Here is a 288358-nt window from a genome sequence, read left to right on the forward strand (position 1 = left end):
TTCACTTTTATTTGATTTTTTTTTATTTTTTATTTTTTATTTTTTATTTTTATTTTTAAGATTTGTTTTTTTTTTAAGATTACTTTTAGATTTTTTTTAGTTATATTTTAATTTTGTTATTTAGATTTAGTTAGATTTTTAATTTTTTATTAGATTATTTTAATTTAGATTAGATTTTTTCTTTTTAGATTAAAATTAGATTTTTTAGATTAGATTTTATATTTTGTTAAGTAGATTAAACATTATTTTTGTTAATTAGATTAATGTTTTGTTTTTTGTTAGTGTGTTTTGGATTTCTTTTTGGCAACTAATTTGGGGCTTTTGATGTGTGCAGGTTTGGAGGTTGGCATTTTCGTATATTGAAGACAAACATTGAAATTACTGACATATTTGTTGCAGGACGCAGTCAAAGATTCATATTCAAAAATATGTGTTTGTGATTTCTAAAGTAGTTGCACATTTCATTTCTTAAAGGTTAATGAACACCATGCATGCTTTGTCTGTTTTTAATTTGATTGCATGTTTTAACCCTTAGAACTGGGCCTGCCTCCCGATTTGCCTGGCACTTCGCACAGGCATTGGTGAGAGGGAATGACCCAAAGTGGTGACGGGATAAAGCCAAGCTCTTTTGAAGCACTCTAAATAACTATGGATGCAACAAAAGTTGTAGACAATGGGTGTTGGAATGGTATTGCGATGATTTATTCGTCGGATCAATACCCACCCGAACGGATGCCCTTACTAGAATCTCTTGTTTTTAGATGCCAAAATCCTTCTATTTGGTGGCTCAGGCATTGTCATACGCGCATGCCAAAGATACCTCTCATGTACTCCTCAGTTAGAGATAGAAAGTTCTTGGGAAGTGATGCCCCTTGAACTCGAAGCTTGGTATGCCCGAGAAGTGAGTGCACTGTAAGGGGGAGCCAGTGCTACCAAGCGTCTAGCTATTCGGCTGAGTGTTGTATTTTATGGTTAGAAGATTCAATAGATATTTCCCTTGCCAGCCATAGGATTTGTTGTGAATGTGCTTGATTGTCTTGAGTCAAAGTCAAACAAACATTTTGTCTTCCGTGATTGTCAAAGGTTAAATAAAAAACAAACTTTCAAAAGTGCTCATAATCAACTTGGATTTTCAAAATCAACAACCTTCAATTCAAAATCCAAACAAAAGTTCAAATTTGTCCAAGTATTCATCCAACATTTGAACATGGCTTGTCAAAACATTGAATGTCTTTGTTTCAAAATTCATGTCACTTTAGGCTAGGTTTTGCATAGTCCAGCTTAGGTCCTAGGGCATATTGTCATCTCCCTTCATTTTAGTCCTTTTCATTGCAAGCATCCTCATTTTGCACTTAGGTTCAAAATCATTTCCCTAAGTTTGCATTTCATTGTCATATCCAAGCTAGATTTCCATCTAGGTGACATTCGTGCATTATCCTTGTCATGCTAAAATTAGGTCTTGCCTAGGTTGCATTTTGCATATTCCAAGTCATTGGTCTTCGCATATCCTTATCATTGTATTGTCATCTTGTCTTGGCTTCATCTTGTCATATCATATCCTTAGATCATTTTCATGTCATATCCTAAGTCATTGTCATAATCATTGACTTCTTGCATTTAGTCTCAAAATTTGGTTTGTGAAACTTGAAAAATCAAAACTTTGGATGATACCCTAAGTTGTTGTTAGGGAGTCTTGACCTTGTCTAAAATTTGTCCTTTCATTAATATCATTTTTTATCAAACCTAGCTTAGTATCCAAGCATATAGGTGAGACATTGTCAATTTGTCCTATTGTCATTTGGTCCTTTGTCCTTTAAGGTCTTGGCTTCATTCCAACTTCCCAAGGTTGAGTCTTTAGGTTTGCATTCCAAAAAGTTTGTCCAAATCTTGAAAAACAACAAAAACATAGGTTGCATTCTTGCCATAGATTGCATTTTCATCTATTTAGGTTGCATATCATACATCATACTTTTAAAATCAAAGAAATCCCAAAAATATTGCATTTGCATAGTGACATGCCTGTTGAAACAAGGTCCAAATCTAAGAAGATGGGCGAACCAACATATCAACCCATTGACAATGTATCAAACTCACAGTTTCAACCTAGTCAAAAATTACAAATTGAAGGTTCGTCAAACACATCATTACCACCATATGGATTGGTTCAACTTGGACCACCTCCATTATATGAGCCAGTGTTTGTACCCATGAAACCAGGATATGGGAGTGTTCCACCAATGCCAAGGGAAAATGAACCTTTTGACTGGAATCAACTGAACCTACAACATTAAATTCAAACTCAAACATTACATGAGGAACAAACTCTTTCACAAGGATTTGGTTCAGATCAAGGCATTCAACAAGAAATAAATCCAAATGTTTTACTAGCTTCTTCATCAGATTCTGATGCTTCCGATGATGTTGATATGTTCCTTAAAGATCCAAAGTTGACAAAAAAGATGGATAAATTCTTGAACAAGGTCTTTAAGATGTTTCCACAAAAATATCTTGATATGATGAGTAATGTGACCTCCTCAAATGAGCAAATTAATGTGCAAAAACAACAAGGCGGTGAGCTGTTAAGTTTCTCTCCACATCCAAATGAAGAAAGTGTGCAACAAGAACCTCAACACACCTTGATGAGTAAGCGTGCTTCAAAAACTTTGACAGTAACTATTCCACAAAAGTCAACATTCGAAACAATAAACAATCCATTATTTAATACAACACCTTTAGCACAAGATCAAATGATGGCCACACAAATGTTGACAGCTGTCCCTCAACAAGAAATTATTCCTCGAATAATTACAAGTGGATCAAAATCTAAGATGCAAGAAAGCTTTACGACTGGAATGCCTGATCTTACGAATGTTCAAAACAATTCTACAATGCAACAAAGTTTTTATGTCCCATCAAGTTCAATATGTTTGGCAAATACTCAAGTACCTGTTATGCAAAATATTGTGATAGATCCTTTAATAGTGGCAACACAAAGAGCCACAAATAGTGGTGTGCACCAACAACAAGTGTTGCAACAATTGAGCAATGCACAAAAGGCACAATCAAATGCGCAAACAAGCAATGCACAACAACAACAATATCGCATTCAACAACACGTTGCAGTGTCTTCTGCACCATTACAAGTTAATTCAAACTTGCAACCACCACAATGGATTGGACAAACAACACAACAAGTCAATGCAAGTGCCATCCCCCATTTCAAGGAGAAACAACAGAAACCTCCTAAACAAAGTTTTTTGCAAATGATGGGATTTACATCAGGACAACAACAGTTGGCACAAAGTCATCGAATTCTGATTCGTCAGCATCAACAACAACATGTGCCTCAATATGGGCTAGGAAAAACAAGTTATCATACATCACAACCACAACTGATGTCCATGCAATATCAACAACACCCTCAACTGCAATATCAACCAAGGCTACAAATGATGATCCCACCACAAGAAGCACAACAAAAGGGTCAATGTCAAGACATGGCACAACCACAGCAACAAGTGCTGTATCAAGAACTTTATATGCCGGAGACACCAAAGACAACAATTTCAGAGCGTCAACAACCAATGGAGAGCAGGATGTATTGACAAAGAGTACACCCAAGAGTGAATGATGAACCTCCAAAATCTTTGCTACTTGACACATTTGCACAACAGCTTGAGAAGTTGCAACGACAAGTCGACACATTGGAAACCAAAGGGACAAAGAAATTATACACAGATCAAGATTTATGTCCTAATCCATTTGACAAGAGCTTGTACATGCCTCCCTTCCCTAAGAATTTTGAGGCACCTAATTTTGAGAAATATAAAGGGAACGACAATCCAAAAGACCATATTTGAGCATTTTTTGTAGCATGTACTGAAGTGAGTTATGAGGAAACATATTTGATGCGCTTATTTGCATGAAGTCTCACAGGACAAGCCATGGATTGGTATTCGCATTTGCCAGGGAACATAAAGACATGGTCCGAATTGGCTCAAAAGTTTATATCCCACTTCGCATTCAACATTGATAGTGAAGTGACCATGTCAGATTTATGAAACACCAAGCAAAAGCAAGGTGAACCATTAGTGACTTTCTTGCAAAGATGGTGAAGCTTGTACAGTCGTTCTTCCCTAGATATACTTGAAGAACAACAAGTGAACTTATTTATTCAAAATTTGGTCCCAGAAATGATGTATGAGCTCAAATTGAAAATTCCTAGTGCCATTGAGAAGCTCATTAAGAAAGGGATGAACATTGAAACTACTCTTGTAGCTAAGGGGCTCATTAAACTCAACAAAGATAGTGATAACACAAACAATTCAGGGGAGAAAAATAGATTTTGGTACAAAAACAAAAATGTCACTAATGATGGAGTTGTCGACACAAGAGCAGTGAATGCAAATCAACCCATGTTCACGATAAAGAAATTGAGTGCTCCTAATATGTCGGCTATGTAAAAAAATAAGACACAAGCAAGCAATGTTACTCAACAGCTGCAATACCAACAGTATAATCAACAACAAGGTTAGCAACAAAACCAACAACGAAAACCTTTTAGATCAAGGGATGGGCATCCTCGATAGTTTACGCCATTGGGAGAGATTATTGAGTCAGTAATGAAACAATTAATACAAGCAAATTTTATCAAGTTACCAGATGTCAAGGAAGAACCATTGGTAAAGCCGCATTGGTAGAATGATAATGCATATTGTGAATACCATCGGTCAAAAGGACATAAAACCGCACCATGTTTTCAATTGAAACATATGATTCAAGACTTGTTAGATCAAGGAGTAATTGAGGTAGACCCACTCAATGCGACCTCTAACACTAATCATACAATTTTCAAAACTCCTTTGCTTGATCATGACAAGGGTAAAGCATCTCCTTCAAACTCTACCCAAACAACGAATCTTAATTATGCAAATAATGGTTATAACAATGTCATCAATTGTTTTCAAGCATCAAATGAGTATGTTTCCACCATAAGAATAAAGGGACAAGATCCTTCTTGCACAGTCACCACTCGTCGATCCAAAATAGTTCTGAAAGGAGCTCCTGCAATTCCTCCCAAATCAACTCCTACGAGTCAGTATAATCTCCTAGATCATTTGGGAAAGACGCCTACACAAATATCAATTCTTGAGTTGTTGAAAATGTCCCCTATGCATCGTGCAGTCCTAGATAGAGGTTTAACTGAGTCCACTATCCCGACAGACATTGATGTTGACCAGTTTCAAGCCCGAATTGGACATCTAGCTGTTTCCCAACATGTTGCCTTTTCTGATAACGATATTTCTCCTGATAAGCTCCCTCATAATGATCCTTTACATCTTGAAGTCTTTGTCCATAATTGCAAGATCTGACGAGTCTTGATAGATGGCGGAGCAGGTCTTAACATCTGTACCTTGAGAGTGGTCATTGGTCTTGGTTATACAGAAAATGACATTGATTCTTCCAGAAGAATAACAATCAAAGCATATGATGATGCTGACCACCCATCTAAAGGGGTAATTTCATTGCCTATTAGAGTCGGTCCAGTGACAGAAAACACTTTCCTGTAGGTCCTAGACCTCGATCTCCCTTACAATATGATTCTTGGCCATCCGTGGATCCACACAATGAAAGCAGTTCCATCTACTTATCATCAGTGTTTAAAATATCCTTACAATGGGACTGAGATAACAATTCTAGGAGATTGTAATCCATTTCAATTTTGTGCTAATCTAAAGGATTCCCCACAGAAACAAGTCCCAGTCAATAGAGAGGCCCACTCACATAATTATGTGGATCCTAATGAGTTGTTAGATGCTGTCAAAGGAAAACTGAAGATACAGGACCAAGGATGCGGAGAGTATTCAATGGCTCAAACATTCCTTATTGGGAATTTACCAATATCTCCAAAATCACATGGTAAACCACATTTGTTGCAAAAGGAACCTAAGATAGTCATTCAATATCAGCCCCCCACTACATTTACAAAATGGGGTGAACTTAACAAGGAAACTTTGGATGATGATGTAATAGATTGGGTTTATAAGGATCAAACTGATACACCACCTGTCAAGTTGCCAGTGGAGCGGTATGGAAAAGGGTTTACTATATTGCAGAAAAAGGGATATGATGGTTGCAGTGGTTTGGGCCCTGACAAGAAAGGAAGACTAGAACCTAGTATACCTAAGATGCGACATCCAACTTTAGGGTTAGGTTTTGTACCATTGCGAATTGGAACCTAGTCTACCAAAGTGACCATGTGTGGAAAGGGGCGTGACTCTGATGATGAAACAACACCTGAGGATACCCAACCTAAAACTGATTCCAATGAATGGGAGTGGAGTTCTTTTTCTTCTAGCTCCTATGCCCTTGAAAATGTTTTCCTTGACCCTGATGATTTGTCCGTGGAAGACAAACATGAAATAACTTCCCCTCCCAAAATGTGTCCTAATGCTTGGATAGAGTCATTCTGGGACCCAAGCTTCGAATCAGATACGAGCAGTTCAGATAGTGATACCACGGACATTCTTATCCTTACCATCTCAACCCTAACTCTCCTTGAAACCAATGATGACATACCCCTTATCTATCCATAGCTTATCCAACATGACCAACAAGAACCACTCAAATTGGATTGTTTTCAAAATGATGAAGCAATTGCTGAATTCCTTGGACTACGGGAAGGCATACCACGAGGTGATCATAAGGCAGGGTTTGCTATTGATTTAGATTCCACAACATATTTTGGGGAGTCAAATCCATCTTCTAGTCATAAAAAAGAAAAAGCAAAACTAAAAAATCAAAAGAATGGGTCTTTGAGTGAAAACCGTAAGGCACTCTCTGACCATGAAAAAGTAAAAATACAAGACATACTTGTGGGTGAAAACCTCTCTGGGGCACCCAAAGGTGGAAGACTGGACATACCCTCATCAAGTCAGGATAAATCAACATTGCTTGTGGAAATGACCGAAGAGATAAATTTGGGTACACCTGACAACCCTAAGGTCATTCATTTCACTGCTTCTCTATCAAAACAAGAAAAGATAGATTTTGTCAATTTCTTTCTTGAAAACAAGATCAGTTTTGCATGGTCTTATGCAGATATGCCCGGCCTTGATCCAGAATTAGTCCTTCATCACTTGCCATTAAAATCAGATGCCAAGCCCATCAAACAAAAACTCAAAAAGATGCATCCCCAGATGGCTCTCTTAGTAAAAATAGAACTCAAAAAATTATTAGATGTGGGCTTTATTAGACCAATTGATTATGCAGATTGGATTTAAAATTTGGTACCAGTTAGCAAAGTAATTGGGGGCATAAGAATCTGTACAGATTTTAGGGATCTCAATAAAGCATTCCCTAAAGATGACTTTCCATTGCCGAATATAGACATCATAGTTGACATGACTGTCGGATATGAGATGCTATCATTGATGGATAGTTTTTCCGGATATAATCAAATTTGCATTGCTCCTGAAGATCAACATAAGACTGCATTCACATGTGCTTGGGATACCTACTGCTGGAATGTAATGCCTTTTGGTCTTAAAAATGCTGGCGCAACATATCAAAGAGCTATGACGACAATTTTCCATGATTTTATGCATACTTTGATGGAAGACTATGTTGATGACCTATTATGCAAATTTGTCACAAGAGATAGTCATCTAGCCATCCTTGGCCCAATCTTTGATCGAATGGAAACCTACAAGCTCAGACTCAACCCAAAGAAATGTGTCTTTGGTGTCACAGCCAACAAATTATTAGGGTACATTGTTTCTCACAGAGGCATCGAAGTAGACCCCCAAAAAGTTAAAGCAATAATGGATATGCCTCCTCCTTCCAATCTCCATCAACTAAGAAGTCTGCAAGGGAAGTTACAGTCAATCCGCTGGTTTATAGCTCAATTGGCAGACAAATGTCATCCCTTCCAACATTTATTGCATAAAGGTGTCACTTTTAAATGGACTGAGCAATGCCAATCAACATTTCAAACTCTCAAGGATTATCTACTGTCGCCACCTATTCTAATGCCTCCTATAGAAGGGAAGCCATTCATATTGTATATCTCTGCAGCTGAAACGACACTGGGAGTTCTCTTAGCCCAGCAGGATGAGAAAGGCAAAGAACGGGCTATTTATTATATCAGTCGGACACTAGTAGGCTATGAGCTGAATTATTCAACTATTGAACGGGCATGTTTAGCAGTGGTATTTGCAACATAGAAGCTTCGACACTATATGTTAAATCATCAGACATTGCTAGTTGCAAAAATTGATCCCTTGAAATACTTGCTTAGTAGGGCAGCTTTGACAGGTCGCCTAGCAAAGTGGGTTATGATCCTAAGTGAGTTTGATATTGAGTACATTGAGAGAAAGGCAATAAAAGGACAAATCATAGTGGATCAACTTGCAGAGGCACCTATTCATGATGATCATCCAATGTTGACGGATTTTCCAGATGAATCAGTCTTTGTTGTCACATCTTCTAATGAATGGAAATTATATTTTGATGGAACCCATACTAAATTCGAGTCTGGAGCAAGTATATTGTTTGTCACCCCTCAAGGTGATGCTACATATATATACCAATCCATATCTCAAGTCGGCCACACATGCCTTACAAAGAAAATACTTTACACGCTACCACAATATACTTCATATGTTTCACTCACATAGGTTGGAAAATATATGAAAAAGTTTAATGCCAGCTAGAATAAACACATTATCCACAATGCTTAATCATGTTCCAAAACCATAGGACTAGAAACAATCAACTGATGAAATGCAGATGTCCAGACAAACTGTTAGGTTTTAGAGGAACAAAGCAAATGACGGGCTCAACTACCAAACCATGTATCTCACCTTCCGAAGATCCATATCACCTATAATTGGAATATAGGTACATTTGATATTCATAAGTATACTACCCAAACCACAAGCCCATATCTACAACTATGAAGGAACGAAGAGAAAAACATGATGAATAGAGTCACATAATTACCAGAGCAACAACAATATAAGTGTAGATCAGGAATTCCATTAACATCAAAGAAAATAGATATTAGCTAACCACAAAGCCAAATTGCAATGAAATAAATCCTAATTACAATCAATAGAAGAATTGAAAACAAGACACTCAAAATAAATGAAAATCCATCACCAATGCCTCTTTCAATTGACCTCTAGTGTTTTCCTTTCTCCTCCAAATAGCAGATTTGTGTGGATCTCACCTACAAGTGCAAAAGCATGAAGCAAGATTGATTTTAATAGCGAGAGGATACTAGAAGTGTGGTTGATTGATTGAAGAAACTCATCCAATTTATAGACAAATTGGAGAGAGGACAAGATTAGCATGAAATTGATATTAGAGGCAATTGATTTCAAAAATGGCAAAATTGAGTTGAAGGAAGAAGGTTATGACACCTCATTAATTATGACATATTGCCAATGCAATGGTTAGAGGACTAAAAGTCTATGACATCTTGCTATGCCAATGGTATGACGCATGAGAAATTTATGCTTCCACTGAAGCACAAAAATAGGGAGAGATTAGAGAGAAATTGATTAGGTGGAAATTGAATTTAGCAAATTAGAAAATGAGGTGGAAATTAGGAATTAGGAAAATTAGAAATGAGGTGGAAATTAGGAATTAGGAAAATTAGAAATGATCAAATAGAAATTAGGTGAATTAATTAATAGGTTTTCATCCATTAATTAATTCATGAAAGAGACCTAGGACTAAATAAATAGATTTATTTAACCCACAAAGAATAAGAAAAAGGATTAAATGAACAAATCTTAAAACCCTAGAAATAAGAGGACAAGGAATTAGGTCAAGACAACAAGAAATTAACGTAGGTTCGATCATGATTCTGACTGACAAAGGACCAATGTTGATAAATGATTAAAATTGGTTGACAAAAATCAATGACAAATTGACCAAGATTGACAAGGAGATCAAATTGAAAAGCGCCAATTGACATGATTGAAGAGGACAAGGATCGATGATGAATCGATCGCAAAATGACAAAATTGGCAAGGACAAGGATGGATGATGAATTGATTGCAAAATGACGAGATTGACAAGGACAAGGATTGATGATGAATCGATCACAAAAATGATGATATTTGACAAGGACAAGGATCGATGACGAATCGATGACAAAATGATGAGATTGACAAGTTGGTAATCACAAATGATTACTAATAAGCCAAAAATGATTGAAAGATTGACAAGAGGACAAAACCCTAATTCTATCATCGATTAGGATTGACAATGTCCAAAATGATGATAGATGAGCATGCACCATGATGTGACAGGATAAGATCAACCAAAATCATGACTAAAGATTGTTATCGACAAGACCTAATTCAAAAGTGATAAAAATGAGGAATGTAGAAGAAGGACTAGATGCTCGCAAATGATAAAAAGACCAAGTGCACAACATACAAGAAATGTTAATGCGACGCAAGAACCCTAAAATAAGGCAATGCACAAATGTTAAAGTATGACTCCGCAAGCGTTGACCATTTTTAGATGTCTACAATAAGTCAACAAAAGTATGTTGACATCAATGACAATTGGTATATCCTATACAAAATTCTCCTTTACCAAAAGATATCAATGAAAAAACTCCAACAATATCCCCCTTTTTCATTGATGGCAACATGCAAAAAAGTTATTCGCTTCAAGGTACTTTTCAAAAAAATTGCTCTTCAAAAATATTTTTCAATAACATCATTTTTCTACTAATCTCCCCCTATGCCATACAATCCTTTGCCATCACTTACTCTCCCTTTCGTCACTATCTCTCCCCCTTTCTTCTTGCTCTCCAATATTCTCCTAACTTCTCATTCTCTTCCCACTTCTCATTTCTCTCCCTTTTCCATGAAGGACAAAGGGTATCAAAAAGATACCTTCACACATCTTCCCCTAAAACAATAGTAATACAATTTAGGAAAAAAAATTTCTTAATTACCATTTTATGGAAAAATCTCCTTATACTTTTTGTTGAGTTACGAGAGAAAAGAATTCAAGGAACTAATAGTAGATGTTAACACTATGCACTAGAATTGCACTGCACAAGCAGGTCAATAACACCAATCAAATCATCCAGCACAAGAAAATTCAACTCAGCTTTCTATGCATCTTCCAATAGACGAGTAAAGTGATCCATTTTAGATTCAATAATTTATTTCATAGTCCAAAACTTCCTGACAAAATCATCTCTGTCTCTGCACCAAGGATAGTTCCAACTACAATGAATTAATCTTTCTCCTTACTGTACCATCTTTATCCTTGAAAATATTGAAAAATTCTACAAATCTATTCAACTCAGACTCTAGGGAGTCAATCTTTTCTTTGTGGTTTGTTATGGAAACAAGCCATCTAACACAATATTTGTAGACACTAGCAACTGCACCCACACATTTCCTCACGTCCTTTATACATTTAGTCAATTTTTTTGTGCAGCAATACATTTTTTGCTCATGGCTCTCTACACATCATCTTCAAGATCTAGTTGTCCTTTTTTAGTAGCTCCAAGGACTAATTGTTCACTCAATTGTTCAAATAAAACATCCAAGAGCAAATTTTCAATAGAACTAAGAACAATATTATTTTGGATCAAGTAAATAGTCAAAGATTTCTTCAATCCTTTCTTTGTCATATGATGGTTGTGATAACCATGCATCTATTTGATTTATGTTATCAAGTTCCTCAAGCATTTTTCAGCACTTTAACAACTTCAAGGGGATCTTCATTAGAAGAACCAGAGAATTCCTTTTGCATTTCTTCTTCTGCAACAACTATCACCTTCTTCTTCACATCAACTTTAATAGACTCAACATCGTCAATGATTTTAGTGTTTTCTTTTCTATCTAACTTCTTCTTATTTGAAACTAGAGAGGGGATCTCAATAGATTTTCTACTTCTCTTCTTACTAGAGGAGGATGTTTCCAGATCCATTTATCCAGTAACACCTGATCCAATGAGTTCTTCATAAGTACCAAAATTATCTTTAGTGAGATCTACCTAAAGTTTCAAAAAAGTCATCTACATACATCACACACTCTTCAACACTAATTTCATATCCAAATTCTATTAACCAAAACTTTTGAGGCAACACAGCTTCCATGAAATAGTGATCTACATCAACCAATAAAGTAATGTTATCCTTTTACATCTCAACACATCTTTCAAGGATCCTAAATCTTGAAATCAAGTTCTTTTGGAGTTCACATAAATACTCTTTGCATACATTGTCTTTTGTAAGGAAGTTAAGTAGAGGAACAACTTCCTACACTAGCCTTGAGAGGAGGGTAATGCAAAAAAAATTACAGATCGTCAAAACAGTTACATAAAAAAAAAGAAGATATAATAACATTCAAACCATAACACACTGATTTACATGGGGAAAACCCTTTCAGGAGAAAAACCCCACACTCAAAAAGCTGCCCAATATATTATTCAACAATCAAAATATATTGCAATATACTTGCAGAGAAATATCTTCACAGGAGTACCACTAATCAGAGATTTAGAGGTAACTCAATAGCCATAAGACTCTTACACATAACCTCTATCTCAGACACCTCATATATAGGAGATACAATACAAGAAATCGTCAAATAGTATCACAAAACCATGGGCTAAAACCACCCAATAAGGTGTAGCTGACATTATCTCCCTTCTAGATTCCCTATGACGTATTACAAAACACATCAACACCTCCCTTTTATAGCTCATTTATGTATCTGATATAAATTATATTTCCTATTTTTGGAGTACAAACTTTCGGAGGCCATAACTTGAGAACCATGTGTCCAATTGACGAATTGTTTGAAGCACCAGAAAGATTGCGAAGTTCTCTATTGCCTCGTAAAAAACATGCCATTTACACCCACTTTTTAGGGTGTTTTAGGGCCTCTAAATTCCTCAAAATTAGATTAAGACTTTCATTAGACCCCTCCAAAATGAAAAATTTTAAATCTTCAAAAATAGCTGTGATCTTGTGACGTAACTTTACTAGAATGCTTATCTAGCCAACCAAAAGCTTCAAGGAGAATTTCGTACCATTTCATACTCAAATGAAAACTTACTATAAATAGTAACCTCATGTAATTGCAAGGTTGAGATTCCATTTTCCCAGCAAATCTCCCACTTGTCGAACACCTTGCAAGAGCTAAGGGAGTATCAACACAATGAATCAATTGCTAGGGGCCATAAGGCCCATAGACTCTGAGAACCATTTGAACTTCTCTGTGCTCACAACCTTAGTTAAAGAGTCTGCAACATTCATTAAAGTTTCTACCTTAACCAGCTTCACCCTGCCATCTTCAACCATATCTCTGACAAAATGATACTGAACATCAATGTGCTTGGTCTGGGCATAAAATGTTGGGTTCTTAGCTAGGAAGATCGCACTCTGACTGTCATAATAATGTCAAAACTCCTTGTTTTATTCCAATGTCTGAACACAGTCTCTTAAGACAAATGGCTTCTTTATAAGCATGAGTAGCTGCCATATACTCTGCTTCACTAGTGGACAAAGCAACCACAACCTACCACTTACTCATCCAGCTAATTGAACCACCAAATAAAGTAAACACATAAGCACTGGTGGATATTCTGCTATCACTATCACTTTCCCAGTCTAAATCCACATAACCATGAATATCAAGGGAAATCTCATCTCCAACCAAATTACCATGATAACAAAAAGAACACTCTAAGGTACCCTTCAAATATTTGAAGACTCTTTTGACTGCATCCCAATGAACTCCATTGTGATTAGACATATATTTGGACAAAACTCCCACTGCTTGGGAAATGTCTAGTCTAGTATAGACCATAACATACATCAAACTTCCAACTGCACTTTAGTAAGGCACTCTGCTCATGTCTTCCATCTCCAATGGGGATGTAGGACAATCTGCAACAGATAATTTTGTTCCAACTGTAAAAGAAACACACAATGGTCTACAATCTTGCATGTTGAGCCTCTGTAACACTGAATTCACATACTTACCTTGGCCTAGCCATAAATTTTTGTTTAGAACATCTCTTCTAATTTTCATCCCAAGAATGTGTTTTGCTACACCAAGATCTCTCATTTCAAATTTAGCAGCAAGATGAGACTTTAGTTCTGAAATCATACCTTTCCCTTTACCAATGAATAACATATCATCAACATACAATTCAATGTACAAGAAATGATCACCATCAATTTTATAATAAACACAATGATCTGATTTAGAATGCTCAAATATAAAACTCAACACATATGTATCAAATTTATGGTACCACATCCTAGGACTCTATTTGAGGCCATATACGGATTTCTTTAATTTACAGACCAAATTACTTTTACCTTTCACCACACAGTGCTTCGGCTATGCAATAGAAAGCAAAACTCTAATGGATGTCATTCTGGCAACAAGAGAAAATATCTCACCATAATGAACACCCTCAACCTGAGAGTAGCCTTTTGCAACCAACCTCGCTTTATACTTCGCAATGCTTCCATATAAACCCATCTTTTTATTGAACACCCATTTGCAACCAACATACTTTTGTCCTTCAAGAAATGGTACAAGATCCCATGTATCATTCTTTTTCAAACTGTCATTTCTTCTTCGATATCAATCTTCCAGGATTCTGCATCATTCATACCTAATGCCACTTCTACAGATTTCTGTTCATCCACATTAGTATTCAAAGCAAAAATACATCTCCAATCATTAGGTGAATACCTTTCAGATGGTTGTCTATGTCTTGTAGACCTTTGAAAAAGATGAGTTGCAGGTTCTTCCTCCTCTTCTGAAGATTCAGAGCTAGACAAGCTCTCCTCAACTTCTTGTCTATCTAGGGGTCTCAATTCAACTCTTTCAGGTGTAGAAGGAAATTGAATCACATCTTCCTTTTTAGTGTGTTCTAGTTGCAATGTAATAGAAGGAGACTTAATTTCTCTAAGAATAACACTTCTTCTATGAATTAACTTTTGTGCAATAGGGTCCCAAAGCTTGTATCCTTTCACACCATGACTATACCTGATGGAGATACATTTCACGACCTTGTTGTCCCAATTTGTCCACTTCTCCTTTGGCACATGTGCATATACCTCGCAACTAAAAACTCTCTATGATGTCTCAATGAAGGCTTGTGATCCGACCATGCTTCCATAGGAGTTCTATCAACAAGGGCTGATGTAGGAGACCTATTAATTAGGTAGCAAGTAGTGGCAATAGCTTCAGCCCAAAATTTTTATTCTATACCAACACCACTCAACATATTCCTAGCCTTCTCCATCAGTGTCATGTTCATTCTTTCTGTAACTCCATTTTGCTATGGAGAATACAGAGTTGTCTTTTGTCTATTAATGCCACATTCTTTGCAGAATCTATCAAAATCATTAGAGAAAAATTCACCACCATTATCAATACTCAAAATTTTAATTTTATTTCCAGTCAGCAACTCAACCAGTGCTTTTACTTCTTTAAATCGACTGAAAACTTCAGATTTACCCTATAGAAAATATACCCATGTCCTTCTACTAAAATCATCAATAAATGGAATATAATATGTGGATTTTCCAATCGAAGGAACATCTACAGGACCAAACACATCAGAATGAATAAGATCCAAAACACCAAAAGTTTTATGAGTACTTGAGTAAAACTGAATGCAGTTTTGTTTTCCATAAATGCAATGTTCACAGAAAGTCCTTAGACCCGTTTCTCCAATGTGGCCAAGCCTCTGGTGCCATAACATAGTCTTCTTTGCAAGTAACTTTGCTTCAGAAGAAAGAGAACCCTTAGGTACCGAAAAGCCATTTTCATCTACTGAAGGTGAAACCCTCAAATCTTCCATAGATTTACTTTTTACAAAAGTGCTATTACACTCAACAATGTATGCGTCTAGCTTATACAAAGTGTTGAACCTCACACCTCTAGCAATTACCATAGCACCCTTAATCATCTTACATCCTGCTTTATAAAAGACTACCTACACACCTGCATCTATTAGTTTTCTCACAGATAAAAGATTTCATTTTAAACCAGGGATATGCAAGACACCATTAATCCTTTTTATTCTACCATCAGAAAACCCGATTCTAACTTTATCTCAACCAACAATGTCTAAATGTGAATCATCACCCGAGTACACCTTACCTCCCTTAAATTCTTCATATTCAAAAAACCAATCTCTATTGGCAGTCATATGAAAAGATGCACTTGAGTCAATTAACCAGTCATCATTACCTGCATGAGTTGCCAAAGCCACAATGAATGAATCACCATCTTCCTTCTCGGACTCAGAATCAAAATCAATCTTCTTCTTTTTCTTCTTCTTTTCTTCTTTATATTCCTTACGGATATAACCTGGTTTACCACAATTCGAACAAATGACTTTGGACTTTCCACGAGATTTTGATCTCCCTTTCGATTTGGACTTATCATGCTTCTCATTCTTCTTGCCTTTCTCCTTAGGTCTTCCATGAACAATCAGGGATTCCTTCAAATTGTGGGATACCTTATTTCACATCTCTTCACCAAGTAGGACACCCACCACATCTTCAAACTTCAAAACAACAGAAGTACTACCAATAGCCATAACAAGAGAATCCCATGAATCAGACAAAGAACAAAGCAAGATCTGGTATTTCTCCTCTTCGTTCATCTTAACACCAATAGATACTAATTGAGCCACCAACATATTGAATTCTTCTAGGTGGTCTACAACTCATCCACCCTCTTCCATCTTAAAGGAATACAATTTCTTCCTCAAGAAAATCTGATTTAATAAAGATTTCGCTTGATACATTTCACCAAGCTTATCCCATAGCTTCTTTGTAGTGTTTTCTTTGTGGACATTGATCAGAACATAGTCTTCCAGGCACAATTTGATCAGACTCTTAGATTTTCGGTCCATAACATCATATTGAGCCGCTGCAGTAGGATCTGAGGGCCTTTAGACATTTGTATCAACAACATCCCATAGATCTTGATCTATTAGTAGATCTTCCATCTTTAGCTTCCACATCTCAAAATTCATTCCATTAAATTTCTCCACCTCTATTTTCCCTGACAAACTTGCCCTTTGAAAATTCCTGCAACAAGATCAAAAAGTGTCTTTTGCACAAGCTCCCACTCAAATCTAGATTAGGTAAAAAAAAACCCAACAACCCATAATTGAAACCAAAGGTGATCAAGCTTTGATACCACTTGTAAGGAAGTTAAGTAGCGGAACAACTTCCTACGCTAACCTTGAGAGGAGGGTAATGCAAAATTTTTTACAAATTGTCACAACATTTACAGAAAATAAAAATAGATATAATAACATTTAAACTATAACAAAATGATTTATGTGGGGAAAACCCTTTCAGGAGAAAAACCCCACACTCCAAAAACCACCCAATATATTATTTAGCAATCAAAATAAATTACAGTATACTTGCAGAGCAAGCTCTTCGTAGGAGTACCACTAATCAGAGATTCAGAGGTAACTCAATAGCCATAAGACTCTTACACACAACCTCTATCTCACGCACCTCATATATAGGAGATACAATATAAGAAACCATCAAACGGTATCACAGAACCATGGGCTAAAACCACCCAATATGTTGTCGCGAACCTTATCTCCCTTATAGATGCCCTATGACATGTTACAACACACATCAACACATGTCCCTCCCTTTTACAACTCATTTATGTGTCCGATACAAATTATATTTCCTATTTTCGGAGTACAAAGTTTTGAAGGCCATAACTCAAGAATTGTGTGTCCGATTGACGAACTATTTGAAGTGTCAGAAAGCTCGCGAAGTGCCCTATTACCTTATAAAATGCCACACCACATCCACCCATTTTTTAGAGCATTTTGGGGCCTCTTAAGTCCTCAAAATCAAATTTAAACCTTTCATTGGACCTCTCCAAAATGGAAAATTTAAAATCTTCAAAACTAGTTGTGATCTTGTGACATCACTTTATCGGAATGCTTATCTAGCCAACTAGAAACTTCAAGGAGAATTTTACACCATTGCATGCTCAAATGAAAACTTATTATAAATAGTAACCTCATGTAATTGCAAGGTTGAGACACTATTTTCCCAACATCTTTGTGATTTAGATTATCCAAATATATTTTGATTTTCTTTCCTACAGGTAAGTTCTTATCCCAAACACTATTCTCATTCATTGGTAATGAATTTAGAAAGTAAAATGCTAGACACGCAATCAATGAACCAAAATAAAAATTATAACCATCATCCTTTTGCCAACTCAATATTGTTCAATACTTACTTTCTCAATAGTTCACATAAATCATCATTCATTTTTTTCTTAGTCATATATGATAAGCAACATATCCTGCAATAGCAATGTAGAACCTTCTCTGTTTTGAAATTAAATCTTATAAGTAATACCCATCTCAACATATCTTACCGGAAGGTCTATAATTATGTCGATTCATAGAGATCTTTGATCTATAGTCACACTTGCCAATGCTTAAACTTTTGTGTTTCTTATTGTCTTCTTCATAAGTATGGTTCCATCTTAACAAAGACCAATAACAACCATTAGAGATTCCTTAATAATTTGATAAGCTTTTTATAGCTAGATACAATCATCATGAATTCTGGTCAACACAATCTTGACTAATTCTTCATTAACTATCATCGGAAATTCACTCCAAATATTCAAACCCTTGTGCCCTAAATCAACGATCCACTATAAATTTTCTCTGGAAAGATAATCTTCAAAATTCTTTATTTTTACATTGTCATACTCCTCAATCTATACATCAATAAATTTTGGATATCTTCAAGACATACCACCCTAGCAAATAGTGATGAAAATGCACCAACTGAAACATCTCTTTTTGGCTCTTTCATAAATTTCTTAAATTTAGGTTGGGATCCATCTTCACAACTAACAAACTTGCTGGAATCCATGAGAGAGAATTTGTAAATACCTTAGCTCTATTGATACAACTTTCACTCGAATACTTATTTTCACCCTTCAAATTTTCCAATTCACCAATAACAAAAATGAACATAAAAACTTTATGTACTCTATCGAATAACCTAGGGTTTTGCTGCAAAAATCGTCATATCACCAAAAGGTTGCTAAACATCTCTGCCTTTGTGAACTACCACATAGCAATGTTTTTTGCTACAGCCTTCACCAAGAGTTCAAGTTCATTAGTTTATCCAACATATGAAAATATTGTGACATCAACATTAACCTCTTAAGCACTTTCCATTAAGTCTACCTCCTTATTTCTCCAAATATTTTTCATCTCATTCTTCACCTCTTCTACATCAATCTTCTTTATAGGTTCATTCCTTTTTTATGAATTATCTTTCTTCATATTCCTTCTTTTGCATGCTTTAGCAATGTGCCTAACATTATTGCAACTAAATCACTTGATATTAGTTTGTTTTGAATTTCTTGTAGTCATTATACATCTACATTGATTAGCCTTGTACCCAAAACCATTGCATAAGTGACAATAACCATAGAAGAATCTATTTCTTCCATCCATAATTTCATTTTTGCAATCACTGGCCTTATGACCAAATCTCTCGCAAATAAAACACTAAACATTTTGATTCATTCTTTTTCTAAATTCTAGAACCTTTATGTCCAAATTTATTATAGGAGAAACAATAGCTATTAAATGAAGGGTACTATTGAGCATTATGTTATCTAGTCGGAGGTTTCCTTGAAGAAATTCTTTGATTCCGAGGTTGCCTTCCTTTGTTTGCTTCTTCAGTGCATTGTTTAGATTTAGTCTTCTTCATCTTGCCTTTATCTTTGGTATTTTGATTTGAACATTCACCAACCTCAAAACCTAATCCACTTTTATCTTCTGAAGATTTTTGCATAGCCATCATTTCATCAAGTTTATTAGTACTTTCCTTTGTTGGTTAATAGATTTGTCTTTCTAAAAGTAACAAAATAACTCAATGTGCCCAACATGAAAGATAGATAAGTAACTAACAGTTGGAGAGATCACCAATTACATTGGTAATCTTCTTTTGAATTTTAGAGGTACAACTCCCTCCTAAATCTACTCCTAGGTTTTGCAGTATGCTTTTTACCAAAAAGAAAGAAAGGAAAAGATACACACTTCCCATATGAAAAAAGATGAAATTTAGATTCAGATTATTGAACAAGAATGTGAAAAACACATAGTCTTCTCATAGGACAATTAATTGCAAGGAAAATATTGAAAGGTGATGTAAACAACTAAAAACAAAACATGCAAAATCCAAAGTTTCTACATCATTCGCATTTAACCATAGCAAGTAAATAAATATCAAGTGAAATAACAGTAATTCAAAGCTTACTTACAACATGAAAGAATATAGCAAACAAAAAGTTTTGATATATTAATTCATTCCAAAGGTGACCAAAAAATAAAATGCTTCAAAATATGGCTAACTGTTCAAAACGTAACAACACTTTTTTGGTATTTTCCTTTCCCCCTTTTTACCACATATCATCTATCTATTTATAGCTAAAGTTTGCTTTATTTTCAAGAAATGGTTCCTTTTAAAGTAATGATCTTGAAAATGACCACTTTAAACATGATTTTAAAGAAAACAAAAATTATCGGATAAACCCTATTTTTGAATCAGTAATCTCATGCTCCTTCTTCTTCATCAAGCACTAGATTATGTCTTGCAATCTGATGGTCAATCGTGTCCACTTTCCTTTCTTCTTCAATCAACACCCAAAGGACTTTAGTAAATTTGTCTTCATCAAGTATAGTTGCTCGGATGAAGTCACTCAAGTCAAGAAGAGTATCATCTTGCAAATATTCGACATCTGATTGGATCAAGGGACCTTTGCCTTTGAGCACCATTATTGACGTTGTTTGAAAAGAATAATTACCATGAATCCTCTGTATAGGAAATTCTTCCTGTAAATGTCATTCATGATTCTTAGCCCGCTCGCGATTTTCTCTAACAAGGTGATAGAATTTATATATTCATTGAAGTTGGTATGCCTTTTCCATGCAAAAGACCCTATTTATCAGATGATATCTACCTGTTCAATTTCTGGCCAATTCATGTCCAGGTTTTTAAATGGTAGTTCGTCGTCAAAAGGAAAAACCATTCTAACATGGACAACTCATGATAGCATATGCTTCTTTAGCCATTTTTCAAAAGGTGGTGTATTAAATTTTATCTACAAGGGTGATAATATCAAGTGCTACAACACTTGTTGCCACCTTTATGTGTCCTCAAGTGCTTAATCTTGTCATTAATGATAGTAGCAGCAAATCTTCTTGATTAGCTTCTTGGAGAAAGTGTGCCACATGTTGGCATGGCGGGTCTAAGTTGGCAATGACATAAGCAATTACCTTCACAGAGTAGGTAAACTCAAACAATTTATGTCGATGAATAGTTATAACCCTCTCCCTGTCAATACTTATGTCACCACGTCAGCAAGTCTGTTGTATCAATCTTGAGTTGTGTTCTTGAGAAACATGCCAACTTATAAGTCAGGTGGTTTTTCCCCCTTGAAGGCTTCATGAATTGACAACACAATCATGTCAAGAAATCGGTCCAAATCACAAATTTCGAACTACTACAGAAATTGATCAGAAACCCGACCTCCTTAGATCTTCATGAAGAGCGATCGACATTTTTTGATTTCCCTCAACCATGTCGGGCGATTGGGTATTTTCAAAACTTGAGAACCTTGTGACAAAGTTAATAAGGAAAGGGAATAGCAACTTAGTTTTGAAAATGCATAAAGCCACGACTCGAGATTCATATTATGGAAGAAGATGAAGGAAGACCCTAAAGAAAAACTTCTAGACATAGAAAAAATTTGTGACATGGTTGCAAAATTTAAAATTTGTGGGTAACATGGGCTCTGAATGGGGGCAACGACTAGTAGGACGTAGAGAACCCCAAAATCTCAAATAAGACTAGTGCCTTACCCATTGGGCTACAAAGTGAGAAAGAAAAGAAGAAAGAAAGGACAGTGCTATGTAGATGGGTGGAGGGGTGACTAGGCACAAACCCAAATGAACAGACCCAAAGGGACAAAACACATGAATTATAAACTATCTACAAACCAAAATCACCTAAATATGTACACGGCCATATGGCCCTATCCTAGAGATGTACAAAATGTTTTAAGAAAAACCATTAACGAGTTAAGAGAAATATATACCTGTGCAAAACAGGGGGTTGTGACCATATGATATGAGGAAAAGTGGCCAATACACGATGACAGCTCTAGTGTCAAACAAAATCCCCTGTATATGCATTCATTTCCGAACAACTATCCTTCCTGGCACCCTTCTTGATGATAGACAATGATACCTTCACAATTTACTCAAGGTAGCTGAAAGCTATCCTCATTATTACTTTATTCACCAAGAAATTCACCCAGCATTAATAGGATATTTGCATCTTCACTAGTTGAGAGATCATTAACCATTTCATTCATAGACAAGCCATCATTAGTATGAACCTTTGAATCAAGTTTTAGAGAGTCGACACAATGGACATCATCACCTTCCATTTGTGTATAGAGGCATGAAAAATCAAAATTTTCATCCATGATGTTAGAGCTAATCTTAAGAACATCTCTCTCCTTTTCAATTTTATCATGAGGATGCTAGGAATAAAATAATTCAAAAATGGGATTATCCCAAATTATTGAATTTTCACGAAACCCTGTTGGCACATATAATAAGTTGAAAGTGCTATGATCATATTTACTCTCGGGATCTTCTAGTTGTCTCTCTTCCGTCGATACCATTGTGATATCTTCTTTAGGAACGATACTACTTGTAACTTCAATTGAACATACTAAAGAAGTATTGGGAATAAAATGTTTTTCTTCCATGCCCAAAACTAAAATGGAATCTGTGCATGTTGCCCATTATGACCTTTAGGCATCACTTTCTAATAGCATAGGATCAAACCTAAAAAGAACTTCTTCTTCTTCTTTGGTATTTACATTAAAAGATTTAAACAAATGAAAATTCATACCTTTTTCGAAATCACAGGGGCGATTAATAAATGCCTCTATTTCAACTTCTATGACATGACCTTTCTCATCTACAATGCCACATCGAAAGTCATTGTCAGAGCCATTCAAGAACCAGTTTGGGATGAAAACTTTCCTACATACATTTGACGATGTTTCTTCTTCAAGGGAACCAAATAGTAACCCCTTTGGCTCGGTTGGTCAGCGCGTTGAGAGAAATTTAGGCTTTTCACTTCTGGTTGGATGTACATATTCTTCAACTTGCTGCTGATTGCCATCCCAAAATTCTGCTGATATTGTCTCAAAATCTCGTTCTCCACGGACTGAGCGATTGAATGGGGCTAGTATTTCTAATTTTTGAGTCATGGCCTGATAATTTTCTTCTTGATGATATTCCTTATACACATTCCTCAGTAGTAGTGAAAATTTGTAATCCTCATCTTCATTTATGTTTTTCTTTAAAGCATTCCAAGTGTATGCAGGGATTTGGTGAATCTTAGTATTCATTGCTTTAAACATAAATCAGTTGCAGGGTCAAACCTAATTTGGAGATATTCATCTAAGGTCTTAGACAAATAGAGTTGCCAACCTTCTTCCTCAAGGAGGCACCATACAACAAAAGCTTACAAGATAGTAGTTTCTCCATCAGAGTCACCAAAAACTGGTTGGCTAACAAATTTGTTTTTCTAAAGGTAACAAAATGACTCAATGTGCCCAGCTTGAAAGACAAATAAGTAACTAACAGTTGGAAAGATAGCCAATTACGTTGGAAATCTTCCTCTGAATTTTAGAGGTACAACTCCTTCCTAAATCTACTCCTAGGTTTTGAGGTATGCTTTTTACAAGAAAGCAAGAAAGGAAAATATACACACTTCCCATATGCAAAGAGATGAAATTTAGATTCATATTATTGAACAAGAATGTGAAAAACACATAGTCTACTCACAACATAATTAATTGCATGGAAAATATTGAAAAGTGATGTAAACAACTGAAAAGAGAACATCCAGAATCCAAAGTTTCTACATCATTTGCATTTAACCATAACAAGTAAATAAATATCAAGTGAAATAACAGTAATTCAAAGCTTACTTCCAACGTGAAACAATCTAGCAAAAACAAAGTTTTGATATATTTATTAATTCCAAAGGTGACCAGAAAGAAAAATTATTCAAAAGATGGCTAACTGTTCAAAATTTAACAACACTTTTTCAGTATTTTCCTTCCCTCCTTTTTACCATACATCATCTATCTATTTATAACTAATTTTTTTTCCATTTTCAAGAAACAGTTCCTTTTAAAGTAACACTCTTGAAAACAACCTTTTTAAAAATGATTTTAAAGGAAACAAAAATTATCAGATAAACCCTATTTATGAACCATTAATCTCATGCTCCTTCTTCATCAGGCACAAGATTCTGTCCTACAATCTAACGGTCAATCTTGTTCTCTTTCCTTTCTTCTTCAATCAACACCTAAAGGACTTCAGTAAGTTTATCTTCATCAAGTATAGTTTCCTAGATGAAGTCACTCATATCGAGAAGAATATCCTCCTACAAATATTCGACATCTGGTTGGATTAGGGGACCTTTTCCTTTGAGCACCATCCTTGATGTTGTTTGAAAGACTAATTACCAGGAATCCTTTGTATAGGAAATTATTCCTATAAATGACATGCATGATTCTCAGCCCACTTCGCAATTTTCTCTAATAGGGTGATAGCCTTTCTATATTCACTAAAGTCAGTATGTTTCCATTGCAAAAGATCATGAGGCAAAACCATTATGACAAGGACAAATCATGATAGTGTTGGCATTTTTTATGTTTATGTTGTGATTGTCATTGATGGACACACACTTGCTTTGAGATTACTTTAAGAATGTATGAATTATGCACAACCGGTATTTGTTCCAAACCGGTATTATGTTGTAGTCTTTAGACTATCGGTGTTTTGCAGAAAGTGTTTACCGATCTCAAGCGGCATGAAAACCTCAAGTGGTTCGAGGATCTCAAGCGAAACGGAGTAAAGGAACTAAAAACGACAGTTATCATTTTCCCAGTCTTCATTTTTGTCAATCAATAATCGGTTTAATAATTAAACCGGTATTACTCTGTTACCAACCGGTAATCAGTAAAGTTGTATAAACATGTAATACTCTGTGATGAGTTACCAATCGGTATATTTTTGTGATGAGTTACCATCCACCGACACTTTGACGATGATTTTGTGCCATGTTACTAAATGTGTCTAGATACAATGAACCTAGGAACTTGCAATGTAATCCTATTGGACCAACATGAAATCATATTCCTTTTTAAGGACATCATGTCTAGGATTTTAGGGTGTGTAGCTGTTAGGGTTTTTGGTGGTTGATGAGTTCTTGTATGTGCGATCTTAATAGAGAAGATCAAGTCTGTGTGCTGTAATAGACTGTGGATTTACTGAAGACTGAAGTAATGCTGAAATGCATTAGCAATGAGCTATCATGGATCTAACCAAGCAGACTGTGCTATTTGCTAGATCATTCACTTGTTGATTACTCACATCTTTGACAAGTTAGAAACCCTTAACTGGGTAGGCCCAGAAAAGCATTTGTAAATCCTCTAACAAGGTGATTCACATCTGTGGATCTGAAATCCTCTCACAGGTAGTCTTTAATTAGACTTATCTCCTAACAGAGATTGAGATTCCTAATAGGATCTATTCTGGTAAACAACATTGTATGACCTTAACTGGTCTGACCTTAACCGGTTTGGTTACTATTCTGTAGATAGTTACTTGTGAGTTTCATCTCACCATGGTTTTTCCCATTTGGGTCTCCACATCAAAATCTCTTGTGTTATGGTGATTGTGCTTCTGTGGGTGAATGCCTTACTTGCTATTCGGTTTGCATTTGTGTTAACTGGTTTGTTAGTTAAACTGTTATACCGGTTCACTGCTAGACTATTAAAGTGTTTGCGTTCAGTATTTATTGGTATACTAACTCCCCCCCCCCCTCTTAGTATTGATCAATTGGTATCAGAGACAACCTTTCTATAAGTCTAACCACTTGGAAAGAGATATGGGGAAATACACTATGAGGGAACTTACTCATCAGCTCACTCAGACTGAGAAAGCCTATGATGAACTTAAAGTCAAATATACGGCCTCTTAGGCAAAAAGAAGAGAGCATGCTGAATAACTGATGGAGCTAACTGAAAACAGTTCTTCTGATGAAGTGGACATGGAAGCCCTAGTTCAAGAAGTTGAAAAACTGAATGAGTCCAATGCCAACCTAAGAAGGGAAATTGAAGGACTGACTATTAGAATGTGTCAAGAGCTTGAGAACCAAAGGAAACCTGAAGATTTGGTAAAAGACAAAGATCATGAGATCTCCAAGCTAAAGAAAGAGATCAGTGCACTTACCGCTCATCTCCAAGAGAGCAAAGTAGAAAAAGAGGAAATGCAAGGTGAAATAAACATGGCTATTTTTGAGAATGCAACCTTGAAGGAATCTAATGTTGCAATTGCCAAAGAACTTACTGAGTCAAAGGAAATACTTGCCAAATTCAATAAGAGCTCTGTTAAGCTAGAGCAAAAGCTTGAACCACCTAAACCGGTAAAGAATACTAATGGACTTGGTTTCCCTGAGTATGAGGAAGGTGAGACCTCTGGAACAAAAAATAGAGCATCAAAGAAGCAACCAACACCAGAGGATAAAGGTAAGCAAAAGTTCAAACCTATTTTCTTTAATTGTCTCAAGGAAGGACACACTGCTAATGTATGTAGAAGTAAGGCTTACAATAATTTTCCTTATTTTCTAAATGATAAGCCTAGACCCAATAGATTCAATGGTAATTACTATGCATGCAACAAGTTTGGGCATAGAGAATTTGAATGTAGGTCTATCATGCACAACACTAGAAGATATCCTCAAAGGAGTAAAGGAGTTTTTTCTGAACCCTCTGGGAACCAGAACCCAAACTGGTTTAATACCTATAATCATTAGTTAGGAAGCAGTGGCTATCAAGTGGCAACCGGATGGAGAGCAACCTGTTTGATCTATCATGGTAGTGGTCACACTACTACAACATGTAGAAGGAAGAATGGAAACATGAACAATGGACCTTGGAGAACACCTGGAATGATTTTCTATCATTGCAACAAACCGGGTCATACAGCAAGATTCTGTAGAACGAGAAAGAACATATCAGATGATATATCGGTCACTCCGGAAGGAAAGATTGATGTTGAAACTGTTCAAGTGGATATGAAGAAAACCTGGAAGAAGAAGCCAGAAGAAGTGTCTCAAGAAGAACTAGTTTCTGTGGAAGTCACTGAACCGGAAAACTAAGCATCAGAAAAGCTTAGGGGGAGCAAACGGTGAAATGTTTTGGACCCCCGGTTTACACCGATAAAATACCTTAACCGATATGTGATACCTGTCAACTGGCAGAAGACCGGAAATGGTAAAAGGGAAAATTAGGGTTTACGCCCTAATAGTGGAGCATTTATTATGGTAGGTGAAGAACTTGTTTAAAAGGATTTTTCAAGTCATTTTTCACTTATCAGTTCTCAAGCGAAGAATTTTTTTAAGTGCTGAGCGATGAAAAGTGATTTGGATTGCGATTCAAAGAATTTTCAAAACCTTGAAGAAGAATCAGAAGCTAATATCTATTGGTCAAGTGTAGAACACAAAGCGGTATTTCAACAACCGAAGGAGTGTGTGGAGAAGTGTAATTTGCAAGCCCTAAATTTTGATTTATGAAGGCATTTTTCAAATTTCTCTGTTTATCATGGCTTCTGTATCACACTCTAGTTCCAGTGCACCCATTGATTCAGTAGACTTCATCCAACGGAAAGCAAAATATAATGCCCTATTTGAAATACTCATTGGTGTTATAGTGGAGGAAGGTATTTCAGACTATATTGATTGTAAAATTGAAGACCTAGGATCTTTGATGATCCATTCCCAGTTAAGCTTATTCTGTGAAAAGGACAAGAAGATCAAACTGGAATTCAATGTCTTGGAAAAGAAGAAGCTTCATAATGCGGTCTATTTCCTTGAAGAGTTTTCAGATGATCACATCCACATCATTCTGAGCAGAGTGCACGATGATAAAATGTACTTAGAGTGGACGCATGACATCACACCGGAAGCGATTCATGCCGTCACTGGTTTCTGTAACATCGATGAAGTGCCAGCCCTAAGGAAGATCAACAAGATGGAAATGACCAAGCTCACCGGTTCTATGAGCAACCAATAGGGAATGCCCATCAATCCCATCAAGGATGATTTGGTCAAATATGTCTGCATGGTAATAGGTTACTGAACATTTTATGCTAGCAGGATCAATTCTGTCTCTACTGTAGTAGTAAATGCTGCTTACAAGATGATGAAAGAAGATGCATCATTTGATTTATGCACCTGTATGCAAAGGCAACTTCTGGTAAACCTGAAGTCAATTAAACAGGACAATGCCTTGAGATTTAAGTTTGGACAACTATTGGTTGGGTTGTTCTTCTCTTTCCAAGGTTACTTCCCAGGAGTCAGAGATATTCAGTGGTGTGCCGACTAACCGGTTATAAAGCAAATCAAGGAAAGCCTTCAAGTGGTTAGAACCGGTTATCTGGAAGTTCTGAACAAATACTTTGATGAGTTTAGACACAAAATGAGCCAAAGAGGTGATATTGTCAAGAAATATGAAGATGACATCTGCTTCACCATCAAAGTTGATGAGTGCATAATGGAGGTGGTTGAGCCTAGACATGAAGAAGTGGAACCCATGGGGTATGAAGTAATGTATGACATGCTAGATGAATATGCCTCTACCCTACTCGCCTTACCCCTTGATCCAAAGGCAAAGAGAATCAACACCTATTTGGAAAGGGTTACACCGACTGAAGAACCTTCAACAAAGAAGGGAAAGGCAGTGCCTTCAGTGTCGGCACCGATTACTGCAACAAGTCCCAAAGTGACCAAGCAGTCACCAGCAAAGAAGAAACCAGAAGCTACACCTGCCAAAGTCTTTAAGAGAAAGAAGAAGACAAAAGACAACACACCAAACTCAGAGGACACTATGTCTGAAGAACAACCTAAGAAGACTAGGCAAATGAGGAAAAAGACAAAGAGTGAACCGGCAACATCTGCACCGGTAAATATTGATATTTCCTCCTACAAACCTTTGACACATTATCAAAGAACTATTAAGAATATTAGAAGAAAAGTGCTTGGTGATTTGAAAGAGTGCTTTGATGATTTTAATGATGATGAAAAGGAAGAATTTGAACAAGAAGTCATTAATTATTTATGTATTAATGACTGGTGGCCATCAGAAATTAAATCTGAGACACCTGATTCTTTATATAATTCTTTAGATAACAAGTGGAGCATTTCCATAGACAAGGAACATGAAATAAGAGGGGAAGTATTTGCACAATACTTTCCTGATGTACCTAAATTAGAACTTTATGAAGTGGTGGAAAGATATAAGGGCCTCTTCTTCATGAGAAGAAGGAGACTCCTGTTGCTAGAAGGAAAAGTCCCGGAAGTGGTAAAAGATACCCACTCCCTTGCTCAATCCGCTCTAAAGTTGCACCAAGTGGCAGAAGCCAACTGGAAAGCTGAGCAAGAATCGGAAATCAATCAATCAGATGAGGTGTATGACAGTGAAGGAGTATCGGTCATTGATCAAATGGAACCCATTGATGTTGATGCCTTGAACGATGAAGATGTTGCTCCAGGTACATCAACAAAAGTGGTAGGACAAGAAAAATAGGAAGAAGAAAAGAAGAAACCGGCACAAGAAGAGAAGAAGCAACAAGAAGAGGAAAAGAGAAAACAAGAAGAAAAGAAGAAACAGGAAGAGGACAAGAGAAAACAAGAGGAGAATAATAGACAAGAGGAAGAGAATAAAAAGAAGGATGAAGCTGAAGAGAAGCGGAAAGAAGAGGAGAGGAAGGAAGAAGAGAAAAGGAAGACAGAGGAAGCAAAGAAAAAGAAGGCAAAAGAGGACAAGCTAAGGGCTAAAGAGAAAGAGGGAGCGGCATAGGGCACTCAATTGGAGACCCCAAAGGCAATCGGTAGTCAAGCCAAACCGGCTGACATTACCAATCCCATTGACCTCCAATCTACAAATGAATCGGAGTTGCTGCAAAGCATTAAGCTTGCTCAAGATCACATGGAGGTGATAAGGAGGAAGAAGGAGCAAGATGTGATCAAAGCTGCAGTGGACACTCTTACCAATTTGATACTCAGTACCAACCTCCCTAGTACTGATTCCTCTCTGGCCCAACTAAAACTCTTATGCATAGTTGTGGAGGACCAGGTACAAAGCCTGGAAGAGGTTGTTGAAGCTAATGCCAAAAAGAAGCATCAAAAGGCTTTGGACATTGCCTTCGTGAAAAAGTTAAATGAGCTCCGGTCTGATCTGCAGAAGGCACAAAAGAACATTAAGGATTTTCTGGATGAGGGGAATCTACTACTTAGCAAGATATGTCAACCCCATCTATTTTGTGATGATGTGCATGCTCAGAAAGACAAACTGCAAATTGATTTGTAGACATTCATAAGCACCTTCAAAACGCCATATGATTCCTTTACCGCTTATGGGCAAACCATTCACCGGTTTCAACTTCAAGCTACAAGAATTGATTTGGAGATCAGCAACCAGACCAGGGATTTGCAGGAACTACATCTGGTTCTACTACCAAGACTGCAAATACTTCAGAAACGCTATCTCAATCTAGATGCCCTGATGGTCACTCAAGAGATGAGTACCTTGGATGTCATGGAAGAACAGGTCTATCAGATGCAAACAGAGAATGAGGTTGCTACCTCATTGATTAAGTCATGGTCCTTATCCATGAAGCAATTTATGCAGGACTTTAAATCTTTTTTTGACAAATTTCACTCTTTATTGTCATAAACATTTATTCAGCTAATAGAAACATTTATTGTCATAAACATTTATTCACCTGTATTTTGTCATTGTTGGCAAAGGGGGAGAAGTATTCTGGTATTTAAAATTTTTATGCATGATATGTATACTTTCATGTTTATATCTGTAAGGGAGTAGTATACATTGTATTTTTTGTAAAAGGGATAGTGTATATGCTTAGGGGGAGTAATTTTGATTATGGCATATTTTTGTTATAAAACACTTAGATGTCAAATTTTTTCTAAGTGTTGCCATCAATGCCAAAGGGGGAGATTGTTGGCATTTTTAATGTTTATGTTGTGATTGTCATTGATGAACACACACTTGCTTTGAGATCACTTTTTCAATGTATGAATTATGCACAACCAGTATTTGTTCCAAACCGGTATTATGTTGTAGTCTTTAGACTATTGGTGTTTTGCAGAAAGTGTTTACTGATCTCAAGCGGCATGAAAACCTCAAGCGGTTCGAGGATCTCAAGCAGAATGGAGTAAAGGAACTAAAAATGACAGTTATCATTTTCCCAGTCTTCATTTTTGTCAATCGGTAATCTGTTTAATAATTAAACCTGTATTACTCTGTTACCAACCGGTAATCGGTAAAGTTGTATAAACTGGTAATACTCTGTGATGAGTTACCAACCAATATATTTTTGTGATGAGTTACCATCCACTGAAATTTTGATGGTGATTTTGCACCGTGTTACCAAATGTGTCTAGATACACTGAACCTAGGAACTTGCAATGTAATCCTATTGGACCGATATGAAATCAGATTCCTTTTTAAGGACATCATGTCTAGGGTTTTAGGGTGTGTAGCTGTTAGGGTTTTTGGTGGTTGATGAGTTCTTGTATGTGCGATCTTAATAGAGAAGATCAAGTTTGTGTGCTATAACAGACTGTGGATTTATTGAAGACTGAAGTAATTCTAAAATGCATTAGCAATGAGCTATCATGGATCTAACCAAGTAGACTGTGCTATTTGCTAGATCATTCACTTGTTGCTCACATCTTTGACAAGTCAGAAACCCTTAATCGAGTAGGCCCAGAAAAGCCTTTGTAAATCCTCTAACAAGGTAATTCACATCTGTGGATTTAAAATCCTCTCACAAGGTAGTCTTTAATCGGACTTATCTCCTAACATTGTATGACCTTAACCGGCCTGGTTACTATTTTGCAGATAGTTACTTGTGAGTTTCATCTCCCTGTGGTTTTTCCCATTTGGGTTTCCACGTCAAAATCTCGTGTTATGGTGATTGTGCTTCTATGGGCGAATGCCTTACTTGTTGTTTGGTTTGCATTTGTGTTAATCGGTTTGTTAGTTAAACGATTATACCGGTTCACTGCTAGACTATTAAAGTGTTTGAGTTCAATATTTATTGGTATACTAATTCCCCCCCCCCCTCTTAGTATTCATCAGATAGCATATGCTCCTTTAGTTATTTTTCAAAAGGTGGTGTATTAAATTTTATCTGCAAGGGTGATAATATCAAGTGCTACAACATATGTTTCCACCTTTACATGTCCTCAACTACTTAATCTTGTCATTAATGATAGTAGCAAGCAAATATTCCTAAGTGACTTCTTGAAGAAAGTGTGCCACATGTTGGCACAACGGGTTGAAGTTGGTAATGGCAGAAGCAATTTCCTTCATAGAGTAGATAAACTCAAACAATTTCCACGGACAACTAATTATAACCCTCTCCTTATCAATACTTATGTCACCACCTTAGCAAGCCAATTGTATAAACTTGAGTCATATTCTTGAGAAATGCACCAACTTCTAATTCAAGTGGTGGTTCCCCCTTGAAGGCTTCATGAATCAACAACACAAGTGTGTCAGGAAATCGGTTCGAATCACAACTTCTGAACTACTTCAAAAATCAATCAGAAACTCGACCTCTTTGGATCTTCATGAAGAGCGATCGGCCTTTTGTGATTTCCCTCAACCATGTCGGGTGATCAGGTACTTTCAAAACTTGAGAACCCAACAACAAAGTTAATAAGGCAAGGGACTGGTGACTTAGTTTTGAAAATGCATAAAGTTACAACTTGGGATTTATATTATGAAAGTGAATGAAAGAAGACCCTAAAGAAAAACTTCAAGACATGGAAAAACTTTGTGACAGGGTAGCAAAATTAAAAATTCATGGGTAAAATCCTTCAATTTGTCTTCAGATCTTAGGGTTACAACTTTCTATTCTAGTCTTGCACATTCTTCAGTTTTATGTTTGATTAAGTTATTCAGACATTTCTCAAATTTCTTTCCTCAACTTGTAAGTTAAAATTGAGAATTGTTTCATTTTCTTATTTCATTTGCTTGTTTCAATTCCTTTTTGACCTCTTTATATCTTTCTCTTAACTTCTTGTTTAGTACCCTCTATTTTTTGATACATTCATTTGCTTCTTTGATATTTTCTTTCACATTTTTGTTTTTAATTTCCATATTCTCAAGATCTTCAAGAGAAGTCAGCTATTTTCCATCCATAATAATTTTTTCAGCACTTAACTTAGGTGACATCTATTCAACCAACAAGATCTCCCTTAAGCGATTAAGCTAAAACAAGGGACTAAGCATTGATACCAATTGTTGAACAATAAGGAGATTGAGAGGGGGGGGAATCAGTATTCCCTTTTAAACTCTGGAAACAAATTTGTTATCACTTTGAAGATTCAAATCAATTAGCTTGCAACATAAAGAAATGAGTGATCAAATAAACAACAAAATTAGAGTTACCATCCACAACAACATACACAAGAGAACACTAGATTTTTTTGCATGGAAATTTGTTAGGGAAAAACCATGGAGGGGGCTAACTCTCAATATAATATAACTAGCTATAAAATATGAAAAAATTCTCATTGCAAGGCTCATTGCTCGAGGGCTTACTACCCAAAAGATGAAGGTTCATTACCAAAGGGATTACTGCCCAAAAGAGAACAAGTATACCAATGAACTACTATAGTTGCATCTTACATAAACATGGAATACAATTCCAATTAGGCTTAGTAGAAAAACTTCAATAGCTCTTTACTCATTCGCATCTACTTCAATCACATATCATATCTGATCACTATGTTGCAGTTCTATATTTGTATCTCTCTATTTGTCTATGCATCTATATCATCATTAAAAGAGCATATCAGATATATACCGATCCATATATCAAGTCAACCACACATGACTTACTGTAGTGTCATAAAATTGTGACCCATGCAATTTTAACCACATTTGGGGTCCTCACCTTGGCGACAACATGTCCTTCCCTAACCAGGACCTACTTCTGCATTTCCACCCCTTCCCATTTCCTCCTTTATGTCTTGTGGCCGCTCCGTATCCTATTTGGTGCCCAAAACAAGGTAGGATAGGGGTGTGGTTCCCTTGTCCCCCTAGGAAAAGGGAATGGCACCCCTATCCCCCTAGGACAGTAGCCTAGCTCCCCTGTCCCCATCTCCTAGGGTGGTCCTATTTGTGGGTTTCCCGATCTCTTATGCACTTCTTGCCTTTGGGGTTTGTTATTTCACTTTGTCAACCTTTAGTGGTTGAAAGTTAAATCCTTGAGGCATGTATAAAAGGGAATTCAATACCCTCATTAAGGGACAATAGATGATAGATGGATAGAGAGCATAAGGGGAAGATACAAGATTTCAAGCTCATTATCAAGCATTCAAGCATTTGTAATTACTTTCTTTCTAGATTGATTGCTCAATTGGGGTTTGACTGAGGCAAACCCCTATCCACAACCCTCGTTTCTTCTCTTTTCTATGTGTAGGTTGCAGGTGCATAGCTATAATTGCAGGTTTGGGCTTCATTTGCAGAGACAAAAGAACCCTTTTCATTTCGTGGATTTTGTGGCAGACCATGTACATTCCCACCACGATCCCGACAACTTTTCTTTGAATTCGCAGGTTAGATCCGCGTCAATTTAATTAGCTCAGATCCAAAGTTACAACGCGATCCCAAACTGGTAGCACCTCATTTCACTCATTTCTTCTCTCTTTTCCACATAGTCAACAAGTCAACTTTCTCATTTACAAAAGAGGGTAAATCATTATTCAACCACTTGCAATCCACTTAGTATTCAGATCCTTGTCTCTCTTGTATTTGGATCTAGTGGATTCAACCCCTCTTTTGAATGTAAAGTTCCTCCCAAGTGAAAATCATCCTAGGTGGGGAGTCACTATGATCCAATTTTCCACTTTACATTTTGGTCAACCCGACGTCTTACACATTAATTCTGATTTCTCATTCTTAGATCTAATTAATTGCAATTTGAATTTCAAATGTTCATTTTCAAGTTTGATCTATTTGCAAATTTTATAGGTTAATTGCATAAAAACCCTAATTTTTCATTTTGAGAAGATTAAGCTTGTGAAGTGTAAAATTTTAATTGCTTGTTCCAGTTCTGATTTCTATTTCAAAATTGCAATTCAAATTTGTTTGTTTATTCTAAAAATTTAGTGGTTAAATCATAAAACCCTAATTTATAAGATCCTTTTATTTTTGACATTTGACTGTAGTTTTGACCGATCTAGACATCTCCAAATCAGCTGTTTTTCTGGATTCCATATTAAAATCATAATCTCTATCATCCCTGAAAATTTCAAAAAAAATTGATTAGACCGTGTGCATTCCTGCCACGATCCTCGACTTTTTTCACAAAATTTTGAGAGACAGAATTGACTGTATTTTTCTGCTCGGATCTAGAAAATCGGAGTACTTTATCAATTTTAACACTCTCTAAGGTCGAACGCAAATTCAAATTTCATAAAATTCACATCTTAAAATTAATTTTCATAAAAAGGTCCTAATTTTAGATATGCTTTTCTAGCAAATTCAGATTTCACTTAAGAGACTTTTAATGGCAATTAATAAATTGGATTTACTTGCTCTTTCGCATGTGATTACATTAATTTTTGCATATATTTATCATGTGTTGGATAAGAGTTTCTTCCATTTCTTCATAACACTTGCTCATATTCTATTGTTAGGATTTCCAAATTATTTTCTTTTCAATTAGATCTCAAAGCTTTCATGTATAATTTATGCTGCATTATGGTGATGTTGTTAACAAAATGCATTTCCTATGTTAACCACCTTAAAGATTTTGTAGATTCTAAATATAAAGATCCTAACCCTTATACCTTTCCTAAGGTATCTTGTGTGAAATAAATTAGATCTAATGCTTTACCCAATTATCTTTCTACAAGAGAGAAAGCATTGGAAAATAACATGGATCCATCTTGTTCTTCTATACATACGCTTGAGAAAAGGGGGCAATATGAAAACATCAACATTCTTACATCTTTAGATCCCCCTTATTCTCCTAAGACCTATCTTCAACATCAAAGTATATGTAGAGAGGATAATATCATGCATTTTATTCATGACCTTTCTCCTCGCATAGAAATCACTAAAAATGAGCTTTTAGATGAAGAAAATGTTCTTCCCCAATCTTCCAAAATGGATAAGCTTGATAAAGGCAAAGAGATTCTCATTCCACATGATGCTCCTCCTTCATCTACAAATACTTTTCTACCTCCTTACACATCAGATTTCAAAGAAATTCATGATCTTGTTCCTCCATCTAGTCAATTGCAAAATTCTTATAGTCGCGGCTTTCATATAATTACAAAACAAGGTTTTAAAGGACAGGGAATTGGGAAATTTGAGCATGGAATTTGTGTCCCTATATATCCTCCTACACAAACCACTACAGGAGTCCTAGGAATTGGTACCCCTCTTTCTATGGATGAATTCCTTAGACTTCAAAACTTTAAGGATTACCTTCAAAAACAACAAATCAAGAGAGCCTGCAAGAATGCTTCTTCTTCAAAGAATCCTTTTTGTTCATTTCCTCAAACCCATGACCATAATGTTGATGATTGCCCTGATTTTCAAAAAATTATTCAAGATGGCATAGAAAGTGACAAATTTAGAATTGTGGATAATGAAATTTCTTCTCCTAACAAATCCTCTTCTTCATGGGAAGATGATATTTACCATCCGGACAGATTAGCTCCAAGAATCTATTAGAGATTGAAATATGACAAGAATATTTCCTTTCCTCCTCAAAATAAAAACAAAAATCTTAACCAAGTGAAAGGTATTGAATATTGCATTTTTCATGATTTATATTCACATTCTATTGGAAAATGTTATGCATTTAAGAAATTTATTCAACTACAATATGATCTTGCACACATTTGTCTAACATAGGATCTAGTTGCATTCCTTGGTAAAAACATCGTGCCTTAGCACTTCTTTTCCCTTCATGTTCCTCTTCACCCTATGGAATAATTAGCCCATTTACTGGGGGCTCTTTTGTTGGAATACAAGGAAACCAAGAACACTGAGAGGGGGGGGGTGAATCAATTTTCTACTAGTATTATAAGATTTTACCTTATTACAACATACACATATAAACCGACAAATGAAGACACATATAACATGAAGTAAATAAATCAGCCACATGAATGAACACCATAACACACTAAATTTTATACGTGGAGAACCTCAAAGAGGAAAAACCACGGTGGGATTTGTGACCCACAATATCAATTCACTTGCCATATGAAAGATATTACATAGCATGGGGGACTGCACATGTAGGAAGGCACACTGCCTACAGCACACTACTCAACACAAAACAGTCTCACTGACTACAATCTTCTGCTAAGATAAAACAGTAATGGTGAACTCATAAAATGCATCTGCAATGCCAAAAATAGTTTTGATTATAGCTTTGTCTTGTACCGGTTCATAAACCCTAGACCCTTTTACCGATATCTCCTTTCTTCCAAGAATGCTTTACAAACTATCTAGTGATCATTGCATGATATTAATTTCACATACAAATTATCTACATACATATCCTTCACATCACACTATTCTACTTCCTTGTCATATATCAAAATGACCTAATAAACTGACTTATATATCCTTTACAAACAATATGCCTTATGTTGGCTTACAATACAAAATATATTCAATGTCGGCTCTCTACAATAATTACAAAATGATTTTACAAATAAAACCTTTCGGATCCCAAACTGATGCCAGCTCCATTGAAGTGTTGGATCTTGGTGTCGGTGTCGGTGATGACCCTGATTAGTCCAATGTCGGTATATGCCTCCAATGTCGGTATCTACCGGTATATGCCTTCTAGAGAATCTTATTTCCATCAATGACAACATATGAATCCAATGAGTGTCAATTGCCAACATCTTTATCATTAGTGGAGGTATTGTTTCACTTTAACATACTTTGGGGCAGGAACAGGAAGTCCTTTTTCTCTTCTTTCTATTCATTTATCTCTATCTTTATGCATCATTCATTATTAGATCTCTTTTCTTGCATAGTGCTATTCCTATGTGAGCATATAATTGTTCTTTAGTTTTCCTCTTTGCTTGAGAGGAGCATCTGCAATGAGTACTGCACATCTTCTCTTTCCTTCATTCTCTTGGAAATCTTACCTCTTCTATGGTTTCGATTATTCACAAGTATGATATACCCCTTAGCATGGAATGATCTCTTGGGAAGTATGTATCCTTTCCTTGAGAGGATTTTGTTCCACTAGGATGACATATCACTTGAAACTAATCACCATAAAAAAATGTGTAATATTTCTCTTTGTTCTCCTCACTTGGGGGCCAAGGATTTTCGCTCCTTTCCCTTGTATCATTATTTGTTTTAGGGGTTGCATTTTTCATATGTTATTATCATTTCTTACAATGGTATTCTTTTATGACTAATCCCCCTTGGGGAATATATGATGCTTATTCTCTCTTGTTTTCAAAGATTACCACTTCTTCAAACGTGTATTTTATATTTACTAATGTCTTTTCTTGCATGTGTTCATGTAAGTTCATTGCACATTTTCTTATGTTTAATCTCTCTCTAGTAGATTGTGTAAGCTCTTATCATTTTCCCTTAGCTTGGGGAGCAATGGTCCTTCTCTCTCTCTTTTTCTAGGGATCCACTTTGCCCTATTAAGTGGATGGTGTGTGTTCTATTATTTGATGTCATTCCTTGTGCAGAATTGTTGGTTGTTGGCTCAAGGATTCTCTCTTATACAAGAGGTGTTAATCCTTGATTAAAATCTCTCTCACGCTTGGTAATGTACATCTATGATAAATCCAACCATCCCCCTGGGGGATAAAAGTGACTCATCCCTCATCAAGAATCCCTTTCACCTAGAAATAGGAGGAAGGATTAAATTCTTGTTCTTTCCTTTTCTTGTTCTAGAAGATGTTAAATTTGTCTAAGACAACTCCTCTTGGGGGTAGATTTATTTTGAACAAAGATCTCTTCTCCTCCAAGGATCACCTTTAGACTTATAGCAATATATATCTTTTCAACCATCTTATCCTTTCTTGAAGAGTATTCCCTCTCTTGCTTGGATTTATGACATTGTTGCATGGTGGATATCTGCTTTGTGATGAAGGTAGGTATCCTTGTTCTTCTTTCCTTAAGATATCAACATCAACCTATGTTGTCATCTTAAGGGGGGGGCACCCACACTGCTCCTTCATACTATACTTCTCTCATGCATTGAACAGTGGGACATTCTTGGAACCAGAGGGAAACTTCTTAGAGCAAGATGTCGTCACTTTTTGTACAGTGGGTCATTCTCAAAACTAGAGCATGGTCTCTTAGAGTGAGATGTCTTCACTTTTTCTTGTCTTATACAGTGAGACATTCTTGGAACCAAGGGGAAACCTCTTAGAGAAAGATGCCATCACTTTTCTCTTGTACAGTGGGTCATTCTTGGAACTAGAGCATGGTCTCTTAGAGCGAGATGATGCCACTTTTCTCTTATGTGGGGTGATTATTCTCGGAACCAAAGCATGGTCTATTAGAACGAGATATCACACCTTTCTTGATATTTGTACTATAAATTCTAGACAAGTTGTAGTGTACTCAGGCATAGACACCTATGAGGCACTTCGAGATTCACTTGCACACACATGCATGAGGTTGAGTGGAACTAATAGAGTTCTCACTCTCTCTCTTTACATGGATCACATAGGAAAGCTCTAAGGGCGAGATTTTCCATGTTCTTCTCTCCATGGATCACCTATTTTTTGGGGTGATACATCCATGGTCTCTTTCTTCTTTGTTTTTCTTCTCATGGATCACCAAAGTGTGTATTCATGTTCTCTCTCTTCCTCTCATGAAATCATAGTTTTACTATTGATAGTTCATGGATGATGTCAGCTTTTCTTTTTTATGTGGTCACTCATGTTTATGTGATGGCATTGGTCTTTGTATCCTGATTAGTTGTTGAGACATCTGAGCTTGAGATCTCTTTGGCTAGTTAGTTTGTCATCTTGTGTCTTGTTCTTGTCATGTGTCTTTTTGCACTTTGTCTTTATTTTGTGTGTTTTGTGTGCTCTTGCATATGTTGGTATGAGTTGAGACCCTAAGATTGGGGCCTTTTTTCTCCTTAATATTAGTGATGTCTTATACTCCTTGTGGTTTTTCTCTGCATCTCTCATCTTCATCTCTCTCTTTTCTTCTACTATACTGATAGTAGTGGCATAAGCCATACTCCCATTAATGTGGGGACTAAATGTAGGAATCATAAAATTGTGACCCCTACAATTTTAACCACATTTGGGGTCCTCACCTTGGCAACATCATCTCCTTCCCTAACCGGGACCTACCTCTGCATTTCTTCCCCTTCCCCTTTCCTCCTTTATGTCTTGTAGCTATTATGTATCTTGTCTAGGGCCCAAAATAGGGCAGGATAGGGGCATGGCACCCTTGTCCCCATCTCCTAGGGTGGTCCTATTTGTGGGTTTCTTGGTGTCCTACACACTTCTTAGCTTCAGGTTTGTTATTCCACTTTGTCGGTCTTTGGTGGTTGAAAGTTAAATCCTTAACGCATGTATAAAAGGGAATTAAATGATAGATGGATAGAGAGCATAAGGAGAAGATACAATATTTCAATGTCATTATCAAGCATTTAAGCATTCAAGTCTTCTTCATTCATCCATTAGAGAAACATTACAACATTTATTTGCAAGCATGTGTGTGTTATAGGGGTTTGTCATATTACATGCCATTTAATACAACACTTGTGGTTACATTCAAGAAGCAAAGCAATCATCATCAACAAGTTGCAAATCTACAAGGTATACATCTCCATTGTTTACATTCAAGCATTTGCAATTACTTTCTTTCTAGGTTGATTCCTCAACTGGGGTTTGATTGAGGCAAACCCCTATCTACAACCCCCCTTTCTTCTCTTTTTTGCATGTAGGTTGCATGAGCACAATTGTAATTGCAGGTTTGGGCTTCATTTAAAGAGACAAAATAACTTTTTTTCGTTTTGTGGATTTTGTGGAAGACCATGTACATTCTTGCCACGGTCCCAACGACTTTTCTCTGAATTCATAGGGAAGATCTGTGTCAGTTTAATTAGCTCAGATCCGAAGTTACAATGCGATCCCGAACTGGTAGCACCTCATTTCACTCATTTCTTCTCTCTTTTCCATATAGTCAACAAGTCAACTTTCTCATTTATAAAAGAGGGTAAATCATACTTCAACCACTTACAATCCACTTAGTATTCAGATCCTTGTCTCTCTTGGATTTGGATCTAGTGGATTCAACCCCTCTATTGAATGTAAAGTTCCTCCCAAGTGAAAATCATCCTAGTGGCTTCCTTTCTCTCTCTTAGGTGGGGAGTCACTAGGATCCAATTTTCCACTTTACACTTACAAAGAAAATACTTTACATGCTACCACAATATACATCATGTAATGCCCACCAAGAGTACTCTAGAGAAACTAACCAACTATTTAGAAACTAGAGATCATTTTTAAAAAAAAGTTATAACAACACACACTTAAATGCACAAGTAGAATTATTTATAAAATTTTAATTTCATAATGTTAGTCATTGCTACTACTAGGATATGTTGTTGTAATTGATGTCAACATATTCCTATGTATTTCTCCAGTGATTGGAGATTGGGAGGATCTTATTATCTGGTTTGCAGTGTTGTTTTGTTGATCACTATTTTGTTGAGTTCAATATATCCTTCGGTATGATTAGATCTTCTACTGAGTTTTTGGTATATTTCTTGGGATGGTCTTGTGTATCTCCATTTCAGATGGACCATGATTTGGTGCTCTACAATTTTTCTTTCTCCGTGACAGTTGGTGATTGGTTGTGCTCTTGAGCTTTCAGACGTTGACAGATGAAGATTTGATAAGTGGTGTTGGCACAATTGTTTTTGATGATTCTAACATTCTTACTGATGTTTCCTAGTCACTTCCTATTTGTTTTGTTGACTTGCATTGATTGTTGTGCGATTTTTTGATGGTTTCTATGAACCGGTGATGATTTTGTGTTATGGTATTTTTTTGGTGGTGTATCGTGTTCTGGTTGATCTTGGTGTGATTTTTGGTGGATTTGTGTGTTTGGGAATTTTAATTAGGTCCATGCTATGCTATGTAAATAATTATATTGGTCTGGTGGTATATCTTTTTATCATGTGATGTAATTTTGTCATTAAGGGTTGAGGATTTAGTTGACATTGTTATCAAGGTTGATGAATTGTATATATAGGTGATATATTCATGTAATCTAGGTGTTGATGTTATGTCTACATTATTAGATAGTGGTGTATGTCCGAACAAGAGATTTATCCTTCAATGTTGATATTGAGGAGAGATTGGTGCTGCAGAGCAGAGAATTGTGCTCAACCGGAACTATGATCAGGCATTTGGAGATGCTATTCTTTCAATTCATTTCTTCCGAATTGTAGTCTGAATCTTATTGTAAGTTAGTAAGACTTTCCTAAGGGTTGTAGCCTTCGGGCCATAATATTTGAGCAGTGAGCTCTAGGCAATTTTCCTGAATGCATGCTCATTCCCCATTGTAATATTTTCACATACTACTACAGAGTATCATCTTACTATGGGTAGGTTCCCACCGTGGTTTTTCCCTTAACCGCGTTTTCCACGTCAAAATCCTAGTGTTGTGTGTTGTGCTATCAATTTGTTTATCTTTGTTGTTACTGCAGTTTATCAGATCTATGTTTTGTGATTAAGTTTGTTAATCCGGTGAAGACTGATTCACTCCCCCTCTCAGTCTTCCTTCTTGGCTACTGCTAATACATAAAACCCTTTAGATTAAAACCTGTTGTCCTCTTTGCAATATTTTGAATTTTGAATTTCATTCATGGTGGCTATTGAGGGTGGGGGCCTTGTACCCCCACAAGTTGATCCATCGCTAGACCCTGTTGTAGTGATAGTGTCTATCATAGATCCTTTTTATCCTATGGATAATAAGATTCCCATAGGGATTAAGATTAGTTCTCTTACCGTCGACAATCCACTAGTTACTCCTTGGGTGAAGGAGGTAACTACTAATGGTTTTGAAACCATGATTTTTTTGGACATGCCCGTGGAATCCCTTCCTAAATCCAAGGAGCTGAGGAAAAGGATAAAGGGACCCCTAACAATGGCACAATTCTCAAAGGTTGGAAGAATGTTCTTTTGGGAAATCATCAAGGTGGGGTGGACCACAACTATATGCTTGTTTGTGTACAAACTAGGGAAGTAACAACTATTGAGCTCCTTGATACAGTCATGGACCACATCATGCTCAATATGAGTAATATCTTGGTGGGAAAATTTATTTCTCTCTGATGCACTATTGAGATGGTCTAGAAATGGGCCTCAACCAAATGGAGGCTAAAGGGAAGTGTCTTTGTTAGTGCTATGCTCGATGCTCTTTTCCTCTTCAAGTTTACAACCAAGGAGGATGTCATGATGGTACTTTCTGGCTGTTGGATTTATGGCAAGATAAACCTTTCTCTATGCAGGTGGAAGGTTTGTTTTAACCCAGCTGCTGACCTTCATAAACTTTCTCCTATTTGGGTTTGTCTTCCAGGACTCCCTCTGGAATATTGGGATGAAATGGTCTTCAGATGGATTGGTAATACTTCTGGACACTTTGTGGCTATGGATGAGATTACCAAAACCAAATCTAGATTCGTGTATGCGTGCTTATGTGTTGAGGCTATGATTTGTAAGAATCTTCCTAATTTCACTACCCTCAAGTCTAAGTTGAGAAGCTAGACCCAAGCTTTGGTCTATGAAAATGCCACTCTCTTATGTCAAAAATTTCATAAGGAAGGCCACATTATATGAGATTGTAAAGCCCCGGGCCCCAAGCCCCTCCAGCTCAAAAAACTAGTGGTAGGGCAAATTACCTAAAATTGTAAATTCCCAAACCCTAAACCCCTCAAGATCAAAGAACTAGAGGTTAGAGTGGAACCTATTATCATGACGTATCCTAAGACTGATTGCAAGGATTATCCTTTTTGGGAGAGAATCAACAAATTCCTTTTCTCCCCTCCTAAGATGGCTGATGGGGCCCCCAACACCTTGCTGGACCTGAATGCTGGGTTTCCTTCTTAGGAGACTTCTTTAGTTTCCTTAGGGATCTGTTCTTCAGAGAGACTGACCTCCACTCCTTCAAAATGAATGACTCCTTTAGAGGATGGGGAGATTGCTGACATTTCCTCAAGCCTAAATTGTATCGGGGTTGTTGTGACCCCCCCTAAGGCATTGTACTTGAAGAGCCCTCCAAGTGCTGAGACAGGTGTTCTGGACCCTCCACTCCTTGTATGAGATTATATTCACCTGGTGCATCCTCTAGTGGTTGTCCCCTGCCTGGAGATGATGGTTGGATCACGCAAAGGTACAAGACAATAAATATGAAAACTAATGTTGGGACTAAGCCAAAGATGGGTCGCCCATCACAGAGACTCTCGGAAACATGAAGAAGAAAGCGAAGTGGCCATTGGAAGACAAAGGACCTTGGACACATCAATCGAAGGTAATAAATGAAGGTTCTTTCATGGAATTTGCGGGGCCTCAACAACCCCCAGAAGTAATACACCTTGAAGAATTGTGTTTTAGAAAATAAGATTGAAGTTTCTCTCCTCTAGGAGGTCAAAATGACTAACACCTCCTTTGCTAACATTGTCAGAAAAATATGGCTGGGTTCTCAGTTTTTCATTAGAAATGCCAATGGGGCTTCTGGTGGTTTGGTCACTATGTGAGACTCCTTGCAGTTTTATGGCAGCCTGATTTCATTTTCTACCAACTTCCTTGTTTATAAGCTTTCTTCCAGTAATGGTTCTTGGTTTCTCATTAATGGTTATGCCCCCAATATCAGAACGAGACCGATCTCTCTTTGGAAATACATTTCTTGTCTTATTCAAAATGACACCAATTCTCATTGGATGATTGCGGGGGATTTTAACTCCCCTCTTTGGCCTTCTAAAAAAATTGGGGGACTCCAAAAGTGCTCTAACAGTATGAATGATTTGGTGGATTTCATAAACAGAAATAGATTACTTGATGTGGACCTAATTGGTCAAAGATTCACATTGGTCTAATCTTAGGAAGGGGGAAGACCTTATACAGGCCAGATTGGATAGATTTTTAATCTTTGGTAAATGGGGTATTGGGTTTAATGTAAAGTTTTTTGCTCTTCCCAAAACTATTTCTAACCACAATCCCCTTCTTTTGGTGTGTCGTCTCCAACGTGTCAGGGGGCGTTACCCCTTCCATTATGAAATCATGTGGGCTACTCATCCTAAGTTCAAGGACTATATTAAAAATTGGTGGAACTCTCATGTCTTTGGAACACTCATGTTTTGGGTTTCTCAGAAACTGGACTTAATCAGAAGAAATGTGAGAGGATGGAACAAACATACCTTTGGGGATATTTTTGTTAAAAAAAAGGAGTTAAATTCTAAATTGACAAAGGGGACCTCCTTGAAACCACACATCAAGAAGAGGCTATTCTAAGGAGGAAATAGAAGAACTCTACCAGGGAGGAGTTATTCTAGAAACAAATATCCAGGGTTCAATGGCTCAAGGAAGGTGACAAAAAAATTTCTTTCTTCCATAGACTGGCTACTATTCATTGGAAAAGAAAACACATTTACCACCTAAGGAATGATTAGAATCAAGAAATAAAAGATGATGAGGGCCTAAGGAACCTACCTTGTAACTACTTCTCTAAATTATATATGGATAATAACAGGACTAGGGATCCAGTCTTGGATGAGACCCTCCTTCATTGTCTATCCTCACTCCTCACAAGAGAAGATAATGATCTCATAATGACCCCGATCACTGAAGATGAGGTGAGGACTTTTTTTTTTCTCCAGGGGGGATTTTAAAGTACCAAGCCTTGATGGTTTTTATCTGGCTCTTTCCAGGACTTCTAGGATGTGGTTCTTTCCACTAAGGATTTATTTAGATCTAGCAAACTGCTCAAGAAGTTAAACAACACCTTCATTGTTCTGATCCCAAAAACTCAAGAGCTGACCCTTCTCAAGGATTTCAGACCCATTAGCCCTTGCAACACTCTCTACAAGATCTCCAAAGTCTTGGTTAACAAGCTCAAGCCTTGTTTTGGATACTCTGATAAGCCCAAGTGAGAAGGGTTTTGTCTCAAGTAGAAAAATCATGGATGCGGCCATCTCCACTCATGATGTCATTCACTTAATGGATAGAAGTTGTAATCTTGGTATGGTTTTGAAACTTGAAATCTCCAAGGCTTATGATAGAGTGAATTAGAGATTTTTATTTAAAGTCCTCCAAAATTTTGGTATAGGGGTCAAGTTAAACCTTATCAGGGAATATATCACTATTGTCAATTACTCTATTTTGATTAATGATAACCCCTAGTATTCCTTCAAGGTGTCTCGAGGACTTTGTTAGCATGATGCTCTCTCCTCTTACCTATTTATCATTTTGGCAAAGGTCTTGGCCAAGAATTTCAGCTTGCTTATCAACAAGGGAACTCTTTTGGGTATCAAACCTACCTCTGCTGCCCTCCACTATCTTGCAACAATTTGTTAATGACACCATTCTTTTTGGGTCATCTTTGGTTATTGAGGCCAAGGGATGGAAATCCTTCCTCAACCTTATACAAAGGCCTCAGGAAAACATATTAATTATGATATAAGAAATATCTATTTCTTCCACACTACAGACAAACTTCAAGCTAAAATTAGGAGTATCTTGGGTTGTCAGGTTTCCTCCCTTCCTGGGGCCTACCTTGGGCTACCACTTACTATCAAGGAGGTCTCCAACTTCTTTTGGGTTTTCTTTCTTGAGAGAATGCAAAAGAATCTAGCAAGGTGGAAGGGAAGATTTCTTAGTAGTGCTGGGAAGCTCCAACTGGTGACCTCCTCCTTCTAGGGGATATCAGTGTACTTCCTTTCCCTTTTCAAAATCTTTGCCTCCATGGCTGACAAGCTTGAAAGAATTCAAATAAATTTTCTTTGAACAGGAATGGAAGAGAAAAGAAGGCTCACACTTGTCAGTTGGGATAAATTATGTTATCCTTAAATCAATGGTGTGCTGGCAATTTACAAAATCTCCCACTTTAACAAGGCCTTGAGGACTAAAATGGCTTGGAGGTTAATTTGCCAAGATTCTGACTGGGACTGGATTAAGAGGACCAAATACCTCATCCAAAGCAGTTTTCATTTGGTCTTGAATGAGGAGGGACTCCCTAGGGGATCCAAAATATGTAACAATATTCTCAAATGCAAAGATTCTATTTGTCATGGCATGAAGTGGCTCATTGGCAATGGTAGAAATTGTTGGAGTTTGTTCGACATAGATGCTAATAGGATATGTTGTTGTCATTTATGTCAACTTATTCCTATGATTTTCTCTAGTGTTTGCAAATTGAGAAGATCTTATGATCCGGTTTGTAGTTTTGTTTTGATGTATTGGTGCTTTGCAGATCTCGGTATTCCCTTCGGTATATTTCGGTGTGATCTAATATTGAGCTGAGATTTTGGGAGATTGTTTGGAATGGTCTTGTGTATCTTCATTTTAGATGAATTGTGATTTGGTGCTCTGCAAGTTATCTTTCTTTGTGACAGTTGTTGATTGGTCCTCTTCTTGAGCTTTCAGACATTGACAAATGAAGATTTGATAAGTGGTGTTGGTTCAACTGTTCCTGATGTTTCTAATGTCCTTGATGGTGTTTCCTAGTTGTGCCCTCTTTGTTCTAGTGATCTGCATTGATCATTGTGCAATTTTTTTATGGTTTTTATGAACTGGTGATGACTTTCATGTTATGAGATTTTTCTGGTGGTGTAGCATGTTGTGGTTGATCTTGGCGTTATTTTTGGTGGTGTTGAGCATTTGGGAATTTGAATTAGGTCTATGTTATGTCATTTAAATCATTATATTGATCCGATGTCAATCTTTGTATTGTGTGATATAATTTTGTATTTGTGAGTTGAGGGTTTAGCCAACCTTGTTGTCAAGGTTGATGATTTGTATATATAGGTGATATATTCATGTAATTTAGGTGTAGAGGTTGTGTCTGCATTATTAGAGAGAGGTGTATGTGAAAACAAGGATTCATCCTTCGACATTGTGATTGTGCAGAGATTGGTGTTGCTGAGCAGACAAGCATGGTTAACCATAAGTATGATTAGGCATTTGGAGATTCTATTCTTTTAATTCATTTCTTCTGGATTGTAGTTTGAATCTTATTGTAAGTCAGTGAGACTTCCCAAAGGGTTGTAGCCTTTTGTGTCATTATCTTTTGAGAAGTGAGCTTTAGGCAGTGTACCTAAATTCATGTGCATTCTCCATTGTAATATTTTCACATACTACTACAGAGTATCTTAATACTATGGGTAGGTTCCCATCATGGTTTTTCCCTTAACTGGGTTTTCCACATCAAAATATTGGTGTTGTGTGTTGTGCTTTCAATTTTCTTATCTTTATTATTACCGCAATTTATTAGATCTATTTTTGTGATTAAGTTTGTAGATCCAATGAAGACCGATTCACCTCCCCTCTCAGTCTTCCTTCATTGTTGTTGCCAATAATTAGTATCAGAGCTAGATCCTCTAGAAGAAGCTTAACTGCTTGAGGAGATCCAGGAAGGTACTTTCAAGTGTTATCTTTAAGAAGGAAACTCCAAGGTTTGATGAAAATAACTATGCTATATGGAATAACCAGATGGAAGTGCACTTGAAATATCTTGGAGAAGATTACTGGAAGATTACAAAGAATGCTTATTCTGCTCCTCTGAATGGACCGGTTATTGCTGATGAGATCAAGGAAGCTGAACATAATATTAGAGTGAAGGAAGCATTGCTAAGTGCCCTGACTGATTCTGAGATGACAAATATAATGAGACTTCAGACCGCACATGAGATATGGGAGAAGCTCTAAATATTGTATGAAGGTGATAAACAAGTGAAAGTTGCTAAGTTATAAAGTTTGAAATGAAAGTATGAGATGTTGAAGATAGGAGATGATGAGAACATACTCTCTTTTATGGCTAAGGTGAATGATCCGGTCCTAGGTATTAGATGTGCTAGTGGAACCCCTGAAGAAGATGAAATTGTTTCTAAGGTGCTGAGATATTTTCCTCATGCTTATAAGCATAAGGTTGTCGCTATTGATGAGATATAGAGTGTGACTACAATGACAAGAGATATGTTGGTTGGAAAGATTGGTACTTTTGATATTAGCGAGTTTGGAGAATCACATGGAAAGTCTGAGACTGCTTTTAGAGCATCAAAATATATATCTAAAAAGATTGTCCTTATGAGTGCAAAATATCTAGATATGAAAGAGAGAGAAGAGAGATGGAAGAGAGCAAGAAAAAGAGTTGGATGAACTTGAAGTATTGATTGCCCAGATATTTCCTAAAGGAGTTAGTAAGTATGATGGAAAATTGAGTTTGAAATGTTTCTCTTGTAATAAGATATGACATTTTTCTTCTAGATGCCCAGAGAGAATGGCTAAGTATGACCGGCATGATAAGTTTGATAAGCATGATATGAGTGATAGATATGAGAAGCACGACAAGTATGATAAGACTTACAAGCCTAACTGAAAGTATAGGAATCAAAAGAACTGCTATTATGCTACTGATGAAGGTGTTACAAATGATGAATCTTAAGGGGATGAAGTTGAATTTCTTTCCATTAATGAATATGGACCTATACCTATTGATTCCACTAGTTGTACTGCTGAGGAGAAATCTTTAGCTACTAAAGTTGAAGAGGAAGATGAATGGGTGATTGACAATGGTTGTTCGCATCATATGACTGATGATAAAAGCAAATTTGTGAGTACAGAAAGATATGATGGTGGAATAGTTAGATTTGGAGATGACAAAGCCTGTGTGATTTATGGGAGAGGTTCCATTTCTTTTGATGGTAAGCATAATACTGACAATGTATTGTATGTCGAAGGTTTGAAGCATAATATTTTGTGTTGGATAGATGTTTGATAAAGGTTATGATATACAATTCAAGAATGGAAAATGCAAGATCCTAAATGCCTTCGGTATAGAGATTGCATCTGGAATTAAGACTGAAGGTAACATTTTTCACTTGAATGTTAGTGAGAAAAGTTGTTTGATTTCCCATATAGATGAAATTTGGTTGTGGCATAGGAGAATATGTCATGTGAATTTTTCTTCAATGATTAAGATCAATTCTACACAAGTTGTTAGAGATCTACCTAAGATTGTTAATCCTACTAATCTGGTATGTAAGGAATGTCAGCTAGGTAAGAAAACAAGAATCTCTTTCAAGAGAAAAAAGTATACATCTGATGGATTGCTAGATCTTGTGCATACTGACCTATCTGGAACTACAAATGTTAGAAGTGTGTAGGGTGATAGATATTTTATGTTGCTAATTGATGATTATTCCAGGATGAAGTGGGTTGTCTTTTTGAATGAGAAATCATAAGCATTGGACAAGTTCAAGATATTCAAAGCAAAGGTGGAGACTGAGTTTGGACTGAAGCTAAAGTGTCTGAGATTTGATAGAGGTGGAGAATTCTATTCCGATGAGTTCAATTCATTCTATGAGAAATATGGAAATAGAAGACAATTATCTTCTCCTAGAACCCCTCAACAAAATGGAGTTGTTGAAAGAAAGAACATAATTATTTTGGATGTTGTAAGGACTATGCTGATTGAAGGACATGTTCTAAAGATCTACCGAAGAGAAGCTATTAGCACTGCTATTTACACATTCAATAGAGTTCATATTAAAGGTGATACCGGTAATACTCCTTATAAGTTATGGTTTGGTCATGTTCCTACTATGAGATATTTCAGAGTATTTGGTAGCAAATATTATATCAAGAGAGATGAGGATATAGGAAAGTTTGATGCTAGAAGTGATGAAGAAATTTTCTTGGGATATTATACAAACAGAAAATCCTATCGATGCTACAATAAGAGACTGCAAATGTGAAGGTGGATGAGAACCTTGGAAAACTGATTAGAGCTTGCCGATATAATGATGGTCAACATGTTGTTTTAGCCCCTACTCAGATTGAAGAACCTAAGAAGACTGATCCAATAGAGACAGTTAATCTAGATGTTGCTGCTACTGGTGAAGAGGAGAAGGAACTTGAAAATCAGAACAATCAGGGGACTTTGAGGTATGTAAGATCAAATCATTTAGAAAATCAGATTATTGGTGATAAGAATAAAGGTGGGATGACTAGAAGAAGGTTAGCCACTAAAGAAGTATGTTTGATTTCTAAATTTGAACCAAAAGATGTTGCTAAAGCTTGCAAAGATGAAAATTGGATGAGAGCTATGGAAGAAGAATTAGATTAGATTGAAAAGAATAATAATTGGGAGCTTGTGCCTAGACCTAAGGATAAGAATGTTATTGGTACTAAATGGGTATTCAGATACAAATTGAATGAAGCCGGTGAAGTTGTCAGAAATAAAGATAGACTAGTTTGCAAAGGATATTCACAGAAAGAAGGAATTTACTATGAGGAGAATTTTTCTCCGGTGGCCAGACTTGAAGCTGTTAGATTATTGCTTGCATATACAACCTATAACAATTTCAAGTTGTATCAGATGGATGCCAAATCTGCCTTTTTGAATGGTGATCTTGAGGAAGAATTCTACATTGAGCAACCTGATGGATTTTCATTTTCGGATGATGGAGACATGGTATGTAAGTTGAAGAAATCTCTTTATGGATTGAAACAAGCCCCTAGAGCTTGGTATGCTAGACTAGATAAATATTTGTTAAAATTTGGATTCAATAAAGGTGCTAATGATACAAATCTGTACTTTAAGATTGAGAATTATAAAATCTTGATTGTTGAAGTCTTTGTTGATGATATTATCTTTGGAGGAGATGATGACTTGAGTATGAAGTTTGTTGGTGATATGCATAAATAATTTGAGATGTCTATGATTGGTAAGATGATTTTTTTTTTAGGTTTGCAGATTTCACAGACTGGAAAAGGTATATTCATATCTCAAACTAAATATGTGAAGGAATTGTTGAAGAAGTTTGAGTTAAATGACTCCAAATTGGTTGTAAATTGTCTAAGAGTGATGAATCTCTAAAAGCTAATCAGTGCTTGCATAGATCTATGGCTGGTGGATTGATACATCTTACTTAGACTAGACCAGACATTATGCATGTTGTGTGCATGTATGCTAGATATCAAGCTGATCTAAAAGAGAGTCATGCCACTGTTGTTAAGAGGATATTAAGATATTTGAAGGGAACTATGGATTACGGTTTGTGGTATCTGAGGAATGATGATTTCATGCTATGTGCTTACAATGATACTGATTGGTCTGGTGATGTTGATGACCAAAAAAGAACTACCAGTATAGAATTCTTTTTGGGAAAGATGTTGGTTTCATGGGCTAGTAAGAAACAAGATTTAGCATCCTTATCTACTGTTGAAGTTGAGTACATTGTTGCTTCTAGTAATTGCACTCTGGTAGTTTGGATGAAGCAAATGCTGAAGGTTATTAGAGTTATCTATGATGAGCCTATTGTGATATACTGTGATAATTCCAGTGCTATTAACATGTCAAAGAATCTAGTGGAACATTCAAAGACTAAGAATGTGTCAATCAAATATCATTATTTGAGAGAGCAAGTCAGTGAAGAAAAAGTGAAGCTAGAGTATGTATCTATGAAGGAACAGATTGCTGATATTTTCACTAAGCCTTTTCCTATAGATACATTTGTCTATTTGAGAGACAAGTTAGGGGTATCCACCCCTCCCGGTGTCAACTAGATGCATTGAGTTGCATCAATTAGGTAGATTTTAGAGTCTTATCTTTTTATCTGGATTGGTGAGTTAGTGCTACTCATTTGGTGGAGTAGTATGTGTTTTAAGGGGAGAGAATCTTGAGATTCATATTCTCTGTTATGGGAGAGAGATTTTGGTTTTTTGTTTTGAGATCTTTGACATTTCTGTTAACAGGGGAGATAGATCATGTGAAAAAATTCCTTATCTGTCCTAATCTTAGGGGGAGTTTGTTGGAGATATCTTCTTTCTTTGCATTGACCTTTTTTAACATTCATATGTTGCCATCAATGCCAAATGGGGAGATTGTTGGAATTTTTTGGACATTGATATTGCTAGGATATGTTGTTGTCATTAATGTCAACATATTCTTGTGATTTGCTCTGGGGCTTGCAGATTGAGAAGACACTAACTCATTTGACGTCAAAATTTGATGAAATTTTCCAACGAAAGTGAATTAATTTATTGTTTTGTTGGGTACCTTTCAATTTAATGTGATATTTTTTTTTAAAAAAAAATTGGTCCCCGACACTCGTCAAAATTTTGATGAACAAGAATGTTCGTCGATAGTCCAACGATATTCGAACGAACACTTAAAGTCAACCTGAATTTGTGGTTGGCTGATGGGTATATAGTTTGATGCCCTAGCCGACTGTTCTAATATGTTTAATTACAAACCTATTTGATTATTCCAATTGGCACTCGAGGTTGACATAATATTGTGAATAATCCAAACAATTGTAATGAGCATACAAAAGTTTGTAAGTCTAATCCTTGACAGTAAGTTCACAAACTTGATGGGGTGTTGTTACAAAACAAAAGCATTATGGAAAATGTTGCATTACAAGGTTTAATATCTCTTTTTCTAGAGTCTGATCCATGTGATTAAAGTATAAATCCAAAGTTCATAGTCCTTGTCAACTAGGTGCATTGACATCATGAATGGATGTGTAAAGAAGCATGTTTGAAGCATGGTTTCATTGTTCCCTACTATCCTATTGATCAAGAGCATTGTTCCTTTGAAGAACATGTTGTTCCTTTGTTCAAGCCTTGTATCCATGAAGTTGGCCTTGTTATGTGTTAAATATTGATGAGACATTGTGCCAAGAAGGCCTTGTGGGTGGGTTTGCTGATTGGAGCCTTGTTTCAACAATTTATCTAAATATTCAAGCTTGGTAACAAAAAATCATGTCAAATAATATTAGTGCAGAACAAAATGAAGAAATACTTGCTAGATTGTGGGCTAGATTGAAAAGAAAGGGTGATGGGAAAGGCTATTGTCCTTGAAATAACTGCAAGAGCTTAAAGACGAGAAGACTTTTAATCACAACAACTCAGAAATATTGTAGGCAACATGGCCACGTTGAAGGGGGGCATGATAATTGTCCATTGGTAAGTAGTTCATTATATGTCTTTATATTGGTTGAATTTGTAAATTTTTATATCATTTTAACATTTTTTATATATAAAAAAATCACTTGATCTTGATCATGGTTTATTTGTGTTGATCATTATTATAAAGGTGGGGCGCCCCAGGGAACATGATATAGGTTAACATGGCCCAAAGAATATGGATTTGCAAGCGGAAGAACATGGAGCTGTGAATATCGAAGATGAAATTAATGATCCTATGGAAGAAGATGATAATGTGTCAGAAAACACAGTTCAGGATGATGGTACAAATACATTGATCCATCACACATTTAGTGGTACAGCTGATCATGATGATGTTCATGATTTACCTATACTTGAGAAGGCATATGAGCCCCTTTATGAAGGCTCCCAAACAACTCTTCTCTCTATTGTATTGTTGCTGGTGAACTTGAAGGTTATGAATGCTTTATCCAACATAGCAATCTCACAGATGTTAAGGTATGTCATATATGTCATCTTTTTTCATCTATTTTTGTTATTAGTTTATCACTACTAAATAAAGGATGAAATATGTATCATTAATGTTCATTATATTAATAAAAAAAAAATTGGTTGTAGATTGATAGGTGAATTTTTGTTACCACCATCAAATATTTTACCTCGCTCATACCGAGATTTATCTACCATTATGATAGGTGAACGTTTATGCACTTTTTGCATTTTGTTATTTGAAACTCCTCCAATGGCTCTAACCTCTTGGTTTTTAGTTGAGAGCAGTTGTGGAGTAGTATATACACCTTGTGGATCCAATTCCCAAGGAGTGATTGTATGAAGAAGAGTTTTGATGCCAACAAACTAATAGAATTCTAAGTTTTTCCTACAATTATGGAGTTTTGGTCAATGGTATGGTATTGTACAAATTGGGATCCATTACCAATGAAGTGAATTGGTTGGAGAGGAGAGTTAAATTTGTTTTGGATTTTATTTTAAGTCTTAGTTGTGTGTTTTTCTCCTGATATCCAAGTTTTACTGTAGTTGCCCGAAAAACCAGGGTTTACCCTGGGTTTTTCTTCCTCCATGGCCATATCTTGCCCTTTATCAATATGAGACCCATGGGATTTGGTGAAAGGAAAGTATGGTCATTTTATTCTAGGTTCCCAAGAGTATTTTTCAGGAGGAGCAAGGGACAGGTGTGTTTGGAGTGAACCTAGGTAGACATCTCTATGTGGCTACCTAGACCTTAAACAATAAAGTTACCCTTGTGTGCAAATGGCGATGATTCCAGGCATGTAACCTTCGAATCCATTATGGTTTCCTACATGCACATGGGATTATAATTGGTTGGTTCATTCATCTGAGTATAGTTGCTTCACAAAAGAGGCCTAATTAGCCCTTTAGGACAGTCAACATCCTGCCGACAAAGACCTTTATTTTTCAGACCCAGACCCTTCCCTTTGGGGATTTGTGTAACTTAGAAAAGGGTATTTGAATCCATAATTTTTTTTCCAAGATGTTTAGGAAAGTATGAACCTAAGGTCTCTTTACCCACTAAAAAGGGCTACAAGCAACTAGGCTTGATTGGATGAGTTTCTTAAGGAATGGGCAGGAATCCTTACAACCGGTGCTTTGTCTAAGCTTGGGAAGTCTTGTATGACCCAAAACCAGTATGAAAATTATTTTTAACCCTTGGAGGTATCATGGAATGTGTTGTAGCAAGATACCCCTGATTGAGTAGGCATGAGTCTTGAAAATGGTGAGAAGATTGAACTAATGTTGTAGAGTCTTTCCTTGATAGGATCCCATTCTTGTTTTGAGGGGTCAGTGTCCTACATTCTGAGGCATTTGGAATGTCACAAGGAGGGCTCTGCATCAAGTGGTATCAGCACTAGTAACAGCTTTGGTAAAGAGATAGAGAATTGAGAGATGTCAGAGGGACAAGAAGAAGAGGTCCCTAGAGGACCAATCACCAAAACGGAATTTGCAAAGATTATGAGAGAGAAGGCCACTAATTGCAAGGCAATGCAGAGGGATCTACAAAGGTTGAGAGGCAGAGTAGATGGGAAGGAAGATGGAGGCATTACTAGTGGTGAAGAAGGGGATGAGGATGAGATCCCTATGCCAGAGGAAGAGGTGATTCCTCCTGACCAGAGGCACTTCCTTAATGCTCTCAAATTGATGGAGAGAAGAACCATGGAGCAGAATATTTATTTGCCAACTTTCACTGGGAAGATGGAACCAGATGTTGTGATGAATTGGATAGACTCCTTGTCTAGTTTCTTTGAATGTGAAGACATTCCAAGACACCAGAAGGTGAAGATTTCTAATTCCAAGTTGAAGGGAGAAGCCCTAACTTGGTGGAACTTTGTCCAAGAGGAAAGAGAGAAGGACAACAAGCCCAAGATTGTTTCTTGGAAGAGGATGGTTGCCTTGATTAAAGAGTCCTATGTATCCAAAGACTATGAAATATAACTCCATAAGAGGAGATAAAATCTCAAGCAGAAGGAGATGGGTGTGAACTCATATACTGAGGAGTTCCAAAGGCTATGCATGAAGTCTAAAACAAAACAGAAAGAGAGAGAAATTTTCCCAATACCTGAATGGATTAAGGTACAACATTCAAGAAGAATTGAACCTTCTTAGCCCGGATACCATTGCTAGATGCCATCAACTTGCTATCAAGGTGGAAGAGAAGATCAAAAGGAGACAAGAGCAGGATAATAAAGGAAGAGGAAGACAATAGAGGGGTGGAAGAAATCTTTTCAGAAGTAAGGGAAATGGTTTTGGAAATCAAAGTGAAACCAATCAAGAAGACACTAAAGGAGAGAGTAGTTCCAATAACAATGGAGGATACAATCAGAGAGGTAACTTTAGAGGAAGAAGACCACCATTTAGAGGGAGATCTCAAGATAGATGTCCAATCAGATGTTATAACTACAATCAAGAAGGACAAATGGCCAATAGATGCCTGGACAAACCTACTAGTTCCACGTGAGAAAGGAGAAGTAACTTGATCTTAGAAGCTGACTGCCAAAGTGTGGCAAGTGCAAACACATACCAAAGTGTCAATACCCCTGATATTTATGGCTACCTGAAAGAGGTGAAGCTTTGATGATTAGAAGAGCAGTAACTACTTGTAGCATCGTAAATTGTACGCACTTGCTAGGGTGGTACAATTTCACACGTAGTTTAGCACCCGCCTTGGCGCATTTTGCATTTTGCATTCCATTTCCCCTTTAGCACTTAATTAATTAAATTAATTAGGTCTAAGGTCCTATTTCATCATAAAGTTGGGCCCTTTTCATTAAAGTGTGCCCCTTTCAATTTATTCCTCCAATACATCATTTAATCAAAAACCCTAATTAGGTCCTATTTTGAACTTGGGGGCTTGATTTCGGGGGTCAAAACATCTCGAAATCACCTGTAACTTCGGGATTCTCTCTAAAATCATCATATCTGACGGCCCTGAAAATTTGGTGAAAAGTTGCCAGGACCATGGCGCCCGAAGTGCACATGGTCCCAGACATTTTTCTCGAAATTTTAGGAGTGCGATCCAATCATAAAATAAAGCTTAACCCCAAGAAATTGGCGGGAGATTCAATCTCTAGGTCGGCCAAAAGTTGAAATTAAGACCTAGGGTTTCATATATAAGAGCTCTCTTTCTTCATTTGAAAGGATGGGAATTTTGGTTTCAAGGACCTTCTATGCAACGAAAGAGCAGATATTTGAAGACTTCAACAACATTCAGCATCCATCTATCAAGCATTCATCAGTTTCATTCATCCATTTAGGGCTTTGAAGGCATTGAAGAGCAATAAGGGATCACCGACTGAAGATTGGCTTGTACCCCTCCCTTGGGGTTGGGTATGATTTCATGTTGTTTTCATGTCTTTGCATAAGCTTCATTATATCATTTGTATTCATGCTTTAGATCACTTTTCATCTTGATTTAGAGCATTTACATTATCATTTACAAGCAATTAGGGTTTACTTTCTAGGTTTCTCTAGTTTGCTTATTTGCATTTTAGGATCTTGTACACACACAAGGTCTGCACACACATTACTTTTACAATACAACTTGGCTATTCGTGGAGGTGGAAATCACCAAAGCGGGGGTTTGACTAAGGCAAAACCATATATAGCCGCCCACCATACCTTTTCAGATATAAGTGCAGGTTTCGGGATTCGGACGATGCTGCAAGTTGCAGATCCGACAGAAGTAGACTGAGATAGAACTTCACACCAAATTCCAACCCAGAAGACCAGGACAAGGGCGCTGGGCGCCCTGGTCCCTGGGATAGGTGCGCTGGGCACCCTAGTCCTTCTGTTAGACAACAAGTTTTAGCATTTTTCCGACAGCTTTTCAGGTTGCAAAACAGCAGTTTCAGGAGCAAAATCAGGACAGTGGCGCCCGCGCCCTCATCCCGAACATTTTCACTCAGATTTTAACTCCGAGTACACATCTGCATTCTTGTCTTGTCCTTGTGTTTACAATTTTCCATTGTTTAATCTTAATTCTGCAATCTTGTTACTAGTTCATAATTGCACTTTGGGGTTAAGAATTGAACTTGCATCATTCTATCTATCATTTGCAACAAAGGAATAGAAATCCTAATAGGTAGCCCATGGCTCTCTCTTCCACAAAAAGAAGTAGCCAATTGTGTGATACCTCTAGGCTCTTTCGTATTCCACAAGTGTGTGATTGAAAGTGAGATTAGGGAACGTTTGCTTAGTGTCACTTTTTCCCCCACACATTTTGGTGAACCCGACGTGAATCTTATTATTGCTTTCTCTTGCATTACATTTGTTAGATCTAAATCTAGATTTAGCGTGTTTCATTTAAGTTTCATTTTCAAAAAAAAAAAAAAGAAAAAAAAAGAAGGAAAAGAAAGAGTGTGTTTTGTTTCTTTGCATTGTGTGCAATTTTTATTTACAAGATGTTCATATTTGTGATGATTATGAGCTAGATGAAGCTTGTTACTATGCCATTTCCTTGTGATGAGAAAGATAAGTCGAATGATTCCTCTCAAGGGTACATTCCTATCAACTCTTCCACTAAATCTAGTAACATGGTTGTTTTCAATGATCCCCTCTATGAAGAGATATCTCCTTTTGAATCAAAATATAAACCTTTTAATAGATATGATCATGCTTTGTTGGATGATGCCCTTGATGACTTTGTGGCTCCTAAAAAATGCTCCCTTCATAAGGATCCTTTTGTGCAAGAAGATGACATTATCCCTACATTTCCTAGTGATGGCATTTCCTTTTCCAACAAAATTCCCACTAGAGATGATGAATTAATGATAAATGCTTACCCTTCTCCTAAGGTTTGTCTTACCCATAAGCATCCCTTAGAGAAAGAAGATGAAATAATAAGCAATTTCCTTAATTCTCTCTCCCCTAAAGATCATATTGAACATATTTTGAGGAAAGAGGATGAGTTTAACACATCTATTGATGCTCTCCATCCTAAGGATGAGGAATTAATAAACAATGTTATCTCCTCTCCCGAAATTGACAATACTTCAAACACTCCTTTCAACAACCTCACTATTTGGGATGAACCATTAGAAGAAGGTGTAGATTATTCTCTTCCCCATGAGAGAACCCTAGCCAAAGGGGATGAAATGAAGATTGAAAACTCCCTTGATAGTTTCTCACCTTCCTTGAATCTCAATCATTCTTCCTCTAAAAATAAAGCATCTCCCTCTCCTCAACTTGGTTCTACTCATAAGGAAACCCTAGTTCAAAACAAGATGGTTAACATCTGTTTCAAAGATCTCCATCTCAAAAGTGAGACTTTAGAGAGTAATGTTGATCCTTCTCCTAGAGAGTTTATTCCCCATGTAGATCCTTTGATGATAGAGGATGATATGACCTTTCCTAGTATTACTCTTCCTACTGGAACATCAATGCCTACACCTTGTCTCTCTCCTAAAATTGATTTAATTCGTGATAAGATTTTTGTGCAAGAGAAGACTATCAACAATTCTTCCAACACTTTTGTTCATTCCTCTAAACCATCCTCAATTAATTTGATACGTGTGAATGAAACACCTAGCAAACCTCTCTTCACTGTCCAAGGTGCCTATCCTTCTCAAAATTCTCAACCTTTAAATAAGCCTATCTTAGTGGTCCAAGGTGGTTATGCTAATGATTCTTTTTGCACTCCTAAGAAACCTATTATTACTGTGCAAGGAGGTTATTCTACTAAGAGCCCTTATGAGTATGCTAAGCAACTAACTAGAGAGAGTTATAATGCGGTTGCTCATACCTATAACACAAGAAATAATAGGCAACCTAATCCTCCTCCAGTTATCCCAACTTCACTTCCTCCTTCCCAACCTATTCTTCCTCAAGCTCCTCGTATTTCACAAATGCTTAGTAAGGACTATGATCTCATAGAACAACTTAAAACTACTCTTGCTAAGATATCCCTTTGGGATTTGATCCAAACTTCTTCCGCTCATCATGGAATGTTACAAGATGCCTTGAAAGATTTGAATGTTCCTCCACCTAATACATCTAGTAATATAGTGTCTTTGGTTAACTCTGTGATGAATCCTAAAGCTCAAATTGTGTTTACTCAAGATGAGTTGCCTACTAGTGAAATTCAACATCAATATGATCCCTTGATGATTGTGGTTATCATAAATGACACTGCTATAAGATGAACACTGGTAGATAATGGTTCTGGCCTTAATGTGTGTAGCATTAATCTATTGCATAAGATGAATGTGGATACATCCCTTATTGAGCCTGACTCTCGTCCCATTCGAGGCTTTGATAATTTGGCTAAGTCTTCATTAGGTATTATCACCTTACCCATCACAGTGGGACCTGTTACTTTGCCTACTCCTATCCATGTTATGTCGGGAAATCTAACATACAACTTGTTATTAGGGAGACCTTGGATTCACAGTATGCAAGCTGTCCCCTCTACATTGCATAGACAAGTTAAATTTATTTATAATAATAAGACATATACCTTGATAGGTGATACTAATTTTCAAGCTTGTTTGCAAACATCTACTTCCAAAGGGAGTTCTTCTAAGCCTTCCTCTTCTAGTGATGACTCGTTAAACAAGATACCTATGGATGAATCATTACCCTCTGATAATCAAAATTCTTTGGATGAGTCTGAAGTTCCTGAAGAAGATTCTTCTCAACTTGAATCTACACATGAAGAGGCTTTTGATCCTGAGAAGGTTCTCGCAGAAGACGATTGGGGATCTCTTGATTTCAATCCCACCTTTGTAGGTGAGTATAGGGTTCCTACTAGAGAGCTTAAAGTTAAAAAGAAGGAAGAAACTAGAGATCAATCAGTCTTACCTGAACCTATGAGCAATAATTTTGTGGCTGCTTCTCAAACTTTTTCTCCTCACACCTCTACTTCTAAAGAATTTGATTCTTTGTCTTATGAAAAACCACCTTTTCTTTCTGAAATGGCTAATTGTTATGGTCGTGGTTTTCATATTTTGGCTAAGAGTGGTTATAGTGGAAATGGTTGTGGCGCAAATGAACAAGGAATTAAAGTTCCTTTAGAACATAACATGCATGAATATTCATTTGGACTTGGATATAATCTTTCTAAGCCCACCAAAGCATCTAAAAGACCATCTCTCAATGTGAATGCTATATTTAGTAGTGATGATGATCTCACTTCAACTAAATCATCTTCTACTTCTATCAACTCTCATTCCCCTCATAAGGAAATCTTGGCGATGAACAAATCTCTTTATGACTCCCCTCAAATTTCTAAATCCACTTATGAATCTTTATCTCCTATTCATCATAAAGTCCTTTCCTCTAGGGATAAGGCTCTAATAAATTACACTCATCCCTCTTCTAATATTTCTTGTGACTTTTCTTCTTCAATTTTTATCACTTTATACATGTTTTTGATCTCACTTATAGTTGAGCATTTAGCATGTCATATTCAAATACCTCATTCAATCTATCATGTCTTTAAATAACATTAATGGCTATTATGTTGCTCATCATTATGTGACATTGGTAGCTCATTTACTGGGGGCTCATTGTCATTCATGATGGTACAATTTCAAGTGCAATCATATTTTTGAAGCAACATAATAGCCTAATTTTTCTATGTTATCTCTTGTTCCTATGGGATAATAGTGTGGAAATATTGATCATCTTTGCTTTAGAATTCTCTTTTCCTAGATATGGGAGAAGATGTGTATTCTCTTTCTTATCCTACCCACTTCTTGTGAGGAGCATTTTACATACACTAATGTCTTGCTTGCATGAACTCATGTGAGTATGTAGTACATTTTTCTTATGTCTAAATCTCTCCCTAGAAGATCGTGTAAGTCCTTCTCATTGTCCTTATCCTTGGGAGGCAATGATCTTTCCTTATTTTTATCTAAGGATCCACTTTTTCCTATTTCGTGGATGGTGTGAACTTTATTACTTGATGTTATTCCTTGTAGGCATTTGTTGTTGTTTGTTCAAGGATTCTCTCTTACAAGAGGTGTAAGTCCTTGACTACAACCTCTTTTGCACTTGGTAAAATACATCCATAATGAATTCACTCTCCCAATTGGGTTAAAAAGAGCGTCATCCTTCATTAAGAATCACTTTCACCTCGCAAAAGAAGGAAGTATTGCATTCTTATTCTCTTCTTTGTCTTATTCTAGGTGTCTTTTGTACAGAGATCTCTTCTCCTCTAAGGATCTTCTTTACACATACTACAAGATATCCCTTTTCAACTATCTTATCCTTGCTTAAAGAGTGCAAAACTCTCTTGCTTGGATCTATGACATTGTTGCATTTTTGGGGTATCTTCTTTTGTGATGAAGGTAGGTATCCTTGTTCTACTTTGCTTATGACATAAACATTACACTTTTCGAGCAATGGGTCATTCTCGGAACTAGAGCACAGACTCTTAGAGCGAGATGTCACGCTTTTTTACTATACATATACAGGTTGTAGTATACTCGGGCATAGAATCCTATGAGGTGCTTCTAACCTCACTTACACACACATGCACGAGGTTGAGTGGAACTAGCAGCATAAGGCTAGACTTTCTCACTCTCCTCCCTTACATGGATCACCTAGATAGACTCTAGGGGCTAGTTTTCCATGTCCTTTTTCCCATGGATCACCTAGACAAGATCTAGGGGTGAGAAGTCCATGTTTTCTCTCTCACTATTCTTCTCATGGATCACCAATGTCTGGATTCATGCTTTTTTCCTTTCTTTTCTTCTCTTTGCATTTTGTTTCCATTTACATCCTTCATCTTGTGTTAGAGAACTCTCAAATCCTCACACTCTTTGTTGTGTTGGAATTGAGATTTAGTCCTCTTTCTTACCAAATGATTCTCCATTAGTTTTTGATCTCATATCAAATCTTCTTGTGAGCATTTGTCATCAATATTCTTTAACAATTCGAAGTGGTAAACATGATACCCTGTTTCAACTCACTAAAATTAGCAAGCCGAAACAGGGGGGGCATATAGCTACCCTCAAATTTTCATCACCTTCCTTAGTAAGCATTAGGTGATTTTGTGATCTAACGTGTGTTTTTTAGGGTACGGTTCCTAACTGTGTACTGCAAATACCGCTGGGGGCTTCGTTCAACAGACTTATGGATATATCCTTTTTCAAATAATGTTTACTTTTTTGTACTTTAGCTTGCATATGCACGTAGTGTTCATATGACCGCTAAAGTGGGGGCTAAATGTAGCGTCGTAAATTGTACGCACTTGCTAGGGTGGTACAATTTCACACGTAGTTTAGCACCCGCCTTGGCGCATTTTGCATTTTGCATTGCATTTCCCCTTTAGCACTTAATTAATTAAATTAATTAGGTCTAAGGTCCTACTTCATCATAAGTTGGGCCCTTTTCATTAAAGTGTGCCCCTTTCAATTTATTCCTCCAATACATCATTTACTCAAAAACCCTAATTAGGTCCTATTTTGAACTTGGGGGCTTAATTTCGGGGGTCAAAACATCTCGAAATCACCTGTAACTTCTGGATTCTCTCTAAAATCATCATATCCGACGGCCCTGAAAATTTGGTGAAAAGTTGCCGGGACCATGGCGCTCGGAGTGCACACGGTCCCGGACATTTTTTCCAAAATTTTAGGAGTGCGATCCAGTCATAAAATAAAGCTTAACCCCAAGAAATTGGTGGGAGATTCAATCTCTAGGTCGGCCAAAAGTTGAAATTAAGACCTAGGGTTTCATATATAAGAGCTCTCTTTCTTCATTTGAAAGGATGGGAATTTTGGTTTCAAGGACCTTCTATGCAATGAAAGAGCAGATCTTTGAAGACTTTAACAACATTCATCATCCATCTATCAAGCATTCATCAATTTCATTCATCCATTTAGGGCTTTGAAGGCATTGAAGAGCAATAAGGGATCACTGACTGAAGATTGGCTTGTACCCCTCCCTTGGGGTTGGGTATGATTTCATGTTGTTTTCATGTCTTTGCATAAGCTTCATTATATCATTTGTATTCATGCTTTAGATCACTTTTCATCTTGATTTAGAGCATTTACATTATCATTTACAAGCAATTAGGGTTTACTTTCTAGGTTTCTCTAGTTTGCTTATTTGCATTTTAGGATCTTACACACACACAAGGTCTGCACACACATTACTTTTACAATACAAATTGGCTATTCGTGGAGGTGGAAATCACCAAAGCAGGGGTTTGACTAAGGCAAAACACTATATAGCCACCCACCATACCTTTTCAGATATAAGTGTAGGTTTCGGGATTCGGACGACGCCGCAAGTTGCAGATCCGACGGAAGCAGACTGAGACAGAACTTCACACCAAATTCCAACCCAGAAGACCAGGACAGGGGCGTGGGGCACCCTGGTCCTGCCAGGACAGGGGTGCTGGGCGCCCTAGTCCCTGGGACAAGGGCGCTGGGTGCCCTGGTCCTTCTGTCAGATAGCAAGTTTTAGCATTTTTCCGACAGCTTTTCAGGTTGCAAAATAGCAGTTTCAGGAGCAGAATCAGGACAGTGGCGCACGCGCCCTCGTCCCGAACATTTTCACTCAGATTTTAACTCCGGGTACACATCTGCATTCTTGTCTTGTCCTTGTGTTTACAATTTTCCATTGTTTAATCTTAATTCTGCAATCTTGTTACTAGTTCATACTTGCACTTTGGGGTTAAGAATTGAACTTGCATCATTCTATCTATCATTTGCAACAAAGGAATAGAAATCCTAATAGGTAGCCCGTGGCGCTCTCTTCCACAAAAAGAAGTAGCCAATTGTGTGATACCTCTAGGCTCTTTTGTATTCCACAAGTGTGTGATTAAAAGTGAGATTAGGGCACGTTTGCTTAGTGTCACTTTTTCCCCCACACACTACTATGAATATGTTTGATAGAGAACCCCCACAAAGGAAGTCTCTATTCAAGACCACTTGCAAAGCGGGTGGAAAAGTATGCAAAGTCCTAATAGATTCTGGTTCAACTGAGAACTTTGTGTCTCTAGAGATGGTGGAGAAACTAAAGTTGAGGAGACTACCTCACCCTTGCCCCTACAAGGTATCATGGCTCACACAAGGACAACAAGTTGTTTTGGAAGAGCAGGCTTGGGTAGAATTTCAAATTGGAACCTATAGAGATAGGTTGATGTTTGACATTGCAAAGATGGATGCTTGCCATCTCCTATTTGGGAGACCATGGTAGTTTGATTTGGAGGTACAACATGATGGTGCTAGGAATACATATTCCATCACCAAAGATGGTAAGGTGATTGAGTTACTACCTTTAATGGAGGATGAAGAGGAGACCAAACAAAAGGAGGCCAAGGTTTTGGTATTAGGAGGGAATCAGTTCATGAAGAACATGGAAAATGAAGGAATAGTCTATTATGCCCTTATCTCTATTCCAACAATAACAAAGGTGGAGAGGTCTAAAGACAAGAAAGAGGACAGATTGAGGTTGATTGATCCTGTAGTGCAACAACTACTAGACAAATATATGGGTGTCATCTCTGATGGCATGCCAAGGTCACTACGTCCCATGAGGGACATAAACCATTGTATAGACCTTATACCTAGATCCACCTTGCTTAATAAAGAGGCATACAAGCTCACACTGGATCACAATGTTGAGATGGCAAAATAGGTTGGAGAATTGTTGGAATCTAGATTGATTGGCAAAAGTTTGAGCCCATGTGTAGTCCCTGAAGTCTTGGCACCCAAAAAGGAAGGCACTTGGAGGCTTTGCACTGACTCAAGAGCTATCAACAAGATTACTATCAGGTATAGGTTTCCAATGCATAGCATTGAAGATCTATTAGATTTTTGGGGGGGTGCTAGATATTTTACAAAGGTTGACTTAAAGAGTGGCTATCATCATATTAGGATTAGGCCAGGAGATGAGTGGAAGATTGCCTTTAAAACAAATGAGGGGTTGTATGAGTGGAAATTCATGTCGTTTGGCTTATCCAATGCACCTAGTACCTTCATGAGGTTAATGAATTAAGTCTTGAGGAATTTCATAGGTAAATTTGTTATAGTCTACCTAGATGACATTCTAGTTTTCAGTCAAACCATAGGAGAGCACCTAAAACATGTAGACCTGGTCCTAAGAATATTGTATGAATAACAATTAATGATCAAATTGGAAAAGTGTTTCTTTATACAAGAAGAGATCATTTACTTAGGGTTTGTAATCTCATATGGTGAATTGAAGATGGATCAAGAAAATGTGAGTGCCATATTATCTTGGCCTACACCGAGGACAATGAATGATGTTAGAAGTTTCCATGGCTTAGCTACCTTATATAGGAAGTTTATAAGAGGCTTTAGCCATATTTGTGCCCCTATGCTTAATACCATCAAGGGAGGACAAAAGTGCAAGTTTAGTTGGACAAAAGAAGCATATAATTCTTTTGAAACATTGAAGAGAAAAGTTGCAGAGCAACCGGTCCTTGCCCTACCTGATTTCAACAAGATCTTCCAAGTGGAGTGTGATGCTAGTCACATGGCTATTGGAGCAGTACTCAATCAAGAGGGAAGACCTATTACTTTCTTCAGTGAGAAGTTGAATGAGGCGAAGATAATATATTCATCCTATGACCTAGAGATGTATGCTCTAGTCCAATCCTTGAAAAAGTGGAGACACTACGTGCTACCAAAAGAATTCATAGTTTTCACAGATAATCAAGCCCTTAGTTTTATAAATAGCCAAGAAAAGCTGAATCACTGGCACATGAAGTGGGTAGAGACCCTACAAGCTTTCACTTTCATCCTTAAGCATAAGAAAGGAGTCAAGAATAAGGTGGCAGATGCTTTGAGCAGAAGAGTCCTAACTACAAATCAGATTCAGTTGGAGAGTGTTGGAATATAATCCTTGAAAACCATGTATGAGGGTGATGAAGATTTTGGAGAGGCCTATAAGGTATGTGCTTCATTTGATGAACGGTTTCATGTTGAGTATTCTGAATTTTGATTCAAAATGGATTGTTGTTTAAGGGCGCACAACTATGCATACCCAAATGCTCTATGAGATTGAATATAATTAAGGAGAAACATTGTGGAGCAATGGCAGACCATTTTGGTCTTGACAAGACACTAGATTTGGTGAAGAGACACTATTTTTGGCCCAAACTACAGGCAGATGTCAGGAGATGTGTGGAGACATGTCTGAACTACCAAAAGGCAAAGGGAAAGTCCACCAATACAAGCCTAAACCAACCTTTACCCATACCTTCAAGACCATGGGAAAACATAAGTATGGATTTTGTTTTAGGATTGTCTAGGACAAGGAAAGGATATGATAGTGTTTTTGTATTGGTGGATTGGTTTAGTAAGATGGCATATTTCTTGCCATGAAAGACCACTTGTGATGCTTCTTACGTAGCATACTTGTTCTTTAAGGAGATTGTTTAGATACATGGTTTGCCTTTGACTATAGTCTCTGATAGGGATGTGAAATTTATTGCTCACTTCTGGAGGACCCTTTGGAAGAATCTTGGTACAAATCTATCCTTCTCCTCAGCCTATCATCCCCAAAAGGATGGCCAAACTGAAGTTGTAAACAGGTCATTAGGAAATCTACTCAAGTGTTTGACTAGACAACATGGAGAAAGGTGGGATAGTATATTGTCTCAGGAAGAATCCTCCTATAATGATATAGTGATAGAAGTACCGGTAAGTCACCTTTCCAGATTGTATATGGCATCCACCCAAGAGGTGTGATGGAGTTAAGAGAGCTATCTCAAGGAGAAGCCATTAGTGCAGATGTAGAAACCTTTGCTACTGCCATAAAGGAAATCCATGACCAAGTTAAGACTCATCTTCAACAATCTACAGATAAATATAAAGCTCGTGCTAACATAAAGAAGACAGATGTTCAGTTTGATGTGGGAGACTTGGTGTGGGTTCATTTGAAGAAGGAAAGACTTCCAAAAGGCAGATATACAGAGCTGATGCAAAGAAAGATTGGACCTTGCCAAATCTTGAAGAAATGTGGTCCAAATGCCTATGAACTTCAACTACCATCTGATCTTGGTTTGTCACCTATTTTTTATGTTTGTGACTTAACTCTTTATAAATGTTGTGTTGGTGTAGGAGAAGACACAATTCAGGTTTTTGTCGATGATGACATTCCCAAACATGAACCACCAAAGTTGCATAAGGTTCTAGACACTAAGGTTGCAAAGAAAACTAGGAGAAAAGTTTACATGGAGTATTTGGTGGCTTGGAAAGGACAACCTGATTTTGAAGCAGTCTGGATGACAGAGTAGCGAATCAAGGATCATGGTGCAGACCTGTAGACTCTCATCTCAAGTGGACTTGAGATTTCTTCTTTCGGGGAGTATGGTGTAGGAGCACCCCATCAAACCCTTCAAGATGATAAGTCAGACGATGAGAAGGGAGGATAAGGCATTAAATATATCTTTAGAATGTTTTGTATAGGTTTTCAATCATGTATTGTGTGTTTGTAATAATGAACCCCATCTTGTGAGACAAACTCCTATTTTGGCATTTCTATGAGCCAATTAGGAATTTTGGACAATAGGGGATCAAATGTGTTGGTTTTACTGTTTTAATATGTTTTAGGAGGGGTTAAACTTGACCCAAGGCATTAGGAGGCAAAAGATGACATTTTGACAACTTTTATCCACTTTTTGCATTTTGTTATTTGAAACTCCTCCAATGGCTCTAACCTCTTGGTTTTTAGTTGAGAGAAGTTGTGGAGTAGTATATACACCTTGTGGATCCAATTACCAAGGAGTGATTGTACAGAGAAGAGTTTTGATGCCAACAAACTAATATAATTCTGAGTTTTTCCTGCAATTCTGGAGTTTTGGTCCATGGTATGATACTGTACGGATTGGGAACCATTCCCAATGAAGTGAATTGGTTGGAGAGGAGAGTTAACTTTGTTTTGGCTTTGATTTTAAGTCTTAGTTGTGTTTTTTTCTCCTGATATCCAAGTTTTACTGTAGTTGCCCAAAAAACCAGGGTTTACCTTGGGTTTTTCCTCCTCCATGGCCATATCTTGCACTTTATCAATCTGAGACCCATGGGATTTGGTGAAAGGAAAGTATGGTTAGTTTATTCTAGGTTTCAAAGATTATTTTTCAAGAGGACCAAGGGAAAGGTGTGTTTGGAGTGAACCTAGGTAGACATTTGTATGTGGCTACCTAGACCTTAAACAATAAAGTTACCCTTGTGTGCAAATGGCGATGATTCCAGGTGTGTAACCTTGGAATACCTTATGGTTTATGGTTCCATATATTCCCATGGAATTATAATTGGCCGGTTAATTCATTTGAGTATAGTTGCTTCACAAAAGAGGCTTAATTAGCCCTTTAGGACAGTCAACATCCTGCCAGAAAAGACCTTTGTTTTCCAGACCCTGACCCTTCCTTTTGGGGATTTGTGTAACTTAAACAAGGGTATTTGAATCCATAATTTTTTTTCCAAGGTGTTTGGGAAATTTTGAACCTAAGGTCTCTTTACCCGCTAAATAGGGCTACAAGCAACTAGGCCTAATTGGGTGAGTTTCTTAAGGAATGGGCAGGAATCCTTACAACCGGTGCTTTGTCTGACCTTGGGAAGTCTTGTATAACCCAAAACCAGTATGAAAATGATTTGTAGCAAGATACCCCTGATTGAGTAGGCATGAGTCTTGAAGATAGTGAGAAGATTGAACTAATGTTGTAGAGCCTTGCCTTGATAGGACCCAATTCTTGTTTTGAGGGGTCAGTGTCATACATTTTGAGGTGTTTGGCAGGTCACAAGGAGGGCTCTGCATCACATAATGTTGACAATGATTGTTCCAAGTATTTTTTTACATCTATTTTCTTTAACATAGTAGCATCTCATTTATCTTATTTGTTGCATAATGACTTATATCTTTTTCATTTAATAGTCATGTACATTAATTTATATATATTGCAGTAAAATGGTTATAATAATTATGTATATGTAATGTGTATGTTCATTCAACTAGGTAAGTAACAAGTTAAAGATATGAATGTATATATCAAGCCTCTTATTGACAGGTTACTAAAATTATGGAATAGCGTCACGATGTATGGCCTCTCTAGACCAATACGACAAAGACAATTTCAATTCCATGCAATGCTAGTATGGATAATTCATGATGCCCCAGGGCTACCACATTTTGTTGTATTTTATAATGTTCGACTTCACTTAAATGATATTTAATTTTATGAGGTAGATATCATGCATCTTTTTTAAATAATCTATTCATTATATATAATTATAAAAATTGACATATTTAATCCAATTATATATGATCTTGCAAGTCTTCAAACAAAGGGAAAATTTGCATGTCCGGTTTGTGGTCCAAAGATGAAATCTCATCATTCAACAAGTTTATCAAAGCAGGTGTTTGATTAGTATATGAACTTCCTCCACAAAAATCATAAGTATCAAAGTACTGAAAAACATCTTTCCAATGGGAAAGAAGAGACTACATCAAAACCACGAAGAATGACACCTCGCCTATGGAAGTTGGAACATAATATAATTAATCATCAAGGCTATACATTGGATCAAATTGTTTATCTATCATATATGATATGTTTGGAATTTATATTTTTATATTGTGTTTCGCTAACTCATGTTGTAATTGACAATGATTATCGCTGTTAATTTGTTTAACTTTATTGTTTCATGAAGGTCGTCAAGGCATTAATGGCCAATTTCCACAGGGACTAAAAATTTATCCTAGATAATTTAGTAGGTTTCCCTACTATGAGCAGCTATAAATTGACCATTTATTTGATACAATGCATATCGGAAAGAATTTAACAGAATTGTTATGGAATGTTGGATGGAAGGCATGAAAAAGAAAAAAATTGTCAAAATTTGTAGTGACATTCAAGAAGCCAATCATGCAATGAAAAATGTCATTCAATTAAATAGCGATGGAGACCAAATTAATATAAGTGCCCTTCCTTGGTTATTAACGGTGCAACAAAGAAATGCTATAAAAGAAGTCATATGAAAAATTCGACTTCCCATAGGATTTTCTATGAACATAAACAATATCATAACAAAGGAAGGTGAATTTAGGTTAGGGATGAAAACACGTGATTGCCTTATCTTAATTAAGGTAATTATTCTGGTATATTATATATATGTTTGTATATTTCATGTACTTTTCTGTGTATTATATTTACTACTTTTGGAAAAATAATGAAAAGATCATTTTATAATTGTTGCAGTACGTTCTACCTCTATCTCTCCCAGACAACTGTGACAACAATGTCAAGCAGGTTATATATGATCTTGGAAAATACATGAGGTAAGTAGCGATATTTGTTCAATTCATTGTATATGTTGGTTCCCAAATCTACAAATCCTAGATCCTAGAGAAATAGCTACTAACTCGTAAAAAGACCTAGGATTGGACTTGGCCAATGAACAAGATTCAACATAAAAGATGCAATCTTCTACTCCTCAGGCTCTGCAGGACCTAGGTGGGTATCCCTATTGCAATGCTATACAAAATTTTAGCTTTATATGAGAAAACATTGCAATGTACAACATATGCTTTCAATAAAAATATACCAAGGAAAGTATGATAAACTACAAATTCTGACTTGAACTTTAGCTTGTGTCACTTTGCTTGCATTGAAAGTGGCTCTAATCTATTTTACTCCTAATGTAGAAGAACTAGAAACTTATAAAAGGTGAAATAAGAATGTGAAAATGATCCTTAAAACTAGAAAAGTGCAACAAGTGCCTGATCAAGGGAAAACAAAGTCAAATAACAAGCCTAATGACAAAAAGTATCATATGATCACCATTAGAATTCAATACTAAACATCTAAGACTTGCTTAACATGTTCAAAATGAGAACGCATCCACTCCTTCCTCACAATTTCTCATATACATATTGCAGTGTTTAGGATAGAATTTAATTCATTTACTGGAAATGAAACCTACCAAATAACACACATTCTCCATTAGAGGAGACAAGCTAAAATATCATTAACACTTCAGCTTATAAAATAAAACACCAGAGATTGGAGCAAGAAAATGAATGTATTCTATATTGATTTTTAAAATCTGAATGATACAATCATGATAAACTATTTTTCTCATCAAGCTTGCAAAAGACTAACTGTCACTATATTTCTCTACAGTTTTCCTAGTACATACTAATCAAAATTTCTGAATCCTTCTTCTTGGCCTTGAATTCCCTTTTATAACACAAGGGGACAAACAAGCCTCAGGTCAAAGAAGACACATTTGAAAATCTAACTGCATTTCAAATTTGACCTAAAGCCTATGTCCTCGGTTCTCTGTGTGCAATCTTCATTGATGCATTTAATGAAAGTGGTTGTGAAGGCATCATCCTGGGAGTTTGTGCTGCAGACCTGCAAAAGGTGTCCTCACATTTGTACTTCATATCAGCTCCTGACAGGGTCAAAAGTGCAATCTGGCATTCAGTGGTAGGCTTCTTGGCGACTGGTCCTTGCTAGTTGGGAATTCTAATCATTCTCCCAAAATAGACAACCTGCACAAAACTTTTTGGAGTGGAAAAAATGGAATGACTAAGAGTAGTCTTCCTCTTCAAGCTGCTCTTCTTCCAAAGAATTGTACTTTCTGTGCAATGCTTCTATTTCATCAACTGGCCAAGAAAAATCCCTTAAGCCTTTCATCTTAGTCATTGCTTCTTTTGTCTTGTGGGCTGGCACAATTGCGGCTCCCAAAGTAAACCTGTGATACATCAAATCCACCTCCACAATTTTATCAATAATATCATAATATGTATCACCTTGGGTTGGATCAATATCAGAGAAGTCAAAACTGCATTTATGGCATCTTGGAAGCCTTGCTTCCACTCTTCTAGTCTTTTGATTTGTCCTTCACCTATCAAAATTGTGGGGATATCCCACTTTTTCAGCCCTTGGAAAGAATTAGTCATCCCCATCAATGTTTTCTTCTCATTCTCTATGTTGGGCAATTCCTTAATCAACAAATTACAATTATTCCATGTTATCCCAACACTTTGGGGTGGAGAGTCTGCATTCTTGACCACCAACATGACTTCCTTTAAAATTTGACTCTTTGGCAGCCAAGTAATCCTAATGGGTTGAAAGAATGAAATAATTTCATCTATCTAACTAAGAAGCTGAGATGTCAAAGAATATGAAATATGTACCTCACTCAACTTATTAATAATCTTATTTGAAATCTGCCAAATTGAAGTTTTCTTGATTTCAAAATAATTATTTTCAGCCTCATTTCTGACCCTTTGCAATTCTTTGTTCATCCTTTCCAATTCTTCAGGTCTAATTCCTCCTGAAGAGTCTTCAATCATCTTCTTTATTTGCCTTTAATGCAGCATTTTCAATGAATAAATTATTGTGGCTTGCATTTTAAGGCCACACATATGTCCTTTAGTCTTACTTGCTTTTGTGCAAGATCTTCAACTACTAGCTGATCAAATTAGACTTCATGTGATGTGATTGCCACAGTCTTAGATGCAGTGGTATCTTCTAGTGTCCTAACTACTACATCACTAGTTTTTTGTTGTCCACCATGCAAAACTATAGGTTTCTGAAAAATTTGGGGCTTTAGACCATAGAGAAAAATCCTTTAGGATTATGCTTACCCTTGACCCATGCTCTCCAAAATCTTTGGCAAAATTGGGGTCCTTCTGCCACATGATTTTATCTAACAAGAAAAGTTTCTCAAAATCCCAGCCGGGAACAAGAAGCATGTCGCTATTTTGAATCATCTCCATGTCTTCTTCAAGGGTTCATCTGAAGCTATTCCTACAAAAATTCCTAATCTCCTCATCAGATAAGTTCTTTAATTTTTCCCTAAGCCAAAAATATTTGAACTCAGGAGAGTTCATAAATTGTCATCTGCCATAAAGTTCTTTAAAGCGATAATTTCTTTCATCATTTGTTTCTTCTATAGGGATTGTGCTTGGGATGATGACGCTATCTGAATCATTGAGGACTTTAGCAACTTCATCTTCATGAAATGATTCCTGAGGGGGTGAAGGTGGTGGCACATTTGTATCAAAATCTTCTTGAATGTCTACAAAATTGGACACTTATGCTTTCCCCTTCTCAATCTTTCTTCCTTGCTCAACAACAACTTTCTTTTCTCTTTGTGCATCATGTCGAGAGGTTCCAGGAGGTAGTTCTTAATTGTTACTATATTTCCCTTCACCTTGTATACTGTAGGGGATGGGTCAATTGGCCTTTCTTCAAATTCAACCCCTTAATCTGTGGCATCCCTTCTCTCCATTTCGATTTTTATTATGTCATCTGCCTTTCTAATCATGAAGGACATCCTACCAAAATCATTCTGAAAATCTTTGCAAAATCCCTCAAAATTAGGATCGTCCCACTTCCTTTCCCTCTCAAGCTTCTTCATAAGCTCCCATTTTTTCCTTCTTTGATCCAACTCAATAGGGAAGGAATTTATGATTGGGTCTTCTCTTTCATCAAAAGAATGAAAAAAACCTTTCTCCTTTAGCTTGTATATTCTAAGATCATTTATATATCCTTCGGGGTCAACGTGCTTGGGTTGGGAAACCTTTGATCTATAGTTTTTTACCAGGAAACCCTGTACCTTCTCTAAAGTATCACACCCTACCACGAATTCATCAAAAATAGTCACCCTAGGGAGGAAGTTCCCTTTCTTATCAGTTTTAATCTGATCTTTCTCCATCCGCATCATCTTCTAGATGAATTCAAGATATGCTAGCCTTGGAGAAACAAAAAGCGGCAACACATGGGGTGCTTGCTCACACCCATAGACCCTAATGATAGTGCAATTTCCATAGAAAAAGAAGTCCCCAAAATTATGGGTGAATGCACCTTCTCGATATACCAATCCATTAGCCCTACAATGTTTTACTCTCAATTTTGATGATGTCCTTGGGCAGTTGTGGCAAGCCAGTTCCAAGCCTTGACAAAATATTTACGACAAAATGGCCAAAGAAAACACAGTAATCATCATACTTAGACCCCATATCCCATACTTGAGTCCACCTGTGTATGGGTCAATTGTCCTTATATTCAATTGTGGACCCCAGTAAGCTTTGTTCTGATAAAGAATCAAATGACACAATAAAGAGTAATGTCTAAACTCTAGATTCTCATCTTTATTTTTTGCTCCTATTAATCCCTTATGAAGCTTGTCATGAATGATAGTTGCAAAATCATACAACTCATCTATTTAAGGGTGTTGGATGTTGATAGAAATCATCATGAAATCAATGGGCACTTGAGTAATCCCACAATCTACTCCAAGAATCTGCCCCAATGCATAGTAGGTTTTGACAAAGTAGGGTTCAAAGCATTCCAATTTGAAAGGCTACCTTTCAAATGGTAGGAAATAATTCTATAAATTCTTGAAAAGTTTCCTCATGAATGGAGGAACAAGGTGCTTTCTATACCTCTCTTTTTTATATTGATAGTCCCTTTTCAGACTGTCCCTATTGATGCCCTTGAGGGAAGACCCATCCAAACCAAAACACTCAACAATGGCCCTGTGTGAGATTTCCAATAGGACATAGCCTTATACAGTCCTTACAGTTAGGCTTAGGGCATCATAAGCTTCAGCCAAATTCCTTATCAACATAAACTCAACAAAAATATTTGGTACCACCAACTTCCCCATATTCAATGTCCAAGGGTTGGATATTGGGACAGGTTTGTCTCTGTTGCCATAAAAATAATAAAAAATGTCCCGGTCTCTTTCCTTTGTGAAAGCATCTCTGTACCCTGTCTCCTTATCATTGAAGGAAATTATGAGATTATCATGCATAGTAGAGCCTTCAAATAATTCCAAGAGGTCCTAGTGCAGACTCCTTGTTTGTCTGGTTGGCTTCTATGTAGCCTCCTCTCATTTTTGTTCAGCTTCATGTTGTAATTCCTCTAAAGTCATTGCAGGAGCAAGAGGGGTAGTAGGCATTGTTGTTTTCTTTGTCTGGGAAGATGATTCTCCCTTTGATGGTTGCTTAGGTTTCCTTGCAATTTTAGGGGTTGGCTTCCTTGCAGAAGCAGTTTCCTTAACTTGCTCCTGAGGGTTTTTTTTTAATGAGGATTTTGCCTTTAAGGAATTGGGGTTTCCTTAGCAGGATGGTTGGCTACAACAGGGGCACTTTTTGTAGGCGGAGGAGTTTCAGTGGTAGGTTCTATAACTAGGCATTTCTTCTCCTCTTTTGGGTTGGTTTTCTATCTCTAGGAGTGGGAGTGGGCTCATCTAAAGACTGACTATCTAAGACAACATTGATAGTCTTTCGAATTGCTCTTCTTTTCCTTTTTGTGGCCTTTTCCTTTAGAGGGGAGCTAGCTTCAGCCTCCTCAGATGCTTGTGGGGAAGCTCTAGGGTTTAGCTCTACAACGTGAGTACTTTCTATCTTTTGCAGAGGAGGAATCATATCATTTGGTGTAGCTTCAGTGATAGGAATTGATGAGTTGGATTCAGCAACACGGGTTTCCTTTGCAGTAGGACTAGCAAATTTCTCAATGGGAGAAGTCATTTTGTTGCTTAAAGTAAAGAAGACCTAGAAAATTTAAAAGAAGATACAAACTTACAAGCTCTAGGGCACACACAATAGCCTAACAATGCACAAGGATGGTTAGATAATCAACTTACTGGATTTTGCTTAGCTGAATTGCTGGAGGGCGCACTGGTTCATTGAAACTCGCTCTTCTTCTCGCTCGAGAAATGCTCTAAATTTTCTTTTGATTATAAGGTAAGGAAGAATACCAATGAATTCCTCTTTTATGGTGTTTCATTAATTCATCTGTGCTGGATAGAGTTAGTCATTGGCACTAAATTTGAATTTCATCCGTTGATTAAGAAATGAATGACCAAGATTGTCATTTGACGTCCTCTGAATGGTGACTTGGCATTTTATGAAGCTCTTTTGACCACCCTTGACTTTTCAAAATCTTTATCATTTGGTGGTATTCATGCCATCCCATGGCCTTTACTATCTCTATGGGATAAGCCCTCCTTTGTATTTACCTTGCTCTCTTATCCCGCATTGTCTTTCACAACTTTAATTATCCCCATGGGATAAAGTTTCTTTGTGTTTGCTTTTCTTTCTTATCTCGTGGCACCTAGGAGCATCTTTTTCATCATCGTGGGACAAGCTTCCGCTATTTTTACCTCATTGGCTTCTATCACTTCTTATCCCATAGCGCAATAGTCCTCCTTGTTTTCCTTTGCGGATAAAGCTCTAAATATATATTTTTAGGAATCCTCTTATCCCGCATTGCTCATAGCCCTCTATTTGTCTGCTTCCTGAGAATGCTTTTCTTCATGTATATACCCCTCATAGGATAAGCCTACAGACTAATAGTTTCTTAGCCCACAACCTATCTCTCATCCCCGCAGGAATGTGTGGGATAAGAAATCCTCGTCTTTGGTTTGCAATTCTTATCCCGCGACCCCTTTTGAATGGGTGAAACTCCTTGCGGGATAAGGCCTCTTGAATCTTTACAAATGAAGAACACACTGGGTCAAACCCTTATACTGGTTACCTTTTCCACTATCTCTTATCTTGCATTACCACTTTGACAGCTTGGAAACCTTACGGGATAACATTTCCATTGTAATTTTGAGTTATTTATTATCCCACAACCCCATCTTGATATTCCTAAGACACCGAAAGATAAGCCTATCTCTAGCTCTCCTCCTCGTCTTTGGCTTGAAATTCTTATGCCATGACCCCTTTTGAATGGGTGAAACTCCTTGTAGGATAAGGCCTCTTCAGAATCCTTTGTTACTCCTTATCCCGTGGGACCAATCTTTGTAAATGAAGAAAACAATGGGTCAAGCCCTTATACTTGTTACCTTTTCCACTCTCTTATCCCGCATTACCACTTTCACAGCTTGGAAACCTTGCAGGATAACATTTCCATTGTAGCTTTGAGTTATTTTTTATCTCGCAACCTCATCTTGGTATTCCTAAGACACTGCTGGATAAGCCTTTCTCAGTACTCCTCATCTTCCCTTATCCCGCATGGTGATAGTGCATACTAAAAACTACTGCGGGAAAAGCTTTTCTTCCTGTCGCTCCTGTGAATGCTCCTTGTCCCGCATGATCCTTTTGTTGTTATGAAGCATTTGCGGGATAAGCTTTTCTTTATATTTGCTTTAGACTTCTTATCCTATGGTGCTCTACCATTACCTCTGATGTATCGTAGGATAACACTTCCTCTTTGAGTTGTGTTATTCCCTTATCCCACGGGGCTAAGACTTTTTGCTAAAATGCTCGCGGGATAAACTTTCTTCATATTTCCCTTTGACATGCTTATCCTGCACAACAGTGACACTAAGGTAGACACTTAAGTGAATATTTTGAGCACATGGAGCCCTTTTATGGGTGAAGTGATTGTGCACAGGGACCTTCCTAGGGGATTTTAGAATTTTATATCATGGGGATTTTTGAAGCACTTAGGGATATAATTAAAAATTAAGAGCAATGACTTCAAGCGGCGATTCCTAACGTGCGGGGTCGGTAATCCAACAATAAAAAGGCCTCCCGATCATGACTTAAAACAAGGTCATTGGCAAATGCAAGTCAACTGGAAAATATAACATAGCCCAGGAGGAACAAAGGGAAAATACAACAAGACAAAAACCCTTTTAAAACCTAAAACCTAGGGATTGAGAATAATAGGCAAGGCACAATAAAAAACCATTTTTTATCACTTCTAACAATATAGATCTTATATTTGCCATTTGTTTTACTTGTTATGTAATATATTGTATGTTTTTGTTAAATCTCATTAATATTTTATCGCCTTGAATGACTTGTAGATGGTTGCCATCTAAAGAAATCCATAAAGAAGATATAAATTATTGGAAGAGAAAAATTCCTCATCTAATGTGTGAAATGCAAAAGTGTCTACCTTCAACATTTTTCAATGCACAAGAACACTACCTCATACACCAAGTTGAGGAGATTGAATTGTTGGCAGTGGGCTAGCGGCCCTCGCGGCGATTCACAACATAGTTTAATAGCCTCCTGTGGATTCTATAAGTCTGGTGGTTATATTGGGCATTGACAGGTCAATATTTTGGTGCAATGACAACCCTAGCTTGTAACAAGTGGTATCCGAGCTTGGTCACAGATTAGAATCACGCAAGGCGTGGTGAGTGATGCTGGGAGGGGGATTGTTGGCAATGGATCAGCATCCCTCGTGGGGATTCACAACATGGTTTAACAACTTCCTATGGATTCTATAAGTCTAGTGGTTGTATCGGGCATTGACAGGTCAATCTTTGGGTGCAACGACAACCCTAGCTTGTAACAATTTCTAGTTCTATATCCATTTTTTTCATGTTGAATCTTATTAATTTTGCATCATTTCACCTAGTCATTCCACAATCACATCAAATCAAATAAAAAAGAGGATATAATCATACACAACATCTTGCTCTCCTTTGGAACCGAAGCTGGATATTTTTGGTGTTTTCCTCTAATGAATGATAGTGATTTGGGAATTAAGATATTAGTTTATGTCTCTAGGCTATGACCGCATTCAACACATTTCATGATGCTCTTCTCTTCCTTTTTTCTCAAAATATATTATTTAAACAATTTTTAAAATATCTTCTTTAGATTAAAAATTTGTGTATTGCATGTCTTAATACAACCCCTTTATACTCTATTTGACACCTTCAATTGTTGTGGTATACACATAAAACCAAATAGAATCACAACACCTAATGAGATTCGTTCTAATCCTTATTATTAATTAGCAATTCGAGGTGGTACCTATGACTATAATCAAGATGGAGAGATAATTTACATGACACTCTTCTCTTCTATATTGACACCAAATTCACCAAACAAATTAATGTTTAACTCCGCTAGAATCAAATCTAAAAATAACTTGAGAATGGCAATTCTATAAATATAAATAAACTGCTAGAAAATAAAATAAGAATAGCTTGTAATAGAAATTCTATAAATATAAATAAACTGCTAGAAAATAAAATAAGAATAGCTTGTAATAGAAATTCGTAGATATAGTGCTGATAAATAAACGAAGAACACCGTGTGGTTGATTTTAATTTGATTCTAGTAATATACATTTATCATTTTCTTTCCTTTTCAATCATTGATCTCTAAATAAAAAGCTTTGATATGACCGACAGTCAAGAAAAAGGTATGATGGGTAAAAACGTCATGTGTTGGAAACTCTTTTGTGTATAAATGAAGTGATTTTGTAGTATAACTATATGAATTGATATTGCTTACACTTTTTAGGATCTCCTAACTTTGCCGACAAATTTCTTATTTAAGATTTATTTAAGATTTACAAGAGTTATGTTTCATCATAATGTACAAGAATCAAATTTTTTACCTAATTAATGATTATATGGTTTGGTGAGAAGTCCTTTCATGTTATAAGACTAAGGTTCCTATAGAGGACATACACCATCACATTTCTAACAACTTAATTTGTTATCTAATCTTTAGAGAAAAAAAAGGATATTTAAGTATTTTATATGAGTTGTAAAAAAGAATTTATAATTTTAAGGTATTATTTGTGAGGTAAGGTATGAAGAGGATAGGATAAGATGGAACATTAATTTAGTGTGATGAGTTGATTGATGTGTTGACGGATATTGATTATGATACAAAATTATAGGTTAGAAATGAATGTAGATGATTATGATGAATTGATCTAGCTATTTTGAGCTTTTGAATATGATTGATGCAATTGTGGTAGTTTTCTATGATGATATCTTTTAATGTGATATGTTTTGTGTACCTAAGAGAGTTCACATTTGCCTATTAGTCGATTTGGAATATTGTGGTGTTGAGGAACACCTTCAACGACTTGTTATGCTAGGGTTGAAGTGTTATACTTCCTTGTACCTTAGTCAAGATCTATGGTTTTACTTTTCATAATTATAAAAAGATGGATATTAAAAGAGTTATCCTTTTGAATGTTGATGCAAGCTATGATTTCTCATGTCCATTTCTATGATAATGTGTTTTATATAATGACCTAGGTCATGTGTTAAAGTATGACAATTTGGAGCCCCTTTTGACTAATTGAGTATAAAATCCAACAAACACCAGTCTTATTTTTTAATTAGTCTAGCTCAAAGTTAGAGGGAAATAAATTTGAATTTAGAGAATGAGACTGCACTATTGATCTTGACCAAAATAGATCTCACATTTGGAAAGTAAAGGTGGATGGTGGGTATGAAGTACAAATGAATGGGAGTCAAAATAGGTAAATGGATTGGTGATTACAAATTCTATCAACTTTTTTGCATAAATAATCCAAATCAAATTATGCTAAATTGCAATGGCTAAAGCGAGTATAAAATTAGAGGGGAAAAGTATGATGCATGTCATTTTATACTCTACATTATCCCCCACCTTAGTTTGAATTACACATGCTAAAGTAAGATAAACTGGAATATTTCAAAAGGGTTTAATTTCTTAAAATAATAGGCTATGGAATGTAACTGTGTTGTTCTTTGTCAAGATAAATCTCAAAACTTACACACGCGCACACAAGTAATTTTTAGTTGCAAATATTTTTCCCACATGAACATAAATCGAAAAATAATTACTATCACTTACTATTGTGTGCATTTCTATAGAAATCTTTCAAAGAGAAAAATATCCACATGATTTATCATAGAATTGGCCCTCATGAACCATACAAAATGTAGAAATAAAAGGTGTCATTTTGTTAGGGTTATCAAGATATAGTAACTAAGTTGAGTCACTTCCATCTATACATATTGTTAGGGTGTTCACATACAAAATAACATCAAATAAAATAATAACATGCAAAAAAAACACAATGCTAAAAAAAAGACAAATATTATTATTTTGATATAAAAAATTGTAACTACTTTGAGAGGGCAACCACCTTAATAGAATAGATGTATTACAAAATATATTATGATATTATTTTTTCTTTACTATATCAATAGATGCTCCTCACAAAGAGTGATTTACAATATACAAATAATTTAGGATAAAGCCAAATAATAAAATATTAACTAAATAACTAAACTATGACTATTATAATGCTTAAACTAGTTAAGATGTGGGGTCGTAACATATGGCTAATGACCCTCTTCAGATATGAGACATGGAAAACAAGATGCAACTTTGGTACAGTCTTGAATGGAGGGTCCGAAATAGGACTGTCCAACGGTGCAACATAGAGTCAACGCAACAGAAACCACACAATGAGATTGTTCTTCAACAAGGAAATTATCATATTCATCATCAGCAACATCAATTACATAATATGTATTAGTATCTAGAATAACAATGGGTTCACAAGCTTGCCACAAGGTATTACAAGTTTACACATGGTGCATTGGCTTGATCGTTGTTCCATGAACTAGTAGAAGGGACCTATCTAAATACTTTAATTCTAATAATGTTCTATATATCTCTATATCCCTAAGAGTGATAAAAAATGATATTATATAAGCTCCTTCAATTTTGGAAAAGATTCACGTCGGCCACAAGGTCTCAAAACTCGAAGAATGATGAAACATGTGAGTCGACCTCAAGACAAGAGACAATATGATGCAAAGGATGAAAACATTTTGTGAATAACAATGAAGAAAAACTGAGAGGGGGAGGGGGTGAATCAGATTGTTAGAATCAAATATCACTGAGGGGGAGGGTGGGGGGGGGGGGGGGTGAATCAGTGATCTAACAGAAGTTAAAACCACAAACTTATTCTTTATCCATCGATTAGCAATGTATAGCAGAAAAGAACATAAACATGCAACTAAGAATACACAAATCCACAACACCGGAATTTTTACGTGGAAACTTGGAAAGTGAAAACCCACAGTGGGGCTGAAACCCACAATATTCATATACTATGGCTAGGAGTACATAAATATTACATAGATGGGGAATGCACTTGCATTCAAGCTCACTACCTAGAGTTCACTGCTCAAATAAAATTTCCCGGAGGGCTATAACCCTCAGGGAAGTCTCGCTGACTTACAATATGATTACAATGAGTAAATACAATGAAATTAACTCTTAATCAACATATGACTATGCAAAAATGAGTTCCAACTAAGCTCTAAATCTTTGACTGTCTCTGCTCGGCCGAACATTCTATTTCTATCTTAGTTAGCTACTAGTTGGTCTGAAGGCAAAATGTGCATGTGAAATTGCGCTCAATCCCACAAAAAAAGGATCACCACATCTCTAACACACCGAAAATAAATCACCAAATTGATCTTATATATCCGAGCATAACACAAAAACAATCTCCTTCAAGTCGGCTTCAAGAGATGTAACATGTAGCACAAAGTCGACTTCAATCATGAACAAAACATAGTACCATACCAAAATATTATAACCACATGCTTCCTAAAGGTCTTCCCTATCACCAAAATCACAAAAGTAATCACAAAAACACCGTAATCACTGCAAATCATTCCAGACCAACACGTTACCAAGATACCCTATTTTACCGGTTAACTGGCTACCGATTAACACCAACTTCCGGATACAACTGTCGGATCGATCCACCACAAAGAGTTGCCATAAATGACAGACCTAAACAAATAATCAACCACTGGAAGTCACCTAAATTCACTAGATGGGTTTCAATTGACAACAATCTCCCCCTTTGGCATTGATGGCAACACTTATGAAAAATGGCTAAGTGTTGAAACCTGTGAAAGAAACCTGTTCACTAAAGGAAAGAATAAAAGAATTCTAAGGCTCTCCCTTAGATCAACAATCCAAGAGTCTTCACCACTGTACTGTACACTCTCTATATATTTTTCACCTAATCTTTCCCCCTTTGACAACAATGCCAAAGATGGGATGCTGCGCAAAACTTATATACAAATGAATATTTTACAAATATATGAATAGGTCAGCATAAACGGTCTTCAAAAATCCCAGATGGGTATCCCACCCATTCTTCAGGTTATCCAAAATTGTGATAAATGCATTGAATAGAGTGACATACATTTCTAGCTCTCTTAAGTCTGATGGGACAGGCTGTGCCATTTCCTTTATAGAATCTGCTTTATTTCTCAACATAATATCTATCCGGACAACAATCAGATTTCGGAGTTCACCTACTCTCCTCAAAATTTTCTCCTTATCAACTTGAAAAGTGGAGATGTGATCATCCAAATCTATGATCTGTCCTTCAATGCTCTTGGTTAGAGTTACGTTAGGATCAAATGATTGTGAGATACTTGTGAGCTTGTCCTAGTAGTCATTAATTTTCTTATCAATATCAATAATGAATTTGGGCAAAATGTGACAAGACTTGTACAGTTTACCGGCTTCTGACAATGTGTCAGAAATGGTCTGCAGTCTTTCATTCAATGTCACCCTATCATCCTCAATCATCTTCAAGAATGTTTGCTTTCTAACTTCCTTAAATCTATCTAAACCTTTTGAGTAGCTAATTTCTCTAACAAATCAAAATTGCTATTTACATTGTTAATCAATTGAATTAATTTACCGGAGGGGCTATTATTTGAATCTAGTTGTACATTTGTAGCCACCTTCTGGAAGACATCAATGGACATCAAAATTAACTTTTTGTCTTCAATTTCAGATTTCACCAGGTCTTGGTTGGCTTGAGCTTGGACCATGGCAGAAAGCATAAGATTTGTATAGGAGATAACTTTCCAAGATCGACTGACCCATCAAGATTGATCTAGGGTGAAATCCCTGTCACTAAAGGAGTGGCAATTGCCGGATCGGCTCTGCCTTTTTCCTTTGTCCATCTTAGCTGACTCTACATCCTTTTGTTGAATCTTAGGGGCTGTAGTGTTGTCAGTCACCAGAGGATTGCCACCGGTCTTAGCATTAATTGTGGTGCTACCTTGTTCTTCTGGTTGATCCTCAGACTGAGTTTCAACCTTCTGACTTCTAGAACCACCTTGCTTGTCTTCCGATAGAGATGATTTAAAGGCATCTATATACAGAGGGTCATTCTGAATGATCTTCTTCCAAATTTCCTTTGTTTCTTTTCTGACCTCCTCAACATTACCAATCATCAACTTGTTTATTCAGTTTTTGCTTTTGAATTCCTTTTTATTAGCTTCTTCAATTAATCTGTTAACTTCATCATGTGTTATACATGTACATCTATTTACAGGTTCTCTTTCCTTCATCTCTCTATTCATTTTATTGGCATTCATCCTTCTAGAATCTATAATACTATATAGGTCCTTTGGAATGGACTTCTCTAACTCAATCAATGTCTTACTAAAATTATGTAAATACAATACTACCGCTTCCTCTACTTTTCTTTGATCACTATCATCAAAATTGTCAAAATTTGGTTGAAGATTCTTCAAATTTCCATCCACTAATATCTCATCAATCAACTGGTTTGCTAACAGTGGAGGAATTATTGTATACTTACCTTCTATATTACCATATTCTAGATCCTTGTCCAAGTGACTTTTGACCTATCTTCTTCTTTGAGGTCTTCTAGAGGGAGCAGGATTTGACTTGGCCTTTTTGGTGGGTTGAGCTCCACTGGATTGAGGCTTTCTCACCATCCTACCAAATTCACCCTTTTTATTTTCTCTTCCTACCTCTTCCTCAGATTCCATTTCTGAGGCCACTGAAGATACAACAACATAAGTTCTTTTAGGTTTTTCTTTTTATTTCAGTACACTTTTTCCAGATGGGGTGGTCTTAGCAGGTTGTGCCACCTGAGCGGGAGTAGACTTAGTTGCCTCCTTTTGAGCATGTTTCTCTCTAGCATTCTTCACCTCCTCCTTGGTGAAGCCCATCTGAGCAGCTACTTCTTCTCCCATCTTTGTTACCTTTATCTTTGCGGTAGTGGTAGTAAACTGTTGGTGCAAACTAAGATCTCTCACCTTAAATGTCCCAAATCTCCCCTCCTTGGGATCCACCAGTTGACTCAGGAGATGTTGTACATAAGCTTAAAGTGTAACAGAGTCAACTTCATACCCCATAGGCATGATCCAAACAATTCAGGGCTCCACTTCTTCCATCAGGCATTGATCCTTTTCCACCGTGAAGCAGATGGTTTGCTCATACTTCTCTACCACCTCCTTAGGAATCCTTTCCCTATTCTTCATTGAGGTTTGGAAGGTTTTGAAGTATCCCCAAAGGGCACATATCCTCATAGTAGCATCACCAATCCCCATAGACCTTCCTTGATCTACATGGCCACCGATCTGTCATAGGCCCATTCGACCTTGCCATTGATACTGGGTATCTCTTGAAAGAATTAGAGTGCCAAGCAAATAAGGAGTGTTCCATATTTAAAAGTATTCTTTTTGTCCTAGTTTATCTTCTTAAGATTGCTCAATAATTCATTCAAAAGTGATGTGCTCAAATCATACCTCTTGTCCTCTTTAAGCATCTGATATGCAGAGCATATGGCAGTACCGGAGATAGAGTTGTATCGGCTGGACTGCTAGACCTTATATCCGACCACCATAGAAGCAAAGTTTACATCATTCTCCAGAATATCATTTATGGTCATGGCTCTGCTATAAAAATTTGATCTAGTGGTAGCAATGATGGTGTGATTTGATACCTTCCTTAGGCTAGGCACCTCACTGGTTTGAGCCAAAGCTGTTACAGCATGGATTGCCTACTTGGTAGTCTTGTGGGGTCTATCTAACCATATGATTTTGTCATGCACGCAGCTCGGGATGTAGCGGATCCATTTAGCCTCGTCAAACAATTGGAAATGAACGAATTGCGAGAAACCCTTATCATGTGACACCTTATATTGGGGTTTGAGATTCCCTAAACCATTGGCCAAATGCTTGTTGTAGAGGTCCAACATGTCAGCATTTCCAGGCTCCTCAAGGTCATAGTGAATGTAAGCCCTGATGTCCTCATTGTGCAGTACGTCGTAGGGCACGAATGAGAACGCACCTGTCGGATCGTCCTCGACCTATTTGAATGGGTATTTCTTGAAGATTGGACGAGCCCTATCCTTGATCTCAACCACCAAAGGAGTAACAATGCTAGAAACTGAAGCCATTTTGAATTCTAGGGTTTGCAAAAAAACTAGAAATCTGAACTGATAAGTACATCGCTTCACAATCGGGTACTAGAATTCTCTTAGAAGTCATTGAAATTGATGTGAAGTACGCCAAGTTGCTTTCTGGCACTCTTCTCTTACTCTCTTGATCTCATTGTGCTGAATGAAGACTTCAAATGCACTTGTATCCTTCAAAAAATTAATTTTTCACTGTAATAAATGTAGCAACCGGTTATCATAATCTTCATGAAATTCCATACCGAAGCACAAGATCCTTCAGAAATTTCCAGATATCATCTACACATATGATTCACTCCTTTTGCAACCTTTCAGAATCAATTGCAGTTCATCGAAGAGGGGGTTCTTAGAATCTGCAAGAAAAGCTCCTGCTAAGACATAAAGCCCTAGTTACCGATTGAAGATCCTGCACCTGATTCAGGTGCAGACCCATTGTCAGCTTTGGATGCATCCTTTCTCACTCGCATCTTCTCACTCTTCTCCTTGATCTCTTCTACCTTTGTTTTTCCCTTCTCATCTGATTTTTTCTTGTCTACCAGAGAATTGTTCTTGCTTCTGTAGTACTTTGCAATATGACCGATTTTGTTGTATGCTTGGAAAACAACATTATTCTTCATAGGTATGAAGTTCATTTGATTCTATCTTAATCCACACTATTTAGAAATATGTCAAACATTCTAGAAGCATAACATATTTTGTTCTGAAAGTTATTCATTACTACTCTAAACACATTTGACTTGTGTCCAAAATTATTGCATATGAAACATTGACTGGTAAAGGTAGAAACATTATTCATGTTGTTCATCATATTGTTATTGTTCATTATTCCATTATTCATGCTACTTCTGCACTGACTTTCCCTATGACCAAATTTATTGCAAGTAAAACATCTACCATTGAATTTATGAGCATTAGGCAGTCTTATCGGAGGATTCTTTAGATCCAAAGGATTGTCCTTTCTCAAATCCTAGGCCTCACATATCCTTTCCATGTCTCTGACTTTCCAGCATCTCATCAAGCTTTGTTGAACTAGCTTTGAATTTGTCTTTGTATTAATTGGGAGTAGCAAGTTCATCCCTCAAGGTAACAACCTATCTTTCAAGTTCTTGACCATTATTCCTTGATATTTTCTCTGCAGATACTTGCTTGATCCTTCAACTCACTAATGAATTCATCAACAACATTCAGATTCTTCTTCAAGGTATAGACCTCACTTCTGGCAACATCAAGATCCTCAAGTGCCCCATTGAGTTGTCTCTAAAAATCAAAATCCATTGAATCAATCTCCCAGATCTTCCTCAAGCAGTTAAGCTTCCTTGGAGGCACTAAGCTCTGATATCAATTTTTAGAATCAAAGATCACTGAGAGTGGGGGTGAATAATTGATTACCTGGAAGTTAAAATCACAAACTTATTCTTTATCTACTGGTTAGCAATGTATAGTAGAAAAGAACATAAACATGCAACTAAGAATACAAAAATCCACAATATCGATTTTTTTACGTGGAAACCCACAAAGGGAAAATCCACTATGGTGTTGGAACCCACAATATTCATAAACTATGGCTAGGAGTACATAAATATTACATAGATGGGGAATGCACTTGCATTCAGGCTCACTGCTTAGAGCTCACTACTCAAATAAAGTTTCCCAAAGGGATACAAACCTCAGGGAAGTCTCACTAACTTACAATATGATTACAATGAGTAAATACAGTGAAATTAACTCTTAATCAACATCTAACTATGCAAAAATGAGTTCCGGTTAAGCTCTGAATATTTGACTATCTCTGCTTGGCTGAATACTCTATTTCTGTCTCAGACAGCTGTTGGTAGGTCTAAAGGAAAAATGTGCATGTGAAATTGCACTCAGTCCCACCAAAATGGATCACCACATCTCTGACACACCGAAAATCAATCGCCAAATCGATCTTATATATCCGGTCATAACACAAAAGCAATCTCCTTCAAGTCATCTTCAAGAGATGTAATGTGTAGCTCAAAGATGGCTTGAATCATGAATAAAACATAGTACCAGACCAGAAGATTATAACCACATGCTTCCTAAAGGTCTTCCATATCATTGAGATCACAAAAGTAAATCACCAAAAATACCGCAATCATCATAAATCATTCTGGACCAACACGTTACCAAAGAGACTGCAGAAATATGGAAAATGTTCTTAAAGAACAATCAATTTCCAATCAACCCCAAGTATGATGATGTCTCTCACAAGGAAGATACTTCCCCTCAGGTGGGTGCTCCAAGTAATCAAAAGGATGAAACTCAGATAGAGGTAAATCCGGAAGATCATTCCAATATAACCCTTGATGCAGAAGACATTCAAAATCCTTATGTTGACAAGGATAACCCGGAGATGGTGGAAAGGGAAGTTGAAGAGACCAAAGAGACACCGAAAGATGATACTACACCAAGTGGTGACACTGGTGCAAAGGTTGAAGAAAAGGATGAAGCAGAAGCACACACTGAGAAATAATTAGACCAAGGAAAGATACAGAAAAAGAGGAATCTGAGAAGGACAAGGTATAGGATAAGGGCAAAGAGGTGAATAAGGAAAAGCAAAAAATTGATGATGTCCCGGTAATCATGGAAATTGACATGCCAAAGGATGAAGGAAAAAGGACTTTTCCACAAATCTCCATCAATTTTGATGGACCTCTTGATATTAGATAGATGTCTCCGGCTAATAGGCTAATGGTTGCTTTAGTTGTTCAGGCTCAAGCTAGTCAAGACTTGGTTAAGTAAGAGAGTGAGGACAAAAATTTGATTGAGATGTCTGTAAGTGTTTTGCAAAAGATGGTACTAGAACTGCAATTGGATACAAACTCTAACCCCTCTACTAGGTTGTTACAATTGATCAATATCAGTACCAATTTTGAATCATTGGAAAAGGCAACCACCAAGTGAGTATTGGAAAGATTCAAGGAGGTGTGTATGCAGACTTTCCAAAAGATGGTTGAAGATGATAGGGTCAGATTAAATAAAGGACTACAAACAATCTATAAAGCATTGAGTTAAGGAGGGAAGATATATAAGTCATGCCTCATATTTCCCAAATTCACATCAGATATAGACAAGTAAATCAGTGTTTGTTAGGGCAAGCTTAATAGTATATGTTAGTTGTTTGACTCCAATGTAGCCCTTACTAGAAGTACAAAAGGACAAGTGATGGCTCTAATTGATCAAATCTCATCCTAAATACAGAAAAGAACAGAATACTAAGACGGGTTGGTGAACTCCAGAACCTTATTTCCCCTGGATGGACACCATGCTGAGCAAAAAAGTAGATTGCATGAAGTCAATGGAACAACCAATTCCGATAGAATTGAAAGATGTGGAGATATATGCTTACGTTTTTCGTTCTTTCATCACAGTTTTGAACAACTTGAAGAATGGGTAGGATACCCACTTAGGATTTTTGAAGACTCTTTATGAAGATATCTTCAAGTATGTATAGAATATCCGGTATATACCCTTGTATATAAGCTTTTGACCAACACCCCTACTTTGGCATTGTTGTCAAAGGGGGAGATTAGAGTGAAAAATGTATAGAGAATGATACAAATTTTTGAGTTTTTGGTCTAAGGGGGAGCCTTAGAAATTTTGATCAGGTATACAGGTTGACTCAACACTTAGTCATTTTTCATGAGTGTTTCCATCAATGCCAAAGGGGGAGATTGTTGGCAATTGACACTCATCCGGTGGATACCAATGCATGGGTAGTGGACTAGGGTTGTCATTGATGGCAACTCTTCATGGAAATCCTATCCAGTAGTTATGGATTTTGGTAACCGACAGAGGGAGTGGTCTAGTAATCTGTCACCGGTATCTCTGGATAACAGAGGACTTTTGGTCTAGAATCTTTGTGGTGATTGTTGTGGTTAGATTCTATTAGGATAACCGGTGAACAACTGACAGGGGGGATGAATCAGTTGTTAACAGATTATAACTTTTAATTCACAATACAACCTTAAACAAATCAAGTACCGATAAAGCACATACAAATGTCAGTAGGATTAGATACCGATAAACAATACAACTTAACAATTAACCAGATAATCAATGCAAAGAAACCATACCACATAACACCATGATTTGTACATGGAAAACCTGGAAATGGAAAAAACACAATGGGAAGCCTACCCATAGTCAAATGATACTTCTACAGAAAGTATGTGATACAATGAGGGGCCTGCACTTGCAGGAAGGCACACTGCCTAGAGTGTACTTCTCATTACAAAAGAGTCTCACTGACTACAAAGAGGCTACAACCATCTCAAGATAAATGGACAACAATCCAATAGAGTGAACTGCCAGAAATAACATCTGCCATGCATGATTACAGTCCCAGTTAAGCTCAATGCCGGAGGACTAAATCCTCTTCCGAATCTAATTCAATCACCATTGATCGACCAACTCCTATGCCTGAATGATATTAAAATATTCGCTCATTACATTCCTTGACCATGACCTTCTTCATAACCATGATACTCTACAAAGAGTTTCTAACTCTTATTTATACAAACCCTATGGCCTAAACTAATTAGGTCGGCCACCTAAAAGATATTACAATAAGATCATTACACAATTCCATATTACAATGATATGCCATGTCCACTTAAGACCAAAACAATAATAACAATTCCATGAATCCTCTCGAAGCATCCTGGTAACATGTAGAGTACACGTTAGCATGATACCGGTCTATAACCTAGATAGGTTTCGGACCTATTATGGGTCCACCACACCAAAGCAATGTCTTAAAGCAATTGAAGCATGATCAAAGAACATCTTCAGCACCCTAAAATCCATGAAGAAGTTGCACCAACACCAATTATGCATCCTGTCACGATTCCTCAATGAAAGCTCTACCGGTAAAGCCTTAAACCAATGTCGGTAAGGGTTTACCAGAGTGTATGATAGTATCCAATTACCAAACCAATACCAACTGACCAAAACATGCTCATGGAGAATATAGCACATGAGATCAAACATACTTCACTGATCCAGACCTGTCAGAATTGTCAAACAGATAGTCTCTTTTGTTGGTAACACTAGATCATCTACCGGTAACCAAAACCTGTCTGTCAGTAACCAATCATAACAGCTAGTGTTGACATCAATGAAAAAACATCAATGCAACACATAATCAATTCATCCATAATGACAACAGATTCGTGCATGGGATGATAGGCCTGACATGTAGAAATCATTTTAACATCATTTGGTTGATCCGCATATATTTTAGATATCTAGTCTAAGCCGACACTTGGTTACACATTACATTGCATAATATGGATGACCGACTTGATGAATGTTTCATTTTGTGATTGCAGATATATATGACCGATGTAGAAGATCCCTTTGAGGTGTGATATGAGAGAGTAGTGATCAAGAAACCTATTTGGTACAATTTCACGTGCGCACTCTTGATGTGGTAGCTGACTGAGAAGAAGAACAGGGAAAAGTTGTAGAGCGGTTATAGTCAAACTTTTTGCACTTAACCAGAACTCATCTAGGGATTGTTTGATGCTATTTTGGAATTCAATCATTGTAGTTATCATTGTAAATGATATGTAAGTCAGTGAGACTTCCATATTGTAATTGAACCTTTGGTTCTAGGAAGTGTGCTTGAATGCAAGTGCATTCCCCTTTTATAATATTTATGTACTCCTGATCATATTATATGAATATTGTGGGTTCCAATCCCACCGTGGTTTTTCCCTATCTAAGTTTCCACATAAAAATCCTGGTGTTATGATTTTGTGATTGATTATCTTGTGTTCCTGCATTTTAATTTCTTGCATTTGCTTCAAGTGGTCTGAGAATAAGTGAAACAATTTACTTACCGGTGATAAGTCGGTGTATTAACATGTTTTTATCAGGACTTTTAGGTTTTTTGGTATCTTTTGGGTTGCATTATGATAGTAAAATATTGTGCATTGACTATATGTAATCCATGTTTTAAAAATTGAACTTAAGAAATCATGTTTGAACCTTGCCAATTTCTTCCTGCAGCCATGCCAATTTATTCCTGCAACCAAATGGTTTGTCTTTGTGATATGCGGATTATTTAGGATCATTTCATATGTGAGTTAATGAATGTATTAGTTAAAGTAAAATACATATGCGTGTCCTTGTATATTGTTTCTATTTTAGTGTAGGTAAGAATTGATGCTGCAGTGAAGAATTCTCTTCTGCGCCTAAGGACTGGATAATCACACCAGAGAGCTGGACGTCAAATTGAAGGAGATTCAAGCGAGCGCGATCTCTGGCATAATCAGAGTAGTTGTACTTCACCATGGCAGTTTAACTCCAGTGCATGTTTAATCTGTAAAATATCTCTTTGGCGTGCAAGGACTGTGGTTCGGTTACAGATCCACAGTTCCTATAGCCAAGCTCTCTGTTATCCCCTTCATCTGGTAGTGATCCACCTTTTCTTCTAGGCGTAATTGTAGTTATCCATTGTAGTTTGTCTTATCTATTTAATAAGCTCTCCCTTCTTTTCTGAGTGTTAGACAGAATGGAAAAGGATTGAGCAGTTTTTGTCGCGTATTCTAGATTTTCATCTTTTGGATATGTAATTATCTTTCAGGAAGAAATGAATAAAAACATGTTATTCTGGTCTGTTAAGAGTTCTTTACTGAGAGTTTGATATCACTCATCCAAGGGGGCCCACTTCGTGAGTGATCATGTGTTTATGATTATTGAAGCTAGTTTTTGCTTAGTTACAGTAGAAGTTAATGACTGGGATGTTCCTGCAGCCACTGGAAACAGATCCTTTGACTGTTCCTGCAGCCAAGGCAAGACGGTGTTATTCCTGTTATTTCCATTAATTCATTTCAGCAGAATTTTGAAAAAGCTTTCATTTAGTCTTTATGATTTTTATTCCTACCTTTCTTCCAGTAATTGAGAATAATCATTCAAGGAGCTTAGTGCATATATCTTGCAGACCCATTTCAAGTTTTACGTTCCTGGATTGACAACTAAATGAACACCAACCATGAGAATAGTGAACTCTACCATATGAATATCCAAACTTCGGATTGAGATTTCAATTAGAAATATTATTGTTATTAATGTTGGGGTAGACATTTTTGGTGCCGCTGCCGGGGATGGTGTCAAGCTAAGAGCCTTTTATGATTGTTTTAGTTTTTAGTTAATGTTTGGATTTCATGAATTTGCATGTATACTCAAAGAAGAGATGTCAGAGGTATATTTTTACCCACTCATACTACCCAAGCAGAAGATCGTTCTTCAGATATAAACCCTTTTTCTGAGTTGTATCAAGTCCCACAAAATTTGAATCACCCTGAGTCTGAATTTACAGGAGATAGTCTTCAGCTCCTCTTTGGCCCGCAAGAAGAAGAGTTGCCTATTGTAATAACCCCCACATGTCCAATGCAAGGGAACCCATCCCCTGGTGGAAATAATCCACCACCACCACCCGGTCCAACATTTGAGTTTCCCATCTCCAACCAGCATGATAATGCTAACCTCAAGAACATTCCAGCATCTTCACTACCTAAGTTCTATGGGTTGGTCACAGAGGACCCTGATACATTTTTATTTGAGTTTGATGTTCTCTGTAGGAGTTTTGACTATACTACAGATGCCTATAGACTCAAATTTTTTTCAGCCACTTTGAAGGAGTCATCCTTGAGATGGTTTATGAGTTTGGGTAGTAGCACAATCAATACATGGGATAAGATGAAATGATTGTTTCTTGCAAAATATAAAGATTACTGTAGAGGCACTGATCGGCATGGGAATGACATCTTTAGGATGACACAAACTACAGATGAGAGCCTTAAGGATTATCTAGAAAGGTTTTTTTTTAGTGTCAAGAAGTCCAAGAATAGTACCTTGAACGAAGATTCCCTCAAATTGATATTCTTGAGGGGTATCAATGATGAATGCACTGATTCCTTAGATCTCATGTGGGGGGGTGACATTACACAATCTACTTGGGCTGAAATAGAACAAATTTGCAAGAAATATTCCAGATCCACTTCTAAGAAGAATAGGAGATTTAAGCCAGGAGCACCATCATCATCATCTGGAAATGGAGTTTCTAGGTTTGAACTTAGTCATTTGTTAAAAGATTTCAAAGAGGGCATTATAAATAATATGGCTACTCAGTTAGATACATTGGCAGCTGAGAAGAAGCATGAGGAAGCTGATGCATTCCTTGCAGAATTACGTCCTCATTGTAAGCAGCGGAAGAAAGATTGTAGATGTAAGATGGTTGCAAATGTTGAAGTACCTGATTTCAAACCAACTCAAGGGGACGATGAACAAGTCTTCTATGTTGCCCAGAGAAGATCAAATTTTCCGAGACAAGGTATGCCACCTGATCCACTTTCCTTTTCTGGTTATAGTGGTAGTTCTTATGCACCAAATAACCAATGGCAACCATAGTATTCTCAAAATTTTGGTAATTATCCACATTGGTATGGATCACAAGGCCAAGGACAACAATTTGCTAATCAAATGCCCCAGTGGCAGCAGCCACAAGGAAACTAGTATCCACCTCAGGGTGCAGGGAACCAGTTTCAAGGGAATTGGCAACCTAACTCTCAATGGAGGGGAAACCCATCATGGTCATCCCAATCTTCTGGATATCAGCCTCCTAATCAGCAGCCACAACCTCCTGCTTTAATGCCACCTCTTGTAGCTATAGCACCACCTCCAAAGCCAACATAGCTACCTACTCAATCGTTGCTGATGTCATGGAAATGGGGACAAGGCAACAACAAAGTTCAATGTTAATAAGTTAGTTTCAACCATAAAAATAAAACAAATAACTAAAAACCATTCCAAACATATCAAAAGAGATTTCAAAAAGCATGAAAGAAGTTTAACAAAATAAAAGAAAGGAGAAGAGCCTCCCTAAGATGCTTCCATGATGCCTTTTGATGCTTCTCCCTTGTTTCTCCCCTCTCCAAGTCCGAAATGAGTGTAGCTCTTAGCTTTTAGCACTATCCATGGATGCCATATGGAGATTCAAGATGGTTGAATATGATTAGCACTATTCACATCGGGTTCACCAAATGATGTCATGGAAATGGGGACAACAACAAAGTTCAATGTTAATAAGTTAGTTTCAACCATAAAAACAAAACAAAGAGCTAAAAACCATTCCAAACATATCAAAAGAGATTTCAAAAAGCATGAAAAAAGTTTAACAAAATAAAAGAAAGGAGAAGAGCCTCCCTAAGATGCTTCCATGATCCCTTTTGATGCTTCTCCCTTGTTTCTCCCCTCTCCAAGTCCCAAATGAAATGGAGGGATAAGATTGAGAGGTGTAAAAGGAGGTCGGCTATGATTAGAGGGTAGGTAAAGAAAATAATAAAATAATGAAAGGGGTAGGTAGTGTAGGAATTAAGAGATGAATGACATGTGTCATGGGTAGAAAAGGTTAATGAATTAATTAAATAAATAAATATTTATTTAATTAATAGAAGAAGTGAGATAATTAAATAAATAAAATATTTATTTAATTTAGGAAAAGGATAATTTAAATAAATAAATATATTTATTTAAATGAGAAATAAGGCTAGAAGAGGATAAATGAATTAATTAAATAAATAAAGATTTATTTAATTAATAGAAAAATTAAGCTTAAGATAATTAAATAAATAAAATATTTATTTAATTAGACATGACAATTTTGAGTGTCTACATTTTGCCCATCTTTGAGACAATGCGGCTTGTCGCGTTGTTTCAAAGAAGATAAGATGAACTGATACAGAGTTGCCCCAGGATGGGAATGATATGCCCCCTTGAGAGATTGGATGAAAATGTCTGAAAAGATTGCAGACAATCGCTTGATAAGAAAGAAAGGCTAGAATGGACTGACTAGATAAAGTGACAAAGTCACGGAACAAAGAAGACTGACTTGGGAAACGAAGGCGAGGGCTAGGGTAGGCTATAAGATAGACCACGGGGGAAAATAAATCCTCATTGTCATCTACACATCCATGAGACCATATTGCAGAGCGAAAATAGAGCAGGAGCAGTCAACAGCGATGGCTTTCACTCACAGATTCGACCGCGTTCGCCGATTTCAGAGGCCAGCAGAGGCAGGAGAGCCGATAAGTACCACCAAACCTCCTCGTACTTCGATGCATTTATTATTTTCATTAATACATGTCGAATAGGGTAATAAATGCGCTTAGACTAGGGTCCAAAAAGTGTCAAAAAACATTTAGGCGCGTCTGCGTTGGTGCCAGGCGCATCTGTGTTCACTAGGCGCGTCTGTGTTTGTGCCAGGTGCGTCTATGTCTGGACTCGTGTTTGTGTCAATTGCGGCCGCGTTTGTGATGTTCAGGCGCGTTTGTGCCAAGAAGGCACATCTGTGTCGCTCAGGCGCGTCTGTGCAAAGCATAGGCACGTCTGTGTCAATCAGGCGCATCTGTGTTTTTCAGGCGCGTCTGTGCAGTCTTGGAGCGCGTTTATGTCATGTAAGCGCGTTTGCATTTGAAAAGTATGAATTTGCATCTTCTAGGTCAAATCGACAGTTCTGTGATGAACATACGCTGTCGATTGGATAAGCTGCTGAGAGGATACACTCAAGCAGGTCCTCTAGGAAGACTAGGATAGATCAAGGCACTTTGTGATGAACAGTGAGTACCAAGATAGAGTACTTTGTGATGAACAGGGAGTACTAGAGTATGAGCAGCACTTTGTGATGAACAGTGAGTGCAAATGTGAGCAACACTTTGTGATGAACAGTGAGTGTCACACACATAGTACTTTGTGATGAACAGGGAGTACCACTAGGATAAATAGCAACACTTTGTGATGAACAGTGAGTGTCACTAGGGTAGAAGCAACACTTTGTGATGAACAGTGAGTGTCACTAGGGTAGATAGCCATATGCACTTAGATAAAAAGTAGCATTTTGTGATCAATAGTGAATGTCACGATGACTGACATGATTGATTTGCTTGACTACAGGAGTATTTGCCGATGCTGGAGTCACGGGAGAGATTCCCGTCGACGTAAAGGTTGCGACCTGAGTTGTCGTTTGAGGATAGAGCTGTCATCGAGGAGATGGGATTGAGACATGTGCTGTATGTGCTTGAGTTTCGGGCAAACATGGGTTTGCTGACTGCGCTGGAGAGATGGCACTCTAAGACGTGCACATTCCATTTGTCGATGGGTGAGATGATAGTAACCCTAGAGGGTGTATACAGGATATTGTGGGTACCGATTGATGGGGAGCTAATCCCATACGATCGTGATGGAGACAGAGAGGCCTTGAGACGGGTATTCCAGGACCCTGGACAGGAGATGAGGGCAGGACACGTGGCATGGGACACCATGACAGCCATCGGATTGGCATTGTCGGCAGTGATTGGAGGAGCTATCAGTGGGTTCCTGTGTCTAGATAGGGCGACACGGGGTTTGGCTGTGGGCTGGGGAGGAGCAGTGGAGACACTGGTGACGCAACACACCAGATATGCCTAGGGACCATGTGTGTTGGCCCATTTGTATTACGAGCTTCATCAGTTTGTTTATCATGGATCAATGGGATTAGGCTGTGGAGTGACACTGCTGCAGGTATGGGCCTACAAGCATCTACTGGTTACCCGACCGATACACTTCAGGGGCAGAGGTCATGGACGCAACTTTGTACATTTGTATGATATGATCACATCACAGCCACGGATTGGCAGGTTGGAGCACTGGCGGCGAATGATTGACGACATTGATGTGGTCATATGGAGACCATATCTGGGCTGTGAGGAGTGGGAGGATGACGCAGTTGAGCTGCCTTACATCTTCCGGAGTAGGTACCTGATTGGGCGGACGTCCTATGTATTAGAGAGATAGCTAGTGGACAGAGTTGGCCGATAGTTTGGCCGGATTCAGAGGATGCCTCGGGGCTCAAGCATGTATGCCCGCACAGTTAGAGATCAGGCGCAGTTTGGGTCATTGTTGTCGTATGATCACGTAGTGACTCAGCTTGTAGAGATGATGCCTCTACCTTGGGACATGTGGCCAGAGATCAAGGATGTCGGCATGGATGCCGAGTATACAGCTTATTGGGCAGAGCATCTGTTCCCACGGTTGACAGATCCAGGAGAGGCACTGGAGGGAGATGGTGGAGGTGATGGGGGCAGAGGCCGACGGAGGAGGAGGGGAGTAGTTGGAGAGAGGCAAGTTGCACCTCAGAGGGAGGGTGGAGAGGAGAGGCAGGCTCGAGTGGTGAGGGGTCACGGTGGATTGCCTTTATAGGTGCCAGCAACACAGGGTCCGAGGTAGGTACAGATGCAGGGACAAGGACAGAGATAGGTACCAGTACAAGCATAGGGGCAGGCACAGGGGCAAGCACCCGCAGAGGAGGAGCCACAGGAAGAGGTAGAGGGGGCTGACCCAGTGGAGGTTGAGCTGCTAGATTTGAGGGAGATCTGCCAGGGCTAGGCAGATGAGATCCAGGAGCTGGAGAGGGAGAGGGATCAGCTCAGGGATACTGAGCAAGAGCGGAATCAGGCTATCCAGCGCTACACAGAGGCTGAGACAACACTGAGGGCAGGGAGACAGGCCGCGGAGGATACAGGGGTAGGGTATGCTTATGTCCTGTGGGCAGGAGAGGAGATAGCCTACTGGAGGGACCTCTACTATGGTGCAGTGCCAGTAGATCAGCAAGCGAGGAGCTTCCATAGATCGTTGCGTACAACGACAGCTACAGGAGGGAGCCTGAGGAGATAGGCATTGAGTGGTGGGGTAATGGGCCCTCGGCCACCACCAGATAGAGGGGATAGGCAGGATGATCCTGGGGCGGGTCCTTCAGGGGCTCAGATTCCATCGAGGCCAGGCAGCTCCGAGGGAGGGAGTTCATCATAGCCGTAGAGGGCTCCCTTTGTATCAGTTTTGTACCATTTTTGTATTGTAGACACCTGCAGGTGGTTTTGTAGCCATATGATTTTTGACTTCATTATATCATGACACTTTTGATTATATATATGAGATGATTCATTTTTTGCGGCAGCTATATGCATGTGTACCTATGTGATGAGATGTTCTTATGTGATGTATGTTTTATGCTATGGATGCAAATGTGTATATGAGGAAATGCCATATTTTTGTTCTTTTATGTTTTACATATGTATGCATGATGCAAATGTGAATGTATGTAACTGAATATGATAATGCAAATGTAAATTGTGCTAACAGTTGTTGTGTGCAGGATGTGATGCATTTGTAATATCTATCTGTAAGTATGAAATGCTTATATGTGGTAATGCAGGTGTAACTATATGACATGCAAATATTTTTGGTGTGTCATTATACTCAGTCATGTGATAGCAGGCTACGCGGACTCGAGAAGGACGATGAAAGTCAATCAAGAAAGGGGGATGAAAGACAGAAGATATGAAAGTGAAAGAGCTTCTTGTACATTATCATCATTGAGCTTTATTATGGCAAGTAGGTTATGACAATCAAGGCATATGTTCAACCCAGAAAGTCATTGTACCTGTTTGCATGGAGATAAGACAGTCACAAACAAGGAATGCCCCAGTTCACACTAGACTCACAGTGTCCTCATATCCTTGGACAAGTCATAGCATTACTAAGAGACAATCCACAGACAGCAAATACAAATAGGTGACGATACCCCATCCTCACCTTTCTAGTCAAAGACATCTTGGAGATAAAATCTCTAGTCAGAGACATCCCAGAAAAGCTAAAAGACATGTCACCAAAAGATAAAATCAAAAGAAAACCAAGACTCGACACCAACATCCACTATAGTCCTCAAGTTTAGTGTCTCTTGTCACTTGTATAAGTCTTACTTGATTTTGGTCACAATGTTTACTTTCACAGAAAGGATAGATAGCACTGAACCATAATGTTGTCTGAGTCTATTGAAAGATTTGATTTGTTGAAGCCCATTGTTGCTACTGTGTTTCATCTAGAACTAACTGAATCCATGAAACTAATACCTTATTATGAAGAAGACAGAACTTTATTGCGGATCTTTGATGCAAATGTTGCTTTATTGCGGATTGTGCGCGAATAGACTGAAGGAAGTTGGAAGAAACTGTACTCCTCGAAACATGTGATTCTCTTAGTTCCACACCCATCACTAGACGTAGGATTTGCCTTAGCCATAGATAGGATCTGATTTATTATGGATGGAAAGGGGTGAAAAGGGATGGAAAGGGGTGAAAAGGGATGGTTTATTATGAATGGCTAACCAATCTTGGGTAGATCAATAACAAGTCATGATGGGAATGGGTAAGTTTATTATGAATGAATAGGTTGTGAGTGTGTGCAAAGTGAAAGGATGAAAGTGAATCCTGAAGGAGGGAGGAGCAATGTCTCTACGCATGGCGCTGGTGACCCAGTTTTCACCATGGTACTTGCCCAGGGTGCCACCGAAGTGGTTTTCACCATTGGACGAAATTATTTCTCTTTACTTTTTTCGATTTTTCGATGTTTTTTGTGTCACGAGGCACCTGTTTGCCAGGTTTTCACCAAGTAACAATTTTTTTTGTATTTTTTAATTTTTTTGATTTTTTTGTATTTTTTTGAATTAGGATACTCTGAAGAGCTATGTGTAGAACCTGCGAAGGTGCATGTTGTTGATAGGATCCTCCAAAGGTTCACCTTCTGTAGTGGAGAGCTGATATGCACCAGATCCATATGCTGCTGTAATAATGTAAGGACCAAGCCAGTTTGGTTCAAACTTGCCCTTCTTCTCTTTGTCTTGTTGATTTTTGGGATTTTCTCTGAGAACCAAGTCACCTACCTCAAATGTGCGAGGCTTGACCTTGTGATTGTAGTTGCGACTCATTCGTTGTTGATAAGCCTTGAGATGATTAAAAGCAGTTTGTCTTCGTTCATCCAGTAGTTCCAGTTCTTGTAAGCGAGAGACCCTATAGTCTTCATCACTGATGATGTTTTTTAAAGAAACCCGTAAAGAGGGTAGCTCGACCTCAATAGGCAAGATAGCTTCAGCACCATAGACAAGTGAATAGGGTGTAGATCCTGTAGGTGTGCGGACACTTGTGCGGTAGGCCCAAAGTGCAGGATTGAGTTGGATATGCCAATTACGACCAGCATCATTGACTGTCTTCTTTAGGATTTTAAGGATTGTTTTGTTAGACGCCTCAGCTTGGCCATTACCTTGGGGGTAATATGGTGTGGAGAAACGATGAGAGATATGGAAGCGGTCACAAAGTTCACGAACATCCTGATTTTTGAAGGGATGCCCGTTATCAGTGATAATGGAAATAGGAATACCATATCGGCAAATGATATAGTTAAGGATGAATGTAGCAATCTGTTTTCCAGTAACTTGTGTGAGAGGCATGGCTTCAATCCATTTTGTAAAATACTCTGTGGCAGTGATAATGAATTTATGACCATTGGAAGAAGGAGGGTGAATCTTGCCTATGAGATCGAGTCCCCACTCACAAAAGGGCCAAGGAGACGCAAGTGGTTGAAGTTCTTGTGCAGGCGCATGTATGAGGTCTCCATGAATTTGGCATTGCTTACATTTCTTGACAAACTGGTATGAGTCTTTTTCCATATTGGGCCAGTAATATCCTGTCCTGATGAGTTTCTTGGCCAAGGTAGGACCACTAGCATGCGGACCACATATCCCTTCATGCACTTCTCGTAACGCAATCTGAGCTTCGTCGCTTTCTAAACATCTAAGAAGAGTGCCATCTAGACTTTGCCGGTATAGGATATCAGCCAAAATGACATATCGAGAGGATTGGCGAATGAAAGTGCAACATTGGTTCTTTGATAGATCAGGAGGTAAAGTATTGTCATGAAGGTATGTGAAAATGGAACCATATAACTGGGATTCAGGACCGACAACACATATTGTCTCGGTAGGCATGATCTCATATGAAGGGACCAAAAGGTTATCCACCAAGAACTCATAGCGGGTCTCATTTGGAGGTAGATCAATCAGGGAAGCAATTGTAGCCATGGCATCTGTGGCGCGATTCCGCTCTCTTGGTATCTGCTCAAAGTCTATCTTTGTGAAGTGTTGCTTCATATCATCCACCATTTGTTTATAAGGCATTAATTTTTCATCTTTTGTTTGGTAATCATCAGTTGCTTGTCGGATGACAAGTTGAGAGTCCCCAAATATACGAAGCTCTTGGATTTTCCATTGAACTGCAATTCGTAATCCTATTGTTAATGCCTCATATTCCGCTATATTGTTAGTGCAAGGAAATGATAAGCGGTATGATTTTGGTATAAAATCTCCTTGAGGAGTTATGAAAAGGATGCCGGCTCCTGCCCCATGCTATGTGTATGAGCCATCAAAGTATAGTTGCCATGGTTTTGCATGTGACATTGTCAAAATGGATTCATCTGGAAATCCTGAACTTAGAGGAACATCATCTATCATGGGAGCATCTACTAATTGATCTGCGATGGCTTGTCCTTTTATTGTTTTTCTGTCCACATACTCGATGTCAAATTCACTTAGGATCATCACCCATTTGGCTAGTCACCTAGTAAGTGTTGCTTTATTGAGAAGGTATTTCAATGGGTCTATCCTTGCAACTAACTTAGTCTTATGAGTGAGTATGTAATGTTGTAATTTCTGTGAAGCAAAGACCATAGCGAGACATGCATGCTCAATTGGTGTGTAATTGAGCTCGTATCCCACCAATGTGCGACTGATATAGTATACTGCTTTTTCCTTGCCTTCAGTGCTTTGTTGTGCTAAGAGTGCCCCCAGTGTTGTTGGAGTAGCTGATATGTATAGTAACAAAGGTTGATCTGGAACTGGTGGCATTAGAACTGGCGAATTTAGAAGATAATCTTTGAGCATTTGGAAAGCTTGTTGACAGTTATCATCCCATTTGAATTTGATGTTTTTATGTAGCAGGTGCTGAAACGGATTACACTTATCTGCCAGTTGTGCTATAAATATTCGGATGGACTGGAGTCTGCCTTGTGAAAATCGAAGTTGACTAATATTTCTTGGTGGTTGCATTTCCAAGATGGCCTTGACTTTTGCTGGATTAGCTTCAATTCCCCTTTTGGATACAACGAATCCTAGGAGCTTCCCGGAGGTTACTCCAAAGACACATTTTTTGGGGTTTAATCTTACTTTGTATTTTTCCAATAGATCAAAGACGACTGAAAGTATGTCCAAATGTGTATTTTTGTCTATTGATTTGCCCAAGAGGTCATCAACATAATCTTCCACGGTTACGTGCATGAGATCATGAAAGATAGTAGTCATGGCTCTTTGATATGTAGCACCTGCATTCTTTAGCCCGAAGGGCATGACATTCCAGCAGAAAGTTCCCCACGGACAAGTAAATGATGTTTTGTGTTGATCTTCGGGTGCGATCCTTATTTGATAACATTTCATGACCTGCTGTGAGGTCAACGATCAAGTCAATATTTGGTAATGGGAAGTCATCCTTTGGACAAGCTTTGTTGATGTCTCTGAAATCTATACATATTCTGATGTTGCGATCTGGTTTGCTAACAGGTACCAAGTTGGAGATCTATTCAGGATAATTGATTGGGCGTATGAATCCGACATCCAATAACTTCTCAAGTTCTGCTTTGACTAGTAATGCCACTTGTGGATGCATTTTTCTTAATTTCTGTTTCACTGGTTTTGCCCCCGGTTTAACTGTCAGATGATGCATTACCAAATCCAGATCCAATCCAGGCATATCAGCATATGACCAAGCAAAGTTGATTTGTCATTCTTTGAAGAAACTTATGAATTTTGACCTTTCGGACTCTATCAATGATTGAGCTAAGAATATGTTGTGTGAAACCTCTTCTGTACCAATGTTTGTTTTGATAGTCTCCTCTACCAACATGGATGACATTTCCTCATATGATGCTAGGAGAATGTCGATCCTTCCATCTTCGGGTGCCTCAGAGAGGTTTTCGCCCTCATATACGTCCTTTCTTTTTACTTTTTTAGGGTCAGACAGCGCCATAGTGTGGCTTTCGCCATAAGACCCTTGATTTGTTCTTATTTTCACATTTTTGCGACTGGAGGGTCCGACACCCTCGCCAAAATATGCCACGCTATTGAGTTCTATAGTGTATCCCACTTTATGGTCTCCAGGGGGAAGATCATCTCGTATGCCCAGATAGTCTATAAAAGCTTCATCGTTTTCAAATGTATCAAACTGTGTAGGTCCTTCATAATCCCAGTCAATGAGTTGGTGGTGAACAAGGGGAAGGTTGTTAATGTCTTCGAAGTTAGGGGAGCTAAGAGTGAAGATGTGGTTATATTCGGGTATGTCAAGGTAATTATCAAGGTCATCGATGGCACTCTCCTCATCAGTCTCGATCATGAGCGAATCCAAATTATCATCACTAGTAGCGCATTCCGGGACAGGTGTTCTCATCCTATGTGATTTCAACCTAGAACCTTGAGACAAGGACTGTGTAGAATCATTAAGGGTTGTTTCTTGACCAACTCTGAACTTGTTATAAAATTTCTCTTCTTCTGTAGGTTCATCTGGTTCTCTGAATATCTCGTTGAGCTCGTAGTCACTGGAAGACTTGTCTGAACCCCATTCCCACTCGTTAGAATCTGTGGAATAGTGATCCTCTTGTTGAATTTTGGCAACTTTGATTCATAAAGCTTCTTCTGTCCTTTGGGTGTGGACCTTGGAAGTTGAGAAACCAAGTCCTTTCGAGCGTTCCTTTTTGAAGGTCAATTCAGGTTTTAAAGGTTCCATGATGCCTTCCTTTCGTAACCCCAGAGGGCTTTTTCCATCATACCCGAATTTTTGTAGAATTTTGAAGCCTTTGCCATATTTCTCACATGGTAGGTTGATGTGATCTTGTGTTTCCTCTTCATTGTCTCTGAAAAGCATTTTGTATAAATATTCTTCTTCTAGTTCACCCCATTGTTGAAAGGTAGTAGGGTCCCATTTGAGCATCATGATGGATACTTGCTTGTTAGGATGTGGTCTTCCATATTCTTTTGGGGAACTCATGACTTGTCGTAAGTACATGGTCTGATTGAAAGTATATTCAACCATGCCTTTGTCCTGAAACTTGCCTTTAAGCTCACCTTGTTTTGATGTCGAAGGTTTTAATGACTCGGGATCAATATATGCCAACGAAGGAACAGCCTCACGATTACTGGGAATGATGGTCTCAGTCTTTGATTTCAGGTTATTGCAGTATATGAATGGATTAGGATCACCATTAACTGTTACTTCGACTCCATTATGAGGAAACTTAATGCATTGGTGATATGTGGATGGGACTGCCCTCATTTCATGAATCCAAGGACGTCCTAGCAATATGTTATAAGTGAGATTTAAATCCAGGACTTGACAAACCACATCCTTTGTAACTGGCCCAACTCTGAGAGGTAAGGTGACTGTGCCCTTGGATGAACGCTCTTCATCATCATATGCCTTAATGGTGATTTGATTTGTGGAGTTCACAACTTTATCCGAATATCCCAATTGTGTAATAGTGCTTAATGTGCAAATGTTTAGACCTGCTCCTTCATCTATCAAGACTCTTTTTATGCGATGTTTGTGTATGAAGGTTTCAATGTGTAATGGTGCATTATGTGGCTGACTTACGGAGGCATCGTCGGCTTCTATGAATGTAAGGGAGTGTGGAATGGAAAGGTATCCCACCATGGTTTGAAATTGGTCCACATTCAGATCAGTAGGAACAGCAGTGTCTCTCAAGATTTTGTCAAGAATGGCTTTATGTGCGGGAGATATGCGTAATAGCTCAAGGATTGAAATGAATGTGGGTGTCTTCCCTAACTGTTCTACAAGGTCATACTCAGGTTTGGTTGATGAAGAAATGGTGTTTTAAGTTGGAGCACCTTGCAAAGTGAATTTACTTCGGCGGGTTGTAACATGACATTCAGAGGTAGGTTCAGAAGACGATCCAACACCTTTTAGGACAATCTTGGGTCTCTAGGTAGAATTCTCAGACGCTTTGTCCTTGATGATAATAGTAGAGACATAATTGTCCATCGAGATGTGATTGATGGTTAAATCATAGTTATAGGATGCTCTGGTATAGTTGGTTTGGTCATCTATGGCTTTAGCTTTTCCCTTGTCATGTTTTGGGAATGGTTCCTTAAACATCTCATGTTCTTGATTAGACGAATGTCCCTCAATCTCGATGTCACCTCTATCAATGAGATCTTGTATGATGTTCTTCAGTCGATAACAATTTCCTATCTTATGACCCTTGCTCTTATGAAATTCACAATACGCATCATCGTTCCACCAATTTGGTTTAACCTTTGGTTCATATGGAGGAAAATCTAGAACTATGATTACCTTGTTTGCCACTAGCTTCTTGAAGACTGACTCAAGTGGTTCTCCCAATGGAGTGTACTTCCTTCGTGATCTGGAAGTTGTTTGAGTATTCACTTGATTGTTTGTAGAACTTGATCCAGAAAAAATGAATTTGGCTCGCACTGTGTTGGCATCAACAACACCATCATTGACTGTGTTCTTGTTTTTATTCCAAAATCTTGGCTTGTCTTTTCCTTTAAAGTCATCTTTGTTTTCCTTGAATATCTTAATGACTCCTTGTTTAATTAGGACCTTTTTCATCGCTAAGCCTTTTTCAATAACGTCCTTGAAGGTGGACAAACAAGCTTTTCTTAGATCATAGCCAATGTCTTTGTTAACATTTTGTGTGAACATCTCTACCATTTGTTTTTGGGGAATTTCACAAGAGCATCTGCTGGCTAGATTTCTCCATCTTTGTAAAAATAATGCAAAAAACTCTCCCTCTTTTTGCTTGGTGTTGCATAAAGTAGTGACTGATATGTCTGTCTCTCTGTTGTAGGAGAAGTGTTGAATAAATGCCTCTACTAAGTCACCCCATGACTTAATACCAGGTGGAAGTTGGGAGAACCATTCCATAGCTTGATCACCTAAGCTTTGTGGGAATAATCTCATCAAATATGTCTCTTCTGCTGCTACCTCAATGCAAGCTGTGAAGAACTGTCTTATGTGTGCCTTAGGATCCCCTTTTCCTCTATACTTATCAAATTTAGGCGTCACAAAATGTGTAGGAAATGGAGGCATTGGAATGCTCTTGTCAAATGGATAAGGACATATGTCTCTCATTGTGTATGTTGGCTTCGGTGTATTTATGTCCTCCATTTTCTTTTGTAAGTCCTTGATTTGTTGTTCCAAACTGCTTTTAGGTGGAGATCGACTTCTTGGACCATATCCTATGTTTGAGGCACCAATTGGAGGAGGAGCATGTTGCATATATGGATGATATTGATCATACACATGTTCATATGGAGGAGGTCTATAGTGATGTTGTGCATATGAACCACTTGGTATAGATTCATGTTGAGGAACACCATATCTATTTTGTGCATGTATACCATATTCTATAGGCATGTCATGTTCTATTGTGTTGCCCCCAAATTTGACATGAGGTTTCCTTGTGTCAAAATTTTGAGCATGCCTTTGAATATCCAATTGCTTTGGTGGTTGTTCCTTAGCATTAGTATGTGATTGAGCATATCTGTCTGCATAAGAATTCCATAATGGTCTACGAAGGTGAGTATCATATGCTTGACCATGTGTATGTGGGAGCTCTGGTTTTTAAAGCAAAGCTGATGGTGATTTAGGTACCATGTGTGGTCCTCTATTTCCTCCACTATTAGGTCTCCTTTGATCCATATTGGAGTGAGGTTGTTATAAAGGTCTATGTTCCATTATTTGAGACATGTCAAAGTCATGAGGTATCTTGGCTCCACTTTGTGCCATCATTTGTAAGAAATATTGTCTATCCCTCCTCATTATTTCCTCAACCAATTGATTGAAATGGGGGTTCATAATGGATTCTTTCACATCTGCTGAATGTACTAAAAAGTTGTCCACATTGTCATTTTGTGTAGCATTGTTGTTTATGGTGTCTATGTTCTCAACATTTGGAATGTTTCTATAGGCATCTATGTCAGGTAATGTAGTATGATCAGAATTGAAAAAGATATCATTGTCATACTCATAAGAACTCATGTTTGCGGACTCTTGAGCCTCTTTAGTTTCTCTCCTAGATTTTTGAAGACGGGTTTCAACCATGAACTAGGTATTGACCAAGATGTGAGAGACTAGATGGAAAATGGAAAGAGTATGGAAGACCAAGAGTTGGATGGAATGTAAATGAATCTGAAGTGTACTTGCAGTGTCCAAAGTATAAGACCAAGTATGTATGTAGTAGAGTAGGTGTGGCTTCCAAAGAGAGGATAGTTTCTCTTGATGAGGTAAGTTGACCTTAACTCTAAGTAAGACCAAATGAGACCCAAAGGTAAGAAACCTTAATGAGGGACCACTTAGCAAAGTGTTGTTGTATGTAGTGTGTTGACAAAGTATGATGAAGACTAGCAAGTGACCTTTTGACTCAAGTTTAGGCAATTGTGAATGTAATGAGAGATGTAAAGCAATGATGGACTTTGTGAGACCCAAGGACAGGTTGACTGCTAAATGAAACCCTGGAGAAATGACCTAGGAAGCTCAAGAATTTCGAAACTGATTGTGTTTGTTTGCTGGACTGTAACAATTTTTCAATTCTGGACACAGACGCGCCTGTATACTTCACAGACGCGGTTTCCCGACACAGACGCTTCTCTGTTTAATACAGACGCATTCTTGATTTTTTTTACAAAGTGTAATGTTTTACTGTTGGAACACAGACGCGATTTTGCCCTTCACAGACGCGTCTAGACAACACAGACGCTATTATGCCCGACATAGATGCGTTTCTGCAAATTTTGTGCAATTTTTCCAATCTGTGAAGTTGTTTTATTGTGACCAAATCTGACTGCTTGACTGTTTGTGACAAGAGGACACAATGTTGATGAGGACTCAATTTTTGCAAGTGTCTAGACTCAAAATGACTCCAAGAAAAGTGTGTTATTTGATGTAAAAATTTTTCATACACTTGAAGACACAAAAGAGACAATGTTTTGTTGTTTGGTCTTGAATGTTTTGAATGTTTAACATAAGTCAAGGACAATTCTTATGGCTGGCCAAGACAATAGTTGTTGATCCCACATGGGGTTTTACCCCCGAGGCTACGCTATTCAGAGCAGATACTTAGATGCTTGACCTCACTGGCTCCACCCTCGGCACTCACTTCTCGGGTTAGCCAAGCATCAGTCCCCACGAAAACTCCCCGTGGTGAACTTTGTATCTCTACTAAGAACCGTATGTGTGTGGGCCGCTACAGAGGTCCGACCTCCTGCCCCAACAACTAGAAGGATTTGGGCTTCTAAAATAAAAAGGTGCTAGTAAGGGCATCCACTCGTGTGGCCATACATGCGGCACTTTCAGCTTTGTAAATACAGAAGGCTCCCAGTCGGTAGGGGTTACGCCCTACAACTGATCAAATAAATTTGATCAAACGGGTTTATGGGGAGACATAGTGTCGGTATGAACTAATCAGCACACGTTATTCATAGTTTTCACCATGAATACATTTATTTATAGTGGTTTGGAAGAAGATGGCTTTTCTTTTGCTACCACTTGGGTCATTCTCTTTTCACTAGTAGTCCTAATGACCACACGGGAAGACAGGCCCTCTAAAGATTAAACAAAAAGAGCCTATTGCTCAAGACACAAAAGACAATGATTCAATTTTAGTGCACCAATTGAAGTGTTTGCTAGTCTATGAAAACAAGGCACACAATAAAAATCCAAAAACCCTTGCCAAGGTCCTGCAACAAAGATTTGTTAGTAGTTTGGATTGTTTGAAATAATCAACCCTTCCTGCAAGCACACAAGTTAGGTAAATTTTAAACCCAAAAGACTTTGTGAAATAGGGGCCTTCAACCAAATGATTTAGCTTCCCAAGCAAGCTGCACCAATTTTGTTAGCTAGATTAGAACATGTTAGCTCAATATAAACCAGATCTGAAACCCTAAATGCAAAATCCAAAAAACTGAATCAATGAAAAATCCAAAATTCAAAACTGGTGAACACAGACGCGGTTACCCTCTACACAGATGCGCCTTTGTGACACAGACGCGGTTCTGTGATTCACAGATACGACTAAAGAACTCAGACGTGCTTCCTAGGCACAGACGTGGTTAAAAACATCACAGACGCGCCTTTAAAACACAGATGCACTTTCCTGGAACCTGCAAAATAAAATATTGCCAATAACACAGACGCTATTCTAGATGTCGCAGACGCGCCAGAAAATCAAAAACGCAATCCGAAAGTGCGCAGACGCAGAAATGTTGAGAATATTGTCAAAAACGTCAGATCTGCAACTTCAAAATACAAAATCTACAACAAGATGTTAAATGCAAAAGGGGACAAGAGTCCCACCGGGCATGCCAAAATGTATATGGTAAAAATGGACAACAATAACAACAATATTGAAAGGCTAAATGAATTCAACCACAAAACCCTAGCCTAACAACAACAAAGATCCACCATAACATATGAAGATTACCTAAGACAATGCAAATCAAATGAAATCACAAAGATTATACCATCACATGTCCAATAGGGTTTTGATCTCCATTCTTCCTATCTCCATTGATCTTGCTTGATATATATTTGCTCTCAGATTTTATGTGCACAAGAGCTCAATAAAGAACGAAATGTGGTTGCAAGTAGGATCGTAGTGTAGTCTAGTGAATGATTAGCCTGAATGATTAGGGTTTGATAATGAAGAAAGCATCTCCTTATATAGAAGACACAATATGAAATGGAGGGATAAGATTGAGAGGTGTAAAAGGAGGTCGGCTATGATTAGAGGGTAGGTAAAGAAAATAATAAAATAATGAAAGGGGTAGGTAGTGTAGGAATTAAGAGATGAATGACATGTGTCATGGGTAGAAAAGGTTAATGAATTAATTAAATAAATAAATATTTATTTCATTAATAGAAGAAGTGAGATAATTAAATAAATAAAATATTTATTTAATTTAGGAAAAGGATAATTTAAATAAATAAATGTATTTATTTAAATGAGAAATAAGGCTAGAAGAGAATAAATGAATTAATTAAATAAATAAAGATTTATTTAATTAATAGAAGAATTAAGCTTAAGATAATTAAATAAATAAAATATTTATTTAATTAGACATGACAATTTTGAGTGTCTACAGTCACCATGAGGAGGCTTGAGAGGAGAGATAAGGAGCATTAAATGCTTGAGGGGACATGATGGTTACCCTAGTCAAAGAAATAAATGCTTTGAAGAGGCACATGGGTTACATGAGGTTTAAGTTAGAGGTCAAAGTCCTTAACCATGGGTGCAAGTGGAATTAACCATTAATGGTCATGTAAGAGCCATAAGTGGTTTGGAAGACTTTAGAGGTTAATTTGTTGAACACACAAATCATTAATTGTTTTCAAAGACTTTGGAGTCTTTGAGAAGTGACTCCAATTTGGTTAGGAATGTGACAATATTTAGGGGATGGATTAGGTTAATTAGGAAAGGTTTAGAAGAATCTAAAAGGGGTTTAGGCATGCAAGTGGATTTTGTAGGAAAATACAAGTGGGAGGAATTTTGGTATTTTCAATTAAAACAAAATCATTTATTTCAATTAAATGGTGTAAGTTGCATTTGGATAAATATTTAAATAAATATTAATTTATTTAAATGAGAAAAAGGAAGATAAAGCATTAAATGCTTGAAGACTTTTAAGGGAAACCATTAAAGGCTTAAGAAGACTCTAGAAGGAAGCCATTAAGTTTGAAGGCTTTAAGGGAAACCATTAAAGGTTTCAAGTGGGTGAGGATAAATAGGGTTTTAAATAAATAATTTATTTAAAATAGTTGTGCAACTTGCATTTGTATGAAAATGTAAGTGGGTGGAGGATAAAGGTGATTTAAATAAATAATTTATTTAAAATAGTTGTGCAACTTGCATTTGTAGGAAAATACAAGTGGGTGGAGGATAAAGGTGATTTAAATAAGTGTTAACTTATTTAAATGAATTGTGCAACTTGCATTTGTAGGAAAATGCAAGTGGGTAGAGGATAAAGGTGATTTAAATAAATGTTAATTTATTTAAAATAATTGTGCAACTTGCATTTGTAGGAAAATGCAAGTGGGTAGAGGATAAAGGTGATTTAAATAAATGTTAATTTATTTAAATGTGAGAGGTGGGATTTTGGGGGATTTAAATAAATATTAATTTATTTAAATGTGAGAGAATATTTAATTAAATAAATATGATTTATTTATTTAATTAATGGTCTGAATTTGTTAAGTGAATTAAATCAAATAAATTGAATAACTTATTTAATTAATAGGAGAAGAGGGTTAAGATGAATTAATTAAATATATTAATTTAATTAATTATTAATTGATGGTTAAATAATCAAATAAATATTAAATATTCATTTAATTGAGTGGACAGATTTATATGACTACAGTTGCCTAATCCAAATATTAAATTTCAACAACAACAACAAGCTTATTCAGCTGATGCTAACCAATACCTAGCCTATTCTTTATCACTAGAAGATATTCACCTCTGATCTGGAACAACCCTGCCCAATCCCTCTCATCCAGTTATTACTGAAGTATCAGAAGAGCAGCCAACCTCTGATCCTAATGATGTAATACCTCAGAATCAAATATTACCACCATTTCCTCAAAGATTGTCCGACAAAGAAGTTTCAACTAAACAACAACAAAGCTTTGATATTCTTGACCAACTGAAGCACATTTATGTTAAAATTCCATTGCTGCAAGCAATAAAGGATGTTCCAATATATGGTAAGGCATTGAGAGAGGCATGCCTAAAGAAACCTGGCAGAAAGAAAAAGGATCCACAAACAGTTCATGTTATGGGTCAATTAGCTGATATTATGTTGGGAAAAGTTGTTATTCCAAAATATTCTGATCCAGGCAGTCCTGTTGTGACTATAGTCATTACTGGCAGTCAAATAAAGAATGTTTTAATTGATCTAGGAGCAACCATAAATGTAATGACAAGGGAAGTAATGAAACATCTTGAGATAGATAGTTTAAGGGCTACACCTACAGTTCTTCAACTTGTTGATTGCTCTGCAGTAAGACCTGATGGTATAATTGAAGATATAGTGGTCATACTAGATTCCTAGGAATACCCTGCAGACTTTATGATTTTATCCCCAAAAGCAACATTGGGGGGATATCCAGACATTTTGGGAAGACCATGGCTTGCCACAGTAGATGCATATATTGGGTGTAGATCAGGAGACATGACTATCTCAGATGGTAGTTCCACAAAAACATTGGCTTTATATTCCCCTGCACAACCTCAGCTTGAGCAGCAGCAGGCTGTTTGGCCTATTTTGGGAGAGGAATCTGAAGAGATAGACTCTATTAGTCATCTTATGATGATTAATCGAGTACCACTCATGCAGTTATATGATGAGGAATCAATCCTTTATAAGGTTCTAACAAATAAATTAATAGAAGACAGAGAATTGCAGGAACTAGTTCCGAATATTGCAGGATTGGACTTTCCTACAGCTACTGATATTTTGCACATTTTGTTGCCACAGGAGTTGTCATATTCTCATGTTTTTGATATAAATTAGATTGATCTTACTGTCAAGATAGAGGTTGCATTGAATAAATATTTGAACATCAACAACAATATAGCAGATATTCAGAAAGATAGCTTGGTAGACTTGCTAAAACTTCATAAAAATGCCTTTGCATGGGATTACAAGGATATGAATGGAATTGATCCAGTAGTTTGTACACATCACATTTATATAAAGGATGAGTGTTGTCCCCTTAGACAACCTCAAAAAAGAGTCAATCCTACCCTGAAAGAGATAGTTAAAGAAGAATTGCAGAAATTGTTGAAGGCTGGATTTATTTATCTCATTTCTGACAGTCAATGGGTATCACCTTTGGTGATAGTTCCTAAAAAAGGAGGCAAATGGAGAGTATGCATTGATTATAGAGCCTTGAACTTAGCCACAAGGAAGGATCATTTTCCACTTCCCTTTGTAGATCAAGTATTGGATTCTCTTGCTGGTAAGAAATATTTTTCATTTTTGGATGGATTCAGTGGCTATAGTCAAATACAAATAGCCCTTGAGGACAAGGAGAAAACAACATTTACTTGTCCATGGGGCACTTATGCATATTTTGTTCTTCCTTTTGGGTTGTGTAATGCTCCAGCCACTTTTCAAAGGGTAGTCATCAGTATTTTTTCTGGTATTTATCAAGACACAATAGAGATTTACATGGATGACTTTACAACCTATGGTTCTGAATTTGATCAGGCATTGAATAATTTGAAGAAAGTTTTGCAGCGATGTGAAGACTACAACTTGTCTCTAAACAATGAAAAGTGTTTTATAATGATGGAAGAAGGAATAGTCCTTGGTCATCATATATCTATACAAGGTATACAAGTGGATCAAGCAAAAATTGAGGTTATTCAACAAATTAATGACCATGTGAAATATAAAGATGTGAGAAGTTTTCTTGGCCATGCTGGATACTACAGAAGGTTCATTAAAGATTTCAGCAAAATTGCAAGTCCCATATATACACTATTTACTAAAGATGCATAATTTAAATGGACCTCAGCATGCAATGAAGCTTTTTTAAAGCTTAAGCATGCTTTGACTCAGGCACCAGTTCTCAAAGGACCTAATTGGTCTCTACCATTTCAAATCCATACTGATGCATCTGATTATGCTATAGGAGCAGTGTTAGGATAGAAAGTTGACAAGTTGGAAAATGTCATATATTATATCAGTAAGAATTTGCAAGGACCTGAATCGAATTATACAATTACTGAAAAAGAAATGCTAGCTGTTATATATGCCCTTAACAAGTTTAGACACTATATTATAGGGTATCCAATATTTGTGCATACAGATCATACTACAATTAGATATCTTATGAATAAGCCATCAATCACCGGTAGACTAGCTCACTGGTTATTGTTGATGCAGGAATTTGATATCACAATTGTTGATAAGCTAGGGAAGTCTAATGTTGTTACAGATTATCTTTCACGACTTCAATTGTAGGAAGACTCTACAATGATAGATGACACTTTTCCAGATGAGCATTTGTTTCTCATACAGGCTCATAGACCTTGGTATGCTGATATTGCCAACTATTTAGCTGCAGCTAAGATGCCAATTTCTTTTTCTCCTAAGGAAAGAAGGTTGTTAGTTGAAAAAAGTTTTAATTTTTCATGGATTGTTGATTGTCTATTCTATACTGGACCTGATCAAGTTATGCAAAGATGTGTCAGAGAAGATGAAACATATGACATCTTGCATGCATGTCATGATGAACCATGTGGAGGTCATTTTGCTACCAAAAGGATAGCATTGAAAATACTCAATACTAGTTATTATTGGCCTACACTATACAAGGATGTAGCTCAGTACACAAGGAAGTGTGATAGGTGTTAGCGAATGGGCAGACCTACAAAATCTGATGAAATGCTTCTATATCCTCAAATATCTGTAACACCATTTGATAAATGGGGATTAGATTTTGTTGGCCCCATTGATCCACCTTCTAATGGTAAATCTTATATCTTGGTATGTACAAACTATGTGACAAAATGGGTAGAAGCTAAAGCTATGCAACATGCAAGAGATAATAAGGTAGTTGAGTTTCTATATGAGGAAATCTTTACAAGGTATGGAGTACCCAAGGAAATTGTCTCAGATCAGGGACCTCAATTTACATCAACAATGATAAAAGCTTTGGTCAATGAATATAATATAAGACACCGGAAATCTACTCCATACCATCCACACTCTAATGGTCAAGTAGAGGTTACCAACAGAGAACTTGAGGGTATTCTTACAAAAATAGTGTCTATCCACAAGAAAGATTGGTCTAATCGGCTTTTAGAGGCAATTTGGGCATATAGAACAACCTGGAAAACACCAATTGGATTCACACCTTTTGAAATGGTCTATGGAAAAACAACAATGATGCCTATTGAATTTGAGCATAAAACCTTGAGAATAGCCCTACAACTGAATATGACATTATCTGAAGCACAAAAGGATCGCATTCAATAGTTAAATGCTTTAGATGAATGGAGAAAAATAGTTGTTCAATAGACAGAGTTGATTCAAAACCAAAGAGCCAGATGGCATGATAAGTATATCAGAGAAAAGAAATTCAAAGTTGGTGATTGGGCACTCTTGTATGATTCCAAATATAAGGATGCTCAAGGAAAACTCCAAACAAGGTGGTTGGGTCCTTATGAGATAGAAGAAGTTTTTCATAATGGAGCAGTTCGGTTGTCCACCATAGATGCTGTTAGATTCAAACTTTTAGTGAATGGACACTGACTACGCCTTTATCACAAGTTGACTACTAGAGAAGAGTTTCTACAGTAGTTTGATCCTCAAAAAGAAACACAAGTTCCTGCAGCAACTGGTGATATTCCTGCAGCAACTGGTGATATTCCTTCAGCAATTGGTGATATTCCTGTAGTAACTGATAATGATTCGGTAACAATTCATGAGCTTCCTGTTGCACTTGGGCATGTTAATAAAGGTGATGTTCTTGCAGCTTTTGCAGTGAACTTAATTACCATATCATAATCAGATATTTCCATGAGAAATATTGTTCTCTGTACATAAGTTCCATCCACTACATTCCATCCCACTTTCTTATCTATCACTTCATTTCATTTTGCCATCACTTTCGCCCAATTGCAGGTACATGTATATTGTACTTTATTTTAATTTTGCATTTATTAGTTCATTATGACTTTAATCCTATTTTAATCCACTTCGAACCCGACATCTTATCAGCCTGTGTGGACATGTGCTAGCTTAAGTTGGGGGGGGGGGGGTACTTTATGGTCCTTTTTCCTAGTAAGATCTATTATCCCGAACTGATTTCCTAACTGACATTACTTATGATGATTATTATTTCACGCGAGTGAATAATAAGTTCTGCCACCTAATTTTAGATATGTAGATTTTAGCTTTTGGGAATCTTTCAAACATTTTGGTGAAGCTGTGGAAGTATCAGAGTAAAAGATGGGAGGTGATCTGATTCGCCATGAACCGACTGTACATGAAGGGTTGCTGCAGGATGTTATCTATGTGCACTATTTCCAAAACCACGGTTGGCTAGAGTATTTCTTGAAGATTAGGGATTTCAATGACGAAATAGCTGCGAAATTTATGCATTCTTTTGACAAAGGAGAAGCTACAGTTAAGGGGTTGAGGGTAATTGCTACAGAGCAGAGAATTGCAAAGGTCACAGGGTTGCTGTAGGAAGGAGAACTCTTTCCAGAATCGAAGGATGCAAGGAGTGCCAGGGCAGAGTTCACAATTCCTACAGACACACCCTTAATGGTAGATAGGCAAGGAACTAGAAGGGTTTCTTTGCCAACACACTAGCCTCAGGTAGCTCTATATATCATGAAATATATCACCTATGAAGGATGGTATTCAAATCTCCACTCACCTCACTTCAAGCTACTTAGTCATCTGCATCATAACCGGCGAGTTAATGTCCCAAATTTCTTGTATCATCTCATTTCTATAAGTGCTAAGGAGACTAAAAAATATGGCAATCGCTCTGTTAGCCATCATGGACTGGTGAAGTTTATGGTACAATGGTCCCTGAGAGATGTTTCATAGATGGAATGGGGTGTGTTTGAAGATATTCTGCAATTTAGGGTAGATGAAGCCCCTGTTGAAGATAATCCTCTGGTTCAAGAAGGGATAGCTGCAGAAGATCTTTCCAGTGAAGATGAGGGTTTGTTAGTTGCTGAAGGAGCTGCAATAATTTTAGAAGAAAATATTGAAGCAGGGCTAACTGAAGGACAACCCTCTACCTCTCTTCAAGGAGGTTCACCTGTTTTGTAGAGGGAAGGAAAAGAATTAGAAAAGGAGGAGTCAGGTGAAGAATTTGTTGTTTGGCCGCAAGAAGTGCATATTCCTCCTGCAGCCAAGAGGCATTGGACAAAAACAAGAACTCCTACGTCTGTTTCAAAAGTGTATGTTAGGAGAACAAGAAGAAGGACACAAAAAACTCAACCAGTGAGTAAGCCAACAGAGGTCATTGCAGTAGACACTTCAGAAGAAGAAGATGCTACAGATAAGGAAATGCAAGAAAACCCTACAGAAGATGAAATTCAGGAAAATCCTGTAGGTGAAGAAATCCAAGAAGCAATTCAGGAAGAAATTGTAATTGATAAGCTTGCAAATCTGGCTTTAGTGGCATTGCAATCTGAGGAGATAATTGATAATGTTGCACAACAAACTAAAGAAAACATGGGAAATATGCCAATCTAGAATGAGGAAGTTATTGAAGAAATTCCACGGTCTAAGGTAGGACCCATAAAAACTCCTTCATCCCTAACTAGCTTGTCAATTGCTTTAACATTCTTTAGGCAATGGGAAATAGAGAAGGATAGGTTGCAAGGAATAATTAATAAGCAGCAAAAAGAGACTAAGAAGAAAGACAATAGAATTAAAGAATTGGAGACTAAGGTAGAAGAAATCTATAGTATGGTTCCTGAGATAATGCAGTGTAGAGATCCCCCAAGAATTTATGTAGTGCACTTGAAAAAACGGTATCTGAATTTCAGATTAAACCGCATAGTAAGGGACCTTAGCCCATCCTTGGAAACACCTGAGGAATTCTATCATGCTTTTCAAACCTCCCCACATTCTATAAAGAACCTGTTATGTGAATTATATTTACATAATTATGTTGTGCCCCAAGACAGAGAATGAAATCCCTTGTTATACATTGGGGATATTCATCTTAGAGCTCTAATATCATGGATACAAAATGAAATGATTATAGGACCACAAGCCAGGGAGTTTGAAAAACTGGAACTTGACTATCCATTGCCATTGAGGAGGGAAGCAGAAGAACCCAGAGTTCTGTATTATGACTGGCAAAAGTTGTTAATAAGAGATGATGTTAGAAAGATAGTACTTCCAATGAGAGAGGAAGTATATCAAGCGTTTGAGCAATTAGTCCAAACCCACAGGACAACAGCACTAGAGGGACTAACTCAACACTGGAATCATCTACCAGATCATCTAAAACTGGGAGAACCCTATTCATTACAGAATTTTCATGCAGCTATACAGAGAGCCTCCAAATATATACAGCTAGGAAGGGAGAAATCCAATAATTGGTTACCATTAATCTTTTAGCCTCCTATCCTAATGTGGCCACTTTTGGCATGCCAACCAACAGAACAGAATTATGATGTGAATGTTGAAGAAACAGTTAGATGGTCCAGGTTGGAGAAAATGAAGGGATTTTACTGGAGTTTTCCTTCCAAGGGAACCAGACAGAACACTGTGGGTGATTTCAGAGTCTCAACAAAAGTTAGAAATTTTCCTTTTTCTATAGGAGCAGCAAACCCTTAGAGTTCGGGGCATGATAAGTCGGTGTATTGACATGTTTTTATCAGGACTTTTAGGTTTTTTGGTATCTTTTGGGTTGCATTATGATAGTAAAATATTGTGCATTGACTATATGTAATCCATGTTTTAAAAACCGAACTTAAGAAATCATGTTTGAACCTTGCCAATTTTTTCCTCCAACCATGCCAATTTATTCCTCCAGCCAAATGGTTTGTCTCTGTGATATGCGGATTATTTAGGATGATTTCATATGTGAGTTAATGAGTGTATTAGTTAAAGTAAAATACATATGTGTGTCCTTGTATATTGTTTATGTTTTAGTGCAGGTAATAATTGATGCTACAACAAAGAATTCTCTTCTGTGCCTAAGGACTGGATAATCACGCCAGAGAGTTGGAGGTCAAATTGAAGGAGATTCAAGCAAGCAAGATCTATGGCATAATCGGAGTAGTTGTACTTCACCATGGGAGTTTAACTCTAGTGCATGTTTAATCTGTAAAATATCTCTTTGGCATGCAAGGACTGTGGTTCGGTTATAGATCCACAGTTCTTGCAGCCAAGCTCTCTGTTATCCCCTTCATCTGGTAGTGATCCGCCTTTTCTTCTGGGAACAATTGTAGTTATCCATTGTAGTTTGTCTTTTCTATTTAATAAGCTCTCCCTTCTTTTTTGAGTGTTAGACAGAATGGAAAAGGATTGAGCAGTTTTTGTCACGTATTCTAGATTTTCATCTTTTGGATATGTAATTATCTTTCAGGAAGAAATGAATAAAAACATGTTATTTTGATCTGTTAAGAGTTCTTTACTGAGAGTTTGATATTACTCATCCAAGGGGGCCCACTTGGTGAGTGATCCCGTGTTTATGATTATTGAAGTTAGTTTTTGCTTAGTTGCAGTAGAAGTTCATGATTGGGATGTTCCTACAGCCACTGGAAACAGATCCTTTGACTGTTCCTACAGCCAAGGCAAAATGATGTTATTCCTGTTATTTCCATTAATTCATTTCAGCAGAATTTTGAAAAATCTTTCATTTAGTCTTTATGATTTTTATTCCTACCTTTCTTCCAATAATTGAGAATAATCATTCAAGGAGCTTAGTGTATATATCTTGCAGACCCATTTCAAGTTTTAGGTTCCTGGATTGACAACTAAATGAACACCAACCATGAGAATAGTAAACTCTACCATATGAATATCCAAACTTCGGATTGAGATTTCAATTAGAGATATTATTGTTATTAATGTTGGGGTAGACAACTGGTAGAACACTAATTCACCCCCCCTCTCAGTGTTCCTTAATTCCAACAAATGAGAGATTCATATTCCACAATTTTGTTTGTGCATGAAAGGGATATTTTTTAGGACTTGGGTATGCAATATCCTTGAGAGGTGACCAACAAAATGCCTTCCCTCGATCCATGCTACGTGTAAAATCCATCAAAGTAGAGTTGCCACTTAGTAGGGTGTGTGATGTTCATGATGGAGTCATCTAGAAATTATGCTATTAAGAGATGTTCTCCTTGTAGAGGAGCATTAGCTAGTTGATCAGTGATGACCTATCCTTTGACTGCTTTATGATCTACACACTCAATGTCAAATTCACTTAGTAGCATAACCCACTTAGTAGTGCATCTAGTGAGAGAAGCCTTTGAGAGTAGGTATTTGAGAGGGTCAATCTTTACAATGAGAGAGAGCATCAAATTCCTAAATGAATCTAGAAGGAGCATCAAATTCTTGAATGAAACTAGAAGGATCAGCCTGCACAAAGAACTTGTACAAAGGGATGGCGTAAATCATAAACTTGAGGAGAGTAACACACCCAACAACAAAAATCCATCTACGATTCTAGTGAGAGACTCTCTTGTGAAACCTATCCAAGATATCTTGCTAAAAATGTTTTGAAAGTGATCCAACGACAATAGGAATACCAAGGTAAATAAAAGGAAGAGAGCCAATCTGAAATCTGAGTATCCTCGCAATCATGTCTTAGATAGGATTAGGAGTATTAAAGAAGAATATTAAGGAATTGTCCTTATTAATCTATTGCCTTGAAGCCACCATACAAGTGTCCAGAGCCTTTCTGAAATTAACAACTTCCTTAACTCTAGCAAGGCCCATAAAAGCAGTGTCATCCACAAATTGCAAGTATGAGTGAGGAGGGATTTGATTACCCCAATTCCATCCCTCAATTAAACCAGCGCTCACTTGAGATTTAATAAATATCCCCAAACCTTTAGCCATTAGAATACAGAGGTATGGGGGTAAAGGATCACCTTGTTAGAGGCCCCGAGTAGCACCAAACAGCTTTGATGGTTCTCCATTAACGAGCATTAAGAAAGAAGAATAAGTGACACAACTCATTACCCACTTAATCAATCTTGGCAAAATCCAAAAGATTCAATAATTATGGACAAAAAGGACTACTTGACCCGATCATATGCCTTGGCCATATCTAGCTTGATAAACATAACCTTCTCTTTTGATGTTTCCATGGAATGAATAGCCTCGATTTCCACGACCAACCCCGTCTAGAATCTGTATACCAGAAACAAAACCCCTTTTTTTCCAAAATGAGAAAACAAAGACAAGGTTTAAGTTTCTTAACAATCAACTTAGTAATGATTTTATAAACCACGTTGCACAAATCAATAGGCCTAAAAATATCCAAAGAATCATCACTACACTTTTGGGGGATAAGAGCAAGGAAAGTCACATTCATAGCCTTCAACATCCCTTTATTTCTTTGAGATCCCAAAACCACTTCCAAGAGATCCATCTTAACCGTGTCCCAAAATTCCTGGAAAAACTCTATAGGAAAGCCATCTGGACTAGAGGCTTTCCCCTACTTCATCTGGAACACAATCCTCTCTAATTCCTCCATAGTGGTTGGTTTAATTAGTAGTCCATTCATCTCATTTGAGACCAAAGAAGAAATGCAATCTAAAATAAGGTTTTCTTCCTCCTCAACTATAGGAGAGTCCTCTATGAAGAGAGTTGAATAGTGATACGTGGATTCATTTGAAATCAACCTAGAAGAAGATAATTGACTCTCGTTCAAAGCTTTGAGACAAGTTATAAGATTTCATTGCCTCCTATCCCGCATAGAGTTATGGAAGAAAGATGTGTTTCTATCTTCCTCCTAAAGCCAATCTACTTGAGACTTTTATTTCTAGAAAACTTCCTCTCTCGATTCCCACTACTCAAGATCCTTAATAGCTTTAGCTTCACGATTGAATAAATCCTCCGCGAGTCCCAGATCTTGAATTTGATAGGTGATCTCATTCAAATGAGACAGGGCAGCCACCTTGGCTGAAAAACATTACTAAATCATTACTTGTTCCAACACTTCAACATATACTTGATAAATTGAAGTTGATTAGTAAACGAGAACATAGCCATCCCAAAAGAAATTTTCCCCTTAGACCACCACTCAACAATCAAACCATGTAAGGAAGAATATCATAGCCACATTAATTAGAACTTAAACGGAGGGATTTTGGAAGTACTGAAAAACATAGCAGAGAGTTTGATTGGCCAATGGTTCAAGCCTCTCCAATATAGTTGCTTTGAGATAGTAGTCCAGCTATGAACCACCCAATAACTGGAGACAAGAAACTTGTCAAGCCTCTTAGAAATAGCTTCATTGCCCACTCTTCTATTATTCCAAGTATACAAACCATTAGATGGTTGTATATCCATCAAGTTCAAAGAATCAATGTTGTCTCTCAAGATCTTTGAGGACTGTTCAATCCTAATCATCCCACCCCTCTTTTCCTCCATACTTAGAACAACATTAAAGTATCCTTCCAAGACCCAAGGGAGAAAAGGAGCAAGAGATCTAACCAATCTAATATGCGACCAAAGAAATAGTTTTCTTGCTACGTCAAACACAACATACACATTAGTGATTAGATTTCTCTCACCAGTATCCAAACTAGTAGCAACCAAGGTCGGGGAAGTTCTACTTGACATCCACCACACTGGCACAATCTTATGTGGGTCCCAAAGGCACACCATTCCACCAGAGTTACTCGCTGCCCCAATACACTGACACTGTCCTCTAGCCCAAATCTTAGATCTAAGATGAACTTAGCATACATTCCACTAACATCTTAGTCTCCTAGATGAAAATTATATCAGGAGAATGAATTTGAATTAACTCTTGGATAGCTTTTTTGTCGAGGGATGCTATTCATACCCCTTACATTCCATGAGAGAATAATCATTTCTAAGATAGGTTAAAATGACAATCTATGATTTTCACCAAACCAAATTCAACCAAAGCCTCCCCAATTAACTTCACTTTTTCTTGGTTTTTCTTTCTACCCAACTATAGCATTGTAAATTGTACATCCTTAATTAGGGTTGTCCAATTTCATGCTTAGGTTAGTACCTGCCTTAAAGTGTTGCATTTTGCATTTTAAAATTCCTTTAAGAATTTAATTAAATCTAAAATCATCTCTGATCATTCCATACATTATAAAATTGGGCCCTTAACCCTAAGTGTGCCCCTTTTTATTTCATTATCTTTAATTAATTAATTAAATTAAATATTAATAAAGTCCTATTTTGACCTTCAAGGCTCATTTCCGCATATCTCAACACCTTGGATTGATGCAACGAGCTAGATTTGACTTTGTAAGCATGATACCTTGCATCCCGGTGTGAATCACTTTGGTCCCGACTTTTTCTTCCCGAATTTAGGGATCATGTTTTGGCAGTATTATAATGTTTAAATCTTGCTTTGTGCAAAAAAATTTTATTCTAGGTCGGCCTATGATCAAAATTAAAGTTAGGGTTTCATATATATAACATTTTGTTTCCTCATTTGAAGGATCCATTCACTAGAAATTGAAGGAACCTCTTATGAAGTGAAAGTGTAGGTTTTATGTGAAGTCTTCAATCAACAAATTCATCATTCATCAAGTCTCCATCAACCTTTTTTCAACATCCATGGAAGCTTTGGAAATATTGAAGAATAATAAAGAGATCACCGACTGTTGATTGGCTTGTATCTCTCCCTCAGGGTTTGGTATGGTTTCATGTTATTTTTATATCTCTATGTGAGTTTTTAGATCTACATATAATTCATTTTCAGATTTACATTATTTTTTTAGATCCATATTATGTATGTGATTTAAAGCATTTACATTATTTTCGCGTAGGGTTTTTACTTCAAACATAGGGTAGAATTCTAGATTGCATTTTAGCTCATAAAAATCTTACAAACACATGAGATTCTAGGGCACACACACTTTTCAATTCTCTATTAGCTATTTGTGGAGGTGGAAATCGCCAAAACAGGGGGTTTGACTTGGGCAAAACCCTATGTAGCCACCCATACACCATTTTCCAGCTTGTAGGTACATTGACAAGTTTTTCACGGAGCTGTGAACTTTTGAGAAGTTAGAATCAACAAGCACGTATCCAAATTCAGAAGTAGGACCCAAACCTCTAGAACTAGAGTGCCCAACGCTCTAGTCCTTTGCATTTGGTGACAAGTTTTGGCAGTTTAGGCTCTCAAGACTTTAATTTATAGATTTTTGATTCTCATCTCAATACAATGACAAGGACCAGAGCTCTTAGTGCCCTAGTCCTTCTCAATTAGGCTCAAATTTTAGTAGCAAGTTCACATCAGAATTCCTTTGTTAGATCTATAATTTGTATCTTTCGATTATTGTTGTTAACATAGTTGCTTTCATACATTTCATTATCTTATCTTGTCATTACTTTGCATTTGGCTCATTTCCTTTCATATTAGCAAAGGAATAGAAACCCTAAAAGTATTCCTTGACTCTCTTTCACAAGAGTTAGTCAAAGTAAATCACTTCCTTATGCTCTTTTGTATTCCAATGTATGAATGAGAGTGGTATTAGGTCCTAGTTTACTCGATCCCATTTTCATCCATCACACCAACTTAGGTGTCTTCTCTGGAATGCTCTTTTTAAGAACCTTTTGTTTAATCCCCAAAGTAGGAGCACTAACCATACCTTTTCCCTCAGTTGGTGGGTCATGAAAAGGCTTACCGTTTGCACTGGCTACCTTTGGAATGGATATTATCTCCATATCACCACTTTCTTCTACCTCAATAATTTATTTCTTTTATTAACTAGTTCTTTTAGATATTCATTTGGAATGGACATAATTTTCTTCGGAGTTTTGAATAATTCAATAAATATATCATCTAATTTAATTCCTATGTTTGATAGATCTAGCCTAATTAGTAGAATTTTGGAGAGTTGTGGTAGGAATGGAGCCTCCATGCTATGGTAGTCTCTTTCCAACAACCTTTTATATTTTCCTTAATCATCAATGCTTTTCTCCAAATTTGCTAAGAAAATTCCTTCTCTTTCCCAATGTGAATTTAAGTTTTTTAGAGTCTTCCACTCTTCTTTTCTAGTTTCTTTAACTTCTCTTTTTTGGAAACACCCACATTGGTGCACTCAATAGCACCCTTATTGATACACTCATTCTTCATCTTCTTTGTATTCCAAATATTTTGTGGTATCTCTATTCCCTCTCATTTACATGTTTATATATTCTCTCCTTATCATTTACAATTGTCATGTTAACTTTCATTATCAAGTCGGTTTGTTATCTAATCTCTATTAGTTGTTTCTTATCTCCTTTGGCCATGGGTGTGTTTGCTTTGGGATTGTCATGCTCTATGTAGTGTACCTATACCTGCAACCACAATGCACTCAATAAATCATTACAAGCATGGTTAGAAGATTTAAATCAAAGAAAGACAAAACCATAGCTAATCGACTTATTGCCTCCTAGTAAATGCTCTCAAATCTGATTATGCATACTCCAGTGACTTGACTACACTTAGATGAAGGATTTGAATGATGAAAATGCATGATCTAGCAAGAATAGCATGATTAAGCTATATGATTTCATGATTGATCTAGAAAATGAACTAAGATTAAGATGTAATTAAGCTAAAATTGAACATGATAACATTTCTAAGAATGATAAACTAGAAGCTAGATGCCTATAGTAATAATGCATAAGATGAGAATGAGATGGGATCCATATTGCTCAAAATGTGGTCTATTTATAAGATTTCCAAGGCTAGGGGTGAGGTGGCAAGAATCAACGGTCAAGATTGATCTGAAGATATCAATGGTTAAATTGGAGGAGGATGGCAAAGGGGTTGGATTAAAGGGAACATCTGTCATCTCTATGGTGACAAGTGTCAAGAGGCTTCTAGAAGAGGTTAGATGAAAGGGAACACTTAGTGACAAGTGTCACAAAGGTTCTAGAAGATGTTGGATGAAAGGGTACATGTGGGTAGGTAGAATGGGTTAGGTTTAGGAGTGGTAGAAGTTAGGAGAATTTGAATTTAAAAATTCAAATAATGGGAAAAGGCTAATTAATCTCAACAACTCATGAATTTGATTTGTTTTAATTAATTAGGGATTTAGAAGAAATGATTTTGATGGGGGGAATTAATTAATTAAAGGGGATTATGAACCTATTAAATAAATCCTTAGATTTATTAATAAGTAGATGAAAGGGGAAATTTAATCAAATTGCTTAGTAAATTTAATTAAATTGGGGAGGGAGATTAATTAAATAATTGCTTATTTAATTAATTATCTTCAGGCCATTTTAGGTGTATACATTTTGCTCCTCTTTCAAGTGAGGTGTGATGATGCGTTGATTCAAAGAATAATCTCATTTTGATGCTGATATTGATTTGATAGGATGCCCCAGCTCTTGATTGCTAAATTCTGATATGATGATGCCCCCTCGGGAGATCAATTGAGATAATTGATCTTTGGAGTTTTTGCGAGATTAATATCCTGATAGATTTGATTTGATTTCTACAATTGTGGTTGATGGAAATGCGAGTTCTTAGATTAGCTTGATTGCTTAGATTGATAAGATTGAAAAATATTGATTGATTAGATTGATAAGATCGAGATTCAGTCCAGTTTCAGGAAGGATTCATCCTATATAAGACAACGATGATCAAAGCGTCTGGTTTCAGGAAGGATTCATCCTATATAAGACATGCTCAGAATGTCTGGTTTCAGGAAGGATACATCCTGTATAAGACATGAATCAGAATTAGATCATCTGGTTTCAGGAAGGATTCATCCTGTATAAGACATGATCATAATCGATTAGGTTTGACTAATTGATTTGATTTGATAAGGTTGATAAGATAAATAACTGATAGTTTGTTGATATCAAGTTGTAGAAATATTTGGATATGCTGATTGTTGATTCTGTTGAGGGAGATAGCATAAGATTTTCATTGGGTCGACAATGTCTGAAGAGATATGAGTCATTATTCTGATTGCGTATACACTTGTGATGATGCTTTGATGATTCCTGCGATGGATTTAACCTTGGATAAAAGGAGCTTGTAGGGTCCCATACAAGAATGAAATGCAAGCTAAAATGCAAATGAAATGCAATGCTACGATCGGACCGATCACTGGATTCTTTTGTATTTTTTTCATCATTGAGATTTTTGAAATGTGGGAAGTGAGTGCAAACATTGATGGTATAATTAAACCATGATGACCTGACCAATATTTTCCTAGATTTTGATATAGAAAGTTAGCACAAGCATCGAGGTATAATTGATCCGAGATGACCTAAGTGTTGCTTGCGTAAAGCAGGCAGTATTAATCATTTCAATACGCAAATCTGAAATGTCTTCAATGATATTCTAATGATCATGTCCTGAGACAAATTTGCACATATTAATGATTAATTTTCAGACAGCAGACAAGAAAAATATCATGTTCCTTCCTTGTTCCTCTAGTCAAAGACATCCCAGAGTCGCTCAAAAATCATGATAGCGAAAAGCAATTTATAGAAAAGTTGAACAATCATGTTAAAATCATTATCCAAAAGATATTATCTACTGAAAAGTGTGTGATGTGCTTAGATTGACCTTGTGATAGCTTGATAGTTGATAGTTTGATCTCCTGTTCAATGTTGGATGTGTCTCAGTTTTCACTTGATAAGAGTTGTCTAACTGTTAGTTCTACCTATTTGATTAAGCTCAAAATGATCAAGAGTTTGCCCCCATCTATATGCAAGATTTTGCCCCAAGCCTAGAAACAAAGTTGTTATGATATATCCAATGATTCAAACCATGGTGAGAAAGCAGATGTGATGTCTGCGTATGTACAAAGGCTTATGATGCATATGAATAGCGCTGATGGAAGATGAATGCAAGCAAAAAGAATGCATGAACTAATAGGTAGAAGAGATAGCTGACAGATAGCACCTGATTGCCAGATTTTCACCATCTATTTTTATTGCACTTTTTCTGATATTTGATATTTATTTATTTATTATTTTTTTTCACTTTTTTTATTTTTTTTATTTTTCAGACATAGAATTTCTTTAGGTGCATGCTATTGATGGATTCTTCAAGTTGAGCTTCATCTTGTGTTGATAGCTGATATGCTCCTAACCCAAATATTATTATGACCACAAATGGACCTAACCAGTTTGGTTCAAATTTTCCTTTCTTCTCTCGATCTGCCTGGTTGTGTGGATTTTCCTTTAGCACTAGTTCTCCCACTTGAAAGATTTGTGGTTTGACCTTATGATTATAGCTCCTGCACATTCTTTGTTGATATACCTTTAGATGATCAAAGGCATTTTTTCTTCGTTCATGGATCAATTCTAACTCTTGCAATCTAGATACTTGTTTTTCTTCATCTAGGATGAGTCCTTTTAGTGATACATGTAGACAGGGTATCTCTACTTCAATTGGCAATATGGCTTTTGATCCATATACAAGAGAGAAAGGTGTGGCACCTGTTGGTGTGTGGATACTGGTGTGGTAGGCCCAAAGAGAAGGGTTTAGTTGAATATGCTAATCTTTCCTAGCATCGTTCACTATCTTTTTGAGGATTTTCATAATAGTTTTGTTAGATGCTTCTTCCTGTCCATTTCCTTGTGGATAATATGGTTTGGAGAATCTATGTTGGATTTTGAACTTCTCGCATAGCTCTTGTACATCTTGATTTTTGAATGGTCGCCCATTATCAGTGATAATGGTCATTGGTATTCCATAGCGACAGATGATATAATTCAAGATAAATGCAGCAATTTGTTTTGTTGTGATGTTGATGAGAGGTACCGCCTCAATCCATTTTGTAAAATATTTTGTAGCGACAAGGATGAATTTGTGACCATTAGATGAATAAGGATTTATCTTTCCTACTAGATCAAGACCCCATTGATAAAAAGGCCAAGATGTTGCTAAAGCATGAAGTTCTTGTGTTGGTGCATGAATCAAATTCCCATGGATTTGACATTGTTTGCATGTTCTTGCTATTTTAAAAGAATCTTGTTCCATAGTTGGCCAATAATAGCCCAAGCGTATGAGTTTTTTCGAAAGGGTAAGACCACATGAATGAGTGCCACAAATGTTGTTATGGACTTCATGTAAGGCCTTCTCAGATTCTTCTTGTTCGAGACATCTTAAGAGAGTGTCGTCTAGACCTCCTTTGAATGGGTATCTGCGACGAGAGTAAAATGGGAGGATTGGCGAATAAAGTTTCTCTTTTGATTATTTGATAAGTCGGGAGGTAAGATGTTATCTTTCAGGTATGTGTAAGTTTGGCCATAGTGGGATGAATCATGTCCAATAAGTTGACAGATGGTTTGGGTATCAGGACAATTAAAGGCGGGATGAAACAACTCTTCGACCAGGAATTCATAACGTTGTTGATTTTCCTGTGTCTGCAATAGAGAAGCAAGTGTAGCCATGGCGTCTGCTGCTTTGTTGTCATTTCTTGGAATCTGTTCAAATGTTATTTCTACAAAGTACTTCTTGAAATCATCCACTTTCTTTTTGGAAGGCATGAGCTTTTCATCCTTTGTTTGATAGTCATCATTGATTTGCCTAATGACGAGCTGAGAGTCTCCAAAGACCTGAAGTTGTTTAATATTTCATTCTACAGCCATTTTGATACCTGTTACTAATGCTTCATACTCTGCTATATTGTTTGTGCAGAGAAATCTTAATTTGTATGCTTTCGGGATTGTATGCCCTTGTGGTGTGATAAATAGAAATCCTGCTCCTGATCCATGTTGTGTTCCATTATTGATGATTGCTCCTGGACTGATATTCGGGTGATGTATTGTAAGATATGGATCAAACCCTGGAATGTCTGTATATGAATAGGTAAAATTGGCTTGCCATCTTTTGAATGGTTTCAAGTATTTTTGTCTTGCTAGTTCTGATAGAGAGATTGCTGGATGTAGATCAGTTGTGTCAATGACAACTGCCTCTGCTAGTTTGATCAAGATTGATGACTTTTCTTGATAATATTCAGGTAAAGTGTCAAATCTCCCCTCTTCTGGTGCCTCGAGGAGGTTTTCACCATTAGAAGCGTCTTTTATTTTTACTTTTTTTCGATCTAATGTTGCCAATGAATGGTTTTCAGCATTAGACTTGATATTGTTTTCTTTATTTTCACTTTTGCGACTAGGAGATTTGGCACCCACTTGACTCAAAGATACATTAGCGGAATCCCTGGTGAAAGTTGTTGTGGGTTTGATTTCATCAAGATATAAGGATATGGCATGGTCATTAGGTAAGGTATCAATGTCAGTATGTCCTTCATTTTCCCAGTCCATAGGTTCAAGATAGCTTAAGGATAAAGGATCTTCAAGTTGAATAGTTTCAAAGATATTAGGGGTCATGATAGAGATGTCAGATCTTTCATTATGTATTTCCATGTCTAGAATGGTACTCTCGTAAGAATGACCTCATATAAGAAAATCTTGATTGTCCTAGGTTAAGTCCATGTCAACTGAATGTGATTCTGATTCAAGTAGGCAAGTTCCTAACGTTTGTTCAGCATATGTGTGAACTACATCGACTACCATATCTGCTTCTTCATCCCTCTCAATTTGAAGTTGCTCTTCTTTGTTTTTCCTTGATAGAAAATATTCTTCATTCTCTTGATTTCTTAGTTGCATTTGTTTTTCCATGTTTGACATAATTGATTCAAATGATTATTCCTTGGATTGTGTGCTTGAAGGTGTTACCTCTTTGTTATGTGAAACAATGACCTCTTGAGCTGATTTCAGATTATTACAACACTGCAATGGATTTGGGTCTACTGATATTGTGATTTCCTTCCCATTGTAGGGAAACTTTAAGCACTGATGACATGTTGATGGAATAGCCTGTATGTCCTGAATCCATGATCTCCCCAAGAGTATATTGTATGGTAGGTCCATGTCTAGAACTTGGCATGTGATGTCCTTCTGCAAAGGTCCCACTGTGATGGGTAATATCACCTTCCTTTAGATGAATGCTCTTCTTCATTATGTGCTTTGATTTTTATCTTTTTCTGGAGATCAACTGCATCTTCTGAATATCCTAGATCATGGACAAGATTCATAGAGCAAATGTTCAAGCCAACTCCCCCATCTATTAGGACATGTTTAACACGTGTTCTATGAATTAGGACTTCAATTTGCAAGGAAGCGTTATGGGGATGCTATAATGAATTAATTCTTTGATATGAAGGAGATGAGATTTGAATAGGATCCTCTGAAATAGGTTTGATGGTAATCCTGGATATTGCTTGGGGAAATTTAGCTTTGGATGCATTATTTGGCAAGGATGCTATGAAAGGTTCTTTCAAGCTTTCAAGAGGTGTGGGAATAGATGCCTTTGGAGAGTCAATTTTCTTATGGGGGGATGAGCCATTGCTAGACATGGGTGCATGATTTTGATCTTCTTTAGCCAAATCCTTTAGGGATCTCTTTAAGAGGTGCATAAAAGAGCCACCTTTCTTTTGAGATGTATTTAAATCCTTGTGAGGTTTTAACATAGTTGGATTTTGATTTTGAACTTGTTTGATTTCTCTGATATGTTGGTTTTTCATGTGTATTTTGCTTTGGTATGTCATGTTGATATGATTTTCAGCTATTTTAAATGTTTCTGTTTCTGTTTCCGTTTCAGGGGTTTGATTGTCTAAAAGTTGTTTTGATAAGTGATCAACTATCAATGTAGATACGATAGAGTTGATATGACACTAAAAGATGGTTCAGGTGTTTAAAGGTTTGCAAGTTTTTTGATCTTCAGTTTAGGAGTGCAATGATGATGATTTGATAAGAACCAAGTCCAGTAGGAATGATATATCCTACGATGTGGGACAAGGTTATCCTGACCAAACGTTTCAGTTTCGTGATAAAGGATGATTGATCCTGATGAGAAACTATGTTTGAGTGATCAGTTTATCAAAGAGGGTGATAATGCACTTTGAGATGTTTAGATTTTGAACTTGTTGGGGTTGAGCACTTGAAAATCTTGAGGTGTATATTTTCTAAAGTCTGATTATGATAGGTGATAACTTGACCAAGAAAACCGAGCGAACAATCTAAGCACAAACTGGCAGATAACAGGTGTTTATGCTTACTGCAAATTGATCATGCCGAAATGACAAATCTCAGACAGGCATGCAGGACACAGCTCTGGATTGACAAATGCAGAGTTTCATACGACAGGATATGCAGCTTAGAACGACACAAGATATAAGTCTGTATGACAAAGCAAAAGTTTTCATGTAAAAAGAAGAGGCTCGTATGACACAACTTTAGACCTAGTATGAATAAAGAATTTGCAACATAGAAGCTTGTACGACACATAATTATACCTAGTACGAGTCAGGATTAGGTGTCGTCTTAGGCTGAAAGGAAGTTCGTACAATCTGAAAAGGCAACTCGTACGAATATCTGAACCAGAGTCGGACAAAGATGAAGTTTGCTGAAGATTAAGAGGCCAAAAGTGATGATTCCGGCCCCACGGTGGGTGCCAAAATGTTGTGCTCTATGAAGTGTACCTATACCTGCAACCACAATGCACTCAATAAATCATTACAAGCATGGTTAGAAGATTTAAATCAAAGAAAGACAAAACCATAGCTAATCGACTTATTGCCTCCTAGTAAATGTGAGTATGAAAAATGCTCTCAGATCTGATTATGCATACTCCAGTGACTTGACTACACTTAGATGGAGGATTTGAATGATGAAAATGCATGATCTAGCAAGAATAACATGATTAAGCTATATGATTTCATGATTGATCTAGAAAATGAACTAAGATTAAGATGCAATTAAGCTAAAATTGAACATGATAACATTGCTAAGAATGATAAACTAGAAGCTAGATGTCTATAGTAACAATGCATAAGATGAGAATGAGATGGGATCCATATTGCTCAAAATGAGGTCTATTTATAATATTTCCAAGGCTAGGGGTGAGGTGGCAAGAATCAAAGGTCAAGATTGATCTAAAGATATCAATGGTTAAATTGGAGGAGGATGGCAAAGGGGTTGGATTAAAGGGAACATCTATCATCTCTATGGTGACAAGTGTCAAGAGGCTTCTAGAAGAGGTTAGATGAAAGGGAACACTTAGTGATAAGTGTCACAAAGGTTCTAGAAGATGTTGGATGAAAGGGGACATGTGGGTAGGTAGAATGGGTTAGGTTTAGGAATGGTAGAAGTTAGGAGAATTTGAATTTAAAAATTCAAATAATGGGAAAAGGCTAATTAATCTCAACAACTCATGAATTTGATTTGTTTTAATTAATTAGGGATTTAGAAGAAATGATTTTGATGGGGGAATTAATTAATTAAAGGGGATTATGAACCTATTAAATAAATCCTTAGATTTATTAATAAGTAGATGAAAGGGGAAATTTAATCAAATTGCTTCGTGAATTTAATTAAATTGGGGAGGGAGATTAATTAAATAATTGCTTATTTAATTAATTATCTTCAAACCATTTTAGGTGTATACAGGGATTACATTAATCCTTTGAATTTTTCCATGGTAGTCTTAGTATGGCTCACACCCTTTCAATAATTCCTTTCAGAGATCCCCTCCTTTCAATTGTCTGTTGCCTTGGTGCCTAGCCCCCCCTCACAAGGCACACACCAAGGAGATAATGCTACAATTTATAATAAAAAATCATCCCTTCTTCTAATCCTTCTATCTATTTTAAAATTTAAATTTTGAATTTTCCCTTAGACTCCTTCATATAACATAACTAGGGTCTTGACAATGAAACTAAAGTTAGCAAGAAAATTGGGAACATAGAGTAGAGTTTTGAGGCCTAAGTAATTTATATATGGTGTATGTATACCCCTAGACTTAGTCATACAAAGGGTGTAAGGAGTTGATCCAGACTATACAAAACTAATTTAATAGAATATAAAAAATAGGTTATTCATAAACAAATCACATATTATATGTAGAACTCCTAATGTGTGTGTGTGTGTGATGATTTTCCATTCACGTATATATGTGTAAGGATTCAACCTTTTAATACATCCTCCATCTCCTTATACATACATTCTATATACGTATCATTGCACATATCATTCATCTTGTTCATCATATTCTTCCTTTTCCTCCTATGTCTACTATTACATTATACCTTATTCTTATACATATATTTATTGGGATGTGTCCCTTACACAATACTACTAGTGTAGATGATGCCTCTTCAATTAGGATCTCTGCAACCTTCTTATGGCAAATTGTGGAAGGATTTGCATTTTTGTCTTCGCTCTGTCATTACTCCACCAATGACACTTATTTTGCAACTTCTAGTATATGATATCTATCCCAAAAAATTTACTACAAAAATGAGGAAAAATTGATGCCATTACTGCTAGAACCACTATTTTAGCCACCAAGATCACCAAAAGGACAATATAAGAGAAAATAATAGATAATTATAGAAATATTGAAAAGACAAATAGTAATTTTTTATTGTATTTTTTGAAGCTACAATAGAAAAACCTAGAAAAATATCTAATACAAAAAGAGATAATCCTTCCCATAAAATACCATACCAATAATAAAATATTAAAATTATAAATTAGATATTAAAACATAAGAATTATATTACATTGAATCGATAGATTTATATCAATGAATTGTAAGTCTCTTCAAAAAGGAAATCTCCTTTAAGAAACAGCGAATACACACTTTTCTAAATATTTTGATATCATTAATCAAACAATCAACAAATTAATCAAGTTTTACAAATTAAACCAATATAATAATTCTCCTTTAAAAACTAATTTATTAATACTAAATAATTATTATTAATTTATTATTAGAATCCAGTTTTTTTTGTATATAACGAAAATAACATGGAATATCATACGGTTAAAGGAGGCATTGTCCATATATCCCGAGAAAAGCTTACGTAATAATATTATACCATTTACGTTGAACGGTTTTTTTTATATATATTTAAATCGTCGTAGGAGGAAAGTAATCTACTCCCATTAAAAATGGGGGCAAAATATTTGGCCTTGTCTATAATTATTAATGTCCCATCTTTTGTTGGACCAAATACTCTCATTCTTACACGTCTCCTAAAAGAAATTAGTGGTTTGTTATAGAGTGGTTATTATTGCCACTTTATAATATGTGGAAAGATTAAACTTAACTATCATCTGTTTGAAATATTGTCCCAATAATTATTGGGGTGTAGTTGGTTTTCTACATGTTAGATATTATATACATAATTGGTTCACATGAATTAATTATATAGTTAAAATGGATTAAATATCTCTTATAACTTTTGGATTGAAATTATCGTTTTTTAATCTTTCATTCTATTTTTCTTTCTTATTCTAATAATTTATCGTTTTAACTTTCTTGCAAATCTAATACATCACATTTAAAAATCTTGATTGTGTTATTATTCTAGCGAGAATTTGAAACTACATCCCCAAGCTTCATAGAATATGTGGTGTTGGGCTACCCTCTTTCAATGAATTGAATTCCTTTGCTTCTTTGGTAGAAGAACAACTCAACAACTTAAATATAGAAAAAAAACTCTTCAAAGAAAATTGGGCCATGGTAAGAAATAACTTGTTTTTATCTTAACAATGTTATGATGAAGCTTCTATTGCTTCTATTGAAATTCAATTGTGTATACTTTACATTTATAGAAGACAAGGTATTCTAATGAGAGATAGTCTCTATAGAGTTCATAACAAAAATAGAGGCTCAAAATTCTTTTTAAATTACTTAAACTACAATCATGAAAAGGAGAAATCATTGCCGATGGATCCCTTGAGATAGCTTTACTATTTTTAGATTTTTATGGGAAAATCTTCGAAAAGAAAAAATGGAGAGATAACAAGAAACCTTTGAAGATATAGTTTAAGATTGTATTGCTAAAAAAGATTAATCTTGGGTACAACCAATTTTGGGATTAACTTCTTTCTTTTAGATAGATAGAAGCCATGCATACAAAATTTCAAGCATTAATGAGATGTCTATGTAGTTTTACCAAACTCTATATGTTGATTTTTTTGAAAAAAAAGAAGAAGGATATTTAGGTCTATGCATCAATAAAGACTTAATTAAACTTCTTCTTAAGGAAAGAAATGAAGACATTCTTTCTATCAAAAACATTATGCTTTTGTGTTCTATTATAGATGTAAAATAATATTTTTCGTGAAAAACTATAATTAAGCTTTTGGATCACATTCAATGAATCTTATTTAAGATGAGGAAAAAGATAAGAGGTAGATTGTAGAACAAGATGCTCTAAAAAGATGAGGGGAAACATTGGCTTTTAAGACCATTTCTAGCCAATGGCCTATTATACTATTAAGCATTTTTGTGTAAGATTATTGCTAAGGAATTAGCTATTCGAATTAAATAAGTGATTTAAGGTATCATGTGTATTTTCTTGGTAGAATATATATTGTTGATAATCTAGTTCTAGCACTAGAAACTAGTGAATGGGGTCAACAATCAAGCCAAAATATATTTTTGGTCAAGCTAGGTTTTGACAAAGATTATGATAAAATACATTAGAATTTAATTCTCACAATGATGCAATGATTAGTGTTTGGACCTCAAATTAATGCTCATGTTCAAATTATCGCAAAGATGCCATTTCCTACTTACTAGTTACAACACAATATCTAAAAATTTCCAATTATAGTAATCTATTAGGTAAGGTTGTCCTCTTTCACTCTTTTTTATGCTTTCACTATTGATGTTTTGGGTCATTTATTACAAAGATATAATCAATTGTAACTAATATTTAGTTTATTTGTTCCACATAATATTATTGTAATTAATTCACAATTTGTTGATGATAACCTCGTATTTCACCCAATTGAGAAAAAGATTTGAATACCTTAAGGAAATTCGGATTTATAATTTCTTGTGTTACAACATTAATCAAGACATCTTAAAATTGAGTTCTTGGAAAGTCAAATTGGTTCCATCCATAAGTTGTTGCAAAAGACTCATAATAGATCAAACACAATGAAATAACTTAGTATCTTAGCATTCTTTTTGGTTTTGGGTCATCTCTTACTAAGATATGGAAGCAGTAACTTAATATGCTTAAGAAAATAATATTTGGTTGGGTAGCAATTTTTTATTGGCTAGAATATTCTAGGTGGAAAGAAAAAATAATTTGATTATGATATTTCCTTTTTTGATAGAAAAAACCTAAGTGAAAAATAAAATCTTTCTTGCCATGCATTTATTTTTCTTCTTCGTGGATGTCATCTAATAAAGGGAATAAAGATCTTTACAAATTGATTTCATAGTTTGCTTTGATAAAGAATAATTCCAAGTATTTGCTATTTTTAGAGTTTCCTTAAAAAGGGGTTTGAAAATTAAAAAAACATATATGTGACTTTACTTCTTTGAACTAGTTTCCTTGACTTGTCATTAAAAATTATTTTGATTGAAATAATAATTCCAAGTATTTTCTAAATTTTATGCAACCTTTAATCTCCCTCTTTTGGTGTAATTTTTTATCCGCCTTGGATATGTTTTATCATAAGTGTGAATTACATCTATTTAATAACTTTACCCAACATAATCAAGATATTTAATTACTCATAGCTAAGTAGATAATAATGACACGTGTTCACCTTGACTTGAGCTACACAAGTGGCACCACTAGCTTATCAATTCATTCTTGATGGTAGTTAAGTGCAACCTCTATCTTAATTAAAATGAGTTCACTCACCTCTTATTGAGGGCGATTGAGAATTAACTCATGCCTCTTGTATATTTTATCTCCTTAATGCATGCATCCCAAAGGCCTACATATTTGCAAGTTACTCTTAATCACTTGTTTCCAAAATATTCAATATATAATTCTTTATTCATTTTCCTTATTTTTTTATCAACTCATAACAATTATGGATTTTAAAGATGATGTTATTAAGTTAGTTGATTTTGAATATTAGGGATCAATGGTTTCTCTCAAAGAAAGTTTAGTATGCTCTTCTCTTGTGTCAAATGATGATCTAGAGAATTAGAAAAAATATATACTAGTAATACTAGATTTTGAAGTTATTTATTTGTAGCTTTCTTTTGTAGGAAGATTTGGGTGATTTTTTAAGTGTATATAAGCTCACCATTAAGTTCATATCATCCAAGAAAATTAAATTTTCCTTTTAATGTGTTCATTTTGGACATTAAAATTGAAATCAATAAGAGTTTAAATTTGGGAAGTGCAAGCTAGATCTAGTGGGTACCTAATCCTTTGTATCATTTTAGGTAAAATTGATACTTCCATCACATTTCAAAGGCCTAAACATATTGATTGAAAGTAAAATAATTAAAATTGGAGCATTTATGTCTACTCAAGTTTTCTCTTAGCCATATGGATCATATGTTTGTGAAAATAAATTAATATTGCATACGCTTATGACTACATAGTACTTGTAGGGTATTGTAGCAATGAGTTTGGCATAGCCTTACCTCTTACATAGTTGCTATTACTAGTTGCTCTACCATAGGAAGCTCGGTTGGATTGGATGGGCATTCTTAGTTGTGTCATCACCGATGCTCTACTCCTACATATGCAAAATATTTTTTTTAATCTTCTAAGTAGTTTCCTACCACAAGTAGTTTAAAATTTTAAAATAGTAGCCTCACATCTAATTGGAGTAATTTTATAGTGATATTAAGGGTGGTTTTACAATACTTAATCCAAATAGAGTACATTCTAGTGATTTTGACTTTTTTAACTATTGATGTTAGCATCTTCTTCACCCCCAACCTAAGCACTCTCTAATACAATTTTGTATTTGATACCTAAACTTTAAATGCTCCTTTATGGGTCATATTTTTGTAGAATTTGATGATTCAACCTCACAAGCCAAGAATCATATGCAAGCACGCCACCTTTCATAAATAAATATTAAGCAAGAATAATTTTCTCAAAACAACCTGATAATTCTATATTAATTACACACAAATATTTTTTACAATGGATGAATGAACCCTTATAAAAGAATGAATGAAACCCTAGATGCAAAATCCTAAAGCTCGAGATGAAATTAGCTAGTGCCAAGTGTCACAATCATAATGAATGAAACAACTTAAGATATTATTAGATAAATAAAATACAAGGAAAAAGAATCTAAGTTTATCTTAAGTGAATAAAGTAATTAAAGGACCCGAGTAATTAAATAATTAGATAATTGTCGTAATTACTCCAACACCCCTCTTAAAGTGGACTTGGGGAGCAGCTAAAAAGCTCAAGATGATTGAAAAATACAAGCATGAATGGGTATTGGCAACAAGGCCTGATTAGGTACTCATGTACAAACCAATGCAATTCTACTCCAAAGAATATCTTTCTCAAGATACCACCTTCTTAAATTTTCTATGGTAGTCACAAAAGATATGTTCCATCTGAGCAAAAATGAAAACCCACTTTTCTTAACTAATCTTCTTCCACCCTCTAGGGTCGTATTATAAAAATAGAACAAAACATATTTTTCATCATTTGAGTATTATTGCTATCATTCATAAAGAGTTTGTGACCATTCTCCATTCATTACGAATATCCTAATGAATCTATGTAACTTCATTAGGATATTTCTAATGAATGTAGGATGGTCACAAACTCTTTATGAATGATAAGAATAGTACTCAAATGATGAAAAACATATTTTGTTATGACAAACCTAATGAAGCTATGATTGATGTGCATTCATTAGCATAAACCTAATGAAGTTATGATAGTCCTAGTGAAGCTATGACTATCCTAAGATAATTATGAAAGTCCTAAAGAAGTTAAAGCCTATCTTAACAAGGTTATGATAGTCATAATGAAACTATGGCATTCCTAACAAACATATGCTTGTCCTAAATATCCCATGGATATCCTAATGAAGTTATGACTATTGCAATGAACCTATCACTAGCCTAAGAGTGTAACATACAATCTTGATGAACCTATAAATCTCCTAAGAAGGTTATGCCTATTGGAATTTGCATGAAGATTGCATTAATAATATGTTATGTTGTCATTGATTTCAATTGAACTGGTAATGGTATTTATGATATTGCTGATATTGTTGTTATTGATATTGTCTTGTAACCGGTAGGAAGAGCTTTGAGGAAGATGGTGTTAACCGGTATGTAAGTTTGTGAGTTGAACCGGTAAACCGTAAACCGGTGTATAAGGTTAAACCCTTTCTATGCAATGTAACCGGTAAACCCTGCCAGTTGTTTTCGTTAAACCCTAACCGATCAAGTTTGTTGGTTTAAGATCTAATGATGAGCAGTAATGATGGCGACACGTGTAATCATTGAATGAGGATTAGTTCAAATTGTTTTGGCCTGTTTGTTCATTTGTTTGATTCTCTAGGGAATGAGCAAAGTGGATTGCATCTAATGCATAGTGCATAATAAGTTACAAGTCCGATGAAGCGGTGATCATGGAGCGGCTAGAATTTTCTTGAAGAATGTGTATAGATTGTTATGTAAATCCAATGGTCGTACTTGAACCAATTTATTTGTAATCTTGATAAGAGAATTAGGTTTTTGTTGTGTTACCGACCTAATTGATTTGTATTTAAAGTCGATGAAGTTGTTTGTAAAGTTGTTGGCAAAGTGTTGGCTGAAATCAATTGAGTGTGTGGTTGCCTAATGGGAGAATGGATCTGCAGTTTGAGTAAAGGCAGATTGAAGCTTAAAAGGATCTGATCAAGAAAATGTAGTGCTATTCAGACAGATCAAGAAAACCTATTGTTTTCTAACAATTACATCAGAAGTGAAATCCCCTAACCGGGTAATCTCTAACAAGCTTGGTTAGTTCTCAAATCCTCTATGGAGGTTACTCCTAATAGGGTATTTTGCTTTTCATCAAGGCATTTTGTAAATCCCTTAACCGGTTGATTCCTAATAGGATCAATTCTTAACATGACTTATTGTAAAATCTTTAACAGGCTTGTCTCCTAACAAGGCGAACTTCAGAAGAGTTCAAATAGCTATATTGTGAGTCTCATCTCACAGTTGTTTTTACCTATTTGGGTTTTCCACATATAAACATTTGTGTCAAGTGGTGAATGTTTTTGTGGTTATGATCTTATTTGTTGATTTGATTAACTTATGATAAGGCATGATAACTAGAAGCATTGAGAGATGAAGTATGTTGATATATGGTTAAGCATTTTTTATGTTTACAAGATTGAATTTGTTTACTATTAAGTTGTTATAACAATTAACCGGTTGATGTTGAGTATTCTTATGAGTATTGATATTGATAGTGAAAGTTTAATTTGTGAGTTTGAATTTGAGATTGGGAAGTTTGTATTAGTTTTTTAGTTTACTGATTCACCCCCCCCCCCCATTCTCAGTAATATACTGGATACTTATTCTTTCATCATACCATCAATTGGTATCAAAGCCTCTCAAGTCGTCTTTTACCTAAAAGCCAAAAAACTTAAGGAAAAGATCTTGTAGATCATGATGAAGAAGGAAGGTCCAAAGTTCAACAAAGATAACTATAGGATATGGAGCGACAGAATGAAGATTTACATTAAGAGTCTGAGAAGTCAATATTGGGATCATGTAGAAACTCTGTATGTTACACCTATGGTGCAGGAGCACCTAGGACTTAGGCTAGTAATTTTCTCAATTTTGGCTTGTACTAACCCTAGCCAAGTTAGGCAGTGAATAAGGACTCTATAAGCGTCCAAGAGAGTGTGATGAGTGAAGTGTAGGCCTAGTAGAGTTAGTTTATTCCTAGGTTTGCATTTTGTGCATAAATAGTGGTTCGAGTAGGTAGTTGACCTTCTTGTTGGTCAAAAGTGTCAAAACTTGGTATAGGCATTAGGGAGGGTTAAATTAGTCTTAGAAATGTTTTAAAAGTCATGTGTGATGACTTAGAATAGGCCTCATAGGTTCAGAAGGCCAAAAAGTGAAAAAGTGCAAAGTTGCAAAAAGTTGTCATGACAACTTTTGTCCTAAATTGGGTAGCGATGGAGTTAGGAATTTTCCAACACCATATGATGACTCCACGCATGGGGAATACTATATATACCCTCTCTTGCATGGTTACCAAGGTTGGAGCTATTATTTTGTGAGATCAACAATTTGAAACTACTCATTTTTCAGACTAGTTGGCAACATTTTGGCTTGCTTTGTTCATTTATGTAAATGCAAATGGATTTAGTTTCTTTGGTGTGTTACAAAACTTTTCGTTCCATTTCAAGCTTTATAGATAGTTTGTATTAGTGTTTTCTTGTTTTGGTTTGAAAACAACCAATTTTGGCTTGTATATAGAAGTTTTATGTAAAATGGTTACCCCATGAATTCCACACGTGATACCATCACGGCCTATTGGTACATGGAGGGAAACCACTTGTATAGTGTACATATGTAGGGACAGCTGCTGGAGATGAAATTTGATATGACTGTCACCTTGTTCTAGGCAAGTCCAGGAGCAACCCGGCTAGAGGAGACGGGGTGAAATTGAAGTGCAAAGTGTAGAGGTGAATGCCAAACCACCATCTAAGCTTCATGAAGTTAGTACATAGTTTCTAATGCAAGGGAAGCCTTTAAAAATTCATTTGTTTCCCAAACACCAAACTGACCAGTCACTGCCGGTTAGAAGGCCTAGAAACCCTTCAAACCCCTCATTTTGGGGTTAGGACATTGTATTGTGGAGTAAGGAGCCAAAACCACAAAATTTACTTGAGGTTAGATGATTCATTGAATAAAATCCAAACTTGTTGAGGGGTCTTTTGGACCATTTACTCTCAAGCCCTAGAAAACTGATTTTAGGATGCCTAATAGGGCTAATTCCTTATAGCCCTTTTCTAGGCAAAATGGTGAAATCGGTAAGAAAGCTAATGATTGCAAACCTCAAATGGACCTAAAAGTTATTCAAAACATGTTAGAGGCTACCTCCATACCTCTACATCAACTCATAATAGTAGGAGGTCAATTTGACAAGTTGAAGCCAAGACAACCATGGTGAGCACATGGGAAGCATTGTGAATTGGTAGGGTTCCTAGCTAAAACACTTGAAGAAAACACCTTGGAATGGTTAAGAAGAAAGACCTAGAATTGATTGAGAAGGGATTGGAGGTCTAGAGTTCAATTAGGCCTAGAGAGTTGGTGGAATTGAGCAACATCAACTAGGTGAACCCAATCAAATTCATATCAGAGCCTATAAGATTTGGGCTAGGTGAGTAGATGTCCTTAGTGGAATCTGTACGAGACAACAACATGGTGACCAATGCAAAGTTGGCAAAGAAAGTGGATGATTAGGAGGAAGAAAATAGACTCCTGAAGGAGAAGTTGCTTGAATTGGAGAGTAAGCTTGGTGAGGTTGAAACCAAGGTAGATGAAGTATTGGTAAAGGTTGAAGGAGCAGAAAGGAAGGGTAAAGAAGTGTCAAAGATAGACAAAGTACCTGAACCTGATCCCATCCTAGAACAAGAACCTTTCCTGAAGGCATTGAAGGCCTTGAGTGGTAAATCACTAGAAGGATTGCCATTGTTCACTGGTAAGATGGAGGCAGAAGTGGTCCTAGAATGGATAGAAGGCATGGAGAACCATTTTGAATGTGAAGGCATAACTAAAGCCCAGAGAGTCAAGGTAGCCAAGTCAAGAATGAGAGGAGATTCTCTCACATGGTGGAAATTTGTGCAAGATCAGAGGAAGAAAATGGGTAAAGCACCCATCTCTTCTTGTAAAGGGATGTTAGTCAAAATCAAAGAAGTCTATCTCCCTAATGATTATGAAGTGCAAATTCATAGGAAGAGGCAAAAATTAAGACAAAAGGACCTTGATGTTAGGAGTTATATGGAGGAGATTCACAAACTTAGCCTTAGATCTCATGCAGTAGAAGAAGAGAGTCTCAAGGTTGATAGGTACCTCAATGGTCTATAATGGAATATCCAAGAACAAATCAGTCTAATGAGCCCAAAAGCAGTCCATCAAGCCTATCAACTTGCCCTTAAGGTGGAGGAATAAGTTATGACCAAAGAACACAAGGTGAGTCTAAACTCACTGAGCAGCAATAGAGTGCAACTAATAGAGGAGGATTCAATAGAGGAAGGGGATCAAACAATGGTTTTAGAGGAAGATCTAGTGGCCAAGGTAAAGGTTCCTCATACTTTGCAACAATGAAGTGTTACCATTGCAACCAACTTGGTCATCCAACATATAGGTGTCCAGAGAAGGGAAAATCATCACATGGTAATGAAAGAAGAGTGAATTATCTTCAAGAAGAGTCTTCAAGCAACAAGACTTCAAAGGTTGGCTTAGAATCAGAGGTAGGTGACAACTTGATGATAAGGATAACTTTGATCAAAGAACTGGTCAGAGAAGATCCAAGCCAAAGAAGGTCCTTATTTAGGATCAAATGCAAGATTATGGACAAAGTTTGTGAGGTGATCATTGATTCAGGCTCTACAGACAACATTATGTTAGAAGAGGCAGTGAGTAAACTCAAATTGCAAATAATACCTCAAAACAACCCATATAGAGTCATTTGGTTGAACAAAGGCCAACATGTCCTAGTTAATGAGCAAGCATGGGTGGATTTTACCATTGGGAGGTATAAGAACAAGGTGTTATGTCTTGTCCTACCCATGGATGCATGTCATCTTCTATTGGGAAGACCATGGCAATTTGATAGACAAGCTATTCATGATGGAGCCAAGAATCCATACTCATTCAAGAAACATGGAGTCACATTCAAGATTCAGTCTATCCTTGAAGAAGGTGAAAAGAGGGCAGCAGGTCCTAATGTTCTTTTGGTGAGTGAAAAATAGTTCTTGAAGAAACTTGAGGAAGGTGAAGGTATAGGGTTTGCACTAGTAATGAATCCCAAAGAGGAAGACAAGAAAGAGCAGCCAGATTTGCCAATAAAGGTGCAAGATTTTTTCAAGAAATTCAAAGGCATAGTAAGTGATTGACAGCCAGCCACCTTACCTCCTAAAAGAACCATAAGCCATCAAAAAGACTTCATTCCCAGAGCATCCTTACCTAACAAGGCATCTTATAAAATGACTCCCCAACAAAATGTTGAGATTGCCAAGCAAATCCAGGAGCTCTTAGACCAAGGCCTAATAAGGAAAAGCATTAGCCCTTGTGTTGTCCCTACCATGTTATCCCCAAAGAAAGGTGGTACTTGGAGATTAAGTACTGATTCTAGAGCTATAAATAGGATCACCATCAGATACAAATTTCCAATTCCTAGAATAGAAGACCTAATGGACTATTTAGGGGAAGCCACGTACTATGCCAAGATTGACCTTAAAAGTAGATATCACCAAATTAGGATTAAGGAGGGTGATGAATGGAAAACTGCATTTAAGATTACAAAGGGTCTTTATGAATGGCTTGTAATGCCATTTGTCTTATCCAATGATCCAAGCACCTTCATGAGACTCATAAATGAGGTGATGAAGGACTTCATAGGTAAATTTGTGGTGGTATATCTAGATGATATTCTGATTTTCAGTAAGGATAGGGTAGATCATTTTAATCATTTGCAAAATGTACTACAAAGATTGTATGATGAAAAGATAACCATTAACTTAGATAAGTGTGAATTTGTTAAGCAGGAGTTGGTTTACCTTGGGTTTTTGTTGTCTCAAGGAAACCTCAAGATGGATCCCAACAAGGTTGAAGCCATAGTAAATTGGCCTACTCCTAAGTCAGCAACAGAGCTGAGAAGGTTCCATGGACTAGCTCAGTACTATAGTAAGTTCATTAGGTGATTCAATAAAATATGTGCACCAATGTTAGAAACCATTAGAGGTGGAATAAAGGAAAATTTTTAGTGGGGTGAACAAGCAATCAAAGATTTTGAAACCTTGAAGGAGAAGATAGCTACTCAACCAGTGCTAGTGTTGCCTAGTTTTGAGAAACTATTCATAGTAGAATGTAATGCAAGCAATGTTGTAGTAGGTGTTGTCCTAAGACAAGAAGAAAGACCAGTAGCCTTCCATAGTGAGAAGCTAAGTGATGCCATGAGGAAATACTCCTGTTATGATCTTGTGTTATATGCTTTAGTGCAAGCTCTGAGGAAGTGGAGACACTATCTCCTTCCTAAGGAATTTGTAGTCTATACGGACAACCAAGCATTGAGTTTTCTAAACTCACAAGAGAAACTAAGTCATAAACACATGAAATGGGTGGAGTAAATGCAAGCCTACACATTCACCATTAAGCACAAGAAAGGGCGGTTAAACTAGGTTGTTGATGCATTAAGCAGGAGAATTTTGACAGTCCAAGAAATCCAATTGAGGAGCATAGGTGTTGACAGTTTTAGATACTTGTACCCAGAGGATGAGGACTTCTCAAATGCCTACAAGGTGTGTAAGGAGTATCAAAACCACTTCCATAGTGAGCATTCTGATTTTACTTTTCAAAATGGACTATTGTTTAGAGGAGGGCAGCTTTGTGTGCCTAGAGGCTCAATGAGAGAAAACCTTATTCAAGAGAAGCATAATGGCAGCCTTAGTTGAGATTTTGGAGTCAATAAGACTCAAGGGTTGGTTCAGAGGTATTACTATTGGCCAAGGATGAATCAAGATGTGAAAAATTATGTGGAGACTTGCATAGTTTTCCAAAAGGCCAAGGGTACTTCTTCAAATGCCGGTTTATACCAACCTCTTCCCATACCAAATAGACCTTGGGAGTGCATTAGTATGCACTTTGTAGTAGTTTTACCAAGGACAATGTAGGGATTTGACAACATTTATGTCATTGTGGATAGATTTAGCAAAATGGCTCACTTTGTGCCTTGTAAGACTACTCATGATGCATGCCAAATAGCTCATTTGTTCTTGAAAGAGGTAGTAAGGATACATGGTTTACCCATGAGCATTGTTTCAGATATGGACTCAAAGTTCATGAGTCATTTTTGGAAGACATTTTGGCAAAAGCTTGAAACCAACCTCTCTTTTGGATCAGCCTACCATCCTCAAACAGATGGGTAGACTGAAGTGGTGAATAGAAGCTTGGGAAACTTATTAAGGAGCCTTACTAAAGAGTATGGTTAGACATCGGACCAAGTACTCTCACAAGCTGAATATGCATACAATGATACGATGAATAGGACTAGCAACAAGAGCCCCTTTGAAGTGGTTTGTGGTGTGCATCCAAGAGGTATTTTAGAGTTGATAGACTTAGGTAGTGTAGCAACAAGAAGTGGATATGCAGAAGACTTTGCTCAATCAATGAAGGAGGTACATGAATCAATCAAGCAAGCTTTGATGGAGAACACAACCAAACTCAAACAAAACATTGATGAAAGAAGGAAGAACCTCCAATTTCAAGTGGGAGATCTTGTCATAGTGCACCTAAAAAAAGCAAAGCTACAACAAGGAGTGCCTAACAAGTTGCAAATGAGAAGGCTAGGTCCATGTGCCATTCTAGCCAAGTATGGAGAAAATGCATACAAGGTGGACCTATCTAGTGACATAGGATTGTCACTGATTTTCAACATAGCAGACTTAGTTGCATACAAGGGACAAATTCAAGGTTTAGATTGAAGTCACTCAGAGGTATCAGATGATGTGAACGACCTTCAACTACCAGCCAAACCAATTCCAAAGGCTGAGAAGGTGTTGAGTTCAAGGATCACCAAGAAGATAAGGCATAAAACCTATTTGGAGCACCTAATAAAACGGCAGGGTATGGATGATGTTGAAGCTACATGGGTTTTTGAGACACAGTTTAAGAAGCTAGGCATTGATCAGAATCTGATTCCCAAGGAGGTGACATGATTTTCTTTTGTTTGAGAGAATGGTGCAGGAACACCCAGGACTAAGGCTAGTAGTTTTCTCAATTTTGGCTTGTACTGACCATAGTCAAGTTAGGTAGTGAATAAGTACTACAAGAGGGTCCAAGAGTGAGTGTGATGAGTGAAATGTAGGCCTAGTAGAGCTAGTTTCTTCCTAGGTTTGCATTTTGTGCATAAATAGTGGTTTGAGTGGGTAGTTGACCTTCTTGTTGGTGAAAAGTGTCAAAAATTGGTATAGGCATTAGGGAGGGTTAAATTAGTCTTAGAAATGTTTTAAAATTCATGTGTGATGACTTATAATAGGCCTCATAGGTTTAGAAGGCCAAAAAGTGAAAAAGTGCAAAGTTGCAAAAAGTTGTCATGACAACTTTTGTCCTAAATTGGTTAGCGATGGAGTTAGGGATTGTCCAATGCCCTAGAATGAATCCACATCTGGGGAATACTATAAGAACCCTCTCTTACATGATTACCAAGGTTGGAGCTATTGTTTTGTAAGATCAACAATCTGAAACTACTAATTTTTCAGACTAGTTGGCAGCATTTTGGCTTGTTTTGTTTATTTTTGTAAATGCAAATGGATAGAATCCATTGATCTGGTAATTTATTGAGTCTCTTTATTGTGTTTCAGAGTTTTTAGTTCCATTTCAAGCTTTGTAGATAGTTTTTATTAGTGTTTTCTTATTTTGGTTTGCAAACAACCAATTTTGGCTTGTATATAACAATTTTATGTAAAATGGTTGCCCCATGAATTCTACACATGCTACCATCACGGCCTATTTGGACATGGAGGAAAACCACTTGTATAGTGTACATATGTAGAGACAAGTGCTAGAGATGATATTTGATATGATTGTCACCTTGTTTTAGGCGAGTCCAGGAGCAACCCGACTAGAGGAGACAAGGTGAAATTGAAGTGCAAAGTGTAGGGGTGAATGCCAAACCAACATCTAAGCTTTTGGAGGGGTCCACAAAGTTAGTAAAAATTTTCCAGTGCAAGGGGGATCCTTGAAAAATCCAATTGTTTCGCAAACACCAAACTGACCAGTCACTGCCGGCTAGGAGGCCTAGAAACCCTTCAAAACCCTCATTTTTAGGTTAGGACATTGTACGGTAAAGTAAGGAGCCAAAACAACAAAATTCACTTGAGGTTAGATGAGTCATTGAAGAAAATCCAAACTTGTTGAGGGGTCTTTTGTACCATTTACTCTCAAGCCCTAGAAAACTAGTTTTAGGAGGCCTAATAGGGCTAATTCCTTGTAGCCCTTTTCTAGGCAAAATGGTGAAATCGGTAAGAAAGCTAATGATTGCAAACCTCAACGGACCCAAAAGGTATTCAAAACATGTTAGAATCCACCTCCACACCTCTGAATCAACTCCTAACAATAGGAGGTCAATTTGACAAGTTGAATCCAAGACAACCATGATGAGCACATGGGATGCATTGTGAATTGGGAGGGTTCCTAGCTAAAAAACTTGAAGCAAACACCTTGGAATGGTTAAGAAGCAAGCCCTATAAGAGATTGAGAAGGACTTGGAGGTCTGGAGTGCAATTAGGTTAGGATATTTGGTGGAATTGAGCAACATCAACTAGGTGAAGTGTTAGCAAACTAGGTGAGCCCCATCAAATTAGTATCATAGCCTATAAGATTTGGGCTAGGTGAGTAGATGTCCTCAGTAGAATCTATAGGAGACAATAGCATGGTGAAGGTTGAAGGAGAAGAAAGGAAGGGTAAATAAGTGTCAGAGATAGACAAAGTACCTAAACCTGATCCAATCCTAGAACAAGAACCTTTCCTGAAGGCATTGAAGGCCTTGAGTGGTAAATCACTGGAAGGATTGCCATTGTTCACTAGTAAGATGGAGCTAGAAGTGGTTCTAGAATGGATAGAAGGCATGGAGAACCATTTTGAATGGGAAGGCATAACAGAAGCCCAGAGAGTCAAGTTATCCAAGTCAAGGATGAGAGGAGATGCTCTCACATGGTGTAAATTTGTGCAAGATGAGAGGAAGAAAATGGGTAAAGCACCCATCTCTTCTTGGAAAGGGATGTTAGTCAAAATTAAAGAAGTCTATCTCCCTAATGACTATGAAGTGAAAATTCATAGGAAGAGGCAAAAATCAATACAAAAGGACCTTGATGTCAGTAGTTATACGTAGGAGTTTCACAAACTTAGCCTTAGATCAAATGTAGTGGAAGAAGAGAGTCTCAAGGTTGCTAGGTACCTAAATGGTCTACAGTGGAACATCCAAGAATAAATCAGTCTAATGAGCCCAAAAATAGTCCATCAAACCTATAAACTTGCCCTTAAGGTGGAGGAAAAACTAAAAAGACCACTTGACTCAAGCAACAATAGGGGCAGGGGTAGAGGAAAAGATAATAGAGGCCATAGGGGAGGCTTTGAAGGAAGAAGTTCAGAACAAAGAACACAAGGTGAGTCTAAACTCACTGAGCAACAAGAGAGTAAAACTAATAGAGGAGGATTCAATAGAGGAAGGGGATCAAATAGTGGTTTTAGAGGAAGATCTAGTGGCCAAGGTAGAGGTTCCTCATACTTTGCAACAATGAAGTGTTACCATTGCAACCAACTTGGTCATCCAGCATATAGGTGTCCAGAGAAGGGAACATCATCACATGGTAATCAAAGAAGAGTGAATTATCTTCAAGAAGAGTCTTCAAGCAGCAAGACTTCAGAGGTTACCTTAGAATCAGAGGTAGGTGACAACTTGATGATAAGGAGAACTTTGATCAAAGAACTGGCCAGAGAAGAGCCAAGCCAAAGAAGGTCCATATTTAGAATCAAATGCAAGATTATGGACAAAGTTTGTGAGGTGATCATTGATTCACGGTCTACAGACAACATTGTGTCAGAAGAGGCAGTGAGTAAACTCAAATTGCAAAGGATACGTTACAATAATCCATATAGAGTCACTTGGTTGAACAAAGGCCAATATGTCCTAGTTAATGAGCAAGCATTGGTGGATTTTACCATTGGGAGGTATAAGGACAAGGTGTTATGTGATGTCCTACCCATGGATACATGCCATATTCTATTGGGAAGACCATGGAAATTTGATAGACAAGCTATTCATGATGGAGCCAAGAATCCATACTCATCCAAGAAAAATGGCGTCACATTCAAGATTCAGTCTATCCTTGAAGAAGGTGAAAAGAGGGCAGCAGGTCCTAATGTTCTTTTGGTGAGTGAAAAATAGTTCTTGAAGATAGTTGAGGAAGGTGAAGGTATAGGGTTTGCACTAGTAATGAATCCCAAAGATGAAGACAATAAAGAGCAGCCAAATTTGCCAATAGAGGTGCAAGATTTGTTGAAGAAATTCAAAGGCATAGTAAGTGATTGATAGCCAGCCACCTTACCTCCTAAAAGAACCATAAGCCATCAAAAAGAATTCATTCCTGGAGCATCCTTTACTAACAAGGCATCTTATAAAATGACTCCCCAACAAAATGTTGAGATTGCCAAGAAAATTCAAGAGCTCTTAGACCAAGGCCTAATAAGGAAAAGCATTAGCCCTTGTGTTGTCCCTACCGTGTTAGCCCCAAAGAAAGGTGGTACTTGGAGATTGTGTGCTAATTGTAGAGCTATAAATAGGATCACCATCAGATATAGGTTTCCAATTCCTAGAATAGAAGACCTAATGGATTGTTTAGGGGAAGCCAAGTACTTTACCAAGATTGACCTTAAAAGTAGATATCACCAAATTAGGATTAAGGAGGGTGATGAATGGAAAACTACATTTAAGACTATAGAGGGTCTTTATGAATGGCTTGTAATGCCATTTGGTTTATCCAATGCTCCAATAAGCTTCATGAGACTCATGAATGAGGTGATGAAGACTTCATAGGTAAATTTGTGGTTGTATATGTAGATGATATTCTCATTTTCAGGAAGGATAGGGCAGATCATATTTTCTCATTTGCAAGATGTACTACAAAGATTGTATGATGAAAAGTTAATCATGAACTTGGATAAATGTGATTTTCTTAGGAAGGAGTTGTTTTACCTTGGGTTTGTGTTGTCTCAAGGAAACCTCAAGATGGATCCCAGCAAGGTTGAAGCCATAGTAAATTGGCCTACTCCTATGTCAGCAACAGTGGTGAGAAGCTTCCATGGACTAGATCAGTACTACAGGAATTTCATTAGGCAATTCAGTGCAATATGTGCACCAATGTTAGACACCATTAGAGGTGGCATGAAGGCAAATTTTTAGTGGGGTTAACAAGAAAACAAAGGTTTTGAAACCTTGAAGGAGAAGATAGCTACTCAACCAATGCTAGTGTTGCCTAGTTTTGAGAAACTATTCATAGTAGAATGTGATACAAGCAATGTTGTAGTAGGTGTTGTCCTAATCCAAGAAGAAAGACCAGTAGCCTTCCATAGTGAGAAGATAAGTGATGCTAAAAGGAAATACTCCTCTTATGATCTTGACTTAAATGCTTTAGTGCAGGCTTTGAGGAAGTGGATACAATATCTCCTTCCTAAGGAATTTGTAGTCTATATGGAGAACCAAGCATTGAGTTTTCTAAACTCACAAGAAAAAATGTCATAAAAACATGAAATGGGTGGAGTACATGCAATCCTACACATTCACCATTAAGCACAAGAAAGGGCAGTTAAACTAAGTTGCTGATGCGTTAAGCAGGAGAATTTTGACAGTCCAAGAAATCCAATTGAGTAGCATAGGTGTTGACAGTTTTAGAGACTTGTACCCGGAGGATGAGGACTTCTCAAATGCCTACAAGGTGTGTAAGGAGTATCAAAATCGCTTCCATAGTGAGCATTCTGATTTTACTTTTCAAAATGGACTATTGTTTAGAGGTGGGCAGCTTTGTGTGCCTAGAGTCTCAATGAGAGAAAACCTCATTCAAGAGAAGTATAATGGAAGCCTTAGTGGACATTTTGGAGTCAATAAGACTCAAGAGTTGGTTCAAAGGTATTACTATTTTCCAAGGATGAATCAAGATGTGAAAAATTATGTGGAGACTTGCATAGTTTTCCAAAACGCCAAGGGTACTTCGTCAAATGCCAGTTTATACCAACCTCTTCTCATACCAAATAGACCTTGGGAGTGTATTAGAATGGACTTTGTAGTAGGCTTACCAAGGACAAAGCAGGGATTTGACAACATTTATGTCATTGTAGATAGATTTAGCAAAATGGCTCACTTTGTGCCTTGTAAGACTACTCATGATGCATGCCAAATAGCTCATTTGTTCTTCAAAGAGGTAGTAAGGATACATGGTTTACCCATAAGAATTGTTTAAGATAGGGACTCAAAGTTAATGAGTCATTTTTGGAAGACATTTTGGCAAAATCTTGGCACCAACCTCTCTTTTGGATCAGCCTACCATCCTCAAATAGATGGGCAGACCGAAGTGGTGAATAGAAGCTTGGGAAACTTATTAAGGAGCCTTACTAAAGAGTATGGTTAGACATGGGACCAAGTGCTCTCACAAGTTGAATATGCATATAATGGCACCATGAATAGGACTACCGGCAAGAGCCCTTTTAAAGTGGTCTATGGTGTGCACCCAAGAGGTATTTTAGAGTTGAGAGACTTAGGTAGTGCAGTAGCAAGAATTGGATATGCAGAAGACTTTGCTCAATCAATGAAGGAGGTACATGAATCAGTCAAGCAAGCTTTTATGGTAAATACAAGCAAACTCAAACAAAAAGTTGATGAAAGAAGGAGGAACCTTCAATTTCAAGTGGGAGATGTTGTCATGGTGCACCTAAACAAAGAAAGGCTACAGCAAGGAGTTCCTAACAAGTTTCAAATGAGAAGGCTAGGTCCATGTGCCATTCTAGCCAAGTATGGATAAAATGCATACAAGGTGGACCTACCTAGTGACATAGGATTGTCACCGGTTTTCAACATAGTAGACTTAGTTTCATACAAGGGACCAATTAAAGGTTCAAATTGCAATCACTCAGAGGTATCAGATTATGTGAACAACCTTCAACTACCAGCTAAACCAATTCCAATGGCCGAGAAGGTGTTGAGTTCAAGGATCGCCAAGAAGACAAGGCATCAAACCTATTGGGAGCACCTAATCAAATGGTAGGGTATGGATGATGCTAAAGCTACATGGGTGCTTGAGATAGAGTTTAAAAATCTAGGCATTGATCACAATTTTATTCCCAAGGAGGTGACATGATTTTCTTTTGTTTGGGAGAATGGTGCAACAGCACCTAGGAATTAGGCTAGTTGTTTTCTCAATTTTGTCTTGTACTAACCCTATCCAAGTTAGGTAGTGAATAAGGACTTGAGGAGGGTCCAAGAGTGAGTGTGATGAGTGAAATGTAGGCCTAGTAGAGTTAGTTTCTTCCTAGGTTTGCATTTTGTGCATAAATAGTGGTTTGAGTATGTAGTTGACCTCCTTGTTGGTCAAAAGTGTCAAAACTTGGTATAGGTTTTAGGGAGGGTTAAATTAGTCTTATAAATGTTTTAAAAGTCATGTGTGATGAATTAGAATAGGCCTCATAGGTTGAGAAGGCCAAAAAGTGAAAAGTTGCAAAAAGTTGTCATGACAACTTTTGTCTTAAATTGGTTAGCGATGGAGTTAGGGATTGTCCAATGGCCTAGGATGTCTCCACATGTGAGGAATACTATAAGAACCCTCTCTTGCATGGTTACCAAGGTTGTAGCTATTGTTTTGTAAGATCAACAATATGAAACTACTCATTTTTAGACTAGTTGGTAGCATTTTAGCTTGTTTTGTTCAATTTTGTAAATGCAAATGGATTGAATCGATTGATCCAGCAATGGATTGAGTTTCTTTAGTGTGTTACAGATTTTTTAGTTCTATTTCGAGCTTTTTAGATAGTTTGTATTAGTTTTTTATTGTTTTGGTTTACAAACAACCAGTTTTGGCTTGTATATAGCAGTTTTATGTAAAATGGTTGCCCCATGAATTCCACACGTGCTACCATCATGGCCTATTGGGACATGGAGGGATACCACTTGTAAAGTGTACATATGTAGGGAAAAGTGTTGGAGATTAATTTTTATATGATTGTCACCTTGTTCTAGGCAAGTCTAGGAGCAACCCAACTAGAGGAGACAGGGTGAAATTGAAGTGCAAAGTGCAGGGGTGAATGCCAAAACACCATCTAAGTTTTGGAGGGGTCGATTAAGTTAGTAAAAATTTTCCAATGCAAGGGGAAGCCTTGAAAAATTCATTTTTTTTCCCAAACACGAAACTGACCAGTCATTGTCGGTTAGAAGGCCTAGAAATGCTTCAAAACCCTCATTTTGGGGTTAGGACATTGTACAGTGGAGTAAGGAGCCAAAACCATAAAATTCACTTGAGGTTAGATGATTCATTAAAGAAAATCCAAACTTGTTGAGGGGTCTTTTGGACCATTTACTCTCAAGTCCTAGAAAACCGGTTTTAGGAGGTCTAACAGGGCTAATTCCTTGTACCCCTTTTCTAGGCAAAATGGTGAAATCGGTAAGAAAGCTGATGATTGAAAACCTAAAATGGACCCAAAAGGTATTTAAAACATGTTAGAAGGAACCTCCACACCTCTGAATCAACTCATAACATTAGGAGGTCAATTTGACAAGTTGAAGCCAAGTCAGCCATGATGAGCACATGGGAAGCATTGTGAATTGGTAGGGTTCCTAGGTTAAACACTTGAAGAAAGCACCTTGGAATGGTTAAGAAGAAAGACCTAGAAGAGATTGAGAAGGACTTAGAGGTCTAGAGTGCAATTAGGCCTAGGGAGTTGGTGGAATTGAGCAACATCAACTAGGTGAAGTGTTAGCAAACTAGGTGAACCCCATCAACGTATTGGAACTCTGACTGATGATCAGAAGAAAGAACAACAAGAAAATCATCAAGCATTGGAGGCTATTATCAATTCCCTATCTGATGCTAAATATGTAGATGTTAATTGGATTGAAGGCCTAAAGCACAATCTTCTGAGTGTGGCACAACTTAATGACAGAGGATACCCACTTGAGTTTAGAAATGGTATGTGCAAAATCTTTGACAACAAAGGTGAATTGATTGCAACCGAGAAACAAACTAGAGGTAATCTATTTCATCTTAATCCTAAAGTTAGCAACTATTTGATTGCAAAGATAAATGATAGTTTGCTTTGGCATAGGAGATTTTGTCATATAAACTTTGATAACATTGTTAAAGTGAGCAAGTCCAAGACAGTAAGAGGTCTGCCTCAGCTAGACAAACTGATTAATGCTCTTTGTAAAGAATGTCAGTTAAGAAAGATGACTTCTTCGACTTTCAAGAGCAAGTCCTTCTCAGTAGAGCACTTGTTAGATTTGGTTCATACAGATCTATGTGGACCAATAAGACTAAGAAGCATTCAAGGTGATAGATATTTAACGATCTTCACTCATGATTGTTCAAGGATGATGTGGGTCACATTCTTGAAGGATAAGAATGAAGCTTTTGGTAAGTTCCAAGTATTCAGGGCCTTAGCTAAGAAAGAGAGTGGTAAAAAGATAAAAATTTTGAGAACGGATCAAGGAAGTGAATTTACTTATGAGGAATTCACTAAGTACTGTGATGAGAATGGTATCAAGTGGCAACTTTCTGCACCAAAGAAACCACAACAGAATGGTATAGCAGAGAGGAACAACCGGTCAGTGGTTGAAGCTACTAGGACAATGTTGATACAAGGAAGTGTAGCGAAAACATTTTTGAAAGAAGTTGTAAGTATAGTTGTCTACACAATAAACCAAGTTCTGATGAAAAGGGGTAAGGACAAGACCCCTTATGAATATTGGTATGGAAGATCACCTAATGTTATCTATTTTAAGATATTTCGTTGCAAGTGTTTTATTAAAAGAGGTGACTATATTAGCAAGTTTGAAGCTAAGAGTGATGAAGGCATATTTCTTGGCTATTCCACCAAGAGTAAGGCCTATAAATGCTTCAACAACTGGACACAGAGAATTGTTGAGAGTATTGATGTTCATGTAGATGAATGTCCTGAAGTCTCAAAAGGAACCAGTTCAGAGAAAAAGGATGAAGATCCTTGCATTTTGGTTTTGGAACTTGAAACTATTAAATCAGAAACCGGTAAAGAAAATCTTGATGGACTTGTTCAACCAAAACAAATAAATTCAGAAGAAGATGATAATGAAGAAGTTGAACCTGAAGGGAATGATCATGTTATTCCTAAGTATGTGAGACTAAACCACAGTCCTAAGAAGATTATTGGGAATAAGGATGGCGAAGTACTAACTAGAAGGAAAATAAGAGAGAACTCTTGCATGATCTCCATCATTGAACCTAGAAGTGCTAAGGAGGCATTTGGTGATGATTATTGGGTTAAAGCTATGGAGGAGGAATTGGATCAAATTGAGAAGAACAACACTTGGACCCTGGTACCCCAACCGGTAAACAAGAATGTTATAGGTACTAAATGGGTATTCAGAAAAACAAGTTAAATGAAGATGGTGTTGTAGTTCACAACAAGGAAAGATTAGTTTGCAAAGGTTATGCTCAAGAAGAAGGTGAAGATTATGGAGAAACGTTTGCACCACTAGCAAGATTGGAAGGTGTCAGAACTTTACTTGTGTTTGCAGCCCATAAGAAGTTCAAGGTATACCAAATGGATGTTAAGTCTGCATTTTTGAATGGGATATTGGAAAAAGAGGTATACATAGAGCAGCCAGATGGTTATGCATTGACTGATGAGAAAGACATGCTATGTAGATTGCATAAAGCTTTGTATAGATTGAAGTAGGCACCCAGAGCATGGTATGAACGACTTCATACACATCTGATGAAGATAGGCTTTGGAAGAACCAGTGATGATAGTAATATTTATCTCAAGTCTGAAGCAGATGAAATATTGGTTAGTGAAGTATTTGTTGATGATATTATTTTTGGAGGTAATGATGTCATGAGCAACAGTTTTGCAGATGAAATGAAAAATGAGTTTGAAATGTCTTTAGTAGGGGAAATAAAAAATTTCATAGGCTTGCAGATACAACAAATGAAGAATGGTATTTTCATTACTCAATCTAAGTATGTGAAAGAGGTTTTGAAGTCTTTTGGCATGAGTTACTATAAACTAGTTGGCACACCAATGGTTACAGGTTGTAAGTTATCCAAGGAAGATGAATCTAAGTTTGTTGATGAAAAAGAATACAGGTCAATGATTGGCAAATTACACTATGTTGTAGCAGACCAGATATTACCCATGCAGTTGGTATAGTTGCAAGATTTCAGAAGAATCCAAAGGAAGCACACCTGATTGCAACCAAGAGAATTTTTAGGTATCTGAAAGGTACTGTTGACTATGAATTATAGTATCCATATGGAGGAAACTTTGATTTGAAGGAATACACAGATGTTGATTTGGCAAGAAATATTGATGACCGGAAAAGTACTATCGGTGGAGCATTCTTTCTAGGAGGAAGGCTAGTTTCATGGAATAGTAAGAAGCACAGTTGTACTTCACAATCTACTATTGAAGATGAGTATGTTGCAGCTTATATGAATTGCACATAGGCTATTTAGATGAGGCACATTTTGGAAGGTTTTAAGATGAAGATCTCAAAACCTATAAAGATTTAATGTGATAATACAAGTGCCATTAATATTTCTAAGAATCCTATTTTGCACGCTCCAACCAAGCACACTGAATTGAAGTATCACTTTTTGAGGGAAAAAGTTCAAAGTAAAGATGTAATCTTAGAGCATGTTTCTACCAAGGAGCAGCTTGCAGATATCTTTACCAAACCTCTGCCTAAGACCACTTTTGAGTATCTTAGAAGTCAATTGGGGGTTGTCCCTCTTCATGAAGTTAGTTGAGGATGATGTTGATTGCATTAGTCCCTGAATCACTTGTAAAATTTTACATGGATCGATGAAGAAGTGGATGTATTCCACAGGGGGAGCATCAAGTTGCAATATGTTGTTGATGCACAGTGAAATTTTGATATTACATGTTTTCCTTTCAATTTGGCAATGATGGCAAAGGGGGAGAAGAATTGTGTGTTTAGGAGAAGAGTTATCTGACTGACAAAGGGAAATCAGCGATAGGCTGAAGACCGATAGAGCATGGTGAATACTTGGTAATGTAAACCAGGATTCCTATTCACCAATCACAACAACAATTAGAGGCGTTGATATTTGTATTGTCATGAATGCCAAAGGGGGAGATTGTTGGCATTGCATGAAGATTGCATTAATGATATGTTATGTTGTCATTTATGTCAATTGAATCGGTAATGGTATTTATGATATTGCTGATATTGTTCTTATTGATATTGTCTTGTAACCGGTAGGAAGAGCTTTGAGGAAGATGTTGTTAATTGGTATGTAAGTTTGTGAGTTGAACTGGTAAACCGATGTATAAGGTTAAACCCTTTCTATGCAATGTAACTGGTAAACCTTACTAGTTGTTTTGTTAAACCCTAACCAATCAAGTTTGTTGGTTTAAGATCTAATGATGAGCGGTAATGATGGTGACACATGTGATCATTGAATGAAGATTAGTTCAGATTGTTTTGGTGTGTTTTTTCATTTGTTTGATTGTCTAGGGAATGAGCAAAGTGGATTGCATCTAATGCATAGCGCATGATGAGTTACAAGTCCGATGAAGCGGTGATCATGGAGCGGTTGGAATTTTCTTGAAGAATGTGTATAGATTTCTATGTAAATCCAACAGTCACACTTGAACTGATTTGTTTGTAATCTTTATGAGAGAATTAGGTTTTTGTTTTGTTATCGACCTAATTGATTTGTATTTAAGGTCGATGAAGTTGTTTGTAAAGTTGTTGGCAAAGTGTTGGTTGAAATTAGTTGATTGTGTGGTTTTCTAACCCGAGAATGGATCTACAGTTTGAGTAAAGGCAGATTGAAGCTTAAAAGGATCTGATCAAGCAAATGTAGTGCTACTCAGACAGATCAAGAAAACTTGTTGTTTTCTAACAATTACAGCAGAAGTGAAATCTCCTAACTGAGTAAGCTCTAACAAGCTTGGTTACTTCTCAAATCCTCTACCGAGGTTACTCCTAACAGGGTATTTTTCTTTTCATCAAGGCATTTTGTAAATCCATTAACCAGGTGATTCCTAACAGGATCAATTCTTAACATGACTTATTGTAAAAGCTTTTACAGGCTTGGCTCCTAACAAGGCGAACTTCAGAAGAGTTCGGATAGCTATCTTGTGAGTCTCATCTCACCGTAGTTTTTACCTATTTGGATTTTCCACATATAAGCATTTGTGCTAAGTGGTGAATGTTTTTGTGGTTATGATCTTATTTGTTGATTTGATTAACTTATGTTGCTATATGATTAAGAATTTTTATGTTTACAAGATTGAAGTTGTTTACTGTTAAATTGTTATAACAGTTAACCGATTGATGTTGAGTATTCTTATGAGTATTGATCTTGATAGTAAAAGTTTACTTTGTGAGTTTGAATTTGAGATTGGGAAGTTTGTATTATTTTTTTAGTTTATTGATTCACACCCACACCCCCCCCCTCTTAGTAATCTACTGGATACTTATTCTTTCATCATACCATCAATGCCAATCCTAAAAATGAAGCTAATAAATTCCTAATGAAATTATGACAATCCTAGAATTTAATGAACTAATCTCTATGTATTATTTATGCATACATGTAGAAATCATCATCATGCTAAGGAAATGACCAAAGAATATAACATCAGATAAACATGAAGATAAGTATGTGAGAACATATATAACACAAGTGTAAGGATATAGTTACTATAGTGGCTTATAAATATATAGTTTCTAAAGATACAACATTGTGTAGGTAGGTGATATAGATCCATAGTGGATACTAGTAGAAAAGTAAAATGTATGGAGGAAAGACAAAGTGACCCCAATGTACAAGGATGTTAAGGTTTAATGTAAGATTGCGCTATTAAGAAGGTGAAAGCATGATGTCCCCAATATAAAGGTATAAAAGTGCTAAAAAATATGTGAGTGTGTGCACCAATATGGTGTGCAAAAAAGTGGACACACACCCAAAAAAGCTAAAAAAACAGCAACCGCATTCGGGGTTTTAAAATTTTAAAAAACCCTGTACGCGGTTAGGTTCGTTGTGCCTGAGCCTAATGGGACAAAACTGCATACACGATCCTTTAGCAAATAAGACTGCATACGCGATCGTTTAGGAAATAAGAATGTGTACGTGTTCCTTTACGAAATAGGACCCCGTACGCGATTTTAGTTCTTAAAGGACTACGTACACAGTCCCTGTCAATAATTTTTTTTATAGTCGGTTGTATTCTTTTCTTTCGCGGCCGAGAGTGAGTTTTATGGGTTTTCTTGTTCCAAACCATGCATGGGCTACATATTTTTTACACCCAGATGCCATGGAAAGAGGTCAATTACACATTTTTTTTGTGTTTTTTGCACATTAGATAAATTTTATTTACGTTTTCAATTTAAATTCGTAGATTTTGATTAGTTTTTTATTTTTTGTTACCAATATCAGATTCTAAAAATCCAGAACCAAAACAACACGCACCTCAAAACCCTTAGGATAGACCTCTAGCTCCTCCTTTAGACCGTACAACAACAACACAAGAGAATTCGCTTAATCAGTTAGGGAAAAACACTGCTAAAATAACTAGACTGATTAATAGATTGAAAACATCTGAGCTTGAGCATAATTTAGCCCTTGCCACTAGTCTAGAAACATTGGTTACTAGTGCCACTACAGTTTCAAGTCAGATTACAAAATGGGGAAACTATAGGGATAGATGTTGCACTTATTATGTTGATAGGTTATCATATGATGTAGTTAAAAGAAAAAACATAAGTAAAGAACAAATATATGCTCTTTTTGTTGATCCTAGAACTTGTGAGTCCTTACCTCTTAATGCAAAGAGGTTTCCCATGCATTGGTATACCAATGTGCAAATGAAGAATCTTTTTTGGAATAGGTGGTGGATGGTCTTTGACGAACCACCTTGTAATAATTTTGAGGTTCCATTATACTTTTTGAGGAAAATATATTGTGAGTTTGTCCTTAATTAGCGGCCTAATTATTTTGATATGAGAGATTTCCATGGTAGAGGTGTCAGCTCTACCCAAGATAGACCTGGAGCCCATAGGGTAATGGACCTCTAGAGTCGTCACTCCCTAGCACCCAAACCCAAGGTGCATGTGATGGTCCCAGTAGCCCTAAAAGAGTCAATGGAGCTATAGACTCTTCAGGTAGCCACAACATTGACTGATGCAATCATCCACCATGGGACGTAGTTAGCACACCCTCTTGGCCCGAATGATGATCCATTAGTTGAGGCAGTTGGCACTGGTCAGCCCATTGAGCATGTGTGTTCCACTTTCTTAGGCATATGCACAGGGATGGATGTTGAGGCTAGTGTAGATGGTTCCATGTCTCATCTATGCATGATTTGTGGGAGCAGATGTTAGACCCACATAACTGAGGATGTGGCACCGATGAATGAATTGATGGACATGTTGTTTGCTAGTCAGCCGCAGACATGGGTGTGTTGATTTGAATTCATAACATTTTATTTATTAGTCACTTAAAATTTCTAATTGTAAATGAATTTCTATTTATAGATTGATTTAAATTGATACAAACAATATGCATTTCAAGATACAACGGGGGCATTAATACATCATTTGATATTCCTCCCACAATTATTGCAGTTGCAACTTCGATGCCTGAGGTATAAATTTTGTAACATGTTAAAATACAATAGTACTTTGAATTCAAAAAAAATTATAAGATATACTGACTCTCTTTAATTCTTGACAATTTTTTGTTTTGTAGGCATTGACAGGGGACCAAATGTCCCACATTTATGATGTCACACTCTCAATGATCTATTTTGGCCTACAAAGCTATGCGGTATCTGTATATGGTGAAAATGGATAACAATAACAACAATATTGAAAGGCTAAAATGAATTCAACCACAAAACCCTAGCCTAACAATGAACAAAGATCCACCATAACATATGAAGATAACCTAAGACAATGCAAAATAACTCAAAATCACAAAGATTATACCATCACATGTCCAATAGGGTTTTGATCTCCATTCTTCCTATCTCCATTGATCTTGCTTGATATATTTGCTCTCAGATTTTTATATGCACAAGAGCTCAACAAAGAACGGAATGTGGTTGTAAGTGGAATTGTAGTGTAGCCAAGTACTCCAAAATCAGTCATTAGTCATTAGTCATTAGTCATTAGGTTTTGACAATGAAGAAAGCATCTCCTTAAATAGAAGACACAATGAGAAATGGAGGGTTAAGATTGAGAGGTGTAAAAAGAGAGGTCGGCTAGGATTAGAGGGTAGGTAAAAGAAATACCAAAATAATGAAAGGGGTAGGTAGTGTATGAATTAAGAGATGAATGACATGTGTCATGTGTAGAAAAGGCTAATGAATTAATTAAATAAATAAAGATTTATTTAATTAATAGAAGAAGTAGGACAATTAAATAAATAAAATATTTATTTAATTTAGGAAAGGGATAATTTAAATAAATAAATGTATTTATTTAAATGAGAAATAAGGCTAGAAGAGGATAAATGAATTAATTAAATAAATAAAAATTTATTTAATTAATAGAAGAATTAGGCTTAGATAATTAAATAAATAAAATATTTATTTAATTAGACATGACAATTTTAGGTGTCTACAGTATCATATTTTGTACACCTTATTTTATGTATTCTTTTGATGGAATATGCAAGCCATTTAATTTTAGATATGTTAAATTATGTTTAACATTATCTACTAATATCTCTTGCATTAATTTTGTTTGTTTTAGGGTACCCCCTCCGTGTCTAAGCCTTGCCCTTAGTGAAAGAAATCCTCGACGATGCCTAAACGTGGAAAGAAGGTAATTGAACACATTTTTAATTGTACAGTTGTTTGAAAAGGTTGAAATTGTCTTAGTTGGAATTTGTAGATTAATTAGTGTTTTTTGTTTGTTTTATATACAACGACCATTGGGATTTGTAGAATTGTTGAATGCACCTGATACACCCGAGGATCGAGAGAGGGAAGAGGTATGTATCTCTACTTTATTTTCTTGATTTGATGATTATATGTAAGTGTACATGTGAGCTTGTGATAAATGATAATCTTATCATTTTTCATACAGGAAATATCCATAGTTGCTTCATCAATGGTGAGCCCTCCTTTGTGTACTAGAGAAGCATCTCAGGCTCCGGTACACTTTTGTTTTATATATTGCATTAACTGTATTTAACCTACAATACTTGTCATTATATTAATTATATTTAACCTTTAATCATTTTTTGTATAGGTAATATCCACAACTGCTCCATCAATTGTGAGCACTCCTCAGTCTACTGGAGAAGCATCTAAGGCTCTGGTAGACTTTTGTTCTCTATATTGTAGATTTTTTGTGTTTTTGATTTATATATGTTAGTACATTGTATTAATTGTATTTGATATATGATAGGCCCCTTCGTGGTTCGGCCATAACTTGGATCCTTTGAAGTTTGTGCTCAAGAAAACTCCTAAGACTAACAAGGAGAAGACAAAGAAGACAATAGATCCTAGATCAAGAGATGAGTTAATCTAAATTTCAATTGCAAAGAAATTATGGTTAAATGCATAGTTATGTTGATAATTGTAAACTATTTTCTACAAAAGGATTATAACTTGGCTTTTGAATTGTGGTTGTGCAGCCATCTACAAAGTCATGTACTACATCAAAGAGGCTTGATTTTGATGATCCACCGCAAATATAGGATCATATAGTGTTAGTTGTGGTCATTGAATGACCAATCCATGTAGATATATTCTACATTTTTATTGTATATCAATTTGACACAGAATATGCCACATTTTTTGTAAAACTTGTATTGACTTCGCATATATGCCTTTTTTGATATATATTAATGTTGATATTCGATCCAATAAATGTGTATTGTGTTCATTATTGTGCATTTTGTTGATATTGATAGGCATATTCGATACATACAACTTTTGTTCATTGTGTTGATTATTGTGCATTTTGATATATATAAATAATTATTTATAATTGATACGGTTTATTTTTGCTCAAACTATTCGGTGTATTTGGTGGCTGCCCTTTTATAAAGTTAAATACATATTTTCCTATGTAATCAACAATATGAATATAAACAACAAAAATCTATGATATAGAGCATTACAATTGTGGAATATGATTTGATAAGCTTTCTAAAATATTGAATGAACCCTACAAAACTCCTTGTCTCAATCAAAATGAAATTCAATGGTAATGGTCAGATTTGATCTATGGTAATGATTACGAGCTTCTTTTTATTCATTTTGTTTATATTTGTCAATGTCAGTGGTGCAAGAGCACCCTCGTGCTCGCAATGGTCAAATTTTAGTTTTTGTCTTGTTTTCCATTTTTTTAATCTAAATAAGGTGACTAGGGACCATTAATGATCATTTGAAGTCATTTGTGAAAGTTTGGGGTCATTTGGATAAAAGATGTAAAAGTTGCTTAGTTGTTGTCAAAGTTGCTTAGTTGTTGTCAAAGTTGTCAAAGTTGCCAATCTTGTCAAAGTTGTCAATATTGTCAAAGTTCCGTTGTGGGAATAAACCAACATCATGAGTGCATCTGGGTGGGCAGGTTTACACTATGCATGCTCTTGTTGTGCTTCCCAATGCATCAGAACGTTGAGAGCCATACCCTACTAGTGCGATCTCTCAAGTGCCCTGAGTCCAAAAAAATATCAAAATTTGACAGACAATTTGTCGCAATCCAGGATGCATATGATCGATCCATTTGAGCATATAGTCTCACATGAAGATCATCTACAATGAACTATCTCGGTTTCTGATGACTCAGAGCCAATTTCAAATGCTAGCATTTTTCACTTGTTGTAAAAATCGTAAGTGGCATGCAATGCAAAGTTGCAAGATAGGCTAGATTTGATTCCATTTTTCGTGGGAAAAAACCAACATCACGAGCACATCCAGGTGGGAAGGTTTATGCTAGGAATGCTCCTATTGTGCCTCCCAATGCATCATAATGTCGAGAGCCATACCCTACCGAGGCGATCTCTCAAGTGCCCTGAGTCCAAAAAATTATCAATCTTTGACTTATAGTTTCTTTAATTCTAGGATGCATATGATCAATCCATTTGAAACTATAGGGTCACGTGAGACTCTTCTACAATGACCTATCTCAGTTTCTGATAACTTGGAGCCATTTTCAAATGGTAGCATTTTTTCACCTACTGTAAAAACCGTCAATTGTATGCAATGCAAAGTTGCAAGATGGGCTAGATTTAATTCCATTAGTCATGGTCACAAACCAACATCACGATCACATCCACATGGGTAGATTTACGCTAGGCATGCTCCTGTTGTTCCTCCTAATGCATCAGAATGTCGAGAGCCATACCCTACCGGTGCAATCTCTCAAGTGCCCTAAGTCCAAAAAATTATCAAACTTTGATGGGCAGTTTCTCGCAATCCAGGACATATATGATCAATCTGTTTGAACCTACAGGGTCACATGAGGCTCGTCTACAATGAACTATCTTGGTTTCTAATGACAGAGCCATTTTCAAATGGTAGTATTTTTTCACCTACTGTAAACACCATCAGTCACATGCAATGCAAATTTGCAAGATAGGCTAGATTTTATTTCGTTCATCGTGGGCACAAACCAACATCATGACCACATTTGTGTGGGAAGGTTTATGCTAGGAATTCTCTTGTTGTGTCTCCCAATGCATCAAAATGTCGAGAGCCATACCCTACCAATGCGATCTCTCAAGTGCCCTGAGTCCAAAAACTTATCAAACTTTGATGGATTGTTTCTCTCAATCTAGGATGCATATGATCAAATTTGTTTGAACCTATAGGGTCATGTGAGGCTTGTCTATAATGACCTATCTCAGTTATTTTCCTGGTCATCCCAAAATTCTTATCAATCATTTCTAATCCTATTGCAATCATGGCGCCCTCTACAAGCCCATTCCTAACATATTATTCTAATATGAGGGGAAAATGGAATAGAGAGAAAGAGGGAGAAGGAAGGCAAGTGAAAAATTGCTATCTCTCCTCCATTCTCACTCTATCTCTTCAAAGGGTGTTTTCTCTCATCTGAGGCAAAAAGAGGCCTTTTTTCTCTTCTGGCCTACTTCAAACAATCCATATGCCTAATTTTTTCTCTCCTCCCTAAATCCCCAATAGGAGAAAATTTTTTTGGCCTATTCTAGCCCAGGGCAACTGCAGCAGCATTTTGTCAAGGCAAAAAAGATACAAAGGGTCAAGTATAGTGATATTAATATATAATTTATTGTAACTTGGTTGGACATAGCCAAAAGAAAATGGTGTCAGCAACTGATGTGAATTCACAATTTTTAGGGATAATGCCAAAGTCGTGGCCCATACACCTCTAAAAGTATTCCTTCCCAAGATCTCTAATTGCAAACCCACCACAAGAAAAGCCAAAACTCCCACTTCCAAACCTGGCTTATCTCAATTCCAAAACCAACTCGGCCAGCCCAATATCTTTCCCATCATTATTATTCAAATGTACTATACCACAATATCCTACCCCAAATGATAGTGAAACCAAATTGGTGAGAGTTTCAGACCCAAGGATCTAAAGATGGTGGAGATTTTTTGGATGAAGCTTGGACAAAAGGCTGCAATGGTATCAGCTTGGACGAAAGGTTTTTTGGATGAAGACCCATTATCTTCTTGTTGGGCACGTGATTATACAAAGCAATTGAAGGTTGGTTATGGTCAGTTGGTATAGTGTTTGGGGTTGAAATGTTTGGTCTTGAGTGAATCTATGTTGTTGTGACCTATTGAAAACATTTTCCATGATTGGATGGGGTTTGTGGAGTAGGAGTGTGTCATTGGTGGGTTGAAGCAACTTGAAGTATAATCAAGAATGGTCATGATTGACCTTATCACATCACATAAACTCAAACCCCTTATTATATTCAAAACATAGTCACATATATTCAAATAATGTTTTACAAATCATCTCATGGGATTTTATATAAAATTTGGCATTTAAATATGTGGGAATCAGCTCATCATCATTTAAATATACAAAATTTGGCATCTAAATATGTACAAATCAGCTCATGGCCATTTAAATATATAAAATTGTGCCCCTAAATATGTACAAATCAACTCATGGGCATTTATATATACAAAAAATGAATATAGAACAATTCGCCGACAATATATACAAAATTCTCAAAATGATTCTACCCTGAACCATAAAATCAATCAAGTGAGCCTTCTGGATTGGCTCTAACCCGTATTGTGTCAAGTATTGCCTCATGGTCAGATTCGCAAACTTTCCATAAAATCTTGTTATGAGGTCTACCATGATACTTAATCAAATGAATATTAGTTGCAACAATAAGGCTAAAGAAATGAAGAATATGTCAGTGTGTTTCAAAGTCCTCAAACAACCAAACATCAAAATTCTTGATAGGGTATCTCCTAAGCCATGTGCATGTCATGACAATAGACCCTACTGTGTTGGTATTTTGGTATGGTTTTGTCATTGATGTCAACACCTACTAACACTTATCAACTTTGGCACTTTGAAGAATTGGAAATGTTCACCGGCAAAGCAAGTGACTTATGCACAATCATCGGTATCTGATACATCAGTAGGATATAATGTTCACTGACACTTGGAATGATATGAAAAACACCTGGTTATGTCGAAGACATCATTTGGACACTTTGTCTTGGATATTTGTTCATTGGCACATTCATATTTGCATATTTGTTGTTACCAACAAATACGTCCAGAATAAGCATCGGCAGGCTTATCTATTCTAGATCAGCACAACACACTATGGAGAGGATTTATTAATGTTGTAATTGCATTGAGCTGACATGTTGAATTAGTTATTGCATCGGACATTGTTTTATTTGTAAACTGATTTTATTGTAATATCCTTTAGAGCCGACCTACTAAAATTAATCTTAGGTTATGGTATAAATGTAAGATCTTATTTGTAAGGTCGAATGTGGAATGCAAAGAAAAAGGAATTGTGTGAAGGTATATGCCTAGAATAAGCAGAGCTATACATGCAGACATCATTTGAAGGTTGACGGAGATGCTAATTTGAGCAGTACATCCTTATTGGATTTAACCATCCAATTGTAGTCAGTGTGATTCCTATTTGTGTTTGAGCAGTGAGCTCTAGGCACTTGGCCTTTTTGCATGTGCAGACCCCATTTGTATACACATACTATTTGCAGTAGTATCATCTGATTGTGGGTAAGGTTTCCCACCGTGGTTTTTCCCCTTAAAGGGTTTCCACGTACAAATATTGGTTTTATGTGTTGTGGATTTTATTATGTTTCTATTTCATGCATTAATCTTTACCGATACTGTATTTAACTAATAAAACTGTCTACCAGCATAAAAGACTGGTTTACCGGTATTAAGCATTAAAGTTGGTTAAGTTGTTTTGGTTTGAATTTATTTGACAACTAATTCACCCCCCCCACTCTCAGTTGTCCCTGGGACCTAACAATTGGTATCAAAGCGTAGTCCTCTTTTGCAGAAGTTTAACAACTTGAGGAGATCCAATGTCTACTAACTATTTCAGGAAGGACAATCCTAAACTTGATGGAACCAACTATGGTATATGGAAGGTCAGAATGGAGACAAATGTAAATTGCATTGGAAAGGACATCTAGGAAGTTACAAAGAATGGCTATACTACTCCTACTCCTGGTCATCCTAATCCACCTACCTTAGGAAAGGTTGAGGAAAATGATTGCAAAGCTAGAGAAGCACTTTTGAGCGTATTATCATATCAACAAATCATGGGATTATTAGATAGGTCTACTGCTAAAACTATTTGGGATCATTTGGAAACACTGAATGAAGGAGATTCCACTGTCAAAATTTCAAAACTTGAAAGCTTCCGGTAAGGTATGAAAATCTGAAAATGGAAGAAGATGAAAGGATTTCTACTTTTAAGGAAAGAGTTAATCAAATTGTTTTGGGTATTAAATGTTGTGGAGGAACCTTAAGTGAAGATGAAATTGTTTCAAAAGTTTTAAGAGGATTGCCACCGATATATAAAATGAAGGTTACTGCTATAAATGAGTTGAGAACAATGCCTAATACATCAGTAACTAGGGATACATTGATTGGAAAACTTTCAGCTTTTGAAATTGAGGAATTTGGTCATGTTGCTACTATAAAGATAGATTTAGGTTTTAAAGCATCAACATCATCTGCACCATCATTTGACAAGTCTGATTGGAAATCCTTTTATGCAAGAGAACTTGAAGAAAGAAGGAGAGAAAATTAAGAAATTGAAGAACTTGAAGCACTATTTGCAAGGAAAATGCCTAAAGGTCCAGTTGGAAGTAAGTATGAAGGTAAAGTACCCTTTAAATGCTTTAACTATAATAAGATTGGTCATATGGCTTCAAGACGCCCTGATAGACATGATAGACTAAGAGAAGAAGCTAGGAGAACATACAAGCCTAACCCTGAAGATCAGAGATACAGATTTAAGAAGAATAAAGATAAATCTTGCTATCTTGCTGATGAAGGAGTGACTGATGATTCTGATGAAGATCCGACAGACAATGTATGGGTTTTTGTTTCTATAACAGAAGATCAACCGACACCTACTATTCAACCGGTAGAATAGGCCTTGGCAACTAAAGTTGAAGTTAATGATGAATGGATCATTGATTCAGGATGCTCACATCATATGACTGGTGATAAAAGTAAATTCTTGAACTTTCAGGAATATAATGGAAGTCTAGTAAGATTTGGAGATGATAAAGCTTGCTTGATCAAAGGTAAAGGTACAATATCTCTTGATGGTAAGCATAATACTAACAATGTTTACTATGTGGAAGGTTTAAAGCATAATCTTTTGAGTGTTGGTCAATTAGTTGAGAAAGGATTTCAGTTACAATTCAAGAATGGAAAATGCAAAATTATGAACAGAACTGGTTTGGAAATTGCAACCGATAATAAAACTAGAGGTAATATCTTTCATTTGAATAACAGTGAAAAGACATGCTTGATTGCACATATTGATGAAAGTTGACTATGGCATAAGAGACTTTGTCATGTAAATTTTGATTGCATGGTAAAAATCAGTACTACTAAGGCAGTTAGAGATTTACCTAAGATTGTCAAACCTCACAATCCAGTATGTAAGGAATGTCAATTTGGAAAACAAGTTAGAGCATCTTTTAAAAGTATTCCAGAAAAATCCAATAATGCTCTTGACCTAATTCATACTGATTTATGTGGTCCAGCTAGAGCTAAAAGTTTACAAGGTGATAGATATTTCATGCTAATCATTGATGACTACTCTAGAATCTGTTGGATTACTTTTCTCAGAGAAAAATCAGAAGCATTTGGGAAGTTCAAACTATTCAAAGCAATGGTAGAGAATGAAACCGGTAAGAAAATCAAATGTCTGAGATCAGATCAAGGATGAGAATTTACATCTAAGGAATTTAATGCATTCTGCGAAGTGAATGGAATCAGAAGACAGTTATCAGCACCTCAGACACCATAGCAGAATGCAGTTGTTGAAAGGAAAAATAGAACTATCTTGGATGCAGCCAAAAGTATGTTATCTGAAGCAAATCTACCACATGTATATTGGAGAGAGGCAGTAAGCACAACAATCTACACATTCAACAAAGTTCACATCAAAGGAGAAATCAATAAGACCCCTCATGAACTATGGTTTGGTATTACTCCTACTCTTAAATATTTCAGAATATTTGGAAGCAAATGCTATATTGGAAGAGATGAGTATATTGGCAAATTTGATCCTAGAAGTGATGAAGGAATATTTCTTGGTTATTCATCTAAGAGCAAGGCATATAGATGTTTTAACAAAAGATTACAGAAAATTGTTGAGAGTACAAATGTAAAGATTGATGAACAACTCAGAGGAACTTCAAGGTATATAGACTCTGAACCGGCAATAGAGATTCTAACAAATGAACCTACATTGAACCCACCAGTATAGAATGAAGATCCAGTTACACCGGTATCATCTGAAAATTCCACAGTAACTGAGGAACAACAACAAACAAAGACACCTCGGTATGTAAGACTGAATCACTCTCAAGATCAGATAATTGGGCATAAGTATAAAGGAGTTATGACAAGAGGAAGAATGGAAAATGAAGAGGTATGTCTATTTCTCAAATTGAACCATCATCAATTAATGAGGCATGTGAAGATAAACACTGGATTAAAGGTATGGAAGAGGAACTAGAACAAATTGAGAAAAATAACACATGGACATTAGTTCCCCGGCCTAAAGACAAAAATGTGATTGGAACAAAATGGGTATTTAGAAACAAACTTAATGAAGATGGTAAGGTAATCAGAAATAAAGCAAGACTAGTGTGTAAGGGATATTCTCAGAAAGAAGGAATTGATTATAATGAAACCTTTGCACCGGTAGCTAGAATTAAGGTAGTTAGATTATTCTTGGCTTTTGAAGCACACAAGAACTACAAAGTATATCAAATGGATATTAAATGTGCATTTTTGAATGGAGATCTTGAAGAAGAAGTTTGCATTGAACAACCTGATGGATTTTCTTTGACAGGAAACAAAGATATGGTTTGCAAGTTAAGGAAAGCTTTGTATGGGTTGAAACAAGCTCCAAGAGCTTGGTATGCAAGATTGGATAAGTATCTTTTGAAGATTGGTTTTTCTAAAGGTAATGCTGATAGCAACTTATACTACAAAGTGACTAATGATGACATCTTGGTTATAGAATTTTTTGTTGATGATATAGTCTTTGGAGGAGAAGATGGATTATGTAAAGACTTTTCTATTGAAATGCGGCAAGAATTTGAAATGTCTATGATTGGAGAAATAAAATTCTTTTTAGGATTGCAGATTTCATAGACTGATAAAGGTATATTCTTAAGTCAATCCAAGTACTTGAAGGAGTTACTAAAGAAAGTCGGGATGGAGAACTCTAAACCGGTAAGCACACCTATGACTACAAATGACAAATTATCACTAAGGGATGAATCTACACCTGTTAATCCGACTAGGTACAAATCTATGATAAGAGGCCTATTGTATTTAACACAAACAAGACCTAATATTATGAATGTAGTATGTATTGTTTCAAGATTTTAGAGTAATCCTAGAGAAAATCATGAATCAGCAGTAAAAAGGATTTTCTGGTACTTACAAGGCACTACAAATCTTGGATTATGGTATCCTAGAGATGAAAACTTTGAATTATGTGCATACACAGATGCAAATTGGGTAGGAGATGTGGATGATATAAAAAGCACCATCGGCGGAGCATTTTTTCTTGGAAACAGATTAATCTCTTGGTTAAGTAAGAAACAAAGTTGTACATCTTTATCAACAGCTGAATCAGAATATGTTGCAATAGCAACTAACTGTACATAGGTATTATGGCTTAAGCAGATGTTGAAGGACATAAAGGTAAAATGCAAGGAACCTATAACTATCTATTGTGACAACACTACTGCAATTGATATATAAGAACTCGGTATTACATTCTAAAACCAAACATGTCTCTATCAAACTAAATTTTCTAAGGCAGAATGTTGAAGCAAAAGAAATAAAACTAGTTTATGTGAATACAAAAGACAGATTGCAAATATTTTCACTAAACCTCTGCCTAAGGAGACCTTTGAATATCTCAGAGACCAGCTTGGGGTTATACCCCCATCGGTAGAGACTTAGACAGTTGATGTTTGTCATCAACCGGTAGAATTAACAAAGAAATCTTTTATTCCAGCTTTGATGAGGAGAGCTACTTCTTAGGGGGAGTAGTTAGTATACTAAATCGGTTGGCATTTTGTATCTGAAAAATGGTTTTTATATTGCTTTGGCATTTGATGTCAAAGGGGGAGAGATTGATATGAAAAAACACATTATCTCTTGGGGAGAGATTATTCATTTGGGGAGATTGCTATGTTGGGAGAGACTAATTACTCTCTGTATCTGTATTTTGATTTCTGGTTATGATCTCTTTTTTTGGGAGATTGATTGGTTTTTGGTATTTGGCAATTCTGTTTTGGCGCTTTGATGGGTTTTCCATCTTGTATTGCCATCAATGCCAAAGGGGGAGATTGTTGGTATTTTGGTATGGTTTTGTCATTGATGTCAACACCTACTAACACTTATCAACTCTGGCACTTTGAAGAATTGGAAATGTTCACTGGCAAGCAAGTGACTTATGCACAGTCATTGATATCTGGTACACCGGCAGGATATAATGTTCACCAACACTTGGAATGATATGAAAAACACTTGGTTATGTTGAAGACATCGTTTGGACACTTTGTCTTGAAGATTTGATCATTGGCACATTCGTATTTGCATATTTGATGTTACTGGCAAATAGGTCCAGAATAAGCACCGACAGGCTTATCTATTCTTGATCAACACGACACACTATGGAGAGGATTTATTAATGTTGTAATTGCATTGAGCCGACATGTTGAATCGATTATTGCATCAGACATTGTTTTATTTGTAAAATGATTTTATTGTAATATCCTTTAGAGCCGACCTACTAAAATTGGTCTCAGGTTATGGTATAAATGTAAGATCTTATTTGTAAGGTCAAATGTGGAATGCAAAAAAAAGGAATTGTGTGAAGGTATATGCGAGAATAAGCAGAGCTATACAACCAGACATCATTTGAAGGTTGAAGGAGGGTTTTTGTGAAGACAATCAGAACTACACCGGTACTGAATCCAGCATAGAAAGATGCTAATTTGAGCAGTACATCCTTATTGGATTTAACCATCTAATTGTAGTCAGTGTGTCTCCTATTTGTGTTTGAGCAGTGAGCTCTAGGCACTTGGCCTTTCTGCATGTGCAGACCCCATTTGTATACACATACTATCTACAGTAGTATCATTTGGTTGTGGGTAAGGTTTCCCACCGTGGTTTTTCCCCTCATAGGGTTTCCATGTACAAATATTGGTGTTATGTGTTGTGGATGTTATTGTGTTTCTATTTCATGCATTAATCTTTACCGGTACTGTATTTAATTGATAAAACTATCTACCAGCATAAAAGACTAATTTACCGGTATTAAGCATTAAAGTTGGTTAAGTTGTTTTGGTTTGAATTTATTTGACAACTAATTCAGCCCCCCCCCCCCTCTCAGTTGTCCCCGAGACCTAATATACTGGATACTCAATACCCTCCCCATCAATGATTGTGGTTGTCAATTTTCTCTAAGCTCAATACAACAACACAAAAAGTAATTTGTTCCTTCTTCATTGTTCTCTTCTGCAACAACTATGTACACATGACCTGCATATTATAGAATGATAATTAATACCAAAAATAATGTTTGATGTAATAAAATGAGCCAAAAAAAAAATCGTATAATAAAATTTACCCAAAAAATCACCTAGTTCCACTAGGTCGGATACATGATCGAAATCAACTGATGCTTCCATCTGGTTCAAATGCAATGCTCTAGGAATTTGATAGGTATCAATGGGAACCAGTGGTCTACAAGACCATTTGTCAACCCACTCTTTTGATTCACATTCTTCTCATTAAAAATACATACATGAAGAGAAAAAAACATACGATCTGTCTAGTATAAATTACCGGTGAACTTTCATTTGAACTTCAAAATGACTGCATGTCACTGGATCCTGCAACTGTACAACAATCTTGATAGTTTTCAATGTCAGATTCTGTGATCAACCAAAAATATCTATGAACCATTGACGTACCTGCATTACCTATTCCCATTGTAGAGTTACACCATCACACAATTGTTGTTGCATCTGTCAACTCATCACCATTTTCATACTTCAATTCTTCTCTAGATAGGGCTCTTTTTACACATGCTCCTACACCATTGTACTCTCCTTTCCATGTCCAGCCTCAATGAAATTCCAAAAATGTTGTACACCGCTTGTCACATGCATCCTACTCAACCAATAGAACATCCTTGCATTTTTTAATTGTGAGGTGCAATTATCTGACCATATTATGTGTTGCTTTTATCATATGTTCCTTTCCCTTAAATTATCATAGAAAAATTTAAATCATCCTTGCACAAACTTCGATGAATGTGTATGATCATCACTTATGTATTAGTGATACTCTCTTACAACCTTTCTATCCTCCTTTGTGCTATCATTTGCATGCATGAATGTTATGTGTACAAAATAGAAACTTGTGTAGAATGGTAATACAAAGATTGCACTTCATTTTGAGGTTGTAGTGTATAATTTTCAGCAAAATCAACTATAGAGACAATGGTACCAAGAGGAAATGTGTCCTTGCATAACTTGAATTGTTCATCTAACCACCAAGCTCTATGTGTATGCATTATGTACTCATAAACTAGTTTCTCTTTAAATGTTCTCATAAAATCAGCTACACATATATCATTTTTCACTTATTCACAGCTCTTCAATTATTTTCCATCTTTAACCTCATATGTCACTATCTTGTACTTTCCAAAAGATACTAGTTTCTTTCTGATGCCCTCCTAAATGGCACAAGATTAGTCCAAGATCAATCAACACAAAAACACACAAACCATTAGTGTTGGTCAATCGAAAACTAATCTAAAAAGGCATACCAAAAGAGAGACTATAAGCATGCAAGCATATTTAACTATCAAAGCAAACATGATGAGGCATCTCCAAATACCTCCTAACATACTCCTAGTTCCTTCTCCCTTGTTCCTCTCCTCTCCAAGTTCCAAAATAGTGTAGCTCTCAGCAGCTTTTTGCACTATGGATGCTTATGGAGGATTGAGATTGTAGTATAGCTCCACATATGAAATGAAAAGCTAATTTTTATGCTAAAATGATGTATTTTAACCAAAAGAAAAGATTTAGTTATGCTATGCTAAATGCTCTCTAAAATGGCTATAGTCTAAATGCTTACAAGTTTTCAGGATCTGGATTATGAAGGAATGGGCTCTATTTATAGGAAAAATGGAGCAATGGATGGCCAGGATTGAAAGGTTTAATCAAGGGTCAAGCTTGAAAGTTGGGGATCCATGTGCACAATTGGCACCAATGAAATAGTGACAAGTGTCAACACAGAATTGGGTTGAGAGAAGAGGTTGGAGGCATTAAAGGCCTGAGAAGACCTCATGGTTATCTAAAGGCTAAGATTCAAGCCTAAATTAAGATTACCCACTGGATTAGGAGTTAATCCAAGGATAAACCTTTGTGCAAATGATTAAGAGATAATCATGGTCAAAGCATTGAAGGCTTGATGAGACCCTTGGGTTGGGTAGAGGTTGAGTCAAAACAAATGTTTTAACCATGTGGGAGAGTTGAATTAACCATTAATGGTTATTGGAGACTTTGGAGATTAAGTGGTTGAAAGTTGGAAGCCTTTAATGGTTTTCAAAGACTTTGGGGTTTTTGGTGGTTGAAGGTTGAAAACCTTCAATGGTTATCCAAGACTTTGGGCCATTTGAGAAGTGACTCCATTTTGCTTAGGAATGTGACAATAATTAGGGGATGAATTAGGCTAATTAGGAAGGGGTTAGAAGAATCTAGAAGGGGATTAGATTTTGCAAGTGGATTTGGTGGGTGAGGGAAAATAGGATTTTATTAAAATAAAAATTCATTTATTTCAAAATGTGTGCAAGTTGCATTTGTAGGAAAATGCAAGTGGGGTGGGGATAATGATTTAAATAAATGTTTTATTTAATTTATTTAAAAGAGGAAAAGGGGGATTTAATTAAATAAATAGATTTTATTTATTTAATTGATTGTGAATTTGGTTTAATGAATTAATTAAAATAAATTGAATAATTTATTTAATTAATAGAAGAATGTTTGGAGATGAATTAATTAAATATTAATTTAATTAACTGATGGCTAGTGGATTTTTAATCAAATAAATACGAAATATTCATTTAATTAAAATGGACAGATTTATGTGACTACACTTTCCAATTTCATGTGTGCTATCCAAATGTAGACATCTTGGCAAATGTTGCAAAGCACCACATGTAGCACAAGAACCTTTCAAACACATCATCTTATAATAAATGCAACCATCATCTCTTTTACATAACACACTTGAAATAAATTCTCTTGGTGACTTAGGAGGTGGTTGTATATTGCATTCCTGCAAAACATCGTTGGTGTGCAAAGTACAACATATATGACGATAAATATCATAGTGCATAGAAAATTCAATATGCATCCTACAACAACACGTGGTGCATACATGATTAATCTTAACATAAAAAGGTTTTTCCATTTCAAAAAATCTTTGACTAATTCTTATTTGAGGAAAATTTTGAAGGAATCTTTCATAAACTTTCATTTGAGTCATATCCAAATAGTGTTTGGCATGTGGCTCACAATTTCTAGATCCAATTCGCCTTCTAACAACATATCTTTGGTTAGCGAAACCCTTGTGTTTTCGTGCCAAATAGTTTCAATTAATATTCTTAGTGCATCAACAAAAATCTTGTCTTTGCGTGGTAGTCTACCCGAGAATGCCCAATAAGAATTATTGTTAGGATCCTCTATTTTATCCCTCCTATCTAATGCTTTATGTAATTTTGTTCTACTTATGTTTAATGACTTACTTGTTTTTCTTATCAAATGATCTTTTTTCAATTTTCTTGCTCATTATTATTGATGTAATAACACGTCAAGTAACACTAGAATATTTAGTACATGATTTTGAACCAATAGCTTGATATGCATCAAATAGATTTCTCACAATAGTTCTTTCGCTATTACTTTTGGATGATGATAGGCCTAGAATTTTCATTCTCTCTCCAAAATTCAAATTTTTAATCATTTCAACAATTAATTGACATCTTGCAGTTTGATTTAAGTTTTCAAAATAGTTTTGCCATATTATTTTAACCATTCTCCTACAAGTTCATTCATTCATTTTATCATGCATTGGCTTCAAAATATTCTCATCGATGTCAATTAAATACTTTGGTTTCCTACGAATGATTCTAGGAGGTGTTAACATCGGTGCATTCCGTGCATTAGGTACATTCATCGCATCGAATAGAGCCTGTGTATATTTATCATTTAATTGAATATTCAATGTGGTCTCTTCTTCAACTACATTAGGTTCATACGATAAATCAAATGTTGTTGGTGCATCATCATCATTTATTTGATTATTCATTGTGATCTCTTCTTCAATTGCATTATGTTTGTTTGGTAAATCGAATTGAGATTTTGAGGATGATGTACCTTCTTGGGATTGTCCCATTGTTCTTATGTCACGTAATTTCGTCATACACTACCTTTGTCTTTCCTTTTCAACCTCTTGGTGTTCCACCATTCCTTTCTTGTTCTTTCCCATCATTAATATCGCTTGTCCTAAATAGAATCATATTACATATATATGTAAATAAAAGTTCTTAAACAATCAAATAACCATAAAATTGAGCATTATCATTATTTTTTAAAATTAAAACTATTAAATAATCACAATAAAATTGACCAAACTAATAAAAACAACAATTCAATCATTTGAAATCATGCAAAATAAAAATTTCACTTCTACATATAAAACTATCATAGAAGTGTAGTAACAGTTGCAGTGAAGCCTTCAATGACCTCAAAAACTTCTTTTGAGGTTGTTAAGGCTATTGGGAAACTAAAAGTATGTCCAAGAACTGCATACGTGGTATAGATAGGTAAACAAAATATAGTGATGATAGAGGTAGGAGGAGAAAGTATTGTGTTTCAAGTTGCAGCTTTCATGGAGAACAGAAGAGTAGAAATGATAGTGGAGGAGGTAGGAGGAGAAATCTTGAAAGTGTTTCTAAATTTTCTCTACACAAGAAAACTGGGTGATAATGAAAGTTTTTCCAATTATAAACAACTTGCAAGGCTTGCAACCAATTTTTAGATAAAGAAGTTGTTTACCAAGTTGAATTTGTGTATGGATGGGGTATGGAGGAAGGGAAAGAGGGGGGGCATGCTGGTTTATTATTTTTGTAAGTAGTATTGGTACTTCTTTTTATATTGTAACAATGGTTCATCTTGCCACCTTAAGACACCATATAACCCCTTAGGACATCATATGCTCCTAATGGGTCATGTGGTGTGCTAAGGGGTCACATGATGTCATTAGGTGTTATGTGGGGTCCTAAGGGGGGAGAGAGAGAGAGAGAGAGAGAGAGAGAGAGAGATGGGAAAGTAACGGAGATAAAGGGGGTAGAGAGAGAGAAAGAGTGGGGAGGGAGAGAAGAATAGAGAGAGAGGGATGGGGTATGGAGGAAGGGAGAGAGGGGGAGCATGATGGTTTTTTATTCTTGTAAACAGTATTGATACTACTTTTTATATTGTAATAATGGTTCATCTTTCTACTTTACGACACCGTAATGCCATCTTCCCATCTTGACCCCTTAGGACATCAAATGCTCCTAAAGGGTCATGTGGTGTTATGTGGGGTCCTAAGAGAGAGAGACAGACCCCTTAGGAAACCATATGACCCCTTAGAGCACTGCATTCAGGTTATATGGTGTTGTTAGGGGTCATATTGTGTCCTATGACCCCTTAGGACACCATATGGTGTCGTTATGGGTCATATGGTGTCTTTAGGGGTCATATGGTATCTTGTGACCCCTTAGGACACCATATGCCACCTAAGGTGTCGTTAGGGGTCATATTGTGTCCTATGACCCCTTAGGACACCATAAGGTGTCATTATGGGATGTATGTTGTTCTTAGGGGTCATATGGTATCCCGTGACCTCTTAGGACACCATATGACCCCTTAGGTGTCATTATGGGTCATATTGTGTCGTATGAACCCTTGGGATACCATATGATCCTTTAGGTTCTGTTAGAGGTCATATTGTGTTCTAAGGGGTCATATAGTGTCCTATGACCCCTTAGGTGTTGTTATGGGTTATAATGTGTCCTTAGGGGTCATATTATGTCCTACGACCCCTTAAGACTATTAGATACTTGATCAATCCCAAAGACACTAAGAGGGGGGTGAATCAACATCTAACCAGTGAATGAAATATTTAAAATTGTTTGCAACTTTACAACCCGAATTAATGTACTGGTAAATAAACAATAAAGCAATAAAGAGAAATAATAGAGACAACAACAATGCACACCATAACACAAGATATTTTGGCGAGGAATCCCGGTAGGGGAAAAACCTCGGTGGGATTTGTGACCCACAATATTTACTCACTGGCCAATATGAATAAATAGTACTGATACACTAGGGGCCTACACATGCAAGAAGGCCAACAACCTAGAGCTCACTGCTCAATCACAGAAAGGAGTCACACTGACTACAAAATTGGATGATTAAATCCAATGACAATGTACTGCTCAAAATAACATCTACAATGCTAGATTCAGTACTGGTTTAAGCTTTCTCAAATACCTCTGCCATAAACCTTACTTCGCTATGCTCATCTCTTATTCGCTCATCAAAATATTACATCAAAATGCATATACATATATTTGCTCTCATAATCCTCTTCCATTACCTAATTACATACCATATAGATTACAGACAAAATGACCTATAAGATCTCATACATATATGAATCTTTACAATACATCATGTCGGCTACAAATAATTAATTATGATGAATACTAAGAGGGGGGCTGAATTAGTATACCAAAAAATATTGTACTTAAACACTTTAACAGTCTAGCAGTAAATCGGTAAAACAGTTTAACAAACAAACTAGTTAACACACATGCAAACCAAATAGAAAATAAGGCATTCACCCATAGAAGCACAATCACCATAACACAAGAGATTTTGACATGGAAACCCAAATGGGAAAAACCATGGTGAGATGAAACTCACACGTAACTATCTGCAAAATAGTAACCAGACTGGTTAAGGTTAGACCGGTTAAGGTCATACAATGTTCTTTACCAGAACAAATCTTGTTAGGAATCTCAATCTCTGTTAGGAGATAAGTCCGATTAAAGACTACCTTGTGAGAGGATTTTAGATCCACATATGTGAACCACCTTTTTAGAGGATTTACAAAGGCTTTTCTGGGCCTACCTGGTTAAGGGTTTCTGACTCGTCAAAGATGTGAGTAATCAACAAGTGAATGATCTAGCAAATGGCACAGTCTGCTTGATTAGATCTATTGTAGCTCATAGCTAATGCTCTTCAGCATTACTTCAGTCTTTAGTAAATCCACACTCTATTGCAGTACGTAGACTTGATCTTCTCAGTTAAGATCGCACATACAAGAGCTTCGACAACCACCAAAACCTAACATCTACACTCATACATACACATTCAAAACCCTAGACATGATGTCCTTAAAAGGAATCTGATTTCATGTCGGTCCAATAGGATTACATTGCAAGTTCCTAGGTTCATTGTATCTAGACACATTTGGTAACACAACACAAAATCACTGTCAAAGTGTCAGTGGATGGTAACTCATCACAAAAATATACTGGTTGCTAATTCATCATAGAGTATTATCGGTTTATACAACTTTTTCAGTTACCGGCTGGTAACTCAAAGTAATACCGGTTCAAACAGATTTCCGGTTGACAAAAATTGAAGACTGGGAAAAAGATAACTGCCGCTTATGGCTCCTTTGCTCCGCTCTGCTTGAGATCCTTAAACCGCTTGATCTCTCTATGTTGCTTGGGTCTTTATACTACTTGAGATCGGTAAACACTTTCTGCATAACATCAATAGTCTAAAGACTACAACATGATAGCGGTTTGGAACAATTATCGGTTGAGCATAATTTATACATTCACAAAGTGATCTCATAGCAAGTGTGTGTCCATCAATGACAATCACAACATAATCATCAAAAATTCCAACAATCTCCCCCTTTGGCATTGATGGCAACACTTAGGAAAAAAAAATTGAAATCTAAGTGTTTTACAACAAAATTATGCCATAATCAAAATTACTCCCCCTAAGCATATACACTATCCCTTTTGTAGAAAATACAATGTATACCACTTCCTTACAAAGATAAACATGAAAGTATACATAACATGCATCAAAATACAGAATACTACTCCCCATCAAAATTTTAAAAACAGAATACTACTCCCCCTTTGCCAACAATGATAAAGTACAGTTGAAAAACCCTTGTTCCATTAGCATTAAAAACTGATTTAAAGAGTTTATGACAATACAGAGTGAAACTTGTCAAAAACTGATTTAAAGTCCTGCATAAATGTTTTCATGGATAAAGACCATGATTCAAGCAATGAGGTAGCAACCTCATTCTCCATTTGCATCTGATAGACCTGCTCTTCCATGGCATCCAAGGTACTCATCTCTTGAGTGACCATTAGGGCATCTAGATTTAGATAGCATTTTTGAAGAATTTGCAGTCTTGGCAGTAGGACGAGTTGAAGTTCCTACAAATTACATGTCTAGTTGCTTATCTCTACCTCTATTCTTCCAGACTGGAGTTGAAACCGATGAGCGGTTTGTCCATATGTGGAGAAGGAATCATATGGTGTCTTGAAGGTGTTTATAAATGACTGCATATCAGATTGCAGTTTGGCTTTATGAGCAAGCACATCATCACAGAATAGATGAGGTTGACAAATCTTACTTAGCAATAATTTGCCCTCATCCATTGCATCTCTAATGTCCTTCTATGATTTCTGTAGATCAGACCGGAGCTCTGTTAACTTTTTCACCAAGGAAGTGTCTAGAGCCTTTTGATGCTCCTTCTTGGCATTTGCTTCTGCAACCTCTTCCAGTCTTTGCACGTGGTCTTCTACAACTATGCATAGGATCTTTAATTGTGCAAGAGAGGAATCGGTACTGGGGAGGTTGGTACCGGGTATCAAACCGGTAAGAGTGTCCACCGCAACTTGGATCACATCTTGCTCTTTCTTCCTCCTTATTACTTCCAGGTGTTCTTGGGAAACCTTAATGCTCTACAACAACTCTAATTCATTTGCAGACTGGAGGTCAATGGGACTGGTAATGTCAGCTGGTTTGGCTTGACTACTGGTTGCCTTTGGGGTCTCCATCTAAGTGCTCTGTGCCGCTCCTTCTTTCTCTTTATCTCTTTTCTTGTCCTCTTCTGCCTTCTTTTTCTCCTCTTCTTTTCGCTTCTCTTCTTCTTCATCATTCTTCTTCTTCTCCTCTTCCTGCTTCTTCTTCTCTTGCTCCTTTCTCTTCTCCTCTTCCTTTTTATTCTCCTCTTCCTTTTTCTTCTCCTTTTCCTGTTCTACTTCCTTCTTCTTCTTCTCTTCTTCTTGTTTCTTATTCTCCTCTTCTTTTCTCTTTTCTTTCTCTTTTCTCTCCTCTTCCGCTTTTTTCTTCTCTTCTTCCTTTTTCTTCTTTTCCATTTCTGTTTGTTTTCTATTTTCTTCCTCCTATTTCTTCTTCTCTTTCTCTGCCTATTTTCTCTTGTCTTCCTCCTATTTCTCCTTCTCTTTCTCTGCCTATTTTCTCTTGTCTTCCTCCTGTTTCTCTTGACCTTATCTTTCTGTTGGTGCATTCAGAGCAACATTTTCACCATTCAAGGCATCAACATCAATCAGGTCCAATTATGTAGTGACCGGTTCTCCTTCACTGTCATATACTTCATCTGGTTGAGTGATTTCCGGTTCTTACTCAGCCTTTTTGTTGGCTTCAGCCACTTGATGCAATCTTAAAGCTAATTGAGCAAGGGAGTGGGTATCTTTGACCACTTCTGAAACTTTTCCTTCCAACAACAAGAGTCTTCTTCTTCTCATGAAGAAGAGGCCCTTATATCTCTCCACCACTTCATACAGCTCTGTTTTAGGCACATCAATGAATTATTGTGCAAATAATTCCTCTCTTATTTCCTGTTCTTTCTCTATGGCAATGCACCATTTGTTATCTAAAGAATTATATAAAGAATCAGGTGTCTCGGACTTAATTTCTGAAGGCCACTGGTCATTAATACATAAATAATTAATGACTTCCTGTTCAACTTCTTCCTTTTCATCATCATTAAAATCATCAAAGCACTCTTTCAAATCATCAAGCACTTTTCTTCTAATATTCTTAATTGTTCTTTGACAATGTGTCAAAGGTTTGTAAGAGGAAATATCAATATTTATCGGTGCCGATGTTGTCGGTTCATTCTTTGTCTCTTTCCTCGTTTGCCTAGTCTTCTTAGGCTTTTCTTTGGAGACAGTGTCCTCTGAGTCTGGTGTATTGCTTTTTGTCTTCCGCTTCCTCTCAAAGACTTTGGCGGGTGCCGCTTCCGATTTCTTCTTTGCTAGTGACCGCTTGGTCACTTTGGGACTTGTTGTGGTAACCGATGCCGATGATGAAGGCACTGCCTTTCCCTTCTTTACTGAGGGTTCTTCAACTAGTGTAACCCTTTCCAAATAGGTGTCAGTTCTCTTTGCCTTTGGATCAAGGGGCGAGGCGATTAGGGTAGAGGCATACCCATCTAGCATGTCATACATTACCTCATATCCTATCGGTTCCACTTCTTCCTGTCTAGGCTCAACCGCCTCCATTATGCACTCATCAACTCCGATGGTGAAGCAGATGTCCTCCTCATACTCCTTGACAATATCACTGGATATTATTACCCTTTGGTTCATTTTGCATCTGAACTCATCAAAGTATTTGTTCAACACATCCAAATAACCGATTCCTACTGCTTGTAGGCTTTCCTTGATTTGCTTTGTCACCAGTTGATCAACAGACCACTAAATATCACCTACTCCTGGAAAATAGCCTTGGAAGTAGAAGAACAACCCAACGAATAGTTGTCCAAACTTAAATCTCAAGGCATTGTCCTGTTTGATCGACTTGAGGTTCAACAGAAGTTGTCTTTGCATACAAGTGCATAGATCAAACGATGCATCTTCCTTGATCATCCTGTAGGTGGCATTTACCGTTGCAGCAAAGATAGAGTTCATTCTACTGGCATGGAACATCTGATATCCTATCACCATACATGCATATTTGACCAGATCAATGGAATTGACAATCATTCCTCGTGAATTGCTCACTGAACTGGTGAGCTTAGTCATTTATGTCTTGCTAATCTTCCTTAGGGTTGGCACTTCACCGACATTGCAGAAACCGGTGATGGTATGAATTGCTTCTGGTGTAATATCATGTGTCCGCTCTAAGTACATTTTATCACCGTGTACTTTGCAAAGAATAATGTAGATATGATCATCTGAAAATTCTTCAAGGAAATAGACAGCATTGTGAAGTTTCTTCTTTTCCAGAATGCTGAATTCCGATTTAATCTTTTTGTCCTTCCCACAGAACAAGCTCAACTGAGAATGGATCATCAAAGATCCTAGATCTTCAATCTTATAGTCAATGTAATCAGAAATACCTTCCTCCACTATAACACCAGCGGGTATCTAAGATAGGGCATTGTATTTTGCCTTCCATTGAATGAAGTCTACAGAATCAACAGGTGCACTAGAACTAGCATGTGATGTGGAAGCCATGATAAATAGAGAATTTTGAAAAATACCTTCGTAAGTCAAAATTTAGGGCTCGCAATTTAAACTTTGCTACACACTCATTTGGTTGCAGAAATACCGCTTTGTGTTCTATACTTCACCAACAGATATTTGCTTCTGATTCTTCTTCAAGATTTTGATAAATTCTTTGAATCGCAATCCAAATCACTTTTCTTTGCTTTGTGCTTGAAAACTTCTTCGCTCATGAACTGATAAGTGAAAAATGACTTTGAAAAATTCTTTTAAACAAGTTCTTCACCTACCACAATAAATGCTCCACTATTAAGGCGTAAACCCTAATTTTCCTTTTACCATTTCTGGTCTTCTACCAACTGACAGGTATCACATATCGGTTGAGGTCTTTTACCAGTGTAAACCAAGGGTTCAAGATATTTCACCGTTTGCTCCCCCTAAGCTTTTCTGATGCTTAGTTTGTCGGTTCAATGACTTCCATACTAGGTGCAGAAACTGGTTCTACTTGAATCACTTCTTCTGGCTTCCTCTTCCAGGTTTTCTTCATATCTGCTTGAACAATTTCAATGTCAATCTTTCCTTTTGGAGTGACTGATATCATCTGATATACTCTTTCTTGTTCTGCAGAATCTTCCTGTATGACCCAGTTTGTTGCAATGATAGCAAACCATTCCAAGTTCTTTCCAAGGTCCATTATTCATGTTTCCACTCTTCCTTCTGCATGTTGCAGTAGTGTGACCATGACCATGACAAATCACACATATTGCTCTCCATCCGGTTGTCGCTTGATAGCCACTGCTACCTGACTGATGACTATAGGTATTAAACCGGTTTGGGTTCCGGTTCTCAGAGGATTCAGGAAAAACTCCTTGACTCCTTTGAGGATACCTTCCAGTATTGTGCATGACAGACCTGCATTCAAATGCTTTATGCCCAAACTTGTTGCATGCTTAACAATTACCATTGAATCTATTGGGTCTAGGCTTATCATTTAGAAAATAAGGAAAATTATTGTAAGCCTTACTTCTACATACATTAGAAGTGTGTCCTTCCTTGAGACAATTAAAGCAAACAAGTTTGAACTTTTGCTTACCTTTATCCTTTGATGTCGGTTGTTTCTTTGATGCTCCATCTTTTGTTCTAGAGGTCTCACCTTCCTCATAATCAAGAAACCAAGTCCATTGGTATTCTTTACCGGTTTAGCTGATTCAAGCTTCTGTTCTAGCTCGACAGTGCTCTTATTGAATTTGGCAAGTATTTCCTTTGACTCAGTAAGTTCTTTGGTAATAGCAGCATTAGATTCCTTCAAGGTTGCATTCTCAGAAACAGCCATGTGTAGTTCACTTTGGATTCCTTCCTTTTCCATTTTATTTTCAAGAAGATGAGCAGTAAGTGCACTGATTTCTTGCTTCAGCTTGGAGATCTCATGATCTTTGTCTTTTACCAGATCTTCAGCTTTCCTCCGATTCTCAAGCTCTTGACACATTCTAATAGTTAGTCCTTCAAGTTCCCTTCTTAGGTTGGCATTGGACTCATTCAATTTTTCAACTTCTTGGACTAGGGCTTCCATGTCCGCTTCATCAGAAGAACTATTTTCAATTAGCTCCATCAGTTTTTCAGCATGCTCTCTTCTTTTTGCCTGAGAGGCCTTATATTTGACCTTAAGTTCATCATAAGCTTGCTCAGTCTGAGTGAGCCGATGAGTAAGTTCCCTCACAGTGTATTCCCCCATATCTCTTTCCAAGTGGTTATACTTATAGAAAGGTTGGCTATGATACCAATTGATGAAAACTAAGAGGGGGGGGTGAATTAGTATACCAAAAAATATTGTACTTAAACACTTTAACAGTCTAGCAGTAAACCGATAAAATAGTTTAACAAACAAACCAGTTAACACACATGCAAACCAAATAGCAAATAAGGCATTCACCCATAGAAGCACAATCACCATAACACAAGAGATTTTGACGTGGAAACCCAAATGGGAAAAACCACGGTGAGATGAAACTCACAAGTAACTATCTACAGAATAGTAACCAGACCAGTTAAGGTCATACAATGTTCTTTACCAGAACAGATCTTGTTAGGAGATAAGTCTGATTAAAGACTACCTTGTGAGAGGATTTCAGATCCACAGATGTGAACCACCTTGTTAGAGGATTTACAAAGGCTTTTTTGGGCCTACTCAGTTAAGGGTTTCTGACTTGTCAAAGATGTGAGTAATCAATAAGTGAATGATCTAGCAAATGGCACAGTCTTCTTGATTAGATCTATTGTAGCTCATAGCTAATGCTCTTCAGCATTACTTCAGTCTTTAGTAAATCCACACTCTGTTGCAGTACGTAGACTTGATCTTCTTAGTTAAGATCGCACATACAAGAGCTTCGACAACCACCAAAACCTAACAGCTACACTCATACATACACATTCAAAACCCTAGACATGATGTCCTTAAAAGGAATCTGATTTCATGTCGGTCCAATAGGATTACATTGCAAGTTCCTAGGTTCATTGTATCTAGATAGATTTGGTAACACGACACAAAATCACTGTCAAAGTGTCGGTGGATGGTAACTCATCACAAAAATATACCTATTGGTAACTCATCATAGAGTATTACCGGTTTATACAACTTTTCCGGTTACCGGTGGGTAACTCAGAGTAATACCAGTTCAAATAGATTTTCGGTTGACAAAAATTGAAGACTGGGAAAAAGATAACTGCCGCTTCTAGCTCCTTTGCTCAGCTCCACTTGAGATCCTTAAACCGCTTGATCTCTCTATGCTGCTTGGGTCTTTATACCACTTGAGATCGGTAAACACTTTCTGCATAACATCAATAGTCTAAAGACTACAACATGATACCGGTTTGGAACAATTACCGATTGAGCATAATTCATACATTCACAAAGTGATCTCATAGCAAGTGTGTGTCCATCAATGATAATCACAACATAATCATAAAAAATTCCAAGAAATTACATTACAATATAATTCGTATAAACAAAACTTTATCTTATGTCGGCCTGAGTGCTGATATGATTCATTGCCAGTGTAAACTAGATGCCGGTGTGAATGAACTTTGTGTAGCTGTCGGTGCCGGTATGCGAAGTCTATTGCCGGTAAGATCAATAGAATCCTATAGAGCCCTGTTACCAGTTGGTTGCCATCAATGACAACATCAACCATTCTCATTTGAGTGTGTAATGCCAACAATCTCCCCCTTTGGCATTGATGGCAACACTCATGATAAAAACCAAAAACCAAAATTGCCGAAAACCAAAAGTGCTCCCCTTGAGCAAATGATCTCCTTTAGTATATTTTTTCTCTCTATCACTCCCCCTTTGACATCAATGACAAAGGTTATAAAAAAGAATCAAAAATTCAAAATTCTACCTCATTGCCTATAACCTCTTATGTACAATCTGAAAGATATCTGCTTTAATCATATTAAGTCCTTGCAAAAATTTAGAACTATCAGAAATCATATCCTCTGTCTGTCAGATCATGTCGATTAGACGATGCATTTGTTCCTCTAGTGATCTTCCTCTTGGAATAGTAGCCTTAGATAGTCTATTCCAGTGTGTCAACAGATTTTCCAATCTTGGACCAAGTTTGTTATTTAATTCACGGGATTTTAACCTTAATCGAGCTTTCTCCTTTTCAAGTTTTTCTATTTTCTCCTCATATCCTGCCATTTCTTGATCTAAAACTGAAGTGAGTTCAAAAGAGCCTATCAGGTTGTCTTCTATATCATCAATTTCCTTCTATGTCCATTTAATCTGATCATCAATATCAACAATCAAATGGTGTGGCTTGCAAACATCTCTATACAGTTCCTTAAACATCAAAATTGTTGAATTTAGTGTCGGTATTAAGGAATCTAACTTTCCTGTACAGTCCTCAATAGATTTATTAAATAATTCTATCGTCTCCTTATTTATCCTTTCTCTAATTATCTCCTCGTTAATCTTATCAATCAACTGAATATTAGATGAAATGAATTTAGACAATGTGTCTAACTTACCAATATAGCCTACAACATTATCTACCTTACATGTCGGTGCTATCTGTTGTAAAATAGGTAAGGTGTCATCAATAGCCTTAAATGCTAAGGAATTGCATTCAGTGATCTTCTTGATAGAATCTAATAAAACACCTGTCACATTTGTAGGTTTGAAGTCCATGGTGGAAGGGCTAGGCTCTACAATAACTTTCTTTTCTTCACATACTTGTCCAATTGCCTTAACCACTTCTTCCTTATTTCCATCATTGGCCTCTTCTTTATCCCTTTTTGCTTCCTTTTGCTCACTTTGTGTGTCAATTGTGTTTTCAACCTTACTGTCATCCTTATTTTTTATCTTGTTGACTGCCAGTTCAGCTATGCTCTGTTCAGGTTCTTTCTCTGCTGGTTTCTCTACCTTCTGTTGATTGTCAACATTTATAGGTTCAGTTTGTGCTTTCACCTCTGCTTCTTCTTGTGCGTCTATCGGTTTCTCAATATTAATCTGAGTAGCATCTGGGATGGTAGATGTTATCTTAACTTCAGTTGTTTCCTCAATATTCTAAGAGTCAACAGTGTTGACCGGTGACTCAGAGATCTCAATATTTGTAGCTTCAGTTTTTTTACTTCAACATACTCAGAAGATTTATCTATAATTACATTGATATCCTAAGTGTCCACATTCATGGTAAATAGAATGTTTGACTCTAGATCAATATTCTTAGTGTTCAGTTCCTCTACTTTCTCTTCCTCATGTTCAACTTGTGCCTCAACTTTTTCTTTAACTTGTTCCTTTGCTTGTTCCTCAACTTGTTTCTCTGTCACTACCAGTGGAGTGTCATCAGCCCGTGGGGGTAGGTTATCCTTGATAGTCAAGTTAGGAATACCACCAACTTTGTTCTTTCCCTTATCACTTTTATGATATACTTTGGTGAAATATTTGTCTATTTTATGTCTATCCTTCTCTTCCTTCTTCTCTTTTTCTACAAATAATATATCCCATTTGTTAGTCGTTTCATCAGAAATTTCTTTGACTCTGCCAGCCATTATGTTAACCTACCAGTGACCACTAGCAAAAAGTGACAGGTTAGCTTCTGCAATCAATTCATCAATCTCCTATCGGGAATTGACAGGGTGAACTGCCAACAATGCTTCAACCTTTAATTTCTTATCCACTTCCATTATAGACATTCTTTTTGCCTCAAGTCTCAGATAAAGATCATTAGGAAAATCATCAACAACCTCAATTAAAACTTTCTTGTAAATATCAAGATGTAGAATGATACTTTCCTCAATTGTTTCCTTATCAAAATCCTTGAAAGTATGATAACATTTGTTGACATTGCTAAGATTTCCATCCTGGGTAATTTCATTTATAAGTTCTTCTGGGAATAGAATATCTGATACCTTAGGTATCGGTTTCTTTGGTGTAAGTTTCTTTTTCTGAATGTCGGGCTCTCTCCTAGCTTGTCGTTTCTTCCTTAGTGTTCTTGTCCTTTTTGGAGAAGTAGTAGGTGTCAATGAAGGTTTCCTTTTCTTCCTTTCAACTCTTTTAAATTTTTTCTTTATCACTTTCTATCTCAGAAGAAGTAACAATTGGGGAAACATGAGCTATAAATGTTTGCTTTGATTTTCTTTTTACTTCAGCAACAATACCACTGATATTCATTAGACCTTATGTTACCTCTTTAACTACTTTAGAAGCATCTCTCATGAATTTAACTCATTTCTTCCTCTGCTTCATCATAGATACATCACTCTCAATTGTTTCAGATGTGCCAAATATCTTCTCAGTCGATTCCCTTGGTGCATCAAGAAGTATCTTTGCATAAGACTCAAGAATGTTCAAATCTACTTCATAGCCCATCTCTATTATCCAAATGGTTCGAGTAAAAACCTACATCCATGTCTCATCTCTATTTATTACAAAACATATCTATTTGTCATATTTTTCCACAATACTTTGAGGAATCCTTTCCTTTGCCTTCATCTTAGTTTGAAAGTTCTTAAAATAATCTTTTATTAGTTTGAAACCATCATCACCTATGCCGATAATTGCTTCCATATTCTTTCTTCCAACAGGGATGTCATAAGCAAAGTCCTTGGGACCAATGTTGGGGATCTCCTTTGTGAAATAAAGGATTAAGCATACAAGTAAGTTACCAAATCTGAAGGTTCCTTTCTTATCACCCTTGATCTTCTTCCAATTTGATGCACTATATATACACAAACTAGAAATAGAATTTAACTTATTTGTATGAGCAACTCTATATCCAATCACCATACTCACATATTTCACATTCTCATCAGTGATATCGCTAACCCTAAGAGATTTTCTATCAAATGTGGCGCCGGTTAGGTTCACAACCACCTTGTTTGGGATCTTCATCTTCTTGTCAGGCCTAATGCCGGTAGAAGGTAAACTAGTAACTGCCTTGATTGCCTCCTTAGTAATTTTGAAAATAGAATCTAACCACATAAATTCGCCATGAACCCTGCTAAGTACAAGTTGAACTATCTCATCCGAAAATTCAAGAATGTTCAAGATATCAACAAATCCTAAATCCTTAACAATCTTATGCTCTAACTTGATTAAACCTTGTTTGTTAGCTATAACGTTCTGGTATATGTTTTTCAAATCACCAGACCCTAAATTCTCTATGTTGCAATGAATATATATTCTCGGATCTTTAGCAAAAGCAACTCCCTTCAAAACTTTAGAAAATGCACCAATAGAATCATCTTGCTTAGCAATCTCAGGAATGATCTTAAAAACGGGTCTAGGACGCTTAACATTCTCTACCACAGTAGGGTTTGAAATGAATTCGAGAACAAAAGATGAAGTAGACATGATACTAAAATAAATACCTTTTCTGCAAGTGAGATCCTCTAAAATGCCCTGAAAATGTCTTAGTTGCTTTGCCTCTTGAATTCTTTCGCTCTCTTCGCGCTCTTCATAAATTTGAATGCTTTGTGATTTGAAATGAGAGGTTACAATGTCTTTATAACCAAAAAGTTCACCAACAACCACATTAAATGCTTCAGGTTAAGTGAAAACTTAACATGTCTGCCGATAAAGAAGAAATATGACTTCTTACCATCAACCGAGGGTAAAATTCATGATTTTGAATTTGTTGCCTTACCCCTAAGGATTATTCCTTAATTAGATGAAGTACCTCCTGCCGGTGTAGGACTACCCTGTTTTGTCGGTGCAGAGATAGATTCATCACTAATCTGATCTCTCTTTCTAATCCATTGTTTAGAGAATTCTTTCTTGATTTTAGTCACCTTTTCTTTTCCTTTATTATTGGATCCTTTGTTGTTTGCCAGTGAATTCTTTCTTCTACAAAATTTTGCAATATGCCCAATCTTGTTACATGCATAACAAGTTACATTGTTTCTCTGAATAGCCTTTCCATAACCTTGCCTAGTTTGAGTTCTACATTGATTAGATAAATGTCCAAATCTACCACAAACATAGCATTTCACATTCATTCTGCAATTGTCTAAGTTATGACCATTTTTATTGCATTTAGAACATTGACCGGTGGGTAAGTTTATATTCTGATTATTCCTAAATCTGCATTGATTTTCTCTATGACCAAATTTGTTGCAATTAAAACATTTTCCATTAAATTTATAATAATTAGGTTGCCTTAACGGTTTGCTGTTGTGATCATGATTGTTTGCAGTCCCGAAGCTTTCTTCATGTTCAAATCCAAGTCCAATTGTTTCTCCATCAGGTTTCTAACTTTTCAGCATATCATCAAGATTATCTGAACTTTTCTTGAATTTGTCTTTGTAATCATTTGTAGTGACCAACTCATTTTCCAAAGTGCTAACTTGTCTGAAAAGTTCCTCTCTATCATGTTGCATGTGAATCAAATCAGTTTTAAGCATATCATTTTCATAACTAAGCCTTTGAGATTCATCTGATCTTTCATTAAGTCTTTTGGCTAGATCTTCTTCATTCCTCTTCCTATCTTCAATATCTTTGCATAGTCTCATGGTTAAATCTTGCATCTCATTCTTCATGTTGTTGTTCTCTTATCTTAATTTGTCTACAATATCTCTAAGAGTTTCTTTTTCTTCATCATCTTGATTTTTCAATTGCACATGTAATTATTTTCTCTTATTATTTTCTATAACCAGGTTATCTTGAAGTGCTTGATAAATTCCTGAGCAGTTCTAAGTTCATCTTCCAGTTTGATATTCTTCAATTTTTCTGCATCAAAATCTTCAAGAGCTCCTTCCAACTATTGTCTCAATATTTCCATTGATACTGGTTTCAGAATCTTCCTCAAGCTGATAGGCTTTTGCAAATAGAGGACTAAGCTCTGATACCAATTTTAAGATACTTGATCAGTCCCAAAGACACTGAGATGGGGGGGTGAATTGGTCTCTAAATGGTGAATGAAATATTTAAACTTGTTTGCAACTTTACAACCCAAATTAATGTACCGATAAATAAACAATAAAGAAATAAAGAGAAATAAGAGAGACAACATCAATGCACACCATAACACAAGATATTTTGGCAAGGAAACCCGATAGGGGAAAAACCTTGGTGGGATTTGTGGCCCACAATATTTACTCACTGGCCAATATGAATAAATATTATTGATACACTAGGGGCTTGCACATGCAGGAAGGCCAACAACCTAGACCTCATTGCTCAATCACCAAAAGGAGTCACACTGACTACAAAATTGGATGATTAAATCCAATGACAATGTACTGCTCAAAATAGCATCGACAATGCTGGATTTAGTACCAGTTTAAGCTTTTTCAAATACCTCTACCATAAACCTTTATTCTCTCTGCTCTACTCTTATTCGCTCATCAAAATATTACATCAAAATTCATATACAGATATTCACTCTCATAATCCTCTTGCATTACCTAATTACATACCATCTAGATTACATACAAAATGGCCTATAAGATCTCATACATATATGAGTCTTTACAATACATCATGTCGGCTACAAATAATTAATTACATTACAATATAATTCACATAAATAAAACTTTATCGTATGTTGTCCTAAGTGTTGGTATGATTCATTACCGGTGTAAACTGGATGCCGGTGTGAATGAACTTTGTGTAGATGTCGGTAAGATCAATAGAATTCTGTAGAACCCTATTACCAGTTGGTTGCCATCAATGACAACATCAACCATTCTCATTTGAGTGTGTAATGCCAACAAAGACACCATATGACCCCTTATGACACCATATGGTGTCCTATGACCCCTTAGGACATGATATGACTCCTTAGGTGTTGAAATTTGTAAGCAGTATTGACACTGCTTTTTATATTGTAATAATTGTTCATCTTGCCACCTTAGGACACTATATAACCCCTTAGGACATCATATGCTCCTAAAGGGTCATGTGGTGTTATGTGGGGTCCTAAGAGAGAGAGAGAGAGAGAGAGAGAGAGAGAGAGAGAGAGAGAGAGAGAGAGAGAGAGAGAGAGAGAGAGAGAGAGGATGGGAAAGGGAGGGAGTGATATGGGGGAGAGAGAAAGAGGAATAAAATAGGGAGGGAGGGAGATGGGGAGAGAGGAGGAGATGTCACATGATGTTGTTAGGGGTCACGTGGGGTCCTAATTGAGCCATGCATGTGTTACAACACCATATGACCCCTTAAGATATCATACATGGTACGAAGGGGTCATATGGCATCATTGGGGGTCATGTAGGGTCATAATGGGGCCGCACATGTGTTAGAACATCATATGACCCCTTAGGACATCATATGGTCTTAAGGGGTCATATGTGTACTAAGAGACCTTACATGATGTCATTAGGTGTTATGTGGGGTCCTGAGAGAGAGAGAGAGAGAGAGAGAGGAATACAATGTACAATAAGATATCAAAAGACAATATATATCAATATACATGTACATGTACATACACATATACATATAATACACAAAATATCAAAAGATAATACGCATAAATACAAATTATATATATATATATATATATATATATTTTATAAACATACATATATGTATACATACATCATACACATATTATATACATATACATACATATTACATACATACATATATGTGTGTGTATATATATATACACATATTATATATACATATATACATACAATATCTACATATATACATATATGTATGCACACACACACATTTTAAACTTACACATTAATTTCTTTATGTCAGAGTATCATAGGCAAAACCATGTACGCGGTATTTTCTCCTTAGAACTGCGTACGCGGTGCTTATTCAAAACAAACCCTGTACACGGTTCTTATTCAAAAGGAACCCCGTACACACTTCTTATTCAAAATAAACCTCGTACGCTCTCTTGTCTATTTAGGCTTGTGAATGGGCTTGGATGACAAAGTTGTAGTTTGGAAGTTTGATTTCCCTCCATTTCCCTCCTTTTTGACATGTTTTGTTTTATGAACTTGGTTTCTCGACTTTGTCATCATGAGGTTTACACTTCATCAAGTGGGTATTTCTAAAATTACCACCATATTTTCACCCATCTTATGAGCTTTCTAACCATATAATGTTTTTAAAATATGAACAACAATAACATATTATTAATAAATTTCTTTTACCAGTGTCTCAATAGTTCCCAAAGACATACGTGTACCATTTTTTTTAAAACTTTTGATCTACTTATCTAAATTTAAATATATATATATATTATTGTAGTGCACTTGATTGTTTACAATTTAATTTTATTTTTTTGCATTTTTCGATTGTTTTGGTGCAAGTTATGCTTCACGCACGAACATGTACCTGATTTTCAGGATATGCTCGATTGGAAAAATCATTAAAAAAAAAATACTCAACAAAAAATTAAAAAAAAATACTCAACTTATAGTGTTCACTCTTAACTATCTTTCTGCCAAAGGATTTTTCAAAATACTAGATCTAACTATGACTTTTTTAATGTGCACGTTAGACACTATGTTATGTTTTTTTAGAAAAATCAGGGTCTGTTTTTTGTGTGCGAAATATTTGACCCCCTTAATCTTATCCAATTTCAAAAAATAATAGTAGTTTGGAAACTAGATTTTCAGTACTACAATCTTTGTTCTTTGAACATCTTCATATCTTGAGTGAATGACTCTCAACTTTCTCCTCCAAGTTCAGGTTTACTTGATTTCAAAAAAAAAAAAAGTGTCCACTTATACCCCCATTTTTGCACACCATCTTGGTGCACTTACCCATGTAAGGGGAATGAATTATATATTTTATGTAGGTATAAATTCTAAGAATATTAAAAGATGAGTTCCTTGGGTGGGAGAGTGCATTATGCCACCTAATGTAAGGATATGTAAATGAAGGCTTGGTGTAGAGTATGTCACTCTAAAATGTAAATATGTCACAATAGAATCTCGATATATAGCTAATATAGAGCATGATATACCTAAAGTATGTTGTGGTAAGTTAGGATCACAATGTGATATAGCAAATTAGACCCAACAATATATCTTTTATGGTTGAGTTTTAATAATGTTTAGTTTCATTATGGTAACAAATGCTTGTGATCTCATATTCATCCATAATATATTTGACAAGTACTTCAAAAACTCACATTCTTGTGCTACCAATATTGTATAAAATAAAGGAGCCTACCCCCTTAAATAGGCCTAGGATATTTGTAAAAATTTATGGTTACTAACAGTGAAATTTGTGTAATTATTCATTTATTCAATTAATCATCTATAGTGCAAATATATATAACAATGGTAAAAAAATAACATTAACCAAAAGGTCGGATAAATCCATACAATGTTAGATGTCAATAGAAGTCTAAAGTATATACAATAAAGGCATATAGGATTGTGAAAAAATATATATAGACATAAAATGTCACATATTTGCAATACAAAACATATGTTCCAAAATGCCATAGAGGCATACAACAAAGGCCACAATCTATTCATTTCACACTAGGGAAAGGAAATAGATCACAAGCTACCTTTTACTATAATCTAGATGGAGATGGATATGATGTTGGTGTCTTTCGAGTGAGCTCACTCGTCTTCCTCTCTATATTTATCTAGAGCTCCATCTAATATAATAAAAAGTATAAAAAAATTTATATATAGAAATTAAATTATAGAATGACATATTGAATAGAATAATCACTTGACAAATATACAAATAATCATGATGTTCATCCATAACAAGGGCACATTCACGACCCATTATCACAAGCCCCTACAACATGCATCAAGATAACAACTAAACTAAATACAAACTTTAAAATTTTCAATAATAGATTAATTAAAGAACAAATATAATGTGATATTTACTAATCTATCTCATACCTCTTTCAAAGGAGAAAAACTTACTAATATTGTAGCAACACCATGGTCCAATGTGGCACAAATATTAGGAGGAATATCTGATGTCAACATCAAAAAATGAAACAACAAATGTTGTTCAATTACCAAAACTACCTAGTTCCATTATTCTACAACACCATTAATGAATAAATGTTACCTAGGTGAAAGTTCATTAACAACCACTAATGTGAGAAGTCGATGTCGAAGTTCCAACCTCAAACTATTCAACATCCAAAGTGATTTATTTGAAATCAATTCATATAAGGTTCTCGAACTATTAACATATAACAATTATTATTCTTTACTAATTAATCTACCTATGGACTTGATGACATCATGAAATAGGGAATTGAGGGAGCATTGCAAGTAGAATGAACCATCGGACCCTAAATTTTCATCATAATCATTCCACTAATTTAGCTATTCTTAAATGAACAATTAAATGAACTTACTAGAATTTACATGAGTATCAATGTTGAAAATATTTCATTCAACAAAGATTTTTTCATGACCATCCCCTCTATAGCTAATGTATCATGCATAGTTGCATCCCAAGTACTCTAAGGATCATAAGTGCAGACAATGCCACATTATAAAAAAAATGGTTGGAACTCAAGGCCTGGAAGACTCACCCACATCACCCTATCCTAGAGGTTCCACATATTATGTAAGGTTCTAAGTGAGTGAGTTAATGGATTCTATAGTGTCCACCTCAACATTGTCCTTCACAATAGAAGTAATAGTCACATGCTCCACCATAGGTCTACCCAAGGGTCTCGGTGCCAACTTTAGGTCATGTTGTGCCCCCACTTTGTCATGTGAAGAGCCCCAATCTCTACCCTGGAAATCTAACAAGTCAAAATAGTTTGGAATATCATTGAGGACACAATCACAATAGAGATTCCTTAAAAAGTTATGTGGCACCTCATAATTATTACACACAAGCTAATAGAAACCATCCACCGCATATCCAAAAAATTATTCTTTATCCCTTTGTGGTGTTCACCAATGGATAGGGAACCTCCCGCGTCTATTTGCTAAGGGTTTATTCATTTGTAGGTCAATGAAGAGGTCACACACGCCAAATTTGTTAAAAAAAAATTTCTTTACTTGCTCATAGGATAATTTGTTTGCATATTATTTTTGTTCTTCCCTCTTATTGGACAAAAAAAAAAAATTTCCCCTCAGTAATCCTACATGAGACATGATCATAGATTGTGAGGATTCAATAATGCATGTCCTATGATGGTTTGTTGTAGGAGGATCTCTCAGCCTTGTAATTAATTCCTCATGCTATTTTTTATTGTTTTCTATTTTCCCTAGTGTGTTTTCTTGTATTTTTGGGGGATGTCTAGGAATTGATGGAGGTGTTTATTATGGTTTTTGTTTAAGAGGGTCTTCATGAGAAGGTGATGTCCAGGATTTTCAATATTTGGGGGTGGAATATATATTCTTGGACATTAAAACAAATTTTAATTAAAAATTCCTAATTCAATCTACATTTTAATGAAAACTTTACACTAAAAAATTAAAAATACTTACCTCTTTGACTTCCTCAACGTCTTGGCAGAATTTTGATGAAGATCTCACAACTTACAGGTGAAAAAATGACATATTACTTTGGCAAGCATGGATTGAAGGGCACCAAAAATGTAGGTCGCGGGGAAGCAAAGTAGAAAATGAAATGAACATTTTTTATTTTTTTATTCTTAATGTTTATTTAAACATTTGGCAAGTGCCAAATTTGGCACTTGCCAAATGGTTTCAAAACACCAAGTCTTAGGCTCAATCATCCTAAGCCACTTGGCAAGCACCAAATTTGGCACTCGCCAAATGCTCTAATGTGGACCAAAAAGATAATTTTGCATCTTTTTGGCATCACATCTTGGTGCACTTACCCTATTTCCCCATACCACTTTCTCCTATGTACAAATATACTTTTGTATACCAAAAAGTATATTAGGAAGTTTGTTATGTAGAGTGGGTTTGCTATATAGCAAGTGTGATATATAGCAAAGTAAGGGTGACAAGGATCAAATTAATATAGGTTTCTTCTAAGAGATGTGATGGTATTAGTTGAGGTTTATGATAGTTTTGGTCAAGTACTTTTAATAGAGTATTGAATTGAATGCAATTCATATATGTAAATATAAATGTAGAAAACCATTCAATTCAAAACACTTCTAACATAGTTCCTAGCACCATGTGCTTCTTAGATTAGATAGTGGGTGTGGTTATGTTCCTTAGAATAGTTCATTGGTGGAACCTCTTTCTATGGAATACATCATGGAATGGTCTTGTCCCCTAAATTGCATCATAGTAAAAATCACATCCCTAATTTTAATTTTTATATTATCTCTTTCCAAGGTTGAAAACCTTAGGATATAGTCATTGCCCATTAGTTTGCATGCTAAAAAGTCCAATTGTGTGCCTAAGGTTGTATAATTAAAATGGCATCATCCTATGACACTTTCATATAAAGAGAATCATTAGAGAGATTGCATATAAGAAACTCCTCTCATAGGAATCAAATCATATCCAACATCAATTGGTATAAGATATTGATAATAAACATCATTGATTGTCATTACATAATTTTTTTCTATTGGTTACAATTTGCATTAGTATTAAATGACATCATATATTTCCTTGTATTAGACCTCAGATTTATAAAACAACAATTAACTCATTAACAATAATTAAAATCAATTATCTCTTTTCATTTACTGTTGAGTCAATATATGGAATTGACTTAGAGTTAAGGGGGTTTTATTGTTCAATGTTTACATAAAAAGTTCCTAATAGTGCCTTTTAGAACCATAATATTTTCTTGAAATAGATATTTCCCAAGTGAACATCCTTTGTAGGTACCAAAGATTAGTCTCTAATATGGATGAAATTACACCAATCGAGATATAAAATTACATGAGATGGACTAGCAAACATCCAACAAACTCAAATTCACGAACCTAGTGGTGTCAAATCTCTAAACCTTTATCTAGTTCTTAATTTTAAATTTAAGGTTTATGTCGCATGTAAAAGAATTAATCTCTAAAGCATCACTTAGAATTCAAAGGGAAATCACGAATCCCTATCTAATCAAAGAATTCAAACAAACAGACAATGAAATAACACAATCAAATCAAAATAGGAATTATAAAGTAATTCAATCAAAACTCCATATTTCGTGACTGTGTATAGCTTCCATTGTTCTTCTCCTCTCTATGATATGGTGGCTCTCAAATATTGCGCTGGCAACCTACAATTGACACAAAGATTCAAAGTTTGTGATTGTTGAAAATGGAGATTGAATGCTCAATTTATAGATTTTTGGAGAAGATTGATTGAAAGGTGGAACAGATTGATCAAGAGGTGGAACTCAGGTGAACTCACATGAAAATTGATAGTTGAACTGTTGATTTAGAGGTGAAACTGAATAGATTGAATAGATTAATTAAGTCAACTGATTGAGAAAAAGCTAACTGGAGGAAGAAAAAGAATGATTGGAGGAAATTAAGAAGATGACAAAGCTAACTAGAAGATGAAAATAGAGATTAGAGAGATAAATGATTTAATTAATTGATTGAATTAATTAATTAAATTAGCGTGTGCTTGCATTTTAACTTAGATTTTCAATTTAATCTTTGAATGAGATTTATTCAAATAATTGAATTTAGTTTAAATTAAATTTAGTATTTGAATATATTTAGAACTTGACTTTGATTTTCAGTTTGATTTTTGAAATCATGCACATGTAATTGAAATTAGAAGAAATTAGAAATTAAATGAAATTAAAATTTGGGGATTTGGAATTGAAGAATTAATTAGCTAATTAAATAATTTAAAGAAACTATTTAATTATTTTAGAAATCGAATTTAATTAAATAATAAATATTTAATTAATATTTAGAAAGTGGTTGAATGATTAATTGATTAGAGATAGAAATTGAAAATATAATTTATTTAAATAATAAAGATTATTTAAATTGGGGAATTAATCAGAATTAATTAAATAATAAATATTTAATTAACATTAGAAAATGGTTAAAAGGATTAAATGATGATAGAATAAGAAATAGAATAATTAGTAAGATTACGATGAAATATGAAATTAGAAGAATAAGATTAATTAACTTAATTAAAGAATTAAAGAATTATTTAATCAATTTAGATGAATAACTAGTACATGATCAATGAGACATTTTTAGGTGTCTACAGTTTCTATACTCTCAAATTTATTTTAACTTATCATCATTTTTCTTCACCACATTTTTATCTTCATGCAAGTCATTGAATTAATTTACTATGTAATTAAATATTGATTCTTTATAGTTGATTAGACACCTACATTAATTATAAGACACGTTGCAATTCTCTACAATATCTCATACCCTAATTAATTATAAATATACTATTATAATTTACATTGAAAGATGCCTAATAAAACAATTGATATGTTTGGAACACTTCCTTTTTTATTTCTTCTATTTTGGAATCATCAATGTTCAATTGGTGTGGTGGAAACACTTCCTCTTCCCTTTCTTTTTTTATCTATTTTGAAAAGTGCAAGACAACAAGGGGCATGTTATTTTTTCACCTTTTTTTTTCATTTTATTGAGGTGGAAGGAATTGTACATCTTAAAAGGTCATTTTATTTTATTTGTTTTAAATATTTTTCTAAATCACCTATTTTTGTATATTCAATGTATAGATACTTCAAGAATGGCTAAAGTACTCTAAATGTCAGAATAATACAAAAAAGGTTCTTTTAAAAATAAATGCAAACAAACATTTTCAAAATATTCCTAAAACATTTAAAGAGAATAAATTGGAGAGAGGACATATCCAAATCATCCCTATAAATTGAAATGAAAAGCGTACATGTAGAGGATATCCACAAGACATCCTTAAAACTTCCAAAGAAAAAAACATAAAAAAGAACATTTACATACCACTCCTCAAAACTTCCAAAAAAAAAGAAGACATGCACAAATCAACCCTAAAACTTCCAAAGAAAAAAATAAGATAGAAAAAGGATACCCATTTACCATTTACCATTCCTAAAACTTTAAAAAACAAAAAAAAGGACATCCACAAATTATCTCTAAGACTTTTGGGGAAAAAAAAAGATCATCCCTCCAAGTCATTCTTCTTATTTAATCCATAAAACTTGCTTTCCAACAACTGTTGGATTTTTTTGGGGAATTTGATAGTGAAACGAAGAGAAGACAAAATTCCCAGTACTTAAACACATTGTTTTTGTTATGAAATGAAATGTACGTCATGTTATGAAAACTACACAATTGACGGTGGTAGTGCAGTGGGTGAAGAGAATATTAACACAAATTTGGATCTTTTGTATTTTGGTCTTAAGCGTTTATTCCCGAATGCGTAATTTTAAACGACTGTACGTGTGCTCTATGTAGAATACGATGTACACTTCCAAATATATCAATTTTCACCGGATTTTTTGGTTGAAACAATTGAATTAAATAGATGTTGATATTTTTGTTTTCATAGAGTAGAATATATTAGTCTGAGGGTGTATATATTTAAATTGGAAGTTTTTATTGGTTAAATTGTTATAAATAAATAAAATTATTAAGTTGATTAAATTTATTTAAGAGTTCAAATTAATTTAATTATACACTTCAAAATTTTATCTTTTAATTTAAAATTATAAGTTTTCAATTATTTATTATTATCATTATTTATTTTTTTATATTTATATTTATTTAATTTGAGGAATTCTTTTAGTCTTTTTGTATCATTTATTTATGATTTTAATGAATAGGCGTGTCAGTTTATATTAATTTATAAAAATATACACACATCCACAATAAAAATATGTAAACATTATGTAATTTCTATTTTTTATTTTAAGTTAGACAATTTGTAAAAATAATTTTATTTACTCAATTAGTGAAAAATAGACAAAATATTTTTAAATCAAATTTTGAATTTTGAACATATCTATTTTTTCCCTAAATTGAAGCATAAAATATTTTACTTTACCTTTATCATGTTTTTGATATTAAAAAGTAGTGAAAACAAGGATGTTGACCCTTTGCACTAACAATCCATACCCAACATTAATAGTAACATCAGTAATGGAAAACCATAAACAATCTTTTATGTGTGTGTGTGCACGCCAGCATGTATATACACATATATGTCTATATATATGTATGTGTGTGTGTGTGTAACGAAACAAATAATATTTACTTTACCTTTATCATGTTATTTATTTAAAGACTAATACCAATTAAAATAATATATACTGAATATTTTTTAAATAAAGAAAAAAATATTATGCACTAAAGAGAGAATTCTTGTTATATATATATATACTTTCTTTTTAACATTTATTAAAAAAACAAATAATAAAAATATATTAAATATTTGAATTTTGTAAAAAAGAAAATTATGTTTTTTAACCATTAAATTATAATATCAATTTTATAAAATACAATATCAAAATAAATTTTAAAAAATAAATATAAACTATTCTAAATGTTCTATCTTTTATTTGTTTATACCATCTATCTTTTATTTGTTTATACCAAATTTAAAGATTAAGTTAAAAAGTTGGATTTTAGTTAATAGTTTCTTATATTAAAAAATGTCTTCTAGAATTTCACGGGCATCTATAATTGTGCTAGGAATATCCAAACTTTTGGAAATGACTCGAAAGAAAAATAAAAAGAATAAATGTGATGCCCTTGACTAACATATACTAATTTTCTATTTTATGAATAAATCAATTTGGGATTCCTAATATAGTTTCATTATATAGTAGAGACTATGAGATAAGTATATTATTTTTATAATTTAGAATCATAACTCATATTTCTATAATATTAATTCTTGTTTAATTAATTTGTGTTAAGATTAATGTAAATCTAGGAATTTTATTTCTTTTCATTTTTATGAATTTAATATTCAAAATCATATAGATATTTATGTTAGGGTTTTTGAACTTTCTATTTTTTATTTTCAAATTTTACATTATCAATTGTTGTGTTTTATTTAAAAATTTCCTCAAGGTTTGGATCCCCTTTCTTTGTGCTTCATTGTTCTATTTTTCTTGGGGTTTAGAATTATATTAATTCATCCATATTTCATCACTCAACCTCGTCCTTTGATTTTCTCCACTTTGATTATACTTTGTATTTGTAGATCTTTATCATGGACATATTTTTTGCTTCTTAGATAAGGTACTCCTTATGGTAGCATGATTTATGGTGAAGTTACCTATTTTATGGCTTATTCTAGTTTTTGAACTCTTTCTTCCAACCTAAACTAATTTGATACATTAAAAGATGACGCTCTATGTGATGAGGATGCACCTTTCTTAGCTACTCATGATCTATTATTGAGATTTGTGATTCTATCCCCACCTTCATATCATCTAGTTTATTTTCTCTTTATGTCGAATCTTGTGAGGATCCTTGAGATGGTTCTTGGTGTGAGATACCATTTTCCATTCATGATGATGTTATTCCTCATGATGATATTTCTCTACCATCTCATCGTTTTACATTGTGTTATGCTTCATTGCATTATGATGTTATACTTTATGAGAATCATTCAACACAATATGATGATTCATTAATAATTCATGAAATTTCATTTATTCATCTATAAAGATGAGGAAAATGCAAAAGACACAAAATAATAAGATAAAGTGACAAATTAATTTACCTTTCCTTTTACCTTCTCATCCCTTGGATTGAGTTACAATGGATATACTCTTATCCACTTGATTTTCTCTTCTTGATTGTTTAGCTTCTAATGTGGATCACTCTCAAATGTAACATAATCTTGGCATAAAACATATTCCTTGATGATATATGAGAAGAATAAACTTAGTACAAATTGACAGATGAGGCTTGATGGACAAGGCTTAAATTTATAGATTTTTGGTTAGCCAAAATGGATAGTTGAGATGGATTATGAGATAGAGGGCTAGGATTGCATGTAAAAATGGATCTTTGGCCTGTTAAAAAGTGTCACAAGATGGAGGCTTGGGATGGTGGCATATGGCTTGAAGAAGAGAGCAAGGTGCACACACACATGTGTGAGCACACATTGTGAAGAACATGAGGTTGACAAGTGGAGAAGAAATGAAAAATGTAAGAGGTAGGAAATAAGTAAGCTTGACATATGGTTGGAAGAGGAAAGTGTAGGATGGATATAAATAGTGAAGAGGATCTCACGCTCATGTGAGTAATCAATAAAAAAATTGGTGGAGGATGATGGAATTGTGCATACTCACATGTGTGAGAATTGAAGAGGGTTCGAGGCACTTGTTACATGATGAAAAGTGTAGGAACTTTTAATTTGAGAAAATAATAATAGTGATTAGAATGGATTGATTAGCTTTATAATAATTAAAGAGTGGGGAGATAAGTTTGTGTTTATTAGATTAATCAACCTTTAGAAGAATAAGGAAACATATTTAAAAATAAAATAAAATATTGGCTAAATGATAATTAAAGAAATAATATGATATTTAATTAATTATGGGTGTAAAATCATAAATTGTATGCCCTCTACAATTCACATTATGTTTAGCATCAATTTTTTAGGTGGTTCTCAAGATCTAGTATAGATGGGCTCAATCTGGATCTAGATTAGCAACATTGGTCTTATCCCTTAGTGCATTGACCCTTGTGCAGCCTAATTGAGATAGACTTCAACACCCAATGCTAGTGTCCTCCCAATTTGGCTACAAATTCAAATATTTGGATGTCGGTATCGAAACCTTAATGGTTGTATTCCTGTATTGGCCTCTATTTGGGTAATTATTAATGAAAAGGTATAAGTTGCATATAAAGGTGACTTCTTCTCTCATTTTGAAATTCTAGAAATCAACTCTAAGCATCCTAAGAAGCAATTTAACACTCTAATGATCAAGAAATAAGTCAGTTGACCTAAGAAGTCTGAGGATACTATCAAGCATGATGTTATTCTTCAATTGATGTAATTTTGTTTATCACTGTTGTAGTTATGTTGGATAGTAACACTTACACGATCTCATCAACATGTTGTGTGGAATTCAAGTTAGGGCTTCATGTCTAAGGTAACCATTATTATTTCAACATTACCTTGTTGGCAAAATGGTTAGCGCTCCCCTCGGGATTTGTGACAAGGGACTAACCACCTCCCGTGTGATCCATACTCTACAAGTTTGTATTGAGTGTTGATAGATTGGTCTTTTGACGCAATGACAAACTGAGCCAACAAATGGTATCAGAGCGTTGGGTCACGGGTGATAGTCCTGAAAATGACTATGCAAAAATTTGATGTCCCTATCAAATTTTTAGTCATTTTTGAATTAATGACGCTCTCTGTTCTTACCCTCAAGGTTTAGGGTTTTGGGTTTATGTGTTTCTAGGTAAGTCTTTTGTTAAAAAACCCAAAGCCTGTTATGTTTCTTCATTACCTTTTTTCACTTAAAGATGAGGGTCTTTTTCCTCGTCGATGGGACTTGGTCTTTTTCCTAGGCGTTATTTCCTATGGTTGGGCCCCCTTTATATTTTAGCGAGTTTTTATTTTCCCTAGGTCTGGCCAAAATATTCCGACTAATGTCTATGATTAATTATCGAACAACTAAAAGTTCCATAATTTTGCACATGCATCAAGTGGACAACGATGTTTTAACCCAAGCAGGAAGGTGCACGAAGGATAGTGGTCAATGTTAAGTAATTGTGGTAGTTGGTTTGTAAAAAGCGAACATATCTGACGACCTTCGCAATCCTACGAAGGAAGACGCAAGGAAGTTAAGGACCGCGCCATCGCGAGATGATGCAATGAAGTGATCAGGGACCTATCAACAAGATCATAGGTTGTGTACTGTAAGGGATTATCACAGAAGGGTAAGAATCAAGAAACTGTCTCCAAGAAAACTTCAAAAGGACAAGGACTCCATATCCAAAAAACAAATTCTGAAACAAAAATTGTGCAGTCAAGAAAATAATGTGATCATAATAAAATCGTTCACATAAGATGAGCTTTGTCAAAGGGCAACGGATTGACAGTTTGAATCTGACGGTGTCCTAGATCTGAAGGATATGATTTCTTAAGTACATTTGCTGGCAGGATGAGTAGAAAGAAATGAAGTGATGATTTTTCATGCATGAGTACCACTAAGTGAGACAGTTTTGATTATAGATACAACGAAGTGGTGTTCTCGGTTGGTAGAAAGAATATAGATCATATTATCTTCTAGGAAGATTTTGAGATGATGAGAATGATTTTTGAGCAATATCGTGCGAGGAGTTACAGTGAGCTCTGTGATACCAGATGGAAATTCTTCTTGAGTGAGTATGCTTATAGTCAGTGGAGTCTTGAAAGTTGGGAGGATAGTTAGTGGAGGCTTGAAATCCATTTTTTATTAGAACAAGCCCTGCATGACACATCCTTTGCCTCTCCTCTGCCACTAGTTGGAAGAGGGTTCTAGGAAGGGCCTCACGAAGGAACGGGAGCAGAACAAGGTTGGGGAGGAGGCAACAACTAGTCATCTTTGCAACGACATGGAAGATTCAACACCTTCTCTTCACTTTATGTTCCTCCGCAAGTCTCTTTTCCCATTTTCTCTGATCCTTGGCATGAAGGCTTGAGATCCTCTTCTATTTGAGGGGCGACTTTACTTCTTGTTGGGATCTAAACCCTCTTCTTGGAGGGAAATGCTTTGTAGAACAAAATGATGCATCTCACGGTCCATCTGGAGGCATCAAGGGTGATAGTGGCATGACTCAAAAGGTTTTGTTTCTACCGAAATGCAGTTAGGAATTTTGGCTCTACCTCATCATGAAGTGTTGGTATGGACAATTTTTTGGAGATTGTGAAGAATCACAAGCGGTCTTGTAGGCTTGTGACAGGTGTCTCCTCTAGCCCGAAGCTTGTTTGCTCCCTTGAGTCTATAAAAGGGAATTCAAGGCCATGAGATAGGGTCGAGAAATTTGGTCACATATCTTGGGTCCAAATCCTTGGTCATGTACATTGAGTCTAGGTGAAATGAGTAGGCTGTAAAAGTCATTTATAGAGCAAATGAAATGGGTCTTGTGTCATATTTTATGCAGGTTCTTGAAGGAGTTATATGTAAGATGATTTGTAATAAAAAATAGCTTGTTAAATGAATGAAAACATATTTCAAATCCATTTCTCTAGCGTTATTTTTTCAATTAGTAGAATCAAGGGTTTTCTTATTCATTGCATTGTTATGGTCTATGTATTTTCTATTTTTTTCTTTGACCTAAGGGGTTAATTAAATGCTTAAACAGAATTGCAGATTGATGGGGCTTATGCATGGATTCAGATAAGTATTTCGAGTTGGAATATATAGATGAGAGATATTGTAAGGCAGTATTATCTTAGATCCTGAGTTATTAAATTAAAGGTTTTGTTATATTTTCATCCTTCGTTTTATAATTCAAATTGCCCAATGGATAAGACACTGGTGATGGCTTGTAGATGTCTCCAATGACAGTTTTGTACTCATAACTCATCGATAACTCTTTGTAAACTACAAATATTAGAACATCTTTTCATTTTTGTGTATGTTGTTGCTTGTCAAAAACATCTCATGCTCCAAAGTAGGTCGAGGATCACTGAGAGCCAACCACTCTATAGAATTCTCCTTCTTTGTTGAGCACTCCTAAGAATGAGATCTTCTGCTTTGTTTTAATGTCATTTACAAAGTGTGGTGTAGAGATTGCAGGTGCATTAAGGGATCACCCTCTCAGGTTTTGTAGAGCCTGAAGTGTAGAAGGATTAGCAGAAATCCTTGTCATATGTTGGTCCAAGTCCTTGGAGATTTCGATAGTTGGAGTTGGCTTCTCCCCTAATAAATCTAAAGGATCAACTTGGTTTATGCCTGCTCGTAGTGTAAACCCCATTCTAGGAACCAACAATGGGTTTGAATCCCCTCAGGTAATGCTGAGGAGGAGATTGTTGGCAAAATGGTTAGCGTTCCCCTCAGGATTCGTGACAAGGGACTAACCACCTCCCGTGCGATCCATATCTCTACAAGTTTGTATCAAGCATTGATAGATCAGTCTTTTGACGCAATGACAAACTGGGCCAACATACCTTTTCTCCCTCAAGGGCATACACTCTTAATCACTCATCATTGTTGTTATGGAGGTGGGAACACCAACATTTTTCAGAAGATACAAATAGCTTGTTTAAACTCAGATAATGTTTGTCATTAGAAGTTTAGAGAAAAACCATAGGACTTGAGCACCTGATGCCCTTTTCCTACCAATTTTTGGATGAGATTTTATTGTTGATAGCCTAAAAACCTTATGAGATCATTCCTAAAATTTCTTTTTACATTAGAGTACTCCAAGATTCTAATGTAGAAAACCTCTATCCTACCCAATTTGCACCAAATTTGTGTAAGTGATCCTTCTAGACATTTCACTTTCATATCCAACACTCTCTTCTATACTTTTTTTTTTTATTTCCCATATTTTGGTAAACTTGTTCATAATTGTCATCACTGGCCTAGTTTCTTGCATACATTCAAATAAATCTGTAATCAACAATAACCTCCTCATAAATAGATTAGGAGTAGATCCAAGACTATTTTTTTATCTCCCTTGAAGACTGAAGTCAAACAAATTCACACTTATTCTAATGATTTTTGGTGAAAATGAATTAATTCTAGGTAATGAACATGTTAGTCTAGGATCACTTCTTACCATTTCATTTTGGTGAACTTGATGTGTCTTGCACTTGCATATTTTCTAATTTATTAAAATAGATATAGTTTAATTTGAAAAGAAAAACTTAAAATTCAATTCATTAAAATATCTTTCTTTCAAATGCATTGGTTCATTAGTTAGATAATGGCACTGCCAAAGACGTTCTCTTCATTTTTTTGTCGCAAACCATTAGCAGATGTCTCTTGTTTTTTATTTTAATAATACCAAGGTAGATGATTCTCCCTCTCCCCAAATTGGTCATACTCATAAAGACATTTTGGCACAAGAAGCTCATGTCATCCTCATTCATGAAACTCTATGTACAATTCATATCAATGCTCCCCCTCATGGATATGAAGCATTAATGAATTAAGAACAATGCACCTCTCCCAAACTAGATCCTTTGGTGTAAGAAGATGTCATAATGTTCCTTAATAATTCATCTCCTAATTATGCGAACAACAATTTGAGTATGAATGAGACCATTAATGATATGCATTCTCATTAGAAGATTAATCCTTCTTCATCCATGCATCCTTTTTGTGCAACTCAACATGAATATACTACTCATTCTAGTGTGATTTGTGGTGCGATTCCTCCTCTATCGAAGTTAGAGACACATTATAATGTTGGTTTTAACATGTTTTCCAAGTGATATAATGGGCAAGGTCTTGGGCATATGGAGAATTGTAAATGTCAATAAAGCAAATCTTGAATTGTATACTTTTGATCCACAAACACATAATCGATCTAATCCAATTATTCTTCTTTAAAAATTTATACAAGAAACTTAATTCTAAAGCTAAAATGAAGCCACAACGTCCAAATCTACAATCTATCACCCATACCCACAAACAAGAATACATCCTTGTAGAACACTAATTTACTTAAATTATAGTTATCAAATCAAACATTTATAGAAAGTGTTAGAGCTATGAACAATTTGTTCAGCTCTTTCTCACCATGGTTGATTAAAACCAGCTAGTCAGTGGCAGAAATCTGCTATAACATAGTGAAAATAGGCATATAAAACTCCAAGCTTTAAAATGCAAACAAAATTTGGCAGCTTAAAAGAGTAAAGCTTCTTTACCTATTATAATTTACCCCTCCAACAACTGTTCTCAGTACATGAAACACCATTTATCTTGAGATTCTTTTGGAAGTATTAATAGGTGGCAAAATGCTATTATTTGATTTGCATGGTGGCATGGAAACTAAATAATTGACGGTGGCAGTGCAGTCGGTGGAAAGAATATCATGAAAAAAATATCTAAAAATTTACTAGATCTTTTTTTAAGGCTTTTAAGAGTGCATAGTTTATTGACATTCTCTCGTGATCCAGATTATTTTCCATTATTTTAATGGCTTAAAAAGTTTCAAGTGACAAAAAATCTGCACGCGTTAACCGACGAAGGCTAGGTACTCAAATGAAGAATAAAATCCAACTAAGATTCCATTCCCTTCAACGTACCGGCCGTACTCATAGAAAATGAGGCGCACTTTGAAAAAAGTATTGATTTGCCATCCGATTTAACCTTTTGTTTTTGGAATCAACAGGATTACAGTATTTTTTTTAGTTTTTAAATAGATTTATTATAATATGATGGTAAAAAGATTAACAGCATTTCTTAGTTTAAAATAAAAGTTGATACACAATCAAAATCAGAAGCAAAAAGGTAGGATTACAGTATTTTTCAGTTTTTTAAATAAATTTATTATGATATGACGAGTTCGAGAGATGGGGTCCATTAAAGTTATTCAATGGTAGAATTTGGTTCAGCATACATCTAAATCAAAAGTTATCATTAGACTGAGCAATTATGAGTAGGGTGACCCGGTCCATCAAAGTCACTGAGTAGTATGCATCTAAATTAGAAGTTATTTATTAGCTAGACAGTCGAGAGTGCCATTGTGTATGCGACATCCAGGATGCACCTTTGACTGTCTTTACTAATTAAATGGGTTTTTTTGGTTTATAATTAATTAATAAATATAATCAAAGATAAATCCTAGGTGTTGCATGAATGTCGTTGTCAGAAGTAGGGGGATCCAATCCATGAAAGTTATCCAAAAGTCGAACTTGGTTATAAATAGACTTAAAATGAAAGTTGTTCTTCAACTAAATAGTCATGAGGAAGGAGATTGAATCTATCAAAGTCACTCAAGCATTAAAATTGGTTCAATCACTTCTCCAAGAATTTGAACCTTGATAAATGATGTAATTTAAAGACATATTATCCCCACTATCAATTATATTCAACCAATTAAACAATACAACTTTTTAATTAATTCATTTTTTATATATTTAATTATTTATTAAAAAAATATTATTATTAAAAAACATTTTAAAAAATCCAATTGTTGAGTGGATTCACATTCTCTTCACCCTTTAAATTTTTTCCAATAGTATGACTTAAATAGTTTAAGTTACTATGTGCATGCTTCAATTGGCACTAGTCATTGGTCTTTCCAATATAAAAGCTAGTGGAAATGCAATAAGCACTCCTAAATTTTCTACTTTCTCCATTATGTCTACACTATTTCATGTAATGACAAGTATATAAGGAGAATGATGTAGGCTAAGAGTTAGGTATATTATTTGATTTATATTTATTCTTGTTTTACCTTCTTTTTTATTTATGATTTGTAGTAGGTCCATGTGGAGAATTAAAGAAGATATCAACTAATGCATATGTGAATGATTTATTGTGGAGCCTAGATATCTCCATCATTTTGATCTAGATTTATTGTGGAGCCTAAATATCTCAACCATTTTGATCTAGAAAATCTTTGTAGCTTTCATATAGATGGAAAAAGTAGAAGTGGAGATATAAAGGAACAACTACAAACGGACCAAACTAGAAGACAAGAATATAAAAAACTAAAGGGGAATAGATCAAAGAGTTTTTACATAAGAGTTACTAAGTGAAATAAAGGTAAGAAAAATTTTGAGTATTTTGTCGATAATAGAATTCATTTGGTTGACATTAGAAAAAGTTTGTTATTACAAATAAATTAATTGTATATTTTTAGTAGATTTTTCATAAAGAATTATTTTTCTCCTTACCTATAGTATCTAATGCAAGAGCATCTTAGGTCAATATGTAATCATGCATGTACAAAAAAAGTTGTTTATAGTTTTATTCTTTATTTATGTAGTAGATTTCTTATTCTACGTTTAGAATTGTATTTTATCATATTTATAGTATTTGTTTGAAAGTTTTGTAATATTGTGGTGAGCTAATTGGATTTGGTTATAAGTTTCTTGCTACAAAAATATACAGTTGATCATAACACATTGATAGCATATTAAACAATTTGAATAGCATCATAACAACCTAACCATTTTTATACATATAGTTCATCTATTACTTATGTAAGATTTGAATTTTATGATACACTATAAAAAATTGAACGAGAATTCCTTTATTATATTCCATACTTATGAATAGAGAAACATGTCCCTATACTTAATAATAATAATAATAATAATAATAAATATAAAATTCTACATCTTTTACATGTTTAGCTCACACATTAGGGACATGCCATGTCCCCATCAGACAACCTGATTCTATAGTGTTTTTCACACACTAAGGAGATTTAAAATCTATCTATATCTTGATGGCTCAATTATGATACAAACCTTACGTGAGAGAAGGAGAGAACATCATTCACTATGGAAATGTAGGATAAGATCATGTCTCTCAATTCTCGCATGGACCTACTCATCCATGATATAGAGTAGATATTGACTTCAAGTAAATTGACATATTTGAAGGATCATCCAAGTCATTAGGGATTGACATAAATATAACTTATGCAGGATTGGAAATTTATGATTACTCTTTATGAATAAATTGAATGTTATTTCTTTGATTATCTTCAATATTCATGGAAAGAGGAACACTTTCTTATGATTAGTAATAAATATAAAATTCTATATATTTATATGTTTTATTCACACCTAACAAACATGTATCATTAAGCTATTAGAAAACTTGAATTTTAAATTATAGGATTTAAACTTAATTACTCATCAATTTACAAGCTAAGAAATTTAAATTATGTATCTAAGGTTGTGTTTAATAAATAGGACTATCCTAGAAATTTTCACATAAGAATAAATCATTAAAGACATCACATAAGAGAATATCCTCTCAAAGGAATTGAGTCATATCTATCATTAGTTTGCATCAAACATAAATACTAAACAAATCAATAGTCATTGCCATACTTGCAAAGTCCTCTATTAGTTACGACTAACATTAGACTTAGTTGGAACCAGACATTTATTTTTATTAGACCTCAATATATTGAAAAAATAACTTATTGACATTCATTACCACCACTTACATCTTTCCTATTATTGTTGGATCAATATAGGGAGTCATATTAGTGTTAAGTTTTAGTCATCAACACTTGCATATCAATCTCCCAATACTGCTATTTAGAAGCACCTTGTTTTAATAACATGGATAACACGTAGGTAAACATCTTTTATAGTACTGAATATTAGTCTTTGCTATAGATGAAATCACACCATTTAGGACTTAATTGTGCTAGTTGAACCAAATTGTGAGCATGACTGATCTATCTTAGGCCTTCAAATTCTTAGATATTAGTGGTGTCAAGTCTCTAATCATTGATGTAGTTGTAAATTTGGGATTGTTGTTCCTTGTCATAGTTTTACATTACTCAATATAAACATTCATTCATTTTCTATATTCTGAATTTTATTTCTAGTTATTATCAATTTTCTTCTTCACATTTCTGCTTTGATACAACTCATTTAATTATGTTGAAGTCCAATCAAATATTGTTTACTTTACAATCCATTCAAACATCTAAATCAATTTTAAGTTGCATTTCAATTCCCTACACCATCTCATTTCAAACATAATTTATATTTGTATTACAAATACCAAAATATACCACATTATGCATATAACGTATGTTATATGCATATTGAACAACTTGAAATCATTATTCAATTAAAAGGGTTGCGATCATCATTTATCGATATCTTCGAAAGTAATTTATCTATCTTCTCCCTTCCTCATCTCATTCTCTTTTTTCCCTATTTTGTTAGATGCAAAACAAGAATAAAAAATTCCAATTTTTTTTTTTTAAAGTGAAAGCTTGATGCATCCTTATTATATGATTCTATTTATAAAAAAACTATCTTCAAATATTTGATGTGGGGATACCTGAAAGATGGCTAAGGTTCATGAGACACCAAAGAATTCCTTTAAAAGAAAACAACACAAACAAACAAACATTCATTCAAAGCCCTTAAAACTTCCAAATCCCAAGATATCACCCAGACCCACAAAAAGAAAATGCATCACTAAGAACACTTGTTTATATGGAATTCTGGTTGCTAATTAAACACTTCTAGAGAGTCTTAAATCTGAACCATAATTCGCTGTTCTTTCTTATGGTAATGGCAGAAATCTGATTGAAGTTAGTGAGAATAGGCATATAAAAACAAATAGAAGCTTTACAAGCTTAACAAAACTTGGCAGCTTAAAAGTAGAAGTTTTACTTAAAAAACTATTATAATTCACCACTATCATGGCCACTTTTCTTATTTAATTACATAAAACCAGCTTTCCAACAACTGTTATCTTTTGGTAAACAATGCTGAAATGAAGAGCAGACAATGCTCAGTACTTTACACATTGTTTTTCTTACAAGTAATGAAATGAGTAGCTGGCAAGGCCAGCTTAAGTACGTCATGTTATTAAAAACTGAAAAATTGATGGTGGTAATTGAGTGGGTGAAGAGAATCTTATCAGAAATTTAGATACTTGTGTTTTGGTTTATTGTCGACATTGATATATTCTATCGCCTGTGATATTTATTGATTATGTTAATGGGTGAGTGTTGTGACAAAATCTGCACACGTTAATGGAGGCTACTGATTCAAATGAATTGTTTATGAAGGGGAATAAAATCCAAGTAAAATTATGTTCTCTTGAACGTGTTAAAAAAAGCGTCCACTTTCAACAGATCTCATTTGTCATCTGATTGACTAAGGGTGCCTACTATTATTTAAAATTGATGTATTATGTGGAATGGTATCATATTTGAGATTGTATAGTTAAAAGATGGATTTTGGGTCTTTGGTCTACTGGTGAAGTTGAAAAGTTCTTAATGAGCCCACTAGAGATCAAGTCTTGTTGAGCCAGATGAATTTGGTGGAATGGATGGATACCCCTTGGCCCTTGAGTCTTAGCTGAAAAGGTTCAGCTTAATGCTTGTTCTTCCATATCAGGTAGCTAAAGAAAAGGAGGATTTTCAAATAGAAGTAAAAAGGAACATGATTAGAGGGTTTTGTCTAACCATTCTGAATGTTTCATAAATCAAATTTTGGCTCATAACTTGTAATGGCACTTTATTCATTATTTTATTTTTCTAGATTAAGGAGCAATTTCATATGAGAGATGGTCAAACTCAAATAAGAAACCTTGTCACTATCAAGGCATAAAAAATATCCTTGTCAAATGGTTGAGAAGTGACAGAGAGAAAAACTAGAAAACTGACCCATCACAAGGCAAAAATAGAACAAAAATAGGTAAATGCACATTTGTGTAGGTATCTAAGGAAGAACAAAAGGAGGTTAAATTTGAGATAACTAATAAGATGACACTAGATATACTACAATTATCTACAAGAAATCGACTGAAAAAAAGAAAAGAAGAGGAAGAACACATAAGAAAAACCAAATAACATGAAACATCCACTACACCACCAAAAGTTAAAAGAAGTCAAGTTGTTGAAGAGAAGTAGGAAGCATTGAATCCTAAGATAATCTATAAATAAGTATTTACAAAATGGACACCTTTTGATATATCAAAGGTATATGTTATGACTATTACATCAAACAAGAAATTCTTTCTTGAGTGTGATTTGATATCTTTTGTTCCTTACTTAATAGTGATATAACAAATGATTTCCCAAAAGAGTTGATGGAAGCAATTAAAGTAAAAATAGAATAAGTAACTCAAATAAAGAACATTAGAAAAAATGAGTTAGAATATGTTTCCTAGGAATTGTAGTTATCACCCAATAATAGATAACATTTGAAGAAATTGCAAAACATAGAATTGTGATATAACTACTATCTTAAATAGAAAAACATGAAAGAAGAGTTTTAAGATGAGAAGATTTAGGAAACTAGGAAAGCATATGATAATTGGTTTGTAGTAAAAACTATAAGAGAATAAAATGCACAAAGTAAACATATCATTGGACAAAGGATTCATGAATGATATGAAAGATACTACTAAATAGCAATAAAATGAAAAAGGAAAAGTAAATATATTTGGGTGAAACAAGATTACTGGAATCAATAGGTAAAGAAGGAAATATTAATAAAAATAAAAGGATAAAATAGAACAAATAAATCAAGATATATCACTACAAGATGACATCATGGATAGTTTTCTTAATTGAGGTGAAGAAGGGAAAAAATAGTCATACAAGGGTAAAGGAATTATTTGGGAAATGAGTGGAGAGAATACACTTAAGGGGCAAGTGGTCATCACCCCTCTCATTTCATAGATCTAGTAACATGAAGGAGATAAAATAATTTATCAATAAAAAATAACTCTAGTTAATGATGATCTTGATAACAAATTTTCTCACAACTAGACCATTAGAACCATAAAAACTAGAGATAAAATGTTCAATAGGTATGAAAAGTTGAACATACGAGATGTATAAAAAAAGGTCAAAATGACATAGGCTAAGTACAATAATAGGTGAATGCGATTGTAACAAATAAGACATAAGAAAAAGGATAAAGTAGGAATAATAGAAAAGACAAGGAGAAATTTAGATGAATGACGTTCAAAGTAACTTGTGCTAATATGTGTCACTAAAGGTTACTTACATCATGAACATGCGGTAATTTGGAAATTAGGCACATAAACATTTAAAGCCAAGAAAGAAGAGAGAAAATATATGTGTTAAGTAATAATGATATATGAGAAATGGTCTCATATATTATATTAGGTAGTTTCTCAATTATGTCAAGTGTGACCTCAATATAGGGTGTGCTACGGTGAATAAGACTTACATTTTAACATATGTGATTAGTTTTATAATGGATCATAAAGTGGGGGAGATGTATTCTCATGAGTATGCCTAATGCTTTTCTTTCCTTTAGTTAGGTCTCAAAACTACTCTCCCAAATCCTACATATTTTCTCCAGCTTCAAGGCTATGGGTTTGTCTTTGAGAGAAGACTAAAGAGAATAATTTACATTGTTAAGATGTTAAAATGCTAGCTTTGAGAGTGGGTAAAATCTCTTACTCTCTGAGTTCAATTTAAACCCAAGTGGGTGTTCCTAGAAGTTTCTTTGACAAGATTTTATATAAAAATCAAATGTAAGAATGAATAGAATAAATAGTAGCCATACCCAACTATACATTTAAACCCATTTTTTGTTACTAGGTCAAGAATCACCAACTACAAAGGACTTCTATATAGCTAATCATACCCTATACATGTACTTGCAAAATAAATGTTTTAATCCCTTCATGTTGTTTCATTTGTCATGTCTTACATAATAACAAGGTGTAAGCATAAATATTCAGGCCCTCTAACAATTTATAATTTTAGTTTTCTCAAACTATTTGCCTATTTTATAATAATGAATCCTAAACAACATGCAAAAATCTAATCTAAACCTTTAATTGGACCTCCAACAATTTGTAATGGATTGGTGTGGACCCTCTCACAACCCCCTAATTAAAAATTTTTGGAGATTGATATCACCTCATCTTGGTTGGAGAATCTGGAAAAAGAGAAACAATAGGATTTTTTGTGATCTTGAAAATCCTATTGAGGTGGTTTTCGGAACCTGTTCCAAGCTCAGGTCCTGGAAAACCTCTTTGTCATCTCTTACCTTTGTCCATCCTTTCCTCCCTCATTATTTTATGAAAAGATTGCTAAGAGTTGGGGCCTAGGTTTTCCTCTTATACTAAATTTGACAATTCAAAAAGGATGCTGAGGAGGAATACTAGATGGTATCCACCTAAGTTGGGGTGGTGTAAGTTGAATTTTGATGGTGTTGCAAGATAGTCCATGGGGGAGGTGGCTATGGGTGGAGTCTCAAGAATGCATATAGGGGAATTGGTGGTAACTTACTCTGGGAATTTGAAGGGTTATACTAATAACCAATTAGAAGGGATGGCTTTACTTTGGCGACTCAGAGTTTCTCTCTTAATTGGATTGAAGACCTTAGTCATTGAAGGTGATTCCAAACTCATAATTGATGCGATCAAAGGATTGAGTAAGACTAACTGGTCCATTGAAGGCATAATCAAAGACATCTTCAAGTTTCTGCTAGGGTTAGATCACTTTGAAATTGGTCATGTATATAGGGAGGGAAATATGGTTGTGGATGCCCTGGCGGCGCTAGGCCTCTAGACTAAAGGATGAAGATGCTAGAGGAGGAAGGATGCCGTCCCCAATAATGTTTAGATACTCCTGCATGGAGAGTCAATGGCAACAAAGTATAATGGGTAACTTTCATCTCTTGGGGAATTGGATTTTGCAACACCTATCAATTTGGGTTGGGGGTTGCAAGATTTAATATAGATGGTAGCAAAATTTAAATATGAAGAGGAGCAGGCTTTGGATGATGTGGAATCAACTAAGGTGGACTCCGAGGTAGAGGTGGTATAGTCATGTTGTAATTGGCAATCCTTATACACTAATATGGAGTGAGGCCCACCTTTTGTGTCTTGTGTCTTTTATTTTACTACAATATGATGTTCTGGCATCATTGTAGCAAGTTGTGTGGGAGTTGGACTAGTGATGATACGTTAATCCCTAGGGAAAAAAACCAATGAATTTCAATTCTGCTATCACTTCTTATTGCATGTTGTGTTGCTGGAACACGTGAAGGATTACAAAAAGATACTTGTGCATTTATGATTTTGATGGACTACACAAGAGTTGCCTCCACATTTACTACGATATTTCTAGGAAGACATTCACAAATTTCTCTAGCATTTCTCTATTTTTTATGTGAAAAATTCATACTAGTCACAAAATGGGGGAGACTATGTGTGTATTGGATGAATGAGCTAAAAAATATAGAGATTGTATGACACATTTGTATGAAAGGAGGGGTTAATGGGTACCTTGAATTAGTGCAAGGGTTTGATGAAGAATTGTTGATGCAATTTGCTACCTCCTAGGTTAATAGGAGAGTCACTGTGGAAGGAATTTTGTTTGAAGTCAATGAGGAAGAGATTGCCCAAGTTGTGACTGGCCTCTCCACGGAAGGAAGGAAGTGGAAGAGAGCTAGTCATGTGGAAAATAGTGAAATTCTTAACTAGTTCTTTCATGGGAATGAAGCCCTTGTGAAGTTGCCAGGTGGATATGAAAGCGAGGAGTTGCCTGGCCACTAGAAAACGATATGCTTGATGATTATGAAATACTTTACTTTGGAAGGTCATCATAAAGTTTACCATTTTTACCATATATCACTTCTAAATCATTTTATGAACCATGCAACATCTCTTTCCCCTTATACCTATTTTAATCCTTGGAACATTCTATCAAAGAAGCCCTAGACCTTAAAAACTAAGACAAAAAGCCTATGGCCTTGCACCATGGGTTGATTTACAAACTGTATTCATTTCACTTTTCCCTATGTCTACCTAGGAATATCATGGTTATGGATGCCCTTTCCTCGAGTGCTTCCCCCTTGTTAATTGGTGTACTTAGTACTTGGACCAAAAACTACATTCACCAACTTGAGGCTTCTTTCCTTGCTTCCCCTAGAACTCCCTCCACCTCAGTGGTAATTACAAAATTGATGTGCCCAAAACCCAAATTCCCTCGACAAGCAAGAAGAAAGGAAATAATATGAGTCATAAGAAGACTTCTATTTTAGAAGAGTCTAGCAAGGGGGAAGAGGATGAAAGGGAGAGCACTAGGAATGAAGGTAGAAGAAGGTCAAATAGACTGGCCTCCCATGATTCTGGGAGGGGTAAAATATTAAAGCTTGTTGATTATGGCTTGGAAGAAGAGGAAGGAGAATAGGGCAAGGAGTATGGTAAAAGAGAGGATGAGGGGAATGCTGATGGTGGTGGGGAGAATTTGGATAATAACAACTGCGTTGAATAGGGGAACCTAATTGGGGATGAAAGATTGGATCTTCGAAGATTGCCATGGAGGAGGATGTGAAGATTAATGTCATGGGTGAGAGTTGTGTGGGATGTTAGAGGCCTGACAAAGAATTGAAGGAAATGGAGGAGGAACTGCATAGGTTGAAGGATAAAATCCTTGAGTTGGAAACGAAGATGGGCAACATATGCAGATTCAACCTCTAGGTTATGCATAGTTCAACAACTTTTCTTTGTTTAATGCAAGACAAGGTGCTTATCGATGTTGTGGGTGAGGGTGGAATTCACAAGTAGCTTTTTATGTTCTTGATTGAGGATTAGAACAATGCCCTATTGGAAGGGGGGAAAGGCGTAAAGAAGTCTAGTAATGCTGAGTGTCATAGGGGCCTTCTTTTTTGTTATTTTTTCTTGTTGGAGCTTGGCTTCTCTTATAAAATTATTAGGTTATTATAGTGTGTTTTATGTTAGCTAACATTCTAGAGTCTGGTTATTCTCTAGTTAGTTATGTATACTGCTTTCGAATTTCTATGACTATAGTTATTGGTTGGTTGTCATAGTTTTGCTGTTGTTTTTGGATGCCTTTAGGATATGGATGTTATAGGGAAAACACCCTTGTTATGCTTATTTTAATATAAAAATAATAATCATATTTAAATTTTCAATCTTGAACCAAGAAATGTTGATGCCAATTCATTAGGTAAAATTGTGATGCTCTAGCAAAGAGGCAAAGGGGAATTGAAAACAACACCAATGGAATTAGGTATGCACATGAAAACCAAAGATTACATTTGAATGAAGAACATGATTATTAATCTATGATTATAACTACAACAACCCACATTATAAGTCATCATACACGCACCAAACGCTAAATATATTTGTTCCAACAAATATGATAAAGCAAAATACCTAATGGTAATTAGGGACTCTTTTGAATCATTGTGAATAATAATGGAGGCATTCAACACAAAAGATATGTATAACTTATAAAAAGTTTGTGCAATATTATAGAGCTTATGTTTTTATTATAGTTAAAATTATCAATGCTTGAAACCCTAAAGATACTTAGAAACAAAATTGAACCCTTAACAAGTTCAATGATCAACTCTTTGAATATTGAAATATTTGGTATACATAGATCCATTGTTCAGGGATCCAACTTGCAAAAGAAAACCTCAAGATAATGAAAATAGTGATGGAACAAAAAATTGATCATCCCCTACACACAAAAATCCACACATCATGAAATTATGTGAATCCACCAAAAAATAAGTCAAAAATAGCATGTGAAGCAAGGAAGAACAAGTAATATATTTGTAAATTACATTTAACTAATGATACCTCTAAATATATAGTTTTATAGGTAAAAAAATTCCATAAAATCTATTAAATATGTCATTCAATGATGGCATGTAGACATTAGGTCATAAAACACTAGTCATGGTAATAAATTGGGGTGCAACTCATGCCTTTTATTTTCAATTAAATATGCATCCTTTTGAATATAAATGATTATGGGTTGTTATCAATCACTTTTTTATAGTTACAAATCCTTATTGGTTGCATTAATGTCTTTCTGTACTATCCGTGGTGTAGGTGGGAGTTGATGTAAACAATATAGGAGCCTCAAAATTTGGAGATCAAATGTGATAGATTTTACTATTAGAGTTCAAGATCAAGGACAATAAAAAAACTATACTGCTAGTGGGTAGAAGAGGAAGGAAAGCCTAAATGAGGGATTCTATAGCAGAGAATGTTTGTAAATTAAGGATTAAAGATGGCAAAGGAATCATACCACTAAGGATTAGAATGGTTGAAAGTTCAAAATTTGAAAAAATAGATGAATTTAGCATAGGAAAGAGTTGGGTTCAATAGGAAGAAGTATTAGGAAGAATTATTTGAAGATGGGGGAATTTGAAGTTCTTATAGAGTAAAGTGAAGAAAACTTACGTGAGGTGGCATGATGGGGTAGGAAATTCTAGCGAATCAAGAGGAAAAAAGGAAAGTAGGGGGAAGCAGAAAATATTATTCATAGGGAAACAATAAAACTCTAACATTCATGTATAGACACATTTCAATTGACAACCCAAACAATTAAACGTTATTTAGAAACCCAACAATTGCAACACATTATAGATATACGAGGAATTATTGCAAGTGACACATAGGGAATTTTGGCTAAGTGATAGCCACCTAAAACTTCTCAAGTTGGTTACAAATGGGAGCCAAGTATGATCAAAACACATAAAAGTGAAGGGGACTCAAGAAAAAATCAATATACAAAATTGAGTTCCAATAGGCTTTATCTATGGACCTGTGCCACATGCTACCACAACTATAATCCAACAATCCCTAATAAAACCAAAAATTGATAAAAAATAACAACCAATATTGAATCACACTTTATCATGTCAAACATGATCATGATTTCATAAATAAAATAATATATAAAATATTTCAACACAACACAAATAAAATATGGTATCTAGATTGACAAAAAGATAAAATACCTCTAGGACAACCACTTGTAGAATGGTAATTTTGAAGATATGATTGCAAGTAAACTTAGAAATACAATTTCATGTATAACTCTACATCAATATCCTTGGGATGAAATCATGATTAAACTAGTGCACATACTTCTCTCTATTAAAGAATTTCCTAGTAAAGGAGTTGATATATCTCAAACCATAGTTGTATTTTCCACTTAATTGCAAGAAATAAAACCTTCCATCTACATGTATGTTGTGAGTGATCTCACCTTCATCTTTAATTTAGTAGGGAAATGATAAATAATAGGTATTGGACCTATTCCATGATGCATCGTGCATACACACAAAAAGGATAAAGGTTTGATAATCTAGACTATCGCTAAAATAATTATACATATTTATCTCATTAATAAAATTTGATAAAAAATAACATGCTTCTAAAATGTATTGTAACAAAAAATATGACACACTTGCTAGAAATACGAGTTGATGTGTTGTTGTGATTGTCATTGATGTCAAACTTGTTGTGTTCCAATTTGGTCTGGAACATATGTGATGTTGGTGTAGTTGTTGTGTTGATTGTTCTAGAATTTTTTGGGTCGGAAATCTATGGTTGGTGTTGACTATTATTGTTATCTTCATTGGACATATTTTTGGTATCGTGGATATATTGGTTCTCAGGTTTGAAACCATCTTTGTGTTCTTCAAGTGTTGTGGTATTGTTCGTTGTTGGTTGTGAGATTATATGCTTGACCTATCCTTAGGTCCGGATATGATTTGTGGAAGCATGTTTAATGTTTTATGGGTCTCACCATAGCATGTGGAGATTCGTATTTGCGTTTTTTCCTTTGGAGAGTATGTTTTGATTGGTAATTTCTTATATGGTTGTGTAGCATGTGGATATGTTGTTGATTAAGTTTTAACGGTTGCGGTTCGGTGAATTAATCTTTGGAAAATGTGTTTTGATCGGTAATTTCTTATATGATTGTGTAGCATGTGGATATGTTTTAGCACTCACCAACATCCATACATTCTCCTGCTCTTCAAATACCATATATATTGCACACACTTTACAACTTACTATCAAAATAGTGACAGGTACTCAACAATTCAGAAGACAGTTTCAAAACGTTAACACTCACATTCATATGTATATGACAGGAACTAAACGATATGATTAAACTTCGTTTGTTTAAAACCAGAAATCACCATGAGCAATCATAATCTCAAACAATGAACAACTGAATCTTTCATTTATTCCTTCAACACATACATGAAAAACGACAATTAAAAGAGATTTATTCTTCATAATGTTGACCCAACCTGTTTGGTCTATCTCATTCCTGCCGCTACTGTCACTACTCTATTTCACCTAGTCACTTTCTACTCAAACTTCTAATGCATTAATTATTTATTCCTTCTTCTACTCGCACTCTCACTACTTTGTCGACTTTCCTTTTACCATGTTAATTCCTTCTCACATCACCTGTCTCTATTCTTCCTTCAAAATTCCTGATTTTATTCTTTCATTCTTATCGATACATCTTTCTATAATTTTGTTCCTACTTGCTTATTTCCAAGTCACAACTGGCACATTTGATCTTTTTCTCAATCGGTTTCACCTTTCCATTCAACCTTGTCTTCTATTCAACCTTCTCTCCTTTTTATTCAATCTTTCACTGTTTGACCATTCTCTTTTCTTGATAACCCCCTTTCTACTTCCCATTCAATTCTTTTTCATGCCACCTTCACGTTCTTTCTATTTCCATCATCCCAACCTAACAACAACTCCCTTAGCCGCCAAAACTGAATCTTGAATTGGTGTTAAACTAAATGATTAAAGATAAAGTGGCATATATGATTCCCTTCCACAAACATGATAAGAAACACAAACTATCAACCAAACTACCTAAAACTAAACCAAACACAAAAATTGAACTATGAAACCTAAATGATACGATGCTCCTTCATCAGACTCCCCAAGGGACAAAAGAAAGCATGTGCTCCCACACATGAGGTCATGAATAGGAAATTATTCCTCTATTTACTTTTTCTTTTGCTTCTTCCAGCATCATTTTGGAACATGTGCCATGTCTTTCCAACATTGTTGTTTATTTTTTTTCTCTTCTCTTTTCATCTTCCTTTGCCAAAGTTTTCTTACCCACATATTCATACACAAATTGATACAAGAATTAATGATTCCCACAATTTCTTCATCCAAATTCTTGTCTACTTTATCCATCTATCACTCAACTTCATCAAAATATTTTACATCCTTGTATAAATGTGCACCACCTGTCTCAAGAGCATCATATTCACAATGTATAAATAAATTCACTTGTTGTTCCTATACTTAAATAATTATCTTCTCACTTGTATTAGTCATATTACCTAGTCATTCCTCTTCAATAGCCAATATCTCCAACATTAAATCACCTTTGGCTTCCTCATTTACTTCATAATTCACAACATCCTTTCTAGAATATACATATACTACTTCATTTTTCTTTTCGAACTTCTCACTACTCAAATGCAAAACAATGTCCTCATATAGGACCAAGAAATTTACCTTTTTTCTATAGCTCTACAAGGACCTCTTGATCATGAGTTGCATTCTTCATCTTTACATCCTTTACTGTTCCACTTGTATTCATTCCTCCAAGCTTTTCCATCCATTATTGTTCTATCCACAAATCTTCCTCACTATTTGTGTTGGTTGCTCCTCTATCCATTCTATCTCTACAACCTCTTTATTATGAATTTGTTTTCTTGTGTCCTCCTTTAACATTATTGCTCCTACATCCGCTTCTCCTTTTTCTGTTGCACCTTCTTCTTTCTCTTCACTTTTCATGTCATCATTATACCATGTCTCGGTTGCCCACTTTTTCTTTTCATTACTCTCATTTAACTGCTTCTTTGAATCCATTCCATACTCATAATTATCCTTGCTAAAGTTTTCAATCTACTTTTTTTTTTTTTCCTTCTTCTTTTTATATTTTCTCCTTCTAATATCTTTCTCATCTACAAGCCTCCAAAACTCCATCTCATGTTCAAATATCTCATCATCACTATTTAATTCCATCTCATTTTCATCTTCTTCTTTTAAAATTTTCTTGTCGATTCTTCCATTCAAAGATTCAAATACTTCATAATTTAAATCACCAAAATCAACTTGCTTACCTTTTACCTTGCATGTATTCTCTTCAAACTGCTCCCAAGCTATTCCTACAATTATTTCAATATTCGTCTTTGGTATTTCATTAGTCAATACTTTTGTTTCTTCATCTTCATTTATAATATCTCTTTCCTTCTCCTCAGATTCTCCTGTATGTTGCTTACCATCATTTTCCATTCCATCTTCTATTGTCATGTCACCTTCATGGCATGACATTAATTCTTCCCTCTTCTTAAATTATTTTTCATAAGTTTCCACTTGTTGTCTACCCTATTGTGATGTCCTCTTATCATCCCTTAATGACTTCATCATGCTTCCTTGTTCATCAAAATTGACCTTTTCTACACATCTTCTATTCCCTTGAATTGATTTCCCATCACCATGTCTTGCAATACCACATTCTTTCTCTTTTGTCCCACACTTAACCATCCACACATTATTGTCCATAACTTTAGGCTGATGTCGTCTTATTTTTGCATTTGTTCTCCATAATTCATGATTTGATTTCCACCTTAAAACATCATCTCTTTGCTTCCTTCCTTTCCAACTAGCCCTATCATCATGTCCCCTCTTAAATTATGTCATTTCGTTCATGCTTGGTATTTATTTGTTTTCATAAACTCCCTCAGAACAATCTTATTGTTTACACTCCCCTTAACAATCAGTTTCTTAAGCCGACTTGGCACCTTATATCCATGATCTCCCAATTTATCCTTCCCCTTACTATCTTGCATACCTCTATTCTTATTATACATATATAACTAGAATCAACATTTTTACTTCTATTTGCTTGTGCAATCACCTATTGTCTAGATTTATTTCCATTCTTAACATCATTACTTGCTAACTCTTCCTTTTTGTATACTTTCATCCTTTCTTCCGTAGCTCTCTTTATGGCATCACAAAAATTTAGGGCATCTTCAAAATCTTCTTTATACTACTGGAAAACTTCAACTTCATTCTCACTTTCATCTTTAGGTACTTTGAAATGTACCTTTGCTGCTAACCATTTCCTTATGTCTTCTTGGCAAACTATTGTAGCTTGTTTCTTCTCTTTCTCATCTTTGTTTCTATCTTTGGGTGCTCTTCTTGCCCCTTCTCTTGTCATCTTCAAGGCATTGTTCTTGACCTTCCTCATCCTTGCATTCACATTGTCAAACATATCATTAGTAAATAAATTAAGAGACCAAGATGTCTCCATAAGTGCCTCCTTCATGGACACTTTCCTCTTCTCTTTTCATTCTTCTTAAAGTGATTCTTTCTACACTTCTTTTTCTCTCCATTCTTTCTTGTCTTTTATCATGTTCTCCACAACGAGAACTTTCTTCACCTCTTCTAGCGCACATTGCTCACTTGGCAACTCTTTGTTGTCCAAACCTCCATGGGTTTTCCTCATACTCTTATCTTCTATTTTCAAGGTATCCATATTTTGCCTTCTCCTTTTCTCAACAAAAAACTTTATAGAGCATTTCAACTTCTCCTTCATTGGCCAACACCAAACATGTTCTTGTCTTCTTTCCTCAAGCCACTACTTCATTGCGAGCTTATACTTCTCTAAATATTTTCTCAACTCTTCTATTTCTCTATCTAGATCTTGCTTATGCTTGTTTGTCTTCATATTCTCTTCCTTCTTGATTATTTCCTTCTGAGTTTTTTGTTGCATCTTTATTTCATGACTTCTTGATACTTCACCTAGGGCTCCTCTCATTTTCTCTTGTCCAATATTTTGGCAAATTCGTTCTTCTTGTTACCATGTAAAAACTATCATACATAGATTTAACCAAAATCACATGAACATAACTACTTCCTTACCCAAACCTTTTAGGCTCTCAATTTCCTCTTCCTAGACCTTTTAGGCTTTGATACCAAACCGATGACCCAACCCACACTCACCAACATTCCTACATTCCCCTGCTCTTGGAATACCATCTAGATTACTCACTTTACAACTTATTATCAAAGCAATGACAGGAACTAAACAACATAATTAAACTTTGTTTATATAAAACTATAAATCACAATGAGCAATCATAACCTCAGACAATGAGCACCTAAGTGTTTCATTTATTCCTTTAATACATACATGGAAGATTAGAATTTAAAGATACTTATTTATTTTTCAAATGCCGACCCAACTTGTTTAGTTTATCTCCTTCCTGCTGCTATTACTATGATAGAATGAAAAAGGGGGATGGATGATTGAATAGGATCGGATTGGGGATGAGATTAATGATTGAATTGGAAGAGATGGAGAATATGATTGGATAAGATAGGATTGGATTATAAATTGGATTGGATGAGGTGGATAGGATTTGATTGAATGGAACCAATGACAAGGGAGAACCAAGGATTGGTAAGAGGATGGATGAATGGAAGGAGGGAGTTATTGTTTAGATAGGATAGATGGATGGAGTGGATGGATATGGATAAGATATGGAGGAATAAAGGATGGAGGGTAGGTTGATAGAGACCCAAGGAATATTCTGCAAAGGAGTGCAATGCCCCACACTAGAGGTAGTGGAATTAAGGATGCAAGGATGGTCGGTAAAGATGTATGAGTTGGAAGGATAATGTGTAATGGATATGGATGGTAGAGGATTAAAGTTTAAATGCTCCAAAGCATGCATGCATATACAATATTTTGCCTCTTATATGATCCAGATGAAAGATAGGACTGGAGAATTTATTTTGATAGGATGAGGGATATGAGATGGAGGATATGGATAGGATAGCCAAGATCAAAGATAGGAAAGGAGAATGGACTTTGATATGATGTAGATGGATGGGAGGATTATGTGGATGAAGCTTGCCCCCAAGTGTAGAGTGTAAGGGGATGAGGGGATTACACATGATGCTTGTTTGCCAAGTTTTCATCATGATACTTACCCAAGGCGCCACAAGAAGTGGTTTTCACCATTGGATGAAATGATTTTTTTTCTTACTTTTTTCTGATTTTTTTATTTTTTTTATTTTTCTTGATTTTTTTATTTTTTGAATTTTTTGAATAGTTTGGATGGAGAAGGATATGGATGAGTGGATATGGAAGATAGTGGATGCGTGAAGGAGGAAGGGGGGACTCAAGCATCTAGTTACATAGATGGTATCCCTTAGTATTTCTTTGAAGTGGAGGTATGCTCATAGATGTTGGTAACAATAATTGGGGAGATGAAATGGATAGGGGATGGAAGATAATAATTTTGAAAGGATTGGACTAACGGAATGGGATTGTGAAAAATGGATGGTGGATAATGGATGGTGGATAATGGATGGTGGATAATGGATGGGGTTTTGAAGAACTTGTGGAAGATCAACATTGGCACACACCTTGGAGGGTGGTGGAGTAGTGGGGGAGAGTGTTTTGAATTAGATGGGGGATAGAGTGTGGATTTTGCGAAATGAGGACCCAAAATAGAAGAAGGGGTTGATGGAGTTGGGATGGTGGATTTTTGGACATAAGGACCCAAAATGGATTTTGAAGACGGAGGAGTGTTAGATGGGGGATTTGAGGACTTATGAATGGATGGAGCTTTTGGATTAACAAGTTTGGATGCCAATTTTGATTTTACTTTGGGATGCATTGCTTCTTTGGGAATCCACATAGTTTTTGATTTTTTCTTTTGGGGCCTTTGTGGCCTTTTTGATTTTTCTTTCTTTCGGATCATATTTTTCTTTTGAGCATGTCATTTTGAGGGAACATGTTGATCCTTTGATTTTTGTGGATTTTGAGCTTTATTGATTTTAGATTGGACATCCAAATGGCTTCCAATACCAATGGGATGGGTGCATGAGGATGAGGGATTGATGGATTTTATGGATGGGATGGTGGAAAGAGAGTGTTGGGAGGCATCCAAGGATGTGTGCCTTTGTTGATATATCTTGGGGATTATTTGAGGTGATGGAGTGGTGGATGGAGGGATGTAAGGACCCAATATGGATGGAAGGGATGGAGGATTGAGCATCGGAACATAGGGGCCCAAAATGGATGGAAGGAATGAAGGGTTTAACTTTGGAACATAGGGTCCCAAAATGGATACGGAAGATGAGGGATAGCGGAATTTAGGAGGAATAGAGGATGTACCAACATCTTGAGCATTATCTTGAGGACCCTTATTATTTCAGAAACAAGATGTGAGTCCATTTTAAGGGGGATGAGATGTGTAAGGAAGATTAGGATCTTTATATGGATTGGGATCATGACATGGAGATGAAGGGATACTTTGATCTTGACTAGGGAGGGTATCATGAGATGGAGTTGGAGGGGTGATTGGATCATGAGATGGAGGAGGATCATGTGATGGAGGGAGAGGGTTAGATAGAGGAGTCATATGATCATGAGAGGAAGTGGAGGGGATGGGATCATTAGATGGAGTGGAGGGAGATGCATCGTGAGATGGAGAATATTCTATGCTAGCATGCTTTGGAACAAGCTTTTGGCGTGTAATGGAGGAAGGTATGGAAGATTTGATGTGAGTAGATGGGGAAATGGGAGTATCATGAAGTGTGGGGGATTGGGATTTTTTTTGAGGTGGAGGTGATTGGGGTGGATGGAGGACTTGAGGAGACTTGGAAAATTTGCTTTGAGGTGAGGGTTTTGTCTCCTTTCCTAGCATGTCTTGGATAAGATTATGGATGATGGATTTGGAGGATGCGGATAATATGGATTTTGGAGGATTGGGATTAGATGGAAAATTGGGATTAGATGTGGGATTGGGATTGGGATTGGAATTGGATGGAGGATTAGAATAATGGATTGGGGAATTAGGATTAATGATTGGAGGACTATGGAGTAAAGGATTTGTATGGGGAGTAGAGGTAATGAATGCATTGTAGAAGGATGGGGATTGGGATGTAGATGGGGGGGGAGATGGAGGTATACATATTGGATTAGAGGAGTATGTGGATGAGGGATAATATGGAGATATGGATGGGGAATAAGATGGAGATATGGATGGGGAATAAGATGAATTTATGGATGGGGAATAAGGTGGGTTTCCCTTGTTGAAGGTAGGGGAAGGATAAGAGATATGGTATAGATTGGGATTGGGTGCAATGTGTTGAGAAGGGATGGATCAAGGTATGATAGGCGAGTGGGAGATTATGGGATTAACTTGGTAGGTAGGTTCGTGAATTTTCGTGAGCATCTTCTCATACCAAGCTTTGAAATTATGGGTAGTCATGTTGATAGTGAAGGATTAGATTGAAATTGGATGGATATGTTTTTGGAGGGGAAAGATTATGAAGATCATGTTAAATGAAGATGAGGATTAGGACTTGGCTTGGAATGATGATGGATTAGGACTTGGCTTGGAATGATGATGGATTAGATTTGATTAGATTTTGATTGGATTTTGATTTTGATTGGAATTGATTTGATTGGATTGATCCTTGGATTAGGACTTGATTGGATTGGTCCTTGGATTAGGACTTGATTTGATTGGATTGGTTGATTGATTGAATGGATTGGATTGAATTGGATTGAATTGGATTAGATTGGATTGAATTGGATTGGATTAGGTTGGATTTGATTTGATTGGATTGGATTGGATTGAATTGGATTGAATTGGGTTGGATTTGATTTGATTTGATTTGATTGGATTGGATTGAATTGAATTAGATTGGATTTGATTTGATTTGATTGGATTGGATTGAATTGGATAACCGGATTAGGAAGATGGATGAATTTGATTGATTTGAATTTTGGAGATTTGATTGGACTAGAGGAAGAATGAATATTAGTTGAGGAAAGGTGATTGCTTGAATGGATGAAAGTGGATTGGGGATTGGAGAATTTCTTGGATAGATAGAAATGGATTAAAGATTTGATGATGGCAAGATGGAATTTGGAAAGAGGGGTGATTGATTGGTTGTAGGGGATGGACTTGGCAAGAGATGTCAAGTAAAGAAAACACAATGGTCAAAAGAAGTTAGACTCAAAAGACACTCATGCTCCTTCACAACATATTCTATGGTGAGAAAAGACAATAGTCAATGGATCCCAATTGGTTTCCCAGCTACGCTTACGCAAAGCGGACACTTAGATGCTTGACCCCATTGTCTCCCCTCCATGACACTCACTTCTCCGGGGAAGCCAAGTATCAACTCCCATGAAAACTCCTCATGGAAAACTTTGTGTCTCTACTAAGGGCCATAAATATATGGGTGGCTTCGGAGGTCCGACCTCCTACACCAATGACTAGAAGGGTTTTGGCCATCATGAACAAGGTGTTTAGTAAGGCTTCCCGTTAGGAGCTACCCGTCATAGTTGTGCAAGCGTAATTGAGGCCTATAGCCCAACGAAGCACCAAGAACTTAGTAGTCATAGAAGCATGATTGAGATCTCTAGGATCCTACTAAGCACCCAATGTGAGAATGAACTCTCATATAGCCCCAACCATTGACCCTTTCGTAGTCAATGGCCTATTTATTATAGTGAGTTGGGAACCCTAGGTCCGGGTGTACTCACTTGGGTCATTCCCCTCTTACATTATCAAAGAGAAAGTTGGGAGGGCAGGCCCACTAAAGGTAAGCATGCAATCAAACAAGAAAAGGTTCGAGGGTCAGGATTTCTGATTGTCTATGTAGACAAGAGCATACTCTCCTACCTCTACACTTTCTTCAAACACAAAAAGCAAGAGTTCTTTTACCCCTAATTAAAATCTAGGTGCCTAGATTAAGAAAAACACAATGTTTGGTTGAGTCTCTTAGGCAACTTGCAAAACAACTTGATTAGTAGTTTGAAAATGAAGTCTTAAACAAACGTCCTACAAAAGACAAAAGAATGAAAAAAAAATATATATATTTTTTAATTTTTTGGGAATGAGTAGAAAAACAAGAATAAAAACTTTTCTACTAATGACAAATGTGGATTTGGAGGAAAATTTGATGGGTAAATGGGGTTTGACTAGGTTTTTGCCACTTTCCAAGGGATAGGCAAGCATAAAATGGGGATTTTGGAGGAGAGGTGAAGGAATGGAAAAATTTGTCCAAGAGGGACAAAGAAGGAAAAGTTGGAGATAGACAATATGGGCAAATTTGGAGGTGATGGATAAAAGTGGAAGGAGTTATGGAAGACTCTAAAAATAGAGGAATGTGGGATTTCGGGCTTCAAAAAGTGGATTTTGGGATAAGGTCCCCAAGGAAGGAAATGTGCAAAATGGAATTGCGGGGGATCTAGTGAAGTTTGGAGGAAAATAGAATGAAGATAAAGAAGATATGATGAAAAAATAGAATAAGTTAATCTTGCGATCGCCCTGATTTGCAGACAATCGCGCTAATGCGCGAGCAGTTGCACTAACAGACAGATTATTAAAATTAAATAGAGTAGATAATAGAAAAGGAAAAATTGCAGGCACGCTGATTATCAGGCGCTCGAGCTGATACATGGGCACTCGCATCAAAACAACTACAGTTAGCGCCTAAAAATTCAAATTAAAAATTTTCACAATAATGCTCGCGCTAATCGCAGAGCGGTCACACTGAAGCAGAAACAAAAGAGAAATAGAAATGAGAAGATAGAAGAAGATAGAAGAGGAAGAATGAATGAGGAGATAGAAGAATTTTTTGGGCGGACGTGCTGAAGCACAGTGGCGCCCAATTTTTTTTGAAATTTCCTACAGTCGCACCGAAGTCAAGGTGGTCGCGTCGATTAATAGGCAGTCGCGCTGATTCAGAGGTGCTCGCTCTGAAGCGCGTGCGCTTGCGTTGATACATGAACCTGCAAAAAAACCTTCACAAAAAACTCAAATTTTTGTTAAATTCAGGACGTCGGTCCCACCGGGCGTGCCAAAATGAAGATAGGAAAAATCAAGCAAGGAGCAAATCAAGTGGAGCATCATCAAGGGGCGCCTTCACTTCATCAAGCTCAATTCGAGGGAGAGGTAAAGATAGCAAGGTATAAGCATTATTTTCATATTTTTATATGGTTTTATGCATGTTTCATGTTTTAATCTCTTTTAGTCTTTTGTTTGTGCACTAACCACTTGAATCCACCTTGCTGGTTTTTCCTATCTTCAATTACCACTACTCTATTTCACCGAGTCACTTTCTACTCAAACTTCTAATGCATTCATCCTTTCTTCCTTCTTCTACTCGCACTCTCACTTCTATGTCTGCTTTCCTTTTACCATGTAAATTCCTTCTCACATCACATGTATCCATTCTTCCTTGAATGTGCTCAATTTTCTTCTTTCATTCTTGTTGATACATCCTTCTATAATTATCTTTCTGCCCACTTATTGCCAGGTCACAACTGGCACATCTGATCTTTTGCCTAACTGGTTTCACCTTTCCATTTAGCCTCTTAGTTTTTATTTGAAATCTATCACTTGGCCTTCTCTCCTTTTTATTCAACCTTTCACTGTTTGACCATCCGTTTTCTTGATGACCCCCTTTCCACTTCCTGTTCAATTCTTTTTCATGCTACCTTTTTGTTCTTTCTATTTCCACTGTCCCAACCTAACAACAACTCCTTTAACTACCAAAACTGAATCTTGAATTGGTGATAAACTAAATGATTAAAGATAACGTAGAATCTATGATTCCCTTCCACAAACATAACAAGAAACATTTAAATTGGTTCTCAAACTAAACTAAACACAAAAATCAAATTATGCAAATAGTATTATTTTCATTTGCACTACTATCATACTATCCATCAACATATTCCTCTACTTGTATATGAACACAATCAACACTTGGCATTATGTTTTATGTTACAGTTTTCATAATAGCCTTTTTGTCACTAGCAACACTTGGAATAGTAATTGTATAGTTAATCCATCCTCATCTTTTCCATAGAATCAAGACATACGTAATCCTACTGCATATTCATCAATTTGAAATCTTCCTTTATTGAACTCAAATCAACCTCATAAGATTCAAAGAACAACTTAATGTAGGTAGTTGTGTTAGGTCTAAAATCTTTTAGAATTTGGGAAAGGACAATAAAAAATCTATCATTGAGGTCCACTCTTGACTCTCCATCTTGTTTCCTAATGTTTTCCTATTCTTGAATAAGAATAACTTAGGTTCAACATTCAATATAAAGTCTTCTTCAAAATGGCCATAAGATCATTCCATCTAGAAAATGAGTTCTTAATAAAATTCTCATATTATTGTCTCCTTTTCATTAAAGGACATAACAAAGAATCTTATCCACATGTCTTTATCATAAAACTAAACATTTTTTTGTGAAGTTTATAAATACTCCAACATGTGTATCTACCTCATGAATTTCAACCCATCAAACTTTTTCACCAACCCATATATCCAATATTTTATTGTATGCCTCTCATATTTGACTCAGTGAGGTAAGTTGCATTTAAATGTAATCTAAATGAATTTTGTGGAATGGAGAAGCATTTTTTTTTGTAACAATAGGGTACCCTTTTTCTTTCAATGTCTTGATTATCTTTTCACATTAATATTTCTATGAAACAATCTCATTAATGTTCTTTATCTTTGTATACATTACTACTTGTAAAATAAGGGATGGGTTTTCATAAGATGTAGGAATATTTGAGTATGCATCACTAGAATACTTATGGGAATCTAATAAGTAATTCTTAGGATCTAAAACATATTATGAAATTGAAGGAACGCTCATAGGAAGTTCATATCCATACTAGATAACCATGGTTGATCATGCACCACCATGTAAGGCAAAAAATAGAAGTATAAAACTAACATTATTGAATTTTTTGGAAGAAAAGCATATACCTTAGAGCCAACCACTATTTCAAGTGTAACTGAATGCAAAGGACCTCTATATTGCCAATTGTACACACAATACATGTATCTACAAATATCAAAAGTTCTAATACCTTAAATTTATTTCATTTTTATCTCTTATACAATGATACGGTCCAAACATGCATATTTATGTTCTTTGATAATATACAATTTTGGTTCACTCATAATATTTTCTTAATTTATAATAATGAACCGAGGTAAACAACATGTAAAAAAATAATCTAAAGCTATAGCTAACAAGAATAGAAACATTTTTTAGAACTAAATGTTTGGTCTCAAATGAATAAAGATTGATGCCTCGTTTATTAAATAGTAAATTCATAACAACAAAGAGGAAAAGGAGGAATAACACAACATCAATAGAACTAGGTTTGCACATGGAAACCAAAAGTTACATTTTAATAAAGAATGTGCTTATTAATCCACAATTAGAACTACAATAATCCATATGCATTAAGAGAATGATTATTATAAAATATATGTAATAACTAAGTGTTGTACAACATGCACCGAATCCTAAACCATAATGCTAGAAAAATGGGCAAATTAAAATGCCCAACTACAATTAGCATCCTCGCTTGAATCACTACAAATAATTATGAAGAAATTCGACATATGTAGAAAGATTATATAGAATAAAACCATCTTATGTTGTTATAAAGCTTATATGTTCATTTATAGTTATGACAATCAATGTTTGAAACTCTAGAGAGAGTTGCAAATAAAATAAGTGCCCTAAACAAGTTTGGTGACTAGCACTTTGAATGTTGAACTTTCTAATATATATAGATCCATTGTTCAGGTTCCTACTATACATCTCACACAAGGAAAACTCAAGATGCCAAAAATAGTGTTGACGCACAAAAAAACAATCCTCTTCTACACACAACCATCAACGTATTGTATTCGTGACTACAATTGCATGAAAACCGCTATAAAATAAGTTAAAATGGCGTGAAAAGTAAGGAGGAACAAAAAAATAGATATGCAAATCACATTTCATTGATGGCACCTTTTCGATCTAGACTGGTATAGGCTAGAGATATCTACAAAAATATTAGGTCATGAAACCCTATTCATAACAATAATTTGGGTAATATTCCACGCCAATTTTTTTCCCATTAAATTTGCACACTTTTGAATTTTGAAAAACTGATTTCTAGGTTCTTTTTAATCACTTCTGACATTTAAAAAGCCTTACTACTCACATTAATGGATTTATAGGTTGTCCAAGGGGGTACTTGTGAGTTGGCACAAAAAAGTGTTAAAGCTTTAAACTTTGAGTATCGAGGATGATAGATGCTTCATACGCTTACCAAGCATTTAAGGATTCAAGATCAAGGATGACCAAAAATCTCAAATCACAAGGGGATTGAAGAGGATGGAAGTCCAAATGAGGAATTCTAAAGATGAGCAACATATAATGTTGGGAATGGAGATTAGGGATTTGGTGAAGGAATCATGTAGGGGAACTGTAGTGGTTAACTTAAACAAACAAAAAAGTAGGAAATATCAGGGGTTAGAGTTTTGAAGAAACAATAAGGAGTTACTTAGATAAGGATGGCTTGAAAGTCCACTAAAAATTAAAAGGAACTAAATGGTCAAATCTTTAATAAATTTTAGAAAGACAAGGGTCAAATTCTAACCATGAGATCAAGTCCATGACTATGAAAATGATTCAAAATTAAAGACAATAGGTTTCCACTGTCATGCATATTGAATTTGAGAGCTTTTGGACAGAGAAAAACATACACAGTCAAATCCAGAAGCTAAATTCAATGATTCAAAATTGACAAAAAAGTGCTGGCAAAATAGACTTGGTTGTGTGGCCGCATGCAATAGGTGGAACTAAAACCACCTCTGTTGTCCCCAATGATAAGAGATCAATATACATAATGACCATATATAATAAACATATAAATAAATACAATAAATACATGACAAGATAAATACGTCAAAATATATATTCAATAAAAAAGGTAAAAACAACTTGTAATAATATATTTATATAAAAATAAATAAAAACTAGAAGAAATAAAATTGACTCACTTTACATTTCCCAAGATATTACGTGAGAATAGGTGCAAGACTAAAAGGTAAAAAATTATGTGTACATGCAAAATTTTCACCATTACAAATAGATAATTGACTATCTTCTACAGCTCTTCATCCTGATAATGAATCATTAAATATGATTATCATTAAATATGACTAGGAATTGGATGCGTCTATTTTGGCTCTAAAACGACAGTATGGATTGACTAACACGCATGTTAGTCACGCTTTTTACACCGTCGATTTTATAATAAACGGCTACGATTGACTAACCTATCGCTAACACGTTGTACGAAAGATCTGTTTTGAAACCAAAATAGCTTGATCCACTAGGAACTGATAATGAACCGTTAAAGATCCCACAAGTTAATACCCATAAACAAAACAACTACGTTATAATAATGAAAAAACCTCCTAACATTTCATTATAGTCCAATCACTCCCTAATTTTGTGTAAACTCCTTGAAATTGAAGCCAATCTGCAGATTGTTTTGTTCTTTGTAATCGTACTATCGTTTGTCCTGCCAGACATCATCTGATAGAAAAGTGTGTGAGGGTGCAGCAGAAACTAGAAGCTTTTTACTAGACCCAACACAACTGTCCACCATTAAAGTAAAGCTTATAAAGTAATATCTGCCATTTCTGATTTTCAACAACTCTTTTTGACAGGTGTGTACTTGGAATTCACCCATTAATATGTTTTTAGCAATTGCAGGTGTCAGATATAATTTCTCTCTTTTTTTTTAATTACACTTGCAGTGCATTGAAATTTCTCATGTATTTACGTCAGATGTCAACTCCTTATTTATTTGCTTCGGATGCTTTTATTCATAAATCAAGAGCAAGTATGAAACTGAGACACGCAAATGTTGTAAATAAAGATATCTGGCATGCTCTGCCATAACTCTGTCTTCTGTTACATATATTTACTTATTTAATTATTAGGATTTACTTAGAATACAGTGCTAAAATAGAATAAGTTTTTGATGAAAATAAAAGCTTGATGTATAATTAGTTTGGCGAGAAGGTAATTATTGAAGTAGAATGTTGCCTTGCCTTTTTCTACTGTGTGTTTGTGTCATACTACATTTCTGCAAGATTTTTTTCTTCCCTACATTTATTGCAATTGCAATTAAAATGTGGGTGATATTGTTTAGGTATGGTTTCAATTTTATTTTCTTTTATAGTTGTTTTTTTAGAGTTGAAGGCTTGACAACAATATCTTATGATTTTTTTTGTCTAAATGTCTTCGGAAGTTTGTATCCAAGGTGTTCCATCAGCTACATCCCTTGAGACACCACTAGGTGTGGTTCTCCCCATTCTTGAATCTGATAGAACTCCCTAATGGTTAGAAAGTTTCACTTGGATAAGATCAGTAAAGCTTGAATCTCATTATCATTATGCAAAACCTCACCAAATGTTTTTTTTTTTCTTTTGCTTCATTAAGGCCAACAATGCTAAGGTTGTCATCAAATAAGACCCTTCTCTTGTTCATTCTCCCCTTTCAATGTTCAAACCTTAGATTCATGATTTTTATCTTTTTTTCAGATAATAAGTCACTTCAAATTTCTACTTAAATCGAGTTTCCCAATACCCTTAACAATACCCTTGACAATATCCTTGCTAGAAAATGTGGTATACATAAAACCTTATAATATTCTTCTCAACTCATCCCATGTGTCTATGTAAAGATCTACAAGATGCTTTGGACAAAAAGTTGGCCAAACTCACTATTATCAGTGGGTTTAGTATATCAAATTACCAAATACATGTTATCATTGCTAATCCTCCAAGCATAAGATTTGAGAGTGTCCATTGGTATATTCGTGTCCATTCTCACCTCCTCTCTTATGTGACAATAGCTATTGGTTGATAATGGTTGTGACCCCGCCATGGGTTATTTTTATTGTCAAGTGGAGTTTGATCTTCCTAATTGGAAGGAGTAAGTTCTTAGGTTGTAGTGATTATGTCACCCAAGTGGGTTGAATGCCAAGGCTACGAAAAGCCACAGTCGTGAAATGTTGCGGAACACTTGTACGTTGATATCTTCACACATTTCAATGTCTTGAATCAATGGACACAACCCCCGTCAGAGATTTCTGCATGACTAGTTAAAGAACATGAGGTCCAATACCACAAATCTATAATCTATCATCAACGTTAAAATGGGAAAGCAACTGTCATTATGAAAATATTCAAACCAAGACTGTTATTATTCATTGCCATGCCTAGGAAATCCCTTTATAACCCTAGGGATAGAATCTTCCGTCACCCCTCCTTCAACAGTGAAAATGTAGGCAGCCAACATGCCATAGAGGAATGCAAATGTAGGCAGCCAACAATTTTCAATTGTCTATGCACAAATTAGATTATACTTATGATCGTATTTAATTAATAAATGAAAAATAAATTATGATTGTTTTTTATGTTCAATTTATTAAAAGATACTGTCAAAGATGTATTTTGATTTCTACATAGACACCATCGAACAACCCAAATGCCTCGTTAATCTTGCTTTTTGTTTTAAAACCCAATAATGTTGTGCTAAACTACTAAGAAAATATAATGGATCTTCAAAACTGAAGAAGTTATAAATGTTCCCTTTGAACATAGTTGCACTCTGAGCTCTTCTTGATCAATGCTATTGTACTTAAACATCAAACATTATCTCCAGATGCTCTCTTCTAGACCGATTCTTACAACTTCCTTTATATCTAATGCGGATGGCAATATATTGCAATGTATCTGGGGGGTTTTGATATGCCTATGGGCTTTTTGTAATGGGTAGACAGGCTTATGTCCTTTTGAACAATACTGAAGGGTTTTCTTACTTGTTCTTTCCCTTCAGTGCTCTTTGAACCAAACACATGTAAAAAAAAAATATATATAATCAATTATAATTTTAGTGGTCTCATCCACTTTTATCAAAAAAATAAAAAAATAAAAAAAGTTAAATTGTTAAGTTATAATTTTACATTTTTTGTATGTATAAAAATAGTAAATAACTAGTATAGATATCTTATATACATCTATCTAAAAATGTTGAGAGATATCAAATTGGAGTTATTTTGAGAATATTATGTTTATTATTTTTAAATATTAATATTTTGACTTGTAGATCATTGTCAAATTTAAGGTGATGGATAAGTTTTTTTTGTTAACACACTCCTTCAATGTCTATGTCTTATTAGTACTTGAACCAATTACAAACAAGGTTTTATTTTTGTTTTTAAAAATATTTTTATTTTCTAAAGTTACTTGTGCAATTTTTATTTTTCGGAAATCTAAAACAAATAATGTTCATGACAACCATTTAGGCGGGAATATAGGTACCGATTAATAATGTAATTTTTGATATCCCAGTAGTCCATCAATTGAAGTTGCTTCCAAAGGATTCCCCATAAAACAAAAATTTATAATATAAAAATTTGTCAATTAAAACATATCACAATGAGGGTAAAAATTTGTCAATTAAAACATATCACAATGAGGACAACCAGATTAATCATTCATTTTTTCTGGTAGCTCAATACCAAGCATATCAGTAGTTTGGTGTTAAATATTTAGATTAATTAATTTTATTGATGTTTTTTATAAAAATATTATCATATAAAATTTATTTTATTTAATTAATATGCATAAAAAACTAAAAAGTCATGACAATTAATCTTGAACTATGATCTATTAGGAATTATATTTTATTTTTTTAATATATATAATTTATCATATATTTATAATATTAAATAAAAAATTCATATTGCAAATTTACTTGATAACAAAATTAATATAAAAAATAATAATAAATCAATTTATTATTGTAAAACGTAAGGAGAGTAGGGGTCTTAGCAAAATGAAATACTAAATGCAATAAGACTTATGCATGGTAAAAATTGTATACAAAACAACACACCAAATAGAAACAAATGCATTTGATGTAATATATCTTTTGTATTTATTGTAAACATATGTTCTAAAAACATTTCAAATAACAAAAACATTTTGCATAATTTATTGGTATAAATTAAGTTGTTAAAATAAGTTGTGTACATTCATATTCAACTTCATTTATAATATTTTATGATCAAGTCACTTATATTGTAAATAATTATTGCTAACAATGTGAATGTTCATTTCACTTATATTGTAAATGATTATTGCTAACAATGCGAATATTCAATTTTTGTCACTCTTCAACCCTCTAATATACAACTCAAATTATTTAAGATTTCAATTACACTCAATTATTGTTTTTATTGAGATTGACGATCTTTCATTATAATGATTGCTTCTCTTTTTTTTTAACAATTAAATGTTTTGAATTTTTGAATTAGTTCAAAAATAGTTTTCAATCTATAACTAGTAAGAAAGCTTATCATTCTATCAATTACCATATACAAAATTATTATATAATTATTTTATTTTAAATTTTGAGAAATGTTTTTAGCTATAATTCATAATTTATCAAAAAGTTGAAAAATTATAATTTATCTTTTAATCTATATTTATTTAGAGTAAATATTAATTAGATTGTAACCTTTTTAAGTATACAACAAATATTTGTGGTATAATTTTATTTTGTTTATCTTTTGACTATATTGATTTCTTTAAATTTTTTATATATTTTTAGACTTTCTCCTTATATCTATAATCTACGAAATTGTTCAAGTTCCTAGCAGAAGACTGGACCGGGCTTATGCTCTCTAAGCACATGGGTGCTGGAAAACATGATTAATGGTTGAAAAATTTCCTTTTTGTTATAGTTTTTATCACTGGAATGACTGGTTCCATGGTAATCTTGCTACTTTTAACAAATTTTATAGTTTAAACAATATGCTGGTTTACTGCTGCTTAAGGCGCCTTTTGGACGAGATTGTTTTCAATCTTGGGTTATCCATTAGCGGTAGGCAGTTTTTGTTTTTGAGGACTAAAGTAGGGATTGGCTGACTCTTGTTAGGCAGCTGTGTGTGTGCTGGTAGTGCTTTTTTCCGTGTCTTTGGGTCAGCCCCCTTGTTTTGGCTGCTTTATAATAAAAAACAATAAGTTTAAATATTTCAAACATTTTTCATTTAAATATTTAATCATATTTATTTGAATATTAATAATTAGTTATTTAAACTTAATTAATTAAGATATTATAATTAATATTAAATTATTATTATGATATGATTATGTTTTCATATATTCTTTTTATTATATTTTCAGATTTTTATTATACTCTTTGCAAACAAAATCTTTTAAGACTAAAATATTATTAGTACAATTATTATATTTTTATCAAGCTCTTTACTAAAACAACATTATATGATCATATCATTATATATTTTTTGATAAATAGTAGCCATTTCGATTAATTATAGATGAAAGTACACTATTCACAAAAAAAGGTAGGCATATATAAGATCACTCCTCAGGATCCATATGGATAGAGCTTGGAGAGTCTAGAAAGCATGGGCAGAGCCTAGAAACAGAAAAACAATAACAATTATTAAAGTCATTAAGCGGCTAGAGCAGTGGTCAAGGGCGACAGAGGTGGATCTCTATCATCCTTGGGACCCCATACATCAACAGGGCCACAAGTGTCATCTAGAAGGCAACCCTCATCAACAGTAGTATCCTCCTTATATTCATCCCTGCGAGGTGGAGAAATGGCCAAATCAAGGCACGAGAATACCTTGGCAAAACTGGGCCAACCACCATCTCCTCTAGAAGGTTGAGTCATTCCATGCCAACCCCAACTGAAGGGAGAACCTCTATAGGAAGGGGGGGAGGAATGATGCTTGTTAAAATCTTGGTCACCACCAAAGTGATGACGGGCTTGTGACCGTGGGGTCTGGGAACGACAAGCAAAGGAGCTTCGGCCACATTGGCAACCATGGGCAAGAGATTGGTCTCGAGAAGTCAAGTTGTCAGGAGGTAGTTTGGTAATCGTAAAGGGAGCATTACCTTAATGCTTAAGAAGCCCCTAGAGGTGGGCCACTTCCATCGCAACCTTACCTATTTTCACTTTGATCTAGAGCAATACATTATTAGAAATATAAGCTTTTATAAAAAAATGAGACTTAATATCAAGAGAGCTATGAGAAAAAATAGCAACATTTCTATCTTTCCAAAGAGCAAAAAGAATCGCCACCGTGAAAGAATGCCAAATTTGAAAAAAATTGAAGGGGAAGCCAGCGAAATCCCCTAGAAGGATCATGTGCCAAGAAACAGGCTTGAAAAAGTCACGAATCTAGTTCCAGAAAGCTTGAGTATGTCTATATAAATAAAACAGGTGTATTAAAGATTTAGGTTGCCCACAGAAAGGGCATCACGAGTCAGGAATATTCAAATGCTTAAAGCAAGTGCCCAAAGGAAAGCCTTGGAAAATAATACACCAGGAAAAATGGGTGAGCTTGGGTTTCTAAGATAATAGACAAAATAAAAGGGAACCCATGTCTCCAAATGGTAAGAGAAGAGGAAAATTCCAACACTAGTTCAGAACTGGCACCATGGGAAGGTGTCGAGAGAGCCATTGGTACCCTAAGTGAGGCTTGTATCTGCAAAAAGTAGTCATGAGATATGATTGCCAATCCTTCCACTAGGGTTTCATAGAATGAATACCCAACTTGTGTAGTATATGTTGAGGTAGAGCCAACATGACCAAATCAAATATCTATTGTTATGGCCGAATGAGTTGGTAGTGAGCTTGCATGTCTTCCCAAGAATGAATGTTCATAGTAGCATGAGAGAAGAGATCTCGGGGGTACAAATACCATTCTTGTGAAAGAAGAGAGTATGAACCCCATGAACCTTGACCAAAGTCAACCCTTGAATTTGCATAAGGGGTGACCCTATGTTCTATGATTGAAAGAGAGCCCATCTCTAAACCTAGAATCCCAATGAAGCTAATCCTTAATAGATTCCCAAGCATGCCAAATACTTTTGGCAACAAAAATGCCTTCAATTTGAATGAATTATTTCATAACTAGAAGGGTTTGAAATCATATTCCCTTCCAAGCGGGGCACTTCACATGATTTCCTGAAGAAATACAATGCCTAAGAAGAACTTTCTATGCCTCTGTGCTATAAATTAGACATATGACCCATTTAGCATAAAGAGTAAGACCTTTCTTTTGGGTGGACAACAAACTGAACCCATCATATTCTCTTGGGAGACAACATAACTCTCAGGCCACTTTATGAAAGCTAGTGTGAGAGGTGAAAGAGGCCCTACAAAGTCTTGCATGAGCTTCTCCATTTTTTGGTAAGAGGCTCGTCAAGGAGACCAACATGATTAGTAGTTTACATGAGTGGCAACGAGGATATTGAAACAAATATTAAACTTCCCACCCAATGATAGGGGCTTGGTGATCCAATTAGAGATATTTTTCTCAATTTTGGTGAAAACTACATCTCAGAGATCCATAGGGGACCCATGAAAAGAAAAGGGGATGCCAAGGAATATAAAAATATTGCCACAACCAATCCACTTCTATCCATACTAGAGAATCTAGGGAGGATATGGAAGAAAGGATTGATGGTACCATTGGTTCTTGTGCCATTAAATAGCAAACCCAAAGGCTAAACAAAAAAATCAAGGCAGTGAAGAGCTTCTTGCACATTCTACTCATCTTCCATAAGCGTCAACAAAGGGTCATCAACAAAGTGATCATTGATGAGCTAAGAAGGGGAATCAGGCAGGGCAATCTCCCTAAACCTTCCTATCGAAATAGCATTGGCCAAGACATACCTGAAACCTTTAGTTTCCTAGACATATAACGAAGGCACCAAGAGGCAACCTTGGTGAATGGATCTATGAAGTCCAAAAGTAGAAGACCATCAACCTTTAATGATGATACACATAGAAGCATCACTAAATAGCATGTTGATTTATTGAATAAAACAAGGGCCAAACAAGGGCCTACAACATAACAAGGATGAAAGGCCACTCAATTCTATCGCAATCTTTGGAAAACTCAATCTTGATTAAGATAGCTTATTTCTTTGATTTCTTGGCCCATTCCATACCCTCCCAGACCAAAATACCAAGGATAAACCAAGACTTAATAAAACTATATTGCTTCAGATGCATAATCGGAGGAAGTAAGTACGTAATTTTCAAGGCCAAGGCTTTGACAATTATTTTGTGTCAGACATTGAGGAGAGTGATAGGCCACCAATTGTAAATTTATTCTAGATCTCTAGCTTTAGGTATGGATTTTATGTTACCCTTGTTAATTAACTATCTTAAAGATTGATTGCAAAAATCTTCTTGATAGACTTTAAGCAAGTCTGGATCCACAACAAACCACAAGGATTTGTTAAATTCATAAGGAAAGCCATCACATCTAGGAGATTTATCATTAGCCATAGAAAAATGAGCTTCCTTGAGATCATCAATGGTAAGCATTTGATGACAAAAATATTTTTGGTCCTTTGATAGATGGGAAGACACAATAGAGAGGCAATCTTGAAGAGCTTTATTGCTTTCCAAAGAAGGGGCCTGAGTGGTAAGACAATTCTCATAACGGCATACAAAAGCCTGCAAAATATTTGTAACCTAGAGAGCACCAGTAGCCTTCCATAATGTGCTTAATGCCAAGGTGAGGAGTGATGAGCTAGAAGAGCTAGAAAAATTCTTTTGAGGTTCGATCCCCCACTTTAAGCTAGTGAAGTCTGGCCTTAATTTGAGCACTATGGGCTGCATAGCTGTCAACAACTTGGTTTTGATGGAAAAGCTTCATTACCCGAACTTGAAGAGTAGGGGAGAAAATATTAGAGGAACAATCCTATGTGGCATGACAAAGATAAAAAATAGTGGCTTCATATGACCAACATAAAAAAATGGCAAGTTACTGGCCATAAATTTTAAGGAAACAAGCCATGTGTTGGATAGCCCCATTCCACCAGTCAATCCAACCATGACACTAAGTTGGTGTTGGCATGATGATGATTTTTGTATTGGATGATTTTATGTGTTGTTATTTATGGCACATACACACACACACACACACATATGTTCATATTGTCATAGTCATCTTAATTAAGTCAAACCGGTATCATATGTATAGAGAAGTCTAACTGGTATGTGTAAACAATCGGTATATGTAGTTAAGACAATTTGTTTTGGACAATTTCACTGTCACCAATTTCAAGATACAACAGAGAGTGACAAGGAGGCGAATGGAGACAATCAGTATGTGAGTTGGAAGCGGTCAACACTCAACTGGTATCGGTGTTCCAACCGGTTTTCACTGATTGTGTGATGAGTTATCACTGGTCGTGATGAGTTACCACCAACTGACATTTTTGGCGGTGATTTGTGATCTGTTATGAAAGATTGTCCAGATTCATTGAACCTAGGAAATTGTGTTGAGGTTCTTGAGCCGACATGAAATCTAATGTCTATAAAAGACACTGTGATGAGTTATTTTGATATGCAATATACAAGTGATAGTCTGAGTTAGAGTTGATATGATTTATTGAAGGATTTGAAGAGTATGTTATTGATGCAGTATTGAGTGAGGAGAAAAGGATCTATACAAGAAAAATGTGCTATTCCTAGATCATACCACCTGTTGTTTTCTAATCACTACAATAGTTAAATCCCCTAACTGGGTAAGCTCTAACAAGCTTCATTGTAGAAATCCTCTAACAAGGTGATTCATTAACTTGGATCTAAATCCTCCACTGAGGTTACCTTTAACTAGGTATAGCTCCTAATAGGGCTTTGGGATCTTTAACAGGATTCACTCCTAACATAGCACTTTGTAGACCTTAACCGGCTAGGTACCTATTTCTACAGATAGTTAACTTGTGAGTCCCATCTCACCCTGGTTTTTCCCAATTGGGTTTTCCATGTATAAACACTTGTGTTATGGTGAATGCGTTTACTTGTTGTGAATGCTTTTATAACACTTTTGATTGCATGCAAAGTCTTAAGTAAACTGGTTAATTGTTTTTATCGGTCTGGGATTAAAGTGTTATTATTTTTGCTATCAGTGATTCAGCCCCCCCTCTTAGTGTTTTATAAGTCTATCAGTTGGATGACTTTCAAGATTCTAGACCCATTGAGTGTGAGCCAATATGGAAGAGTGACTCAACAAAGAAGCGTAAAAAAACAACTTAATCTTAGATGGGTGAATAGTACCAACTTGCCAAAAAATATTAAAATAAATGGGAAAATGATCTAATGAGGTGATATCAGGGATATGTATACTTGGGAGATCATGACAACTTTCAAAAGAAAATAAATATTGAGCTATAATCATTGTACAATCAAGCCCTTTTAAAATTCTATCAAAGCTAGCCCAAAAGTACTTCACGTATGCCAAATACAATTAGGGTGGTGGTGGTTTGTATTGGGGTCATACAGGTCCAATTTATTTTACATGTAGAACCATGCCTCTCGCTCACTAGCTGTTTAGCAAAAAGGAATAATACTTTCATTATTAGAAGCAACTTACACTATATTGAAATCCTCACACAAAACCCAAGTAGTAGGTGGTAGAGAATCCACAATCCACTGCCACACACATGATCACTCAATAGCATCATTGGAATCATAAATATTAATGATACTAAAAGAATGATTTTCGATAGACAGAATGACCCAGACCACCTGTTGATTAGGATAAGAGTCATGCACCATGATACAAGACTGCCAACATGGCGCAAGAAAAGTAACAACACCTCCTCGGACCACTTCATGGTTAGAAGCAAAAAATAAGCCATTTGGCCAAATAACATGACATGCAAAATCAAGAAGAAACAAAAAAACTATTAATTTCTTGGAAATAAAGAATATCTAAACTAGGAAATCTCTATCGAACATTCTTCACAGCATACTACTTGGTAGGGTCTGTAAGACCATGAACATTCCATGATAAAAAAATTATGAATAAATTTCTTGCATGTTATCCTCGTCCTCAAGAGAGGAAAAAATATTCTGCAAGAACTTTGAATCATTTTGAAGGCTAGAGTATGAAACTTTTCATTTTTCAAGATCATGAACACCATCTGCATCACTCCCTAAAGGGCTGCGAGAGCAATGAATAATAGTGGGTTGTCCTGAAACTGTCACTGCTAGGAGAGGGGTGCAAACCAACGTAGGGAGAGCACCACTAACACTAACTGAATTCTTTCCCTGAGAAACATGGTTTGAAACATAAGGCGAAGAGGATGGCTAGGGCTGGGGTTGAGGCTGTGCATGTAATTGCACCAAATGCTTTTGTGATGGAAATTATAATTATGGTTGTGGTTGAGGTTGAGACACAACCACAACCGGTTGTTTTTGAGACCCTACATTATTTTTCCCTTTGTGGCCAATAGTAATCCAACCCTCATTATATTGAGAGGGCTTAGAAGGCTAGGATTTTTCAAGATCCTTTGGAGGAGACTTCGCCCTAGATGCAGCTAGAGGGTAGTCCTTAATCTTGTGTTTTGAAGATTGACAACATAAACAAGTATTCAGAAAATTCAAATAAATAACCTTTTCGGTGTAATAAAGACCATCAATCTGGATATCAATAGTGTTTTTTAGATCACGAGAAAGATCGAACTCAACATAGACCCTCTTTTGAGGGCGGGGGACGATAAAACTGATTTGACTGAACACAAAGCACCTTGCTAAGGGACTAAGCAATGACTTGTAAAAACGTCCAATGAGGCAAAGGGAGTCCTGGAAATTCAATTTAAACAAGGACCTTGAGTTTCTTCTCATAAAAAATAGATAACTCACATGACTATGGCTGAAAGATAAGCAGAGATGACTAGAAATACCAAGGCCCATGTTGAAGAACTACCTAGACATGGTTGCACTGAACAAAACAAAACAAAAAAAACCTTTAGAAAGGTTTTGGATGCTATCAAGGTGCACCTCATGAGGGGCCTAGGACTTAGCAACCCATTCACAAAATATGCTTTCAGGTGGAACCCTCCCCATAAAATATCAAATTAAAGTAAACTATTCAACCCATTTGCATGTACTATCAAAATTCTAAACATGCAAGACAACATCAGGGGTACCAAAAGACATACCTCATGAAAAACCTTGGGAAAAAATTCTAGGGTCTTTTTCTCAATGGTACCATGCTCGCTTGATGCCAAAAATATAACACTAGTATCAACTATTGGGTTGAGATCGACAAAGGCCATCATAAAACATTAATTCCTACAATATATGATATATGACAACATACACAACATAGAAGGACATACAATATTTGCAAGCATGTAGGAAACCCTAGCAAATCTCCAAATAAATTGCATATCATTATATTTTTATTTCATATTCGTCTTATCCTTTTCTTTGATAAAAAAGTGAATTTTAGTATGGACACTTCCAATCCCTCATGTTGTCATTGTAATACTAATTAATTCACTTAATATATTTTCCATTTATTTAAATAATAATGCCTATGTAATTCCATTTTGACTTCACAAGAGAATTAACAACTCCCATAACCTATTCTCTAACCATGCATCCATTAAAGTTAAATTTATTAATTTACACTTGATTTAGTACAATTTGGTGAGATAAAACAATTTTACAACAAATCAAGTACTGTAAGATAAAGCTTATTATTTAAATTTTGCATATGATTGTAGACACCTAAAATTAATCAAATTAATATTAAATTAATTTAGCCTTTTCATATAATTAATATAATTACTTATGTTAGTCATCTTTCTTCTAAAAAATAATTAAATTATACTTTAATTAATTTTATCACCTTAGCCTTATAATTAATTTATCAAAATTAATTATATCCTATTCTTGTAAAAATCATTTCAATCCCCAACCTTAACTAATATTTCTTCTAAATTTCAATTAGTTAATTAATCCTAGTTAATTAACTAATCTCTTGATTCCTACAAATCACCCTTCTAATCCCATCATATAGCCTAATTAACTCTAGCCTAATCATGATTATAATTTTGGCCAATTTTATATTCCTTCACTCATTCTCTTTCCTCATGTCCTATCCTCCTAACTCACCTACTTTCTCTCATAATCCCTCATTAGCTCACCTAATCACTCTTCCTAACCATTTGCACATCCCGATGGGTCAACTCTTTGCAATAAATGGCCTTCCCATCTTACCCTCCAACCTTAAATACCACCCACTTTTGGTCCATTCAAGGAATGTCAAATCCCTTGCATATCCACATGCCCCCTCTTCCCAAGGAATTTTTAATTCCTTTATCGGATTTTTTAATTCCCCTTGTCATCTCCCAAGGAATTTTAAATTCCTTTTCTCTCTTCCCAAGGTACTTGGGGAACTCATCCCCATGCACTTGAGAAGTGTGGAGATGTCTTTATGGAACATTTCTTGGATCAACCACTTGTCCTCTCATATCCTCTCCCACTCACTTTCAATCCTATATTAGAAATGTATATTTGGTTGTCATTAATGTCAAACCTGGTGATCTGGGTAGGTCTAACTATAGTAAGAGTGAAGGTGATGCATAATAGTGGAAGATAGGTATGTATGTATGAAGATGGAGAACCTTGTTGTTATGTCAGGTATCTAGTGTTCTAGAGACAATTGTTGTAGATGTGTTATAGTTATTGCAGATGTGTTTTTCAGAAGGATGTTGCTCTAGAAATGTATGTTGATAGTATGCAGATATGTTTTTCATGTTGACCAAGTTTTGGACTTGGTTGTGGCAATTGAATTTATGCCCTGGATGTATGTGCAGTTATGGAGATGACAGTTGACAAATCTCAGGGTTGTTGAGCTCCACAGTTTTTGTCTCATTGTAGATACGATAATACAATCTTGGTATAATGGTGGACATAGTTTAAGATTGTTGTACTTAGGTTTTGGTGCTTTGGAAGTTGTGCTTTGGAAGTGTATTAAGTGCCAATGGTATTTTGACAGTGTTTGTAGTGTTCTATATTCTTTTGCATTTATTGGTTTCTAATGATGATCTTTTGGTAATATGTTGTTCACGACATTAACTTATTTGTGTCAAGTTGGATCATGTTTTTATGCTTCGAAAACGTGCTTGCAAAAGATTGAGGATATGATCATTCCAGTTCTAGCAGACCTTGAATGTTTTTATTTCTTGTTTTTGCTTTGGTGATTGTAACCTGCGATATGACCACTGGAAGACTCTTGAAATAAATCATGTAGAAGACTGATGGAGAAGTATTTTTGGGGAAAGTGTTCTTGAGGTTGACTTGGTGTATATATATGTTATGATTTACTTACCAGTATAAGTAGTGAGAATATTTTTGTGTGTTGTGGTTGTTGAGGGTGTTATGTGTGTATAAGAAGTGAGAATGTTTTTGTGTATTGTGGTTGTTGAAGGTGTTATTTGTGTGTGAAGAAGAAAGGTAAAATTGCTGGGATAGTGGATTGGAGAAATAGAGTTGCAAATATTTTTGATCGGATCTACCACAAGCAGTTGTTTAGATAATTGATCTTTTTAGGAATTGAACCCATGCATATGTAGATGCAATTTTATCTGTTCATACTTTCCATCTCTTGGAAATGATCCTTTTAGTAGTAAGCCATTCTAATCTGGGAAGTGAGCTCTCCAGGCAGTGATCCCTCTAACAGTGAGCCTTGTAATCTCATTTAACTAGTTATATTATCTTGAGAGTTAACCATCTCTGTGGTTTTTCCCATTTGGGTTTTACATGTATAAAAAATTGGTGTCTCTCTTATGATTGTGTATATCTTGCATTTCAAATATGTTGCATGCATTACTTTTGTGTTAAGATTAACTGAGAATCAAATAAGTTTCATATTTTTAGTTTGAAAAAGGGAATATTGATTCACCCCCCTCTTAGTATTCTAGACTATTCAACAATTGGTATTAGAGATTGGTCCCTTGTTGCTATCTTAATCACTTGAGGGAGATCTTGGTTATTTCGACATCACACCTATGGATATGGCAGGAGAATACTATTTGGATGAAGAGTTGAAGACAACCCTTGAAGATCTGGAGAGTGTGGAATCTGAGAATGAGGAATTGAAAGAAAATATCAAGGAAACAAATGAATGTGTCAAGAAACCGAGAGAACAAATCCGGAAGTTCAAGGCAAGGAATTGAGAAGTTAATAGAGAGTTGAAACAAGCTAATGAGACTATTGTAAATCTAAAGCTACAAATTGAAGAGAGCAAAAAAGTGAAAGAATGTCGAAAGGATACCATAAATCAAAAGACAAAAGAATGTGGAAAGATGGAACAAGAAGTAATGAAGCCAGAGTTAGAAGAAAAAGTCATTGAAAGTAGTGCATTACTGGATAAATTGTTGACCATGTAAAAATATCATAAAGAGAAAGAAGGATTAGTTTTTTTATTTCGACGAATTCTCTAATCAGAAAGGCAAAGGAAAGGAGGAGAAGGTAGAAGCTGAAAAGAAACCTGAAGATACAAACAAGGTTCGAAATCAAGAACTTGCTACAAGTAGATCTCTAGTTTGGCAACCAAATGCTCAAAGGTACCCATTATTCGATGGTTATTGTTTTCATTGCAATAGTTTTGGACATAAGGCTATAAAATGTAGGTACAAAGTACATTACAATACTTAATGCTTTAATTGTAAGAGTTTTGGACACAAGGCTAATAACTATAGTAATCAATCTATGAATAGAAGCTATAGACCATTTGTGAATAGAGTGAATGGGAGGATTAAACCCTTTCATGGTTATTGTCACCTATGCTATGGTTTTGGTCATAAAGCTAACCAATGTAGATCTAGAACAACTTCAATGAATTCAAGATAGAGGAATATTAGGTGTTACAATTGCAACAAGTTTGGACATTTTTCTAATAACGTAGGAATGTGATTGCTATAGGAAAATGAAATAAATCCATGAAGAAGAATGTTATGGTATGGAGAAAGAAAGAAGAGATTATGCCTGCTATATCAAAGTCTAGTACAGATGCTTCATGCTCCAAAAATTCATCTGGTAGCTTTGGCTCTGGGGGAGCTTCAAAGAAAATCTATTTGTTCCCCCTCACAAAGAGTTACATGTCATGGCCTCCACATGTTGGTGTTAATATTGTGTTTAATGTGCTCTGGTAGATTGCGTATGCAATGTAAAAATGGTGACATCATTGTGACAAGACATTTTTTAGCGGCGGAACCCTAGGCATATCAAAGAAGATAAATATCAAATTTGGTGATCATTTGACATTGTGCGTTGAAGAGACTACAAAGATAGAGTAGTTGAAGCGCGAAAGAAGAATCAAAGAAAGTTTAGAACAAAATAGGTTGTTATTTCATCCTTTCCTATGGCATCCAAGATGATCGTGTAGATATCAGAAGTTGTCAAAGGTACAATTAGCTGAATTTGATCACACAAAAATCAGGAATCATGAAAGTTCTTTCATAAATGAAGAATCACAGAGAAAATAATTAGGGCACAAAGGTTTGGAAATTTGGAGTGAGTTTTTTTGGTTCACTGATGATGATTCAATCAATTTCATTTTGAACCATACTCGGGATGGTTTCATGATGTTGGCCAAACCCTATTAGATTACAAAGGAAGCTATATCAACTATTTCTGGTATTTGTGGTGTTGGACCTATTTGGGCAAAGAAATCAATCAAAAACAAAGAAGTCAAAATCCTAATTGTTGTTACATGAGATCAAAGGGCATTGCTAATTGATGCAATCATTGACCTGGTGGTGAATTATATTTATTATGGTGTTTCTTACAAGATTTATTTTTGAAATAGAGAAAGATCTCCTTTTACTATAACTGTGTATGTTGCACATCAAATTGTAAAAGAAGGCAAATATTTCAATTTGTGTCAATTATTATTGATACAATTAATAGAAAATATCACTATGACAAAATATGATGGATATCCTTTCCATTTTGGTTCCAAAATCATGTGCTTAATTCTTTATTACTTGAGATCTTTACCTTTGAAGCAAAATGTTGTATGGAAGTTAAATGTCCCTATTGAAAAGTATATTTATAGGCATTTGAGTTGTTTACAAGATAAAGATAATGCATGTAAAATGATTTCATGAATCTTAAGAAGATGTTGTGTTCTGGTCTGGTTCTTGGTGTTGTCAGCACTCCTGAATAGAGTCCCTCCTCCAATAGAAGAAGATTGAAGAGAACAGTTGTATTTTCCTCTTTGGAACCAAAGAAGATGAAGAAAAGTGAACAAAAGAAATAATTAATTTACCTTGATGATCCAAAACCTCCTAAAGAAGCTAAAGAAAAGATGGCCAAAATTGAAGAACAAGAAGATAGTATGGATGAAGTGTAGGACAACAAATATTTTAGGTGTTCTTAAAGAAGAAGATGGTATGAAGAAAATTGGATATATGTGGCTTTCATGACCATCCTATGATCAGGATAAAATCGAAGAAGTATTAGTTGGTTATTTTCTTTGGAACAAAATTACTTTAAATTATATGGTAGATATTTTACCAGATGTTCTGTTTGAGCAGCTTGAAGATTGCTTGAAGCATTCACTTGAAGAAATTGTTGAAAATGATGAAGTATATATAGGAAGCTATGGAGAAAAGGTGTTTCAGTGCACATAAGAGATTATCAAAAAGTATAAATGAAATGAGATAATGTGTTGAAGAAGTGGCCAAAGTGTATAAATACTATCTTTGGTGGTCTGCTACTATTGGAAATTTCATAGCTAAAATTGACTCCATTGAGTCCGAGCTGAACTCCCTTGGTAACACATTTGATATTTTTAGTGATAAAGATGGTGCACATAGAAAATGATAAATTCCTTACAGTTTGAACTTATATCAATCCAGACACAACGAGATGTAGTGAATACTTTCTAGAAAGTAAAGTTGATAGTTGAAGCAAGATTGGAACATATTTCCAGTCTCCTTGTCGAAGCAAAAAAGTGTGAGCAAAATCCTTCCATACTAGATAACTAATCCGATGCTATTGACTTGTTGGTGGAGAACAATAGTTTGTGTGTAAACCTCAGAATGACCTTGAATTTGTGGAAGACCTTTCTTCTAGAACTTAAAGGGAGATATAAAATAATTTTTCATGTGAAGCACAATTGAAACATCTTTTTTTGGGAACCTTTTTGTTCTTACACTTTGTCCTTGATGCCAAAGGGGGAGAAATATAGAAATTATCAAAGGAAGAGATATATTTAAGAGATGTATAGATGTATAGATAAAGCAGAGAATAGAGAATCAATATCTAAGGGAGAGAAATAAGTGTTTTGTCATCATTGAAAAATGGGGAGATTGTTAGAAATGTATGTTTGGTTGTCATTGATGTCAAACCTGGTGATCCAGATAGGTTTGGATATAGTAAGAATGAAGGTGATGTATAATAGTGGAAGATAGGTATGTATGTATGAAGATGAAGAACATTGTTGTTATGTCGGGTAGCTAGTGTTGCAGAGACAATTATTGCAAATGTGTTAAAATTGTTGTAGATATGTTTTGAGGAAGGACGTTGCTCTGAAAAATGTATGTTGATAGTATATAGATATTCTTTTCATATTGACCAAGTTTTGTAATTGGTTATGGCAATCAAATTTGTGCTTTAGATGTATGTGCAGTTGTGGAGATGATAATTGACAAATCTCAAGGTTGTTGAGCTCCACAATTTTTGTCTTGTTGTAGATATTGCAATTCAATCTTGGTATGATGGTGGACATAATTTAAGATTGTTGTGCTCAGGTTTGGTACTCCAGAATTATTGCTCTAGAAGTATATTTAGTGATGATGGTATTTTGACAGTGTTTGTAGTGTTATGCATTCCTCCATATTTTTTGGTTTCTAAAGATGATCTCTTGGAAATACATTGTTCATGACCTTAACTTCTTTGTGTAAAGTGTTAGACAATTCAAATAATCGGAAGACAACTAAGAGGGGGGGAGGGTGAATCAGTTGTCACAGATTACCAGAACATTTAGCAATTAAAACTTTAATACCGAAACCCAAAACATTAATACCAGAATATCAATTAAACCTATAAAAAATAATCAGAGAATAAATACCATCCACATGACACCAAGATTTATACGTGGAAAAACTAGTAAAGGGAAAAAACATGGTGGGAAGCCTACCCACATTCAGATAATACTTCTGCAGTAAGTATGTGAATTACAATTGAGGGGCTTGCACTTGCAGGAAGGCCAACAACCTAGAATGCATTCCTCGTGACAAAAGGAGTCTCACTGACTACATATAAATCTAGACTATAATCTAGAAGAAGGAATGAACTGCAAAGATAACATCTCCTATGCCTGAGTACAGTTCCAGTTAAGCTCAATACTGGAGGACTAAATCCTCTTACATAAACCCAATTCAATCTCCAATGATTGACCAAATCCTCTGCCTGAATGATATTACATTATTCGCACATGACATATCCATATCCAATTCCTTGAGCATATGCCTATGATGATCTACAATGAGATCTTACATCATACATATACAAACCCTCGACCATAAACAATCAGGTTAGCCACTAGACAATAAACCAATTACATAATTACAAAACATGTCGGTCTTAGACCAAATAAATAATATCCAACACATAAGACATCCCAGAAATAGATCAAGAGGTCCAATCCACATGTTACATTAAGCCCATCCATAACCTAGATCAATCGGGATCCAATATAGGTCCACACACTAAAGAAATGATCATCCACCAAGTCTCGAACATGATCACCAATAATGTCTTGAATCTCCACCTGAAGCTGCACCAACATCACTTATGCAATTCATCAAAGATCTTCATCAAAATCTCTGCTGGTGAAACCCTCGCCAGAACCACAAGCCAAGCTTCCAAGCAAGCAGGATAGCATCTGATCACTAGACCAAAACCAACCTACTAAATATGAACATGAGTATCATGAATAAACCAATTCCATAACCAATTTCATAACCAAATCATACCGGATCATGCGAGATCCAAACTAACTAGAAACCACTCAACTCTGATTTGACCTCTATTCAGCTCATCCATCTTGACATTAGCACTTTCCACAATTCTTTGCAATCTCTTGTTATAACATCTATATGTATTTCTTTCATTAGAATAACCAATAAATATGCCTTCATCACATCTAGGATCAAATTTTCCAATGATGTCATCTCTCCTGATATAACATTTACTACCAAAGATTCTGAAATACTTAACTATAGGTGTATTGCCAAACAATAATTCATAAGGTGTCTTACAAGTTTCTCCTTTGATATGTACTCTGTTGAATGTATAAACCATTGTGCTCACTGCTTCTCTCTAGTAGATATGAGGTTGACTATCTTCCATCATCATTGTTCTAGCAGCATCCAAGATAGTTATGTTCTTCCTTTCCACAAATCCATTCTGCTAAGGTGTTCGAGGAGTAGAAAATTGTCTCCTTATACCATGCTTCTCACAAAAGTTATTAAACTCACTGGATGTGAATTCTCCACCATGATCTGACCTCAAACATCTAATCTTCAATCCTATCTTAGTTTCCACTTTATCTTTAAAGATTTTAAAATTTTCAAATGCATCAGATTTCTCCCTTAGAAAAGTAACCCACATCATTCTAGAATAATCATCAATGATTAGCATAAAATATCTATCACCTTGAAAGATTTTAACTCTAGCAGGGCCACACAAATCAGTATGGATAAGATCAAGATCATCATTAGATTTATCTTGTATACTCCTAAAAGAGGTTTTGACCTCTTTACCCATTTGACATTCTTTACATACCGGATTATAGGGCTTCACAATCTTAGGTATATCTCTAACTGCCTTAGTTGAACTAATCTTCACAATGAAATCAAAATTCACATGACACGACCTTTTATGCCATAGCCAACTCTCATTAATTTGTAAAATCAAACATGTCTTCTCACTAGAATTCAAATGAAATACATTACCTTTTGTCTGTGTACCGGTTGCAATCTCCAAACCAGATCTGTTAATGATTTTGCATTTTCCATCCTTGAATTGTAATTGAAATCCCTTATCCACCAATTGTCCTACACTCAAAATATTATGCCTTAAACCTTAAATATAATAAACATTATCAGTATTGTTCTTACCATTCAGTGATATAGTTCCTTTTCCTTTGATCATACATGCTTTGTCATCTCCAAATCTAATCATACTGCCATCAAATTCTTGCAAAGATAGAAACTTCCCTTTATCTCTAGTCATATGATGTGAACAACCAGTGTCAATTACCCATTCATCCTTGTCTTCAATTTTAGCAGCAAGTGCCTTTTCTTTAGGTACATTCTCTTCCAGTTCTAGAACATCTTCCTTGATAGCCAGGAACACCCATTCCTTTCCATTGTCAGAACCACTAGCAGAGTCTTCTGCCGGTTCATCATCAAAATCAGTAATGCCTTCCTCATCCCCTATGTAGCATGATTTGTCTTTGTTTTTCCTGTACTTATACTTGTTCTGATATCCAGGGTTAAGGTTAAAAGATCTTCTAACTCTTTCTTCATATCTCAAATTCCTTTCACGACATCTAGATGCAAAATGACCAATCTTATTACATGCAAAACATTTAAAAGGTGATTTTCCTTCATACTTACTTCATACCGGTCCTTTAGGTACTCTTCTAGCAAATAGTGCTTCAAGTTTCTCAAACTCATTATCTTCTCTCTTTATATCATCCAATTCCTTTTCATATAAAGCTTTCCAATCTTGCTTACCGGTTGCTGATACAGATGCACGAAAACAAGGTTCAGTCTTCATAGCTCCAGTAATTTCCCAACCAAGGTATCTCTATTGACAAATGTATTAGCCATTGTTCTTGTAGCGTCCTAAAATTGCGACACTTGCAATTTCGACTGCATTTCGGTCTTCACGATGGCGATGCAACACGCAACCTGAATGGAGACCCCGAAACCTGATTACGACACTGAAAACTGCATTTTCTTGTACCCTGGCCTGAACCTCCTTTGCACCCTGCTGTCCCAGGAGGTGGGACCAGAGCGCCAGCGCCCTGGTCCCCAGGACCATGGCGCCCAGTGCCCTGGTCCCTGGGTCCTATTTTGGGCCCGGTCTCCTAAGGGGTCTCGGGTCTTTTTGTTTGCAATTTGGAAATTAACTTTCCTGGTCAGCCTAAGGTCGGGAAAATCAGTCTATCAACCCTAAATGACAAGTATATAAACTACATTTTTCTCTCTCATTTGGGATGAAGAGGATATGTGTACAAAGCGTGGAAACTATACTCAAGCATTCAAGCATTCAAGCATTCCTTCAAGCAATTGATCATTTCAAGTCTCCATTCAAGGCTAAGTGTTGCATTCAAGTCAAGGATTCAACCATTGAAGAGGAGATCACATACTACATGCTACAACATACAACATACAACATCTATACCTTTGCACATAAGGATACAAACATCCTTAGAACAAGGTATTAGTACTTGTTTTACATACATTTACATTTACAGCACTTGCTCATTTCTTGGTTAATTCCAAAACCGGGGTTTGACCTAAAGGCAAACCCCTAATCCCTAACCCCCCAATCGTCTTCGCTTTTCTGTGTGTAGGTTGCAGGTACGCGGCTGAAATTGAAGATCTGGAATCCTTGTGCAGAGACGAACAGATCCCCCTTCATTTCGCGGATTTTTCGGAGGACCGTGGCGCCGGGCGCCATCGTCCCGACAACCTTTGCTCAAATTTGCAGGACAATGCCGTATCGACATTTTACTGCTAATTCCAGGTCCGCAGCTTCATACTGTATTCCTATCTCAGTTTATAAGCGAATCTTTCCCACTTTCTATGCATTCCTAGCTTAATTCTCCTATGCACATTCTTTACAAAAGAGGGTAGCCTTGCTGTCTTAACCCTTGAAACTCATTTAGCATCCAATCTTGCATTGTGTGGGATTGGATCTTGTGGGTTTCAACCCCTCTTTTGAATGTAAAGTCTCTCCCCTAAGTGAAAACCATCAACCCTAGTGAACCTCCCTTCTCTCTCCTCGGAGTTGGAAGAGGGGAGGGCAACTAGGGTTTGATCGCGATTTTCCGCTTTACATTTTGGTGAACCCGACGTGAACATCCTTTCTGATTATTCATGATTAGATCTGAAATTTGATTCTTTGATTACATTTCCATGTTTGATCTTTGGCAAAATTTTACAGGTGATTGCATAAAAACCCTAAAATTTCTTTTTTGAAAATTAAGCTTGCGAAATGTTTAATTATTAATGCTTGTTTCAGATTTGCCCTTCTATTACAAATTATCAGTTCATATCTATGCTTTAATTTTGAAAATTAAGTGGTTAAGTGTCAAAACCCTAATTTTTGAAACCCTCTTGATTCAACCTTTGTCCGACAATTTTATTGATCAAAACATCTCCAAATCAACTGTAACTTTGGATTCCGCAATAAAATCACAATATCTTTCATCCTTGAAAATTTGGAAAAAAGTTGCGAGGACCGTGTGCACTCCGAGCGCCATCGTCCCCGACATTTTTTTCAAAATTTTGGGAGCGAGATCTTACTGTATTTTCCTGCTAAAATCCAGAATTTTGGCTGATTTTATCAAATCTAACACTTTCAAAATTACAGTCAAAGTTGGTCTTGTGATTGCTTGGATTAAGGCTTCTAAACATTCAAAAATCATTGAAATTGAAATTTTGTATCAAAATTGTGTTCTTACTGTCCTAAATCTGAAAAGTGTGTTTGCATTCATTCGAAATTTTAGTGCTTTATTCAAATTCTTGCAATTTGTGACTTTTGAAATTAAATGCTTAATTACAACAACTTTAATTTCCGCTTTCAAAATTGAATTTTGCGTGAAATTGAGTCAATTTTTAAATTTCAAAATTTGCATTGCTCTTGACATTCCCTCTAAAATCATAAAATTCAAAATTTTAGTTTCCCTCTCTTTTTCAAAATTCAAATTTTGCATTTTTCGACAATCTTGATAGGGTTCAATTTTGAATTTGCAACTTTAATTTGGCCTATCTATAGATCGTAAAATCACTCAATTTTTTCAGATTAGCTCTAAAATCATCATACCTTTCATCCCTGCAAATTTCGAAAAAAGTTGCAAGGACCGTGTTGCACTCCAAGTGCCACGGTCCTGGACATTTTTTCCGAAATTTCGGGAGATTGTCATGATTGCATTTAACAGCTTAAATCCAGAAGATTGGTTGATTTTACTGAAAATTGCTACCTCTGAATTCAAAATTTTCTCTCTCTTTCTAGTGCATGAGTTTTACAACAATAAGCCCTACTTACACTATTCCCGTTAGACGAAGCTGTAGAATTAAGTCTTTCCAAGGTTTAATTACTGAGGAGATGGAACCTAATTTGAATAGCCTTTTTAATGAGGACATGGGTAATTCCTCTAATCCTCCTAATGATGAAGAAGCTCTCCATGAGGTTTCTGAAGAACAACTGTCGAAATTGGATAACCAATTTGACGATTTTCGACAATGGATGTCTCAAGAATACCCTGATAGTCAAGCTCTTCCTTTAATTGAGGGTCTAAAACATATGCTTCAAAGTGATAAGAATGGAATTGATATTTTGCGTGGTATTTCACACATTGTGAACTTGAATGTGATGCCTATGAAGAGTTGTGCCGAAACCTTAGGTTATACACAACCTCCTACTCAAGTCAATCATTCTATTCCTTTGACGACTCCTATTGCTAGCATACCTACCTTTACATCAAACATAATGACTACTTCTACACAAGACATTCCTCCCGTGATTACTAGTCATGGGGGCAATCCCTCTTCTTCAATTAACCCTCTTCCTTCATTTAATCCGACTTCTTCATTCATTCCTTCAATGAGTGTTCCTATTACATCTCCACAAATGAACATGATGCAAGGGGGCAATTCGTTTAACCATTCCATTCCTCCTTGTAGTGTTCCTCCTGTCCAATCATCTCCTATGACTAACTATCATAGTGTCCCACCACCTTACTCTTTACCTTCTTTCAATAACATAACACCTCCATCTCAATCTAACACATCTAATATGAATTTTTCGACTGAAGCGACCATTAACAATCTTGCACAAACTGTCTCTTCTTTACAGCAACAAATTGCCTCTATGAATCAATCTAAGTTTAGTGTGCCCACATTTGATGTTGCGAGCCCACTTTCTCTTGATATTGTTCGAGCTATTCCCCCTAAACATGTTGAAATCTTGCATTTGGAGCTTTATAATGGTAAAGGTGATCCTCTAACACATGTTAAGACTTTTCAAACAATTTGTACTGATTTTGCTTATGACCAAAGGTTGCTTGCAAAACTGTTTACTAGAACATTAAGAGATAAAGCCCTACAATGGTATTGCTCGTTGCCTTCTTATTCTATTACTTCTTTCGAACAACTTGCAAATGATTTCATTCAACAATTTCAAAACAATATAAGTCCTAAAGTTACTTTGATTGATTTAATGCATTGTAAACAAGGTGTTAAAGAAGTAGATATAAGCATTTGTATGCTCAAATTTCTTTTCCAGTGCCTGACAATGATATTCAAAGAATCTTTATTTCTAATTTACAAAAAGATATTCGAGACAAACTTCTATTTTCTGAGTTTACTTCTTTCCAACAGTTGTGTGCAACTCTTCACAATTATCAACTGACTGTGAGTCAAATGGAACAATCACATCCTATGGCTCCGAGTGATAAGGGTGATAGCAGTCAACAACCATTTGGGAAGTTTAAACCGAACAGAGATTCCATCAAATTCAATGAAAACATCATCAACAACAATGTGAATGCAGCATCAGGTGTGCCTCCTATTTCTAAATTTTTCAAGAAAGAAAGAAAGTATACTCCTTTGAATGAATCATTGCATAGTATTATGAATAAGTTATTGGAACAAAATGTGCTTACTCTTCCTCCTATAAGGTAAATTGATCCTGCAAAGATTACTTCACCTTATTTTGATAACAAAGCTTTTTGTCAATTTCATCATCAGCCTGGGCATGATACTGAAAAATGTTTTTCTTTAAAGGGTAAAATTCAAGATTTGATTGATAATAACACTATTTCTGTTTCTGGAGTGAATGATAAAGGCAATACATCTATAGCTCCTCCTAACCAAAATCTTCAGATTTTCACTGATCCATTACCTTCTCATACCTGTAATGCGATTGAGGCTAATAATTCCTCTCTCTCATCTGCTGGTCTTGTGTCTATGACTCCGAATGTGATTAACTTTGTAGAGCAGGAAGAAAACCCTAAAGAACCTTCCATCACATTTGATTCCAGTGAAACCATTAGGGCACCTGATGGTCCTTTATACATAGTTGCAAAAGTCAAGAATACACCTTGCCGTGGAGTGCTTATTGATCCTTCGTGCATGGTTAATGTTATTACTGAAGAATTTCTTTTTACTTTGCAATTGAATCAAGTGATTTATGACAAAACAGATGTGGTTGTGAAACTATTTGATGCATTTTCTTCTCCTGCAATTGGTTCTATTACATTGCTTATTGAGGTCCATAACAAATCTGTTGATGTGAACTTTGCTATTATTCCATCTTTCGAACAATTTCGTGTGAAGCTTGGCTATCCTTGGCTATCTTCCATGAAAGCTATTGCTTCTCCTATACATAAGTGTTTGAAATTTCCCCATAATGGTGAAGTTGTTATTGTCAATCATAGTCTCTTTAAACCAGCTGAAAGAACTTCTAGCGTTCCTATTGATTACTTTTGGCCTAAACAATTCCAATCTCTTCCTCCGCAAAGTGATCACCTTTTCAAATCTTATCAAAAGTGGAAAACAGATATGATCCTATCTTTAAGTGAACCTAGAACACCTAAACTTGATATTCCTATCATTCTTGAGAAGGAAGTTCTTCCTTTGAAAGATAAAACTAATGTCTTTCCTCAAGAAGATTCCCAACCCATCCCTATGGATGTGACTATGTCTATGCCTAATAAACCTTCTAAAAGTAGACCTATACCTCCGCGTCATGATGGACTTGGTCTTCTTCCTAAACCAAATATTCCTCCTTTGTATGGAGCAGTCCCTCCTCCTTCTTTTTATAGAGAGAAGAGACCTTCTTCTTCTCCTATTATCCAGCCTAAGAGACCACAACCTAAACACCCAAGTGATAGGGATGAGAACATTCCTCCTCCTCAATCTTCACAACTTCCTACTAAGACTAGACGAAATCGTTCAGCACGTGAACGCCAATGAAAGCGTCGTCTTAGAGCTCAAGCAGCTGCTTCTCAAACTTTACAATCTCCAAAAACACCTTCAACAAGCATTATTCCATTTTCTCCTCAGCCAGACATTGAGCCTAAATCTCCTAAACATAAGATGCATGATGGTCTTGATCCTGTGCGAGTTAAAGATCCTATTTTTATAAATCTTGATGATGATATAGATGAAAATGTTATTCGTGATGAAAATGTTACTCCTCTTGCTTCTGATAGTGAATATGAACTTGTTGATATTGATAACCATTTATCTAATGAATTTTCTAAAGCACTTATCCTAGCTCCTAGACAAGAACAACGTGGCTTGGAACATGAACATAGCCCTTGTTTGGATCTTGTGATAGCTCCATCTGCTGTGTTGGATGTTCCTCCTCTAGCGTGTTCCCTACCTTCCCGAAACATTGATCAGCAAGATCGGGGGGTAGATGACGTGCTAGACTAGTTACATTAGCATAGCAGATTCTCTCCTCCTCTCTTGTGTTACTTCCTCTATGTGTTATTCTCATTCTTCTATTTGTTGTCCTTAGTGTTGTCTACTTGAGGACGATGCAAAGCATTGAGATCTCTCGATCTCTCTCATGTTGACTCAAAAGACACATGTGTTCCCTTCTTCTAGGTGACCTTCCTTGATTGGGGAATGAAGAACAATTATGCATACATACATATGATATACATGAATTATCATACAGCATACTGACCCCAAGGAAAGCGAAGTCACCTCGTGCTTTGTGTTTTGTGTCTATTATCCTTGGGTTTATCTCACACTTGGGGGCTAAATCTTTGCGATAACGTGCTCCTTTCCTTTCTCATCTCTTCTTTGTATCACTATGTTAAAACAATCACCCCCGGTGAGGCGTGTGCGATCGCTTTAACGTAGGGGGGCATACATCCCGTTCATATCTTTTCAAGATACTTGAAAATTTCTTGGCAAATTTAACCTTGCCTTGAAATTTTTTGATATCTTTCTTGCATGACTCATAGTGAGGGAACCTTACTACTGACAGTCATGGTTCTCCCTCGTGATCTTCCCTTTTACTTTGTCAATCAAAGTCATAAGATCCTTAGTCCACTAGGGGCTTGGTGTGTCTTGCCTCCTTGACGTGGTGAAAGTCTTTCAATGTTGTTTCCTTGTACTTTACCGGAAGTATGAGCATACATACTCCCACTAAAGTGGGGGCTAAATGTAGCGTCCTAAAATTGCAACACTTGCAATTTCGCTGCATTTCGATCTTCACGATGGCGACGCAACACGCAACCTGAATGGAGACCCCGAAACCTGATTACGACACTGAAAACTGCATTTTCTTGTACCCTGGCCTGAACCTCCTTTGCACCCTGCTGTCCCGGGAGGTGGGACCAGAGCGCCCAGCGCCCTGGTCCTTCAGGACCAGGGTGCCCAGCGCCCTGGTCCCCAGGACCATGGTGCCCAACGCCCTGGTCCCCAGGACCATGGTGCCCAACGCCCTGGTCCCCAGGACCATGGTGCCCAACGCCCTGGTCCCTGGGTCCTATTTTGGGCCCGGTCTCCTAAGGGGTCTCGGGTCTTTTTGTTTGCAATTTGGAAATTAACTTTCCTGGTCGGCCTAAGGTCAGGAAAATCAGTCTATCAGCCCTAAATGACAAGTATATAAACTACATTTTTCTCTCTCATTTGGGATGAAGAGGATATGTGTACAAAGCGTGGAAACTATACTCAAGCATTCAAGCATTCAAGCATTCCTTCAAGCAATTGATCATTTCAAGTCTCCATTCAAGGCTAAGTGTTGCATTCAAGTCAAGGATTCAACCATTGAAGAGGAGATCACATACTACATGCTACAACATACAACATACAACATCTATACCTTCGCACATAAGGATACAAACATCCTTAGAACAAGGTATTAGTACTTGTTTTACATACATTTACATTTACAGCACTTGCTCATTTCTTGGTTAATTCCAAAACCGGGGTTTGACCTAAAGGCAAACCCCTAATCCCTAACCCCCCAATTGTCTTCGCTTTTCTGTGTGTAGGTTGCAGGTACGCGGCTGAAATTGAAGATCTGGAATCCTTGTGCAGAGACAAACAGATCCCCCTTTGTTTCACGGATTTTTCGGAGGACCGTGGCGTCGGGCGCCATCGTCCCGACAACTTTTGCTCAAATTTGCAGGACAGCACCGTATCGACATTTTATTGCTAATTCCAGGTCCGCAGCTTCATACTGTATTCCTATCTCAGTTTATAAGCGAATCTTTCCCACTTTCTATGCATTCCTAGCTTAATTCTCCTATGCACATTCTTTACAAAAGAGGGTAGCCTTGCTGTCTTAACCCTTGAAACTCATTTAGCATCCAATCTTGCATTGTGTGGGATTGGATCTTGTGGGTTTCAACCCCTCTTTTGAATGTAAAATCTCTCCCCTAAGTGAAAACCATCAACCCTAGTGAACCTGCCTTCTCTCTCCTCGGAGTTGGAAGAGGGGAGGGCAACTAGGGTTCGATCACGATTTTCCGCTTTACAGTTCTCAACTCATTAATAGTAGTAGCCTTCAGCTTGTAATCTGGTGGTAGGGTTCTCAAAAATTTAGAAACAATTTCATCTTCACTTAGAGTTCCACCACAACATTGAATTCCCATAACAATCTCATTTACCCTTTCCATATAGCAGTAATCCTTTCATCTCCTTCCATCTTCAGATTTTTATATCTCACCCGGTAACCATCAAGTTTAGCAATCTTCACTATAGGGTCACCTTCATTAAGAGACTCCAACTTATCCCATATATCCTTTCCAGATGTTTTGTCAGTCAATCCCATTATTTGTTGATCAAAAAGTGCACACAAGAGGGCTTCTCTTGCTCTACAATCATTCTCAATATCCTTATCAAATTTTGCCAGAGGAGGATTGCCAGATGCTGGATTATGAGGTGTAACACCATTCTGTGTGATCTCCCAAATCTTCTTACCGAGACATCTCAGATGAGTCTCCATCCAAATCTTCCATACTATATAATTTGTTCCATCAAGCCTAGGAATCTCTCTGAAAGATAGCTCCAAATGAATTGGATGAACTTGAACTGTTAGTCACCATAGGATCTTCTTTAAGTAGTTAAGGTTTCTACAGAGAGGACCAAAGCTCTGATACCAATTGTTAGACAATTCAAATAACCGGAAGACAACTGAGAGGGGGGGGGGGGTGAATCAATTGTCATAGATTACAAGAATATTTAGCAATTAAAACTTTAATACCAGAACCTAAAACATTAATACCGAAAAGCTTAAACCAAATACTGGAATAGCATTTAAACCAATTAAGCATAAACAATAATTAGAGAATAAATACCATCCACATGACACCAAGATTTATATGTGGAAAACCCGGTAAAGGGAAAAACCACGGTGGGAAGCCTACCCACAGTCAAATAATACTTTTGTAGTAAGTATGTGAATTACAATTGAGGGGCATGCACTTGTAGGAAGGCCAACAACCTAGAGTGCACTGCTCATCACAAAAGGAGTCTCACTGACTACATAGAAATCCAGACTACAATCTGGAAGAAGGAATGAACTGCAAAGATAACATCTCCTATGTTTGAGTATAGTTCCGGTTAAGCTCAATACCGGAGGACTAAATCCTTTTACATAAACCCAATTTGATCTCCAATCATCGACCAAATCCTCTACCTAAATGATATTACATTATTCGCAAATTACATATCCATATCCTATTCCTTGAAAATATGCCTATGATGATCTACAATGAGATCTTACATCGTATATATACAAACCCTTGATCATAAACAATCAGGTCGGCCACCAGATGATAAACCGATTACATAATTACAAAACATGTCTGCCTTAGACCAAACAAATAATATCCAACACATAAGACATCCCGAAAACACATCGAGAGGTCCAATCCACACGTTACATTAAACCGGTCCATAACCTAGATCAATTGGGACCCAATATAGGTCCACATGCTAAAGAAATGATCTCCATCTACCAAGTCTTGAACATGATCACCAACAACATCCTGAATCTCCATCAGAAGCTGTACGAACACCACTTATGTAATTCATCAAAGATCTTCATCAAAAGCTCTGTCGGTGAAACCCTCGCCAGAACCACAAGCCAAGCTTTGAAGCCAGCAGGATAACATCCAATCACCATAATGTGTAAGTGGATTAGATGAAATTAATTGTAAATGCATGTATGCAGTCATCCAACTTACTGAATATGAACATGAGTATCATGAATAAGCCAATTCCATAACCAAATCATGCCGGATCATGGCGGATCCAAACCAACCAGAAACCACTCAACCTATTGGGACCAGAAGGTTACTGGTAAAACATCCAAAATAGGTAGTGTTGACATCAATACAACAATAATCAATTCCTCCAAATGGCCAACATAAAGTTGGATCATGTTTTTTTGCTTCATAAGCGTGCTTGTGGAAGATCAAGGATATGATCATTCTGGGTCTAGCCAACCTTGATTGTTTTTGTTTCTTTTTTTGCTCCAATGATTGTAACATGTGATCTGACCATTGGAATAATCTTGAAAGAAATCATATAGAAGACTGGTGGATAAGTATTCTTGGGCAAAGATTTCCTTAGGCTGATTTGGTGTGTGTGTGTATATATATATATATATATATACATATGTTATGGTTTTCTTTGTATAATAAGTGAGAGTGTTTTTATGTGTTGTGGTTGTTGAGGGTGTTATGTGTGTGTGAAGAAGAAAGGATGAATTGTTATGATGGTAGATTGGAGCAATACAGTTTCAAATATTCTTGATTCGATCTATTGCAAGTAGTTGTTTAGATCTCTGATCTTATCAAGAACTGCACCCATGCATATGTAGATACAATTTTCTAAGTTCATAATTTCTATCTCTTAGCAGTGAACCTTTCGACAATAAGCTATTGTAATCTAGGTAGTAAGCCCTCTAATAATGAGCTTTGAAATCTTATATAACTAGTTATATTATCTTGAGAGTTAACCCTCTCCATGTTTTTTCCCATTTGGGTTTTCCACGTATAAAAATTTGATGTCTCTCTTATGATTATGTATCTCTTGCATTTAAATTATGTTACATATATCACTTTCGTGCATAAATTTTAGAAGTTTATTTTGTAAAAGGGAATATAGATTCACATCACCCTCTTAGTATTCTAGACTATTCAACATTGTATCCCTCCATTTCTCTTTGATCTTGTCCATCCATTTTGGGCCCCTCCAATTTATAAATTGGAGTCTCCACCCTTCACAATCATATCTACCTTTTGCATATTGTTATATTGCCCCTTAGAGAAAAAAAACCATCCATCACATTGTTGGAAATTGACACTTTATTGGTTAGGTTTCATTATGTTGTCATTGATGGCAAAATGATTTTGGGTTCCAGTTTCATATGGTGTACCAACAGGCACTTCACAGACTCTACACTAGCACCGACACCGACATGATAGAATATTTCTTTGGTCACCGACAATGCAGGCCGACATGGTATAGTAAAGGTCACCGATATTGGAGGCTAACACATCTTGGATCCAGCATCGGTAACTTGTTTTAATGTTTATTCATTTTTGTTATATGGCTGACATGTAATTTGATATTGTATATATTCTTGTAAGCCGACATAAGGCATAAATTTATATAGGGTATATAGGGAAGATTGATTAGATCATTTTGATATGATGATAGGGATGTAATGTAATGGACATGGAAATGTAATATGATGTAAAATCATTCTGAGAGACTATGTATGCGAGGAATTCATCGTAAGGGTTATTCCGGTACAAAGGTTTAGGGTTTTAGCCGGAACAGACAAAGCTTTAACTGAAACTATATTCTAGCATAAAAGATGTTCTCCTAGCAGCTCACACTTCTTTGGATTGTTGTCTACAATGTTATGTAGTCAGTGAGGCTTCTATTGTGATTGAGCAGTGTGCTCTAGGCTGTAAGCCTTCCTGCAAGTGCAGGCCCATCATATATTGTAATATCTCTTCATATGGCCAATGAATTGATATTTTGGGTCACAAATCCCACCATGGTTTTTCCTCTTTGAGGTTTTCCATGTATAAATATGTGTGTTATGACTCCCATTTATATGTTTGTCTTATTGGTTGCATTACTTCTTTCAATTCTATTTATACCGGTATGCTAGTTGGTATATGAATGTTTTGTTAAGGATAAAATATTTTATTCCGATATAACACTGATTCACCCCCCCTCTCAGTGTTATTAGTTTTCAACAATTGGTATCAGATCCTTGTGCCTCAGAGGAAGTTTAATATCTTGAGGAAGATCCTGAAACTAGAATCATTGAATATGGCTTTGGAGAAGCAGGTTGAGATGGCCCTTGAATATTATGATGCTGAAAGATTAAAGAACTTAAAGATACAAGATGAGTTGAATTCTGCTAAAGAATTTATTCTTGTCCTACAAGAGAGGCTATCATCTATTCAAGCTAGGAGGAAGTAACTATTGCATAATTAGGATGATGAAGAGAAAAATGCACTTAAGCAACAATGTCAGAATTTGAGTGAGGAGAACATGGTTATGAAGAGTGAAATTCAAGCTATAACTTTGAGGATGTCTAAGGAGATTGAGGACATAAAGAAAAAGGAAGAAAATATTGTTGTATCCCCAAAGAACAAATTTGAAGAATGTAGTAGGTTGGTTCATGAAAATGATATGTTGAGAACTGATTTGATACAATCCTAGAGCAATGAGAAAGAACTTGAGAGATAAATGACAATACTAAGAAAAGATTTAACTGTTGCAAGTGAGTACAAAGAAAAATTCAAGATCAACTCAGCACAACTTGATGATTTATTGAGGAGATAGAGGCAGATTGGAGATTCCAGTGGACTTGGATTTGAGCAAGGACAAAGTTCCAGTACTGCTAATGAAGATCAAAACCATAAGGCACTGGTAAGGAAATTCAATGCTTATAAATTGAATGGTAGATGTTTTGTTTGCAATAGATTTGGACACATGGATAGGAAATGTAGAAACAAAGCAAATCAGAACCTTGATTCTACTCCTGGTAAATGTTCTAAATGAAATAAAATTGGTCATAAGACAGAAAACTATAGAATGAATGTAAAATGCTATGCTTGTGGAAAATTTGGACATATGGCTAATCAGTGCAGGTCAAGCAATTTCACTGGTTTTAGCAAGGCAATTCAAAAGAATAATGTTACAAGTTATGCATGCAATGAAGTTGGACATATTGCTAAGTTCTGTAGTAGCAGAAATCTACTGATTGGCAATGAAGGATCAAATGAAAAAGGAAAAGAGAAGGTTGATGAAATCCAACAAGATCATACTCAGAGATGAGTGAGGAAGACTGAAGAGAAATCATCATATGGGAATGTCCCGGTTACCTATCCAGTAGAAGAGGCTACTCCTGCACCAACAATAAGCTCATCCGATAACTAAGGCAGATGCCTTAGGGATAGGCAAATTTCATGGAAGATGATGCATATGCCCCTGGAGGAGATTTTGGAAGATGTTCAAGATATTGGAAAGGATTATTCGACATTGATATGTTCAGGGTGAGACCCAGTATCTTTCACCGACAATCATTTATGTCAATGGAAGATTAGGGTTTTCTCTCGATGGATAAAAGGTCGAATACACTTCATTATTATTCACCCAACATTCAGAGCAATTTTGGAGTGATTTAGAGCGACTTAGTGCAATCAAAGGCTATTAAGAGGCAATCAAATTTCTTCTTGAGCGATCACACCGACATCTATATGGATTTGTTGAAAGTTTTCACCGAGAGCTATCTAGAGGAAATTTTCTTGAATCATGGAAGCGGGATCATCTCCTGTTCCTATTTTTGTTGCAAATCCAACTATAGTAGAGGTTAAGGACTGCCCTAGGCCAATTTTCAAATGGTATCCACATGTGGCTACCAAGGATGATTCAGTTGGAGCATTTTATCATGTTCTGGAGGGAGTGGTATATGTAGAGGATGTTAGGGCATACATCCATTGTCATATAGAGGACTTAGGCACTTTTGAGATCAAAAGGGAATGTATATGAATGAACTAATGGGAGAATCTGGTGAGATCAAACCAACATATCAACACATCAAAGATCTAGGATTCACAGATATTCTGGATATTTTGGAGTTCGAGGATGAAATAGTCAGATATGTACTAAGTAGAGTACACGAGGAATTCATATGGCTGGACAGACCTTATAAAATCACTAAGGAATCCATTCAAGAAATTACTGGCTTGTCATCAACAGGGCAACATCTAGATAAGAAAGTATCTAATGACTTCGTGAGGGAGATCACCAGCACTACATTAGACAAGAGATCAATGAAAGTGAGCACTATCACTGACACCGACATAAAGTTTGGAAGCATGGTTATAGGCTATGTAGGTAACTCAGTCTATCCAACTAAATTCAGTTTCTAGTTCATGTATTTTGGCTGCATATAGGATGATGAGGGATAATATTAGGTTAGATCTTTGTGGCTAGATGCTTGAAGAATTATTAATCAACTTAGGGAAAATTAAAGGTGAGAAGAAGGGAACCTTTTGGTATGGAAACCTATTAGTATGCTTAATGCTATACTTTTTGAATGATACTCCTGGTTCTGGTAGGAAGCAATGGGCTTTTGACATCCCGGTAGGAAGACAACTAAAGCAATCAATTTCTAAATTGGGAAGTTTGAGAGATGATAAGGTATTGGGTTACTTTAAATCTTTTAAAAAATCTATGAGGTCTAGGATAAGAATACTTGAGCATATAGTAGAGAAATACTCTACCGACATTTGTTTCATGGTTAAGAAGGATGTGACTCTCATGGAGGCAGTCAAGCCTTGAAAGATTTGGATAGAGGAAATGGGATATGAGGTAGATACACAGATTCTTGATGCCTATGCAAAAATGCTAATTGATGTAGAAATAGATGAGGCAAAGAAGCCATGTGGAACTACTTAGCAGAAGACTCTTGAGGTTGAAATTGAGTTCAATTGAAAGAAAATGGAAAAACAAGAAGGAAAGGCAAGTAAGTTTGTACAAGAAGGTATTCAATAGAAAAACATAGAATAACTAGCTTGATGATAGGAAGGATGAATGAGATAATAAAAGAAACATAGAAGGCTTGGATCAAATTTTTGGGAGAACATAAAGGATTCTTTACTTCACCAGAGACCAAAACCGAGACTGTATATACACCAGTTGAAGGGAAAGGTAAAGGGATCATGGGTACTCCACCCTCAGTTTTGAATAATATCAAGATAGTGGAAATTGAGCCCTTGGTTAACACAAATGTATAGACAAATACTGAGAACATTGTAAAGAATACTAACATAGAGGACAATTGTCCTCTGGATACTAATGTATAGGTTGAGGATACTATTCCTAGTGAGGAACTGACAGTTACATAGACTGCACCAAGTGGTGAAGCCACCAATGCAAGTGAGAAGGTAAAAAAGGATAAATCATCAGAGAAAACAAGGGAATCTGGTAGGGAACCAGTTGTTGGCACATCATTATTCACAATTGACACTTCTCTAGTTGAAAATAAAACCATCACAGAGATGAGTCCCACAAAATTAATGTTGATGGTTGCTCAAAAATTGATGAAGGAGGGAACCACAGAGTAAGGGATTATAGATCAATCTATAACTGTTTTGCACAGATTGGTCCTAGAGTGTAAGATTGAAAATGAAGCGAGCCCTTCCGGTAAGCTTAAGGTAATAACTGAGCACATATCAAAAGAATTTCAATCCTTACAGCAGATCTCTAACCGAAAAGCACTTGAAAGATTCACTTGGGCTAAGAGAGCCGATTTTGATCAGATCATTGAGAGAGAGAAGAAAAAGATTGAGGAGAAGCTAATTTTGATAGAAAATTCTTTGAAACAATGTACTAATATATGCAGGGTATGTTGCAATACTGAGATACTTACAACAAATGTAGATAACAAGTTAAAAGAGATACAGGAGAAAATTGCTAATATTGCTAACTCTTTCGATGGATTAATTTCACTGACAACATCAATTGATGGTCAAGTTTTGATTTTGGAGAACCAAATTTCTGCTCTTGAAAAGGAAAGAGATAAGATCATTTGGAGAGCTAGAAGTCTCAAAGGTTTGGTGAGTCCAATATTGGATTCATTTTGTGTACATAAGAAGGAATGCATGGATATGCTGGGAAATCCCACACCGACATAAGTTAATGAGAAAGAATCACTTGCATATTTACTGAGTGGACTTGTATATATCTCCGACACATTCAAAACCAGCTGGGATACTTATGTGAAGTTACTGGAGAAAGCTTATCTGGAAATCTTGAAACTAGTCAAGCTCCGGTAAGACATTTTTTGAGGTATTCAGTGTATAGTACTTATTCTTTGACATTCTCTTTTACAATTTTTTTGGGGAAATTGATGTCAAGGGGGGAGTAGTATACATGTGAAAAACAATGAAGAGCTGCATACATTTGGGAGAGTTATAGAGTTTTTGGAGATTTTGGAGTATTGGAGTACTTTGCATATTCAACTCAGGGGGAGCAGGGCAGGATGAAATCGACAGTTGAAACCAAGGCCATTTTTCACCCGAGTGTTTCCATCAATGCCAAAGGGGGAGATTGTTGGCAATTGACACTATATTGGTTAGGTTTCATTATGGTGTCATTGATGGAAACATGATTTTGGGTTCCGACTTCATATGGTGTACCAGAAGACACTTCATAGACTCTAGAAGGGCACCGACACCAACACCGGAAGGATAGAAGATTTCTTTGGTCACCAACAATGCAGGCTGACATGGTATAGTAAAGGTCATCAGTATTGGAGGGTGACACATCTTGGATCCGTCATCGACAACTTGTTTTAATGTTTATTCATTTTTGTTATATGGCTGACATGTAATCTGATATTGTATATATCCTTGTAATTCGACATAAGGCATAAATTTGTATAGGGTATATAGGGAAGATTGATTAGATCATTTTGATATGATGATAGGACTGTAATGTAATGGACATGGAAATGTAATATGATACAAAATCATCCTGAGAGATTATGTATGTGAGGAATTCATCCTAAGGGTTATTTCGGTACAGAGGTTTAGGGTTTTAACTAGAACAGACAAAGCTTTAACTGGAACTATATTCTGGCATAAAATATGCTATCCTAGTAGTTCACACTTTTCTGGATTGTTGTCTGGAATGTTATGTAGTCAATGAGGCTCCTATTTTGATTGAGCAGTGTGCTCTAGGCTGTAAGCCTTCCTGTAAGTGCAGGCCCATCACATATTGTAATATCTCTTTATATGGCCAGTGAATTGATATTGTGGGTCACAAATCCCACCGTGGTTTTTCCTCTATGAGGTTTTCCATGTATAAATCTATGTGTTATGATTCTCATTTATATGTTTGGCTTATTGGTTGCATTACTTCTTTCAATTCTGTTTATACTAGTATACCAATTGGTGTATGAATGTTTTGTTAAAGCTAAAATCTTTTATTCCAGTATAACACTGATTCACCCCCCCTCTAAGTGTTATTGGTTTCCAACACATACACACACTATGCCCAAATATTGCCTCATATAAGACAAATCCATCATCCATCAAATGCATACAATACCATCCTATTTTGTTGTGTAGTGGAGAGAAATCCACATCCCTCATCCAAAGGAGAAAATCAAATGGACATGAAGGCCACATTCTACTTCTCGCTCAATCGAAGGAGGTGAAGAATCAAGGTGAAACAAATTCATTTTTTTCATTTTTATGCTTTAGTTTGCTTATTTGTTATTGCATGCTTTTGATTTTGTTAATGCTGATTTCATCATGCTCATTTTGGCACGCCGAGTGGGACCCATAGTCCCTTAAATTTAACATTTTTTGTGAGTTTTTGTGAACGTTTTCATGCAGGTCTTGAATTGACATATCCTCCTCGCATCGACGTTTGCAGCTGCTCTTTGATGTTTGCACTACATAAATGACGTCTCCACTCTGTTGTATTTCGTATAAACTATATTTTTTTAGGTTCTGATTTTTGACATCTTCATCTACAAATTGACATCTATGTTTTTGTTTCATTGTGTGTGCATTGAAGAATTGACATATCCACCTTAATACTTTTTTTGTCCAGGGTTTTGATTTTAGTAAAAAAATATAATTAAAAAAAATTGTTAAACATCTTAAATAAAAAAAATATATTCCCATTTTCAGCTTTCTGATTTTACAAATCTATCATTTTCTGCTTTTTCTTAAAAAATACTGCAAATTTTTTGATTTGTGAGTCTAACTATTTTTCTAGTAGTATTCAAATTGATGTCTGTGTAGATGTTATGACGTCTATTTCTGACCTTTATCATCTCCACTTTTATCAATTTTAGATCACGTTTTTTCTAATTGTCTTGTGTTTTTCATAGCATTTTCCATTTTTCCAAGACTTGAATCTATAAAATGAATAATTTATGTTGTAGGTTCGAATGTTGAAGATATCCTTTTACTACTAAGTGTATGCTAGATTTCCTTTTATGCATTAGTAATTAGAAAACAATTTTTTTTCCCATGTTTATTGGGATAGTAGGTGTATATGTTCTCCCCTTGCGAAAGCTTGGGTGATAAAAAATCTAGACCTATCCCCTTTGTTTTTGTCAAGTTTAGAACCTTTACAAGGACTCCCTCCCAAGAAGCTTCAAGACTAGTCAGAAGGAACGACCCAAGTGGTACTCTTTCGATCCATTATATAAATATTTGTGAGAGTGACAAAAGTCATTCTCACCTAGTGTAGATGTGTTATATCAACAGATTGTCTCCTCTAGTATTCTTGTGATGTGCTAAACCCTTATTTTGAGGGTTGGGAGGCCTATTAATTGAATGGACCATGGCACATATAACCACTAGTATTTCCTTGTGTTAGGTCCTGGAGACAACTAAGAGGGGGGTGGGGGTGAATCAGTTGTCTAATAAATTCAAACCAAAAACATCTTAACCAACTTAAGGCTTAATACTGGTAAACCAGTTCAATATGTCGGTAGATAGTTTTAATAGTTAATTTCTATACCGGTAAGGATTAGTGCATGAAACATAAACACAAAGTCATCCACAACACATAACACCAATATTTGTATGTGGAAACCCTGTAAGGGGAAAACCCATGGTGGGAAACCTTACCCACAATCAGATGATACTACTGCAGATAGTAAGCGTACATAAATGGGGTCTGCACATGCAGAAAGGCCAACCACCTAGAGCTCACTGCTCAATCACAAAATGGGAGTCACACTGACTACAGTTGGATGATTAAATCCAATAAGAATGTACTACACAAAATAGCATCTTCATATGCTGGATTCAGTACCAGTGTAGTTTTGATTGTCTTCACAAAAACCCTCCTTCAATCTTCAAATGATGTCTGCATGTATAGCTCTACTTATTCTCACATATACCTTTACACAATCCTTTTTCGCATTCCACATTTGATCTTACAAATAAGATCTTACATTTATACCATAACCTAAGACCAATTTTAGTAGGTCGACTCTACAAGATATTACAATAAAAACATTTTACAAACAATACAATATCCGAAGCAATAACCAATTGAACATGTCGGCTTAATGCATTTACAACAATAATTAATCATCTCCATAGCGTGCCATGTTGATCTGGAAAAGATAAACTTGTCGGTGTAACCCTGGACCTATTTGCCGATAACAACAAATATGCAAATATGAATATACCAATGAGAAAAACTCCAGGATAAGATGTCCAAACGATGTCTTCAACATTACCAAGTGTTTTCCATATCATTCCAAGTGTCGGTGATCATTATATCTTGTCGGTGTACCAGATACCGGTGACTGTGCATGAGTCACTTGCTTGCCGGTGAATGTTGTTGATTCTCCAAAGTGCCAGAGTTGATAAGAGTTTAGTAGGTGTTGACATTAATGACAAAACCATACCAAAATACCAACACCCCGAAAGTTGACTAAAAAACTATTGTTGTAGCGGCTAAATCCCTATTTTCTTATTGGTGCAGGAGATTAGATCTTTGAAGCTACCCCACATCATACTATTCAAAGTAGAGATAGATGTTCCCCGATTCATAAGATCTCCGAATCTTCGGGGCATGAGATTTTGGTATGCTTGAGAATTGAGTACTATGGTGGAGGAGATAGTGCTACCAAATCTCTATCTATTTTCTTTACGTGAGTATATGGAGAAATCCAAGTGGGGACTAAACAATTAAAATCCTCTTTATAGCCTAGGCAGTGTATGCTATCATGTGTTTTCAATTGTGCATGCCAATGGATTTTGTTAAATTATCAAGATAATCTAGGTTCTCCCTTTACATTCTTTTCTCAATACTCACCTTGGCCAATGTGTATTCATTCTTGATATCTCTTTCCAAGAGAAACAAGTCCAAAATTTCTAAATTTGACCAAAAATTCGATCAAAGTCCATCAAATTTTATGTTTTCCCTATCAAACTGCATTTCACCATCCGCACCTAAATTCTTTCATCTCCACCTCTTTTTCACGGTCTATATTTTACTAGGGATCATTGTTTGTGCCCGATTTTTGCCATCTCTTCCTGAACTAGGTTTCCAATAAGTTTTCATCCATGCACTATAACCAAAAGTCTCTTAAGCATAGCAAAAATTTGATCTATTGCCAAGTCAAGAAAAAGAAGCTTAGTTACAATAAGACCCCAAAGCATCGAAGCCTCTTATACAAAAACTGAAAGCTCTTGTTGAAACACCAAACTGTTTTACATCATTTCCACTATTATCTTCACAGTTTTGTGTAGGATAAAAATGGAACCAAGAAAACTAAGTGTTGGCAATTGACACTCATCTGGGTTATAAGTATTGTCATTGATGACAACACACTTCATGGGAGATCCGACAATTAGAGTAATCGACATTCACTTCACCGACATTTAGGGAACTGGCATTTAGGAAACTGACAAACTTGAAACCGATATTGTAAGACCATCATAGGAGATTGATCCGACAAGAGTGGAAGTGACAATGGTCATATTGTTTTATGTTTATATTTTATCTGGGCCGACATGTGTCTTATCTTTTGTGATATGTTTGTAAGCTGACATAAGGCATTTGTGTTTATTCATGTAAATGGGTATATAAGTCAGTCTGGGTTAGGTCATTAAATAATAATGTGGATATATGAGAGATAAGTGATTCAAAATGTTTTGTGATGTTATCTTGATTGATAGAATGCGAATGTAAAGATCTGCAATCAGTCTTGATTATTGGTCTATAGGATTGGGAAGTGATCTAAGATACCGGTAAGGGAGGTTACAGTTTAACCGGTACAGACAGTGCTTTAACCGGAACTCATCCAACATAGCAGATGCACATTCTGAGTTCAATTTTTGTTTGTAATCTAGTATTTAGATATGTATTCAGTGAGGCTCCTTTTGTGATGAGTAGTGTGCCTTTCTGCATGTGTAGGCCCCTCTTGTAATATTTATTCATTTGGTTAGTGAATAGATATTATGGGTCACAAATCCCACTATGGTTTTTCCTCTTTGAGGTTTTCTACATATAAATATCTGTGTTATGGTGTTGATTCATGTGGTTGCATTGATATTATTTTTTGTTACTTTCTTTTATGCATACCGGTTAATAAGTAGATTTGTTAATAAGGTTAAATTTACTCTATCTGATAGAACACTGATTCACCCCCCTCTCAGTGTTCTTGGATTCCAACACTAAGACCTAATCCCACTCTCATGCACACATTGGAATATGAAAGAGCCTAAGGAGATGATTCACTTGGACTACTTTTTGCAAAAGAGAGTCAAGGAATATCTTTAGGGTTTCTATTCCTTTGCTGCAATGATAGGAAGTGTGCAAAATGTGATAGTGTGATCAACTATGCTAAGAGAGATAAGAAAGAATGTAGATGTAAACTGAAATACTAAAAATTATAGATCTAAATTGAGACACATGGTACAAGACAGGAAATGGAATTCAGATGTGCACCTATCACCAAAATCTATGGCTGACTGGGCAAGACCAAGGCGTCACACGCCCTTGGTCCCAAAAAACTAAGATCTGCCTCTAGCCTTGAATCTACACCTGTGTGTTCTATCAGTTTCAAAGATCTCATGCATTCGTAAGATTTTTGTACCTGCACCTGCAACTTGAAAAATGATGTTTGGGTGGCTATATAGGGTTTTGCCTAAGTCAAACCCCTTGTTTTGGCGATTTCCACCCCCACAAATAGCCGATAATGTATTGAGAATGTGTGTGCAAGAACCTTGTGTGTATGCAAGATCCTAAATGAACAAGAAAGTAAATCTAGAGTTCTACCCTATGCTTTAAGAGTAAACCCTAAATGAGTGTAAATGTAAATGTAAATGTTTCGAATCACAAATGCAATAATGGATCTAAATCATGAATATAAATCTGAAAATAAGTGTATTGAAACTCATACAAAGATACGAAAATAACATGAAACCATACCAAACCCCAAGGGAGAAGTACACACCAATCAATAGTCAGTGATCTCCTATTATTATTCAATATCTTAAAAGCTTCAATTGATGATGAAAAAGGTTGATGTAGACTTGATAGATGCTTGATTTTATAATTGAAGACTTGACATAAACATGCACTTTCACTTCATGGGAGGCTCCTTCAAAATTGCTAGATGGATCCTTCAAATGAGGAAAGAAAAGGTTATATGTATGAAACCCTAACTTTGTTTTGATCACAGGCTAACCTAGAATCAATATAATTTCGCAATCCAGTTGGATTTAAACATAAAAATACCACCAAAACATGCTCCCAAAATTTGGGGAGAAAAAGTAGGGACTAGTAGGCATCATCCTGGTCTGACCAACTTTTTTCCAAATGGGAAGCAAGGTATTATGATTCTAAAGTAAATTCCAAAAGGATGTGACGATTAAAGGTGTTTAGGTATGCCAAATCAGGCCTTGAAGGTTGAGATAGGACATAATTAGGGATTTTGATGAATTAATGAATTGAAAGAAAAAATAAAAAAAAGGGGCACACTTAGGGTTAAGGGCCCAATTTTATGATATGTAGAGGGATGAAAGAGGACTTTAGATCTAATTAAATTAATTAATTAAATGCTTAAAGAGAAAGTGGAATGCAAGATGCAAACACACTATGGTGGGTGATAACCTAAGCATGGAATTGTACCACCCAATTGAGGGTGTACAATTTACGACGCTACAGGTTTCAGTAATGAATTTGACCAGGAACCATTGAGAACCCGCACTTTTCGTCAAAGGTCAAGATTACATAATCAATCAATAGGAGTGGCCACATTTTGTTGTCTCTCTTTCCTCAACCAGAGATCACATACTAAGTATCTTGTCCATTTTAGCTAACCTCCACCTTATTTTTATCTCATCATCTATCCGCTCTTCCACAATCATTTTTCTCCCATCCTTAAGGACTTACCATACCAAATCAAGCCAATCTTTTAATTCAAAATCTAATTGTCAATCACCAATCTTATTCCAAGGTTAGCTTGGTTGTTAGCTCTCTTTGTGGCCTATATCATCAACCCCTACACTCTGCCTAATCGTAATTCAAGGACCAAGGTGTCATCTTTATCCAAATCAATCTTGTCCTAATCCAAGAACCAATCTCCAACTCCAATCTAGAAACCAATCACTAATCCAATCCAAAGTTTCAAAGTCCTTGTCCTCATCTCCATCTTGCATCATCTCATCACTTTCTTGATCAAGTCTATCTATCCAGCTTCAAATTGTCACCTTGTTCTCATCATTTTGAGGTTACCCATGCATGGCCTTGACTCGCTCTCAAAAAGAAAATATGGCCACTAAAAGTAGTGAGTTACCCAATCCCAACCTCTATGTGGATCATTATGCCCAAGTAGAGGAAGAGTATGTTGACGAACTTGAACATTCTCCATGCTTTAACACCTTTGTGGAAGATCCCTACAACCAAGAAATGTTGGAAAAACTTATCAAAGTTGATCTAAATGGATTCCTAGCTGAGGTTATCATACAAGGGGCACGATTGTGTCCTAAATTTGACTAGTCTATCCTTGACACCTCTATGGGAGGTAACTTTTCTAACCAGCCTCTTCTCAGTACCATTCTACATCCACAACCCACAACTTTCACACCTGTTAGCACCTCCAATCCACCCATTTGTCAACTGTCTAGGTCATCTGCACCCCTCCATAATTTTTCCATCTAAATCAATTCTAGCTTGCCACCCATCGATGCCATTGACACTTCATACCCTCCAATTACTTCTCAAGCCCCCATTTTGTCTTATCAATTCATTGGTGGTGATATACCAGCCATGTCCATACATATACTAGGATTTAACTTAGGTCAATATTTTGCTAATGTTCAAAATAAAAAACCTAACCTTATGAGAGAAATATAGGACATGAAGGATCTTATTAAAAAATTTAAGGATGGAACTCATAAAAAATAATACACCTTTGAGGAAATTTGTCCATGTCCTTATGACCCCTCCATTTCAATGGCTCCACACCCTCTTGTTACAAGATAGGGTTACCGTTGTACCAAAAGATCGACCTATCAATGCCCGGTAAAACCACTAGACATATAATCCATAGGAGGTTGTTAAGCCATGTCGGAAATCCCCGTGAGGGATGCTGACCCATTGCCAGCAATCCCCCTCCCAATGTCACTCATCATGGCTTTCTCGATTCAAACCTATGACCAATCTCTGATACCACTTGTTATAAGCTAGGGTTATCATTGCACCAAA

The 288358-nt window shown here is 36.0% G+C and overlaps 1 protein-coding gene across 1 annotated transcript; it reads right to left on the reverse strand.

Moving 5' to 3' along the window:
• Positions 1 to 77095: 77095 nt before the first annotated feature.
• LOC131875075 (uncharacterized) lies at positions 77096 to 230428 on the reverse strand. The gene is made up of 3 exons (XM_059219095.1): positions 230249 to 230428; positions 193046 to 193360; positions 77096 to 77461 (listed from the first exon to the last, which is right to left on the reverse strand). Exons 1-3 carry the CDS (start codon positions 230426 to 230428, stop codon positions 77096 to 77098), a joined length of 861 nt encoding a protein of 286 aa, XP_059075078.1.
• Positions 230429 to 288358: the final 57930 nt, after the last annotated feature.

Source organism: Cryptomeria japonica, chromosome 4 (genome assembly GCF_030272615.1).
Source record: "Cryptomeria japonica chromosome 4, Sugi_1.0, whole genome shotgun sequence".
NCBI classification, from domain to species: domain Eukaryota; kingdom Viridiplantae; phylum Streptophyta; class Pinopsida; order Cupressales; family Cupressaceae; genus Cryptomeria; species Cryptomeria japonica.

Bases quoted from the DNA above. Each gene is read 5' to 3' on its own strand.
- LOC131875075 (XM_059219095.1), bottom strand. From the start codon at position 230,428: ATGGATTCAAAGAAGCAGTTAAATGAGAGTAATGAAAAGAAAAAGTGG. The intron at 193,361-230,248 runs GTTGTAGAGATA...GTTGACTCTTAG, and splicing joins AACAAATTCATAATAAAGAG to AATATTGAGGAAACAACTGA. The intron at 77,462-193,045 runs GTTAAGGCAATT...TAAATTTTCTAG, and splicing joins ATGGAAATAAGGAAGAAGTG to GTCTTCTTTACTTTAAGCAA.